The sequence below is a fragment of the Ziziphus jujuba genome, chromosome 3 (genome assembly GCF_031755915.1).
Source record: "Ziziphus jujuba cultivar Dongzao chromosome 3, ASM3175591v1".
Taxonomy (NCBI): Eukaryota; Viridiplantae; Streptophyta; class Magnoliopsida; order Rosales; family Rhamnaceae; genus Ziziphus; species Ziziphus jujuba.
Window position 1 is genome coordinate 27,355,112 of NC_083381.1, and position 278,706 is coordinate 27,633,817.

Sequence of the window (278,706 nt, forward strand, 5' to 3'; positions counted from 1 at the left end):
AAAACTTTACATGTAAAAAAATCAATCAATGAAAAATATACATTAAATCTATATCTTCCCACCATGATTTTGATGCCTCAGCAACCAAAAGATGCAAAAACAGTTGCTGAGTTTCTTGATCCACAGCTATTTAACAGATCAAGATTTAACAACTCAAAAAACATTTCTCTCTCTGTTATAGGGAAGTTGTAGCAGCAATACTTGAGAGCATTAATATATATTTTTCCACCATGATATTGATTCCTCAGCAACAAAACAGTTGCCGAGTTTCTTGATCCACAGCTATTTAACAGATCATGATTTAACAACTTAACAAACATCTCTCTCTCAGTTACAGAGAAGTTGTGGCAGCAATACTTGAAAGCAAAAGCTCCACGAAGACTTGATTAGCAAGTCTTAATAATAATAATACATAAAAATGTCAATATCTATCTTTTCATTTCATTGTATATTTAAAGACAAAAGGCTCATACAGTGCATCTGCATGATGTTTGTATCTAAATTCCTACTTTATTAGAAAAAATAAAAAAACAAAAATTAAATTCTAATGATTAAAGAGTTGACGAAAGCAACAGAATCGAATACTCAACAATAACGATTAAGGAAATTCCACGTTTCAAACTCAATAATCCTGATAGATAAAATAGATAAAAGAAACAAAAGTTAAAGACCCAAAAATTTTTGTCATATGACAAGTTTTAAGGAGCTTTAACTTTAAATTAATAAATCACCCACTTGAGGCTATTGCCAAAGCTAGAATATGTGGCAGAATCTACAAACGAAATGTCACAAAAAATAATAGTAGCAAGATTTTGATGCATGCACTTTTTCAGCATCTCAAATAGATACCTAGAAAACTGATGACTAGAAATCCTCGTTCATGTTGAAGACAAAATTCTTGCCATCTTGAAGGCTTGACATTACAGATGCCTTTTGGTAATCTCCCACTCTTCTCTCAAAAAAGTTTGCCTTTCCGCTGCAAAGATTATAAGCATGATAAAAGATCAGGAAGTTAAAAGCAAGAACCAATGTGTTATGAGTCCAATTGCAAATATCAATAACCCAGTTAGAATTTCAATCATCTTTTTTGGTACATAAACAGATTAGTTTCCAGGAAAAATAATAATAATAATAATAATAAAATAGAAAAGTAGTTTAAATGTATTTTTCTGCTCACTGCAAAGAAATAAACTCCATCCAATCAAAAGGATTTTCCACATTGTACTTTCTCTGGTATCCCAAGGCAACCTGCAAGATAAAAGATTAAGCATATTGAAAAGAATAAATGAAAAGAAAAGAAGAAGAAAAGTAGCTAGAAGATACCAAAAGTCGATCAGCAACAAATTTTATGTACTGGCTCATTAGTGTTGCATTCATGCCAATCAATGCACATGGGAGGGCATCACAAACAAACTGGGTCTCTATTTCGACAGCTTCAGAAACAATGCGATCAACTTTTTCCCAATGCAGTTGCTTCTGTAACAAACTGTAAGTATAAAAAAAATAAAATAAAAAAAGGACAAATTAAAGATCCATTTCCATCTCTTAGCAGACCCAAAGCAAAAATAATGAAATTCTCTTATCCAATTCTGAGGAAAACAGCATTAACCCTGATTTCAGCCAAGATAAAGATGTAACTACACCAGTAAGTCACTATCGTCCATTGTTGCCAAGTGTCACATTTATAACCTAACAAGTATGAATCACAAATGTAAAGGATGTAAAGAACCCTGAAAAAGATAAAGAACAAAGATAAAAAGTACCTGTAAACAAGACAAGCAAAATCACAGTGCAGGCCCTCATCTCTAGAAATAAGCTCATTTGAGAATGTTAGACCAGGCATCAAGCCCCTCTTTTTAAGCCAAAATATGGCACAGAAACTGAGAACAATAAATCAAACAATATAATATTAAGTGGAAAAGATAAAAAGCATGATAAACAAGCCTCACAGCATGTAAGCATTAAGCTATAAACTTGACCACATCCAAAAGAAGAAGAAGAAGGAAAAAAAAAAAAAGAAAAAAAAAAAATCTGGTGAACCATTATTTGAAAGAAGAAAACTACCTTCCTGAGAAAAATATCCCTTCAATGCATGCGAAAGCAACAAGTCTCTCTGCAAACAAATTGGAGCTGCACCTCATCAACAACATGAAATTGTTTAGAAAACAGTTCCTTTGCTTCTAACCAAACAGAGCAAATAAAAACTAAGTAATAAGCTTGATTATCATTATCGGAAGGATAAACAAAGTCAAATTAAGTTTAAAGAGTGTAGAAGAGCATTCTAAGTTAAAATTCAATTTAATGGTCATACTTTCAGTTTTAGGTGTAGAGCTTGACCATCATAATTAAATTTATATTGGCATTGGCATACCTATGAATCCAATCCAAAGCCCACTTAGCCTTCCTAGACACACAAGGGATGTTTTCAATTGCATTAAACAATCTATGCTTCTCTTTTGAATCCTTGATATATGTCTCCAAAAGCAAGCTGTACATTTCTGACATATGCAGATCAAACTGATGAGGCGCTCTAGTAAATTATTAACCGAAGGACAAGAATTATCCAGGAAACTCTACCAGAATGAATATTCTCCATTGCAATCTGAAAGCCATAGAATGCCCGAGCCTAAGAGGAGAAAGAAATCTTGAAGTTAGTAAGTCATATAGGAAAAACATGAAATATATAATTGTCTAAAGAAGTTACGATTCTGATGAATTCTCGACCAGCTGAAAAATTGGAGTGAGATGGAAAGAGATGGGAAGATCAGTTGGACATTCTAACTTAAAAGTTTTAAAAAAGAAATGGAATTACAAGATAGATGTAATATGCAGGGTCAACATGCATTATACATATAAATAAAAGAAAACAGTTAAAAAATTATATAGACCTCAGGAATTTGAACATCATTAAGAAATCTAGCAGCCAAATTCTCCAAAACAATTCCATCTGAGGTGGCAAAAAATGCTAGTACATGGCTTATGAAGTGTTTTTCTGAGTCTGATAGGGTTTCCCAGTGCTGGACATCCTGGGAGAGATCAACCTCTTCAGCTGCAACCCCATTAAAACATCATTAGACTTTACTGAACAAAAGAAAGTAATAAGTCAACTTGTGCAGCAAAACTGCCACGGTAAAGCATATGGAATCACTGTGCCTGCACTGCAGGCCATGGCCAGCCATCCCATGCAATTTGTCCTGCAACTCTTAAATATCAACCTTGCCTGGCATATACAGCCTCGTGATTGTAACTTTTGGGATGGCTTATTCTAAAGCATTGTGAACTAAGAAACTGTATTTTACTGCTTGTCCTGTTACCCAAGACAAACTAAAGTTGTCCAGGTGGCTCTCTGTGTCGGTTCAAAACTTTTCAAATTGAGTCCAATTAACATTGTCTTTCACTTCAATAATATCATTAAGGATTTAATTTAGCGAGCGGGAGTAGAGTTTGTAAATATGCTCCTGAACACTGATAGTAACAAAATGACTGATATAGAAGGGTATCAATTGAAACCCAATCCCATTCATTATACCATGGACTTGAAGAACCACTTTTCCCCTCTGGAAGCGGGACAAGAAACGACCTTGTTAGAACACAATGAAACCCCATATAAGCTTTTATGCCAAAGGAACAAAAACAGTGACCAGAAGTAGGACCTAAAGTCATGTTTCAGGACTCAACAACAGAAAAAAGATACCACTTTATGATTTTTTTTTTTTTTTTAATTTCTTGTGAAAAAAGTAACCATAATTCCAAGTAATGAATCAGAAAACCGCAAAACCCAACTGAAATTTTGAATTAAAAAAATACCTAAATTCTTCATTTGAAATTCTCAAGGATAAGAGAGGGGGGGGGGGGGGGGGGGGGGGCGGGGTGGGGCCGGGGGAGAAGGAAAAAAAAAGGAAATTATTAGAATTGCCCAATTGAATTCAAAATCCAAGGAAGATTTGTGTTCCACAACCCAAAAATTAAATGACTTTAATAAAGGGCCAAGAAGAAAATAATATTTGTAAACCAACAAGAACCAAATTCCCAACAACGTTTTCAGCGACCATGAATATGATTTGCCATGGTAATAACAAAGAAAGTCGAAAGAAAAGGAAAAAGAAAAGTACCCACTTCCAAAACCCCACAGAAAAACTAGAAAAGAACAAAATTTAACAAAGAGAGTGACAAAAACAAACGAATTACGAAACACATACAAAAACAGAGACAAAGGTTAAAGAAAAGCCCAAAAAATGAAAAAAATGAAAATGTTTACCAGTCCAAAAGCTGGCTTCAGCCTTCTTGTACATTTCCCAAAGTTGCTTATATCTGATAGGAAACATACAGAACCTCTGGGTTTTCTTCATTAATATTGGTTCTTCTTCTTCTTCTTCTTCCTCTTCCTTATCATCCTCTCTGATATGTCTTCCTTTCTCTACCCCATTTGTTACAGAACTCATTTTCTCTCCTTTCTCAGTGTCTATACGTCTCTTTCTTATTTGTCAAACAAAAAAAGAAAACCCTTCAAAAACCTTACGGCACTAAAAAACACCGACAAGCTTTAAATTGATGATAGCAAATCACAGAAGCCGATTATTTATGATTACAAGGATTTTTCTTTTTTTTTTTTTTTTTTTTTGGATTATTTTTTATTTTTTTTTTGGTTGGCATCCCTGCATGGGTATTGGACTTTTGGATACCGTGAAGGAACTTATAAACGACAGCGTTCAATAGTAAAAGCGGTTTGTGTTGGTTGGATTGGATCTTTAGGCAGTTATTAAAATTGAGAGAGAGAGAGAGAGAGAGAGAGAGAGAGAGGTCCCAATACTGTGGGTACAGCCCAAGAAAAAGAAATGGGTTGCTTTCTAATGGGCTAATATAAGCCTGACCCATTTAAGAATAATAAAAAAAATCGGTTCTAAAATTTTGTTAATTTCTACTTTTGTATATGAAAGGTGGTGCAATCTGTACCGTCCAATTACCTTGACAACTTTCCTGTTGACTTGGTTGATTACGTAGTTGGAGCAAAAGTAACCAAATTCCATAGCAAGTTTTGATTAATTATTCAATAAAAAAGTATAAAAATTACTGTTTTCAATGTGCATAAATTATAAATACACAAACTCAATTTATCTTCATTGAAATAGGATGCTAATGATAGTTTACATCCCAACAATATTTTTTTTTTTAAAAAATGTCCCGTTATGCAAAATATAAAAATAATTAGTTTACTCGTTTGTGTAGTGAATAATAATTAGTTTACTGATTTGTTAATTTCTACTTTTTATATGAAATTAAGGTGGTGCAATATGTACCCTACGATTACCTTGGCAATTTTCCTTTTGACTTGCTTGATAACATAGTTGGAGCAGAAGTAACCAAGTTCCATAGCAAGTTTTGATTAATTATCCAATAAAAGTATAAAAACTCCTGTTTTTCAATATGCATAAATTATACATACATAAACTCAATTTATATTCATTGAAATTCGACCCAACAATATTTGGGGAAAAAAAAAGTCTCATTATGCAAATTATAAAAATAATTTTTTTATTCATTTGTGTAGTGAATACCCACACTTGAACCTAGGACCAAAACCACAAGGCTGAAAGTTGTGGCAAAATAAAATTTTTTTCTTTGAAAAGTGTGGGAAAATAGTTGGTTTACTCATTGTTGATAGCATATTTTAATATGGATCTAAAAGTAACCAAATCCTTCTTCTTCTTCTTCTTAGAGGAAAAGTAACCAAATCAAGAAAATAAAACATGGTAGAAATAATGGTTGATCATCACAAATAATCCTTCCTAAGAAAATAAAATGACAATGATTAAACAAGAGAGTATTATTCAATTCCATATGGTATCACATAAAAGTATATAATATATAATCAATGAAATTCCATATGAAAAATGACAGCAAAAGTAACCGGATTTGCCATCAAATTCGGTATAAAAATTATAATTAAGTGGAGATGAAGAACAAGAGTATTATTTAATTCTATATTTAGTGTCACATAGAAAGTATAGAACCAATAAAATCTTTTTTTTTTTCTTTTCTGGTTTTGGTAAATTATTAAGGTTGATTCTGTGACGTGAGTAGTGACGCTTAAAAAAGACTTGGGGTCTGTTTGGCCATGTTTTCTGTTTTCTGTTTTTGAAACATTGTTTTCAAAAATGAAAATAGAAAACTGTTTTCTCTTGTTTTATGAAAACAAAGAGCGTTTGGCCATTGATTTTTGAAAACAGTTTTCAATACCAAAAAATAGAAAATATGTTTAGTTACATGTTTTTAAACAGTTTTTTGTTTTTATTTTTATTTATTTATTTTTTTTTGGGTTACATACAAAGTTTTTATTTATTTTTCTTTCATACAAAGAACCTTATATATAATATATGTAGCTATAATATATTTATATATATTTACATAATATTAATTCATTTCCATATTAATGAATTATATACATATATAATATAAAATATATATTGAAATCTAATATAACTTTTTTTTTCCATTGAATTTTTTTGTCCATTATTATATAATAAAACGTAGTTGATAGTATATAATAAAATAATATAAAAGTTATATTATATATGTAGTCGAGCAACGAAGGTGAGAGACAAGAGAGGCTAAGGTGAGAGAACAGGTGGAAACATCTTTTTGATGTTTTCCCAATTTTATTTTTTTTTAACTTGTTTTCAGAACTTGTTTTTAGAAACAAATGGCCAAACAGGTATAAAATTGTTTTGGAAATAAATTTCTGTTTTCAAGAACAGAAAACTGTTCTGAAAACAGCTGGCCAAACATATCCTTGGGTTCCATAAACTTTCTTGTATCATTATAAATCCTTTGTTTTCCTCTTGTTTTTCTGTGTTTCTTTCTAAGCAGCTTTTCAAGTCTTAGTTTTTCAAGCTTGGGGATATGTCAAGCTCTCAGTGCTTTTCAAACCCACCAAGCCTGAGCTCAACATGTGGAGCCGGACATGTTGAACAAGTTGGAGGCCTTAATACATATGTGACTGGCCCTCTCGATTCCAATTCCAACCGTGCAATCCTTCTCATCTCTGATGTCTTTGGTACGAACCCCTCAAAATTTTCTTCATGTTTTTTTTAGGAAGTTTCTTCCACTGATTAGTGGAAAGGCAGTGGTTTTATCTTGGGCCTTTTTTAATTTTTAATTTTTTAAAATTTTTTACTTGTGCTGAGATTCAATTTTATGATCATAAACAGCATTTTAATTGGGTTTTGGGCTTTTATACCATGTGCAGGGTATGAAGCTCCCAATTTAAGGTATGTTTGGTTAATTCTTAATGAGGTTTCAAGCTTTGATTTATACAATTAAGCTGATTGTCGGTTGCATTGGTTTTACTAATAATAGATATTCATATCTGGAATATCTACCCAGTAGTCCAGAACATATAAAAGCAATTGATTTTCACACTACATTTTGGGGATTTCTTTATAAATTTTTACGCAACTTTTTGAAAATTACTTGTTTGAGTTCAGTATTTGGTTGTGTCTGTTTCCTGTATTGATTGATAACACGTAATTGAAGTACTTTCCAAGTGACGATTATGAGTCTTGGAGAAAGCTGCTTCCTGGGTTCCCTCTCTATTTTGCAAGTCATATCAATTTGTTTGTCAGGCATTAGAGGTGAGAAATCAGAATGCACCACTTGACCTTTAAGAAATTAAATTAGAATTCACACTTCGTAACACTTAATTCTTATTGGAAAACAAAAAGAAAGCAATGTTCTTGAAAGACACTTATTATTGTCTTAAATAAAAAATGCAACCTCTCTTCTTTCTTCGGAATCCTATTGTGATGATAAACTCCAGCACTCGATGCGTTTCAATTTGTGGATACATTAATATAGAACTTAGTTGGTGTATACAGATTTTACCTCTATTGTTAGCGGACATGAAAATGTTCATCCTGTCCATGTTCTAAACCTTTACATCTTTTCCCTCTAAAGGCAACTCGCAGATAAAGTTGCAGCAGCGGGATTTTTGGTTGTGGTTCCTGATTTTCTCTATGGTGACCCTTTTGATCTGGACAACCCTAACATTGATCGAGAATCATGGCTAAAAGCTCATACCACGGTTAGTTACTTTGCATTATTATACAATTCTTAGAAGTGGTATATAAGGCTGTTTAGGTTCTGCTTAGGTTCAAATTGATATATACCAGTACATGCTTATGCATATATCTTTGGTAGCTGAAACTGAGTGTGTTTCCCTTGTAGGATAAAGGATATGAAGATGCTAAAGTAGTGATTGCAGTTCTAAAGAGCAAAGGTGTTTCAGCCATAGGAGCTGCAGGTTTTTGCTGGGGAGGTAAGCCACCTGGTTTCATCTGTTATCTTCATGAGAAACTTGATGGCTAAGTTTTTCATTTATAGAAAACTTGAATGTTTAGATGAAAATTTTGACCTGCTCACATTGTTCTTCAGGGGTGGTTGTGACAAAATTAGCAAATTCTACTTACATCCAGGCTGCAGTTGTCTTGCATCCTGGTCCGCTGACAGATGAAGATATAAATGGTAAGTTTAACAGTTTTTAGTCCCAAGAAAACATTCTGTTTTGCAGTTGTCACTGATGGTTTATTAATGGTGTTACAGAGGTGAAGGTTCCCATTGCTATTTTGGGAGCTGAGATTGATAAATATACAACCCCAGAACAAGTGAAGCATTTTGGTGAGATTTTATCTGCCAAATCTGAGGTAAATTCTTAAGAAAAATTTATTCATTTCTATTCCGACAGTTTACTGAATCCAAGGAGAAATGATCACTGTTCTGAGATTTGAGCAACTAAAATGACTTTTCTAGAGAGTTTTTTTTTCTCGAAATAATTGTTCACTTTACCTCTTTAACAACATTATAATGGTAACTTTCTGCTAAACCTGACTGTTAGCAATTTACAATTCTCAGTTTGATAGTTTTGTGAAGATATTCCCTGGTGTGGCTCATGGATGGACAGTAAGATACAGTGTTGAAGATGAATCAGCTGTGAAGAGTGCTGAAGAGGCTCATTTGGACATGTTAAATTGGTTTACCAAATATGTAAACTAAAGCACTCTCTATTTGTTACATAAAATCATAGCTCAAATGGTATTTGAAGGTGTGGAAGAATGACTCTGTAATCTATATAATAGGCCCTTGCTTTGTATAATTTGCTTTAGCTCAAATGGTATTTGAAGTTGTGGAAAAATGTCTCTGTAGTCTATGTTAGGCCCTTGAATATGTATAGTTTGCTTTGAAAGCAGAGTTTTTGTATACCATCTATGTAATAATTATTGGCCACTTGACATTTGAGCCATCATCATTATTTGAAAATTTTCTATAGTAATCGGCAATACGCCACCATATTCTATTAAAGCATGTTCCAATTTTAGTTTTGCTTCTAGAGTTTTGTATTCACACATACACCTCCAATTCAAAAGTTGATATTTGACTCTCTAATTTCAAAAGTCCTTAAAAACTTGGTGTGATTACTTTTGACTTTTTTTTTTATATTAATTTATTGTTTTCAAAATACCGAGTTCTTCATCACAAAAAGGTAAAATTTTAAAAATTTAACAAACTTAATATTAGAAACAATTTATATTTTGCAAAATTCTTTTAGCTTAAATTCATAAACAGAAATTTGTTAGCAACAATAATAAATGTCGTAGGGCTAAGACTATTAGTCACAGAAACATCGTGTCACTGTGTTAACCAAAAACCTTGTGGCTAAAACCTATATGTGCAACAGTATATTGTAGCAAAAGGTATTTTAGCTACGAGTTTTATTTTGTTGGTTTGAAAACTAATGAACGCATAATATCTAAATCAACCAATTACTGTAACTAAAATGTGAATTAGCCATAAATTTATCCCGCAGCCATAAATTTACTACCAATGTTGTAAAAATAACGAACTTTTAAACAGTAAATTTGGAGTTGACCAATCCACTTATGATGAGGACAAAATGATGAGGCAATGCCAGTGGTGAATCTTCTATAATAAACTTTTGCAGCAATGTTTTACCAAACTTCGAGGAACTCAAACATGGTAGATCCAAGAAAGATTGCTAAGCTGTCCTTTTCACTTTTCAGCAAGCATTATTGCAAATCTTATCAGCCTCCATAGTTTTCCAAAAAAGAAAAAAAGAAAAAAGAAATTCAATTAAAGGATTTGTCCAAAACAGACAACTTTTTAGAACTGATCAAATAAATAAATAAATAAAGGTTGTCTGACCAAATATTAATAAAAATGAATAGATATACATAGTCCTAAAGCTAAAATGAGAAAGTGGGTATTAATGGTAACCACCATTAAATTATTAATCCACTACACGGTGATCTTCTGGATTTGTTTCCATCCATTTTACATTGTTATTTTCTTTTTCTAAAGTAATAAATGTGGTGTTGACGTTCTGGATAACGCAAATTATGCAAAAGGCACGTATTATTGGTAATTTTTTATTATTATTTTGCAAAAGCAGACTAATTTGACCCATCTCTTTCCAATTTCTATGCCTTAGAATGTGCCTTTTGCCCATTTATAGATATAGTCTCCAAGCCTTAGCTCTGAAAACCATTGGAAGTGCCAAACAGACAGTGATAGACTTGTGGGTTTTGCGTTTGGTAGAGAATCAAAGGGGTAAGAAAATGTTAGGGGCAGAGTGCCTCACAAATCCTCCAGTTTTCAATGCAAGCGCTGGAATTGGCCATGTTGTGAACCTTGGTGGCATTAATACCTATGTCACTGGCTCTCCTTTCTCTTTGCTTGCCATCATTCTTATATCTGATGTTTACGGTAGTATTTTATCAATCCTGAGGGTCATTTTCTCTGTTTTTGGCTTCTATCATATATATTTTTATATGTATATATGTTTTTGATTTGGTTGATATTGTTTCTTATGTTGTATAGATTATTGGGTTGTTTGAATTTGACACAGTAATCAGTTTTGGTCAACAGCCTGTGGTTTTGCTTGAAGTGTATACAAGATCTGGCGAAAAAAAAATATTTATTTATCTATTTTTACAAGTTTGATGTGAAAAGGCAAATAGTTTTTTTTTTTTTTTTAAAGGTTTAAAGGAATGTAATTGGTTGATAATTAATCTAAAACTTCAATGGTCTCTATTTCTTCTCTGGTGAATTGGAATTTGTTTACTGCTTTGTGATTTGAAGTTTGTTGGGGATGTTTAAAATTCCTTTTAGGCATATATAGTTTTTGCCTTCTCCTTCTTCTTCTTCTTTTTGACCGCTTTGTGATTTCAATCATGCTTTGTTATTTCATCACCACTACGACTTTCTAACTTTAATCTTACATGTTGGATTTTTGCTGCAGGATATGGAGCACCTAACTTGAGGTATAGCTGATTCATAAATACTACTTGTTACAGATATCCTTTTATGAATTAGAATATGGATTCCAAAAGAATAATTTAGTGAAGGATATATAATAGTTTACTTGTTTGGAGAATAATTTTCTGTATAGGCGTAATGCACTTTGGAATAATTTTGCCAACTGCTTACTGTTATATTGTATAGGAAGATAGCAGACAAGTCTGCAGCTGCTGGGTTTTATGTGGCGGTTCCTGACTTCTTACATGGTGAACCCTTTGTGCGCAATAATCCTAACAGGACTATGCAAGCTTGGTTAAAAGATCATGATCCGGTCGGTTTCTAATACTCTTTAGCCATGTTTTGAGGGTTTTACTTAACAATTTTTAAGCTTTTCCTCTATGTGTAAATGACAATTGAATTTGTAGTAAACAAGAAAAAATGAACTTTGTTTAGAGCTTTATTGGGGAATTTGACGGAGCTGGTTAAAATGTTTAGCTTCTGAATCTTTTTAGTTGTTTGAACAGGTTAAGGCATCTGTTGAAGCAAAATCATTTATTGAAGCACTGAAAAAGAAGGGTGTTTCCAAAGTAGGGGCTGCAGGCTTCTGTTGGGGCGGTGAGTTTATTCGCATAGTTCTTTGTTTTCATATAGCTTCATTCCTAAAACTACGAGTTTGTTTCCTATCACAATTCTCTGTAGTTTGACAGAGTATTTTTACAAACAGAAGCTAAACTAGTAATCTCATTAGTCTAACCTCTATATTAGTTTGTTGCTCGAGCTGATTTTATATGTATTAACATGTTTTCAGGGAAGGTTGCAGTTGAACTTTCTAAGACTGATTATATCCAAGCTTCTGTGCTACTGCATCCTTCATATACCACTGTGGATGATATCAAGGGTATGACTAACATTTTCTCTTCATTATTCAAAAACTACATTCACAGATCATTTTATTTTATCCATTTCTGTGGCATAACATTGAAGATTATGTATTTTTCTTCACTGTTCAAGTCCCTAAGCTGATTTCCCTAGTCTTTTTTAATAGTTTATCATATGCTTCAAAGCTGACTATTCGAAATTTTGAATTTCCCCTAAGTTTGCTTGTAGACTGAAGCTTCTTATAACCATCCCCTATGAAATTTTTCCTACTTCGGATCATTACCATCATTCATTTTTCTTTCTCAACTTTTAACTAACTTCTGTTTGTTAATGTTGTGAAATGGTTCAGCTGTTAAGGTTCCAATCTCGATACTTGGAGCTGAGGTTGATGGACAGGCTCCACCAAAAGTCTTGAAACAATATGAAGAGGTTTTAGCAACAAAGCCTGATCATGTATGAATATCTTCCATTAAAACAGTTCTCAATATGATTCTCTTTCTGTTTTTTTTTTTTTTTTTGCCTCTGCCTGATGTTCATTGTATATTTATGTTCCATGATGTCTGGTTTTTCAGGTTGATTATTTCGTGAAGGTTTTCCAAAATGTTTCACATGGCTGGACCGTGAGATATAATGATAGTGATCCAGTGGCTGTGAAGAGAGCAAATGAGGCTCATAAATACATGTTGAAGTGGTTTGTTAAGCATCTTAAGTGAGAAGAATTTACAGAGAAAGTACTTCAAAGTTACCTAAAGATTACAACAGTGTGAAACTTTAAAATTCCATTTTATTTTATTTTTTTGTTTTTCAATAACAAAATTATTCCAAATTGAATACACCTACAGCTATTTCATTTTTTTTACTTTTTTTTTTTTTTGGGTGGTTGGCGAAGGAGCATCCTTTCTATATGTTTAGAAAAGAGTAAAAGATAGGAATAAAAATAAAAGCAAAAAAGAAAATAAAAGGGTACCTTTTTTAAACTCATTATTTGATTATTTGATAGATTGTTTTGACATATTAACTTCTTCTTTTTTTTTTTAATTCTTTGGATGGACATATTAACCAACTTAAAACTTATAACATATTATCTATACAGTATTGCTATAGGTACTAAAATGTTTATTAAATTTATTTATAAAATAATATGTGTTATTCAATAATATTATAAGTATTAAAATATTCAATAAAAGTCAAACCTACAATAAATAAATAAAATGATTTTACAATGAATTTGAATCTCGCATCCCTAACATCACCAAAATAAATAAATAAATAAATATCATTTTAAAATAATAACACCCGTGTCAAGAAGTCATCTTAGAATAATGCAAAATCGCAAAGTTTGTAGAATAGACCTGGTTTATAGTAGTGTGATTATTGAAGCCGGAATATCTTTTTCAAAAAAGAAAACGTATATGTATATATATTAAATTAATTTAGAGCATTTGTCCTTTTCAGACATAATTTTAAAACTGGTCAGAATAAAAAGATAGAAAAAGTTATCATACACACATATATATATATATATATATATATATGAAAATTCTATGGTGAGAATGGTCTGCATAAGGATTGCAGTATTAGTGACGATTTTTCATAATATTAACGACGGTTTTTTAGAAAATCATCATAATACTATGAAAAACTGTCACCAATACTGTCGCATGAGAACCATCCGCACCATAGACGGACTATATATATATATGTATATATTTTTGCTTAAAGTTATCATACACATTTTTATTAATTGAATCAACACTACAGTTAATGCAATGAATATATATTACATTGTCAGTCTATCATAATTAAAGTGTCTTTTTCAGTTTCTAAAGCCATCAATGAGGAGGTGACATCATGGGTAAGACTAATTCGTATGAAGACTTCTCTGTTCAGGTGTTCCGATTTGCTATTTATATATCTCTGTTAAGTGCTGAAGAGACAGCAAAAGAGAAACAGTTGATTGTGGTTCAGTGTTTGGTAAAATTAAAGGGCAAGAGAATGTTGGGTCCAAACTGCCTCACAAATCCTCCAGTCTCCAATGCAAGCGCTGGAATAGGCCATGTTGCGAACTTTGGTGGCCTCAATACCTATGTCACCGGCTCTCCTTTCGCCTTGCTTTCCATCATTCTTATATCTGACGTCTTTGGTAATTCTTTTCATTTTCCCTTCTTCCTGTTTTTCGCTTCTATAATATATATATATATATATATATGTGAAAATTCTAGTATCCAAGATCGTGAACTAAAGTCAAAGTCCATAAAGAGCCTATAAGAGCTAAAAAGATGTCAGGTTTTGTCTTATCAGCACTTGTAGGCTGTTTCTGGACTTGTATATTTGGTGGGAACTGTTTCTTAAGCTGTGTAGATTATTGGGTTGTCTGAATTTGACATGGTAACCAGTTTTTCAATATTGGTTATCTTCCTGCTTTTTACTGGGAATCTTGCTTTGTTATTTCATCACCACCACACAACCTTCTAACTATAGTCTTTACATGTTGGATTTTTGCTGCAGGATTTGAAGCACCTAATTTGAGGTATGGCTTATTGATGTGTGTGTGTGTGTGTGTGTGTGTGTGTGTGTGTGTGTGTGCATGTACACGCTGTTATAGGTTTGTACATTCTGCCAAACAAATATGAAATGAATATCTTCTATGGATTTAGAATAGGGATTGCAGAAAAGATAATTAATTTAGTGAAGGATATGTTTAAGTTCAATTCTTTTCTTTTGAGCGTAATTTTGTGTTTACATGATTTGGCATAAGATAGTTACTTTGTTTCCAAAATTACCAAATACTATTTTGGAAACTAATATGCCAATTCTGCTTTCTGTTGTACAGGACGTTAGCAGACAAGTCTGCAGCTGCTGGATTTTTCGTGGCGGTTCCTGACTTCTTCCATGGAGATCCCTATGTGAGTGATAATCCTTATAATAGGACAATTGATGATTGGCTTAAAGATCACGATCCGGTGAGTTTCTACTAGTCTTTTAAACAGGTCTTGAAGTTTATCCTCAACAATTTTAAGCTCGATCTTCCTCCTTGTGTAAATGATACTCAGAATTTGTTGTAAAAGATAAGAAAATCAACCTGAAAATGAACCTTTTTTTAAGAGCTTTTATTGGGAATTTTGCTTTGTTTTAACAGATTAAGGGATCTGCTCAAGCAAAAGCATTTATTGATGCATTGAAAGAGAAAGGTGTTTCCAAAATAGGGGCTGCTGGCTTCTGTTGGGGCGGTGAGTTTGTTCACATATTTCTCCGTTTCATTCGGTTTCTTTTTCTAAATTTATTAGTTTGTTTCTTAGTTCTTATCACAATTTTCCTGTAGTTTGACAAAGTATTTTCACAAACAAAAGATAAATTAGTAATCTCAATAATCTAATCCATATAATGGTTTGCTGCTTCAGCTGATTTCATATATATTCACCTGTTTTTAGGGAAGGTTGCGGTTGAACTTTCAAAGACTGACTATATACAAGCTTCTGTGCTACTACATCCTGCGTTTACCACTGTGGATGATTTCAAGGGTATGATTAATATTTTCTCTTCATTATTCAGAAACTACATTCACATATCATATTGTTAAATCCATTTTTGTGGCACAATACTGAATACTATGTAGTTTTCTTCACTATTCAAGCACCTAACCTGATTTCTTTAGTCTCGTTAAATAGTATATCATAGGCTTCATAGCTGGCTTTTCGAAATTTTTAGATTTCCCTATGTTTGCTTCTAGTTTGAAGTTTCTTGTAAACCAATACTTAAAGAAAGTTTTCCTAGTTGGGATCATTACCATCGTCAAATTTTCTGTGTGAACTATTAACTAAGTTCTGTTTGTTAATGTTTTCTCAAAATGGTTTTCAGATGTTAAGGTTCCAATTTCAATACTTGGAGCCGAGTTTGATGAACTGACGCCACCAAAAGCCGTGAAACAATATGAAGAGGTTTTAGCTACAAAATCTGATCATGTATGAATATCTTCCACTAAAAAAGTTCTCAATATTATTCTCTTTCTGTCTTTCCTTTTCCTCTGCCTGATGTTCATTATAGATTTATGTTTCATAATGTCTGTATTTTTATGCAGGTTGATTATTTCGTTAAGGTGTTCCGAAATGTTTCTCATGGCTGGACCACGAGATATAATAATAGTGATCCAGTGGCTGTGGAGAAAGCAAATGAGGCTCATGAGTACATGTTGAAGTGGTTTGTTCAGCATCTTAAGTGAGAAGATTTTACAGTGAAAGTACTTCAAAGTTACCTAAAGATTTCAGCAGTGTGAAACTATACAATTCCATTTTGTTTTTTGTTTTTTGTTTTTGTACGTTTTGAATAAAACTTGGATTTTTGTGTACCATAATATATATGTATTCAATTTTATAAAGGATGTTCGAACTTGGTAAAATTATGGTGTTTCTGTCTTACTTCGATGACAAAATTATTTGAAATTGAATAGCTAAGGAGCATCCTTTCCATATGTTACAAAAAAGTAAAAGAAATGTGGTGGGTAAAGAAGATAAGAAAGAAAGAAAAGTACCTTCTTAAACTCATTATTTGAAGGATTGTTTGCACATATGAACAAATTTGAAACTTTTTACATATTATCCAAATGGCAAACTTACCAACTTTCAACTTATGATGTTAAAATGATTTGGAATCCCCCATCATCCGCTACTTCGCCATAACTTAAATAAAAAAAAATTATTATTTTAAAATGAGACAACTGTTGTCACTCTGAGAAATCATTTTACATTATACAAAAATCACAAACTTTGTAGAGTAGACCTGGTGTATGGTAGTGTGATTATATTTATCGTAGCCTACATAGCTTTCCCAAAAAAAGAAACAATATATATATATATATATGTACAAATTAAATTAATTCAAAACATGTGTTTTTTCAGACAACATTTTAGAACTGATCCAAAGAAATAGATAAAATGGTTGCCATTCACACTTTAATTAGTTACATCAACACCAAAAATTAATAAAATGAATAAATATCACATGGTCACAAGGAAAAATCAAGAAGTGGGTTTTAACGGTGCGTTACCTTTGGGATTTGTTTCCATTTTTCTTTTGATTGGTCCAAAAGTTTGCTTCCAATTATATTTTCCATGTTTCCTTTTCAGTTTCTAAAGTCATAAATGTGGATGTGATATTATGGATAATACATAACATAATTCTCTGTTCAGGGGATTCAATTTGCCTATTTATATAGCTCTGAAAGAAATCTGAAGTGCCCAAGAAAAGAGAGAGAGAGACGGAGAGAAAGACAAAGATAAGAGTAAGAGAAACTGGTTGTGGTATAGTGTTTGGTAGAACAAGAGAATGTTAGGCCCAAAGTGCATCACAAATCCTGCAGTCTTCAATGGAAGCGGTGGAATAGGCCATGTTGTGAACATTGGTGGCCTCAATACCTATGTTACTGGCTCTTCTTTCTCCTTGCTTTCCATTATTCTTATATCTGACATCTTTGGGAATTCTTTTCATTTTCCCTTCTTCATCTTTTTGCCTTACATTATATATATATATATATATATATATATGAAAATTCTCTTATCCATGATCGTAAATTAAGATTAAAGTCCAGGAAGAGCCCACAAGTGGTAATAAGATGTTAAGTTTTGTGTTATTGGCGCTTGTAGGCTGTTCCTGGACTTGTATGTTTCATATCTGGTAGGTGTTGTTTCTCAAGTTGTGTAGATTATTGGATTTTTAGAATTTGTCGGAGTAGCCAGTTTTTCAATGGCAGTTTTCTTCGTGCATTTTACGGCACGAATCTTACTCTTTTTTTTTTTTTTTCTCATCAACATTACACAACCTTCTAACTTTAGTCTTTACATTTTGGATTTTTGCTGCAGGATATGAAGCACCTAACTTGAGGTATGGCTTATTCATATGTGTGTGTTTTATGCATGCATGCACATAGCCTGCCAAAAAAACTGAATATCTTTCATGAATTTGGAATATGGATTACAAAAAAGAATAATTTAGTGAAGGATATTATCTAAATTCAATTTTTCTTTGGAGAGTAATTTTGTGTCTACATGATTTGGCATAATGTACTTTGTTTCCAAAATCACCATATACTCTTTTGGAAACTTATATGCCAATTCTGCTTTTTGTTGTACAGGACGATAGCAGACAAGTCTGCGGATGCTGGATTTTTCGTGGCAGTTCCTGACTTCTTCCATGGAGATCCCTTTGTGAGTGGTAATCCTAATAGGACAATTGAAGATTGGATTAAAGACCACGATCCGGTGAGTTTCTACTCGTGTTTTTAAACCCGTCTTGAGGTTCTTTTTCTTAACAATTTTAATCTTGATCTTCCTCTATGTGTAAATGATGCTCAGAATTTGATGTAAAAGATAAGAAAATCAACAAATGAATCTTTTTTTAGAGCTTCTATTGGGGAATTTACTTTGTTTCAACAGGTTAAGGCATCTGTTGAAGCAAAATCATTTATAGAAGCTTTGAGAAAAAAAGGTGTTTCTTCTGTAGGGGCTGCAGGCTTCTGTTGGGGAGGTGAGTTTATTCACATATTTCTTTGTTTCGTGTAGTTTTCATTTCCAAAGCAGATACTTTGTTTCTGATCACAATTTTTATTTAGTTTGACAAAGTTGTTTTACGAACAGAAACTAAATTAGTACTCTCTTTAGTCTAATCAATATAAAAATGTGTTGCTCAAGCTGATTTTATAAATATATAAACCTCTTTTCTGGGAAGGTTGCGGTTGAACTTTCGAAGACTGACTATATCCAAGCTTCTGTGTTACTACTTCCTTCAAGAGTCACTGTGGATGATATCAAGGGTATGATTCATTTTTTCCTCTTCAATTTTCAGAAACTACATTTACAGATTATTTATTACCATCCATTTTTGTGGCATAATATATGTTCTTTTCTTCACTATATTTCAGTTTTATGCAATTTCAATTTTCAAGTTCAGTTTCAATATCGAGAACCTATGGTCTCTTTTAATTGTTTATAATGGGCTTCTGAGCTGGATATTTGAAATTTTCCAAAGTTTGCTTATAGACTGACGTTTTTGTAAACCATCACTTATGAAAGCTTTCCTAATTAGGATCATTACCCTCATCAATTTTTCAGTGCAAACTATTAACTAAGTTCTGTTTGGTAATGTTTTTCAAAATGGTTTTTCAGAGGTTAAGGTTCCAATTTCGATACTTGGAGCCGAGCTTGATGGGCAGACTTTGTTAGAGTTGGGCCTAGGCCCACAAGTGTGAATGATTTAGGTTTTCGGTTGTTGAGTTTTGTTATAATAATTTTTATTTATTTATTTAAATCAAATAATATTTTTGATAATAGTGGGAGAGAGTTTTACGGGAGTACAACTCCTTGGAGAGAGTTTGAAGGTTACACAAACTGCAACGTTCTTTCCAATTTTAATTTTTGGAAGGAAATACAGGAAAAAAAAAATAGTGGTAAAGTGAAGATACACAGAGAGTTCGAAGAGGAAAGCTTCAAAGGTGCTGAATCTAAAAGCTTTTGCAGCCGTTGTATCCTAGGAGACGTTCGCTACAAAACTCCTGCACCGGTGGGCGTAAAACGTCTTAAGGACACTGTGGTATCATACAGGCCTCGGTCAACCTTTCTAGAAAGTAGATCAATTTTAAAGACCTACAGGTTCTAAAATGCTTTATTTATTTTGTATTAAATTGTCTACATGTATTTACATATACTCATCTATGATATTTTCCCAACAATCTTAAGACGTTTTATTAATTTTTATATATGTAAATATAATGTGGAAATTTAAGTTGTTTATTATGTTATTGTTTACTGTATATATATTGCATTTTTATGCTTATATATATATTGATTAAATATTTCCATGTGTGTTTCACCGTTGAAACAAGAGAAGAAAAAAAAAAAATTATTAAACCCGTGGGTATAAAAATTTATGGGTAATTATTAATTTTTTGTTGTTGATCAAAAATCTTTCCAAAATTGAATTGCCCATAAATTTTTAAACATTTTGGTGTATTTTTGGTAATTTTTTAGCCATTGGGAGAGTGGAAAAGAGAAGGAAAATTGTTGCTGGGTCGTATGACCCGTTTACCAGAGAAACCGGGTCAAAATGACCCGGTTGAAGGTGAAGAAGAAAAGAAATAGGGTTTGGGCTGTATCTAAAAGGCTGGGCCGGTTTTTCTAATGTTATTGGGTCAGGCCCAGTTCTAAGCCCAGACCAGGTTAGAACAGGCTACTGTTCAACCCAGGATCCAGGCCCGATTGAGATCAAGACCCAAGAGAACCGGTCCAATGGCAAATGGGCTTACCACGTATCTCCAAAACAATGAGCCACGTGTCGCCCAATGGGTGGAACACGTGTCGACCTGACACAGATAACATGTGTCTCCTTCTCGGACGGCCACGTTTCATGCTCTGGACAGTTCACGTGTCGACCTGCTACAGGTGCCACATGTCTGTCTCTAGTAGCGACACGTGTCGTAAATAGTGCCAATAGGATCACCACGTGGCATATCCACGTCATCAATGTGATGACATGGCATGGTGCCATGTCAGCATGGTTATGACGTGGCGGTGACACGTCATCAGGATGATCACGTGGCGAGCACCACGTCAGCGGTCTGATGACATGGAATGGTGCCGCGTGTGCCGAGCGATGACGTGGTATGGTGCCACGTCAGCACTGTGATTATGTGGTGGGTGCCACGTCAGCGGCATGATGACATGGCAGGTGTGCCACGTCAGCCCTGTGGCCATGCCACGTCAGCATGGTGACACGTGGCATGAACAGTTGGTGAATAGTGACTATGCATAGTGTTTTTTGGGTGTATACAGTAATTTTTTATGGTGTATTCAGAAACCCTAAAAATCACTTTTTGTGTGTTTTTCTTATGGAAATTGCATATAATTAGTTTGTTAATATAGAAAATAACAACTAATTGATTTCTGTTTTGTGCTGTTACAGAAATGGCAAGTGGAGACAGCAGGACTGTGCCCACTCAGACTTCTGGAATTCAGATGCTTCCTTCTGCTAGTCATGCAGAGAAACCTGAGAAGTTTAATGGAGCAAACTTCAAAAGATGGCAGCAGAAGATGCTATTTTATTTGACCACCTTGGGACTTGCGCGGTACTTGACTGAAGATGCACCACCCAGTAATGAAGAGAGTGATAAGGAGACTCTCATGGCAGTGGATGCGTGGAATAATTCTGATTACTTATGTCGGAATTATGTCCTGAATGGCCTGTCTGATGCCCTGTATGGTGTATACTGTGGCACGAAATCAGCAAATGAGCTGTGGGAAACACTGGACCGAAAGTACAAGACCGAGAATGCGGGTTCAGGAAAGTTTATTACTGGCCGATTCTTGGATTACATGATGGTGGATGCAAAGCCAATAATGAATCAAGTACATGAGTTGCAAGTCCTGATTCAGGAAATGCTTGCTGAAGGGATGATAATGAATGAAGCATTGCAAGTGGCCTGCATGATTGAGAAGCTACCTCCGAGTTGGAGTGACTTTAGGAATTATCTGAAGCACAAGAGAAATGAGATGGATATGGAGGCTCTTATTAGCAAGCTTCGCATAGAAGATAACAACAGGAAATCTGATAAGAGAACTTCGAAGGCCATGTTGAAGGCTAATGTTGTGGAGCATGGTCAGGGCTCCAAAAATAAGAAGTAAATTGGAAAAGCTTCTAAGCTAGGGCCAAAAGGAGGAATCTCCAAGAAGGCCAAATTTCAAGGCAGGTGCTTCAACTGTGACAAGATGGGTCACAGAGCTACTGAATGTAGGCTGCCAAAAAGAAAGAGGAACCAGGCACAAGTGATGGAGGACATCACTAAAGAGGTTGACGATATTGACCTAAGTGCTGTGATATCTGAGGTGAACTTGGTGGGATCTAATCCTAGACAGTGGTGGATAGATACTGGTGTGACCCGCCACGTGTGTTCGGATAGGAGTATGTTCACTTCCTTCGAACCAAAGAAGAATGGGGAGAAGCTATTTATGGGTAACTCCACTACCTCAGAAATCCAAGGTGAGGGCAAAGTAATCCTGAAGATGACCTCGAGGAAAGAGCTGACTCTGAATAATGTATTGTATGTTCCAGACATTCGCAAGAATCTGGTATCTGGATCGCTGTTGAGCAAACATGGTTTTCACTTAGTGTTTGAGTCAGACAAGGTTATTTTGTCTAAATTTGGGATGTTTGTGGGAAAGGGCTATGCAGTCAATGGTTTATTTAAGCTGAATGTAATGACTGTAAAGCCTAAAGAAATGAATAAAGCTAGTAGTTCTTCTGTTTACTTGCTTGAGTCTTCCATTTTATGGCATGGTAGATTAGGATATGTTAATTTTAATTCTCTGCGGAGATTAATTAACTTAAATCATATTCCCACATTTGAAATTGATTCCAATCATAAGTGTGAAACTTGTGTGGAAGCAAAATTAACGAGGTCATCATATCAAACAATTAATAGAAATAATGAACCTTTGGATTTAATACATAGTGATATATGTGATTTAAAATTCGCACCGACTAGAGGTGGTAATAAGTATTTTATCACCTTTATTGATGATAGCACGAAATACTGCTATGTATACTTGCTTAAAAGCAAGGATGAGGCTATAGAGAAATTTATTCTCTATAAAACGGAAGTTGAGAATCAACTCAACAAGAAAGTTAAAGTGATCAGAAGTGATCGTGGTGGAGAGTATGTAACTCCTTTCGGAGAGTATGGTGCTCAACATGGCATAATACATGAAGTTACTCCACCATATTCGCCACAATCAAATGGTGTGGCTGAACGGAAAAATAGAACTTTGAAAGAAATGATGAATGCAATGTTGATAAGTTCTGGAGTACCTCAAAACTTGTGGGGGGAAGCCATTTTGTCGGCAAATGACCTTTTAAATAAGGTGCCCCGAAAAGATAAGGTAAAGACACCTTATGAGGTATGGAAGGGAAGACAACCCTCCTACAAATATTTACGAGTGTGGGGGTGTCTAGCTAAAGTAGTAGTACCTACACCTAAGAAGGTGAAGATAGGTCCCAAAACTGTTGATTGCATCTTCATAGGATATGCACAGAATAGTAATGCATATCGGTTTCTCATGTATAGGTCAGAAATTTCTGATATACACAAGAACACAATAATGGAATCGAGAAATGCATCATTTTTCGAACACATTTTTCCATATAAAGTGGAAGAAGGACCGAGTACGTCTAAATGAACTTATGATACTATTTATGATGATAATCATGATAGTGATCAAGAACAAGAAACTGAAGTTGAGCTTAGACGTAGCAAGAGAGTAAGAACTGAAAATTCCTACGGTCTGGATTTTCTTACTTATATGCTAGAAAGTGAACCTCAAAACTTCCAAGAGGCCATAAATTCTCCTGAAGGGAATTTATGGAAAGAAGCGGTTAAAAGTGAAATTGATTCCATCCTGTAGAATCACACTTAGGAGTTGGTAGATCTTCCTCCAGGTTGTAAACCTTTGGGTTACAAATGGATTTTTAAAAGAAAGATGAAAGCAGATGGAACAATAGATAAATACAAGGCAAGGCTTGTAATTAAGGGATACAAGCAAAAAGAAGGCCTTGATTATTTTGACACTTATTCTCCAATAACGAGGATAAATTCCATAAGGATGGTACTGGCAATCGCAGCATTGCGGGATCTTGCAGTACATCAAATGGATGTGAAAACAGCCTTTCTGAATGGAGATCTAGAGGAAGAGATCTACATGGAGCAACCTGAGGGTTTTACTGCTTCAGGACAAGAAAGGAAAGTTTGTAGATTGGTAAAGTCCTTATATGGACTTAAACAAGCTCCAAAGCAATGGCATCAAAAATTTGATAATGCCATGCTAAAAGATGGGTTCAAAATAAATGAATGTGACAACTGTATCTATGTAAAAGATACAGAGAATGGATATGTTATTCTATGTTTGTATGTAGATGACATACTCATAGTAGGTAGTGACGACAATATGGTCCGAACTACAAAAGCCATGTTAAATTCTAAATTTGACATGAAAGATATGGAGCTTGCAGATGTGATTTTAGGTATGAAAATCACGAGAACTTCGAATGGAATCATTCTTAGTCAAACTCATTATGTAGATAAAATACTGGCTAAGTTTAGTAATGATGATACTAGTATAGCTAGAACACCCATAGATATGAGTTTACGCTTATCCAAAAATAAAGGAGAAGGTGTATCTCAAGTAGAATATGCTAGGGTGATTCGAAGTCTGATGTACTTGATGAGTTGTACCAGACCAGACTTAGCCTACGAAATAAGTAGACTAAGTAGATACACGAGTAATCCAAATGAAGATCATTGGAAAGGGATCGTTAGAGTATTAAGATATCTACGATATACTCGTGAATACGGACTGCACTATACAAGATATCCTGCTGTATTAGAAGGATACAGTGATGCAAATTGGATATCAAATATAAAGGATTCAAAATCCACTAGTGGCTATGTATTCACATTAGCAGGTGCAGCTGTGACATGGAAGTCCTCGAAACAAACTGTGATAGCTCGATCCACTATGGAATCCGAGTTTATTGCTCTAGATAAATGTGGTGAAGAGGCAGAATGGCTACGCCAATTTTTAGAGGACATTCCGAGGTGGCCTAAACCTGTGCCAGCAATAAGTTTACATTGTGATAGTCAATCTGCGATTGGCAGGGCACAGAATATTATGTATAATTGAAAGTCTAGACACATTCGTCGTAGACACATTTCCATTAGACAATTAATCTCAACTGGAGTTATCTCAATAGACTATGTAAAGTCAAAAGATAACATTGCGGATCCGCTAACCAAAGGGTTAAATAGAGAACTAGTTGAGAAGTCATCGAGGGGAATGGGATTGAAGCCCGTGAATAAAGTCAATACGATGGAAACCCAACCTAGTTGACTGGAGATCCCAAGATCTAGGTTTAATGGGACAACTCAATTGTAAAGACTAGTATGGATCACTGTGGGGGGTTAATCCTCTACCCATTCCTATGATGAAACAGTGATAAAAAGAGGTTAAGCATAAAAGTATGCTTTTAATGATTCCTATAAGTGTGTGTTTAGTAATCTATGCATAGGTATGCTAATTATATAAGAAATAGGAATCACCTATGTGAGAGAGAAGAGTGGCCGCTTCAAAGGAGAATTGTTTAGGGCACAATTCTTTAGAAACTCTCGCAGAACCAGGGAGGTATTCAGGGCAAAAAATGAACACAATAGTGAGAACTGAAGTGTATCAGGAAAGAATCATGTGTGGGCTATGTTGTCATTTACACAAAAGACGAAATGGTTTAAAGATATCGCTTCTACCATAAGTCAGTAAAGAAAATGTAGTCTCTCAAGGGAAGGTTCAAAGAGTAACATCTACCTATCCTATGCAGGTTCCGACTGTAGAGCTTTACAACTAGAGTCATGTTTGTATTTTTTAAATCAAATCATTCATGTGGGAGATTGTTAGAGTTAGGCTTAGGCCCACAAGTGTGAATCATTTAGGTTTTCGGTTGTTGAGTTTTGTTATAATAATTTTTATTTATTTATTTAAAGCAAATAATATTTTTGATAATAGTGGGAGAGAGTATTACGGGAGTACAACTCCTTGGGGAGAGTTTGAAGGTTACACGAACTGCAACGTTCTTTTCAATTTTAATTTTTGGAAGGAAATACAGGAAAAAAAAAATAGTGGTAAAGTGAAGATACACAGAGAGTTCGAAGAGGAAAGCTTCAGAGGTGCTGAATCTGAAAGCTTTTGCAGCCGTTGTATCCTGGGAGACGTTCACTACAAAACTCCTGCACCGGTGGGCGTAAAACGTCTTAAGGACACTGTAGTATCACACAGGCCTCGGTCAACCTTTCTAGAAAGTAGATCAATTTTAAAGACCTACAGGTTCTAAAATGTTTTATTTATTTTTATTTATTTTGTATTAAATTGTCCACATGTATTTACGTATATTCATCTATGATATTTTCCCAACAGACTTCACCAAAAGTTTTGAAACAATTTGAAGAGGTTTTAGCTGCAAAGTCTGATAATGTATGAATATCATTCATGAAGTTACAGTTCTCATATATGATTCTCTTCCTGTTTTTTTTTTCTCTGTTGATGTTCATAACATATTTTATGTTTCATGATGTCTGGTTTTTTTTATGCAGGTGGATTATTTCATCAAGGTTTTTCAAAACGTTTCGCATGGGTGGACTGTGAGATAAAATGTAAGTGATCCAGTGGCTGTGAAGAAAGCAAATGAGGCTCAAAAGGACATGCTGAAATGGTTTGTTAAGCATCTTAAGTGAAAACATTTTTCAGAGAAAGTACTTCAATGTTACATACAGATCGTAAAGAGTGTGAAACTTTCCAATTCCTTGTTTTCTTTTTAACGTTTTGAATAATATTTGGATTTAGTGTATACCATTATAAATACATGTATTCAGTCTATAAAGGGTGTTAAAACTAGGCGAAATTATTTGGTGTTTCTTACTGCAATAAGAAAATTAGAGTTGAATACAACTAAAATGATTTATCCTTGATTTGGTTACCTGAAAAGTTGGTCTGAACCCTGTACTTTTTTATTTATTTACTTTTTGGGATAAGGCGCATCCTTTCTATATGTTACAAAAAAGTAAAAGAAATATAGGAAGAATATGCAAAGTGTTAAACTTTCAACTTGGAATATGCAAAGTCACAAACTTTTTGACATATTCGAAGGAGACCATTGTTGGAAGGGTCCAAAATTGTCAAGGAAAACATTTTGTGCAATTACACATACAATATATATATATATATATATATGTGTATGTATAATGATCATTACAATGAATGAAGATTGCAATTTGGGTTTTCACAGTTTTGAGATGTAATTTGTTGGGATCAAAAAGTGGAATAAGCATTTGGTTTCTAACAGAAAACAGTAAAACTTTAAACTTGTGAAGTACAAGCTCTTTGTCAGGTAATCAAATTTATTACAAAGAAAGTCTAAGTGGGGTTAGGTTTCCTTCATACAGCAATTATTTGCCAACCATAATTGAGGACAAATGATTCCTGCTGCATTTGGATGAGCAAAAAATAAAAATTAAAATTTTAAAAATTAAAAAAGTAGTTTTTGATTCGTCTCAGAATTAAATATTAAAAAGGCAATTAATCTTGGCATTTTCCCAGCTCATGGTCAAAATTTTTTTGGTCCTTTCCAAATAATTTTATATCTAAAAGAAAATTTTCTAGTTTTACATGAACAAGTCAAGAAAACATATTTTATTTTATTACATGATCTCCTTCAATTATTTCCTGTTTTACCATTGTTTATCTAGTCCTTGAATGAATGTTGTAAAAAGTAGCCAAGAAAGTGAGAGAGAGAGAGAGAGAGAAACAACAATGTCAGGGCCTGAATGCTGCTCAAACCCTCCAGTTCTCGATCCAAGCAGTGTTGCAGGCCATGTTGAGAAACTTGGTGGCCTTGACTCATATGTCACTGGCTCTCCTGATTCCAAGCTTGCCATTGTTCTTATATCTGATCTTTTCGGTTCCTTTTAAAAACAAAAAGAAAAAATCCTGTTAATATTCTGCATTTTTTCTTACTTTTATGGTCTGGGTCATTTTATAATCTTCTAAATTTTACATATTTGAAATTTCCTGCAGGATATGAAGCACCAAACTTGAGGTATATGGGTTATTTTGCATAGTCTTCCTAAAATATCTTTTAAGAATTAAGAATATGGATTCCAAAAGGATGATTGAGACTACTGATTCTGAGATTCTGACAAGAAGAATTCTGCATATATGTTTTGATGTTTGAGATATATGAACTTTGTTTTTTTTACATTACTGTATACTATTTTTGAAACTAATTCCAACTGTGTCCTGGTATTAAAGGAAGATAGCAGACAAGTATGCTGCTGCTGGATTCTTTGTGGTGGTTTCTGACTTCTTTCATGGAGATCCTTATGTGGCTGAAAATGCTGAAAGTAGGCCCCTAAAAGTTTGGGTGAAAGATCATGAACCTGTCAGTTTTCAGTCTTCTAAACATGGCTTGGAAATTCTTTACAATTTTAAAGCTGTTTGTGGATTTCTTAAACGTAATGATATTTTCGAAATGTTTTAGTAACCACAAAATATTTCAAAAAATAATGGTCTTAATTCACCTTTTATGATAGACAGTAATTGAAATTGAGATTTCTAAATTGACAGTAATTGAAATTGAGATTTCTAAATTGCTATTGTCCTCTTGCTGTTTTTAATTGGTTAACATTTTTGGCTTCTGAAGCCCATTTTTAATGGTTTTAAAAGGTGAAGGCATCTGTTGAAGCAAAATCATTCATTGAAGCATTGAAAAGTAAAGGTATTTCTTCAGTAGGTGCTGAGGCTTCTGTTGGGGTGGTGAGTTTAATTATTCATCACAAATTTCTTTGTTTCATATAGTTTCTTTTCTAAAATGACTGCTTTTTTTTTTTTTTTTTTTTTGACAAAGTACTTTTTACAAACAGAAGTTAAATTACCAGTCTCATTATTCGTCTAGAGTCTAAACCCATATAGAAAATTGTTGCTTAAGCTGATTTTATATAAACCTGTTTTCAGCCAAGGTTGTTGTTGAGCTTGCAAAATGCAACTTTATAGAAGCTGCTGTGATACTACATCCTGCATTAGTGTCTGTGGAAGATATCAAGGGTATGTATGATTCTTGCTTGTTCAATATCCAGAAACTGTACCTACAGAATATTTTACTAACATGCAACATTGTATGATTTCTACACTACGTTGCCAGTTTTTTGTAATTTCTAGTTCAATATATGTTTTTGCAATACTTTCAGAGGTTAAGGTTCCAATTTCGATACTCGGAGCTGAGATTGACAAAGTATCTCCACCAGAACTATTGAAACATTTTGAAGATGTCTTAGCAGCAAAATATGAGGTAACACAATATTCTCCATTGCAATAAATAGTTCTCAATATGACATTCTCTGTTTTTGGTCTTTTGTGTTCGGCCTTTTTTTTTTGATGCCCTGTCTTTCTTCTTCTGGGCAGAAATTTACTAAAGCTGATCCAGTTTTTTTGTTAAATATAATGTTTGAGATTTTATACTGGCGGATTTCTTTGTTGTCAAGGTATTTCCGAATGCTTCACATGGTTGGGCAGTGAGATATGATGTTAACGATGAAGTTGTTTTCAAGAAAGCAGAGGAGGCTCATAAGGACATGTTGGAATGGTTTAATAAGCATCTTAAGTGAGAAGGTTTACAACAAAATAGTTAAAAGATGCCTAGGATTTGTACAGAATGAAACTTAGTTATCTACTTTTTGTGCCTTATGGTTTTGAATAATACTGGGATTTGTGTTGTACCATTATGTGTATTGATAAACCCAGCATTTGATATTGTACTAGATTAATTCTTGGACAGTTTACGGTGGTAATTTTTGTTTTTTTTTTTTAATATGTTTCTATAAGGTAAAGAAATATTAGGAAGAAAAAGGAAATGAAAACCAGAAACTACCCTCCTTTCATCATTTGACAGATTGCTTTGATATATTACTCCAAACTTTCAACTTTAAAAAAAAAAAAAAAAAAAAAAAACGTAAGGCAAATGTTGGATGATTTTAGATGAGACCCTGCAATGAATGTAGCCTGCAATTTGGGTTCTATCATCAGTTTGAGAGTTGTTGGCATCAAAAGTTGAATAAACCTTTGTTTACGAAAGAGGGCAATGTCCAATCAAAGATTCTTCCAGGGTCTGCCACGTGAATTCTCTACATCATCACCACGTGTTTTGTTGGACCCTTTTAACAATAAAAATATCCACCTACTATATCTTTTATCTATTTAAAAATTATTTATTATATAAAATAAATAGATAAAATTTTAAAAAATTATTTTTTAATAATTTTATATATTAATTATATCCAACTAATATAGTAAAAAATAAAAATTATAAAAAATATTATCTATTTTTAAAAATTTTACTAGATATACTTAGTAAATATTTTATTTATTTTTATTGATTTTTGTTAAAAAAAATTCTATATGAATTTTTGATTTTTTTAATTAAATATAATTTTAAAATAAAAAAATATATATTAACATTTAATAATATTTTAAATAGAATTTATTGAAAAAAAATTACCTAAATTATTATATATTAAATAAAAAAAATATCATATAAACTTTTAAAATTAATATCATATAGATTCTAGTATTGAAGATATTATAAAAGTAGAAGTAAATTTGCTTCGGCATATCCTTATCAGCAATTAAAGTAAATATCTTTAGAATTTTCCCTTCATATACCCATATAAAGAATAAAGAAAAAAATTCCAACTTTACATGGAAATAAAACAAAGAAAACAAATTTCCGTACCCAATTGGTTACCCCAAGCTGCTTCCAGTGCTTTTTCTCAGAATATAGTATGTTGTGGTTGTGACGTTATAGATGATGTAACTTTTTTAAGTATCATTTCAAAGGAGACTACTCTAGAACGAGTCTCTCTGTCCAGGGCTATTTATTTATCCACAAAAGCCATTTAAAAGCAAGTAATTTGCTGTCTTCTGTTTAGTGCCCGAGAGAGAGACTGAGAGACTCGGTGTTTGATAAAAAAGAAAGAGAAGGGGAAAAAAGAATGTCAGGGCCTCAGTGCTGCTCAAATCCTCCAGTCCTCGATCGAAGTGGTGGAGCAGGGCATGTTGAGAAACTTGCTGGCCTCGACACCTATGTCACTGGCTCACCTGACTCTAAGCTTGCCATTCTTCTTATTTCTGATGTTTTTGGTACTTGTCTATTTCCTCTTAAATCTTTTTTGTTATTATTTCTTATTTTTATGATCTGGGTCATTTTAAGTTTTTTTTTTTTGGGGGTAATTTCTTATTTTTGTGATCTGGGTCAGTTTAAGCTTTTTATTTTTGTGGGTATTGATTTTGAAGTTGTATTATTTGTTTATTTATTTTGGATCTTGTATTGGTAACTGATGTAGTAATCTAATAAGTTTCTTTTTTGACTACCGATTCAGTGGAGAAAATACTTGTTTTTTATTTTGTTTTGGGTCTCAAGAATAGTTTTGTAATTTTCTGACTTTAAAGGCAATAAATTTTTTATAAACTAATGTTTTCAAAATCAGAAGAATAGTTTTCTTAGTTCATGGTCAGACAAGGTTGAAGAAACTTTGGTTTGTGCCCTAGTTGTATGGCATAAGTTGGGTGATTTTCTATTCTTCCTTTGAGAATGGAAATTGATTACTGCCTAAGGATTTGAAGTTTGTTTTATTGTTATATTTGAGTAATTTTCTTACTGTCTACTTGTTTTAGTAATTTCCTGATGAATTGGGGGTTGTTTAACATTCCTTTTAATAAATATTTTTGCCTCTTTCATTGCTTCTTCTCTGGTTGTGATTGGGATATGAAAGAAGTACTATTTTATATGTTATTAATCGGATATTCTTTTTCACTTACTATTCATTTTGCTTTTTTGTTTCTCTACCACTGCAATTTTTTAACTTTACAATGTTGGATTTTTCTTGCAGGATATGATGCTCCAAACTTGAGGTATGGCTTATTGATTCAATATATCTACTATAGGTTTGCATGGTCTGCCTAAAATTATGAACTGAATATGTATTATTGAATAGCATGTGGATTCCGAAAGAATAATTTAGCCAAGGATAATTCTTCTTTGTATAAGGACTGTGTGTTTATCTGTCCTATCCACTTTTGGAAACTCATGAACTACTACATCGTGCCATGTGTCCTGTTTTAAAGGAAGCTGGCAGACAAGTCTGCAGCTGCTGGATTCTTCGTGGTGGTTCCCGACTTCTTACATGGAGATCCCTATGTGCCTGAAAATGCTGAGAGGCCTATTTCAGCTTGGATAAAAGATCATGGAACAGTTAGTTTCTAATCTTTTAAATATGGCTTGAGATTCTTCTTTTTAGGAAAAAGTTTTAAGCTGCTCTTCTATGTCTAAATTGTACTTGAATGTGGAGGAAAAGAATTTCGTCTAGAAATAAAATTTTTATAGCTTCATCTGAAGATGTGTATGCGCTCAGAATGTTCACAACAGTGATTGGAACTGAGATTTCTAGTTGCTATACTATTATTGATTCTACGTCAGTTAACATTTTAGCTGTTTCAACAGGATAAGGCAGCCGTCGAAGCAAAATCAGTAGTTGAGGCATTGAGAAGTAAAGGAGTTTCTTCAGTTGGGGCTGCAGGCTTTTGTTGGGGCGGTGAGTTTATTTCATATATTTCTTTGTTTCATATGGTTTCTTTTTTCATGTAGTTTGACAAAGTACTTTCACAAACAGAAGTTGCATACGTAATTTTATTAGTCTAGTTCATATAGAAAATTGTAGCTGAGATGATTGGTATGTACCTGTTCTCAGCAAAGGTTGTTGTTGAGCTTGCGAAAATTGGCATTATCCAAGCTGCTGTGCTGCTGCATCCTTCATTTGTCACCGTGGAAGATATCAATGGTATGATTCATGCTCTTTCATATTTAGAAACTAAAGTTGCAGATTATTTCATCAAAATGTGTGTGAGACAGCTTGATAACTATTTTCTGCTAAATGTTTTTTAGTTTCTTCGTTATATTTCAGTTTTTGCAATTTCTAGTTGCCATATGTATCACAGCACTATTGCTACCATAGATAGCTTAATTTTTTGAAATACTTTCAGAGGTTAAGGTTCCGATATCGGTTCTTGGAGCTGAGAATGACCATATTTCTCCACCAGAACTCGTGAAAAAATTTGAAGAAGTCTTACTTGGAAAATCTGGGGTAAGAATATCTTTCATTAAAATAGTTCTCAATATGAGATAATTCATTGTAGATCTTGATATGCCTTATACATGTCATGTGTTTCTTCTTATTTGCTAAAAATGATGTTTTGATTTTATGCAGGTGGAGTCCTTTGTGAAGGTATTTCCAAAGGTCGCGCATGGATGGACCGTGAGATATAAGGTTGAAGATCAAGAAGCTGTGACGAAAGCAGAGGAGGCTCATGGGGACCTGTTGGCATGGTTTTCTAAGCATGTTAAGTGAGGGTGTTCAACATGGTACTCCATTAATGTTGCCTAAGATGAGAACACACTATTGAGTCTTGTCAAAACTCGTTTATATATGGAAATGGTTTGAATAATAAATACTTGGGACTTTTGTCTACCAATAATAATATTTATCTACTGTATTATTGTGTAGAATTCATAACGTTGTTCAAAGTTCAAACAATCTCTGTCGTTTACATGGTTTGCATACAAATGAGGATGCGCATCAAATCCCCAATACGGACCACTCCAAACCGATATTTCTAATAAGTTTTTGGGTTGCAAAACTTAAAAACTGAAATTCAGCATGATGGATAGTTTTTCGGTTGGGTTGCTTTCAATTCAAGCCAAGTCATGTTGACAAGAGAGATATAGTGATCCTTTTTACCCGATCAGCCTAAACAGAATCCTGATCTAACATGCACAGCAAATCTAGCTGCTAGTAGAGCATGGGCTTGTGCTTATTTGTGTCGGATTCTACGAGAGAAAGCGTCTTCTTGAAACCCACCAACCCAGCTCAGCCTCATTTTTGAGATATCTTGCACGGAACGAGAGTCTAAGACTGCTCCATGTCTGCTGCGTGGAGTCCTATTCATCACCACGTGTTCAAGTGGGGTCTGATTTCCTTTTGAACAGAAATTATTTGCCAACCATAATTAAGAATAAATGATTGTTTTTGCATTGTGTCAGGAAACAATAAAAATAGAAAAAAATAATAATAAAAAGTAGATTGCTTTCGACTCGTTTCAGAATTGAAAAAGCTATTATTTTTGCCTTTTTTTTTTTGGTTCCCTCAAAGCTTTTTCCTTTACGAATAATTTTGTATTTAAATAGAAAAATTCCTGTTTTATATGAACAAGTTGAGAAAATATGAGATCATTTGCAAATTTTCCACTGTTTATACCTAGGACTTGAAGGAATCTTTTAAAGTGGCCAAGAAAGTGAGACAAAGGGAAAGAACAACGTGAGGGCGGCCTAAATGCTGCTCAAACCCCTCCAGTTCTCAAACCAAGCAGCGTTGCGCGTTACGTTGACTCATATGTCAATGGCTCTTTATTGGCAATTTGTTTCCATGGCTATTTATTTTATTTACCCACAAAGCCACTTGTGCCTTTTTTCTTTATATATTAGTCACTTGGCAATTTGTTGTCTGCTACATGTGCCTGAGACAGAGACACTGAGAGACTGTGTTTGATAGAAAATAAAGAGCTTGGGAAAAAGAATGTCAGGGGCTCAGTGCTGCTCAAACCCTCCAGTACTCGATCCAAGTTGTGGAGCAGGCCATGTTCAGAAACTTGCTGGCCTCGACACCTATGTCACTGGCTCACCTGATTCTAAGCTTGCCATTCTTCTTGTTTCTGACGTTTTTGGTACTTTTCCATTTCCTTTTAATATTCTGCACTATTTATTATTGTTATGATCTGGGTCGTTTTAAGTTTTTTTATTTTTGTGGGGACTGATTTTGAAGTTGTATTAGTTATTGGGTTTTTTTTTTTTTTTTTTTTTTTTTTTTTTTTTTTTTTTTTTCCTTCTGTCTTGTATTGTTAAGTGATAAGTTTCTTTTTTGTTTTATGATTTTCTGGGATTTTTTTTTTTCAAAATTTTTTTATTTGGTGAAGAAAAAAGGGGACTTAAGAGGGAAAAGAAAGCCGTTGTTTGATCTCATGAAAAGTTTTGTAAATATCTGACTTTAAATACAATAAATTGTTTATAAATAGTTTTCTTAGGCCATGATCAAACAAGGATTTGAAGATATTTTTGGTTTGTTTCCCATGTGGATAACATAAGTTGGGTGATTTTCTATTTCTTCTTTTGAGAATGGAAATGGCTTTATGCTTAAGGATTTGAAGTTTGTTTTTAATGTTGCATTTAAGTAATTTTCTTACTGTTTACTTGTTTTCGTAATTTCTTGATGGATTGAAGACTGTTTTAACATTCCTTGCAACAAATGTTGGGTTTTGCCTTCTTTTATTTGCTTCTTGCTCTGGTTGGGATATGAAAGTAGTGGAATATATATTTTACTACTGGGATTATCTTTTTCGCTTACTATTGATTTTGCTTCGTGATTTCATCACCACTACAATTTTTCAACTTTACATGTTGGATTTTTCCCTTCACGCAGGATATGATGCACCAAACTTGAGGTATGGCTTATTGATTCATTTGCATGCTCTGCATAAAATTGTGAACTGAAGTATCTTTTTTGTTTTTTTTTTAATAGCATGTTGATTCCAAAACAATAATTTAGTTAAAAATTAATTCTTTCTTTGAATAAGAATTGTGTTTTCATATCTGATTTGGCATACTGTGTACTTTGTTGCCACATTACTGTATCACTTTCGGAAACTGATGAACAATAGCGCCGTATTGTGTGTCCTGTTTTAAAGATATCTGGCAGACAAGGCTGCAGCTACTGGATTCTTCGTGGTGGTTCCCGACTTCTGGCACGGAGATCCCTATGTGCCTAAAAATGCTGAGAGGCCTCTAGAAGGCTTTGATGTTTGGTTAAAAGATCATCGAACGGTCAGTTTCTAATTTTTAAAACATGACTTGAGATTTTTTACTATTTTAATCTGCTCTTCTATGTCTGAAATGATACTTGAATCTGCAGTAAAAGAGTTTCATCTAGAAATAAAAATTTTTTAGAGCTGTATTGGGGAATTTACGTTGTCAGCTGAGATTTTTAATTGCTATGCTATTATTGGTTCCACATTAGTAACATTTTAGTTGTTTTAACAGGATAAGGCAGCCTTGGAAGCAAGATCAGTAATTGAGATATTGAAAAGCAAAGGTGTTTCTTCAGTTGGGGCTGCAGGCTGCTGTTTGGGCGGTGAGTTTGATCACATATTTCTTTGTTTAATTTAGTTTCTTTTTTTAATTAGTTTGACAAAGGACTTTCACAAACAGAAGTTAGATAAGTAATTTTTATTAGTCTAGTCCATATAGAAATCTGTTGCTTGGAGATGATTTATATAAACATGTTTTCAGCTAAGGTTGTTGTTGAACTTGCGAAAACTAACATTATCCAAGCTGCTGTGCTGCTACATCCTACATATGTCACAGTGGAAGACATCAGTGGTATGATTTGTGCTCTTTTGATATTTAGAAACCGTAGTCATGGATTATTTGGTCAAAAGGTGTATATGAGACAGCTTAGTAATCTTTTTCTGCTAAATATTGTGCTATTTTTTTGGCCACTATATTTTACATTTTGCAATTTCCAGTTCATATGTACCAGAGCACTATTGGTACAGTAGATAGCTTGATGATTTGCTATACTTTCAGAGGTTAAAGGTCCGATTACGATTCTTGGAGCTGAGATTGACGAGATTTCTCCACCAGAACTCATTAAACAATTTGAGGCTGTCTTAGCAGGAAAATCTGGGGTAAGAATAACTTCCATTAAAATAGTTCTCAATAAATGATAATCCATCATAGATTCTTGGTATGCATTTTACATGTCCTGTCTTTCTTCTTATTTGCTAATTGATGTTCGATTATGTTCAGGTGGAATTCTTTGTGAAGGTATGTCCAAAAGTTGCTCATGGATGGACCATAAGATATGATGTTGGAGATGAAGAGGCTGTCAAGAACGCTGAGGAGGCTCATCAGATCCTGTTGGAATGGTTTTGTAAGCATGTTAAGTGAAGTCGTTCAACATAGTACTGCATCAATGTTGCCAAAGATGATAACACCATGAAACTCATCAAAACTCCTTACATATTTGGAAATGGTTTGAATTGAATAATAATACTTGGGACTTTTGTCTACCATAATATGTATGTACTGAATTGTTATGCGGAATTCATAATGGTGTTCAAACGGAGCTTTGTCATTTTATATGGTTTACATACAAGTGGGGGTGCACGTAAAATCCCAAAAACCAACCACTCCGAACAGACATTTTTAAATATTTTTTTGGGTTGCAAAAACTTATAAAACTGAAATTTGTGTATGATGGAAAGCTTTGCTTATGAATTTCCATTACCGTACTCTGCTTCAATTCAAGCAAAGTCAATCTCACAATGAGAAAAAATGTGGATTAGATGTGATGGTTTTGAAAGAAACAATATTGATGAAAACGGAGAGACATAGTGATCCTTCATTCAATCAACCAAAACAGAATCAGCTGCTAGTGACACATGAGCTTGTCTTTGTATGTGTCTGGACCATATAAGAGAAAGCGCGTACCGTTCAAACCCGCCAAAAGATCTCAGCCTCATTTTTTGATATTTTGTACAGAACCAGCGCCTAAGACTCTTCCATGTCTGCTACGTGGAAGTCCCACATCATCACCACGTATTCAACTGGGGTCAGATTCCCTTTGTAGAGAAATTGTTTGCCAACCATAATTGAGGATAAATGATTATTTTCGGATTGGGATTAGCAAAAAAAAAAAAAAAAAACTTGAAAAAGGTCAAGAGTAGATTGCTTTTGATTCGTTTCAGAATTGAAAGAGCAATTATTTTTGGCTATTTCTCTCCTAGTCAAAGCTTTTTTCCTCTACGAATAATTTTGTATCTAAATAGAAAATTCCAGTTTTATATGAGCAAGTTGAGAAAATATATATTAATATTTTATTACAGTACTTCCGTCAACTATGTCCAGTTTTTCCACTGTTTAAATAGTCCTTGCAGAAATGTTGAAAAGTAGCCTAGAAAGTGAGAGAGAGGAACAACAGCGTACTAAGCACTGTTGCGGGCCATGTTGAGAGACTTGGTGGCCTTGACTCATTATGTCACTGGCTCTCCTGATTCCAAGCTTGCCATTGTTCTTCTATCTGACATTTTTGGTACTTTCCTTTTCTTTTTCTCTTTCTTTTCTTTTTTTTTTTTTTGATTTCCCGTTAACATTTTGCATTTTTTCTCATTTTAATGATCTGGGTCATTTTACAATCTTCTAAATTTTACACATTTGAATTTTCCTGCAGGATATGAGCGCCAAACTTGAGGTATATGGGTTATTATATAATAAAGATAATGTTTATGAGATATTTGCATGGTCTGCCTAAAATATCTAGTATGATTAAGAATATGGACTCCAAAAGGATAATACTGATTTTGACAAGAATTCTGTATTTATCCATTTTGAGATATATGAACTTTGTTTTTTTACATTACTCTTTTTGAAACTAATGCTAACTCTGTCCTTTAACAAAGGAAGATAGCAGACAAGTATGCTGCTCCTGGATTCTTTGTGGTGCTTCCTGACTTTTTTTCATGGAGATCCTAAGTAGTTAAGTGTTCTTTAAGGGGGGGGGGGGGGGGGGGAAGAAGCTCAAAATACTGTCAATATCAATTGTCTTAATCCACCTTTTATTAAAAAATTAAAAAAATAAAAATAAAAGGAGAAGAGGCTCAAAATACTGTCAATATCAATGGTCTTAATCCACCTTTTATGAAAGACAGGGAAAGAAACTGAGATTTCTAAATTGCTATGGTCCTATTGTTGATTCTATATTGGTTAACATTTTTAGCTTCTGAAGCCTATTTTTAATGGTTTTAACATTTTTAGCTTCTGAAACCTATTTTTAATGGTTTCAAAAGGTTAAGGCATCTGTTGATGCAAAATCATTTATTGAAGCATTGAAAAGTAAAGGTATTTCTTCAGTAGGGGCAGTAGACCAGGCTTCTGTTGGGGTGGTATGTTTAATTATTCGCCACAAATTTCTTCGTTACTACTTTTTAATTTTTTAACCAGGTACTTTTTTCAAAAGTTAAAAGTGACAGTCTATCATTAGTCTTACCCCATATAGAAATTTGTTGCTTAAGCTGACTTTATATAAACCTGTTTTTGTAAAATAAAAAAACTGTTGTGCAAAGATATTTTTTGGCTTTTTATAGTAATTTCTGGTTGTGACGCCAATAGATGATGTAGTGTCTCCTTGTGAGTACTATTCCTGAGTATGTCTCTTTTCATGGATATTTATTAACTTACCAACAAAGACATTTGTGCCTCTTTTCTTTGAATTAGTTACTTGGCAATTTGTTATCTTCAACAAGTGCTTGACAGAGAGAGAGACTTACATTTTGTTTTTGATAGAAAGTAAAGAGTGAAAAAGAATGTCAGGGCCTCAGTGCTGCTCAAACCCTCCAGTGCTCGATTCAAGTTGTGGAGCAGGCCATGTTGAGAAACTTGGTGGCCTCGACTCCTATGTCACTGGCTCACCTGATTCCAAACTTGCTATTCTTCTTATTTCTGATGTTTTTGGTATTTTTCTGTTTCCTTTTAATATTATGTGCTATTTCCTTTTTGTTTTCCGATTTTCTGGGTTTTTTTATTTTTATTTTTACTTTTTTGGGTGATGATAAAAGGGGATTTAAGAGGGAAAAGGAAGCCGTTGTGTGGTCTCACGAATAGTTTTGTAGATTTCTGTATGATGTTTTTGAAAATCAAAAGAATAGTTTTCTTAGGTCATCGTCAAACAAAGATTGAAGATACTTAGGTTTGTACCCCTGGTGGATAACATAATTTAGGGTGATTTTCTATTTCGTTTGAGAATGGAAATCATTTCCTGCTTAAGGATTTGAAATTAGTTTTATTGTCGCATTTAAGTAATGTTCTTAGTCTGTACTTGTTTTCGTAATTTCTTGCTCTGGTTGGGATATGAAAGTAGTAGAATTTATATGTTATTGCTGGGATAATCTTTTTCACTTACTATTGATTTTGCTTTGTTATGTCATCACCACTACAATTTTTTAACTTTACGTTTTTGGATTTTTCCTGCAGGATATGATGCACCAAACTTGAGGTATGGCTTATTGATGCATATATCTAATAAAGGGTTTGCATGGTCTGCCTGAAGTTATGGACTGAACCATCTTTCATTCATAGCATGTGGATTCCAAAAGAATAATTTAGTGAAAGATACTTCTTCTTGGATATAAGAATTGTGTGTTTATATCTTATTGGCATCCTGTGTACTTTGTTGCCACATTACTATATCAACTTTCAGAAACTGATACACAATTGCATCGTGTTGAGTGCCGTGTTTTTTAAAGGAAGCTGGCAGACAAGTGTGCAACTGCTGGATTCTTCGTGGTGGTTCCCGACTTCTTACACGGAGATCCCTATGTGATTAAAAATGCTGAGAGCCCTCTGGAAGGCTTTGATGTTTGGTTTAAAGATCATGGAACGGTCAGTTTCTAAATTTTTTAAGCATGACTTGAGATTTTTTTAACAATTTTAAGCTGCTTTCCTATGTGTAATTGATACTTGAATCTGTAGTAAAAGAATTTCATCTACAAATCAAAATTTTTAGAGCATTATTGGGGAATTTACATTGTCAAGCTGAGATATCTAATTGCTATGCTATTATTGATTCTACATTAGTTAACATTTTAGTTGTTTTAACAGGATAAGGGAGTTGTCGAAGCAAAATCAGTGATTGAGGCATTGAAAAGTAAAGGCGTTTCGTCAGTTGGGGCTGCAGGTTTCTGTTGGGGCGGTGAGTTTGTTCACATATTTCTTTGTTTCGTGTAGTTTCTTTTTTCAATTAGTTTGACAAAGTACTTGAAGGATCAATATTGACTTAGAAGATTCTAGAATTAACTAGTATATTTGATATACTTGGTTGGAAGTTGAGCATTGGAATTTGTGAAAAAAATATCTAAAATTGGAGATGAGAGCAAGGACATAGTGGAGAAGTCTAGAAGCTTTGAGAACGCCAAAGCAACCGACTTTTTCAAGTATAAAAGGAAGCTTTGGCTTCCTTGCTTGGTGAGCTACACAAGTGAGCTCCAAGGAGGCTCTCGGTTGGTGTGAATGAAAGAGCTACTCAATTGAGTAGAGTAAGCTCTTAGAAAGAGAGAGCTTTCATGTGTCAATAAATGTTAAGAGTTGTGTTTATGTGTTGAGTCTTAATTATGTGTGTGGGTCCTGCTGCATGTGTATGAGTATTTTATATTATATCAATGTATTTGCTTGTATAAATTATTAGTATAGTAGAATTAATTTATTTTCTCCCCCAACAATTTGGTATCAGAGCGGCGTTAGATCCAATGGAATAATAGTTTAATGGGTTTGGTAAGTTTTGGTGTCTTGCTTGGTATAAAAGAGTGGTATGTAAGAGTTTGTTAGGGATCAAGGCATGAGCATTGGTGACCACAATATTGGAGGAAACGGTCAAAGACCGTATGGTGAACGGTTAAAGACCACAAGTGCCAGAGGATGGTCAAGGACCATAAAGTTGTGAGGCAATCAGGGATCGTGGTGATGCATGGAGGCAGTCTAGGACTGCAGTGGCAAGAGGTGGTCAAGAATCGTTGTTGGTGGAGCTTCGTATGATCGTGCACAATCTGGGATTGTGGAGCTTGCTGTTTGGGACCAAGCTTGTTTGGTGCGTGAGCGGACCACCAAACCACGATGAATGACCTTCAAAAGATAGAAGGTATGTGGAAGCTCAATAGCATAGATTACAATATATGTGGTCGTTGCAGGGATAGAATTTCTGGGAGATCGTTGGAGACGACAAGATTATGTCGCTGGTGAATGTCGCTGCTTTGATGAAGTGGAAGATCAAAGCTAGTAAGGCATGTTGGTAATTAAGACTACCATGGAGGAGATAATTTCGAAGCCTACTGGAGATGCCAAGACACCAAAGGAAGAATGTGATAATTTTTCAGCACTCAAGAAGAAAAGAAAGAATGGGAAGTCAATATTGAGGGGGAGAATTGAAGGATCAATATTGACTTAGAAGATTCTAGAATTAACTAGTATATTTGATATACTTGGTTGGAAGTTGAGCATTGGAATTTGTGAAAAAATATCTAAAATTGGGGATGAGAGCAAGGACATAGTGGAGAAGTCTAGAAGCTTTGAGAACGCCAAAGCAACCGACTTTGTCAAGTATAAAAGGAAGCTTTGGCTTCCTTGCTTGGTGAGCTACACAAGTGAGCTCCAAGGAGGCTCTCGGTTGGTGTGAATGAAAGAGCTACTCAATTGAGTAGAGTAAGCTCTTAGAAAGAGAGAGCTTTCATGTGTCAATAAATGTTAAGAGTTGTGTTTATGTGTTGAGTCTTAATTATGTGTGTGGGTCCTGCTGCATGTGTATGAGTATTTTATATTATATCAATGTATTTGCTTGTATAAATTATTAGTATAGTAGAATTAATTTATTTTCTCCCCCAACAGTACTTTCACAAACAGAAGTTAGATATGTAATTTTCATTAGTCTAGTCGATATGGAAATTTGTTGCTTGGAGATGATATATATAAACCTGTTTTCAGCTAAGGTTGTTGTCGATCTTGCGAAAACTGACATTATCCAAGCTGGTGTGCTGCTGCATCCTTCATTTGTCACCAATGAAGACTTCAATGGTATGATTTATGCTCTTTTGATATTTAGAAACTATTGTCACAGATTATTTCATCAAAATGTGTTTATGAGATAGCTTAATACTTTCTTTTCTTCTAAATATTATGTTACTTTATTCACTATATTTCACTTTTTGCAATTTCTAGTTCATGTGTACCAGTGCACTATTGGTAATAGTAGATAGCTTAATGTTTCGAAATACTTTCAGAGGTTAAAGTTCCGATTTCGATTCTTGGAGCTGAGATTGACATAATGACTCCAGCAGAAGTGGTGAAACAATTTGAAGCGGTCTTAGCCAGAAAATCTGCGGTAAGAATATCTTCCATTAAAATAGTTCTCAATAAAAGATTATTTCATCATAGATTCTTGGTATGCCTTTTACATGTTCTGTCTTTCCTCGTATATACTAAATGATGTTTGATTATATACAGGTGGAGTTCTTTGTGAAGATATTTCCAAAAGTCGAGCATGGATGGACTGTGAGATATGATGTTGGAGATGAAGAGGCTGTCAAGAAAGCAGAGGAGGCTCGTCAGGACCTGTTGGAATGGATTTCTAAGTATGTTAAGTGAAAGTGTTCAACATAGTACTCCATCAAAGTTACCTAAGATTTTAGAACACTATGAAACTTTATCAAAACTCCTTTTTATATTTGGAATGGTTTGAATAATAATGCCTGGGACTTTTTGTCCACCATGAGAATATGTACTGAATTATTGTGTAGAATTGATAACGATGTTCAAATAATCTGTCATTTCTATGGTTTACATACAAAATGTGGTGCAAATAAAATCCCATACGAGCCTACCCCAAACCGATATTTTAAATATCTTTTTGACTTTAAAAAACTGAAATTGTTTGTGATTGAAAGCCTTTCTTGGGTTGCTTTCAATTCAAGCAAAGTCAAGCTCACAATGAGGGGAAAAAATGTGGATTAGATAAGTTGTTTTTGAAAGTACAATAATGATGAAAACGGACAGACATAGTGACCCTTTTTCCTCAATCAGCCAAAACAGAATCCTGATCTAACACGCACTGGAAATCTAGCTACTAGTACAACATGAGCTTGTCTGTATTTGTTTCGAAAGCACGTACTCTTCAAACACCACCAAAAGATCTTAGCCTCATTATTGATATCTTGTACACAGAAAAAGCCTAGTTGCTTCATCCTCTTCATTAATCATCAACCAGTTCTGCATTCTTTGAAACCAATTTCATTACTCAAAAAAACCATCATTTTCCACTATAGCAGGTTCAACTAAAGAATCAACCGTTAAAAAAAAAAAAGGTTAATAATAGTTACAGTTATTATAATTTGATTAATTGAATAGGCATACCCTATGGAGTAGTCAAACAAGAAGATATGTTCCCCTACTCTCAAAGACAGTTTTTACTTCTTGTCACAAGGCAGATTGAGAAGTGGGTAATCTATTTGTGGTCTTCTTTCATGCGCATGAGGCAAAAAAATAAATAAATAAATAAACCAGTTTGATTAATCAATGAGGTGACGTTATGGATGATGCAAGTAATATTCCAACCCTAATGACACTCAGAGATTTTGTGTTTGATAGAAAGCCGCGTTGCGGGTTACGTGTCAATGGCTCTTTATTGGCAATTTGTTTCCATGGCTATTTATTTTATTTATCCACAAAGCCACCTGTGCCTCTTTTCTGTTAGGAAATCTTGTTTTGTGGCACACAAAAAGTCGAAATTATAAAAATAAAAAATTTATGTGTAAAATATTGAAGTAAAATATATATAAAATAATTAATAATTATAGAAAAAATTTTATTATAATAAAATAATATAATAATTATTTTTCTAACATAAAAAAAGTATAATTGATAATATTTTTTTTTTATAATAGGAGAAAACACATTTTTTTATCTAGAGAAAAGATACAAATATTTAGAAAATGTTTTTTTTCTCTTTCTAATACTTTTCTTCTATCTTTTTCTCTCTCAAAAAAAAAAAATACGAATATTTAAGAAAAACACTTTTAATTTTCTCCATATAAAAGAAACACAAATATTTAGGAAAAACCATTTCTAATTTTCTCTCTCTAATATTTTCCTTCTCTCTTTGTTTCCATTTTTCTCACACCAATAATGGATTTGGCTTCTACATGAAAATGAATTGAGCTCTTTTTCAAAATGGGATGGCTTTCCAAGTGAGAAGTTGTACACATTTATAGATGCATATGGATAGTATTGCATGCTCCTTAGATGGAGTTCTATTTGAAATTGGATTCTCCTTTGGTGGATTGAATTCTCCTAAGCTAGTAAAGTTTAAATTGAATTTATACTCTGACAATTTAATACCTGCTGTTAAAAAAGCTAAAAAGAGTCTACAATCTTCCCACCTCCTTTGATCTGTCCAATGCTTCATAAAGAAGCAAAAGTGGCTTTAGCCTCCACATTGTCTTTATATATTAGTCACTTGCCAATGTGTTATCTACTGCAGTGCCTGAGACAGAGACAGTGAGAGACTTTGTGTTTGATAGAAAGCAAAGTTAAATTGAATTTATCCTCTGACAATTTAATACTTGCTGTTAAAACAGCTAAAAAGAGTCTACATTCTTCCCACCTCCTTTGATCGGTCCAATGCTTCATCAAGAAGCAAAAATGGCTTTAGCCGCCACATTTTCTTTATATATTAGTCACTTGGCAATTTGTTATCTACTGCAGTGCCTGAGACAGAGACACTGAGAGACTTTGTGTTTGATAGAAAGCAAAGAGCTTGGGAAAAAGAATGTCAGGGCCTCAGTGCTGCTCAAACCCTCCAGTACTCGATCCAAGCTGTGGAGCAGGCCATGTTCAGAAACTTGCTGGCCTTGATACCTATGTCACTGGCTCACCTGATTCTAAGCTTGCCATTCTTCTTGCTTCTGACGTTTTTGGTACTTTTCCATTTCCTTTTAATATTCTGCACTATTTCTTATTTTTATGATCTGGGTCGTTTTAAGTTTTTTTATTTTTGCGGGTTTAAGTTTTTTATTTTTTTTTTTTTGGTCTTGTATTGTTAAGTGATGGAATTATCAGTTTCTTTTTTGTTTTCCGATTTTCTGGGATTTTTTTTGTTTTTAAATTTTTTAATTTGGTGAAGGAAAAAGGGGACTTAAGAGGAAAAAGAAAGCCGGTGTTTGATCTCATGAAAAGTTTTGTAAATATCTGACTTTAAATACAATAAATTGTTTATAAATAGTTTTCTCAGGTCATGATCAAACAAGGATTTGAAGATACTTTGGTTTGTTTCCCATGTGGATAACATAAGTTGGGCGATTTTCTATTCCTTCTTTTGGGAATGGAAATGGCTTTATGCTTAAGGATTTGAAGTTTGTTTTTAATGTTGCATTTAAGTAATTTTCTTACTGTTTACTTGTTTTCGTAATTTCTTGATGGATTGAAGGCTGTTTTAACATTCCTCCCAACAAATGTTGGGTTTTGCCTCCTTTTATTTGCTTCTTGCTCTGTTTGGGATATGAGAGTGGTGGAATATATATGTTACTACTGGGATTATCTTTTTTCGCTTACTATTGATTTTGCTTCGTTATTTCATCACCACTACAATTTTTTAACTTTACATGTTGGATTTTTTCCTTCATGCAGGATATGAAGCACCAAACTTGAGGTATGGCTTATTGATTCATTTGCATGGTCTGCATAAAATTATGGACTGAAATCTCTTTTTTTTTTTTTTTTATAGCTTGTGGATTCCAAAACAATAATTTAGTTAAAAATTATTTCCTTCTTTGAATAAGAATTGTGTTTTCATATCTGATTTGGCATACTGTGTACTTTGTTGCCACATTACTGTATCCACTTTCGGAAACTGATGAACAATAGCACCGTATTGTGTGTCCTGTTTTTTAAAGGTATCTGGCAGACAAGGCTGCAGCTGCTGGATTCTTCGTGGTGGTTCCCGATTTCTGGCACGGAGATCGCTATGTGCCTAAAAATGCTGAGAAGCCTCAAGACGGCCTTGATGTTTGGGTAAACAAACATGGAACGGTCAGTTTCTAATTTTTCAAATATGACTGAGATTTTTTACAATTTTAAGCTACTCTTCTATGTCTAAAAAGATGCTTGAATCTGCAGTAAAAGAATTTCATTTAGAAATAAAAAATTTTAGAGCTTTATCGGGGAGTTTACGTTGTCAGCTGAGATTTTTAGTTGTTTTAACAGGATAAGGCAGCCGTGGAAGCAAGATCACTAATTGAGACATTGAAAAGCAAAGGTGTTACTTCAGTTGGGGCTGCAGGCTGCTGTGTGGGCGGTGAGTTTGTTCACATATTTCTTTGTTTCTTTTTTTAATTAGCTTGACGAAGTACTTTCACAAACAGAAGTTAGATAAGTAATTTTTATTAGTCTAGTCCATATAGAAATTTGTTGCTTGGAAATGATTTATATAAACATGTTTTCAGCTAAGATTGTTGTTGAACTTGCGAAAACTGACATTATCCAAGCTGCTGTGCTGCTACATCCTACATTTGTCACAGTGGAAGACATCAATGGTATGATTTGTGCTCTTTTGATATTTAGAAAACCATATTCATGGATTATTTGGTCAAAAGGTGTATATGAGACAGCTTAGTAACCTTTTTCTCCTAAATATTGTGCTATTTTTTTGGCCACTATATTTTACATTTTGCAATTTCCTGTTCATATGTATCAGAGCACTATTAGTACAGTAGATAGCTTGATGTTTTGCTATACTTTCAGAGGTTAAAGGTCCGATTACGATTCTTGGAGCTGAGATTGACGAGATTTCTCCACCAGCACTCATTAAACAATTTGAGGCTGTCTTAGCAGGAAAATCTGGGGTAAGAATATCTTCCATTACAATAGTTCTCAATAAAAGATAATTCATCATAGATTCTTGGTATGCATTTTACTTGTCCTGTGTTTCTTCTTATTTGCTAATTGATGATCGATTATGTTCAGGTGGAGTTCTTTGTGAAGGTATTTCCGAAAGTTGCTCATGGATGGACCCTAAGATATGATACTGGAGATGAAGAGGCTGTCAAGAATGCAGAGGCGGCTCATCAGATCGTGTTGGAATGGTTTTCTAAGCATGTTAAGTGAAGGTGTTCAACATAGTACTCCATCAATGTTGCCTAAGATGGGAACACCATGAAACTCTATCAAAACTCCTTTATATTTGTAAACGGTTTGAATTGAATAAATCCCGTGCGATGCATGGTATCTGTAATTGCAATAAATGATTTTTGAGATATATGTAATTGTAATAAATAATTTTAAAAAATAATATAATAAAAATTGAAATTGAGTAAGAAATATTATTCTATAATTATATATTTGATTGATTGAAAGTTGAAAAATTATTTATTCCATGATATATTTATAGATGAATATTTTTAAAATTTGATAAGAATACAATTTTATTTGGAATGATGAATGTAAATTTTTTTTAATTTTTAAAATTAAACCATTGTTTCAAATTTAAGTATTTTTTTATTTTTTAAATTAATTTGAAAACTATTCATGTATGGTTACTATCTATTTTCAATCTAAATATCGTAAATTTAATTGTATTTATGTCTTCAAAGGAAAAAAAAATATTGGTTTTCTAAATAAATAATTAGTCTTATTTAAGTTTTATTTGTTTTAAAAAATAATTATTATTTTAAAAGGGTATTATTTATTTACTTATTTATTACCTTCTAAAAAATGAAAATATGATTTATTTTGGCTTTTTTAATTTTATAATTAATTCTTAAATTTATTATTACTATTTCAAAATTATTATGACTCATACACGTGACACATACGGTTTTTTTTTTATATATATATTATATTGATAATACTTGGGACTTTTGTCTATCATAATATATGAATATACTGAATTTGTTGTGTGGAATTCATAACAATGTTCAAACAAGCTTTTTCATTTTATATGGTTTAGGTACAAATGGGGTGCAAGTAAAATCCCAAAAACGAACCATTCCAAACAGACATTTTCAAATACTTTTGGGTTGCAAAACTTAAAAAACTGAAATTTGTGTATGAAAGAGCCTTGCTTGGGTTGCTTTCAATGAATTTCCATTACCACACCCTACTTCAATTCAAGCAAAGTCAATCTCACAATGAGAAACATGTAGATTAGATGAGATGTTTTCGAAAGAAACAATATTGATGAAAACGGAGAGACATAGTTATCCATTAGTTAACCAAAACAGAATCAACTGCTCGTACCAAATGAGCTTGTCTTTAATTGTGTCTGGATTCAGAGAAGAGAAAGCCCATACTCTTCAAACCCACCAAAAGATCTCAGCCTCATTTTTGATAATTTGTACAGAACTAGCGTCAATATGTCTGCTATGTGGAAGTCCTATTGCTAGTGTCATATACGTAGCGGAAGCCTGATCGAGATTAAATAAAGTGTACAATAAATTATGTCATTATCCATAAGTTTACTAACCTTTAGCGTAGAACCTTCCAAACTATTCTTTAAGCGACAGATCTACTTGTGGACGCATCTGATCACAAAAGAAACAAGAAGATTAATCTGAAAAAACCTCTGAAACTTACAGTTTCTGTTTTTCTCTCAAGGTGTTTTATTTTCTATTGAGATTCTAAATCTCTAGAAAATAATACGTAAAACTTATTAACTGGAGGCTAGTAAATAGTATATTTATAGACTGCTAACCCTAATCCTCCTAGGGTTTAATAACACCTTGGGCCTAATTAATGGGCTCCTTCTCGTATCTTAATAATCAATTAAATGGGCTCTATCAATTAATGAGCTAGTTTGGGGATCCTACGGCTCATTATTAATTAAGGCTCCTAATCATGGATTAGCTTGCTCCAAGAGCATTAATCCAACAATCTCCACTTGCTCTGAGCAAGCCTGGGACCGTGATCTTATCTGGTGCTATTCCACTAAAAGCCCAGATGTGAACTCCAAGATTAATAATATTTATATTAAATGTATTTTTCCTTTGTCAAATATTAATAATTAATTGATAATAATTTCTGTCAATCAATTAATTATTTATTCTCTTAACTTATTAGGTTCTCTAACGGATCCAATGCACTGGCCAGTGACTTTCAACATCCGAGTACCGAAACATGTCAAGAGGATATTTCATACAAATTCTTTTTTGTATATTTCATAAATACTTAGCAATCAAAGGACCATAATTCCCAAATCATCAAGATATTGGCCGTTCAAAAATAAACCTCACCTATTGATAATTCAAAGAACCATAGTCGCTTAATTACCTATTTATAATATACTCAAGATTAAGAAAAATAACATATTTAATATCGCTTGAGAATTAATACATTTCACAGAAATTTATCCTTAATTAAATCTCTTCCGATCCTCTCAGAATGACCATAATTCATTCCAATATTTTATAATAATCAAGACAGATTATTTCATAAAATATTGCAGTCTAAATAAAGTGCCCAACTTTATTTAACAACTGTGAGATAATTCATTAATTATGAGAACCTATGACCATGTCTTCTATGGACATATCCATATGATCATATACTACATAATTAATCTGGACCTCATACGTAAAATAAAACGTGCATAAGAATTGAAAATCCATACATTAAATCAGAAAATGAAATTATATTTAGTCTTGCTCCTAGAGTATAAATGTAACCAACTCCCTCTTACTCTAAAGTAAGTCTGGAATCCTCTTAACACCTATATAATTTATATGCTTCTCAAACACACGTTCAGGAAGAGTCTTAGTAAAAGGGTCTGCTAGGTTCTCCTCAGATGCTATCTTAGTAACCACTGTATCTCCTCATATGCTATCTCCTCTATCAAGTGGTACTTTCTTAATATGTGTTTCTGCTTTTTGTGAAACCTGGGTTCTTTGGACTGTGCTACGGCCCCACTGCTATCACAGTAAAAGGTAATGGGCCGATCTGCACCTGGTATCACATGGAGATCCAAAAGAAATTTCTTAAGCCATACAGCTTCCTTTGCAGCTTCAGATGCAGCTACATATTCAGCTTCAGTTGTGGAGTTAGCAACACAAGTCTGTTTAACACTCCTCCAACAAATGGCTCCTCCATTTAGGGTAAACACATATCCTGATGTTGATTTGCTAGAATCAATATCCCCTTGAAAATCAGAGTCCGTATAACCAAGGGTTTCAAGACTCCCACTGGAATACACCAACATATAATCTCTTGTTCTCTTTAAATACTTGAGTATATGTTTCACGGCAGTCCAGTGTTCTACTCTGGGGTCTGATTGGTATCGGCTTACTACTCCCACCGCATGGCAGATATCTGGCCTGGTACATAGCATGGTATAGATGAGACTACCAACAGCCGAAGCATAAGGTTTCTTACTCATGAGTTCTTTCTCTTCAGGAGTTTTTGGTGATTGCTCCTTAGAAAGATGAATTCCATGTCTGAAGGATAGAAGTCCCTTTTTGGAATTTTCCATGCCGAACCTGATCACTATTTTATCAATGTAGGAAGCTTGGGATAGAGCTAACATCTTCTCCTTCCGGTTTCGTAAAAGTTTGATTCCTAGAATATAGTTAGCTTCACCCAAGTCCTTCATATCAAACTGCTCTTTCAGGTAACCCTTTACGTCTGACAACACTTTCACACTGTTTCCAATTAACAGAATGTCATCTACATAAAGAACTAGAAAAACAACCACTATTCCTTGAATCTTTTTATACATACATGGTTCATCAGGGCTTTTCTCAAAACCATATAATTTGATAACTTAATCAAACCTGATGTTCCATGATCTGGATGCTTAGTTAAGTCCATAAACAGACCTATGCAACTTGCAAACCATGTTCTCTTGACCATTTGTTATAAACCCTTCCGGTTGCTGCATATAAATGTCCTCTTCCAGCTTCCCATTTAGAAAAGTTGTTTTGACATCCATTTGCCAGATCTCATAATTGAGAGCTGCTGCTACAGCTAAGAGAATCCGGACAGATTTAAGCATGGCTACTGGCGAAAAGGTTTCATCATAATCGATGCCCTCTTTCTGAGTGTAACCTTTTGCCACCAATCTAGCTTTGAAGGTTTCAACCTTCCCATCTGGTTCTCTCTTTCTCTTGTAGATCCACTTACACCCAATTGGTTTTACCCCTTTAGGTGCTTCTACAAGAGACCAGACTGAGTTAGAATTCATAGATTCCATCTCACGGTCCATAGCCTTTCTCCATTCTTGCACATCAACATCCTCCAATACCTCTCTGTATGTGGTAGGGCCGTCATCAGGATTATCCAAAACGACTTGATAAGTCTCTCCCAACAAGGCATACCTTACAGGTTTACATATCATTCTCCCACTATGAGTTTGTTGCACTGGTTGTTGTACATGTATAGGAGGATCCAAGTTTTGTGATTCAAGTGGATTATCAATCTCTTCATTATATCCTTGTTCTTGAGTTTCTTGAATTTGGTCCTGAGCTATTTCCTGTGTTTGTTCACCTTTGGGTACATTTTGTACATTTTCCCCTCTTTGAACATCAACAGGAAACAGGGGTGGAAAAATAGGAGTTTTTGGTGGATCTCGAACTGAGTCAAGCTCTTCAAGAACCACTTTACTCTTAGGTTTAAAATTGTTCATATAATCCTCTTCTAAGAAAGTGGCATTAGTACTTACTATCACCTTATTTTCCTTTGGATTATAAAATATTCCACCTCTCGTTCCTTTAGGGTAGCCAATAAATATACATATTTCTGTACGAGATTCCAATTTATGAGATTTCTGTGCTAAGACATGTGCTGGGGCACCCCAAATCCGAATATGGTTTAAGCTGGGCTTGCGCCCTTTCCATAATTTTGTGGGTGTCTTTGAAACAGATTTAGATGGAACCAAGTTTAGTATATATAAAGCTGTTTCTAAGGCATATCCCCAAAACGATTCAGGTAATGATGAATAACTAAGCATCGTCCTCACCATATCGAAAAAGGTTCTATTTCTCCTTTCAGAGACTCCATTTTGCTAGGGCGTTTCAAAAGATAATAATTGAGAAATGATCCCCTCTTTAGCCAAGTAAGACTTGAACTCTCCAGACAAGTATTCATCACCTCGGTCAGACTGAAGCTGTTTGATATGGACACCTAATTGCTTTTCTGCCTCAGCCTTATACTCTCGAAATTTATCAAAAGCTTCATACTTATGGCGCATTAGGTAAACATAACCATATCTTGAGTAGTCATCAGTAAATATGATGAAATACTCATACCCGCCTCTTGCTTTAACACTCATTGATCCCCATACATCAGTATGTACCAATTCCAATTGTATGGTGGCACGATTTCCTTTGGCCTTGAAAGGCCTCTTTGTCATTTTACCTTCTAAACATGATTCACATACTAGTATAGGTTCAAAGATCAAGTAATTTAAAATTTCACTTTTAACCAAACCATAAATCCTGCTAGAATTAATATGACCCAATCGCAAATGCCATAGATAGGTTTCATTTGAAACCTTCCTTTTCTTAGATAAGGGAAGTTGCTCATCATCATTAATTTCAATGGCATTAATACTATAAGACAAAGGAGTTAAAAAATATAGACCATTCATGAATAATCCGGAACAAATAAAAGTATTATTACTCTTTATTGAAACTGAGGAATTAAACTGTACTGTTAAACCATGTTCAACTAAACAACTAACAAAAACCAAATTCCTCTTAAAATCCGGAACAAATAAACAGTCTAATAAACTTAAAATTTTATTATCAAAATATAACTTTACTAGTCTTACTGCCATTACGGAGACATATTCTCCGTTTTCCAACTTCAAGCTTCTTTGTCCTTTATTGAGTGGGCTGCTTTGTTTGAACTACTGCAAAGAATAACAAACATGGTTAGTGGCTCCTGAATCAATGATCCATTTGTCATTGTAATTCTCCACTAAACAAGCCTCAACAATATTTAGACTACCCATACCTGATTTAGGACAGTCCTTCTTCTAGTGACCTTTCTGTCCACACTTGAAACACTTGCCTTTCGGCTTCTTCATTGCAGCCGGTTTGACAGCTGGACCTGTTCTGTTCTGCTTCTTGTTCTTCTTTCCACCCTTAGGCTTCCCTTTAGGCTTTGAAGAACTTTCAGCATGATAAGCACTTTCTTGCTTCCCGAGAGACCTTTCAGCACTCTCAAGCTCATGCATCGATTCAACAGGAGTAAGCTTTAGTTTGTTCATATTATAGTTCATTTTGAACTGACTAAAGCTATTCAGTAGAGATTCCAATATCATGTCTATCTTCATCTCTTGTTCCAGCTTAGCCCCCATCACTTCCGCAGTACTGATGTGCGCCATCATCTTTAAACAATGGTCCTGCACACTTCCTCCAGTCATGCGAGTGTTCATTAATGCCCCTATAGCTGCTTGTCTAGCAGTACTGCTATTTTTAGCAAACATCCCATCTAGAGTCTGAATCATTTCTGACACACACTCCAGACTATCAAGTTGCTTCTACAAATGTTCTACAATGCTGGCAAGAATATAACCGCTGTTATATTTACCCGTTGCCAATCTGCAAATTGCTTCTTAGTTTCCTCTGAAGCATTAGCAGTGGGCTCCTGAGGTTTCGGAGTTGTTGTAATGAATTTAATTCTCTCCAAATCAAGGACAATATAGAGAATGGTTTTCCATAGGTCGTAGTTATTTCCATACAATGGTTTTTTATTCAAAATTGTAGCTAGAGGATTAAAGGATGCCATTTTCTGAAAATTAAAATACACACATATTAACACGTAATCAACACAACAAACATACAAATATGTAGATCCCTTAAACTACTTATTATTAATGTTTATTATCAGAAAAATTTAATTTTTGAACATAGTATATTTTAATGTCCTACTAAGTTAGCTCCCAGAAAAGGTAAGGTGGGTCTCAGACTCCTTAAAAACCGACTTCCTTAGACAGAGCCTTCTTAGATAACCCCAAAATATACCACTCAAAATTGATTAAAAAATTAAAGCTTTTTGAACCCGATATGTATAGTGTCCTACCAAGTCAGCTCCCAGGAAAGGTGAGGTGGGTCTCAGACTCTTTAAAAACCTATCTCCTTAGACAGAGCCTTCTCAGATAACACAAACACACATCATTCAAAATTAATTTTAAAATCAACCATTGTTTCAATAATCTTTGGGCTTTTAATAACACTAACAGAGCCTCGTTGGGAGGATTATTAATATCATTAAAAATGAATGTAATAACCATTAATTTTAATTTCAAAATTATCTTTAATATCTAAGTATTGTCGACGTTGGGCCGTACAACCTTATTAAAATTTTGAAATTATTTTAGATCCAATCCAATAAAATCTGGTTATGTTTATCCGTTGGGGCATCACATAACCATTTTATTATTGGACCCTTAATGGAGCCCGCAGGTTTTAAATTAATTAAATTAATTCTTTAAAACCTTCACCCATTCAATATTTTACATTAATTAATTAGGGTTTTCCATAATAATATTATCTAGATACAAAAATATTATTATGCACATGTATATATCAAATGATGCAATTATATGGAACCACCTATTCTAAATGACATGTTAAGCACATATCACATGTTATATCCATATAATTTAAACAATTATAAACATAGAATAATTAATAGGCCCTAATTCATGGTTTCCTAGAAAAGAAAAATTACAAGTCCAATAGGCCCAAAAAGCCCAACTTAATATCTGGCCCGTACTTCTTCTTTTCTTCAGATCTTGCAAGTAAATGGGGTGTGGGCCAAGTTAGAATTGGTTTCTAGGGTTTTTAGCCCAAAAAATACAAAACCCTAACAAGTCCTCTATTGATCCCGAGCACTAAAACCGCCGCTAGTCGCCACAAAAACCTCGGATCACCATGAAATTTTACAGGAAGGTAGATATCCAAATAAGGAATCTACCCACAAAAAATCATCAAAATCAGATCATGCACGTGCCTCCACGGGCCTGATGAATTCAAGAGCGTGAATCCCACTCTCAGCCGCTTTGAGTGGCGCGTGTTGGCGCGTGCAGGTGTTTCCAGGTACCGTTCTCCTCCCACCGATCCTCCTTCATGTCCTTCAACTTCTTATGATATTGATCTATCAAGCCGCAGCTCCAATACACACGAAAAATGATGAACAGCAACGAGTATACAGTTTTTTCCGGGTACTTTTACATATTTTTCCAATAATTCCGAATTTACATAAATAAATAAAAAACAAATAAAATTGCAGGAAAAATAAATAAGTAAATCAATCAAGGAGGAAACCCTAATTTTATGATTAGCCTCCTTGTTACATCCAAAAAAAAATATACAAGCAAAATTTACCATGAATTAAGGCCAAAACCAAATCATTCATTCATAATAAAAAATATATAAATAACATGAATAATAGAATCCTAGGTGCCATATATCTAATATACATCATATATACATGAAAAATAAAAAATGGATTCGTTTTATCACACACCGATTCAATCACGGCTCTGATACCAATTGCTAGTATCATATACACAGCGGAAGCCTGATCGAGATTGAATAAAGTGTGCAATAAATTATGTCATTATTCATAAGTTTACTAACCTTTAGCATAGAACCTTCCAAACTATTCTCTAAGTGATAGATCTGCATGTGGGCGCACCTGATCACAAAAGAAACAAGAAGATTAATTTGAAAAAACCTCTGAAACTCACAGTTTTTGTTTTTCTCTCAAAGTGTTTTATTTTCTACTGAGATTCTAAATCTCTAGAAAATAATACGTAAAACTTATTAACTGGAGGCTAGTAAACAGTATAGTTATAGACTGCTAATCCTAATCCTCCTAGGGTTTAATAACACCTTGGGCCCAATAAATGGCCTCCTTCTTGTATTTTAATAATCAATTAAATGGACTCTGTCAATTAATGAGCTAGTTTGGAAATCCTACGGCTCATTATTAATCAAGGCTCCTTATCATGGATTAGCTTGCTCCTAGATTATTAATCCAACACCTATGTCATCACCACGTGTTCAAGTGGGGTCAGACTTCCTTCGTAGAGACATTGTTTGTCAACCATAATTGAGGATAAATTCATGTTTTGGCATTTGGATAAGCAACAAATAAAAATAAAAAAGGTGAAAAGTAGATTGCTTTCGATTCGTTTCAGAATTGAAAAAGCAATTATTTTTGGCTTTTTCCTTCCTCGTCAAAGCATTTTGGTTTGCAAGATCCACTTAGTATAAGTCGAGTTGATAAAAGTCATACTTTTTTATTTATTTTTTGGTTCAGATTCGAATATATTAGCAAATCCATAATGCTGTTAATTTGAAAAAAAAAAAAAAAAAAGCGTTTTCCTTTACGAATAATTTTGTATGTAACAAATATAAAATTCCGGTTTTATATGAACAAGTTGAGAAAATATATGTTTTATTTTATTACATGATTTCCTTCAATTATGTCCAGTTTTTCCACTGTTTATATAGTCCTTGCAGGACTGTTGAAAAGTAGCCAAGAAAATGAGAGAAAGAGACAACAACATACTAAGCAATGTTGCGGGCCATGTTGACAGACTTGGTGGCCTTGACTCATCATGTCACTGGCTCTCCTGATTCCAAGCTTGCCATTGCTCTTGTATCCGACTTTTTTGGTACTTTCTGTTTTTTTTTTTTTTTTTTTTTAATATTTTGCATTTTTTTCTTATTTTTATAATCTGGGTCATTTTATAATCTTCTAAATTTTACACATTTTAATTTTCCTGCAGGATACGAAGCGCCAAACTTGAGGTATATGGGTTATTACATAATGAAGATAGTGTTTATGAGATATTTGCATGGTCTGCCTAAAATATCTAGTATGATTAAGAATATGGATTCCAAAAGGATAATTGAGACTACTGATTCCGACAAGAATTCTGTATTTATCCAAATTGAGATATATAAACTTTTATTTTTTACTTTATACTCTTTTTGAAACTAATGCTAACTGTGTCCTGTAACAAAGGAAGAAAGCAGACTAGTATGCTGCTTCTGGATTCTTTGTGTTGGCTCCTGACTTTTTTCATTGAGATCCTTATGTGCCTCAAATTGCTGATGGGTTGTAAGTGTTTGGGTGAAAGATCATGAACCCGTCAGTTTTCTAGTCTTTTGTTAAACATGGCTTTGGGAATTCTTTACAATTATTTAAGCCTGTTTGTTGGTGTCCTAATGATACTTTGAATTTGACATTCTCAGTCTCCATAGTTAAATGTTCTAAAAAATAAACTCAAAATATTGTCAATATCAGTGGTCTTAATCCACCTTTTATGAAAGACAGGGAAAGAAACTGAGATTTCTAAACTGTCATAGTCCTATTGTTGATTCTATATTGGTTAACATTTTTAGCTTCTGAAGCCTATTTTTAATGGTTTCAAAAGTTTAAGGCGTCTGTTGATGCAAAATCATTTATTGAAGCATTGAAAAGTAAAGGTATTTCTTCAGAAGGGGCAGCAGACCAGGCTTCTGTTGGGGTGGTATGTTTAATTATTCATCACAAATTTCTTCGTTACTACTTTTTAATTTTTTCACCAAGTACCTTTTTCAAAAGTTAAAGTGCCAGTCTCATCATTAGTCTTACCCCATATAGACATTTGTTGCTTAAGCTGACTTTATATAAACCTGGTTTTGTAAAATAAAAAACTGTTGCGCAAAGATATTTTTTGGCATGTTATAATAATTTGTGGTCGTGACGCTATAGATGATGTAGTGTCTCCTTGTGAGTACTATTCCAAATGAGACACCACGTACTATGTCCCTTTTCATGGCTATTTATTGACTTACCCACAAAGACCATTGTGCCTCTTTTCTTTGAATTAATTACTTGGCAATTTGTTATCTTCCACGAGTGCTTGACACAGAGAGAGAGAGAGACTTAGATTTTGTTTTTGATAGAAAATAAAGAGTGAAAAAGAATGTCAGGGCCTCAGTGCTGCTCAAACCCTCCAGTACTCGATTCAAGTTGTGGAGCAGGCCATGTTGAGAAACTTGGTGGCCTCGACTCCTATGTCACTGGCTCACCTGATTCCAAACTTGCTATTCTTCTTATTTCTGATGTTTTTGGTATTTTTCTGTTTCCTTTTAATATTATGTGCTATTTCCTTTTTGTTTTCCCATTTTCTGGGTTTTTTTATTTTTATTTTTACTTTTTTGGGTGATGATAATAGGGGATTTAAGAGGGAAAAGGAAGCCGTTGTTTGGTCTCACGAATAGTCCTGTAGATTTCTTGACTTACAATAAAGTGTTATAAACGATGTTTTTGAAAATCAAAAAAATAGTTCTTAGTTCATGGTCAAACAAAGATTGAAGATTCTTTGGTTTGTCCTCCAGGTGGATAACATAAGTTGCGGTGATTTTCTATTTCTTTCGAGAATGGAAATCTTTTCCTGCTTAAGGATTTGAAGTTAGTTTTATTGTAGCATTTAAGTAATTTTCTTACTCTCTACTTGTATTCGCAATTTCTTGATGAATTGAGGGCTGTTTAACATTCCTTGTAGTAAATATTGTGTTTTTCCTTCTTTTATTTGCTTCTTGCTCTGGTTGGGATATGAAAGTAGTAGAAGTTATTGTTATTTCATCACCACTACAATTTTTAAACCTTACGTGTTGGATTTTTCCTGCAGGATATGATGCACCAAACCTGAGGTATGGCTTATTGATTCATATATCTAATATATAGGGTTTGCATGGTCTGCTAAAGTTATGAACTGAACTATCTTTTATTCATAGCATGTGGATTCCAAAAGAATAATGTAGTGAAAGATAATTCTTCTTTGGATATAAGAATTGTGTGTTTATGTCTTATTTGGCATACTGAGTACTTTGTTGCCACATTACTGTATCCACTTTCAGAAACTGATAAACAATTGCGTCTTGTTGAGTGTCCTGTTTTTTAAAGGAAGCTGGCGGACAAGTCTGCAGCTGCTGGATTCTTCGTGGTGGTTCCCGACTTCTTACACGGAGATCCTTATGTGATTAAAAATCCTGAGAGGCGTTTAGAAGGCTTTGATGTTTGGTTTAAAGATCATGGAACGGTCAGTTTCTAATTTCTTAAGCATGTCTTGAGACTTTTTTACAATTTTAAGCTGCTCTTATATGTCTAAATGATACTTGAATCTGTAGTAAAAGAATTTCATCCATAAAACAAATTTTTAGAGCATTATTGGGGAATTTACATTGTCAAGCTGAGATATCTAATTGCTATGCTATTATTGATTCTACATTAGTTAACATTTTAGTTGTTTTAACAGGATAAGGGAGCTGTCGAAGCAAAATCAGTAATTGAGGCATTGAAAAGTAGAGGTGTTTCTTCAGTTGGGGCTGCAGGCTTCTGTTGGGGCGGTGAGTTTGTTTGCATATTTCTTTGTTTCGTGTAGTTTATTTATTTATTTATTATTATTTCTTTTCAATTAGCTTGACAAAGTACTTTCACAAACAGAAGTTGGATAAGTAATTTTTATTAGTCTAGTCCATATAGAATTTGTTGCTTGGAGATGATTCACATAAACCTGTTTTCAGCTAAGGTTGTTATTGAACTTGCGAAAACTGACATTATCCAAGCTGCTGTGCTGCTACATCCTTCGTTTGTCACCAATGAAGACATCAATGGTATGATTTATTCTCTTTCGATGTTTAGAAACTATAGTCACAGGTTATTTCGTTAAAATGTGTTTATGAGACAGTGCACTTTTTGCAATTTCTAGTTCATATGTACCAGTGCACTATTGGTAATGGTGGATAGCTTAATGTTTCGAAATACTTTCAGAGGTTAAAGTTCCGATTTCGATTCTTGGAGCTGAGATTGACATAATGTGTCCACCAGAAGTGGTTAAACAATTTGAAGCTGTGTTAGCTGGAAAATCTGGGGTAAGAATATCTTCCATTAAAATGGTTCTCAATAAAAAGATAATTCATCATAAATTCTTGGTATGCCTTTTACATGTTCTGTCTTTCTTCTTATTTGCTAAATGATGTTTGACTATGTGCAGGCGGAGTTCTTGGTGAAGATATTTCCAAAAGTCGAGCATGGATGGACTGTAAGATATGATGTTGGAGATGAAGAGGCTGTCAAGAAAGCAGAGGAGGCTCATCAGGACCTGTTGGAATGGATTTCTAAGTATGTTAAGTGAAAGTGTTCAACATAGTACTCCATCAAAGTTACCTAAGATTTTAGAACACTGTGAAAACTTTGTCAAAACTCCTTTGTATTTGGAATGGTTTGAATAATAATACTTGGAACTTTTTCAATTATTGTGTAGAATTTATAACGATGTTCAAACAATCTTTGTCATTTATATGGTTTACATACAAAATGTGGTGCAAATAAAATCCCATACGAACCTACCCTAAACCGATATTTTTAATTTTCTTTTTGACTTGAAAAAACTGAAATTGTATGCCTTTCTTGGGTTGCTTTCAATTCAAGCAAAGTCAAGCTCACAATGAGGAAAAAATTGTAGATTAGACGAGTTGTTTTTGAAAGTACAATAATGATGAAAACGGACAGACAAAGTGACCCTCAATCAACCAAAACAGTATCCTGATCTAACACGCACTGCAAATCTAGCCACTAGTACAACATGAGCTTGTCTGTATTTGTTTCGAAAGCACGTACTCTTCAAACACCACCAAAAGATCTCAGCCTTATTTTTGATATCTTGTGCACAGAAAAAGCCTAGTTGCTTCATCCTCTTCATTACTCATCCACCAGTTCTGCATTCTTTGAAACCAATTTCATTACTCAAAAAAACCATCATTTTCCACTATAGCAGGTTCAAGTAAAGAATCAACCGTTAAAAAAAAATTAAAAAAAGAAAAAGAAAAAGAAAAATTAATATTAGATACTGTTATTATAATTTGATTAATTGAATAGGCATATTCTATGGAGAAGTCAAACAAGAAGATATGCTCCCCTACCCTTGGACTCGGTTTTTACTTTCTTGTCACAAGGCAGATTGAGAAGTGGGTAATCTATTTGTGGTCTTCTTTCATGTGCATGAGGCCAAAAAAAAAAAAAAAAAAAAAAAAAAATCAGTTTGATTAATCAATGAGGTGACGTTATGGATGATGCAAGTAATATTCCAACCCTAATGACTATGTGCAGCAGGCTCAGTGTGACCACTCTTTTTTATCTCCAATTTTTTGTTTTCGTCTTCAAAGTGGCTTAGAAAGAGAGACTTTTTTGTGTTTGATAGAGGAATTCAGGGGAAAGAAATCAAGAATGGCAGGGCCCCATTGCTGCTCAAACCCTCCAACCCTAGACCCAAGCTATGGAGTAGGAAGTGTTGAGGAATTTGGTGGCATCAGCTCCTATGTCACTGGCGATCCTCGATCCAAGCTTGCTGTTCTTCTTGTATCTGATGCTTTTGGTACTTAATTGATTGTTTCCTGTTTGATATTTTGTATTCTTTCTTATAATCTTTATGATCTGGGGGTCATTTAATGAATTTATTTTTTATTTTTTATTTTTTTATTTGGGGATTCTGTTTTCATTTTTTCGATATGTTTGGCACTATTTTTTTAAGTTGCAAAGATTTATTGGTTTTTCTGAACTTGTTTTGGTAATTGATGGAGCAATCAGATTTTGATTACTGTCGCTTTTCTTCTTGCTTTAGGACATACTTTGCTTGAATATACTGTTCTACAGAAAAATGATTGCATGTACGAGTTTTATGTGAAAGAAAATGGGTTTTTAAGCATTTTTCTTTTATATATATATATATAGATATATATATATATCTACATATTATGTACTAATTTCATCCTATAGGTAATACATTTTTCCCTTTCTTATTTTGTGCTAGTTTGGCTCTGTTTGTGTACAAAAGAAGTAGAGGAATTTATATGTAATTACTGATAAAGATTGTGCGCTTTGTCGTTTTTGTATACAAAAGAAGTAGAGGAATTTATATGTAATTACTGATAAAGATCGTGCGCTTTGTCGTTTTGTCCACCCCTACAATCTTCTTACTATACTTGCTGGATTTTAACTTCAGGATATGAAGCACCTAACTTGAGGTATGGCTTACTCAAATATATGTACTTTTAGAGGTTTTGCATAATCTGACAGACTCTCCAAACTGAATTTCTATTGTAACTTAGCATATAAAGTAACTGAGGCTAACGCTTTCTACAAATCAGTTTTCTTTTTTCTTTGGACAGAATTGTGTCCTTATTCGAAATTGTCATATACTCTATACTCATTTGTAAAGTAATGCTGGTTGCTTCCTGTTGTTAAAGGAAACTGGCAGACAAGGCTGCAGCTGCTGGATTCTTTGTGGTGGTTCCTGATTTCTTACATGGAGATCCCTATGTCCATGACAACCCCAATAAGCCCGTTCAAGTTTGGATAAAAGAACATGACACGGTCAGTTCTAGCATTCAAATCCTTTCTAGTCTTAAGATGCTACAAGTTTGTCTAATTGATATGACTTAAAAAAAAAAAAAAATTCATCTGGGAATGAAATTTTTCAGTGTTTTAATGAGGAATTTCACATTGTCAGCTGTCTGAAGATGAGTGTGAGTTCACATAGGTAGGTCTATTGTTAATGTTCTGAAAAAAATGAGAATAAATTTCCCACAACTTATGGTCTTGTTCCGCCTTCTATGACTGTGATTGAAACTAGGATTTTTGTAACTATAACCCAAATACTAATTTTGGTTTTACAATATTAATGTTACAATGTTAGCATCTGAAGCCTTTTAGTTGTTTTTGACAGGATAAGGCATTTGAAGAAGCAAAACCAGTAATTGGAACCTTAAAAAGTAAAGGTGTTTCTGCAATAGGAGCTGCGGGCTTCTGTTGGGGCGGTGTGTTTAATCTCGTACTTTTTTCTGTTTCTTAGTTTCTTTTCTTGGATTACTAGTTGCTTTTTCTCATCAAAGCTGCTGCTTTAGCTGATTTTGTGTCAACCTGTTCTCAGCAAAAGTTACAATTGAACTTGCGAAGTCCGGTTTTATCCAAGCTGCTGTGCTTTTACATCCTTCATTTGTCACTCTGGACGATATCAAGGGTATAAATTCCTTCTTTTCAATATTCAAAAACTATGTTCATTTCTAAATTATTTTCTTTGAGCAGCACACTTTGAACTTGTAGTATAGAAACTTATAAAAATCTTTTTTCAGTCTAATGGTTTATGTTTTGAAATACTTTCAGATGTTAAGGTTCCAATTTCAGTACTTGGAGCTGAGATTGACCCACTTTCTCCACCGGAACTCTTGAAACAATTTGAAGAGATCTTAGCTGCAAAATCTCAGGTATATGACTATCCTCCATAGAAAATATTTCTCATGGACACTCATCATGTCCTTGGTATTCCTTTTTAGGGCACTGTTTTCCTCATTCTGGCACAAATCTATCTGTTTCTCTGGATCACACCATTTTGCATGATTTTGATCTATGCAGGTGGATTTTTTTGTGAAGATATTTCCAAAAGTTGCACATGGATGGACCATGAGATATAAGATTGAAGATGAAGAGGCCGTCAAGAAAGCAGAGGAGGCTCATCAAGACATGTTGGAGTGGTTTTCTAAGCATGTTAAGTGAAGTTGTACAACATAGTACTTTCCATTACCAAAAATTAAAAGTAATAATGTAATAGTTATCATTAAAAGCTGGTGAAAATGTTCAAAAGATTTCTGTCATTTATTAGGGTAATGGATTTTAGAAGTTTAACAAGCTATTAGTATCCGAACAAGATGAAGGAGGGATTTCAGATTGGATATTCTGGATGAGGATCATTAATGGTGGTTTTTAAGAATCTGAAAATGGTTTGCCTCTGCTGCATGGTACTTAAGGAGATCGTTGATAGGCTCGTGATGAATATGGTTTTCTTTATATATTTAACCAGAAAAAGAAAATTGAACCAAAAGATAAAGGGAAAAAAACGGTTGATGAAGGAAATCACAATTGTAAAAAGGAGAAAAACTCTGCTTGCCAAAGCAAGAGACTGCTCCTTTTAAACATAAAGTTTATCCCAAAAAATTGGTTTATTGCTTTTGATAAATACCTTATGCTACCTACAAAATCCAACAAAGTGATCAAGCTCACTGGTTTATACTGTCTTTGTTTCATGGAAAAAGTATAAAGCAAAAATAGAAGCAAAACTGCTTGCCTACAAGATCCATGAAGGAGAGGAAGAAAAATATACTATAAAAAATAAATTGCAAAATACTAAACCAAATAAATAAATAAAAAAGAAGATATATCTCGGGCATTATCAGTGAAGTTTACATCATATTCCAAGCTTTTCTCTGTTGAGATTTGTTAGCATTATAGTCAAGAGTAAAACATTTTCCAGGATTCATGATATGGTTAACCCTATAAAATTAAATTGTTTTTCTTTGAGTATCAATGCATAAAAACTTATAGAAATAAACCATGAGTTGCTTTGTCTTACCAAACAAAACGTGGTAAGCAAGGCAGAGTTGAATTTGAGCTATGAAATGTCTGAATTCATTTTAATACAATTTTCCACTTCTTTTAGATGTTATTTGATTACAGTATCCTCGATCTGTTTGACGTCATAGATGATGCAAATTCCATTGCAATATAAATTAGAAACACTTACTTTACCAATGCTATCAATATTTCTGTCTTATATTGTCTTCTAAATTGCAGACACAGAGATAGAAAGTGATAGAATGGCAGGCCCTCAGTGCTGCTCAAACCCTCCAATCCTCAACCCAAGTAGTGGAGAAGGTCATGTTGAGAAAGTTGGTGGCCTCGACTCCTATGTTTCTGGTTCCCCAAACACTAAACTTGCTGTTATTCTCATATCTGAGGTTTTTGGTATTTTTCTTTTCTTGCTTTGAATATTTTCTCTACTTTTCTTATTTTGATATCTAGTTATTAGATTTTACCCCAAAAAAAAAAGGAAAAATATTCAATATAAGTTCTTTAAATTCCTTGGTACATGATGTATCAATAAGTTTTCTGTACAGCATACTCATCTTCTAACTCCAATTATTACATGTTTTATCCATTATGCAGGATATGAAGCACCAATATTGAGGTTTGGCTTATTTGTTTTCTGCAGCTACATTTATAGGTTTTTCATATATATATATCCAAACTGCTTTCAAAATTAAGAGTTTGTCTAAGAAGAAATTTGCCTTTTATGCTCTTTTCGAAACTAATACCGGCTTCCCACCTCCATCTTGCTGTAAAGGAAGATAGCAGACAAAGTTGCAGCTGCCGGATTCTTCGTGGTGGTTCCTGACTTCTTACATGGAGATCCATTTGTATATGATAATCCAAATAGGCCTTTACCAGTTTGGTTAAAGGATCATGAGCCGGTTAAGTTTGATTCTTTTTCTTCCCCCTACTTTTCAATTTTTTACAATATGTTGATGTTAAAATCTCATTCTCTAAACTCTTTTTAGCTTTTTCAAAATTAACAGTACAAAGCATTTGAAGAAGCAAAACAAGTAATTGAAGCTTTAAAAAGCAAAGATGTTTCTGCAATAGGAGCAGCAGGGTTTTGTTGGGGTGGTGAGTAATCTTTTGAGTTTCAGTTTTGATAAACACCCAAAACAGTGAATTTTTTCCATTAGTTTAGTAATCTTTTGTTTGATTACTCTGACTAATATAAATCCTAATCTCTCAGCTAAGGTTGTTGTTGAACTTTCAAAGATTGATCTTCTCCAAGCTAGTGTACTATTACATCCTTCATTTGTCTCTCTGGATGATATCAGAGGTATAATTTCTGTAGATCTTCAATATTTTCCAAGAACATTCATTAGCATGCTTTTTTCTTTTTTTTCTTTTTTTTTCTTTTTTTTTTTTTTTTTTTTTTTTGTTTCTTCCCTTTGCATAGGAACAACTTGAAAGAAAGATTGTTTTTTCATACAAAATGTTGGTTAACCTTCTTTACCAAGTTCCACTTTGGTGACGTTACCACCAAAAAAAAAAAAAAAAAAGGGAAAAAGTTCCACTTTGTTGAATTTCAGTTTTGTTTGTATATTATATTATAAAGTCAAACTTCATACCCTTGATCTCCTTTTAACATTACGTAATTTGAACCATAAAATAATATTCATATTATTATATTCTCTTTTATAATATATATGTTCGTTGCCCCAACTGGGTGTTTGAAATTGAAATTTTCTTCCGAAACTTTCAATTATGCTCTTCTACCTTGAAGTTTCTTGCAAAACCATTTTAACCTAATAACCTTGGCAGCCTTGTTTGATTGCCAAATACTATATTTTTTATCTCCTAGAGGAGAAGAAAGAGCAGCATTGCAGAATTGACTCATTCGCTCAAAAAGAAAATAATTAATGGTCAAAAATGCTGTCTTGAAAAACACTTTCAGGGGTTCAGGTTCCAATTGCAATACTTGGAGCTGAGATTGATCAATATTCTCCTCTAGAACTCTTGAAACAATTTGAAGAGATAATAGCTGCAAAATCTGTGGTATGTATGTATATATGTATGTATGTATATGTATAAATAATATTGGATTATTTCCTCAGTCAAAATAGTCATGCTAAATGATGATTGCTTTGTTACACACACACACACATATATATATATATATATATATAGACTAAATCAGGTCAGGTCCTTAAGATCAAGACTTAATACTTACCAACTGCAACATATTGCAAGATAATTTTTTGCCTGTAATATGTTGCAAGATATTGGTTTGCATCAAATTCTGAACTTAAGAACCTGATATGAATTTGGTCATATATATATATATATATATATACACATACATATATATTATCTAGATTGATAGTTATGTGAAGATATTTCCAAAAGTGGCGCATGGATGGACAGTGAGATACGATGCTGAAGATGAAGCCGCTGTCAAGGTTGCAGAGGAGGCTCATCAGAACTTGTTGGAATGGTTTTGTGAACATCTTCAATATTGAGGGTGTTACAACTTACAACATACATGGGATAATAATAATATCATTGCCTGAGATAGTATGTGGAACTTCATCAGAAAATTTTACGAGCAAAAAAATTTACAAGCGAAAAAATAGACATACAGAGTTTGTTTGGGAATGTTTTTACAAATAACATTTATCAATAAAGAAAAAAGAAAAAGAAAAAAAAAATAGTAATCCAATCCAAAACAATCTAATCCAATCCAAAACTGATCGGCATCGCTTTCAGTACTACAAAAGTCATCATGCCAGGTGGTGTTACATGTTCTAATCATGAAAAATTAAAAATAAATTTGAGCTCCAACCGTGGAAAAATATGGATTAAAACATGTGGGTGAGACTTTATAGGAATCTAATTTGGGGGACCCAAGAATATAAAAGCATGAAATTGAAACAGCAGCACATGAAGAGTGATTTGTCTAGTTCTATTTTGTCTATATGGTTGCTGTTTAGAATTGCTTTGCCACCACACAAACACAAAATTATGTTGGAGAAATTGGAAAAGGACCTGTTTCTTAATTTTTGCAGCCCTAACACATGAATTATCCATTACCCAAAATCAATTCCACAAAAACCCCATCTAATCTAATCATAACTAGGATTTGGATAAGGTGGAGATTTCTTTTTTCTTTTTTATTTTAAAAAATAAGTGTAACTCTCTTTGGTCTTTACAAAAAATTGGTCTTCTCCAATGGATCATTTGTTTTATTTATTTATTTTTTCCACTTATGAAAGATGACTCCATGGTCATGGGCTCATAAAAGCCCATTTCCATTCCTTAAAAATCATAACAAAAATTTTTTAGAATAAAAAAATCATATAAAATGATTAGTCACTATACAATATACATCACAAGACATTGCTTTTATGATTTAGTGAACTTTTTTTTTTTTTATAATGACATGGTAAAAAGTACAAAATTTGTCCTCGTGAAAATTATAATTTTTTTTTTTTTTTTGGGCTGACGTCTTTTGTTTTTTATACTAAATTTTGGCGATTGTTATTTAACATTTTTGCTCAAGTTCACAAGTTGTCTTTTCTATTAATTTAGTAAAAAAAAAAAAAAAAAAATCATCCGGAAAAAAAGGAGGAGGAGATCGGGGTATTCGAAGTGGACGGTCAAGATCATTTCTAATTTTTAAATTTTAATTTTAATTTATTTTTACAAAATGGACCAAAGCAGCTTAATTGACGCTGAAAAAATAAAAAAATAAAAATAAAAAGGTTTTAATGCGCATATCATGATCAATCACGGCGGAGGACATGGGTCCACGCGCCTCCAAGAAAGTGGGAAACACGCTCGTTTGCTTTCTAAGGTTCCAAAACAACGAAAATATTGCTGGCTACAACGCGGGCTGCCACTCAATCCGACTGCCGTGGGTCCCACCTGAGTCGTGACATTGTCGCTTTCTTATATCCACGGGAAAGCGCGTGGAATCAGCCACTTTATTTATTTTATTATTATTTATTGTTGCCCTTTCTAATTTGCCAAACTAACTGGCTTTTTGATTTCCCACTTACCTCATTTTTTAAATGCCCCTGTTATTTACTACTTACTACAACAATGCCACTCTACCTTTTTCCCTTTTTCGGACAAAATAATAATAATAATAATAATTTAAAATTTACAAATTATTATTTTTATTATTTAAGATATTCATGTTTTAATTTGTTTCATTTATAAATTTAGGCTAATGATAAAATCAAAAACAATAAATTTTTCTAAAATTCTCATTCCTTTTTATTTTAAAATATATTATAATTTCTAATGTCAAAAAATGGTTTTTTTTTTTGGTGTATTTTTAATTACTTATTACAAATTTATATTATGGAAGAGTTTTTCTGGTTTTATATCTACTTTAAACTCTCGTTCTTTGAAAATAACATCATTTGTTTCTGTTACTTTCAATAAGCAATCCATTAGCCAATTTACCACTCTCAAACTTTAAGTGATAGTTAGATAATTAACAAGCATGAACTATTCAATGACAATTAATTAATGTTCAATCAATGAGATAAGCAATGCATAAAATATATCCTAAATTCAATCAAAGAAAATCACTCAATTAAGAAAAAAGAACAAAAAAAGAGCCTTTTATGTGATATTCCACTTTGTTAATTAGTTGTTATATATGGTTGTGCAAATACTAATCATCATGTGCAGCTTTTCTTTAGACATCATGTTGATGTGCTTGCCCACCATGTGATATGCTATAAAGAATGCAAGCTGCAGTACTTAATTCAATAGTCATGTTTTTTTAAGGATAATTAGGGGCTTCAAGAATCCTAGCTACCACAACTGTTCAGTCATTTACTTTGGAGTTTCATTAATTAATATATGTATATATATATATATATATAGGTTGACATGCATGAGACTTACCAATTAGACACCCAACAATTGAATCATGCATACACATCATCCTTGGTTTACCGTTCTCTTTACTTCTTATGTATATATTAGGTAGTCCCACAATTTGAATTGTTTTTGACTCAAGAATTCTATAACAAATAGTTAATTAACCCTATTATGTCAATAAATGTAACAAGGAAATTATCTTCATTAATTAGCTTTATCAAACAACATTTTGTAGATCATAACATTATTAATTAAGAGTGTTTTCATGGCAAACATTTAGATACATTACGTTTGCTTGCCTTTGAAACAAAATCCATAACTGAGTACTGGCCTACGATATAAATATTTCATAATCGAATTATTGAATTTACACACACACCCACATTATATATATATATATATATATAATTAAGTTGAATCAGAGAGATTCCTCTTTGAGATCCCATGTGTGCACATGCATCTTGGTATTCAGTGAATGGTGAATGTTTATCTTGATTGAGGCACATTACAGTGAACTTCAATTTATAATACTCTCTTTTCCAAATATCAATGGATAAAAATACTTATTCTTTTACAGCCAATGGGATTGCAACATATTCTGCCCAACATTATTATACCAGTTGGGAACTTGGGTTTTACCAAATAAAAAGTTGGATTTTTTGTTTGGTAGAATTCCAGAAACTTATATGCATCAAATATTAACATGGTTTTACAAAATAGGGGCAAACCCATTTATAGAATTGAACCCATAGTATAATGAGTAAAAGTTTTGGATAATGCATTATTTAATGTGTATTTTTTTTTTAATTATTTGTTCCTATCCCTATTTTCACCAAGTTCTAGTAAAATGGTCCTGCTTATCCACCATGGATAAAAATTCTAAAGTACTATTGAAAGGTAATAACAAGCAGGTAGGTGCCATGAGGATAATCAGACAGAAACCTTTTTTTTTTTTCTTTTTTTCTTTTTTCAATATGGGTTACAAAACTAATACTGTTATTTATATATTGATCTATATATATATATATATATATATTTAATTATTACCTTTGTAATATTGAATATCTTTCCACTCCATCAGGGCATTTACTACCTCATGTTTTCCCCCAAAAAATGAATGCAGACAAGTGGACTTTTGCCTGTGAAACTCCAGCAGCCTATCAATGATCTGTAGCATTATTTAGAAGTTAAAAAAAATAAAATAAAAAAAAGAACAAAATAAACACAAATTGAGTGGCAAAGAAGTCTTTCCAATTTTAAATCTTTGGATATAAAAATTGAAACTTTAATCAAATTAAATAATATCAATTTTCTTCTTTTTACTGGTCTCTCTTTTCTCTATGTTTCTCCATCACTGTTTCAAAGCCAAAGGTACCATCTTTGAAGTACACCGTCTGGGATTCTCTCTCTCTCTCTCTCTCTCTCTCTATTTCTCTGAGATCCGAAAGCAATTCCACCCAGAAATTTCTTTTCTTTCCTTGCCAGTCACAAAATTTTGGCCACGTGAAATCCAATTTCTGCTTAATAAAAAGCTGAAAACAAATTATTTTTCTCTTCCTCAAAGCCCAAAACTGTTGCTCTTTTATATTATACGTCTTATATATAATTTTTCAGATATATATATATATATATTTTTTTTTTTATGCTTTTTCTTCTTGATACGTTAGAGATTATCGCCCTTCTTAGATCCTCCAAAGTTAGTTTTTCTATTTTTCCTCTAAAATTTAGCGGAACTACTTAGAAGAACTCACACTTCTACTGCGTGATCTATCTATAGGCTCTTTCTTTTCCAGCTAAATTTAGAGACTTCCGCCAGAAATATTATTTCGGCCTCAAAAAAATTTCGTTGTTCTTCACAAAGTCTTTGTTCCTCATTCCAACACAAAGAAGCTAAAAAGCTTTATTAGCCCCAAAGCTTAATTGGATTCATCTTCTTTTTGACTGAAACATTCTGGATTTTTAATTTTATTTTATTTTATTTTATTTTCCTTCAACATTTGCTTTTTCTGAATTAGGGTTTTTCAGTTTTGTATATGTTATTTGTTCGTGATCATAGCTTGGTGATCTAGACGTTATAGTTGCAATCTTTGTTGAGGTGATTTGGGCATCTGGGTCATTGAATTTCGGTGAAAAGTCGTTTAACTTTGTGATCCAGGCTTTTAAGTTCCAACTCTGAGTGTTGGATGCGCCTAATTGGTTAACTGCTTTGAAGGGTGTTGATGTTTTGTTGGTAAGATGCAGCCTGATCAGCGAAGAAAGGTATTTTCATTTGTTTCTTAAATGTTTGCATTTTGTGCTTTTATATTGGAATAAGATTAAATGGATATGGATAACTCCGATAATTCCTCTTATAAGTTCTGCTAGCTTGACAATCCTAATCGTATCTCTCTTGCTAGCAAAGATTTTTATGTTTACAATCTGTACATTGTCATTGTCTAATGTTTTGTGTTTGTGCTGGATTTTCTGTTATAATGTTGGTATAATTCCAGCTTGTCTTGTTTTTGTGTCTCAGCTTTAGTACCATATATGCCTATCGTCCTTATATCCCCAGTACGATCTAGTGAAGGTCCCACTAATGTTTTCCTCATGTAAAAATATTTTAGTCTTTCAAGGTTGCTTAGGAACTGAAAGCCGTTAATTTTTAGTTTGATGATTGGGGCATTTAAAATTTTTTATAAATTGGAAATCTTCTGAGTGTGAAATTAATTAATCAAACTATTAATTATGATCAATTATTGGAATTTCTTTCCCTTTATTTTTTCCTGTCCTGAATTTGCTAAATTCTTTTAGCTAGTTGAATAAAAGAAGTCGTTGAGAGACAAACTCTGACATAGTGTTGTAGTTATTGTGAGTAGTTAAAATATTTTCACTCTTTCTGCGGCTTTGCTGCAGATGTTGCTATTTCTTCTATCTTGGATAAAAATAATATCTATAATGCTGAGGATCATAAATTTAGTTTCAAAATAGCTGCAAGTAATATGGGGTGGAAAATTTGGGTTTGTATGGTAATGGTACTACTCTTTGGATCAGCTGCTGGTACAGTAATTATTTCCGGCTATTTATTCACTGTTATATCCTCTTAAGAAAACCAAAACTTCTGGATCAGTAAGTTTACTTTTTTTGAAATCAAGTGTGTGAAGCATGAGTTCTGGATTTGTAAGTTTACTTATTTTGAAATTAAGTATGTGAAGCATGTTAGTAGTGGTGCAAGTATGTAACAACTTAATTGTGAATTTAGTTTCTTTCTCTTTTTTTTCCCCTTCTCTTTTCCCCTTCTCTTTTCTGGTCCTTTGTCTCTGCTTTGAATTATTTACGTTGGATAATGACATCCATTAATGTGGGTCTTGTTAGTAAAATGGCATGTTCATATGTGGTGTTGCAGTCAGGTGCCGATGTGGACTTTTTCACCGAATATGGTGAGGGGAGCAGATATAGAATAGAGGAAGTAATTGGAAAAGGAAGCTATGGTGTGGTGTGCTCTGCATATGATACACATACTGGAGAAAAAGTTGCTATTAAGAAAATAAATGATATCTTTGAACATGTCTCTGATGCAACCCGCATTCTTCGTGAGATTAAACTTCTTAGACTGCTCCGTCATCCAGACATTGTTGAAATCAAGCATATCTTATTACCTCCTTCCAGAAGGGAATTCAAAGACATATATGTTGTTTTTGAGCTCATGGAATCTGATTTACACCAGGTCATAAAAGCAAATGATGATTTGACGCCAGAACATTATCAGTTCTTTCTTTATCAGCTTCTACGAGGCCTGAAATACATACACACAGGTCATAGTCATAAGCTGTTGGAAAAATATGAAACTCAGATTAGATCTTAACATGTCATTCCATTTCTGATTTTCTACTTTTAATTGTTTCTAGCAAATGTCTTCCACCGAGATCTGAAACCCAAAAACATATTAGCAAATGCTGATTGCAAACTGAAGATCTGTGACTTCGGTCTTGCTAGAGTAGCTTTTAATGATACTCCCACAGCTATTTTTTGGACGGTAATTTTCTTGTCAATTAACTAAAGCTCACAGTGTCATATTTGTATGCATTTTACATGGTTTGGAAAGTGTGTTGTGAATTGATTATTTCATTTTTTTTTCAAATCACAGGACTATGTTGCAACAAGATGGTACAGGGCTCCTGAATTATGTGGATCATTTTTTTCAAAGGTTCACAACTTGTTACTGATAGAATCTTTATTTTATATATTTTACATTTTGGACCTAAAGACTTGTTTACTTGGACAAGTTTACTTAATCACTACTTCATGTTTTATTTTCAGTATACACCAGCAATAGATATATGGAGCATTGGGTGCATCTTTGCAGAACTTTTGACAGGAAAACCGCTTTTTCCTGGGAAGAATGTTGTCCATCAATTGGATCTGATGACTGAGCTGTTGGGAACACCGTCTGCTGAAGCCATTGCCAGGGTCTGTTTCAAATGATAAGTCTTTTATTATAATATATATGTCTCATTTGTTATTCTATATGGATGCCATGCCATTGAACATCCAGCTGCTCCATGTGTGCTGAATATTTAAAATTATTTAATTAAATAGGTAAGGAATGAGAAGGCCCGGAGATACTTAAGCAGCATGCGGAAGAAGAAGGCAGTTCCATTATCGCAAAAATTCCCAAATGCAGACCCACTGGCCCTTCGGCTATTAGAAAGAATGTTGGCATTTGAACCCAAGGATCGACCTTCTGCTGAAGAGGTTTGTTATTTGTGATGTCGATTAGCTTTTGGTTACATGCATTAGTCTCTTAATCGTTCAGCTCTTCTGTTTCCTAGGCCCTTGCAGATCCCTATTTTAAGGGCTTGGCAAAGGTTGAGAGAGAACCTTCTGCTCAACCAGTAACCAAGATGGAATTTGAATTTGAGAGGCGAAGAATAACAAAGGAAGATGTACGGGAGCTTATTTACCGTGAGATTCTTGAGTACCATCCAAAGATGTTGAAGGAATACTTGGAGGGATCGGAGCCAACAGGTTTCATGTATCCAAGGTACTTTCATCTTATACATAACACTGCATGGTTATCTTGAAAGTTGAAATATTTCCTCCATAGTTACTGTTGCAAGAACATTTTCTCATATTGATATGCATCGTGCATTTTTACATGGCTTTTATTGATCCTTTTCTACCCATACTTATTCAAGCCTTTTGTTCAAATTGAAGCTTTCTGTTCTAAAATAAATTATGAATTCAGTGCCTTGAATGTGTATGTGTTCGATTCCAATGTATTGATTTAGCTTGGTCTACTTTCAAAAAGAACTATTTAATGGGATTTGTTACTTTGTTGTATCAGTTCTGCTCCAAAGACATTGATTGATATAGAAAAATAGTAATTTCAAGCAAAATAACAAAATAAGTATACTTTTTTATATTAGTTCTTCTTCAAAATAATACTTTGTTTTGTTGTTTCTATACAGTGCTGTTGACCATTTTAAAAAGCAATTTGCATTTCTTGAGGAGCACTATGGAAATGGCGCAACTGTTGCTCCACCTGAGAGACAACATGCATCACTTCCTAGGTATGTCTTCTGTATTGCTGTTTCAGTTTGCGCTTTTTTTTTTTTTTTTTTTTTTTTTTTTTTTTTTGGGTTTTTCCCCCATATATCTTGGTTTTGATATAATTTTTATCTTCTGACATTGTTGCCATGGTAAATTCTGTGCATGCAGGCCATGTGTGTTATATTCAGATAACCACGTACATAATTCAGCAGAAGTTACAGATGATCTCTCTAAATGTCGCATCAAAGAAGTTGAGAAGCCACAGGTGGACAGGAGTTGTGGAATTCCGATGACGAGGCTTCCAATCCAAGTTCCTCAAACCATCCAAGGTCTAGATTTCTCTATGATTGCTCGTAAATTTGCTGAATTTTGTTTGAAGGCTGATGACCTCTTTTTGACTTAATTATTCAGCATGTTGTTGACTTAAATTCGAAATAATTTTGTAATGGAAGTTAGAAATAATTTTGCATGCAAGTTTGTATACAAGCTTGTAATGTGTGTATATATATTTATATATAGGTTGCCTTTCAAGCACACATAAAACTCTACCAAGGACCTCACATTCATTGTTCATAGCTGTCCAAAATGTACCAATTTGACGGTTATAACTGTTTTTTATTGCAGGAGGAGCTGCAAGGCCTGGGAAAGTTGTTGGTTCTGTACTACGTTACAACAATTGCGGAGCAGCTGCAGCTGAGGCACTTGAACAACGAAGAGCAGTCAGGAATCCATCTATCCCAACTCAATATGCTGGATCATATCCTAGAAGAAACCCACCCTGTAAAAATGAGAGGGGAGAAGACGAAGTGGTCGAAGGTTCCAACTGTTTGCAGCCAAAACCACAATACATGGCCAGGAAAGTTGCTGCTGCTCAAGGTGGATCTGGAAGTCATTGGTACTGACTAATGATACATTCTTCCAACAAACTCCTGCCCATATTCAACATAGAAGGGGAAAGAAATTGGAGATTTAACTGTCAAACTGTCATATCATAAAGTCGTCAATTCCATGTGGTTCTGCACTCACAAAAGGATCGAAGCCTGCAACTCTTGTTGGAGGTTTTGGCTACAAATTGTACTTTGTATCACTAATTCAGAAAGTGTAGAGAAGGGTTTCTACGGATAATATATCCCATTTACCCTCTTTCAATTCACAATCCCAAGATACAAAATGGACATTTGATGTCATGAGCGAAGAAAGGGCTAAGCTGTTAGATGGCTTGGCAAGTTCTTTTATGTTTTCCTCTCATTCTTTGCAAAGTTAACCTAAGTTGTTTATTTAGTCCTTGGGTTCGGATAAAAGGTTTGTACTCAACCCGTTATCTTCTACTTGAAATGGTGACTGATATCATTTTGCTTCTTATACTGGTTCCTGCAGATTGATCTGTTTGATCTGTGACATGAGAAACTTTTTCTTTACCATTTAAATTTTTACTCCTAAAAAGAAAAGATAAAATACGTCAAATAAAAATCCAGTATGCATGTATTTTGTATAACAGAAAGATTGGAATTCTTAAAATACGTCAAATAAAAATCCAGTATGCATGTATTTTGTATAACAGAAAGATTGGAATTCTTTACCCATTTTGGCCTTTCGGATTAAAACATGCAATTTCAATTTTCGATTTTCGAAACCAATATTTGGGATAAGGAAAAGATATGGAGCGGCAAATAACGATGTCAAATCTTTGCAGCTTTCATTTCATTTAACCATACAAAATGAATAATCAAAAATCTAGTCCACCAAAAAACTGCACACAAATTGACCACAGCATCCAAAGAGGTTTACAAAGTGATAGAACAACCAAATCCTAAGACAAGAAAAGTAATACCGGAAAACCATATCAATAACTTTTTTTTTTTCTCCTTTTTAATATGAATTAGTTTGTTAGTTCCTAGCAAGCTTCTTCCTTTTTTTTTTTTTTTTTTTTTTCCTGATGTTGTGGCCAATGACATGATTCTTCCAAGATCAATACAACCTTGGCTTGACCCGTCTTCTGTTCACATCACTGCCGTCTAATAAGGTGACCTTTCCATATTCACGTACCACTGGAGAGTGCTCTCCAACCCTCGCTACATATTTCAGAAGCTCAGTGAGGACAGCAGGGCAGCTCTCCTTCAAGTAGTCAAATCCATCCGTTTCCATCACAGCTGAAAATAAATCACCAGATTTGATCATTCAATTGCGATCATATCAACATGAGCATGTAATTGTTACCTCAAGTAAAACCAATCCTTTCTATGCTAAAAAAATGAAACAGCTTTACCAGCATATTAACAGATCTTGAGCATATGACGATAAAACTTACCTTTTAAATTTTCAGGCAATGCAATGAATCTGAGACATACGTCTTTCAACTGGAAACAATGGTGCTGCTCTGCCAAGGCCAAAGTTGTTGCCACAGTGTTTATGGTAACATCCTCGCACAATTTAGCCTCACATAGCAATCTTAGCCTCTCAAGGGCATATCGATCCGCTGCTGCAAGGAGATGCTGAGCCATCAATGTAGAAGCCCATTTGGAATTCAAACCCACAAGCTCTTCCATATCTGGTAATGTGTCCCAGTATATAAAGTGGAGTAATGCCTGAAAGCATTAAACCATATATAAAACCAAATTATATAACGAGGTTACCTATATATCCATTTGGAAGACTGATCAACAAAACTATCAAATACAGTTTTGTGGACATAAAAGATGAATCATATGGAACAATGCATCATCAATACCAATTTGAGGTCACAATAATAGACAAACAGAAGGGACTTGAAAGTGCATAAACAAACAAGATCAACATGTCTCATGAGTTTTCCTTGCCAACAAAATTCACCCTTATACTTGTTCCTACTCCAGTTTCACCAAGGTATATATAGCCACGTAGATAAGAAATCCTCCATATCATTGGAGTTTTAGAAATGCTAAAAACTTGCTCCATTCCATCTGATCCACAACAATGCACTAAGCAAAATCTAAGAATGCAAATATATATTAATCATACCCACCAAAACATAAAGTAAAAAGCTAATACTTTCCAAGTAACCAGTATTATTCTCACCATGATTACTGCAGGCAGAAATTTAAAAAAGTAAAACTCCCATAACTGACACACAGTGACTATGATAACAACTTGTCCAAGTAATAAACAAATGAAAATTCAACAGCAGTAATCTGGAAGAAAGCAAGAAGACAGTAAACCTCAGGGATAGACAATGGTTTGAGTGCAGTTGCAATGCCTTGGGAGAAGATTCCAGATTTAGATTTCTGTTAATCATCCGTTATGGCATGAAAAGCACTCACCTAACAAAGACAACCAATCAACAAAGCTACCATTTCCAGCAAAACTTAAAAGAATGATGAATAACAGGCTCAGGCTGTACCTTACAAGCTGTTAAGTACACACTTGCGAATGATAACAGGCATTTCATCATAAACATCATTAGGATGCTTTATGACATCATTAGTATGCATACGCGATACTATTAAAAACCATGAATTGATCCATACAAATCTCAGATCATGCAATCATAAGAACTAAATCTCAAATCATGCAATTATAAGAACTAAAAATTTTAAGAAATTTATAATTCTCCAAGGAAGCAAGCAACCTCAATCCCCAGTGATGTGATTGGACAACAATGCCACAAAACATGAGTACCATATAGCAGTCGTCTTGGAAAATATAAGGAAAGAAAGAAGAAGTTTTGCTTTCGAAACAAAAAGTTATGTACAATCATGTACTCATTCCATTTAATTTATGCTAAAGAACGCTATTCTTGGCAACGACTACATGACATTGGTGGCTATAGCTTTGTGTGTGTGTGAGAGAGAGAGAGAGAGAGAGGAGAACCTTAAACACTGGCACCTCAATGTCTTCAACTTTTATGCACCGAGTGTTTTTATCCTTCAATGGGCCAAAAAGTTGCGCCCTGAACACTGGGGAGCGTGCTGCAAGTACTAACTTGTGGGCAGAAAACACTTCTTCATCAACTTCAAAATTCACATCACTTCCCTTCCCACTTTCTAAAATCTTTCCAAACTGCTGACCAATATCAGAAGGTGGCACTGATACAGAATAGATCTTAGGTCCCTCTGTATGCGATTTAACAACACCAACACAGCATTTAATGTACAGGCAATCATCCTTGAGGTAGTCTGACGTCTCTAGGAGAGTTCTTTTGAAGAAGCGTTTATAACCCCTGAAACATACAGCAATTATATAGAGCAGTATAAGCAGCAATTGAAACTTAAAATATAAAGACAAAAATACAGCACCTGACTTGCATGGACCACAATGAAAAATTGACAATGCAAAGAAACAACAGACGCTGAGACTTTTGAGAGTCCAAGAGCATTGTATGCAATTGATCCACTCAATAAAGCAATCCCTGGCTTTCACAGATCATCACTATGCAATAAAAATATTAGCCAAATTTTGTGACTGCAAGATAATGCATAATGCAGGGGCAGCAACGGCAAATTTTCAATACATTCCTAAAAATATTTCCATCATTGGGAAAACAGAGATGTACAACGCTCACAAAAGCCTTTATTCCAAAAAGGATTATCAAGTACAAACTTACAAATAGATCTTCAACACTAATCACACAGTCAAGTGGCCAAGAAAGCATCTGGTTGTGCAAAATGTAAAACTCGAAATAAGGAAGCCATAATAATTGAACACCAGGGACCAGGCACAATATATAAAAAATAATTCATCAAGAATAATAAGCTTAATATACCCCTAATTCTTATAGCACGGCAAAAGATGAACTACATAATAAACCATCACTCAATAGACTGTAAGAGCATAACCTCAACTGGACAAAGTACTGCAAGATCACCGCATAAAATTAACAATGCGTAAAAAAAATTAAAAAAAAAAATTAAAAAAAAAAAAAAACTCTAAATCAGCTTTGCTAGTTGACCAAAAAAATTTTTGCTAACCTAGAACCTTGTATAACTAAAATTATCCAAGATAAACCATCATATTATCCATTACAACTTTTACGAAAAATTTATCATTTCCAAGGGAAAATTAACAACCAAAATCAAATAGCATAATCCATACCACATGCTTCCTCGATATTTAAGCGTATACGGACCGCTCTCAAGGGTCCTCTCGAAATGGCTATGAACCTTGTGTCTTCCTTTATCGCTCTGATCCAAAAGCGTCAATTCGAACAAAGCCCTAACATCGGTACCTTCGCTCGCCAGAGCTATGAAAACCGATACGTAGGCTGCGTTGTCCTCGGAGCTCTTGCCGTCCGGGTAGAAATAGATTGCCCACGCATACCCACCGACCATGAACGTATCAGAAGTGATGTACTTGCCAATTCCCATGCCCTTGACGAGCGAGTAGCCGTCGATCTTGAACTCGTGGAACCCATTTACGGTCTCGGTTCGAGAACTTGAGGAGGTGACAGGGACAGAGGTTGAGATGGCCACGGAGGACTTTGAGTTTTCTCTACAAACCTTAATTGTGCCCATGAACGAACGACAAAAAAAGGATTGAATTTGATGTTCTAGGGTTTCTTATAATCCTGAAAAACAAAGTGGGTAAGATCGAATTGACGATTTGGTGATAAAAGTTTATTCCGGATAGAGAAATCTAGGGTTTTTTTTATGGCGATGGGGAATTCAAATGGTGAGATTGTCGTGAGGATGGGAATTCACAAAAATAAATTGACAATTCTGTAAATTGAGGGATTCGAATTGAATAATTGATGATCCAAGATTTGGGATTTCAAGGGTTTGAACAGAAGAGAATAAAAGATTTAAACGCGTGGGTTTTGAGGAGAAAAAAAAATTGGGGGGTTTTTTTTTGGTGTTCTTCGGGGTGAAACCGTGGCTCTGAGTTTCCTAATTGGGTTTCTTTTTTATTTTGTTTCTATTTTAATTTTCTCTTTATAAGTGGACTCCCATCTCATCCTCATAAAGAATTAAAGATTACGTGCAGCATAATATGAAAAAAAATATCAAAGCCACCCTCACGGCTGTTACTGTAGAGTTTTGGTGCCTATAAACATTTTTTTATTATTATTATTATTTTGTACTTATGCATTTCATTGATTGATTTTGTGAAGAATCTCGATTTTTGGAATTCTTTATTTAAAAAATTAATACTATTCATATTTTAATTCAATTAAAAATTTTCACTAATCCAACCAGACCAGACACCAAATTTTATTACCACTTTCAGCACCGCCTTAGAAAAAGCACATGTCTTTACTCTCTAAAATAATTAGCAGCCATGTCCTTTCTATCTTAAGAAAACAAAATGGAGGTACAAATATGAAGTCATCCAATCTACATTCACACTGTGCTTCCTCCTCCACAAGTCAACATTTAGATCATTCTTTTGACTTTCTACAGCTGAAAATTTTCACTTTAATAGTGGTATAAATAGACATCTTATCCGAAGTTGTTTAAGAATAGATAGGATGGGAAAGAAAGGAAATTTGGATAAGATATTTCATCATGTAGTTAAAGATCGAGTATTTCATCATGCAGTTAAAGTTTTTGTTTAATGTATTAGAATGAAAGTATAATTGAATTGAACTAGATTTAGACCCCCTTTTTATTGTGTCCTTTATATATGATAGAAGTTTCGTCCAATACAAGTCTGGACCATGAATCTTTTAACTCAAGTTAGAACGTTTTTCAAAAAATCAAAATCATTTTTTCTGGGGTCTAAAAGTTATGTGTCATTTTGCTAATAGCCAAAAGTACAAAGTTCATGAAAAATAAATAAGTACATCCTATTTGCCAATTTGGTAAAGAAAAAGGTCGGCCAAAGCAAGTGTGAATGTTTTGGAAATTTCAGAGATAGTCTTTAAAATTGCCCAATCACAAAAGAAGGTCGGCCAAAATCAGAATTTGAGCCCTAGTTTTCCATTATGGGAAAATTAAAGGTAAAAAAGCAAAAAAAACCCTGTTTTGGGAAATCTCAAAATTCATTTTCATTCATCCATCCAAAAAAAAATAATAACAGAACCAAAAATTTTCCATTTTTGCCGACTCTTAAAGGATTCGATTCCATGTCCCGCTTCCTCATCCGCATATAGTGGACCTTCTCAATGTTTCGCAGATTTCTCTGTTCCTCTCTCTCTTGCACGCATCTCCAACCTCCATTCTTTCCCCCAAAACCATTAATCTCCAAAATTCCAAACCAAACCCATATCAAATCCAACATCATTCGACCATTTCCGACAACCCCACGACTCTTCTCTCAAATGGGTGATGCCCGAAGACCCAGTTCGATCCCCATACCGACGTTGGAAAAAGCCGACCGGTCGGAGCTTCTACGAGCACTCGAAGCCTCACTCGGGTCGGCTTTCAGTTCGGACCCACTTTGGCCCGAACCCAACCCGCTAATCATTGTGATAAGCGGACCAAGTGGTGTGGGCAAGGACGCAGTGATCAAGAAACTGAGAGAAACCCGTGAAAGCTTGCATTTTGTTGTCACCGCAACGAGCAGAGCAAGGAGGCCCAACGAAGTTCATGGCAAAGATTACTTCTTTGTGAGCAAGGAGGAGTTTCTTGGGATGGTTGAGAGGGATGAGCTTTTGGAATATGCTCTTGTCTATGGAGATTACAAGGGTATACCGAAGCAGCAGATAAGGGAGTACATGGCAAAAGGGTATGATATTGTGCTTAGAGTTGATATTCAAGGTGCTGAAACATTGAGGAGGATACTTGGGAACTCTGCGGTTTTTATCTTTTTGATGGCAGAGAGTGAAGCTAAGCTTGTTGAGAGGTTGATTGACAGGAAGACAGAGACTAAAGAGGCTCTTCTTGTGAGGATTGCAACGGCTAGAGAGGAAGTGAAGCATGTTAGAAACTTTGATTATGTTGTTGTAAATGCTGAGGGGAAGTTGGAAAATGCTGCTAGGTTGGTGGAGTCTATTATTGATGCAGAGAAAGCTAAGGTCCGGCAGAGGAGTGCCGTGATATAGTTATTTGGAAGGTAATTGGTCATTTTATTTTATTTTTTTGGTTGAGAACTTGTTTGTTCCATTTAGAATTTGTTAGAATTTTGATTCGAATTTGTTTTTAGGAAATATGGGAATATTGATTGTAGTTCTATCATTGGGATAGTATAACATATTTTTTATTTAAACATCATGAATATGAAGTAGTAAGCAAAGAAAGAAACAACCTGGTTTTGGAGCTTGTCGTCTTGGCTATGCTTTACTTTGGCTATTATGATGTGGAATTTGGAAAAACGTTGATTATCTGTGTGCCTCTGCAAATCTGATTGCTATGTCTCTTATTTTGGTCGAAGAGAGAACAGAAATTCTGTAATATTTCTTTTATGTTCGTTGAAGTTATGTTTCATTATCGTTTAGGAGAGATTTTATAATGATTTCATATCGGCCTGATGGTAAGTTGGAACATGAGTAAGTGCTGGATGCCTTTGGGTGGTGATAAATAGGTCTGGTTCAGAATACCGGTTCCTGTGGCTGAAATTTCTAGTTAGTTGAGTGGGTAATTGGGATAGGTTAAGAAAGTGATTGGCTGTTGATACTAAATTACCTCTACTAGTTTATACTGTAATTTATAGAACAAGAGACAAAACTATAATTTATGGAGCAAGAGAAAAGACCCATAAATTCTTTATATGTTCGGCAGAAACTTTTTCCTTTTTTCGAAATTCTTAATTGGTTCAAAATGCATATACTAATTTGGGCTTTTCTATCAATCCAATCTACAAAAGCCTTGTTCTTGTTTTTGTTTTCTTCATGACCCCTCACATTTTCTTTATTATTTATCTTTCAAGCCTTTAATTTCATAGGAGAGATTAAGATTACTGAATCTAGGTAGCAGGCAGTATCTAATATTTCCTTGCCAAGCATATAATCTATTTTGTTTTTCTTGCAATCGAACAAAATATTGGACTGAAGATTGAATCAGGTGTCTTTGGCTGCTTCTTTTCTTTCTGCATTTTGTCTTTCATTGTTCTTGTTTTTTGAGCTAAAAGGTTCTTTGCTTAGGTTTATCTCTTGAAGAATGCAAAGGAAGCAGTGTAAGGCCTGTAAGAATAATCTAACTTGATTAGTCATATGTCCAGTTCTATGATTCTATGTTCACCTCTAGGTAAAACATATCCAAACTAATCTCTTTAATTTGGTATCTGGACACATGGACTAGTAGAGTTTGAGTAAGTTGTTAATTTGAATCTTGGTTTTCATTATGTATGATGATTGATCTACTGAAATATGAATATTAATGATATTTTTTGGAGAAATCTTCATGCTAATCACACTTCCTAGAAAATTAGTAATAGTGTCAAAAGCCTTCATATTACTGAGTATGCTTTTGATCGACTGTTACTAATGATATGTTTGGAAAACTGTTTGTTATTTTCTGATTATTGTCTTTTCTAGGGATCAGTGTATATATATATATACATGTAAACTCTTGAATTTCAATAACAGAGGCTCTGGTAGACTAGAGCTTTAAAAATGACTGAGAACTTTGTCAGATAGATTTGTTCTGTGTTGTATATGACATGCTATGAAGTATTCTTATGTGTTGCTGCTACTATTTTCTCCTCTTGTAGGTGAAAATAGCTGCAACAATAGGGAATGCCAAGTGACAGTAGCTGTAACAATGGGGAATGCCAACCTCGAGTTTTTTTCTGTATACCGGCTTTTATTTCAAGTCTTCTGTCGTGTATGACACACATGGTAACATACTTTTTATTTTTGGATATTTGGGAGACCACGAGAAAAAAAATTCTTTGTTTGTATTAAAACTTTTTCCACTAGTTCCACAATAACCATATCAAGTTGGAACATGGAAATAATGAACTAATTGCACAGTGATTTCTAGGTTGTTACTACAAGCTAGGATTCCAATTTAGACATGGGTTTTCAAAGATTTATTTGAATACTGTTAGATTCTGAATTAAGATAGTAACATTGATTGTAGTTCTGTATGATGTAGAGGTCCTTTTCATGAAATGAAAAATGTTTGAAACAATTGCATTTTTAATGTATGGCAATTGAAAGTGAGAACAAAGTTTTAGAAAGGTAGTCCTTGATGTGAGGTGGTAGTGACAGTCTGTTTGAGAAACAATGTGGATGAAGAATCCCTTTTGCTTGAAGTTCAATTCATGAACAAGAAAGCACTTTTGGATTGTACAGCCTGAAATGGGAAGCAGTTTTCAGGCCTTTTAAGACAAGTTCAAAATCACATAGCGATACCCAAACTTCATAATATTTTTGTAAGAGAAATTAAAAAAACGGTTGAAATTTACATATCCTCTGAGAAATAAGAGGCCTTTTTTTCTTATATATATTCTTGGAATTTTTGCTATCATTCAAGTCAAAGCATTGATATCCTCTGAAAATTTACAATTTTGTGTGTGTCACACAGGACAAAGCTGTTAATTACTGTTTAGGCCAAAATATCAATTTGGACAAATTGGAACAAATTGTAAGTTGAATACCTGAATTATAGAGGTTTAAAAATAAAAGCTGAAAATTCAATGACCCCAAAAAGAAATACATGATACCCCTGCTGTATCCAAACTTCTACATTGTTTCTAATTTTGATTAAAAAGAAAAGCTTTACTATATTCTCAAATGAAGTTTAATTTTGATTAAACACTCACCATAGGAAGTTCTAAAATATATTCTGAATTTTCAATCTATTTTACAAATTTTCAATAAGCATACAGATGCAATTTTTAATCGTATTTTCTAATTTTCTTTTCATACTTTACAACACAATTTGACAAATAATTTTCATGTTTAACTAATCGCTTATTTTGTTTACGATTACTAATTGTATTTGGTAACCATGCCCAATAGTACCAGTATTGTTAGAACACTGACTCTGTGACTGTTTAGAGCAAAATAAGTTCACTCAGGGTTTCTGAATATTTTCACAAAAAAAATTATTATTTAAAAAAAAAAAAAATTAGCCAAACTAGAAGTTAGGAAATGTATTTAACCCTTACTGAATTAGCTACCAAAAATGACACAATCCTCTCAAGTAAAACCTTACAAATGTAGTTTATAAGTATAAAACTTTTTTTAAAAAATAAAATAAAATCCAAAGACATAAAAAGATTATACAAGTATTTTGAGAGTCTCTACAGAAGGGGCACACCAAACCAAAAAATGCCACAATTCTGAATTTCTATTGTGATTGAAATATTAGGATGCTTGGAGATGCTTCAGATTAGGAAAGGGAGGAGACAATGTATTTCTTATATCTTCTGGAAAAATCATATCCTACAAGATTTAACCACAATAAATTTGTATAATTAGTCATCAACCTTAGAAATTGTGAAAAATAAAACTGACAAAGCTAAACAAAGTAAGCAAATTATAAATACTTCCAAACAGATAGACAGCTTCATCTTCTTCAAGCAGCAGAGATTTGAAAGAAAATGTACAATATCAAAATATGAAAAGCTGATCTATATTCATGAACAAGTCTAAATTTTGCTTTGAAAAGGTTCGGAGCTCCCTCAATAGGGAGGATTGACCGGGCACCACAACATAAATCTAAGCAAACTAAATTTGGTGTTCTAAATGTGGCCTTTCTTAAAAAAAAATATCTGATTATGGTGGATTCTAATATCTTCAAATTTATGTATGCTAGATAAAGTAAATCTCTCAAGGATAGGAAGCTCAGAAATTAGACCTTCCAACCACCAATCAGTAAATTCCACAGAAAACAATGAGAGGTTTTTTTAAGTGTTCAAAGTTTAATAGCAAAATCTACGGAGGTTATGTCACACTATTAAACATAACTATGATTATGGATGCTAATACCTTCTGGTTGAAAGTAACACCATTGAATTCAGTGTCGAAATCTAAAATGGGAGTAGAAACCCACATCCATCTCCAGCGCTCATTCGAACAAGATGAATGGTGTGAAGGGATGAGAAAACATAATGAATAAGACAATCAGGTAATTGGTGATACTCGATCTGCAGCCATGATGTTGGGCTCATTTTCTACCCTTTCTCCACATTTTCTCTTTGCACTTTTTCTTGCCATTGGTTATAAAAATCCTGAGAAGATTGTCAACTTCAATATCAGAATGTCTATATATATATATATATATATATATACATATAACACATTTTAGTGTTGGAAGCAAACTGTATCAAACTACACCAGTTATTACTAAGTTATCAAAAAGGTTCTCATACTTCTTTCTAGTGAAACCAAAGTATATGAACAGCAACACTCAAATATTTTGTGCAAAATCCGATAACACCGTTTTTTAAATCTCAAAAAGGCTGGTATGTTGCATAAATAATTACAAAAATGAATTCAACATACATATTAAACATACATACATAACATTTTGGTGGTTATGTGAGGTCATTACTGATTTTTAACATTTTATTTTAAAATTATACAATTTTACATTAATTTCTAAAGGGAATCAGTGGTTGTTGGATCTAAGTACTTGTTATGGGTAAAAATATATATATATGAGACAAAAAGGGACAAAATAACAAGGGAAAAGAAAACTGACCTGCCTAAGATTCAAATTGTCAAAATAAATTCCAACCCAAATCCTTAAAGTACTTATACCAGCAAACAGAACAAAAATTTGATAATGCTAAACTGCCTGCCTAATATTCAAATTATCAAAATACCCAAAAGGAATTCAAACCCAAAACTTAAAAAATTAATATCAACAAAAGATCCAAAAATTGAAGATGCTTAATGACCAGCCTAAAGGCATTCAAATTATCAGATAACCCAAAAAAAAAAATTAAATAAATAAATAAATAAAACCCAAGACTCAAAATTAATTTATATCAACGAAAAAAAAAAAGAAAAGAAAAGAAAAGAAAAACAAAAATAACTGAAGAAGCTCACTGAATTAAACCGCCCCTCAATTAAGTTGAAGACTGAAAGAGAAGCAACAGATGGCCATGTTTGAGAGTGAGCGTACTAGTTCAAGAAGTAATTTTTATTTGCACTAAATTGGAAAATAATATCAGAATTTTAGTTGCCTTATCTTACATATAATTTTTAAAATAATAAAAAATAAACAAGAAGATATAGAACTTGGGTTATTTTTTTATTTTAAGAAATTAACCACATCTTGTGACATAATAGAAAACTAATTTTATCGGCTTTGAATTTTAAAACGTTGCATTTTACACAATTGATGTGCAATATATAGAAACTTGTTCAATTGGAAGTTTTGAACCTCTTTTTTTTTTTTTTTTTTTTTTTTTAATTTTTGTCTCTGATTAAAGTCCAAACATATAAAATATCTTTCAGAGAATTTACAATTTGTGCTAGTCATATGGAACAGAGTTATTATTAATTATCTTTTAGCCCCAAAAAAAAAAAGTATAAAAATAGTACAAAATTTGTTTCTATGAATTCCTACATTTTTAGTAATACACAATTGAAGATAAAGTTTAATAACTTGAATTTTGTTCCAAAACTATTTGAGTGCATGGTTTGTTATGTACAATACTTGCAATAATACAAACAATTATACATTTAGAGGAAGAATTCCACATCCTCAAATTTCAATTTTACGTGTTTGTCTTTCTGGATATCCAAACAGAAAGCGACATAAGATCATAGCCAATAAGCAAAATGAAACCTTCCAAAACTATATAACCCAAATAATAAAATAAAATAAAATATGGTTTTCTTTCAGAAAGACAACACGCAAGAACAACCTATCTATTTTACCTTGTTTTAATGCTTGTTAATAGTGCATATTCATTACGTTATGTGTTTTGTGGCCTGTGGTTTTGAGTGTACGGTCTATGACTTGGTTCCAGAAATATAGAACTTCAAATTCAATTGATCTTTAGACAAAGATTGGATGAAAATCAATACAATATTCTTGCACTCCAAGGGATTGATTGGACCCATTTGAGCCTTTAACTTGACACAATTAGACACTTGCTGTAAAAAACCAACCTCTTCAAGCCTCAACCTAATAATTTTTGCTAAAACAATACTTTGAAAGAGTTTTTAAGAATATTGAAGACAAAGGAAAACCCAAATTAAGAAACACAAAATAAAATTAAAATAATAATAATAATAATTGTTTATTGAAAAAAAAAAGTATTTCTTTAATGTATAATTCCAACTTGAACTTTTTGGAATTGATATAACTCTCAAATATAGTTCATTAATATTATCATAATTAATTATTTAGAAGGTAGTTCATTAATATTATCATAATTATCAAATGGACAAGTAGATAGTTGGTTCCATGTAGCCTTAAATTCTATTTGTCAGTTATATTTATTCAATGAAAAATGCTTAGTTGGCAAATATTTCCATGTTATACTTATCAATGGGAAGAAGACTTTGAAGGATATAGCTTTTGATTAAATCCTACTTGCATTTGTCTCAAGTCAATGTCTCCAAAAATTTATCCAAGAAAAAAAAAAAAAAAAAGGTCAATATCTCTAAATACTTACACACATATGGTGAAAACGGCAAAATTAAGATCAATAAAGAAAGAAAAAGGCAAAATTTGAGATTGGACAATTGGACAATACCCATTTTAGAATTGGTTAAGAAAAAGTGAGGAGGAAAAAAAAAATAAAAAAAATAAAAAAAGGAGAAAAAGTAAACGAAATATAATATGAAAAGCAAGTTTAGCTTTCCGTTATTGAAAAAGTTGGAATCTTAAGTCTTTAGCTGAGTTATCAAGGACAGGTGGAGGAAATAAACCCTGAATCACAAAGAAGCGGAAAAGAAGCACTGTTTTTTTCCTTTATTTATTTATTTATTTTTTTAAAAGGAAAAAGTGCAAAAACTAACCACTTACTGAGAAAAATGACAGAAAGTGAAGCAAAATATAACGTCAACTCCATCACAAAACGTGTTCCCCAAGTTCATTTTCCTCTCTGTTTATAAGGATTAGCTTCCTCGTTCTCTCTTCCACGGCTCAAATATACAAAAACCAAAAAGTATTTAAAAAAAAAAAAAAAAAAAAGGGCTGGAACCCATTATTTCTACCATCTTTTTCTACCTTACAAACCCAACAAAGTGTATAAATAATATTGTTTCTCATCTCTTTCAAATCCACCAAACATGGACAACAAAGTTTCTGTAGAAGGTGAAGGAAGCATTTATCTTCATGTCGCTGAGCTTAACAGGCTTAGTGAAACTTGCAGTGCAGGAACAACTATGTTTGAACCAAGAAGCAGTAGTATATCGAAAAAAGATAGCAACACGAACTATGATTCACAGGAAACACCATCATCGCCCATGGATCGTGCTTCAGAGAAGAAGCTGACGCTGTTTGCTCTTAGGCTTGCTGTTCTTGAGAAAGCAGCAACAGGGCTTGGAACTCTCGGGTTTATCTGGGCCACAGTTGTTCTTCTCGGCGGTTTCGCTATTACATTAGACAAAACCGATTTCTGGTTCATCACAATTATATTATTGATTGAAGGGACTAGGATTTTCAGCAGAAGTCATGAGCTTGAATGGCAACACCAAGCAACATGGTCGATCACAGATGTGGGAATCAACAGCTTTCGGGCTTTGAGATCGAGCTCAAACTTCCTAATTGGAAGCATTAAAGCAATTTTCAAGCCAATTTTTTCAATTGGGAAAAGGAGGCAACAGAGCAGAGAAATAGCGGAAACTTGTGATGCAAGAAATGGAGCAGATTGGGATCGACAAAGGAAGCCGACAAGAAGGTGGACAAGTTCAGAAGTCCCTCTTCTACCATATGCTAAATGGGTTTTCATCTCAAGGCATATCAGTCGGATTCTGTATTGGCTTCAGCTTTTGTCAGCAACAGCTTGTGTGGTACTTTCATCAATGAGGATCATCAAGCACAATTTTGGTGAGGTAGAAAAAGGAGACACTGACAAGAGGAATAGGCAATCTGCTCTCTACATTTTCTATGCCTTGGCCTTGGCTGAAGCTCTGTTGTTTCTGATGGAGAAAGCTTATTGGGAATGGAAGGTGACCTACTGTAAATTGTTGGATGAGGTAAATAGGGAATGTGAGCTGGGGCCTTCTGGTATGGTTTCAATTAGGAGGTTTTTCTATGATGCTTATTCAAGATGTATTAATGGTAGCATTTTTGATGGCTTGAAAATGGATATGGTTACTTTTGCTATGGAACTCCTGGCTTCGAATTCCCCGGATGAGCAGCTTATTGGAGCAAGAATTCTTCGCCAATTCGCAGCGAGTCATAGGTATTCTGATGATACCCTGCAGAAGATTGGAGTAACATTTCCAGTGATTGAAAGATTGGTTGAGATGTTGAATTGGACAGATCCACAAGAAGAAGAGATCAGAAGATCAGCTGCAGAGATATTGTCAAAACTAGCCGGAAAGAAGCAGAACTCTCTTCGAGTTGCTGGAATACCAGGTGCTATGGAATCAATATCATCTCTGCTCCAAACCAACCGTAGCTCTGGCGGTGCAGCAGATGAAATCGGTGAAAAGAAAATCATATTTGATCATCCAAATTATGGGTTCTGGACATTTAATCATTTAGGACTCCTTATTCTGAAGAAACTTGCCAGAGATCATGATAACTGTGGAAAGATTGGAAATACAAGAGGACTCCTGCCGAAAATCATAGACTTCACACATGCCGGAGAGAGGCTGCTGAAAGATGCAAATGTCACGGCATCTCAGATTCTGACAGTGAAACGTTCTCTGCAACTCGTGAAGATGCTTGTGAGCACAACAGGCACCACAGGAAAACATCTCAGAAGAGAGATTTCAGAGATAGTTTTCACCATTAGCTACATCAGAGATATTCTAAGGTATGGAGAGAAACATCCAATGTTGCAAAAACTGGGAATTGAAATCTTAACAAGTCTGGCATTGGAAGAAGATGCAACCGAGAGGATTGGCGGTACAGGGGGAGTTCTTAAGGAGCTGTTCAATATTTTCTTCAGACAGGAATTGCCTGTGAGTCATAACGAAGTAAGAACTGCAGCCGGAGAAGCGCTGGCTATGCTGGTATTAGAAAGCAAGAACAATTGCAATCGTATCTTGAAGCTGGATGTAATAGATAGGCTCATTGTAGCTCTGGAGGTTCCATTGCTCCGAGTGAATGCAGCAAGGATGTTGAGAAATATGTGCACTTACAGTGCAGGAGACAGATTCAACCAGCTAAACGGAGTCACAGTTGCAGCACCAACAGTAAGTTGTTTCTTACCATAAAAATGCATCAGAATGTACATTTTCAATTATTTTGATTAAAAATTTCGATAATTATGAAAAAAAAAAAAGTTTTAATCATTCATTCTTCTTGTGCTAGGCTCTTAAAGCAATCATGACAGAACAGAACAAACTACAAGAAGTAATGGTCGGCTTAGCAGCACACATCTTCAAATTCATGACTCCTCAAGAGTCGAGCCTAATGTTTGAGAGAGCTGGAATAACAGAAGCTGAATTGGCTAATGAATTAGTCCAAATTCTGAGGAAGTACCAACATCCACCCATTAAAGTTCCAAGAATAAGGAGGTTTGCTATAGAGTTGGCAATCTGGATGATGAGAGACAAAGAATCAAACATTCGAATTTTCAATGATTTGGGGATGGAAAAAGAGCTGGAGGGCGTTTTAGAGAGCACAGCAGAGATTGAAAGCTTCAACATGTTCTCTGGTACTGTCGGAATGAGCCGGCATAGCACAACAATTCACTCTCTGGTAGAAACTGCATTGAATCTGCTAGTGGTAGTGTAAAATCATGCAAATATTGTATTGATTTTGCTTAAGATAAACATACATACAAATTTATTTTGTAATTTGTAAATATGCTTGCATAAAGACTTAAATATTCTTTTTTCTCATAAGTAGTAAGTATGCATTTGTAACCAAGTTATGATGATAATTAACGTAAAAATTATTGAATCTATGGCACATTTTATTGCATTGTAAGCAATATTGCGAGGTTTTTAGTTTTTCCATGTATTGTTGGTGAAACAAAGTCCAAAAGGTACATTCAGGCCAGGATAAAAGAAGCCAGAGAGGCTTAGGAATTTCTTCTATTCATTCCAGGCAGAATATTTATGTCAACTACTACATCCTTCTCTCAGCAGAAATTTCAAGCAGAGAAGTAAAATTAATGCAAATGGAAAAACAGAAGAACTAACACCTGAATTAAGCTCATAACTATTAGCAGGAATCAAATGTCAAATGCTTAGTTTAACATGGACAACAAAAGTGAAGTGACTTTGCAATGTGAAAATTCAAAATTTACACAATTATATGAGTTCCTAAGTAGAAAAAACTTGAAGGCAATAATAACATCCTCCAAATCATTTTCCTATAAGGAGCATGCAGTTTCTCCATTCCACATGTACTTTATTTGAACTCCACAAAATTGCCTATCAACGGTCCAAATGTGAATGCAAAATAATCATCTCTTAGAAGTAGCACTATAATTCTCTATTCACAACTTTTCACAAACGAGTGCACTAGGGGGGGAAAAAATAAAAAAACAAAACAGTCTTGGTCTAACCAGCATCTCAGCTGATCACTTTTGAGACTACGCCTGCACCGACTGTTCTACCTCCCTCTCTTAAAGCAAATCTTTGTCCTGTTAAATCGACAATAAGCAGACCTTGAATCAATAAAGCAGCAAAATGGGGAAGCATGAATAACCAAATCATACCGAGACTTCTATGATCTTCTGAAAACAAAAAGTGTCAAAAAATGATCAATTCTATGATAGGTAGTTTACTTAGGTCTCTTAGTCACAAAGCTCTGTCAACAGCCTATAAAATTCCATTTACCACTTTTTATAATGCCATAACCATAACCCTACGTTTATATCTGTAACAAACCTGCTTCGAGAGGGACAGGTGATAATAGCTCAAAAGTTGCAGTTACATTGTCACCAGGCATCACCATCTTAATATTTTCAGGTAATTCCACCTTCCCAGTGATATCTGCAGTTCTCATGTAAAACTGAGGCATGTAATTTGAGAAAAATGCAGTATGACGGCCACCTTCATCTTTCGTAAGGACATAAATCTCTGCCTCAAAGCGCTTATATGTCTTTACAGCACCAGGTTTGGAGACTACCTGTTAATAATTAGAGAGAAAAAGCGTAATGTTATACAACTTTAAAGAAAATAAGCTATGACATCCACGCTGCAAGAATAACATGAATAAATTAGTTATTTATCAAACAAAGAATCACATCCTTAAAGGTTGGGTACACCTTTTTAAACTTATTTCTAATAAATTTTTTTTCCTTAAAAAGAGAAAAGAAAAGAACAAACAATCAATCTCCCATCACCATAGATTAATGTCATTTACATGGGAATGGTAGAAACCACATTCAACTCAAGATTAGACAATCCACAAAATATGGGCTCCATTTTAGTGATCTAGAATTGTTTTGGAAGTAAATTCCAAGCTATTGACTATAGCATGGCTTTACTCACCATTCCCCGTTGTACATCTTCACGTTTTAGACCACGTAGAAGAAGACCCACATTGTCACCAGCCTACAAAAGAGAAAAAGTTCTAGCATTTAGGAAAAGAGGAGATCAAACATACTGTTGTATTGCAGATTAAGTTACTTACTTGCCCACGGTCTAATATTTTCTTGAACATCTCCACTCCAGTCACTGTAGTCTTCAAAGGTCCATCCTATGTTTAATAAAACCAACAAGCAGAAAATATGTTTAGCTCATAAAGTTCATTGGAAACTAATGTAAGAAACTCTGATTACATTAGAATTAGTTTCCATATACCTGCTTCAACCCCAATATTTCAACATCCTCACCAACTTTGATGGTCCCTTGTTCAACCCGACCAGTCACGACAGTCCCACGTCCCTTTAAATACGAGTTAGATGAGCAATTGAATGTAAAAACTATGTGCTTTGGCCCAACAGACAAATAAATAACACAGTTTCTTGCAGTTGTACAATAAACTACAATAAAAAGCTCCATGCTATGTAATTATACTTACAGAGATTAAGTCCAGACATGTTAAGAGGATTAAGCACTAAATTTTCCTAGAAAGAGACTAAGATATTGGTAGTATGGCATAACTATATTGATACTTTTATTCGATGGCAACGTGTAAATGCTTCACTATTTTATAAAAGCAATTATTCCATCACATCCACAGAGAGAGAGAGAGAGAGAGAGAGAGAGAGATTTTCAAACTTAGACTCCTTGTACTAGATCAACTATGCCATTTGAAGTTGTTTAAAAACAATGTGAACTTCTACCTGAATTGAGAAAACATCTTCTATTGGCATCAAGAAAGGCTTGTCAAGCTGGCGCACTGGTTCAGCTATGTATTGATCCACAGCCTCCATCAGTTTCAATATAGCCTTCCTTCCGAGTTCTTGATTTGTCCCCTGTAAGGCAGATAAAGCTGAACCTCGAATAATAGGAATTTCATCCCCAGGAAACTTATAGAAGCTAAGCAGTTCTGCAAAGAAAAATTTGTCCAAGTGAACATTCAGTGAAAAGTCAAATAGAAATACTACTAACCAGTAGTTTTGAATATCAGAAGCACAAAGTGTAGTAGTTAATCAGCCCCATATTTGTTGGTCCATCATCATACCACGAATTTCCATTTCCACAAGTTCAAGCAGCTCTAGGTCATGGACAGCATCAACTTTATTTAGAAAGCATACCAATGATGGGACACCAACCTTAACCAGGAAATAAATAAAACCACATTAATAATTTAGTAACATGATTATATAATTTGAACTAATTAGCAAGAATATAATGAAGTACCTACCTGACGAGCAAGCAGAATATGTTCCTTTGTCTGTGGCATGGCTCCATCAGGAGCAGATACCACCAGAATGCCCCCATCCATTTGGGTAGCTCCGGTAATCATGTTCTGCAATTCAGCCAAATGCATCAGGTGAACTGAGTCCTCTTCAAAGTTTTCCATGGATATTTGATAGACAAAGATATTGGTAAGGGACATGAATACCATATAATATATGCATGCCAACAAGGTCAATGTAGTATAGAACATGGATACAATAAAGACACAAAACAATATGATGTCGTCTCTTTGTTCTCCAAGGTACAATATAAAACTTACTTTAACATAGTCTGCATGTCCAGGGCAATCAACATGAGCATAGTGTCGCTTAGCAGTCTCATATTCCACATGTGCCTATAAGGTCAAATTGAAAACCTAGATTAAGTTTAAATTCTTAAGAATGTTTTCAAAATGTTTACACTATCTTCAAAATGGTTACACAAAAGAAATTAAAATTTAGAACTACTATATCATGACAGAAATATAGGTAATCCAAAGAAAAAGTAAATAATCACCGTGGCAATGGTTATTCCTCTCTTCTTCTCCTCAGGAGCCTTGTCAATCTCATCAAAGGCAATAGCCTTGGCTTTACCTTCTTCAGCTAGCACCTGTTTCATATAGTCAAAATCAGTTCCCCATATTGACCATAAATTTGATCAATCCCTCAAAGATTAACTTTGACATATGAGAAATGAGAAAAATCAACCCTACAAATAGGGCATATGGAAGTTAACAAAACCTTTGTTATAGCAGCAGTTAGTGTAGTTTTCCCATGATCTACATGCCCAATAGTCCCAACATTTACGTGGGGCTTTCTGTAACATCAATGCCCATAAACATTTAAAATCCAACCAAACAAAAGTTGTCCATAAACATTTAACATCCAATCAAACAAGAATTATAATAGACTAACAACAAGGAGATAAAATAAAATTCCCAGCATACATTAAATGTTCTAGTGGATGGCTTGTAAGAACAGAGAAAAAAAAAAAAAAGATTTTGTTTAGTTTCAAAAGAAAACAATGGAACAACAAAGGAGAAGAAACAAAAGCCTTCAATGCAGCTAAACCTGAAACTCAATACCTTCAACAAGCACACATAAATATTTCATCAACAAAATTCAGAATTTAAAACCTTTCCCATTTTGTTTTCCTAAGAAATTTAGCAAAACAAAAACAACTAGATTCTACTACTTGCAAACGAAAAAACATTTTTTTTTCCTCTGTCAAACACAAAACCAAAATCATAACCCCACTCTCTTTCATACGAAATCAAATACCCACAAAAAGCTTTAAACTTTTCCATTCAAAATTTCTCACACTAATTTTCCCATTGATCACATAATTATAACCGGCCAAACCAAATATCACACAGACCCATTAAAGCCCAAAATGCTAAAACACCGAGAAAAATGGTAGTCTTTCAAAAGGGTGCTGACTTTACGTTCGAGTGAATGTGGCCATGGATCGCCACCATGAACCAGAGCCGGAGGGAAGAGCATTTCCATAGGGAAAGGAGAAATGGGTGCAAGGGTATCCGGACGAATAAGCAGATATGAAGCAGAGAAGATACTTGGATGAGTTACTAGTGATGCCGTAACTGCGGCTTTTGATGACAATGGAAGCCATCGAACAACGTTTAACGAAAACGCAGCGAGAGATGGAGAGAGCTAGAAAGAAAGAAACAGAGAGGGTTTTAGAGAGAAGTGTCGCTCTGATCAAAATCAGAGGGTTTTAGAGAGAGAGAGAGAGAGAGAGAGAGAGAGATGCATGCATGCTGTTCCAGCAATAGCATGCCACGTCGTAAATTTATTATAAAAAGAATTAAATTTGAAATATCTAATCATTGATTTTGTTCTTTTTGTTCTTTGTTCTTTTGTTTTTGTTTTTCTAAGAAAGTACTTGAAATTTTTTTTATTCCATTTGCAATGCTGTTAGGAGAATATTCAATTCTTGAGTTTATTTTATTTTATTTTATTTTTTATTTTTAACCAAATCAACTCAATAAAACAATAATTTATATGTGAGTCACTTTCTTTTATATATTTTCTTCTTTGCTGCAAAATTATCCAAAATTTTAATAGATTTTCCATTAGCTTTCTCAGAAAAAGCAAGTAGATTTAGGAGCGAAGAATGATATGTCAAAAAATTGTTTTGGGTAGAATTGGTGAATTAAGGAGCTCCTTATATTTGAACTGTCTAGAATGAAGCTGCATTTCGAACACAAACAACTATAACAGAATTCAAAATACAAGTAAATTCCATTTGAAAAGTGTTAAATTTAAGAGAGAACTGGTTTTCAAAATTTAATTTTAAAAATTAATTTTTTTTTATGAATAATAAAAATTTAAAATTTATAAGTAATTAAATTTAATATTATATTATAAATTGAAAATAAATATGTATTTTAAAAAAAATTCAAAATTATTTTTTGTGAAATTTATAAAATGATACCTTTATAAATGAAAGTTCCAAGAATCTAATTCTTTTCTTCACATTTTTCACTTTATAATAAATATCTAAATAAAAAAAATTATCACTTTTTTAAAAAGATAAAATTTCTATTAAATTTATCATTATCCAAACTGCCATTAAAGATAATTCTTACAAAATATATGAAAGAATAAATGTTTTAGTATGTTATAGAAATAATTTTTCCCCAGAGTTGCAACCGATTAAAAAAAAAAAAAAAAAATTACATCTTTCTCTTTGCTGGAAAAAAGAGTGAATGTAAAGAATTCCTAGTTAAAATGAAAACAAGATAAATCATTCACAGCATCTTTCCTTTTCTTTTGTTTGTTCTTTTGGGTCAAGCATTTTACAAACTACAAACCCTGAAACTTTTCTTAGTTACAAAACAATATATGATATGGTCTGCCAAAAGAAGAAAGGCGGTACAACCAAAAAATATAAAAGAAGAAACTTTTCATCCTATCGATTTGGATTGTTCCGAAAGAAGTTGAAATCCCAACGACGCATCAAACCCTCCATGACATGGCTTGTTGGGTTTCTTTCCACTGTTAATGTCGCTTTTGTATTGGCTGACAGGTCAGAATCCGATGAGGTTTGGCTGCTTCTTGATGTATCACTATAAGTAGAAGGCTCTGTGCTTCTTGATTCGCTGGCAGACGGAGGGGTATCTGATGCAGATCCTGCAGACGGCTCCCTTGTATCGGCAGGCAGTTGTTTGGGTTCTGAATCATTGGCTTTGTCAACAGAACTGGAAGTGGTTTCGGTTTTGGACAATCCACAATGCTCTAAGGAACTGGAAGTGGATTCTGTCTTCAAGAGCTGAAGATGATCTGCAGAAGAAGCAGCATCCAAATGATCATCTTTTTGGACAGACTTGAAAGAATCAGGGGTACTTTCCAGTTGTTCTTCTGATTGTCGCTGTGGGCTTCTCATCTCCAATTCTTTCAACGACAAGAGCACTGCTTCCATGAACATCTGAAAAAGTTTGAACAGCCACAAGGTAGAATGAATGCAACAAGTTCATCAGGATAAAAAAGAAAAAGTCAGATAACTCGGATCTAAATTTCATATAAGGCTTAATATGAATTACCCTTTCTTCCTCCTCCACGTCACTTGGAAAACCTGCCAGGTCATCAAGTTGATATTCCACATATTGATCGTCATCCAATGTGGTTGGAACATGTGGTCCACAAGGATGGCCATTGGTGAATTCAAAGCTAATCATTTTGGAGGATGATGAGGACTGATCATCATCAAATTTACCACCCTGAAAAATCATGAAAGGGTACTTCATTTCTCGTTCACATATTCCCTAAATATATAGTCTGAGGACATAAAATCAAAAGAAATTTTTTTGACATCTATAAACAAATAAAGCAAAAGATACATGGAAAATATACCTTAGCTTCAGGTTGACCATCTTTAGATTCGATACTTGAAGGGACCTAAGATGAACAATAGCAACAATGAATAGAAACTTTTACATAAGAAGAAACCAAAACCTAAATTGATCAACTGAAACATTAATAACTACTAACATCTGTCCGACTCATAGGTCTTCGTGAACGGACTTGTTTAATGGCATCTTGTGTACTGCTAGTTGCCGGTTCTGCAAGTAATACAAAATTATAATCAATTGGAGATTCAGTAAGAAGTAAATTGCCGAGTGAAGATACTGTTTTGAATCAGCACTGCAGTTATCATGATGAGACAAGATGGTACTTGAGCCATGCCTTTGGATACAGTTGAAAATTCATGATCAGAGTCTACTTCATGCACAGTTCTCCAACTACCCTGAAGGCAAAACAGTCATAATGAGATGGGCTTGAATTTTTAATCTGGCAGTTCCATCAAAACTTACAACTTGATGTAATGTTGTTCAATTTACCTTACCAAAGTAATCCTGCACAGGGTCAAAAAATGCTCCCCCCATCTCATCCTCTGGAGGTTGCAGAACATTATGGAAAAAGATATTTATAGAATCAAAATAGAATTGAGGACGTGGAGAGTTGTGATCTCCCTCAAATTTGATAATATTTTTGTCTCCCTGCCAAAATATGAATTAAATGACAGCTCTTGACCTTAAATGAGATTGCAAACAATAAAAAAGATAAGAAAACAGATTCATAATCATAGTGCATCTCTCTCTCTCTCTCTCTCTCTCACATAGAAGAAGAATCACACTATCAGAGTGCATTTTGCTTCTTGTCACTGAGAATTGAGATTTATAACTTATTTTTATAATTATACAAAAGAAATTTTACATTAGATGAGATCCACAATGTGGATATAAGATTGCATTTTATTTTAACTAACATGAAAGATATTTACCATATAAGCATCAAATATACGATCTGAATGGTGGGGCCGAATAAAATCATCATCAGTGGCATGCCCAAATAAAGCTGGAACGAAGCAAGACTTTGCCACCTGCAGCAGAAAATAGTGAGTCGCCCTCCTCAAAAAAAGGAGAGTTAGGAAGAATTTCAAGCACAATAAATATAAGTAAAATCAGTAATGGGACAAAACCTTAATGGTGTTTAGGTCTGTTATGTCAAATTTTGCCTTTTTCTGGATTGCTCTTCGCATGTATTGGATTGCAAACTTCACCTAGAATAAGCAAAATGAAAAGAAGAAATAAACAAAAGGTTAAGGTCGTAAGACAAGACAATCATTGACTAAAACAACGTATCAAATACAGCAAACTTGGGTACATGGCATTGACATGAAAACAAAGTTTCTGCCTCAAGATGGGGGAGAATTTAGAAGTTCTCAAAACCAGACATACTTACAGTGAATTTAGGTAAACGAATTTTATAGGTATCCACCAGTTCCATCATCAAGTCAACCAAATCAGAGAATGGACTATCAAGAACTATTCCTGCAATTGAAGGATCCTCAGCTCCATACATAAGGCTGAGGGAAATAATGTGTCATTAATAGCAGATAAACAAAGGAAATAACATAAGAAATGCCAGAGGAACACCTAAAAAAAAGGTAAGTAGAATTTTAAAATGGATTAAATTCCCCTATAGTACTCTATTGTAGAGGATTATATCAATTTTTTATTCTCCCTCAAATTATTATTATTATTATTATTATTATTATTATTGTTGAATAAATTTTTTTGTATCTTTAATATTTAGAAAGAATAATCTAGATATTTATGCATTCCATACATCTTAGTTTAAAAGAAACTAGCAAGTGAAAACAAAAAACCTAGTGACAGCACCCATTGAACGGCCCCACAAGCCTATCAAAGAGACATTTCCATCTGCTCGCAAATAATTGACAACTGCCTTGAGGTCATCCTTCTGCACACCCAACAATAGGAAAAAGGTAAGATAGTCAGGTCACAATATCATGATAAATTATATGAAACATCTAAAGGTATGATGGAGATTCAGTGCATAAGGAGTTAGTGCAAATTTGCAACATTTATAATTAATGAGAACTTTGAGATAACAATTTGTATATACATGTATCTAATAAATCTCAAAGAAGGGGATGAAACAACATGTGTGGATAATCAAATTAGATGTATAGCATGAATACACTTTACAATAGGTATATAATTGAGATACAAAGACTCATACTGGGTCACTACGGTACTTCCTACATGTGTTCTTAGTGGCATTTACTATTAAGTGTGCATGACAGATCAGGCACTAAGGGTATAAATCCAGATCTAATTAAATTCTCTTCTTTAAACATACTCATAATCTTACCCATATAGATGGTTTACATCACAACATAGAGGAGATTAATTGGATTAGACCCAAAACATTATATATGCAAACGGTCTTATTCTAAAGAGTTTCTCAGCTACAGCTACTTACTTCATGCCACCCCAAAGTGACATGTTCTCCTCCAGAGAGTCCAGATCCTGAGAAATCTAGAGAAAAAACTGTAATGTTTGAAGGCAGCAGAATGATGGCTGCTTCACTTGCATCTGCCCTGCACCCACTGTGAACAACATGCTGAAGTCAATAAATTTAACTCAATTATATAACAGTATAGAAAATCATTTAGGACTAACAATGAGCATGTAATGATCGGTTGGGAAGAGAAAACCCATTTAGAAAAACACATCCACTCTAATCAACTATGAAACTTTATTCATGGAGTCACCTGTTCCCATGGCAGTATATTACACAGGGCAGAGGCTTCTCTTCAGGACTAACAATGGGCACGTAATGACTGCATTGAAGGACATCTCCTCGACTGTTTTTAACCTGCAGGAAATTAACAGCTCATTATGGGATTTCGACAATCACTTTGAAAACTTAAGTAGTGAAGGCAGAAAAAGGCACATTATCGACAAAAAAATCTGCAAGACAAAAAAATGTAAAGAGAAAGAAAAAACACAGTTGATACTTCAAAAGTAACTGAAATATGATATAATTTATTGGTTCCTCATGATATATTGGAACATACAAAACATGCTTCACTTAAATGTTGCATGACTAAAAAAAGGGGATATCACTGCAAAACTTTGTTGCCTTCTCCAAGCAATCAATTAAAAATAATTCAAATGCACAAATTTACTACAGTTATGTAATCTTCCAATTTGAATTTCACCAAATTGTTTCATTATTCACATGAGGTTCTACCACTAACTAAAGTCTTTACAGTTTAAAAGAGGCCCAAGGGCAACTAAGCACACATGTTTCGTAGGGCTTGAGGGAAAGCAAAAGGAATGTGCCAGAGTGAGGCGCATACAGGATAAGAACACCACAATGAAGATAATGATTACTATGACCATATTTGCTCACAAGTTAGGTTTTAAACTAAAACCAAGCATGCTAAAAAACATATATAATTGGAAACTTACCTCCAGATCCTTCCTTTGATACCACTTCCCTTTCAGCATGAACTCCTGATCCAATAGATCATTTTTTGGGTCATATTCAGCCCTGCAGTCCCAAAATAAATAAATAAATAATTATTCTGAAAACTTTTTACGTAGTTAAAGTAAAACTGAAATGTTTCTATTTCAGACGGTAATGAAATCACTTAAAATGATTAAATACAAGAACAAAGCTGAAACAAATCCCACCTCAAAAAGATCTCAGATATCTAACACAATAAGGAAAGAGGGTAAAAAGTAAAGTTAATACAACCACCAAAACATAAATTATACCTCTGCTTCCTTTCAGAATTCAGAGAAACGAATGAAAATTTAGTTATCAAAATTCCATAGGCTTCATGCTTTAATCCTTACCCACCAAACAAGGATGGAACTTCAGAAGATTAAAAAAGTAAAAAATGGGAAAGCTAAAACAAATAATTGAATTTGGCCAAGTTCCGACAAAGGGGTTTCCATTTAAACCCAAGACCCACAAACCGAGACCACAAAGATTCAAAATTTCAAATCCCAATTTCCACCTTAACCCATTAACCAAACAGAGCAAAAAACCGAGAACCCATCAAAATTCTAATAAAAATATATAAAATTCTCCATAAAAACAAAGAAACATAATAAAAAAGATTTGGGAGGTGGGTGTTAGTACAAGTTTGTTTGTTACCTGGGTGGCCGAATGATAAAGTTGACAAGCTGCTCCATATAGATTCAGGATGATGAAGATGGTTTCTTTCTCTTTCTCTTCCTCTCTCTCTGTGAGCTGTTATAAAATTTATAATAGTTCTTTTTAACTATAATAAAATTTCAACCTATAATCAATATCATATCACAAAGCAAATAAGAAATTTCTCAGACCAACAAAAAACATAAGAAGAAGAAGAAGAGGATTCTGCCTAAGCTGTTCTTGTTGGTATTGGTGGTGGTATTCCCATTTGTATTACTTTTCTTGTAAACAATGAATAAACTAAACTAATATTATTTGCTTTTTCCTTCAACCCCATCTCTCTCTCTCTCTCTCTCTCTCTCTCTCTGCATCCCACACGTTTGACCTTCCGTGTGAGTGGTCTCTCCCACACCTGCATGTCCACCTGTGTTACTATACACGTGTGAAACCCGTTTCAACCCAGTTTGAGTGTGTCTGTAATTAGCTCCATGGGCTTTTTTTCTGGGCCCAACTGACTGGGTCTAAACCCAAACAGAAAAATATTAGCTTTTCAAACCCACCAAAAAAAATAAAAAAAAACAAAATTAATACAAATTGGTGATTGTATTACATCATTTGATTGAAGAGACTAGCCAGTTTAATTTTTTAATCAAAATTTTTTTTTTTGTGAAATATTTTCAGCAAAGTCGGAATCTTTGTCAAAGTTGTGTTACCTCTCTAACGTTTGGAATGGGTTTTTTCAACTTCAATTCCTTTATTATTTGAATAATAATAATGATAAAAGCAATATTAATGAAAATACATGTAAAGGGTATCAAAATTTGAAAAACAAAAAAGAAAAAGAAAAAGTTTAATAGATCTGAAAATTGAACTGGGTTTTGAAAGGCAGCCTCAATATGCACCAAAGGCAGTACAAAGAGAATAAAGTAAAATGCAATGATAATGACTACATACCCATCTTTTTTGAAACCCATGATGTGAAATATCACCCACTTTTTTTATATTCCGAAGTAGTTTCCAATAAGTATTATATTTCTGAATATCAAATATATATATATATATATATATGTATATATATTATTTATGTCAGCAACACCTAGAGATCATTCATTTTGCCTATGTGATAATAGACAAAACCACAATTCGTTTTACTCCAAAACCCAACAAGGAATCAAAAATCTCTTTTCATGCTTGCCTTAACTTCCAATCTTAGTAACACAGACAATTTGCCTAATACAGCCTTGATTTGGCCAGTAGTTGCTTATGTGGCTCCCACAATACTCGAATAATGTATTTGGGTGCTCTCAATTGTTTAGTTTGTTAATCAAATGGAATTATGGACAGATTCAAAGCCAGCATCATAAAAAGGTAAGTTTCACTCTGCAATGACAGTAGAGTGGTGAATGAGACACTATTTGCATGATACTCTGATAGAAGGTCAACATGCAAAATATGAACCTTCTTCTATTTTTATTATTATTTTCCATTTCGGTTTTCTCATAATTAGAATATGCTAATTGCTATGGCTTTTTCATGTTCAAATAACTTTATGATAAATAAATTCCTTTGCCAATAGAAAAGCAGAAACTACCTGTCAGTAATAGTTTTCTTGTTGAAATAATTGCTTATTCTGATTCCCATTTCAGGTGTATAAACACAGGGAAGAGACAACTCATGTTAACTCATAATCTATCCTATTTTGCTAGATTCCAATATTATCTTTGGAATGGATCATGCAGTGAAAAAAAATAATATATATTATTTGGAATTTTGGATGCAAAATGTGTACAAGACAGATAAAAGCATATGGATTTGTGCATGTTCATGTAGCACAAGGCAGCTGACATTTTATCTGGGTCTGAAAATGTGTCACAGTTTTGTATTTTTGTTTGCTCTGTCACATTTTGACGTTTGCTTTTTCAGCTTTATCTGGCCTATTTGTTATTTTATAATTCCTCAGCATGTGATTCTCTTTCTGATGAAAATTGGGAGACCTTGTTATGATCAAAATTCTATACTTTTTGAGCAGCTAAACATTGTATCGGCAGTGCCAATCTAACCATAAACATGGTGATCAAACAAGGATGCTCTAATAATTTATATGTGGCCCTACCTAATGAGTTACCTGCCTTTCTTTGATGAGCTTGGCATTTTGAAACCCCTTTTGCCCAAATCCCCACTACAGCCTTGCCCTGTTATAAGACCAACTTTTGAGTGCAGGTGAAAATTGCATCCATAATTACAAATAATATTGTCTTTAATTCAGCTAAATTAATTGCCTAAAAATAATCTAAAAAGAGTAAAGATTTAAAAAGTATACTTAATATCTAAAACCATAAGAAAATAATTAATATAAAAAAAATAAAATTCTAACTTTGGGCCAATTGGGCAATCAAGCCCAACAAGGCTTGGCCCAATTAGGCTTGGTCCTCAAAAATTGGGTCTTTGTTTGAGGTCCATAAGTCCAGTTTCTATGGGTATATGAAGACTGAAGACTCAAAAAGTTTGTGGAACTTTTCGAAAGGTAAGCTAATTAATATTTTGGTGAAATGAAATTCCACAAGAAGAAAGGAGAAATCTGTGACATAAACTAAGAGCCAACCGATTGATGATCCAACAGCTAAAAGAAGGCACTTTGAACATGTGCATCTCAGTGAAGGATTCCTTATCTAGATCTCTCAACCTTTGTGGCCCCAAAAAAAGTGCAAGAATATTTGTCATTATTAATCTCACCAACAAACCATTCTAAAGCATTTCATTGGATTTTCATCCAAAAAAAAAAATGCATTTCTTTGGATAATTTATCTGATGACTGGTAGGAATAATTATAGGAGAACATAAATAAGGCTCAATGCCAAATCCACTTACTCTGCTCCATGCAAATAAGAACATAAAATATAACCAATTTTTTATATTTTGTTTTTGCAAATTTTTAATTTTGAACTTGGGTTTTATTTTAACTTCCACAGCATGACTTTCTAGAAGTCACATACCCACTGCGGGGGTTCACTTCTTGGCCCCCTTCTTATGGTTATGTTTTCCAATCAAATTTAGGAAAAGAGATTTAGAATATATATATATATATATATATGTATTTTTTTTTTCCTCCTAAATTTCAGCTCCCTCTGACCTAAGGTTCTGTTTACTTTGGAAATGAAAAGAAAACTTGATAGCATTTTTCTTAAAAAATAGGAGAAAACCCAATAACAGCAAAATTCTTCTTGACCAATGCCTCCTCTTCTACAACACTATAGATAAATACATGCAACTAACATAATTTTCGCAATTGTTTTGGAAGTTTAAGAGAACTGAATTCTTAGTTTGTCATGTCAGTCAGTGATGAGTTGGAGGGAGAAAGAAAATGAAAGACAGAAAAGGAATCAAATAAACCCATAAAAACCTTATATTTAACATTACCGCAAGAAAATGAAAGAAAGAAAAGGAATCAAATAAACCCATAAAAACCTTATATTTAACATTACCACCAGTCACTAGCTTCTCTTGGCGCTTCTCAAGGGTCCAAAAACTATTTTCCTCCACCCATACCATACCCCTATCTACTTAGCAAAAGCCAATAGTATTTTGCATACCAACCACTATTTTATATTTTATATAGTCTATATATACACTGTAGTTCACAGGTCTCTCTCTCTCCTCCTCTCTCTCTCTCTCTCTCCCACCTCACCTCTAACATATCAACTCCAGCTAGCAGAACCCACAAAACTTTGCTGTTTCAGACCATTTTCCAATCATCCTCTGGTAAGTTTTTTCTTTTGCTAACTCTTTGTCTCCCTCTCTCTCTCTCTCTCTCTCTCTCTCTTTCTATATATATGTGTAGAAAGCTTTGCTTTTATCAGGAAATCAGAGGAGTAGAGATTAGAGAATGTGATAGAGCTTGAAATGGGGTTGGTATGTGGGTTTGTCAGACATTTAGTCACAGTCTCACAAATAAAAATGTCTGACTTAATTGGTCAGTTTGCTCTCAACTTGCAGGAATCCGATGAAAAACCACAGAAATCCATCATATGCTAAGCTCTTAACTTCTGTTTCTCTGTAGTTTTTCTTTCTGTTTCTTTCATCATATTGGAAAACGAAAAGTTCCCTAAGCTATCAGGTGTCTGGTTGGTCAGATCTCTTACTGATAATACCTGACCCTTTATTTTAAATACTCTCTCTCTCTCTCTCTCTCTCTCTCTCTCTTAACGTCATCTTTTACCTCTTATATTGTATACTTTAAATATATGAAGTAAAAAAAAGTTGGTTTTTTTTAATCATTTTTAAAGTAAAATTTGCATTAGAAAAGCTCTTTTGTTTTTTTTTTTTTCTTTTTTGTGGATTTGTACAAAAACCAATGAGGTTTTGTGAGGATATCTCTAACATGTGAACTGATCATCTAGCTTAGGCTTGGGCCCAAAATAAAGATATCACTTTCTCTACTTTAGAATTTTTTAACATGCTTTCTTAAATTTGTACAGTAGTAAAACTTGCGGATGGAATCACTCTGATCCATTTAATTATTCTTCAAGGGTGTTCATATCATGTTTGTGTTATTTTTCCAGTGAGGAGTAGGGGGAAAATGGCACAGATTTTGGCACCCACTACACAATGGCATATGAGGCTTAATAAATCCTCAACCAATGCCAACCCCATGACAGCAAAGATGTGGGGTTCTCTATTGTTGAAACAGAACAAAAAAGGAGTATCAAAAAGCTCTTCTAAATTCAGAGTCTATGCTCTCCAGTCTGAAAATAGTACCATCAACAGGCTTGAGGGTTTGTTAAATTTGGACATCACTCCTTTCACTGACAAGATCATTGCTGAATACATTTGGTATGCTTCATAACCTTCTTTACTAACATTTATATCCATTTTGCACTTTTATTTATAACAATTTCATGTTATTTTGGATCAGGATTGGAGGTTCAGGAATTGATGTTCGTAGCAAGTCAAGGGTATAACTTATGATTATGATTTAGCATTGTAGAAAGAAGCATGTTGTCTCTTTATATTGTGGATTGTTTGTTTTTGTGTAATTTTTTTTTCTCATCTTCCTCAAATTTCAGACTATACCAAAGCCTGTTGAACATCCTTCTGAGCTTCCGAAGTGGAATTACGATGGATCAAGTACAGGACAAGCACCGGGTGAAGATAGTGAAGTAATTCTATAGTAAGATCTTGAGAACAAAATGAATATGTTTTGGATTTATTACATGATAATTATTCAATGATCTAAATATAAATTCCTTTTTCCAGCCCTCAAGCAATTTTCAAGGACCCTTTCCGTGGCGGGAACAATATCTTGGTAACTATGATTTAACTCAAGTTACTACTGATTTATAGGAAATCTTATAATAATATATGTTGTGAAGTTGATTGAGACTGACGATGGTAAAGCACTGAATTAAAACTATCTCATTTGCTTAGGTAATTTGTGATACATATACGCCACAAGGTGAGCCTATTCCTACAAACAAACGCCACAGAGCTGCTGAGATTTTCAGCAACCAGAAAGTCATAGATGAAGTGCCATGGTAAGTAAGATTTCCATTTTGTTAAATAATATACGTATGTGCTTCTGTATATATGTTAACATTTGCTAGAAAATACATATTTAGATGGAGAAGATTTGATCATGTCTTTTATCCTTTTGCCTAGGTTTGGAATAGAGCAAGAATACACTCTACTTCAGACAAATGTTAAATGGCCTCTGGGTTGGCCTGCTGGAGGCTATCCTGGTCCTCAGGTAGTAAAATTTTTTAAGTATCTTTGAATTGATAATTTAAATATCTGATTTATGAAACTGTTTGAGATTGATAAGCTATTGAATGTTTAATTTAGGGTCCCTATTATTGTGGTGCTGGGGCAGACAAGTCATTTGGCCGTGACGTATCAGATGCTCACTATAAGGCTTGCTTATATGCTGGAATTAATATTAGTGGAACCAATGGAGAAGTTATGCCTGGCCAGGTTTTCCTCTTTGTCATTCTCTTTCTTGTGCTCCTTAACACATGTAAATCCAGTACCATAATTGCCCATGATTGTGATTGATGATTGTGATTGTTCATACAGTGGGAGTATCAAGTGGGTCCTAGTGTTGGAATTGAAGCCGGAGATCATATCTGGGCTTCAAGATACATTCTCGAGGTACTTCATTCCCATCTCTTTCTGTGCGTTTATGAAAGTTTTTTTTTTTTTTTTCCCCATTTTTGATCCATATATTATCACTTCCTTCCTCTCTGATAAGTTATATAGGTAGAACACTATAACATGAAAAGAGTTCAGCATGGAATCTTTCTTTGAATTTCATTTCAAAAAGAACCATATGTTAAAAGCAAAAATCCATTTTGTCTAATATTTTGTAATCTTTTGGAAACTAATTAGAACCAGTATGGTGACCTATATAAAGTAACTAACCAGCAAGATAAAAAAACTAACCATGTTAGCTGAAGGAGTGGGGCAACATGTAATGTAAAAGGTTTTCATTTGTTACCATTTGTTTCAGGATCATTAACAGGCAGAAGAATATGTAACATGGGGTGGGCTGGTATAGGGTTATTTTCATCTTCTACTATTTAGTTGCTCAAATATTGTTCCTTCAATATTCTTACAGAGAATCACTGAACAAGCTGGTGTTGTTCTCTCACTCGATCCAAAACCCATTGAGGTAGTTTAATCTCTATCGCATAACAAATTTCTTAGTCAGTGTCTCTGGTTGGATGAACTTTTCTCCTAATTCTTTGCATTAACAGGGTGACTGGAACGGTGCTGGATGCCACACCAATTTCAGGTATTTGGAAATTGTTTTATTGAACAATAATTAGTGATGTAAAACGGCCTAGCGAAAAATCTGCTAAATTTCTTGAAAATTGAATTGTCATTGTTTTTATAGTACAAAGAGCATGAGGGAGGATGGAGGCTACGAAGTTATTAAGAAGGCAATTTTGAATCTGTCACTTCGACACAAGGACCATATCAGTGCCTATGGAGAAGGAAATGAGAGAAGGCTGACAGGAAAGCATGAAACAGCAAGCATCAACACGTTTTCTTGGGTATGCTCCAAAAGATTCTAGCTATTTTGTTATGAATATATGCAATTAGACAGGCAAGAAGATTTTTCCCATTCCATGTTCACTGAATCTCTTAAATTTTCACTTTCAGGGAGTGGCCAATCGGGGTTGCTCAATCCGTGTTGGACGTGAGACTGAGAAGAAAGGAAAAGGTGTGACAATCAGTGATAGTATCACAAATTCTTTGAGAGCCTAATTTTAAGATTTGAAGTTCTCAAATTCACTTAAATTTGTGTCATCTTGTCAATGTTCTTGCTCTGAACAAGGCCACTGTTTGCTTGAATTCCTGCTGAAGCTGTTCTAGATTTCACTCTTTGAGATTCTGCAACGTTGACCCTTCTGATGCTGCTGTTTCTTTTTTTCTTTTGTGTGGCAGGTTACTTGGAAGACCGTCGTCCAGCTTCCAACATGGACCCTTATGTTGTGACCTCTCTACTGGCAGAAACCACAATGTTGTGGGAGCCAACACTGGAGGCTGAAGCTCTTGCTGCGCAAAAGCTTGCATTGAATGTCTAATCAATTTGTTGAAAGCAATCTGAAGAGGCTCAAAATGCTCTCATTTGTGATAAATCAGACCGAGCACTCGGAAGATTTTCCCCATTTCTTTGAAATCCTTTAGGGAAGAAGATCCATTTGTAAATAAATGTCTGGAAGTGAGTAGTTATTCATGACCAGGTTGTAAACCAGTTTCTCAAATCTTGTAGATCAGAAAGGTCTTCATGAATAATTTTGTCAATTCCTGGAATTCTACTATTGCAAGTTTTCTCCATTAATATTCAGAACCCAGTTCAGCCATACTTGCTTTTAATGGGTTTTCTTTTTCTTTGAACCTAAAATATCATTGTTTTCATGGCCTATGTGAAGTATATAAATATTAACCTATATTTTCTTCTCTTCATATATATTTTCATGGCAACTTTAAGCTAGACCTACCACAGAATAATGTACTCAAAAACTAAATGTTTTGCCAAAAATATACATGGCACTTCATGCTTGCCAGCCAAAAGGGGGTAACCAAACCCAAAAAAAAAAAAAAAAAAAAAAGGTTTATTCTCTTATTTTGTGTGCTTAGCAGGGAAACTTTATTCCATATCAACACAAAAAGTAATGTCATCCAGAAACTAATACACAAACAGGCCCTACTTTGATGACCCAAAATCCCTCTTACAATCAGAATACAAAGAGGTATTCTTTTCTTTTCAACTTGGCAAACCCAACAATAGAAAGGAATTTAAGCCGTTTCTTTGATATAAAGACACTTATTTTAATATACCAGACAAAAATAAATGTCACAACCACCATTGTTTGCTAGATTCTAGGGCAAAGAACAAACCTCTCATTTTGCTTATATATATTCCATAACTGAGCGCATCAAGATTGAGCCATTTCAGGTTTGTTAATTTCCTCTTCCTTGCTCCAACCTTCATTGACTATGGCTTCCAAAGCACCTGCTCTCATCCTCTTGTTTGTCAACCTTGTCCTTTATTTTATTGTGATTGTTATTGCAGCTTGGGCTATCAACCATGGAATCGAAAGATCTCGTGAAGCAGGTGACGCATATATACACATGCATATAAATTATAAATTATTTATTGGGCTCTATCAGAGAGCTTATGTTGAACGTTTAATGTTTACCTATGTATTGCAAACCATATCCAACGAGACATAGTAGATAATTTCTAATACATTTGTATCTACTTAGGGAATTATATAATATGGTATGAAACAAAAAGGATTTTTGGTTTTTTTTTTTTTTTTTTTTTTAAAAAAAAGCATATAACTTGTGGGTCATTTTGTGTGCATGTTACAGCTTCTGTACTATCAATCCCAGCTCGGATATTTCCAATATACTTACCAATTGGTAACATGGCCACTGGTTTCTTTGTGATTCTGTCCCTCCTTGCTGGTGTTGTGGGATTCACAACTTCATTGACTGGACTTCACAATGTGGTTACTTGGCATCTCTCCGACCTACACACTGCAGCTTTCTCTTCACTTGCTTCTCTATCTCTCACTATTCTTGCCTTGGGGTAAATGTGTCATTTTCTTTTTACCCTTACCAGTGCTGAATTCTTACTATAATTCTTTTTCCTGCCTCTAAAAAAAACCATGAACTTCCATGGCTTCATTTTTGCTTTAACTTTGTTACCCATTTGCAGATTGGCATGCAAAGAGTTTCAAGGTGGATGGACAGGTTCAAATCTGGTAAGCTTTTTCTCTTTGATTATGTGTCTATATATTTCATACATAACACAAAATTAGTGAACCAAAAAGAAAATAGTGGAATTTATATGTAAAAATTATGATGGAAGATCATAAAAGATGATGAAGATTTACAATTTTTTTTTTTTTTTTTTTGGTCATGAATTTTTAATTTGCAGAGGACTTTAGAGGTGCTCACAGTAATTGTGAGTGCAACACAATTGTTTTCGACCTTTGCCATTCAAGTTGGAGCTGATGATGTTAGTGCTCAAGAAAGGGCCAGGCTTGGAGGAAGAGTTTAATCTTTAAACCCCCTCATCTTTCATAAATTGTTTATCCCAATGATTATAAAACTGTATTCTTTGAGTTGTCATCCTTGTATACATTTTTTTTTTTCCTTTAAATTTTTCTATTTGACGGCATATTGTGTGTATTACTGTATGGAATATGTAAAATTTCCCTATACCTGATTTGTATAAAAAATTTTCTCCAAAAAAATAAAATGTTGATCATACCCAAGATCACAATACAAAATTATTGATGATATAAAATACTATAATATATTTCATATATATATATATATATATGTAAAACATTAGAAATTCATCAACAATTTAATTAAGAGAGAGATAAAAAAAAAATGATTTATAAGGAAGAAAATCAACAAGATTAATTAGGATACTCGTAAATCCAAGATTATGATTCAAATTTTCATGTTTAGAAGAAATATTACTATTATTTTCTGTCAATTTCAAATTTTAATTGTCGCCCCAAAAAATAAAATTATGGATTACAAAGTACTCAAAATATAACCCAAAAAAAAATAAAATAAAAAGGTATATAGTTAAGTTCCCGCCATTTTGCGATTAGCAAATTGAACAATTTTACCGAAACAGAAAAAACCCTAAAAAATCAAAGAATTTCCAATTCGTTATCTTCTTCTTCTCAAATCGAAATCAATCTCACCGATGAATTGCACGCACCGTACTATAGCTACGGTCGCGTTGATTCCTCTCCCATCGAACCCCACTCCGAAAACCCTAATTTCCCCCAATTTCAACCGTCTTCTTTCAGTGAACTCGGCAATTAGAATCGCTGGGAACAAAAAGACTGGCTTTCAGATTAGGGCTTCAGTGAACGATGGTAGTGGAACTGGAAACTGGTTTAACCGGTTACCCACCGGAGTTTTCTCGGCTGATAAGGTTCTGAGGCTGATTTCGGGAGCGACTGCTAGTCCCATTTGCCAGTACGTGTCCTCGCCCTCCACGTTTCTTCATTCTGTGGACCCTAGAATCAAATTGGTATGTTTTATTTTTTTGGGTGTTTAATGGGTTTTGTTATTGGAACTCGGTTTTTTTTTTTTTTTTTTTTGTAAATTCAGAAAAATTGGGTTTTATGGGCTTTGGATACTGATGGATTCTATATGGTCGAATTGCTAGTTCTTAATTTGGAAATATCATTTTATTAGTGGTCTAATTATCTTAGATTGGTCAAACTGAAAACCTTGTTGGATTAGTCAACTGGGTTTCTTTGATTTTGGTTCCTAGAATTTTTTTAACTTTGTTGAACTTATCACAGTTCATTTTGTTTTGTTTAATTTTTTGATATTCAGACAGCTTGATCATGCAGGTATGGCTGTTGGCTCTGGTTGTTTTACCAGCAAGGTCACATATAATAGTTCGGTTTGGATTGGTAATATACTTGGCCATTCTGTCAATATGGACACTCCCAAGACAAACGTGGATGGTGAGCACCACTTTCTGAATTGATTTTTTATGCAGACATTGTTTTGATTCAGTCAGTCAGGCAGTTGAAATTTACATTATCATTTGGTATTACAATTTGATCAAATATTGCCTTACCAACATCCCTTTTTTTGTATACGTTCTTTTCGTGAAGAAATAGGATTAATTTGCTAATGCAGTTTCTTTATCATTTTCTTTCATCAATCTTGTAGGACCAATTAGGTAGAGTGTCACTGCTTTCTGGAATTTTGTTTGTTATGCTGGGGCTGGGTGCAGATGGTGCACCAGCCCTTGTTCAGTCGAGAACACCACCTCCTGCAATGATGGGATTGATGCATATTCCTGCATCTTTAGGAGGTTACTCGTATTTGATTATGAAGCTAGGACCGTTACAGTTTACAAGGAAAGGTTTGTCCGTAGCAAGCACAGCTGCCTGTTTAACATTTACAGTAAGTTGCTTTTTTTCTTTCCTTGGTTCAAATTTGTCTTCTAGCAATATTAATCAAATTGGGCTTGTTTTATGCAATGCGTGGATTTTATTTTTATAGTGGGATCACTGTGTCTAAAAAGATGAAAGGGATTCTCATGGTTCTTGTAATCTTCAAAATCTTGATTGTAAATCAAAATAAGCACTTATTTTGTTCTGATAACTAGGCTTATTTTTGTGAAAGGTCTTCCAAAGTGCAAGCCTTTGCCTGACAACTACAACCCCTGAACAACTTGCATTTTCCTTGAGGTGGTTTATGCTCCCTTTGACACGTATAGGTGTTCCAGTTGCTGAAATTGTTCTCACCCTGATGTTATCACTGAGGTTCATTAGTTTGGTGTTTGATGAGGTTGGTTATGTTCAAGTATTCCTCTGTTGGATTCAGTTTGAAGACTTTATCTCTTTTCTTCATTTTCTTTTTCTTTGATTGAGACCAAAGCTATTTGTATATATCCTCATGTAATATATCTGAATGTGTTGGCAGGTCCGCAATGTTGCATTGGGGATTATATCTCGTAGAATAGATTGGCAAAAGTTGACAATGATGGAGACTATAGAAAGTAAGCATATACTGGTTTCACATATGAAGGGTTTTTATTGTAATTTCCTTCTTTGTTTATCTATAAGAATAAGATTTCTCATTATCGGTGCTCATATCTTACCATAACTATGCAGTTTTCTTTGCCTACTTCCGCCGGATCTTCAAAAATATTTTCAACCATGCGGATCAGATTTCACAGGTTTGTATATCCATTGGATATGTGTACTTTTTCTCCCTGCCCAGTTAATTTGTTAGCGTCAAATGTATGTCTTGAAGTATATTAACCCCCAACCCCAGCAACTTTATTGCTTTTGCAGGCAATCTTGTTAGAACTTTTAGAGTGTAAAATCTACTTGTAGATGCATAAAAATGGTTTCTGTTTCAAATGTTTCATCTACTTTATGTTGACAGGCAATGATTGTCAGAGGATTTAGAGGGGACAGCAAAAGTCATAAAATTTACTTCCTATCAGATTCATCCATTGGGACAGCAGATATTGTTTCCTTGTTGTTTCTGATCGGAGTTACTGGTGCTGCCATTTTGTCAGATTACGTTCTTATCTAATATATGACTATTTGTGTCCTGGATTGATGTGGTAATTCTCTCATTCAATTTTCAGTGTGACGGTTCTGAATGAAACTCTGGCTTAATTTTGGCACTTAAAACTCATCTGGTTAGTTTGATTGACAGAAAAATAACTTGGATATATTTTACCAAACACATTTTGTGTCGTTCCCTTGGTTTTAATGCAACCCAATTGGTATGGCAATGTGCAATTTGTGGAAGATAATTCATTAGCAGTTCCTGCTGAGAAGTGTTGTAGGTGCCTCCTGCTGATATTCGTTCGGAACTCCTACCTACTATTGTTTACTTAGAATCTACTTAGAATATTCGGAAAATACTTTGTAATTCTTTACCTCTCAACCTCTTCATTTCGAGTAACTCAAGAGGCAGTTTTCAATTATGATTATCTGTAATGCTTATTTACAAGTTGCTAGTTCTTTACTGAAAGTGTAATTGTATTTGTCTGGTGCAAAATTTATATCCGGATAAATAAACTTTTCACATTCATATACATGTATTTGTTGATTTCTATATAATTAGGCTCTTAAGTCCAAATTTTTTGTTTGGCATTCTAATTGAATTTGTAACTCCCAAAAGAAAGAGAAAAGAAGAAGAAGAAAGAAAGAAAGAAAGAAAGAGTATCAGTATTCTATGGGAAATGATACTATAAAGTGTAACTTTTCTTTTTTTTTTTTTAAAAAAAAAAAAAAAAAAAAAGAATCTATAATATACCTGCATAGGGTTTTATTATTTTTTTGTCCACAAATCTAATGGGACAGGTCATATATTAGTAACCAATTATTCGACATGGATAAAAACAGTAAAGAATTTAAGCCCTCGTAAAAACTGCTTTAGTGTAAAGAATTTTAGCCCTCCTAAAAACTGATTTAGATAAACCATATTAGATAAAACGAAATGGTGATATGCTTTTCCCTTTCACCTGAGGAAAAAATAATAATAATAATAATAAAATAGCATAATAGCACCAAATTATACATTTCAACCCGTTTTAAGACCCTTTGTCCTTGATCATTTTAGAACTTGACCTAACAAAAATACATAAATCAACCCCTGTTGTTCAATATATATATATATATATATATATGTGATCTCCAGCGGCAACAAAAAGAGAGAATTAATGGAGGAAGGAAGCAAAGAAAGAAGAAGAAAAGAGCAATACAGTAGTAGTATTATATGTGAGCAATTGGAAAAATCCATTGCCACCATATCTCAGGTATGGAGAGATTGTAAGCTTGTCTCTCTACAATCCCAAACAGCAAAGCTTCAAAAGACTGGGATCATGAACAAACTCAAACTTATGAAGAGAACATTGAGTAACTTCTTCCTTGTGGTGGGCAAATTAAACCCAACGTTAACATAATTACGTGATTTTGATTAGCTTTAATTATGACTTTCAATAAATGTTTAAACTTGTGCAGCTTTTGAATAAGAAAAGAAAGAGAAAACTAACTATGGATGAAAGTTTCTTAAACTTCATTGAAGTTTTGTTACATTAAGTTTTAATTATGTTATGTTTCTCTTGATTTTTAGGCAGATTTGGATTTGAGTCTAATTGAATACCACATTCATTCAAAACCAACAGAATTGATTTGTCTTTAGTTAATTTTTGTATTTAATTTTATAGTCAAAGATCTAAGTAACAAAAAAATTTCCATTAAAAAACAGAAAACCTCAATAATTTCTATTAGATGTTTCAATATTCTTTTTTTTCTTTTACCTAATACATAAGTACCAGCCGCAAATTTTTTATTTTTATTTTTTTTTCAAAAGAAAACAAGCATTATTTTTAAAATCCATAATAGCCCTTTTCAAAACACGTGCACGCCTACACACACATACACATACATACATATATAACTATATATATATATATATATATAGAAATATTATGCTTGAACATCTTCAAGATCTTATGAAGTACTACATGGTCATTATATAATTTACTTGTTTGAAAATATACTCAGATTTTGATGTCACCAAAAAAAAAAAAAAAAAAAAAAAAAAAAAAAAAAAAAAAAACTAACCAAAAAGTACGTATTCAGTTTTCTTGCGTGTTAAGTAATAAGTGTATATATATATATATAATATGCATATCATGAAAAATCATGAAAAAGGAAGCCCAACATAATTTAACACTCAGATAAAACAACCTAATTTTTATTATTATTATCATTATTTTTTTACTGAATCATTTTAGAACTTGACCTAACAAAGTAAATATAAAACGCAACACTGCAACCCTCTTTTGTTCAATTTATACTTCTCTCTAGATCTAGCGGCAACAACAAAGATAATGGAGGAGGAGAGCCAAGAGGAAGATTGTACTACTAGTGCAAACGTTGTGACATTGAAGGATATAATCGATGAAATACTTGTGAAACTTCCATTGAAAGATCTAGCAAGGTTCAAATGTGTTTCCAAGTCATGGTCCAAATCCATAAAACCAAGGGTAGTCAAAACTATTCCAATAGTTTCACAAATTCATGGTTGCATCATCTTCAAGTAAAAGGATAATAATTGTGGATCATGAAGAAAGCAAGGTCGAACAGTTTCCTCTTCCAACAAATGTATTCTACCATCCCATAATAATTGATTCCTCTAATGGCTTCGTATGCATTATTTTTACACCAAAAGGGCCATCAATTTCTCTTGCTCTGGAATCCATTGTCCAAAGAGTGCAAGAAAATTATTGATGAACCATTCTCTAAATTCCCGGAAAATTGTTTTTTTGGATTTGGGTATGATATTTGTAGTAACGATTATAAGATTTTCAGATTCCATAAAAGGCCTAAGGTTTATTCACTAAAGATAAATTCTTGGAGACATTATTGCTGATTAACAATAATATTACACTTGTCTTCAAACATGTATAGTGGAGAAGATTATGATCCTAAAGTTGCCACTCTGATGATTGGAGGTCTATATTGGCCTCTGACTCATCATGGATTCAATCTCATGAATGGAGAAACAAATCACCACTCTGATGAATGAAGGTCTATATTGGCCTATGACTCATCATCAATTCAATCTCGTGAATGCAGAAACAAGGCATCTGATTCTTCGACTCTGTTTAGCAGATGAGAAGCTTAGTTGGGTAATACCACCTTGTCATGTTGATCAGAATGCTGGATTAAATTTGATGGTTATTGAAGGAAACAAACTTTGTGCATATTAGAATCATTATGGAAAAGTGATTGAAATGTGGGTTTTGAAAGAAGAAGAAGAAGAAGATGATCACCATGATCAAGAAATTACTAGAAAACAAAAGTGGATAAAGTTGATGAGCATTCCACATTGGGAACAACTGGAGCCTTGCTTCAGCCACTATGCTTATTTAACATATCTGGCACCTTTATCTTTTAGGAGGAACGGTGAACTACTATTATATGTGGCAGAGTCTCTTCTTCTTCATCTTTTTTTATCATAATAAAGGCCTCTATCTACATAATTCCAATGAGAAAAGCTTCAAACGGTTGAAGATTCCAGGCATCAGGTGGTTGGAATTACTACTCTTTAGATATAAAAGATAGCATTGAATCACTTCCTTCTTATGATGGGATTGAAGCCAATATTTATTAAGAGCTCATTTGGTTTTCTCTGTTTTGCTTTTATGTTTGTAAGATTAAACATACATGAATAAAATTAGTCTACTTCTTATAAACAATATGAAATGGCTTTTGTTTTTTGTTTTTTGTTTGCTTTTTTTCTTTCTTTCTTTTTTCTTTTTTTTATTTATTTTTAAATCTTGTATTTAGGTAAGAATCCTATCATTTATAGCAAACCAATTGTGCACAACTAAAGTAAAAGGTTGTAAAAGGTTTAAGAAAAAACTAAAACTAAAAATCCAAAAATCATAAACATTACCAAACAACGGTTAAGCTAATCTATTTTGTGGTTGTAATGCTATCTTTTTTAGCATTCTGACACAAAGAAGGAAAAAACAAAAGGGTAGGCTTATTTTGTAGTGTGGCGGAGGTTGGAAATATATTTTGAATAAATCCAATCACCTACTAGGCCTTTTTCAATCTGAGAAACTTAACGGTGAAATTCCCAAAGAAGATTGCAGTTCATCCATCAAACTTTTAGAAGAAGTTTCATAAGGAAAGTGAACATAAAAGGTAAAAAGAAATCAACACCACATCTGAAACATATTTCAGTTGCATATGAGAAAATACTATAGCCTAGTAATTAGCAATGGGATTATGTAAGTTTGTACTTGTATGTAATTAGTTAGATGTCGCAGCTGTTTCTCTTAAACTCCAAAGCATCAAGACCTCAAGTTCTTGAGGGCTTCCTGCTGATTCCAAATCATGAACCAAATATCTGCTGACTGGCCATTGTTCAAAATTCTTAAATCCCAGGTTAACTATAACGTTGTACAAGCTGTTTATGAAATAACTTGAACAGAACACACTGTGTGTATAAAGCCTTGTAAATTATACAAGCTAACTGCAATAAGAATGTACAAGTTGTTTTTGTCATACTAGTTTCTCATCTAAAATACGGCTATTTGTTCCCTAATTCTATCATTCAATTTTCACTGTGACAGCACTGAATGGAAACTCTGGCTTCATTTTGACACTTAAAACTCACATGATTAGTTTGATTGATGGATAAATAACTTAGATACGTTCATGGCTCACCAAACACATGTTTTGGTCCATTCCCATGGTTTGAATGCGATCCATATTGTTATGGAAATTTCGCAATTTGTGGAAGATAATTCATTTGTAGTTTCCTTCCTACTGATTGATGTTCATCAAGAACGCTATGCCTGGTGTTCTTTACTTTGAATATTAGATAATTTACTTTGTGAAACTCCACTTCTCAACCTTCATTACCTCAAGAGGCAATTTTCAATTATGATTCTCTCTGTAATGCTTGTAATACAAGGTATTAGTTCTGTTCCATAAACAAACTTTTCACATTCATCATTTCCATTGTTTTGTTTGGCAGTAGAATTAAATTTCCAATTTCCTAAAAGGAAAAAGGTGTTAATCGTTATAAAAAAATAATAATAATAAAATAAAAAAATCTAATATATTCTTGCATAGTCTTTTTTTTTTTTTAATATTATTTTTTATGGCATTAATCTACAACCTTTTTAATACATCCACTTGTAATTCCTGATCAATGTTACTCTTCTTTAGATTAGCCATATTAAATTTTAATATAAAAATAAGGCGGTGATAAACTTGTCTCTTTCTTTTTCTTTTTTTTTTTTTTTTTTCCCTAAAAAAGAAATTCATTTAGTTCTCTTTCAGAACATGACCTAAGGAAATCATATAGAATAAACCAACCCTGTTGTTCATTAATATATTCTTCTCTTCAGCGGCAACAAAAACCGAGAAGCAATGGGGAAGCAAAGTAAAATAAAAGAGCAATATGCTATTACTGATCACACTGTGATCCCAAACGAGATCACTGATAACATCTTGGGAAACTTCCACTTAAAGATCTGGATAGGTTTCATTGTGTTTCGAAGCTATATTCCAGCTCCATTTCATACATATTCAAAACCATTAAACTTTGAGTTTTTGGGCAATATCAAAGACTGGGATCACGAACAAACTCTAACTTACGAAGAGAACATTGAGTCACTTTCCGAATGGTGGGATAGAGATAGGTAAATCAAACCCAAATTAAACTAATTTATTGTTAAAGTTTTGTGAGGACCATTAGCCTATTTAATTTGACATAGAATTTTTAAAATTTTGTAACGTTGAATTTTTAAACCTTTGTAGCTTCTGACTAAGAAAAGAAAGAGAAAACAAGCATGAAGGAAAGAGGCAAAGAGAAATGGCCAATTCAGCTGCAGAAAAGGATCTGCAAAGATAATAACCACAAGCATTTACTGTTCAAGTTCTCTTTAACACTTTCCCTTCAAGCATTTACATATATTTTTGTAAATTCAGACTTCAATAATTGTTTCCATTTGTGGTTCTGAGATTAGTTTCTTAAACTTCATGAGAAATCTTGTTCAATTTTGATGGTGATGCCCATGAACGACATTCAAGTTTAATTACGTTCTGTTTCGTTTGACTGCTTGGCCTTTCTAAATTATTTACTTGCAGTTAGTTTATTTCCCTTTTTCAACGTTTCTTAAACAAATATTATTCCCTTGTTGAATGTTATAGTTAATACCATAGTGATTCATGCTTTAGTTTTATCTTTTTCACCAACCAAAAAAAAAATAAAAATTTTGAGGTGTCTTTTAGTTAACATTTAGAATTAAAATGGACGGAAGCTCAATAATTTATATAACGGCCTTGCCTTTGTATTAATTCGATTATTATGATATCCTAGAAAAAATAGAAACTAATCAAAAACGGAAAGTTTGACCCCTAACAGAAATTATGTCATACAAGGATACTTTTCTTCTTATTCAGATTTCTTGCGAGTCAAGTAATCGTTTTAGAAGTAATTTGACCTAACGAAATAATATTTTAAAAAAAATAAAAATAAAAATAAAAAAAACTTTTTCTCAATTTAGTCTCTCTAGTCGACAAGAAGAAAGAGAGAATGGAGGAGAGCAAAGAAGAAACGAAGAAGAGAGATATACCAGTGCAGTCGATGCCATATTGAAGGATATAATCGATGACATACTTGGAAAACTTCCATTAAAAGATCTTGCAAGGTGTCGTCTAGTTTGCAAGCCATGGTGCAATTCCATAGTACCAAGGATACTGAAAAATATTGCAAGTTGTAGCAAAGTCATAGTATCATCGTCTTTGGGATGCATACAGATTCTTGATCAAGAAGCATCATCATTTTCAAAGACTGAGAGCAAGGTCAAACAGCTTCCTTTTCCACTAAAAAGGCCAGGTAGTATGGTAAGTGGTTCATTTAAAGGTTTGCTGTGCATTCGTTTTTGGAAACCATACACAGATCCAGCTTTCATCTTGTGGAATCCCGAAGAATACAATTCTATTACTGTACCATACGGTTGGAAAAAGATCGTGGAAGAAGACTTTGTTGGATTTGGTTACGATAATTATAGTGATGATTATAAAATTATAAGATGTTATATCCACTTCCACGAAGTGGATATTTATTCACTGAAGACAAATTCTTGGAAAAATTACAAAACACCATACTTCGGTTTTGATGATTTTAAACAATTTAATCCTAAAATAGCAACTCTTGTGAATGTCGCTTTATATTGACCTGTGACTCCGTTGCATCCCATTCTTTATTTTGATTTAGCAGATGAGAAGATTACTTCACTGCAAACGAAGCAACTACCTTCTGATTGTGATCGCAGGGTTGAATTAAAGTTGATGGTTTATGAAGGAAAAAGGCTTTGTGCATATCAGAGTCATTTTAGAAGGATGATTCATATGTTGGTTTTGACAGAAGAACACGATGATGATGATCAAGAAAGTAGAGTACTGAAGTGGACAAAGTTGATGAGCACTCCACATTTGGATGAACTTGAGCCTCAGAGATCCTTGACACCCTTATCTTTCAGGAGGGATGGTGAACTTGTGTTACAAGTACGAAAACCAAAGTTTCCTCGCTTTCCATTTCGCAGGCCTTCAGTTATTGAAAGCCTGTGTCTTCTACATAATCCTGAACAGAACAGGTTGAAAAAATCCATGGCATCATCAACAGCAACATATATACGAAGAAAGCACTGAATCAGTTCGTCCTTTACTATAGGGGGACAGAGAGAGAGGTAAATTAAATCCAGCTTATCTTGCATTCTAACAGAGAAAGTGATAAATATAATTTTGCTTACTAAATTTCTTGTCTATGATGATGGTTTTGTAGTTTCCAAGTGATACCATAATAAAAGGAAAAGAGGTCAATTCAGAGGGCAAGCCAGCTGCGGCAGAGGATTTGCAGTTCATCTGAAAACCAATATCCAAAACTTCTACCAGTTTACTGGGTTTAATTGGGTACTAAATTGCATTGGATTTGTAATCTAACCATTTTTTTTTTATTGGATTCCTAATTTCTGGTAGATGAGACTATATATAAAGTCTTTCTTAAAGAGCTTTCTAAACCATCCAGCATTATTTTTCTACTTTTCTTCTTTTTTCCCCGCCTAAAAATGTAATGGGAAAACTCCCATACCATAAACCAATTATTCAACAGGGAGAAAAATTTTAACAAATTAGGCCCTCATAGCCAAAATACAAGGACAAGTAAACAATTTCACAAATTTGCCACTCGAGTATTATTGTAATTCATTTTATATTTAATATTCCCAAAACGAAGAAAATAATCAAAAGAGATTGGTAGAGTATTAAGTCATTTATATATTCTGATGTGCTAAAAAAGAAACTAATAAAAAACGGAAAGTTGACCCCCTAGAAGGGAACTTCTTGTTCAGGATTCTTGCTGTGTCAAGATATAAGCATGCATTGTTTTTATATTTTGTCCATTCTAACACTAAAAAAGAAAAGAAAAAAAGTGAGCTTACTTGATAGTATCCACCATGGAGGAGGTTAATATCTCTCTCCAAGTTTTCTTTTCCTCTTGAAATATTTTGATAAACATGAAAACCATATGTTTTGAATACATCCAATTATCTACTAGACCTTTTTTAACCTAAGAAACTTAAAAGTAAAGCTGGTAAAAAAAGATTGTAGTTCATTCATCTAACTTTTGGAAGAAGAAACAACTTTATAAAGGAAAATGAACATGAAAGTTAGAAATCAACTCCCTTTCTGAAACATTTCAATTGAACAAGAAAATCCTACAGCCCAGTGACCAACGAGATTATGTAAGTGGGGAAAAAAAAAAAAAAAAAAAAAAAAGGGCAATCTGCATTACATACTATTTACATACTTTTGATTTGACCAAGGATAATTACCATCATCCATGGCAAAACAAAGGGTACTGGGATACAGAATAGAGACCAACTGAGAAAAACACTTGCTACATACAGATGCAGTTCAAACTACAAAATTTATCTGTATAGCTATATCTGAAATTTGTTTCATGCACTTACCTTTACCAACCAAGTTTTCTTCCACCCTCCCGCATAATCTCATAGGCAAGTTTGTGCTTGTCAAGAGAAGTTGCTCCAGCCTCTATATATTTAGATGCCGTGTCTCTTAAACTCCATAACATCAAGGATTTAAGTTCTTGAGGGCTCCCTGCTGATTCCAAATCATGAATAGTACCGTACTCAGCATTCTTCGTCCACCGGTGTAATATATAGCGAGATGGAACTTCTTTTATGTCCAATATTTGGAAAACTCTCAAAATATGTCTACAAAGCAGACCTTCAAACTCAAACATTTGACAGCTACAAGCCACACTGAGATTAGATACACCGATGGTGACCATACATTTTTCATTGTCATTCCCACCCTTACGAACCAAATATCTGCTAACCGGCCCTTCTTCATAAATCTTAAATCCAAGGTAACTGTAAGATTGTAGAACTTCTTTCTGAAATATCTTGAACACGGTGAGTGTATAGAGCCTCCTACATTGCTCTTCTACTGGTTCTTTAGTCTGCAAGAAAGCCTGCAAGTTAAAAGTGTTAAAATCTTCTCTTCTTTCTGCTTCACGACGTCGCTCAATTCCTCTTTCATATCGTGAAACAAACTCTACAAGTGGTGTCTGGGCATTCAAAAATGCACCAAAGAATGATTCAGTAGTTTCATTCAAAGGGATGCCAGCAAAAAAAGTACCCCTTAAATATGCAGGAACCCAATTTTCACGTTTTTGGTACATTTCTGTCAACCAAGCATTATCTATCAAGCCATACCTGTGGAGAAGACCATTCCATGCAGTATCAAATTCATCAGTTGTCCTACTTTCATAAATACACTTTTCATATTCATATTTAAATGCACCATCCATCAAATTCAGATATTCCCTTTCCTTTGCCTTCATTTGCCACAATGAAAAACGATGATGGGTTCCCGGAAAGACTTGCCTAATGGCTTGCTGGATGACCTTGTCCTGATCAGCTATTATAGAAAATGGACGACGTCCTGACATTGCCCTAAGCCATGTCTGGAACAACCAAGTAAAAGATTCCACAGATTCATCCGCAATTAGTGCACAACCAAGAAGCACTGGTTGCTTGTGGTGATTCACACCAACAAAAGTAGCAAACGGTACCAAATAAATACTTTTCCTGTATGAGGTATCAAAAATCACAGTATCACCAAACTGACTGCATGAAAATCTTGACCTGCCATCAGCCCAGAAAATACTCATGCAACTACCATTGTCAACTTCTACTGCATAAAAGAATCCTGTATCTTCAGCTTGTCTGTTCTGGAAATATTCAAGAAGAACCCGGTACCAATCACTTCCAATGTGATTTTCACGACTTCTTTTAACAAGGTTGCCACTGTTTATGTTGAAAATATCCTCACTTTCCAGTCCACCACTCTCTTCCTCTAACAACCTTTTTGAAGAGGTAGGACTTTTCTTATCAACTTCTAGTTGATAGTTAAGCTCATGATTATGATCTTTCTGAAGACGGTCCACTACCCACCTTCCAGAGTCTTGTCTCTTTATCCTCATAAATGCACCACAACCAAGTCTTGATGGGTGCTGAAACCCTTCCTTTGAACACACAAACCGTCGGGATGTGATTGACCCATCAAGCTTTGAACGAAACAATTGACCAATCCGAATCCTAAATCCTGCATTTGCTGCATATGCTTGATAAAACTGGTACCCGTCATTAGCTGAATTGAACTCCAGACCAGCAAACGGTGCAACCTTGGATTGCATGTCATCTCCTTCTCTTTTAAGGCGTTTGGCATTAATAACTCCAGATGGACAAGGCCTACCATCCCCAATTTCCTCAACCGATTTGATTCTTGGTCTATGGGAGACATCAAGTACTGGCTTTGTTGTTGCTAAAGAAATCTTCCGTTGTAAAGTAGGAGGATTGTTTTCTCCCATAGGTCCAAGATCATGATTGTGATCCTTCAGGAAAAGGTCTATAACCCACTTCCCAGAATCACGTCTTTGTACCCTTATCAACGCTGGACATCCCGTTCGCGAGTTGAGCTGAAATCCTTCCTTGGAGCACACAAATCTTCGAGAAGAGACTGTTCCATCAGTTCTGGATCGATATAATTGACCAGTTCGAATCTTAAATCCCGTACGTTTTGCATATAAGGTGTAAAACTCACGTGCATCTTCAGCTGAATCAAATTCTAATCCCACATATGGTTCCAGACTAGACTCTCCTTCATCCTCACCATTAACATGATTCATTGCAGGCACCATACCTACAGGGTATGCCTTTACCACCATGATGTTCCCACACTCTTGGCTGTTAGGATCAGGACCTAAACTGCGTTCACGGGAAACAAGAATTAGGGGAAAAATATTACCTTAGACGCCCTTGGTTAACAACATCAAAGCACATCTATTGCTTCCAAAAACCAAAATTTCGCTAGCTCAACCAATGCAAGAAAAGCACTTTCGACATGCCAACCAAATCATACCTAAATATCACACAACAAATTATACATTAATATAATATAATGGTTAAGATTGTACCAACTGAATGAAAGTAGATGGACAAAAAAAAAAATCTCATCAATGAAATGTAAAGGAAATGTAAGAAAAACCCAAGTTTCATAATATAAATCGGAAAGAGAAAAACTCCACCATCCAGGATAATTGAGAAATTCTATTTCTAGTTTCCGTTTTCCAATTTTCTCAGCAACCAAACAGAGTAACAGAGGATATACACCCACCCAAAAAAAGAAAGTTTATCCCAACCCACGAAATTAAACGATCCAGACACATCGAACAAAATTAGATCGGAGAGAAAGCAAGCGCTTAGTCGAAAATTCAATCAAAACCCATACAAATTTTCCCAAATTCAAAACAACCCACATGGATTAATAGCAAAAATAACAAGAAAAACAATCACACACTACCATCGAACTTAGGGTTTTCGTTTCTTTTTTTTTTTTTTTTTTTTATGTTCTCTTTATTTACCTTTTGATGTTTGTGAAGTGGCTGGAGCTCGATTCCACACCCATAGCCAAAATAGCAAAAAAATAAAAAAAAATAAAAATAAAAATAAAAAGGAACAGATAAGAGATTCTAAGCAAATCTGCTAAATCTCTGGATTTATATTGGGGAGTCGCATTGGTTTTCTTGGCGGGAAATAAAAAAAAAAAATTGTGGGAGGGAAAATGAATAAAGGGAAGAGAGAAAAATTTTGGATAGCAGCTTTTTGGGTTCTGTGAAAGAAAGACTTTGTTGCTGGTTGAAAGAAAAATAAATAAATAAATAATGAAACAGAGACTTTGATGGTTAAAACTGACTAATTTACAAGGATTTTTGAAAGGTAGGAAATGAAAATAAATAAATAAATAGGAATAAAAAGCAAATATTAAGTTTTTGGTGGATGTTTTTTCTGGTACTTTGGATTTGGCTTTTTGCTCTTCTTCTTCTTCTATCTTCCTTCTTTCCCAAATCTGACTTTTTTTTTTTTTCTTGCTATTAAGCCACTTCCACTACTCTTAGTACTTTGTTGCCAGGGTTTGACTTGTGGATCTCTGAACCTATGTGTTCCTTTTTTTTTTATTTTAATATTTTAATATTTTTTGTTTTTAATTTTTTTTCTTTTGGGATAATTATTTTTGAATTTATTTACTCTCCATTTCTCAAATTACAAAACCATTTTTATCTTTTATATCTGTCACATCAATATTATGTGTAATAATTTGGAAAAAAAAAATTTTTTTTTCTATGCTCCAAATATTTTTTATTTTTTTTGATAAATTTGAATCTAACATAATAAACATAGAAGATGGTATTAGTACAACTGAACTATTTTTTTTTTTTTTTATATTTAAAATTTTCATTTTAACCAATTTTGGAAGCCATAAGCTATGTGCAAAAGCAACACCTTTTTCATATTTGAGGTTAAAATAAGACTACTATAAAGTAATAATTTTATTGAATTTTATATTTGAGATTGTGATCAAAATTGAATACTAAGGGAAAAAAAAAAAAAAGAGATTAAATTGTTTATTTATGAATGCAAATAAATATCAATTTTTTTTTTTAAATTCAGCATATAAATCATAAATTGTATATAAATATTACTGAAATTTTAATTTACATATAGCAGAAATTCTTCAAAACTAACTTTCTTTTTTTTTTGGGGGGGGGGGGGGGGGTTATGCAACATTTTTTAAACCTATTTTCACAGTGCACAATGTATAATTTATATTTTCCATATCAAATAAAAATTGTAGAATTTATTTTTCAGAAAAATAGCTTTTCGACCAGGTTTTTTGCGACTTCAAATGTTAAGGTCTCCTTTCTCTTTCATATGCAACTCTCATCGCTCGCACAGATTGTGGATTCGTTCTTGGACGGCTTGGATTTCCTTTTCATTCTCAAAGGTTCGGAGCTTCCAATACCATCTCTCTGTTTGTTGCTTCAACTCTAACTTTTTTATTTTCTGCTTTTTTTCCATTATTTATTCAAATACTTTCGAAGATTACCGTTGTTTTCTTCTGCATTGAATCTTTCACTTTCTAGCTCTAAACTTAAGAAACCCATTAATGAAAACTAGAAGAAAGCATCAATAATTCATGGCTAGGACTCAATCTTCGATATTGAACTTCCTCCGCCAAAACCCACGTTCGAATCAAAACCCCAATGCCCATATCCGAAACCTCACTGTAGAAACCAAAGAAAGGGATTTCATAGAAGTTGCCAAAGAAGTTTGTAGGATTACAAGAATGAAACCCAGATGGGAACAGACCCTTCTCTCTGATTACCCTTCTTTTGATTTCAAGGACCCTTTGTTTCTGCGCGAGTATCTGAAGCACCAAACTAATATTTTGCTATCACTTCGGTTTTTCTTCTGGGTAAGCTCTCATAGTGGTTTCTCTGCTGACCCTTTATCTTGTAATGTGATCTTTGATGGTTTAGTTCAGGCTAAGGCATCCAGTGCTGCTAAACAGTTTCTGGATTATACAGGTTTTAGTCCTGACCCTGTTTCTTTGGAGTGTTATATTCGATGTCTTTCTGAGGGTGGATTGGTTGAAGAAGCTCTTGATGTGTTCTCCAAGTTGAAAGAGATTGGAGTTTGCCCGTTGATTTCGACTTGGAATTCAGCTTTGTCGGGTTGTCTTAAAGTTGGGAGGACTGATCTTGTTTGGAAATTGTATGAGAAAATGATGGAATCTACAGTTACATTGGATGTTGAGACCGTTGGTACACTGATTCAAGCTTTCTGTAATGAGAATGAAGTTTCGAAAGGTTATGAACTTCTTAGGAAGACTTTGAAAGAGGGATTAGCTCCCGATAATGTTACTTTCAACAAATTAATATCTGGATTTGGTAAGGAGAACCAGTATGCAAAAGTATCGGAACTCCTCCATGCCATGATTGCGAAAAACCATCCCCCGGATATTTATACATATCAGGAAGTAATCCATAGGCTCTGCAAGAAGCGAAAGGTGCTCGAAGGTTCTCGGGTTTTTAAGGATCTCAAGGATAGAGGGTATGCACCAGATAGGGTCATGTATACAACAATGATTCATGGTTTTTGTAGAAGGGGTTGGCTGGGGGAAGCTAGGAAGCTGTGGTTTGAGATGATTCAGAAAGGATATCGTCCAAATGAATACACATACAACATAATGATTCATGGGTTTTCTAAGATTGGTTACTTTGAGGAGGCAATGAAATTATACAAGGAGATGTGTGACAAAGGTTATAGAGATACAACAGTGAGTTGCAACACGGTGATTACAGTTCTGTGTTCAAATGGAAGGACGGGTGAAGCTTATAAGTTTTTTGAAGAAATGCCCCAGAAAGGAATTGTTCCTGATGTTATTACATATAACATTCTAATTAGAGGCTTTTGTAAGGAGGGAAAGATATTAGAAAGTACTAATTTATTAAACCAGCTCCTGGCGCAGGGTTTACAGCCATCATCTGCCTCTTATACCCCTCTTATCGAAAAGCTTTCTCAGGAGGGAGGCGTTCAAGAAGCAGTTCAGCTGTGGAATGATATGCAAAGTAGGGGTTTGGAACCAAGGGTCTTTACTCATGATTACATCATTAGAGGACTATGTAATGAAGGATCTGTTGCTGACGGGATGAAGTGGTTGTCAGTAATGCTGGAAAACAAGTTCAAACCAGAAGAGCAAACTTTTAAGAAAATGATAGAATGTCTCACGCAAAGATGTATGTTTGATGATTCTTTATTCGTTTTAGACCTTATGTTTAGGACAGGCTATGAGCTCAAAGAAGAAATATTTAATTCTTTGGTCAAAACGCTTTGCCAATCGAATCCCAATTTTGTTGAAACATGTTTAGGGGAGATCTTAGAAAGAAATGGATGTAGCTAGCTATCATAACTAAGCTATTTGTAACTTTTGTACTTCATCTGTGATAAAGAATGGAAAAGATTTTGTTCAACTTCTCTAGATTGTTATGTAACTATTTTTTTCTTTTTTAGCAGAATTTTTTGTTGCATTGATAATGTAATGACATGAACAAAGAAAGAAGAGATGTGGATCCTCTCTTCCTTTCCTGCCCTGTCTCTCTCTTTCTCTGATATTTCTTCCTCTTTCTCTCTGATATCCAGCTGATGACAGACCCCAATTTTATTTAAGTAATTCATATCCATGTATTCATGTGCCATTTATTACCAATTTCCTCCAAACAGCTAAAAGTAAAGGTTCAAATAAAATATAACAAACCCTTAAATGTAATGAACTATCATTATCATGAAAAAGTTGGTCAAGGATTTGCATCGAGTTTAAGTAACTAATCCCAAAACTAAATATACATTACAAGTTAAAAATCCCTACTAAAAACGTTGCTCATCTTAACTTTCTTCTTCCCTCATTTTTTTTTTTTTTTTTTCAACGGAAAAGATAGCTTCATTATAAGATGAAACAGAGGGCGATACTTCCTGAATTAACAAAGGAAGAAGCCATGAAGGCCATTCTTCTAACCAAACAGCCACATTATGACTGGTTGTTGCAAACTTTGCCACACAATGGCATGAATAAAGAAAACAGAGATGTGTATCGTCAGTCCCTGTCTTGCACTGTCTCTCTATTTCTCTGATATTCCCATTTATGAAATTTTCTTTGCTTTTTGTCAGTAGTTGATATCCATGTATTCATGTGCCATTTGATTATAAATTTCCTCTTAACAGCTAAATATAAAGGTTAAAAAAACAAAATAAAATAAAACACTACCAGCTATTACAAATAAATTATAACAAACAAGGCCAAGTGGTATGATTCGTTTCTGCTGCCATAGTAATTTACACAGCTTTTTTTCTGTGACATTGGATTTCAACGAAATTAATACAGCAGCAAGAAACAAATCCTAACATCTGCCCCTAACTCTCTTCTACCTCTACAACTCCAAATTCATATTTCATTATGTATATACTTTGCATTTATAAGCCCAAAAAATGAAATAAAAAGGAAATAAGAGGACTAGGATTAGCATCCTAACTGTCTTATACCTTTGCAACTCCACAACTTAAAATGATAAATAGCATTATTTTTATTAAATCACTTAGGTTTTCCCAAGAGTTATTTTATCTTGTCCATTTTAGTCTTTGAGATTAAATACTTCTCAAAGTTCATTCGAAGGACTAGGCCATAGGTTAGTCAATTGAAAGAAAAATATTTTTACTTTCACTTACTCTCCAAACAACTAACAACAAAAACAAATTTAAAAAAACCCTTAAAATTAATTAATATAAAAAATTGAACAAGACTAATCCCTCACGTTTAAGAAAGTAATCTCTGTACAGTTGATAAAATTTGTGGTTTCTATATAAGTAGACCCTTCCTTTCTGGTTTGGCCTTTCTCCACTTCTTTTCTCCATAATCTCTTTTCCTCTTTCACTTGTTGCTTGGAGCTACAACGGTTCAAACAAAGTTAAACTCATAATTAAGGTAATTAATGGAAAACAAATAATCATTTAAATAGAATTAAGCAAGGTAAATATTTGGCTTTAGATTACCTTCTTATATATATATATATATATATATGAAGAGAGCTCTACATTATGTTAGTCTTCGATGCCCAAAATCTCAAAAACTTTAAAGCTTTTTCTTCCAGAATTATAAAGATACAAAGCCTCCAATCTCCAAATGCTTGAGACATGGTGGCAGAGGATTTTATCCCAACTCCTCACCTGTAATACTACATTATTTCTTGTAGAATGTAAAGGTAGAGAGAAGTTTCTCTTTATTTTGCTCTATAAAGGAAGGATTTCTTCCCAATTCGGAATGTAATTCTCTAAAGAATGTTATCCATGATATCTTTCAATATCACATTCTAAGCTTGTATATTATTCATCTGTTTTGCAAGAATGTTACCGATTAAAAGAGTGCTTTTATTTTCATTTTTTTATTTTTTATTTATTTTAAAGTTTAAGTAGTTCATATCCATTTTCTGCACGTGCCATTTAATTACCAAACCGTTTAAAATAAGGTTTAAAAAAAAATAAAAACTTAACTATTATTACATGAAAATTGATCAAGAATTTCCATGAAGTTTAAAGTAACTAATCCTTTTTTTTTTTTTGGGTAATAGTTTAAAGTAAGTAATCTAAAAACCACTAATGGAGAAATTATTGAAGCCTAATTATACATTATATAAAATTACATAACTTTATGAAGCTTTTTTCTTTGGGATTATATATAAGCAAATTTTCAATCCTTAAAAGATGTTGTCAAAAAAAAAAAAAAAAAAAAAAAAAAAAAAAAAAAACCCACTAATGGAGAAATTATTGAAGCCACTAATGGAGAATAATTTAAAGTAAGTAATCTAAAAACCACTAATGGAGAAATTATTGAAGCCTAATTATACATTATATAAATATGTAAATGCTTGAAGAGAAGTAAAGTTGATGATGTTGTGGCTTTTTTTTATTGGAGGATGTGCTGCTGGCTCTGCCATTATCTTCACCTCTTTTCTCCATACTCGGTTTTCTCTTTCGCTTGGAGGTATAAAAGGTTAAACAGTTAAAAAAACTCATAACTAAACTAACTAATGGAAATCAAATAATCGTATAAACAGAATCATCTGCTTTCTCTTTTTGTATATATAGACATTTATTATGCAAAATAAATTTGCTAATTTTGGCCTAAATTTACCTATCTTTGTCCCAGCATATAGAGGAATTGAGTGAAATATTCTCTTCTTCATAAGCAGGCAGTACACAATGCAAGCCTTTGATCCTCGAAATCTCTAACTTTATGAAGCTTTTTTCTTTGGGATTATATATAAGCAAATTTTCAATCCTTAAAAGATGTTGTAAAAAAAAAAAACAAAAAAACACAAAAAAAAAAAAAAAAAAATCATGCCTAGTACTATATAAAATTACTTTACCATTCCTTCAAAAAGATAAGGGTGCCTAAGATTTTTGTTTCCAGTGTGGAATGCTCATCAACTTTGTCCACTTCAAATCATCATCATTGTCCTTTTCTTCCTTTAAAGCCCATATTTCAATCATCGATATGTGGAAGAGTTTTTTTGATAGGCACACAACTTGTTTCCTTCAAAAACTATCAACTTTAAATCAATAACCCTATCATGATCAACATCCAAAGGTGGTTGACCAAAACTGAGCTTCTCATCTGCTAACCTGTATCGAAGAATCAGATTTCATCTCATTTGGATGATTTCCATGAGACACAGGCCAATATAAAAAGCTCCATTTCACCAGCGTGCCTATGTTTTTATAACGATATGCTGTGAATCTATACAAATTTAAACAATGGGATCTTGTTTCCAAATCTCTCCAAGAATTTTTCTTGAGTGAGTAAACTTTTGGTTTGTAATGAAATATTGCCACAATCTTATAATCATCACTTACACTTTATTGGTACCCGAATCCAATAACTTCGCGGTCTGCATAAATTTTTCTTGTATTCTTTGGGTAATGGATTCCACAAATTAAAATCTTGTGCTGTTTTGAAAAACTAATGCATAGAAAGCCATTATAGGAGCAGAGTACCTCGTGACCTGATTTTGATAGTGATTCTTTTAGTGGCAAAGGAAACCATTTGGCATATGATGATGGTGATGCTGCTGGTGCTTCATGATCAACAATCTGAATTGCTCATGAGTTTCAAAAGTTTTTAGTATTCCTGGTATTATGGAATTGGACCATGAACTTGCGAACACATTTGAATCTAGCAAGATCTTTTGAGTGTAAGTTTTTCCAAGAATGTCGTTGATCATATCCTTCAATGTCACATCTTTTGTGCTTGTGTAACCCTCTGTTTTTCTTTCTTTGCTCTGCTCCTCCATTCTCTTTCTCTTGTTTGTTGACACTTATCAAACAGGGTTGGTTTATATACATGATTTTGTTGGCTCAACGGCGCTACTGGTGCTTGAATTGGGCTAGCTTTCCTTTCCCTTCCAGGACATCCTAATTCACTTCTATATATATATATATATATATATGCAGTCCGTCTATGGTGCGGACGTTCTTCATGCTAACCACAGTTGGTGATGGTTTTTCATAGTATTGATGACGATTTTCTAAGAAACCGTCATTAATACTATGAAAAACCGTTACTAATACTGCGGTTCTCATACGGACCGTCCTCACCATAGAATTTCCGTATATATATGTATCTTCTAGTTAATTCCTATTAAAAAAAAAAAAAACTCATAATATTATCAAAATTATAATATACCGTTGACTGATTCATGTATGATTTTGTTAGCTCAAGTTATTTTTCGAAGCCGATTGAGAAAACGTTTTGGGTTTATTAGTTACTTGATACGCAAGAAAAGAGAATGTGAACTTTCCTTCTAGGGACATAATTATAATTAAAAGACTTTTAGTATCTAGTTTTTTTTATTCTAATCAAATAGCTTAAAAGCCAATAATAATAATTAAAAAAAAACTGTATATTATTTATCTTTGGTATAGATGTTTTTTTTTTTTTTTCTTATATAAAAAGACTCAAAAGTGTCCCATACCATCATATATTTAGCCCTATATAATGAAAGAAAGAACATCAAATTATAAATATAATAATATAAATCCCCTTAATTTGTAAACGGTGCTCATCTTGATTGGAATCTTTCTAAAGAGGCTGCGATGTTTATTTTTCAAATTTGAGATCTTGCAACAATTCTTACAAATTTTGAAGAAAGTTTTACATTCAATAATAGGCTAGAAACAATATACTATCTCATATATACAATCAAAAAGCCAATTAAGCAACCAGAGAATAGAACAATAGGGTAACAAATTATATATAATGGTTCGACTTACTTGAGTCAACTCGATTTCAATTTATCACATCACCTCAAGTAACAAGTTTATCACCACCTTAAGTTACTAAAGTCAATTCGATTTCAATTTTCTTTTCTCCTGACAAAAATTCCAGCGTTTTAGTCCCCACAACCCAAATTATCAATAATAATAATAATAATAATAATAATCAGTTTATGGAGTGAAAGAGTTTATGTTTGATGTGCCAGGATACAAACAATTTTGAGAGAAGCCAAACAATTCCAGAAAAGTAAAGTTGAAAAAATAACCAGGTTTCTAATCCTCTTAGACTACTCCTCTGCTTTCTCTATAATCCTCTTTTTGCGTCTTCAAATTGATCAAAAGGGTTTGTTTTTATAATTTTTTATATATATATATATTGTTATTATTGTTATTCTTTTTCTGAATCTATGAAGTCTTGCAGTAATCATTAGAAATTTGGAAGATAGTTTTACATTGTTCAATAAATGGTTGGCAGGATCTAATTGTAGTGGCAATAATATTCTTTCCAAAGCAAACCAAAATTGTTTGGTTGCCACAAAATTTTTGTTCAGATTCTAAATCCTTTCCATAACTTCATTGGATTAATGGAAAAGTGCTCGAAACTACACTAGCATATAGTTTTCCCACAAGAAATCTACAAAAATACGGTCTTAAATTAGCATTTAAAAAATGATTGTGTGCATTGGTTACCTGAGCCAAGGCTACTTATATTTTTTGTGGTTTTTTTTTTTTTTTTTTAACTCAAATAAATATCAATTCAACAGAAAATTAAATGTAACTACAAATACAAAGTGAAGCCCACCTTGACTAGACTTGTCCAATGCTTCAATCACTTTAATGCCCCAACTTGGTTACAAGCCACTGTTACATGGCCCGGCAATTACTTTCTTTAAACAATATCTATATAAACACTAATATTTTTTACTTTCTAAATGATATGGGATTGTTATTTTATTATTAACTAGTTCAGCACCTAGTTAATAATAAAAATGATAAAAATCATATCATGGAATTAAATTGATCAAGATTTTTAATGAAGTTTAAAAAAGTAATCTCAAAACCTCTAATGGAGAAATTATTCAAGATCCTATGCCGCTTTCTTGGCCAATTCTCTTCACCCCTTTTTCTCCATAACACATTATCTCTTTCAGTTTTAAAAAAAGGCATAACAGATGTAATGAATGGAAATCAAACAATCATTTTATATAAAATAAACAAATTTACTTTTAGAAAGCAAAATAAGTTAAGATTACTTTGGCTTTAATTTTCCTATACTTGATTCTTCTTTTAGTGGAAGAGGTAGAGGAAGCCGTGTTACATTCTTGGAAGATGATTGATTCTTCATAATAATCAACAATTTATTCCGGAGTAAAAACTATGTTTTTGCTTGAACTTTTAACAATTTTCAAAATCCTTGGTATTAAGGAGTTGCAACCATGACTTGGTTGAATCTAGCAAGATCTTTGAGTGGAAGTTTCCCAAGTATTTCGTCGATCATATCCTTCAATATCACATCGTTTGCACTTGCATACTTGTTATTTTTAAGAAGGAATTATGATCACAAAAAACGAAAAAAATCTATGTAGGAATTTTGCCTCTATTCTAGTCCTTTTCAGGTTTGAATTATTATTTATAATATTTATATCGTTAAATATTAAATTTCATGTTTGATGGGAATTTTATTTCTTTCTTCCTCCCAATTAAAAGGTTTTTTTATACCATTATTAAAAATTAATATAATGCAAAAGATCAAAATTTTATCTGTTAGTGGGAATTTCGCTGTCTATGTTTTTGTTCATATCTTTTCCCTTATAATCATGAACGATGTACATAGCCCATGGGGAGAAGACTTCTAATAAGTAGTCCAGATGAGCCTGCCCGATACCAAACGTTGACTGGTGTTGTTAGTCAGAGATGGAGTGTTCTAGTTGTAATAAGATGAGTCTTTTTTGGTGTTCCTTTTCGTACTGTCACCAAGTCCTAACCATATACAATAAGATCATTTCTAGTTTTATGAGACTAGATAGTTTCTAGTTTGTTAATTGACTTGCTGTGTTCAGGGCTGTAATTTGTTTTTCTTGTCTCCTTGTTTGGTTTCTGAGAGTTTGTAAGAAAATACAATTAAAAAGTAGGGTTTTTTACCAAGCTTCTCCTGATGATCAGGTGGTCTTTGGGTAAATTGATCAGAACTATTTTGTTTTCTAATGTTTCTTGAGAAACCCAAAAAACAAAAAAAACAAAAAAAAAGGAAAATCCCATTTCAATTTCTGAATCCGATTGTAAAGAGAACATATATGCTTTTATGTGGGGACGATATCTGTCTATGTTTGATGTTACGAGTTTGTATTGTAACAATCAGAAAGTAATAGTTGTGTTTTTTTTTTTTTTTTAAATGGGGTTTGTTGCGCATTGCTACCCTCTGATTTTACTGTATTGCATATTATGCCCTCCGTCTTGGAATCCACCAAACCAAGCCTTCTATTTTTAATTTTATGCATGAAACCCAATTGAATGTGATTCTTCATAACGGAAGACTTTTTTTTCCATCCATTCACGTGTGCTCTTCACCAGCCTTATGAAATTCCATACCTAAATCTGTATCTGAGTTTGACGGCTAAACTTTTTTCAGAAATGAGAGTTTATTATTATTAAGTAACAATTTGGGAAGAAAAATAAATAAGAGAAGCAAGCAGAAGAAGGAAAAAGTAGAAAAAGAAAGAAGCATAAAAAAGAAAGAAGCATACAGTTCTTCACCACTTGGACATTTAAACTTAAATATACAATGAACATCTTCAGCCCCTACCCCCTCAACTTCACCTTTTTAAACCCCTCAAATCAGCAATTTTTTATTCCCATTTTCTTCCCCTATATACTTGGATTAGCAACTCAAGACACTACAGCTGAAGGACAGCCATTTTGCTCTCCTTTATGCATACTGTAAAAGTCAGAAATGGCACAACAAGTATAGTTAGCAAGAGAGTCTGGAAATTAGTGACCAGAAACGTCATCTTGTATACACACAGAACGAACCGTTTATGCTGCAACCACGAGTAACACAGATCCTGTTATCAGCCTGAGTCAGAATGTAACAACCACATATGACAAAGGATATAACATCCTCAAAAGCAACCGGGTCTAATGGTTACAAAGTAAAGGTTGCAAAGAGGTACCATTCGAGAAAAAACCACAAGGAAGTGTGAGGCAGTTTCAACAAAGCCCTTCAGATCAACTACTGCAGTAAATGAGAGTGGAAGAATAATATCAGTTGAAATAATTGGTGCAGAATTAGAAATACCCCCTACTTCACAACTGAATAAACAGTTAAAATTGGCATATACAGAGTCAGAGAGACCCACCACTTCCAAGGGTCTCCGGCTTGTCGGAGATGGAACAACAATTGCTGGACTTCGATTCATGGAAATCGCATATTGACAGGACCGCAGATCTGAAAGGTCACTTCTCACTGAACGATAAACTTCTGACCCAGTGGTAGCAACGGATAACTCAGAAGTTCCTTTTTGTGTTGTGATTGCCGGTCCAAGAACAGTCCCACTTGATCCATCTGTAGCACCAGCAGCTGACTATAGCAAACACAACAAAAATTAGCCAAACAACGCAGTCAACTGAGAGAGATAGGAATCAGCGCCCTTGACAGCTTATTATTATCCTGCATATTTCATGGGCAAGTAACATGTGGCAAAATTACAATGGGAGTTTAATGCACCCCCTGTCTTCTGGCAGGAGGAACCTCTTATGTTGGGTCTAACCAAACTACACTTACCATCAATTCATACTAAAATAAAAGCAGTTCATGTCTGGTGACAAAACAATATAAGGATACATCCTTGAACCACAATCAATAAATATAAACCCTATTCTGAACCATAATCAATCATTTGAACAAATTCCAGCTTGTGATAAATCCTACAAAGTGAACCCTCAAAGCCCACTTCCAAGCATTCTTAACATAGCAGCTATAGATGTGAAATTAAAATTAGACCAAGGGCAGAGGATTCAACCTAAAGCAAGAAAAAAATACGAGCCCAACAAACCAGAAACAATTTACATGATTCATACATTAATCAAGCCTCTGATGTGAACAATGATTATCGTTATATCATCTGTCCGGTTTTCATGATCCAGCCATATTTTGTATGACTCTCCAGCAATGGCAGCACATGCATCTCGGGGATCTGTGTATCTTGCCGCCTATAAGAAGACCAACATATGTGTCAAGGGAAAGTACATAAAATCAAGGGCAACAAAAGGAAGGACCAGAAGATCATGAGAACTTCACCGCCAAATGAAAATTTAACAACCCTATTCAGCATCAAGCAAAGATCAATACCTATACATGATTAATGCTTAAGCATATAAAACACTAACAAATCAGTCCAATTACATGAGTTCCTACATATAATGACAGACAGGAAAATATTTACTATGAGATTGGCCAACACTCTTATCCACTCACATCAACATTTCAAAAAAATCTGACCTAAATAAAAAGGCAGATCAAAAAAGGTTCGGCAATAAGTAATAAGATGAACAGATTGCTGTATCTCCAAGCCCAAAATGCTCAATTGAAAAGATATACTAACCAATCAACAACAATTGTAAAAAATGACAAGACCTAAGCTTTCAAAGTCCTACCGACCTGTCCCTTCTATTATTAGAATGTCAAGTCTACTTCTCCATACTTGGAGCATAAACATAAGCACACTAATTTCGCTTTGAGGATGCCAAAAAGCCTACTTCCATATTAAAAAACCTAGTAAAACACTATCAATTACTGGTTGGTTACTAGAAGCAATAAGTCATCAAGGATCTTAACACACTAAAAGAAACATAACTGGACCTCTAATATTGTTGCCAGAAAAATTTTTAAAAAGAAAAAAAAAAAAAAAGGTTTAAAATTAAACGAAAATGATTAATTTGGATGTAAGCGAGGAAAAAAATTATATAGTTTCAGGCAGATATTATATAATTAGTCACTTTTCATACCATAGTGACAACAGCTTGGCTTGAGAGGAATTCAAACACCCCATCACTTGCAATAACAAAGAAAAGATGGTTAGGTGTAAGTTGAACCATTGACACCTCTGGATCAGCAACCACACCAATACTCTCTGCTGTACTATCCCCTACACTCCTTGTAAACGCAGTCCCAGGATACATTCCATTGGGAACCCACAACCTTGGAGGGTCACCTCCTTGACTTTCTTCATCACCCCAGGTCTGAACATCCGGATCCTTAAACCCTTCCACCTGATCAACACTCAAAACTCTGGCTCCACAGAGCTTCACTCTCTCATATTCATCTTTCCTAAACGGTGTCTGATCATATGACAAGTCCTGAGCAACAATCCGATTCCCATCCTTAACCGCAAGCACAGCTCGTGAATCACCCACATTTGCAACAAAAATCCTATCCCCAACAACAAGCACTGTGATAGCCGTGGTACCACTCATGGAATCATCAATCACGCTATTATGCAATTCGGTATTCGTAGTAAGAAAAGCAGAATGATATGCTTTTACAGGGTCATCTAACAATGCTGGGTCACTAGAAAGTACCTCTACTAACCTGTCCTTGACAAAGTTGGAACACTCTGTACCAAATTGGCCATGCCCATCAAACACACCAAAGAAATGGATATCTGGGTTACCTTGAATCTGTGTTCTTATGCAGAAACTGTCCTGGTTTTCCTTATCAAGTGAGTCTGGATAGTACCCTCGCTGAGTCAGAACAGAGTACTTCAAATCGAAGTTGTACGAAGGAACAGATACATGCTCCAAAGATCTTTCAGTGAGTATGTGTTTTCTTTGCAGACTGTACGGATCAACTTCTCCGAAGTTTCGAGAATCGCCATTAGAAGATGACGGGTAGCGACTGCAACATTTTCCATGGACACAGCCCATGTTCGTTCTTTCAAAGTGTGAGAGAATTAGTAAGAAATACGAACGAAGAAGAAAATTACCAAAATTCAAAGTGGGTTTCAGAAAAAGCCCTAAGGGGTTACGGATATGTAATCCTCGGTGATAATTTCTAAATGGGTATTCTGGAAACTCGACAATGTTGGGACCTAAATTTGGGAATTCCTTATCGAACCCATGTTTCAGAAAAGTTTGAATTCCAAATGGATAATTGAAAAAAGCCCTAAACAAAAAAGGACAGTTTCCGATTCAAAAAAAAGAATCAATTGTTTTTTTTTTTTTCTTTTTTTTCTTTTTAGCAACACGATTGGATTGGCAAGGTGGATTGTTTTTTCATCCCCATAAAATGGTTTTCCCAGAAAATTCTCTTAAAGACAAGGACAATCCCCCAAACAAGAAACAATTTCTCTTAAAGTAACCCATTTCAGAAGTAAGAACAAAACAAAAAGGGTAAAGAAAACCCTAAAGCAACTCAAAAGAATGAAGTACAGAAGGTTGACACATTTTGGTATTTCTTCAGCAATAAACCTCAATTAACATTTTACATCGTGCATAAAGTGAAAATGGGTTTTTCAATTTTTTTTTTTTTTTTTATAAATCAAAAATGTAGACTTAAGGGGCACAATAACAGGGCTCAAGAACAACCCCAAACGACAAACACAAAAAAATAAAAAATAAAGATTTACGTAAACCCTAAAAAGGAACTGTCCAAATAGGATGATAGGTCTGTGACTCTGATATGGTGACGAAATTGGGGTTTTTTTTCAAGAAAAAGTAAAAGAAAGCAAAACAAAGCAGAGAGTGAGAAAAAGGAACAAGATTCTATATTTGCATGGGTGGGTTTCTGTCCGAGAAGAAATAGCCCATGTTCCAAGAAAAACACCACCCCCCCAACACAGTGACTGAGAAAGGACCATGAAAAATAAGGTGAATATTATTATCTCAATTTTCCAATATTTATATATTATTACATTTACACCCAAATATTTATATATATTTATAAATTATATAATATCTATATTTCAGAAAATCCTGACAATATAATCCAGAGAAACCAGAAATCAAACCAAAAAAAAAAAAAAAAGAAAAATCAGATTTTTATTTTAATTAATGTGTCCAAAGACTCGGAGTTTTTTTTCTATACCATGGTGAAATTGGTTTTTCTCCCTCTGGGTCTAGGTGATATTATCTAAATAATTTTTTTTTTTTTGGTAAATTATATTTTATATCTTTTATATATATATATATATATATGGAGTAGAGACATGGCCTTCGTTACTTTTTACAAGTTACCACTGTGTTGTCTCTTTCCAGGACATTTTTTTTTTTTTTTCGGTTGCTTTTACAATATTCAACTATAATTACTGTCTGTGAGATCTGAGAAAGTGACAGATCGTTAATATGAAGCCACTTCAGCATGAGAAGAATTCAGTTTTGTGTTTTTTATTTTTATTTTTATTTTTTATTTTATTGGCCTGGAGTAATTTAATGGGAACGTGCCCAGAATTATCAACATTCCCTTTAATGATATATAAAAATGTGAAGGATATGGGTTGTGTTCAATTATTTTGTAATGATTGGCAAGTCAAAGGATTTACATTTCATAACAAGATACAAGTTTTTTTTAAATAAAAATAAAAAGGTATATATTTATTTGATGTCCAATCTATGGCCAAAAAAAAATTACTGAAATTTAAAAGCATTTTTTTGAATTTCAATGTATAAGAGAAAACTAACATTTTTTTTTTTTAAATTGTTGGGAAACAGAGAGAACCAACATTTTCTAGAACATGAATATCTGTTTTTTAATCTTTTGGGGGAATTATTAGTTATTCATATCAGATCCACTTGTCAGTATAAGATGTGCTACAGGAGGTGCATGAATATTTCATATATTATACAATAACACCATTGATTTAAAAGATAATAATAAAATAATATCATTTCCATGCCGTGGCAGCTTTTCATTTGGAAACTTGGTATAAAAAAATTGAGTTATTGATAATGGCAATAATAATCTAATGGGCATGAGAGGGACGGTCTCCTAAAATTTCCATTATAATTCTCTTTTTTTTCCCCAAGTTAGGTCCTCAAGAATGGAAAATTTCACACTTTTTAGCTTTACAAGCAAGATTGATCATTTTTCTATGTAAAATCACATAAATTATTAATTTCAAACGAACAATTTTTCTTACTACTGGTTCATCTAAGTGAGTTTCAATATTATTTCAAGAAAAAACAAAAACAAAAACAAACAAAGGACTTTCATTCTTGTATTTAATGTTTATATTAAAAATATATATATATGCATTGAAGTTTTAACTGTTTTGTTTCTCTTCACCCTCTAAAAGTCAAAGTTACAAAACCTTGTGCAAAATCCATCACAATCTTTGAGGTAATCTCATAAATATGTCCGATGAGTTGGTTTGTATCTTTTTAGCTTGTCCCCTAATTTCTTTTGGAAGTTTCCTTTTAGGATCAGAATAAAAAGGATAGACACATGGAAAAGACCCATACTTTCTCATAACCTTTTTTTTTTTTTTAAATTTAATTATAAATTTACTTTCTATGATGATAATAAATCCTTTACTCTTACCAGGCCATAGCTCAACAACTTTGTGATAGATCAGTCACAGAAGCATGAGGTGTCTCTCTTCAGGTGTAATTCCAAATTATTATTATTACTATTATTTTGTAGGGAAAAGAACAATCTTTGAATTGGGTACCAAAAATGTGTCCCACATGACCAAAGAGTCTTCATCAAGATGAAGAAGATCTTCTCATTTTATTTTGCTTTGGTTATTGATGCTTTACTAGCTTCTCTAGCCTAATGTTTGCTTATTTCATTACTTAGTTTTAAGTTCCAAAAAAGCTTATCAAATTAACAAGCAGCTCTTTTGGCCTCTGGCTCTCTCGAAAATCATTTATCAGTTTTTAAGTTGAACTAAAAAAGCAAGAATACAAACCATCTTAACAGAGTAATACTTTGGTGGAAATTTTGGAATCTATTGTGGAATGAGAGTAATATTTGTTCCACCCAAAAAAATAAAATCCAAAACAAACAAACAAAAAGTTTGTCGTTGGACAATATTATATTAGAAATCATAATTGGAAAACATGGGGGCAAAAAAATAGCAAAGTCAATTTTCTCTGATTTGTACATATCATTTTATCTATGAGAAAAAGAAAGTAACATAAAAATAGCAGAATGATTTACCTGATCATCAGAAAAAGCAAAGAAGTACAATTATTATATCATAATAGTGAATTTCTTGCCTAAGTACCTCACTTAATAATACCAATCCACATCAGTTAAACCAGAAACAAAGCAGCCAAACCAAAGAGGAGATGGTAATAACTGAATGGAGCACACAATCTTTGACCCCTCTCTCTCTCTCTCTCTCTCTCTCTCGCTGCTTTTTTTTTTTTTTCCTTCTTTTTTAGTTTGCTATCCTCTACGCTCCATGTGGGCGATTCGGACTTATGCATTTTTAGTATAAATAGTGATACTCAACCATCGAAACTAAACTATTTTGTCTTTAACTAACACAAATAAATCATGTTATACATTCATTTTTGTTGAAAATGTTGTAATATTGTTATCTTTGTGCAAGCCAAAATCCATCAAAATTTGCACTCTCTCTCTCTCTCTTTCTATAGTAACATTTGACCATCAGAGCTAAGCCATTTTATTATTAACCAACATAAATAAACCATGTCTTACACCCATTTTTGTTGAAAAGGTAATAATCTTGCTATTTTTGTACAAGCCAAAATCCATCAAAATTTGCACTCATTCTCTCTCTCTCTCAATCTATATATATATATATATATATATGTATGTGTGTGTGTGTGTGTGTGTATGTATGCATATATATGAGCAAATATCTTTTTTAGTAAATATTTGAACATGTACCTTAGGCAACAAGAATACATAGAGGTAGTATCATATTTTATTTAGTTTTGGATATATAATCTATTTGATATTAAAATTTCAAATGGAAAAATGAATCAATTTTTACATATTAGTAGCTAACAGAAAATGATGCAACTTGATCATGTACTTGTAGAAAAAAAAAAAAATTTAATATATCATATGGGATCCACAATTTTTTATGAAAAAGAGAGTATATACATTCAATATACTTATAACGTGAAAAAAATGTCTTTCAAACACACACACACACATATATATATATATATATATATACATGTAAGTAAACTAGCTACAAATTTCCCAAGTCAATGTATTAACCAAAAAAAAAAAGAAAAAAAGAAAAAAAAAATTTCCCTAGACTACGTCCTTTTACCTTCCCTCTGACTTAAGACATTATATTCTGTGAAAACGCCATGCCTGGTAATTAAGTTATACATATATATATATATATATATATATATATTACGACTTCAATTAACCAAAGAAAAAATATTTATATGTATATATAAATATATATAGATATATAAATACATATATATTATGAATTCAAGTATTTCTAACTCTGAATTTTACTTTCAAATGTAGGAAAGAGCCTAAAGACCATTTTCAAGTTTCAATCAAATTATGAGAGAAAATAGATCTATTCCTCTGCTTGAGTTCACCTTTTTGTTATTTAGTGGTGTAAACCCTCTATTTTTATTTTCCCACCACAATCAAACCCCAGTTTATTTCTGCTCTGTTTTTGATTTTGGGGTTTGGGTTTTGGGTTTTGGATTATATATGCTCCAATTGGTGTATAACTTGTTGCACTGCATATCCCATATTTGCATTTTCTTTTTGTAGAATATATATATATATATATATATATATAAAATAAAACAAAAAAACGTGTTGTGGTTGGATAAAACTGAGGATTTGGTCTCCAAAAACAGAATCAGAAATGCTTTTGTAATTCGATAAACCCAAAGACTTATCCAATCTATAGTGGAGTATACTGTTGACTGCGTATAAGAAATGTATCAGATGGGCTAAGGATAAATCTTTTTTCTTTTTTGTGTGTTGGAAATGGGCCAATTATCCATGACTTGTCCTATCAAGCTGTTCTTTTTCTGCCAATCAAAGAGGCCTAAGCTATGCTTGTTTGGATCCAAAGAATATATTTATCCACTCATTCAAGAAAAGTTTGAAGTTGAACAAAACCAAGCCATTATCCCAAAGAAAAACTTGTCCTATACCAAAATGAAAAAGCCATGGTTCAGTGGCTAGAAAATCTTTTCTTTTCATATTTTTCAACTGAAATCTCTCAATTTCAACAAGATTAGTAATCTTCTAATTCACCAATATTCTATAAATGTGTATTATATAAAATATTATACACGTTAATATTATATATCTTTACGATATGTAAGTTATTGGGTTAGTAGACAAAATAAAAGTGGAAAATGCAGGACTTTTTTCCATCAAAGATAATCATAATTATCACGTGCTGCTACTACTTTACATTACCTTAATGTGAACCAAAGAAGGAAAAAAATAAAATAAAAATAAAAATATAAAAAAGTTCAATTTGATTACGCAACGAATAATATATAAATGCACAAACACTATATGTGTGGAGAGGTATGGTGACATCCACGCCACATCTATCATGAAAGAATAAAAGTGTTCATGAAAGCCCATGCATGCAAAACAGATTCATCACTACTACTACTACTACTACAACTACTACTACAACTACTATACCTATCACCCATTAGCTAACCCCATTAATTTCAAGCCTCTTAATTACTACTATTTTCCTCTTCCAAGATATATATATATATATATATCTTTACCTAATTACATACTTACATACATATAAATTAAAAAAAAGAACTTACTATAAATATATTAAGATTAAGAAGAGAGAAAATTAAAGGAAGAGATCAATAGAGTAGATAGAGAGAGAGAGAGATATACATATATGAACACACTTTGAAATGAAATGTGTGAATTGTTCTTTAATAATCTAGTTAAGGAGAAACAAATTAAAAACATAAGAAGAAACAAAAAGGAAAAGAAAAAAAAGAAAAAGAAAGAAAGTTTCACATAACCTCCTCAACCAAACGAGCACTTTTATAAAAAAAACCTCTCCACCCCCCACTTACACAAAAACACCTCAAAAATTCTTTTAGGCGTGACAAGCCTAAGTGGGGTGCATTATCATTTCATGGTGAATCCCCTACTACACCACCCTCCAACATCCTCCATTTCCATCCTCATAAAAACAAATTTCCCTAATTTCCCATTTCTCTCTCTCTCTCTCTCTCTCCCACTTTTTTTTTTTTATTTTTTTTAGAAACTTTTTTTGTTTTTCAACACCATATTCATCATCCTCATTAACCAATAACAATCTTCCACATCATCATCACCTTCTACATCTTTTTTTTTTTTTTTTTTTTTTGGGGTCCTAAAAATTTTCAACTAAGCCTAAGCTGAATATTCCATTCTTTCTCTACTTCTTTCCTTATCTACTTACCAAACCAACATCACCGTTTCCGGCCAAAAGTTTTTTTTTTTTTGTTTTTTTTTTGGGGTAATTTTTTCGACTACTTCCGACGTGCTGTGAATGTCTGAAACACCACATTTCCGGCCGCCGGAAACTCATCCACGGTGCAACTCCGGCATTTCAATCCCAAAGACTCAACCGCACCCGCGACACATGTCCAAACCTCGTGGCTAGAACAAGTCGTCGATATAGACATGGTAGCCGGTCGGAAAACTTGAACGACCTTCTTCAAAACCTGAACGACATCTTCATGGTCGTCGTATACAGAACCTACACATTCAAAACTGGCATAGCTATAACCATCTTCGGGGGTCACATGAATGGTGGAATACCGATCTCCATCGATCCCATTCATCGAGTAACCGCAAGGATCGAAACCGAAATCGCAAATAAGAGCAGAAGGATTAATGTTCCCGATGCCGGTGAGCTCGGTCATCTCTTTACCGGCTAAATCGCCGGATTTGCCATCGCCGGCACGGCGGTAGAACTTGGCGGCGGAGACACGGTCGAGCTCAGTCATGCAGATTTCAAAGGTGAAAAGCTCCTGATGAGGAGGAGGCAAATGGTGGTGGATCATCATGAGGCCATTGTCAGCGGCAGTGAAGACATGCCAAGAGTGGGACCCACTCTTCGAAGGCATAACCGAAGCCTTTCGGTAGCAAAGATTGCTGGGCAAGCAATCTTCCAAGTAGATGACTTCGTCCTTGAAACTCGTGTGGGGAAACGGTTGAGATTTTGGGAAGATGAAGTTCCCTCTGGTGTACCTGCAAGAACATAAGGTGAGCCCCAGATGGCGTGCGTGGTTGATCAACGGCCGGATCGATTTCAGGAGCTGGGTGGTCCCACAGGTTTTGATGATGATCTTGGTTGGGTAGACGAAGAGGCTCGATTCCGATAACACGTAGGAGTCGAAGTAGTGGTTACCAACGGCTGAGACCACGGTGCATTGAACAGCATGTAGGACTTGCTGTAGGGAATCAAAGTTGAGTAGTCTTAAACCCATGACTTCCTCTGGATCATCTCCGAAGAAATGAAGCTCTAGACGCTTCTCGAAGCCTTCAAAACCAGACACAGCCATTTGAATTAATATTTCAGAGAGTGTATTTGGATAGTAAGAAAATATGACAAAGAAAGTGTGTGTGAGAGATTAAAAGAGAAAGAGAAAGAGAGAGAGAGAGAGAGAGAGAGAGAAAGAGATGGAGTGAGGAACTACAGGTGAGAGAGAGAAGTGGGGTGGGGATGAGATTTATAGGTGGGTGAGAGAGAGAGAAAGAAGAAGAAGAAGAAGAAGAAGAAGAAGGAGGCAGGGAAGGAGGGTTGGGGGGCATGCGGGTGAAAACCAAAGGCTCATGATTGCAGGCATTATGAAGTGAATAAGATGATAAATATGTTTAGACAAATTTATTTATTATTGTTATTATTTTATTTTGTATGATTTTGTGTGCAAAATCTTTGGACAGAGAGGTACAGAGGAACGGAATTTATGCCCACGCGCATGCATTCATAATTTTTTATTTATTTATTATTTTTAAAGGGGGATGTATGTAATTTGTGACGCTGAAACTCTAAGTACTTCTCCACGCACTACCCCTGCAGGCAATCACTGTTTCACTCCCATGAGTGCCTAAAGAATTTAATTAAACTCAATACCAACTTCATATCCCCCAAATTTGGGATTTCGGCAATTCATGCATTCATGTATAATACCCTTTAAATTTTTTTTTTTTAGTTATTTATACTTCATTTTTTCATAGTTCAATGGCCTTTCTATTTAATTTTTGTTTTGCTTTGTTTTAATATTATATGTGTAAGGAGATTCAAGCTCAATATATATATATATATATACATATATTAGGGTAAAAAAATTCGAACTCGTTTGAAAGGAAGTCGACCAATGCATCACACCTGCTCACAGAAGTTGTGGGTTTGAGTTTTGATGTGGATTCTATGTGTTATATATAAGGAATAGTGGGCTGGATAGTTTGTAGACTCTCAAAAAATTATAAAGATATAAGTTATTAATAGTCCATAGTTTTTTAAAATTTAAACCAATGATACTCACCATGAGGTACTTTTTTTCTTGACCCAAAAAAAAAAAGAAAAAAGAAAAACAAGTGGATTTTCTTAATAGGTTGCTACATTAATAAGGCAGTTGACTTGATATATGGGCAATATAGTTTCGAGGCTCTAATATCATGTAATTTGTTTACATTTGCTAAATTTAGGAAATTACTATGTAAAAAAAAAAAAAGGAAACTGTCACATGTATTATGCTTATCCTACATAATTAGCACAAATGAATCCATTAGGGATTAATGAAACTTTAATCTAGTATTAATTTGTGATAATCCAAGAAAACAGGAACACAGAAAACATAGTTCTTGAAACTTGTCCTTGTTGTTTTTACAAGCACATCTTTTGATTACCAACAAATTATGAATTTAGTACAAAAGACCTTATCATGAAAAATCTTGATGAAGATAATTATATGTTTTTTTCTCCATGCTAAAAATTTTTGGGGAATGCTTTTGAGATGTTTGCTTGGAAGTAAACCACCAATCCAAATCAAACATCAAACAAAGCTAAAGGTCCCATTTTAGAATAGGTATGGTTAACGGGGCCATTGAATTCCAAAGAAAACAAAGATTGAGGGGGAAAAAAAAAAAAAAAGGGGTCAAAATTCAGCATTCGCAGTTGAAACGCCATAATATCAAAGTCATAGTTCTAGAGAACATAAAACATAATTATAGGGTTACTAGTAGATATGTTCCTATGCATGACAACAATTATTAGCATTGCTTCTAAACTTAATTTGCTGCTCATATAGTTGTTTGCCAGGTAGCTATAGCTTAGCAAGTATAGCTACAAACAATTCCTCCCCCATTATTGGGACCAAATAAAAGGCAAAAATCCCAAATCCTAATTCACTTAATTAAAAACACCATGATATGAGCACTCCAAAGTTTTTGAGTTGGGAAAATATTGGAGGGGGACAAATGGAAAAGGTGAAAATTACAGTATAAATTGTGAAAAACTAGTGGAGGTGATAGGGACAAGATTGTCTATTCATGAGTTACCATGGTGGTGATTAACAAAAAATATATATATATATAATAGACGTGCCCAAAAATATGATGAATTTTTTAGGTTCCATTAATAATAATTTGGTTTGGCAAAACCAAAAAACAAAAAGGAATCAGGCGTGGCAGATAAATAATGAGAATATCCTTGAATTAGGGGGGAGGTCCGTACGTGAAATCAAAACCATTCACATCATTTTTATTCTCCATGCAAATATATTCATGTAGCTGTCTTGGTGGCATTATCATTATTTTTTCTTTGTTTTTTGAAATTTATTTTTCTCTGTATTTCTCAAAGCATGCATGCACGCTTCTTAACCCTATCTTCTAATTCAAATAAAAAAAAAAAAAAAGGATATTAAGTTCCCCACTATATTTCATATCTAAAGATTAAAGCACTTAGATTAGATATTATATGTTTCCAAAAGATAGTTCATATGGTAAAATATCATTCTCTTTCTCCACAAAAATTTGCCAACTTTTACCAAACAAGAATGGGAATATAATAATAACAACCATATATTATGTGAAGTTTGATTAGCGAAACCTTTTGTATGTAAAAAAAACTTAGGCCTACGATTAGTTGTAAGTTAACCTTTTGTATGTAAAACAAAGAAAAACTACTTTCGTCTACGATTAGTATTAATATATATATATATATATATAATTAAATTCTCATATCAAAACGCAACCAAACTTGTATTTCTCAAATACATTAATGATTTTCTTCATTTTGGTCGGACGTAAAGTAGAAAGGAGAGGAATGGAGATACAGTAACTTTGAAGGAAAAGGAAGTAATTAGTGCATAGTGGGCTTTCCAAGGAAGTTTTCATAGTCTTGTCTCGACATTTTTGGTGTCCTTGGCTTTTAATTTAAGACTATATGAAACTGAAGATTATACCAATAATTCAAAATGATCATTTAGAAGGAAGAAGAAGAAAGCTTCACTTCAACAAAGTATATATACACATAGACAGGCATATAGATATCATAGGCTATTAAGTAGTAGTTAGCTAGTTGGACAAATTAATACAAGAATCAATTATTAATTACTGGTTTATACTTTTCTCTCAAAAGAAGAAAAAAAAAATATATGTTTATACATTTTCTTTAAGGAAATAACATTTTTTCAAACAGACAATCTAAATTATATAATTTAGCTTTTCAATATTCAATTTTAATTTCGGTTTAAAAATATCGATCGAATATAGTTAAAATCTAATGCTCATCTTTTTATATTCAAATCTAAATTAGCCTAAAAAAAGATTAAGTTAAAAAGGATGAAGATGGAGATATAGATGGAGAAAGAAAGGGTTTTGGGGAAAGCAATGATGAAAAATTGTGAGTTTAGAATGAAAATTTGGAGTTATAAGAGGGAGGGCAGGAATAATGATGCAGAATGTATGGCGTCATGAATAAATCTTATGGGTGTGGCTGGCAGCTCCCATTATGACCACAATCCCACCCCTTTGTGCTGCACGCGCACCCACCAAACTCAACACACTATCTCTATCCATCTCAAAGCCCACACTACACACTCACTCTCTTTCACTCTTTCTCTTACACTCTTACACGCAAGCTCTCTCTCTCTCTCTCTTGTACAAATATATATATATATATATATATGTATATAATATCTTTTCTATATATCCCTTAACTGGTCAACCACTTTGTTGAATCAAATCTTACTTAAAAAGTCTCAAACCCAAAGCCCCCACCTCAACTTTTGTATCAAAAAAGTGTTCAACCAAAATCTCTCTATCTTAGGATTAATTCATTTTCAAAATGGTTTGGTAATTATTTATTTATTTGTTCTCTAAGACTTGGCCTATAATCCTTATTTGGTCCCACTAACTCACCTTTTAAACTCTTTCCTTCCTTCTCTATAAACTTTACCATATTCATTTCTCTTCCTCTCCCCTCCCAACTCAAATCATGCATCTCCAACCTCCTAAATATATGATTGGTCCCACTCGTCGGCCCTGTGCATCCCCCGACAGCCACCGTGGCCGGCCCCACTTGGCTACACATCATCTAAGATGTGTCCCAACTCCTTAGCAAAGTTTTGGTTCATCTTTTCTCCTAGGTCTCGAGGTGTTTCTTTCGACATATTGACCCCACAAGACCCTCCTATTGTGCGACAATAGCATTTTTTGGTATTGAACTCGAGCCGGCTTTAGCCGCCATATATGCCTGCACGCGCGCATTTGCACACATGTGGCGAAATTGCCTCAAGGGGGTGGTGTGTGTGTGTTTATATATTTTTATTTTTGCATAGCACTAATGAGCATATGTGAGTGCTACTGTACCATGCGCGCAAAAATTGCCTAAATGTCATGGAGCCCACCACCACTTCTCTAAGAGAGGTGCCACTGCTGTGATATCATATGTTTAGTGCCTTGCCTTGTTTGCCCCTTACCTTCCTTACAATGTCTTTGGTTCATTTTCCATGGCTAATTGCCCAATATTGGGAATCACTCTCAAACTTTTTTTTAGTCCTTTTTGTTCATTTTCCAAGGAGGGTCTTTCTCAAATTCCAATGGTTTGGTTTCATTAGTCCTATTCTTCTCCTTTTGACTTCATCTCATACAACCTTTAGAGCAGATCTGTATATGCATATATAACTTAAAAAACTCAATCTGACACACTGGCTATACTAAATTGCCTGATTAAATAATGTATGTTATTTTTCAAGGTTTATGGGTTGTTGGTTTCTTCAGCAGTAAAGGATCTGTAATACTCATCTGGGTATTTTATCAAACACTAAAATCACTGATAATTTAGCAGGTTCTGTCTAGGATTTTATGGGTTTTTTGGTCGTTCCTAAAGTAAAAAGCTCTGCATAACCCATCCGGGTATGTCATAAAAAGAACTAAAATCACTAACTAATAATTTAAGCAGGATGTTTGCAAAGATTTATGGGTTTTTTTGGTTGTTTCTGAAGTAAAAGCTCTGTAACGTTCCAACATGGGTATTTCATCAAAAACATGTGGAGAATACTAAATTACTCTGTTTCTAAAATTTTATGGGTTTGGTTAGTTAGTTCCTTCTGCAGTAAATACTATGTACCCAAATGGGTATTTTTCCATCTTAAGAGTTCTGAGTATATATTATATATTAGGATTGATTATATCTAGCTTCTACATAGAATTTGCACTTATAGCAATGCAGCCACATGGTAGAAGAACCTTTGATCATTACAGTCACATAAAACCAATCAAATTCTCAAGTGGTGGACATGCCTAACTTAATTAAATCTTTTTAGGGAGTAAGCGATTTGAGTATATTTCACATTGATTCTCATAAACACCCATCCCTTTTCTGTGTTATTTCTTTTATTTTGATTGGATTAGTTCCCATTGTTAATTCTACATCAGAAAGTTAGATAAGATGACAAGGTAAACCCAAGAAACATTTCTTATATATATAAATATATTATGTTTTGGGTCTATTTAGATGGCTCCCACAAAAGCATAGCAAACAGAACATGTTAGGGAAAGTTGTAAAATGGGCATATAATCTCACAAAGTTTAAGAGATTGCCTCCACAAAAATTCACAAAAACAAACAAAAAATAAACAAAAAAAAAAAGAAAAAAAAAAAAGAAGACACAGTCATAATATTCATTCTCTGTCACACACACACACACACACACACACAAACACAAACACACACTCCTAGTTCTCGAGCCCTGCCAGACCCCAAAAAATGCAAAATCTAACTCGAAGGATGAGAGATGGGGATGGAGAGAGAGAGAGAGAGAGAGAGAGAGAGAGAGAGAGAAAATGCAATATCCTCCATACACGCCACATCATTCCTCTCGTGCTTTTAACAAAATGCTTCTCTTTCTTTCTCTTTCTCTCTCTGTCTGTCTAAATTTTATTTTATTTTTTCCTCTGAAATCCGAATCTCTCTCAATTGCTTCCTGAAAGCATCATTCTGCTGCGTGACTTTGTGACCCCCTTCCCTCTTTGTTTTCTGTTGCTGCCTTAATACTATCTCTACTGTCTTATTCGTTTCCTGTCCTTAGCAGTACAACATATTTCAAAAAACAAAAGGAAATAACTTTCACTTTCACACCACCAATACGTCACAAGCCAGATAAAAATGTGTCCAATAAGAATGCAAAGAGATAAAGAAATAGATATGTACATGTATATTCACTTTACTAAAGTCTACTTTTATATGGACCATATACTTAAAGCAAGATCTTTACCCAAAAAAAAAAAAAAAAAAAAAAATGATTTTAAACTAAGCTCAAGCTAGTAAATATAAACCATGAATTGGATAGGAAAATTGCATGCAAGAACAAGATTGAGTGTTTTTCTTTTCCCCTTCTTTTTTACCTAAAAGCTGTCAATGTTATGCTATTGGATGGACACTTTAAGTTGCAACAATCAATATTGTTGTTTTTTTTTTTTTTTTTCCTTTTTATTTTTCTCTGCTAAAAATCTTCTTCAATGCCCAATCAACAAACAATTTCCATCTGGGATCATTTGCAATTAAGCTTTAGGCTAATTTTCTCAGCAACAACATCAGTGAATGGAGATTTTGGATTGGGCAAAAAAACTTTGTGATCAAAGAAAGAAACTTGGGCAAGTTGAACTCGAAGACTCCCACATGAAAAAATGCAATGTTATCCATCACTGTGCGGGTGACCAAGGTTTTTTGTTTCTGTTATTAACATGGTGCTGACATAAACATTTTGTCATTCTTGGTGGTTCAGGTTGGGCAAACTCGGACTGAGTCAGTAAAAAAATCAGCAAACGGCAGTTTGGTGGACCAGACAAGAGAGAGAGAGAGAGAGAGAGAGAGAGAGGTTTGGGGAGAGTTTCAAAAGAGATTCATGTCATTGAGAGACCCCATAAGGTATTTTTGAAGCCAATTGATAATGTGAGTGAAGGGTCAGGCATGGATATGTAAGCATGGAGGCCATCATGTTCCCTCTGCTCCAAACTCTCTGTCTTCTCCAAAATTCTATATAATAAATACTTTGAAAAAATAGAAATCCAACTTTTTAACATTCCTGACTCAGAACCCATTTTGGATTTCTCAAAGACAAATCTATAATTTTTGATTTTCAAGTTACAATATTTTACCCACTTTTTTCCAATGAGTGAGAGTAGGAAAGTGTGATTAGCCTTTTTTTAGCCAAAGGTGGATCAAAAGGTAGCATTGCCGACATCTTGGAACTCTTAATTCTTTGTTTTTTATCAAAAAAGTTCTTAATGCAACCAGTTAGATTCTAATTGTACAACTCCTATGATTACCTTTGCATTTTAAAAAACAGATATTGGGGTAAAGCATATCCATTTGGCTTCTGAGAAAATTTTCTTTTTCCCTGAAAAAAAAAAAAAAATATGAAAAAAACCCAAAATATCCAAAACCATGTTTAGTGGTACAAGTAAAATTTTCTTGCCAAGGATTTTATTTTCTTGTGTCCCAAACAGTTCCTTCGGTTTCCGACCTACTTATTTTATTAGGGTTTTCCAGGGAGACAAGAATCTATTTATTTTGGCATTATAAAAGTCTTTGAAAGCTGGTCTGCATTATAAAGAGAGAAAAAAAAAAAAAAAAAAGTTCATCCAAATGCAAATATAACATAATCATTAGCATGTTGATATGTTATGAGTAGATTATGTGCCTAACGTGACATGAATTATACATGTATATATTTTGGCAGGGCTCTTATATCTTAATTAAACTAATTAATCCATTAATCATGAAACCCCCCTTAAACTTTCTCTAGAACCTGCTTGAAAATAGCAGAATCCTATATATTTTCAAACATTTTTTTTTTCCTTGAAATTTTAGTTGTACTTCCATTAAAATTAATATGAATTCAATAAACTAAATCATTTTGCATAAAATTAGCTCACACAAACCTCTATCGTAGCTCTAATTCAACAATTTATATTTTCTTTTTGAAATCAACAATTTATGTATTTTAATAATAAAGTTGTAAGGCAGAAAATCAAGTATTTTTTGGAATGTTTTGGACCACCAAATCAATATGTTTTAATAAGATTTCTAAAAAATGGGTAGTTCTTTAGACATATCATTAGATTACAATTGGTATGAGTAAAATAACAAACAAACTTATATTTTATATATATATATATATATATAAACTTTTCATGGATTACATTATTACGTTCAGAAATATTCGGTTACAGATTATTTTTAGTTTATTTTTATGAACAGTTAGCTGAGAAACATATAATAAAATCTTTGACAATCATGGTTCACATTGGACTGTTATTATTAGTGCATGTTATTGATCCTGGCGTTAATTTTTTGGTCACTATTGTAAAATAAATAAATAAATATAATCGTTTTCTATTGCAGGAATAATATTGAGCCTGTTTGGGTGTGATCAATTGGGCTGAGCTGATAAAGAATGATATGAGTTAGGCCTAAAGTTTCCCAGGGATGTTCCTAAGTGCACCAGGGAAAAAACTATACACACCGACATTATGTTGCAAAGATATATTGAGGACAAATTAGTTCAGGAAAATGAATTGATTTTTAGTGCTCTTTTTTTTTTATTATTTTTTTTAAATGTATATAAGAGATAATGTTAGAAGAGGAGAGATAATAATGTTATTTTATTTTTTTTAGATTTAATTTATTAAAGAAACTGTAGACACAGATTTTTATTTTTATTTTTTCTCTTCTTTTTTATTTTTTTTTATTTTTATTTTTTTGGTTCGATTCAGATGCTGATAAAGTTTTGTGCCGTCCAGAAATTTAGTAAAATTGGACCTTTTTCCCTTCCTTTAAAGTAAAATTGGTCTCTATATTCCATTTAAGAAATTGTATTTGTTATTTTTTATTTTATATTTATATTTGGAGATATTATAAAACATATGATTATGAGTCAAAAGAGAAAGTACAGAAATCATTACTACCAAAAAAAAAAAAAAAAAAAAAGGTCAAAGATTTGAAGCATTATCTATCTCCTCATCAAAATGACACATCGGCATTCCTTATTCTAATTTATTTATTTTTCATTAATTAAAATGAAGTTTTTCACTTGAAAGGAAAAAAAAAGTTAAATCAATGTATAACACTGGACAAAATTTTTTTTTCACATAATTACTATGTTTTATCTCAAGAAGAAGAGAGTGTTCTCCAATTATACCTTGTTTTCTTTTTTCTTTTTTTGATAAATATGCTCCAATTATATACTTATTAACATAAAATAAATTGAGTAATCATATCATATTTGATCTTCTGGAAAGATAATTCCCAACCTATTATGGGAGATATACTATGTGAACATTAAATATAAACGAAATCCATTTGCTTTTATGGTAATTTAGTAGACTATTATATTAATTCACTTTTACATATTAAACGTTTAGTTTTAAAAATTAAAAAAAAAATGTAAAATCACGTGGGTAAGAAACAATAAATGAAAAGGAGTATCAAGAAACTTAATTGGACATCCACATCAACACTGAAGCAATATCCTACATAACAGATCAATTTGAATATTTAATTATATATATATATATATATATATATATATAATATTAGTTCTTGTTCTTTGATTTTGTTTATTCTTTCTCAAAACCTATTAATGAATCGGAAAAATATTACTTATATATAGTGTTTTCCTATAAAGAGTTTTCCTATGTGTTATTACCAGTGTTCTTTATTTAGTGTGGTTTATACTGATTAATTGAAAGAATTTAATTTTCTTTTAATTTTTTAAACTAAAAATTGTTAATTCCATTTTAATATTTTCAGAACTTTGCAATTTAAATTTTTAATTTTTCAATTAAGTAAGTTAGGTCTTTAATATTTTAATTTTTTACAATTTAAATCTTTTTAAACTTTAATTAATAGAATTTAATAACTATAGTAGCCAATATCAAACTATGTTAAATTTTGAATTAAAAAATATTAAAATGTAAAATTTTAAATTAATTATAAAACTCAATAGTATTAATATTTTTTATTTTAACATACAATTTAATATTAGTTAAGTGATTTGCACCTTTTTTTTTATTTAAAAAAATGTATAATAATTTGGAAACAGATACAATTAATTTAATATCAATTATGTAAAACAGTAGTTAAATTTTATATTCAAAAGTTAAATAATATTTAAGTTGTGACAAATTGAAAAATTTAAAAAGTAAATTACTATGTCAAAAAATTAAAGAAAAATTTTAAAAAATAAAAATATTAAAATACAATTAATTCAATTAAAAATCTAATATGAAAAGGTAAATTTTTTTGAGCAACCAATTAAAATGCCACTTCCATATATAAATTGCAATGGATATGGTTACGATGAATAGTAAGTTTCTATAAATTATGATAAACCCAGTCAACCTCTTTCCCAAAAAAAATGATAAAATAAAAAGGCACCAAATCACCCTCTCATGCATGCATGCATGCATGCATAAACACGTACATATATAGACCTATCCAAAAATGCCACACCACACCTCCAACAACAAATCTACTAGTAGCTCTATATATCTGATTCTTATTTTGTTAACCCCAAAATCTTCGGCAAAATATCTAAGATCCATATATATAATCTTTTTTGTGTGTACGTATGTGTGCATGTTGATTAACTGGCCTTCTAAATTAGTCTTTATAAGTCATAAGAAAGTCCGACCTTTTTTCTCTTCCTCACAAAAAATTTCCCTTATTTTTCTCTTTCCTTTCCATCCCTCTCCAATAACCACCAAACTATCTCTTTTTCAATTTTCTTTGTCCAAAACCTCTCCAACAAATTAACCCTTTTTCTCTTTTTATTAGTTTTCCCATTATCTCCTTTTTTTTTTTTTTTTTTTTCTTTTGCAAAGCAAATGGCTTTGTTTTCTCTTCTCCTCTACCCCATATAAAACAAAAAAATAAAGTTAAAAAAAAAAAAAAAACAAAGCCCCCTCCATTAAAAACTGTTTCTTTTTCTTCCCATTTTTTTTTTTTTAAAACACAAGGCAGGATGGCCTTTTGGAGGTTCTCTCCATTTTCAGTACTCCTTGGCCTCCTGTCTCTCCTTCTCCTCCACCCCATCACCACAACAACAACCTCCACCATCGGTATCCGCCTCAGCATTATCAGAAAACCTTCCGACGACAACCTTCCCGTTTTCCGGGAAGCTCCGGCGTTCCGGAATAGCGATCAATGCGGCTCTTCAGACTCCGACAGAATCCATGTCGCCATGACACTGGACGGAAACTACCTCCGAGGAACAATGGCAGCCGTGCTCTCCATGTTACAACATTCAACATGTCCAGAAAACCTTGCCTTCCATTTCCTCTCGGCTCATTTAGCTCCTGAGCTCTACTCCAGCATTAAATCCACTTTCCCTTACCTCAACTTCACAATCTATCGCTTCGATCCAAACCGTGTTCGCGGTATGATATCCAAGTCCATTCGCCAAGCATTGGATCAACCTCTCAACTATGCAAGAATCCATCTAGCTGACATAATCCCCACCAATGTTGGTCGGGTTATATATTTGGATTCAGACCTGGTGGTTGTGGATGACATAGAGAAGCTTTGGAATGTGGATATGGAGGATAAAGTAGTGGCTGCACCGGAATATTGCCACGCTAATTTCACGCAGTATTTCACCGGTACATTCTGGTCGGATTCGAATCTGTCGAAGACTTTTGAGGGAAGAAATCCGTGCTATTTCAATACCGGAGTGATGGTGGTGAATGTGGATAAATGGAGGAAAGGGAGGTATACACAGAGAGTTGAGGAATGGATGGCGGTTCAGAAGCAGAGGAGGATATATCAGTTGGGTTCTTTGCCACCTTTTTTGTTGGTTTTGGCTGGGAATATTAAGGCCGTTGATCATAGATGGAATCAACATGGATTGGGTGGTGATAATTTTGAAGGCAAATGTAGGTCTCTTCATCCTGGTCCTATTAGTCTTCTTCATTGGAGTGGGAAAGGGAAGCCATGGCTGAGATTAGATTCCAGAAAACCATGCACCGTTGACTATCTGTGGGCTCCTTATGATCTTTACCGTTCATCTAGACATTGGTTAGAAGAATGATATATATTTATATATATATATATATATACACACACATATGAATAAATGGAAGATGAAGAAGTTTGATGATGATGATGATGAGAGTGGTACTTTATATTGAAGATGAGTAAGAGAAAGCGTTTTGATCCAGTTGAATTATTGGGGGGGGGGGGGGGGGGGGGGGGGGGGGGGGTGGGGGAAAGGACAAAAAGAAAAAAAAAAAAAAAAAAAGAGAGAGAGAGAGGGTTGGGTTTTGGTATTTTGTTCCATGGAGAGGGCTTTAATCGCATATAGCAAGGAGGATAAGTTGTAATTTAATTTCTTTTTGTTTTTTTTTGGTTTTTCTTCTTGCCACAGCTCTTTTTTGTTTTTTGTTTTCTGTTTTTTTCCTTTTTCTTTATTATTTTTTTGAGACTAGGTTGTGGGTGGAGTTATATTTCAGCTTGTAAACCATGATTAAGAGAAGTCAGACATGTTTTATGTTTTATTAAAAGTTTTACAAAGAATTCATAAAAGTTGTACAGGTTCATCAAGGGGGTCTTTTTCTTAAGTTTGTGATGAGCCTGGTTCACCTTTTGCGTTTTTGGAAGCCGGGAAAAATCCTAATTTGGTACTCCATCTAATTTGTTGTAGTTATAATGCTAAATTGCTACACCGATGATAATGACCCAGTTAGCTTTCCTCCCATATATAGATGCTTATTTACTGAATTAATCAATATTTATGAAGTTTACTTACAAATCCACATCCAATACTACAATAGTTGCATTCTTCATTTGTTTTATGAAAATATAAATTTTTATATAAAAATAAGTAATTATTGACATCCATATAAACAGAAGTATAAAAGCTAAGGGCCTTTTTCAAGCCAAAAATCTCACTATATATTGAAAGGGAAGCAAAAAATATACATTTAAATAAAATCTATTGTAAACATAAATTAGTTCAACGTTATTTATAAATACTATTTAATTAAAAGGTACAAAAACATTATATTTCCTCATGCTATTTCTCACCTAAGGCCACAAAGTCCTTAATATTGACCTCTACACTTTCGCCACAGCAGCAGAGGGACACGTACCCAATGTATTCCACAAAATATAATCTCCAGAAGCAACCTATTTAACAAAGTAGAATGACTTAAAATGGATTTACAAAGTATTGAGGAAAATTTAATTATTTGCATATCATCAATAAGAAATGGAATGGCTTCTATATATCCAACTTCAAGTCTACAATGGTTACAAACTCTATCAAGTTAACAGACATAAAAAGTACATTAAGCTTAGGAACCTAACCTGGGTTGAGAACTCCACTGGTGCTTTAACAGCTGGATAAATGCTTACCTACATGTAGCACAAAAAATCATAATATATCCAGCATAGACGCAAATCTAAGGCGGTATGTCAGGAAAAAAATAAGTCAGTCTCTTAAAGCTATTGTAATATCCCCCATTAACAGGACACAGGAAAGCAGAGGTGGTATGTCTTTAGAACTTTAGACTAAGAAAAATACTTGTTTTTCATTAGCAATTAAAGTCGCATATTTGTTGGAGTTATCAAAAGATCCTAATGGGAAAGAAAATGAAAATGAAAATTATCAAAGAACCACCATTCATGTCTCTGTCTACTTGAGCACCCCAAACGAAATACAGACAATGTGAGGAGAATTAAAGGATAAACTTACAGATTTTGGATCAATCAACATTCCAGATAATGATGCCCCAACAATTTTGAAAGATACCTGTAACCATGAGTCAAGAAAAGCCTGTAAATGAAAAACCTTAACTTTTTGATTAGATATGCAACAAACACTATAAAAATATATATTCATTTTCAAGAGAGTATGTGTCTGATCAATTTGTGTTTCAACTTACATTTTCTCCTATGCATTTCCACAAAAATAACATACGCAAGAGACAATAATATGAAGCAACCAACAGGACTGCAGCATACCAAGTCAATCCAGCAAGGTAACATTAATGAAAGCACAACATTCTTTTTTCACTTTCATGCATTATATGATGAAAACTAACTTGAGGATGATTTTGCAACAAACAGCTTGGGATAAGATTCAACAAGGCTTGTAGTCACTTTTGGAACTGAAAGCAAATGCTATTCATATACATAAGACCAAATAGTCGATTAAGTTCAGGTAATTGCATTCAATACCTTGGCATAGTTGTAAGCTTGCCAGCAAAATGGCTCTTCCAAATCAACTGAAGGAAGGTCCTTGCTCATTTTTTCCATTAAAAATTCCTCTACATTTACCATATTATTAGAACCATCTGTATCATTATCACTATCTTCATCAATCATGCTTCCAGAGGCTAAACTAGAAGGCAATCTTTGAATTTGCCATGGTGCAAATCGAACTGTTCCAGGGAAGGTTGCCTCAATACTTTTCCCTGTAAGGCCTCGCCCACTTAATATGATTTTCCATTCAACTGAATGCTCTGTAGTTGAAACTGTTCCAATTGAAGGAGTACCATCAAATGAAAGAACCCTTCTTCTAGGAAAAGGCATTGTAACAGTACAAAATTCCATTGTCAGAGGAGACTTATAACCTTCCATCAGCCGCAATTTGAACAAAAAAGCACCTTTGTCTGCAGAGACCATTGACAACTGGTAAAATCCTTTGATAGGAGGTCCAACACTGCAAGTTGCTTGATAACGCATTAAAACAAAATTACCCATCGGTGGGGAAAACATCACATTCTGCTTATCCAAACCATGTTCTGGAATCTGAGCACAAGGATGGAATGATAAAACTTCAACATGATTTTTTGTGAATCCTGTCAAGGGGAAAGACACATCTGGCAATCCTTCTAATTCTGCTCGGCTGTTTATTTGACCAGAAATGGATATACTATCCGGAATCTCATCTCGATCATACATAGCAGCATGAACTATCTCATGAATTGTGAATAGCATTCTCTGCTTTCCTTTATAAAGGTATGGCTTCCATGCTGGTTGTTTGAGGTCTGAAGGAGGCAAATCTGATGCAGAAAATCCATTAACCTTTATGGAGAAAATATTGGAATAATTCAGATCCAAAGGTGTACCTACATGGAAGGTAGACATGAAAATAAGAGACCAATGAGAAATAGCCAATGAAGGTCATAATTAAAAAAATATGAGATGAGAAATACCCTAATAAAAAGTACCAACCAAAGGGCATTGAACTTGTTATGAAAGTTCGAAGTGCATCTTTATCCAAAGGCCTTATACCAGCCTTTGGAGCATCTGAAGTTACAGTTCCAGTCACAGCAGTGCCAGAAGGAGTTGTAGATGCAACAGGTGCAGCTACAGGTTTAGCCCTCGAGGAGATTCCTGATATTCCTATACTGCCAGTTAGCGAATCCAACAATCCTCCTACTGATGGAGCAGCAGTTACAACCACCTCAGGTTCTACAGTATCACCAGTAATTATGTCGCCAAGAGCATGTGCAACCATGAACGCCCTATAAATTCAGAAAATGAAACAAGTTAAAAATCCTAGTAAAATGCAATACATATCACTTAAAAACAGTCAAAATCAGTTTGCATCAACTGTCAAGCCCAATTCCCTCCACCCCCAATAGCTCAACTTGCAAGTTGCAACTGCTGCTCAAAGGCAGCATCAGATACAAATTGCAAAGTCAGTGATAATGCCGAGCAAAATGAGAAAACATACAAGCTAAATTCTGAAAAGTGGGTCAAAAGAAAAAAAATGGACAATACTGTAAGAGGTATTGTTAGGCACATCAGTTTCGCTGAACAACATTGCGAAGTAACTTACCATACCCTGTGATGGACGGTAAATCGAGCAGCAGGGAAGATAAGCTTTCATCCAATCCAACAGCATTTCCACAATCAGATCTCTTACACAATCTAGCATACGCCTTCAAATGCCTTGGCTCAACCAAAGGCAATACAAGGATGCAGTATTGACCTTTCACATGCAAGATTAAAGGCCAAAGCAAATTGTTATCCCCTTCCTCTTCTTTGTTAACGTACAGGCCTATGATGTGACGCGTAATTGGATCATCAACCCACGAATCCGATCCTTCAGCTGACTGACTCACACGTATACCAAACCCACGAACAGATCCTTCCCTATTCAAAAAACAAGCTAACTTTAGCAGGCCATGGAGATTCTACCAAAGAAATGTTACATCAAACACTATATGATAGCTTTTTTCAAATCAAAGTCGTTATTCCTACTTTCCAAAATCAATATTAACATTATAATTCACGAAATTAGATCATTACGCAGCTAAAGCTCTAACATTTTTCTTCAGCCAAAAAATAAAAAATAAAAAAATAAAAAAATAATAATAATAAAAAATTAAGCTAACCTTTTCCTTCTCTCTAGAAAAGCAGCAAGGAGCTCTGAATCGTTAGGGAGTGAAGGAAAAACGGTGTAGCTAAGGCCACCTTCAGCTGTAGACTTGCTGTCGCTATCGTTCTCACTCTTGCAAGCTGTTCGCCACCGCTTCTCTACGACCGGAAACCTCCTGAATCCGATAAATCGAACTTCGAACTTTCAATTTTATACATTATTTTTCACAAATTTGTTTTCCATGACAAAATTTGAATATTTCGAAAGCAAGATTCAGCAAATGTAAAGGTAAAAAAAAAAAAAAAAAAAAAAAAAAGCATTTTGCTTTCAAAATTAAGAAAAACACTTTCAGATAAATATAAATTAAACGGTGTGAACAAGATCCAGAAATAAAAAATAAAAAATTAAAACAAACAGGAATAAAAGTAGAAGAAGGACCTGGAGAAGACTACGGAATCGAGGTTGTTGAGGATCCAGATGGCTCTGATACTGCAACCTCCTCCTCCTCCTCCTCCAGGCATGGCTTTTGCTTCTTCGGAGCTCTGCGAGTCTGGAGAGAGAAATCGAAACGGTGTTTAAGCCAAGAAACAGCGTGAGAGAGAGAGAGAGAGATCAAAGAGAATGAAGCTCTGGTGGTGGTGATTCTCGTTGAAGATGCACTAAGCGCATCATTTTTGACAGTTAACCTGCAAATACCAAACGCCGTCGTTTTCCCTTTCATATTTTATATTTAATGCATATATATATGTTTTTTTTTTTTGGTTTGCTTTACTTTTCTAAAATAATTGTAAATATTTTAAGTCAATTACAATAAATAGATAGATAAATAAATAAATAATTGGGTCATTATATCACATTATTGTGTTGCCAAATTCCAATCAAATGATTAAAACATTTTTAGAAAATGTGTTATATATATTATTATTTGAGAATTGCGTATTGTATATAATATTATTGTTATTTTGGATGGGAAAAAAAAAAAATTTCCAATTTTTGACCTGAAAATGGTGGAAAAGTGAGAATGAAGAAAATGAAGGGCACGACCACCATGGGTCTACACTGAGAGATTGAAGCGCAAAAAAAAAAAAAAAAAAAAAAAACTTCTAGAAGGAATCAACCACTTTTTGGTTTTTCGCACTTTTTTTTTTTTTTTTTTGGGCGACTCTCTTCTCTTTTCTTTTCTCTCCTACACAGTCTCTCTCTCTCTTTCTCTCTCTCTCTCTCTCTCTCTCTCTCTGTTCATCAATTTGAAACACCGACTCTGAAACGAAACAACCCAAACCTTCAAATCGATTCTCCGAAACACCGACTCTGAAACGAACCAACCCAAACCTTCAAAACAGAAAGACAGAAGGGGGAAAAAAAAAAAAAGAAAAGAAAAGAAAACGACATGTCGTTCTCATTCTTCAAGCCGTCGAGGCCTAAAACCCCACAAGACGTGGCCAAGGCAATCAAGGACAGCCTCGTCGCCCTCGACACCAAGACCGTCGTTGAAGTTAAAGCCCTCGAGAAGGTGGGTTTTTTTTTTTTTTTTTTTTTTTTTTTTTTGTAATGAAATGTCATGTCTGATTTCTCTTAGCTTCCTTTTAAAAATAAAAATGAAAATTGGAAATTGAATCCATCGCTTATTGTTTTGATCGAATTATTTGGGAAATTTTGGTGCTTTGCGATCATACATTATTCAATTGGTATTGACGAAGTGTTTCTATTGCTTTTTGAAGCGAAATTACTGTGATTTTAGCTCATTAGGTGGGAAGGAAATTGGACTGTGAGATACCCTGAAATTTTAGCCCATTATCTAATATTGAAATTGATCACATAAAGGGCTGAAGAAAATGGAAAGTGGGTAGTTTAGGATTTTTGATTCTTTATCAATATTCTGAAAAAATAATACCTTTTTTTCCTTTTTAATGAATTTTTGTGGGGTGTTTTTATTACAGGCTCTAGAAGAAGTTGAAAAGAATTTTGTGACAATGAGGTGTATGCTGGTGGGAGATGGGGAGGTTGAACCCGTACCCGAACAAGTTTCACAGCTTGCTCTAGAAGTATGTAAAGAGGATGTTATTACTCTAATAGTTCACAAGATGGCTATTTTAGGATGGGAAGTAAGTTATGATGGTTGTTGTTTTTTCGACATTGTAATGGGTTCGACGCGTTGGATTGTATGAAATAATTTTGTCTCATTGCTTTTTAAGGCAAGAAAAGACTTGGTTCACTGTTGGTCCATATTGTTGAAGCAAAAGATTGGCTCTACTTATTGCTGTGTAGAATACATCGAGAACCATCTTGAGTTGCTCGACTTTCTTGTCGTTTGGTATGTTATTAGTTTAATCCTGCAAGTTCTTTTTGAAGTTCATTTTTCCTGTATTTGTCGTCTACGTACATAGCTATATATGTTAGCGTTCTGAAATAAACAAGGTGATATTTTAATGACACTAACTTTTCTTCTTTTCAATCAGCTATGATAACAAGGAGATTGCACTGAACTGTGGAAATATGCTGAGGGAATGTATTAAATTTTCAACACTTGCAAAGTAAGACATTCAAGCTTTATGTCCATTCTGTTTAATTGTAGCCGGAGGGCTTTAACAATTCTCCTAATACTGGTGTTATTTTGTGTTAATTTTTTTTTTAATTTTTTAAAATTTTTTTTTTTTTTTTTTTTGGTTTGGTGGTAATCTATCACCCCTGTTTCAAAATAAGAAGTAATTCAAAAGTTTTATCATTCCCATGTGTTAGCCATGTTATAAAATTCTTCTACCATTTTAAACATTATATTGCTGCTGTATTAATATTGAGTATTCTTGGCCGTTTGTAATTTAACCATGTTGTTTAAGTAATACTTGCAGTAGTGGCCATCATCAAATTTCTTTTTTTTTTTTTTTTTTTTTTTTTCTTAGTGTACATTTTCCAGTAAGGATTCAAATTTCATTTCTTTACAAATTTGATTTTTGTAGTGATTTTTCAGATACATATTGGAGTCTACAAGCTTTGAGTTGTTTTTTAAATTTGTGGAATTGCCTAACTTTGATGTTGCTCCTGATGCATTTTCCACCTTTAAGGTTTGAAATTTTGCTTTCGTTGCTTTTCTGTTTCTAGATACTACCTCTTGAATCTCAAAGACCTATATGTTTCCCCTGACTAAATTTTTTGCAGGACTTGCTTACTAAACATGAAACATTGGTCTCTGAGTATTTGACCTCACATTATGATGAGGTTTGTTTGCTCCTTGTTCTTCTTATAAATTATCTTATCAAATCTAGGCAGTGGCAAGTTGCTTGAGCACTCTTGATCTGTTCATATTGATTGAATATTTTAAACCTAGGAGAACAGCTTGGCCAAGAAGCTTCTTGGGGGACAATTTAACCATCTGAATATCTGTTGTTTGGAGACAAAATCAAGCCCACCTACCCATGATTTGTACACCTGCATACTGCAGGGTGCAGAAAGCTTTCTTCAGAATTAACTTGGTATTTATATGTCAATTTTATTTGTCAGCTGATCTAATAAGAGTTTTTGTTTCAGTTCTTTGATCTATATGAAAAACTCTTGACATCTCCTAATTATGTAACAAGAAGGCAATCTTTGAAGGTTAGTTCTGTTTATAATTTTCTACTTTTTATTTATGACGTTCTTCTGATCTAGTATTTATTGAAGGATACGTTGTTATTAATTTTAGCTTCTCTCGGAATTCCTGTTGGAGTCCTCAAATTCCCACATAATGAAGCGTTACATTGTAGAAGTCCGGTACTTGAAAGTCATGATGACATTGCTTAAGGTATTAAATCTGTCATTTATATGTTATGAAGTATATATTTATTGCTATTATGCCAAAGTGACAAACCTCTGTGTGGTATCATGTGTAACATGCATGTTTAATTTAAGTCTGGTTCAGATTTTTAAGTCTATGCAGTGTAAAATGCACCCTTCAGGTGTTGTGTAACCGAAAATAATAATAGAATGCACATTCTAATGAAGATGAAGTATCTATCATTGTTCTTTAGACTCATCTTCCCTGTTTGTTTTGTTGAGCAGGACTCCAGCAAAAATATCCAGATCTCTGCTTTCCACATTTTTAAGGTTCTTTGATTGTCCTTTGTTTCCTTTTCCTCTACCTGCACATGTTGTTGAGTACCTGTAGCGCCTTCTAAATAGTAATATGGTCAAAGAATTCTATTGTTGTCATCATCAATCATCCTTTTTGAACTGATCATTGTGTCTGCTTGCAGGTTTTTGTTGCTAATCCTAACAAACCACGAGAAATAAAGGTCATTCTGGCCAAAAACCATGAAAAATTGCTGGAACTGCTTCACAATCTATCTGCTGGGAAAGGTTAATGATCAAGGTTCCTAAACTGTTGTCTAAAATTTTTTCTTGCTGTAATCCTAACCACTTTGTCATTCCTGCTACCTTTTTGCCGTTTACAGGTGCTGCTGAAGATGATCAATTTGAAGAGGAGAAAGAGCTGATCATGAAGGAAATCGAAAGAGTTGCTCGAACTTGCCGTCTTGAATGCTAAGTCGTGTGGCCAATTAGTTTCATTTGTGATGTGATCCTGCATTTTGACTTTCGATGGTTTATATGATCTTCTGACAAAAAACTTGTTTGCCAAGGAAGAAAAAGAATGTGTTTGCAGTTGAGGAGTGTATTGCAGTAATAGGTGAGGATGGTGTTTTGTATGCCTTTGTAATATTGTGCAATAAAATAATATTATTTAGTAAATATTTGTCTTGCAAGTTTTGTAACCAAATATAAAATATTTGTTGATTATTTCCTTTTTGGGTTTTGTAAGGACATGAACAAAGGATATCACTAAATTCAGATTGGAGTATTGTTCATAACTCTGCCGTGGAATGTGATTAGGTTGCTGCCTTAAAGTAGTCCGTGTGAATATCCTTTATGGCAAGGTTTCAAGCTTTTTTATTTTATATTTCAGAAGACCCACATATTTTATGGATATAGACAGGTCTTAAATGCTTATATATAAAAAGGATAACTACAAAAACTTACCTTCTAGTTTGAAATTTTTTTTTTTTTTATAATAATTATCCTTTTCTTTTACTTCTTTTCATATACTTCCCTTCTAGTTTTATTTTCCTTTCAAGTTATTCATCCTCACTAGAAAATAGATAGTTTTATTCAAAATTAATAAGTTAAAAGATGATAGCACCCATCTAATTACAATATATTATTTATTAAAATCAAACCATTAATACTTTTTAAAATCTTGTATCCAAATAGTTATCATGGCTCCAAATTTATCTCCTATAAAATAAATTCTATTATAATGGAAAATCCAAACTCAATTTCGGATAATATGTAATGTTTATTTTCTTCTTTATCATATATGAAGATTGTGTCATTTTTATTCTGTTTTTCAATTCAAATATCAACATTGACTTGGAATGTAAAGGTTATAGCTAAAATATATGATATATGCGATGTAGAAAAAATTATATATAATTTAAAAATGAGGTGGATCTCACAATCCATAATCACATTTAAGAAAATGTACATATATACCAAACTTAATTTGAAAATAAAATAATAAAAAAAATCAAAAAGAGAAACGGTAAGCAATTCTACTCAAAATGCCTGGCCATAATTGATGATATACTGCCATAATTTTTTTTGGTTCCGAAGCAATATAATATTACATAGTGGAATCCCACAATCATATGTGAAAAAAAGAAAAAAAGAAAATAGGTTAAATGAATTTATTGACCACCCATCTATTTTGGTAGATTTTATTTTTGAAGACAAATTTAGGGTTATAATGGATGTCTGGTTACAAAATGTTATAATGGTAAAAAAAAAAAAAATATTTTAATTAGATGGACATTATAGTCTTAAAACTTATTAAATTTGAACGAAATTATCTATTTTATGTTGAAAAAGAATAATATAAAAGAAAAATAAAATTAGAAGGGAAATTTCTAAATAAATAAATAAATAAATAAAAAATCAAGGTCGTTATGAAAATCTTTCAAACGAAATGGTAAGATTTTGTAATTTATTTGTATATATAATTGATTTTTTTTTGCTTTTTGCAATAATCCCAAATCCTTTTTTACATTATTTTATTTAATTTTTTAATTTTTTTATGAGTAGTTAATAAATCCTACTGTATGGTGGTGGAATGTATTTTCAAAATTTCGTTTTCTAATTCTTAAAATTGAGTTTGTAGTTTTCATTTTTTTTTTCTTTCATAGCAATAAAATTTATTGGCAGCAATTGTTAATAACAACCATTTAAATCTGTTTTAAATGTTGATAGAAACAAATTGTATTTTTTTTTAAGAAAAGAAAAATAATAAATTTCTGTGGCATTATCAAAGTCAAAATTTTCAATATTTAATTCAAACCAATTGTTAAATTGATTATAAGTAATTAGTGGACCAAAAATTCAGTTGTGAATTAGCTCAAGTTCGGGCAATCCAGAGCAGTAAAGACAACTACTCGGAAGAAGCTAAGGATTTGTATAATTACAAGGAGTGGAAGTCAAGTGTTTATATTGGATGAGGAGGAAGAGAGATAATTCGATGAGGGAAAATGAATTAATATTTTTCCTGATAAGACCGAGCATGAGAGCTTCTGGTGCAGGTACTTGTATAGGGTGCATAGTTTGATTTGGGGGTAGGATGAGATTGAAGATATTGGAAGCAGCGATGAAAGTAAAGGGGGCTTGATGCTGTTGGGAGAACCAAAAGAGCTGATTTACACAAGCGGTTGAGGGCTGCTAGAGAAGATGAAGATCTCATTTGGAATATTGAAGATGATGATGATGACGATCATAGTGGTGGTGGAACCATGAAAAGCTTGGATTGTTGGATTGCTTTTTCTAGGCATGAAATCAAAGATTGCAAAGCAAAGTCATGTCTAAACTGGGTGGAAGTCTCCCCTAATAGATTCCATTGCAAAGTTTATAAATTTTTTAACTTGGTGAACATACAACTTTATTGGGTAAATATTTCGTTCAATAATTTCCTTTTTCCCCACTATCATTTATGAACTTGCAAGTGATTAGGTTCATATAACAGTCACAGTTATAATAATTCAATTTTGATTGAAATACAATCCACATCATTTAAAAACAATCCACATAAATAAACGTTGAGAGCAAGTGAAAACATCTAACACGCAAAGCATTTAAGCAAGTGTATTCATGGCAGCTAGAGAGTTCATAAAGGTCAAGCTGTAATGACCAGAACATAGAAGAAAAGCAATTACATACTAATTCTATATGAGCACACTCGGGCAAAAGTACAATTGAAATTTCATTTTATGACAGCTTATCTAGCTGCAACATTCAAATACAGGGAAATATAAAAACTATCCACAACAATATCTCTAGTCTTAGTTTTCAGAGAATTTGTATTTTCAGTTCAAAACACCAGGATGGTGAGAGTGAAGTCAATAGGTAACAGATTAATTGTCCCCTTGCCTCAGCATCCGCAGAATGGTAAGAAACAGGTTAAGAATATCCAGATACAGAGTGATTGCAGCCCAAATGTACTCATCATATGAGAAGCGCTTGATCAAGTTGTGGGTGTCATACACAATATATCCCGAGAAAATAATAGCACCAATTGCACCATAAACAGCAGAAGATGTAGATCCAAGTGGGAAGAACACCTACATACCAAGGCAACATCTAAAAAGTCAAACCAACAGTGCAAGTGGCATTTGGAAAACGAAATGTTTATATCGGAAAAAAAACATTAAAAGAAAGGCAAGATAACTTAAGAAGAACATGTGTGACCTGGATGAAACTGCTTAGGACAAGGATAATAAGGCCGGTGAATAAGATTGGCCCCAGGAAGCTGAAGTCCTTGCCCTTCTTGGAAGCCCAGAAGGTGTAAGCAGTCAAGGATGCTACCACAGCTGAGGTTAAAATTAATGCTTCAAGCACAATGCTTCCTGCAAGCAACAAATGCTCAATATTCAACAAATTGCAATAATGAAAATATAATCCAATTTGTAACACCTCAGATAATTTATACTAGAGCCTAGACTTCTCAGAGGGAAATAAGCACTATAAAATCAAAATACGTGGATGCTGATACTAACCCTCTGTGTTAGCGCAGGTTACACCAACTGTGAGACTCAGTGACACCGTGAAAAGTCCGAGGAAGACAAAGTTCAGTGGATGCTTTTGCTGATAGACATGCAAGGGCCACAATACTGCAGATAATTTTAGTTTTCACGATATGATTATGTGAGAATATTTAAATTGAGCATAGCACTAAAGTAAGCAACGAATCTGGCATTGGTAATGCTAATGAAACTTTGCATGACTAGAACAAATTTCAAAGTAACCATTATAAACTTGCTTAGTAGATAACATGTTTAATCTTTGTATTAAAATGGGTGCGAAATAAAAAAAGATAATTTAAACAAAGAAATACTAAGAGATTTAAGGATTTGAATTCTGTGAATTCCCCTAAAATTTTGATCGCTTGGCTCCTGTTTCTTTCAGAAACTCAAACATGGAAATTTACATTTGGATTTATCAAAAGCAACATCTTTTGTTCATGTTAGGCATCATGATCATCTCCAAATTCTGTTTTACAACCTAGAATTAGATCAAAATAAGTATGAACTCCAAAATGCTCCTCCCAATGAGAATGATGAAGTAATTATTTTGTGCACTTGAGGACAAGACTGAAAGGGATTCAGTGAAGCCCAAACCAAAAGGTGATTTATCATTTCAGAATGCATACAGTGAGTCGAAATGCATACAAGAAGACCCATTTGTTTCTTCTAAGCAAAAGAAAAAACAATCAAATCTTTCATAGTATTCCTACATACAATTGGAACAAATATGCCAACATCTCTTTCTGTTGCTTATTCAAAAAAATCATCTCTTTCTCATTTAAAAAAAATAAATAATTTTTTTTTTTCATTTCAAAAAATAAATTTATTTTACCAACCACGCAAAGTATAGAATTAAGGCATCCAGATGCCAACAGAATCATCTTTACCCACAAAATTCTAAATTCCCATCTCACAAACATACATCAAAACAACATGAATCACAAATCCACCGACAAATAATACCCAAATCGTAAAATATCAAATCTTTACAATTCAACGCAATAAAAAATGAATACCCAACAAAAGAAAATTCACGTATATACAAACATATATATAAGAAATGTGATGCAGATTTCAGAGAAACCCTAAGATGGATGAGAAAAAAAGGAGAAGAAAAATACGTACAGATGAGGGGGAAAATGGCGAAGAAGAGAAGAATCCCAGGGCTTCCCCTAAGGAGATCGTTGACGGGAGTGTAAAGGACGGTGACAGCGGAGACTATGGTGGTGAGCATAATCTGGGTAGCCAAGATTCCGTACACTTTCCGTATGAATCCCCATCGGAGCTCGTTCTCCCCATGGCTAAGCCCCGGGTACAAAGTCTGACCCGACTCTAGGTCAACCTCTTCCGCCTTGCTGCTCACCCCCGTATATCCGTACATCTTTCTTTTCTTTTTTTTCTTGTTCCTTCTCTCTGGAAATTTTCTTTGCTTTTCTCGGAAAATTTTTAAGAGGAAGAGAAAATTATAAAGAAAGTGGGGTGCGCGAGACTTGGACTGTTGTGTTGGTGGGTGGATAAAGAAATGACAACCGGAATTGGGAATTTTATAAAATTACGGGCGGTTCTACGCAAGTCGTATCACAGAAATCCATCATAGCTGTTGGATTAAAAATATAGATTTCGATCTGAGCTCATCTGGGACCACCTCCTATGTGGGCCCTCGTGTTCTGTCATGCACGGTTTCCGTTGACTTTCTCGATGACTGTTTCTTGTATTTGAAGAAGATACTAACAAAGGATTTGCTATCGAACTTCCAACTTTAACAATCCACCAATCAAAAATTAACTAAATTAAATTATTAAAATTTTTAAATCTATTTTTATATTTTACATTTTAAATCTTATTTTTATTGCTGTATATTTTTATCCTTTCGTCACAGAACAATTTGAAAAAAAAAAAATTCATTAAAACTAGATAAATAATCTAATGTTGAGTTCTTATGATCAAAGATAAATTAACATCCATTATCTAATTTTTTAAATTGGTAAAATTGATTTCGTAGACAATATCAATGTAATCTTATGGAATTGTGCTCTTCTTGGTCCAATCATCAAATTGTACTTGTATAAACATTGAAATTAACTAAACTTAAACTATTTTCATATAATAATAATATTAATAATAAGTTAGTTAAATTTCCTTAATTTTACATTATAAAGATTATATGCTTTTTTTGGACAAGATAAAGATTATATACTTATTACAAAAAAAGGAAAAAAGAAAAAAAGAAAAAGAAAGACTGACTTTAAACCTGTAAATAGTATTGTTACATATATATATATATATATATATATATTTACATGTTTAGGATGAATAAAAAGTTAATTGTGCATTGGTATAGTTTAATTAGTTAAGATAGGTAAAATTAATTAAAATGTGTAAATTTTGGAAGAATATTGATACATATTTGTCGTGATATACATAAACAAATTGAATTGTAAATTACTATTAAATATTTTAGCTGAGGCTAAAAAAAAAAATTAATAGTTGAGGTACAACCATAATTTTTTTTTCAATTTATTATTATTATTATTAACAATTGAATGATACAAACTCAAAACCGTATATACGAAGGAGTTTGGATATTGTTATTTCCATTTTTTTTTTCCCTTATAATTACGATTGTTACGTTAAGTAACTTTTTTTTTTTTGGTCATGTACAATAATTTTTCTTACTTTGATAACTGAAATATGATTTTTTAGACATAAATATAAATACTTTATCAAATAAATCAACTTCAGTTAATTATAATCATAAATAGTTAACTTCCTAATCTTTAAAATTAAGGAGTTTAAAAAATATGCACTATACCCACAAATGGTTAACTCCCTCTATTTTTTGTGGTTAAGTATTACTTGTTGCACACATGGTATTGAAAAGAGGGGCAGTATTGTTATTTTATAAAACAATTTTCACCATTGCTCTCTTAAATATTTTCAATAGTTTGTTAAAAAAAAATGAATTTTTAATAAATAAATATTTTCTAAAAATAAAGAATTATGTTCAAAAGTTGCAAAGTGATGCTTAAAGCAGAAAAAAAAAAAATTTGAAAAATGTCAATCCCAAAAAAATTCAGAAATACCTACAAGAATTTTTAAAGCTCCAGAAAATTTAAAAATTCTCAATTTTGTTTTTAGAAACTTCATAAAAATTTGATGTCCTCTATTTGAGATAAACCGAAAAAAAAAAAAGAATTTAACATTAAATTTAAGCTGGTTAACGACAATGTCAAAACTATTTACCATTTTAAATGTGTATTATCTTTTATTATAAATTCAAATCAAATAAAAAAATTATTAAATAAATATGGTTACGATTTGGTGATATTCTTATTTTATTTTAATCTTATATATATAGTGATCAAATATTGTAACCATTGATCAGGAGGATTCCTATATAAGCTAAAAAAAAATAATGTAGAAAATTAATTGAGAAATTTTGTCAGGTTACGAAATCCTTATCTCTCTTGAGAAGGAACTATTTCCTAACAATAGTAAAATTTAAAGCTTTCAAGATTATCTATCTGAATTTGAGAATGAACCACTTTTTTTTTTTTTTTTCTTAATAATAATATAAAATTATGTTTTTGGTGAATTAATAATAAATATTATAATTCCTATATCATTTTCTCTCTACAACAATGTTGGTATAGAACGGACTACATAACAAAACAGTGTCAATGGCCGAGTCAGAGGTGAGGTGTGTACGTAGTAAATTAATACAGCAGCAGCAACAACAACCAATGCCAAATAATTGGTTGGATCTTCCAAGCGAACTGGTTGAATTAATAATGAAAAAACTTAACAATTTGGTGGACATCATTCGGTTCAAAGCAGTTTGTTCATCTTGGTATAAAGCTGGGAATAATTGTCGATTATCATATTCTCCTACTAATAATCAATCTCCATGGCTGATGCTTCCTACTCATGAATACGAAAGCCATACTTGCTTCTTCAATTTTGCAGAGCGAAAGGTGTACAAGCTCAAAAATGTTTTCCATGGCTTAGGATTTGATAGAGCTCGTTGCGTCGGATCCTCATATGGGTGGCTTATAATTTTCGACAGAGCATCCATTCATGGATGTCTCCTCAATCCATTCTCAGGCGATAGAATTGATCTTCCATCCACCGCAGTCCTTAGCGCTTACCCTTACAAACGCTATGGTGTTTATATTAGAAAAGCTATCCTCTCCTCTGATCCAACCCCGCCTCTGTCTCGCACCAATAGCAGCATCAGTTTTTCAATCGTAATTATGTATGGAATTGTTTTAACAGAACTTGCATTCTACAATTACCAATATTATAAAGACAACAACAACAAAACATGGACTAAGTTTGGTGACAAAAAACTAGTGACTTGTACAGATGTAATGTTCCACAATCATCACCTTTATGCATTGCAGTATTGTAAAATCTAACTATTAATGTTAGTGAATGGCTCGGTTGAAGTTTGGGACTTTGATGATGAAGAAGAAGAAGAAAATTGTTTGCCCAAGAAAGTTGCAACATTTAACCATCCTGATGCTTTGCCATTAGGAAATTTTCCTAGAGTCAACGAATGTTGTTATCGTTTCTATTTGGCAAAATCATTGGATAATGAGATTTTGTATGTGTTTCGGCTTTTTGAAAAAGTTTTTACCAATAATAATGATAATGATAATGTTGCATTGAAATACAAAGATGAATTTCATGTGTATAAGCTGGATTATTGTGGCCAAACATGGGAAAAAATTGTACAAACTTTTGGGATTGATGGTCAGGCACTGTTTTTAGGTGAAAATCAATGCATATAAGTGTGTGTTCGAGAATTTCCGCAATGGAAAGAAAATTCATTATACATCACAGGTTGTTATTGGATTGATTGGTGGGAACCAGCTGAATATTGTGAGGATGTCTGGAAAGTTAGAGTACATCATTTACAAGAAAATATTGCTCAGAACTCTTTTATGAATGTGTTTGGGCCAAAATATTATCTAATTTAATATTTTCAATTCATTGAAGTATTATTTTTGGGAGATTAATTAAATGGCTTTAGTCCCACATTGATTGGAAATTGAATGGTTATGTAATTGTCATATGTATAAATTGAAATTTTGAAGTTGGAGTTTGAAAAAGTCCCACATCGGAAACGTATGAAGCAACTCAAAGTTCTCTACATATATAAATGAAGCTCCATTGACTTGGAAAGGGACCTCTACACACCTCCACAAACGACTACAAGAATATAGACTAATTAGTTTATTCTTTTTAAATTTTACTTCTTTTAGTTTATTGTTCTTAGTTGTTTTCAAGTTGAAATTTTATTTTAAAAAAAAGTCCTTTAATCATTAAGACAATCAGACCTTGTAAGATTATTTTTTATTCTCCAATAATCAATACAATTGTCTGAGAAGTTAGATTCAATTGGCACATAATTTCTTTTATTTTCTTTGAACTGTTACAAGTTTGAAGTGACATGCCAGCAAATTTAGGAGACGACAGATTGTTGGAAATTTTTTGACGTTGTTCCAACAAATCATTTTGGCACGCTCGATGGGACCATGTAAATTTTCAACTGAAGACAATGGTTCAGACTCAATCAAGATCTCTGGAGTCCAACACCTGTAACAACAACAACGAGGAGTCCAACACCTGTAACAACAACAACGAGGAGTCCAACACCTGTAACAACAACAACGAGGAAGAAGTTGGCAAGACTATTGACTTGGCGGAGATGTCCACCCAGGAATCGATTTGTGAGCTATCCTGAGATCTGAAGGAAGGTCAAAAAAAGATGGAAACGTATCATGAGACCCAACAATGAATGTTGGAAGGCATTATGCATTTGTTGCATCAACAATTGCAGGTTATTCAAGCCTCGTCGAGTGGCACAAGGCCATCTACTGGCCAAGAAGAACAGGTGCAGGCCTTTTCGGCCGTGCCTGAAGGCAACACGTCAAGGATTGATGCACCAACTGTTCTGACGAGAATGAATGGAAATGAAGGAAGATTATTTGTGCTAGAACAACAACCTTATATTCCCCTAGCAGCTCTAAACCCAATTCATGGTGGAGGAGTAACCGAAAACCAAGGCCAAAATGTTAGAAATGGCCGGGAGGAACAAATTATATTGGCCCCTCAGGCCGTACCACATGTAGTGTAAGCTTTTCAAGCTGCACCTTATGGTATGCAGGTCCCTCAGGCCGCAAATAATGTTAACTGAGGAAGGGCATACCTTTAGCCTCATGTTTTCCCACATGTCCGAAATCAAGGTCATGATGGGCATGGTGAACGATTTGGCCAAAACTTTATGTATGGCTAAAATGAAGACCATTACCATCAGGCCGACTACCACGGTCCGGCATGGAGACATGGACATAATGTGCAGAATTGGATGAACAACGGACATGGAATGGATAGGGAGGCCGTTGAGACCATAATCCAGGAGATGATCGATCTAGCAATCAGAGGAGTTGGTCGACCATCCTACAGAAGGCCTTACCCTGAGGCCATTGATCAGATAGAGTTTCCAAGGGGATTCAGATTTCCTGAATTCACCTTGTTTTCGGGTGAAGAGAATCAGTCTACTGTGGAGCACATAGGCCGCTTCACTATCCAGTGCAGAGAAACTGCGGCCAATGAATTTTTAAAGCTCCATTTGTTCGCTAACTCTTTGATAGGTTTTGCTTTCTCATGGTACAACAACCTGCAATCAAACTCGATCCATACGTGGAAAGAATTAAAGCAGAAATTCCATGAGCAATTCTACAGGATTGAGCCAGAGATCTCTATGGCTGATTTGTCTCATTTGCGTCAAATGGAAGGTGAATCATTGGAGAACTTTATTGCCCGGTTCAAGAGGGCAAGGATCAGATGTCACTTGAATATACCAGAAAGATAGTTTGTCAAGCTAGCCCAGAGCAGATTGAGCTACAAGCTTCAGAGGAAGTTTGAGGGGATAGAGTTTCATGATTTGTTCAAGTTAGTCTCTCGAGCATCTAGATACAAAAGTATTTTAAGGGAAGAGTATCAGAGGAAAAACTCATCTCGGTGATCATACTATAGAGACCCAAATACGGAGATTTATTCGGTCGAAGTTGAAGATGTCAGGACCCGTCCAAAATTCCTCACCGGAACCCTAGACAAGCCCTGATCCCAGGAAAACCCTACCGGACCCTCCAATGGAAAATCCGGCAGAACTTCCCCTAAGGGTTGGACTTACCACAAATTTCCTGCACTGAAAACACACTTCTATACACATCCCCTTATTCCTCCCACGTTACTACAATATAATTCCACAATTTGCAGCACTCCAAAGAATAACAGGGAATTAATGCAGTATGTAATAAAATGCGTCCAATACAATATATAGAGCATTATACAAATAAATGTGATACAATGACAGATAAAGAAGCAATACAAGATGAAGAGGAAAAAGGGAGGAAATGCTTCTTGGACTTTCGGCAATGAACTGAGACGTCGGGCTCGCCCCGCATGATCAACGTCTCCCAACCTGGACCTAGGGGAACAGAATTTAAAAATATGAGATGCTAATCATCTCAGTGAGTGACCCTATCTACTGTACACCTTTAATATTAATAATATAACAATAAAAGAAATTTAATTACTCAATACCAAACAATTAAATAAATAAATAAATAATAATCATTTGAAGGTAATATTTTCTCTCAAAACCCTCACTATTCACTCCGTTGGAAATGTTCCCCTTTTAAAACATTTTCACAAAACCCGTTACTCGTATTTCCCGAAAACCAAGGAATTAATTAATTTAATAAATAATAATTAAATAATCCAAATATAAATAAAAGGTAATAAAATATAATAAATAATTTTTGAACACTTTAACGTTTGAAATTTCTATCTGAAAATTTATACTTGACGCACCACACCATATACCAGTGATGCCCTCCGATACCCAGCGTCCCGAGCACCGACTGGCGGGGAGGTTAAAGAGAGAAACTTGCATACGGCGCTTCGGCACCCTGACAGCGCCGCTGCTGAAACCGTCATCCCGGCCACGGAGGGGGGTGGCTGACGCGCAATATATAAGACTTGCCTGCTCTCGGTCCAATGGCAACTCATGGGAGACATAATAACTTGCGCGCTAATCCACATATACAACCAGAACACTAATACTGTATGAGTGCGTTTAAAACCAATTATTAAATTTTTTATTACCGTACCAATTTTCCAAAAATCACCGTGGGAATTATACCAATTTTCAAACTCACAATCCCACATTTTCCTTTAACATTTCCGGTACGAAACCATCGATAACAATATACAAATAATTTTTCTCGTATCACAAAATCCAACAAATAATGTTCCACGGGCATAATTATCAAATTTGAAATCACCAATTTAAACAAGTATTTTCCTTAAAATATTTAAACCAATTATGTCCAAAAAAATAATAAAAATCCAGATACAATTAATTAATGAAAATACCTTGCTCATGTGTAATAAATACAATTAAATCACAATAATAATAATCGGGAATTTCTTAATAACCCAAATTTCCGTTTAGCACCAATGGATATATATATATATATATATATAAAATAATACCTTTTTCCCAATTATATTTAAATTCCACCACATGAGCAAATTCTAGATATCAAATTAACACAACATAAATATAATTAATTGCCCAAAATAGCTTTCAAAGTGGGTCACTCACCTGGAGCACGCAATTAACCTAAGATCCTCCATGGGATCAATTGCACGATGCGCACGTGCTCCTAGAACAACAATTCACACACAATCAAATAAATTAATATTTTATTCGGATAAATAATACCCCATACCCGGGGGAGTTAAACACAAACGTTAACCAAAATTGACGAATAATATACCTAATCGAAGCTTGAGTGACAATGATTATGAATCCGGTCTTACTTCCCGGAGATCGGACCCGAGGTGGCCGGAATCTCGCCGGAAAGCTTTCGGGATTCAACTCTTCAATTCTCTCAAACCATCGCGAATTGGAGGAAAAGGACACCAGATTTGGATTCAGGGGGTCGGAATTAGTGGAGAGGGACCGGCGGTGCAACTGGGTACTCGCCGGAATAGTGATTTCCGACGAGCAGTCACGGTCACGAGCAACCGTCGCCAGTGGCAGCGCGTCCGGTGGCCGATGGCTGAGATTTTTGGGAGTTTTGTAGATCGAGGGGAGAGGGTTCCAACGGGACCGGCGGTGAGGCAAACGGAGGCCGGACGGCAAAGAGATCTAGGTTTGAAGATTTTCGACCCCTCGCCGGAAAATACTCCGATCCTGGCGCGTCAGAGGTCCGGTGGTTGTGAAATTTGGTGGGTAGGCCGGAATTCCCATGGGTGAGAAACCGGTCAGGCGCGTGTGGCTTGGGGTGGCCGGAAACTGGACAAATCGGCTGTGGTCGGTGGTGGAGGGGAAAAATGGCCGTTGCTGGAAAACACTCCGATCCCGGCGCATTACCGGCCGGTTGGCCGTGAGATTTGGGTGGTCGGTCGGAATTGAGGAGGCGGAGGCAATGGGGTGGCGCGTGTGGCCCTTCGGTGGTCGGACGGTGGCCGGTCATTTCTCTCTCTAGCTTTCTCTCTCCTCTCTCTCCTTCTCTCTCTTTCCCCCCGTTTTGCCAAAATAAAAACCACCGTGGGTGACATTGTTCACCCACGTGGACCTCCCAGATGTCGACATGTGGCATCACTATTCACTTATTCAAAAATATTAAAATATTACGGTATTCAGAAAACTTCACATGTCCATAACTTTTTAACCATATGTCCAATTTAAGCGTGTCGCTAGTCTATGAACTCGTATCGACGAGTACTTTACAACCATATGAAAGTCAAAACAAAATTCTACAACCATAAAAAGTCAACTCCCAGCACCTTTTGGACAGTTTGAACCTCGACTTGTTTTGCCCATAACTTTCAAACCGTAGCTCCGTTTTTGATGTGCTACTAGTCTGCGAACTCGTGCCAACGTGTACTTCATAATAGTACCTCAGTCAATTTAGAATTCCATCTAAGTCAAAAAGACAACTTTTGACCCCTTTGGTCAACAGTCAACGATCAACGGTCAAAGTCAACGGTAAACCTTGGTTAAAATTGAAAAATTTTCGTTGTATTTTGGGACGGGGTGTTACAATCTTCCCCCATTATAAAAATTTCATCCTTGAAATTTCTTACGTCGCTGAAACGCATAAGAATATTGATTGCGGATTTGTGCCTTGAGCTTCCACGTCGCTTTCTCGACTAGATTAATTCACCATGAGACTTTTGATATGAGAAAATAGTCTTATTGACCCATACGCATTCTTCATGACTTAAAATCTGTCTTAGTCGCTCCTTACATGGTAGGTCTTCGATGTCCTTTCGTAGTAACAATACGTGAATTACGCTGCATACCCATGTCTGCTTTCCTAAAAATACTAACTTGCCAACCACCAAACCAATTCTTCCAATAACCTCGTAGGAACTAAGGTAATGAGAACTTAGCTCTCTCTATCAACCAAAGTGTACGACTCTCTCCTACGGAGATAATCTCAAAAACTTAATCTCGGACTTTGAACTCAACATCTTTTCCATGCACGTCGGCTTAACTCATTTGTCGATTCCTGAGCAGTCTTCAAACTCTCTTGGATGACCTTCACCTTATTCATAGTTATCTGTAGGTGTTTGCATCCAATTCATGTTGGTCGTCGTATGGTGCTTCTCCTTACCTACTTTACTCCAATATAGTGGGGTTCGACACTGCCTTCTATATAGAATCTCATATGAAGACACCTCGATACTCGCTTGGTGGCTAATATCTTAACGAATCCTATCGGTGGAAATTGCTCACTCCAGCTTCTTTCAACATTGCATAATGCACGGTCTCAACATAACTTCCAAGTATGAATTCTGCACTTTACTTGTCCATTGGCCTATGGTGAAAGGCGATGCAGTCGTTAAGTCTCGCTCCAAGTGTAGCTGTATACACACAACTGTATAGCTCTTTTTCCGAACCTGAGCAGCTTAACTTAGCAAGTATAATAGAGACCTCATCCACTATCACTACACTACCATCACGCCTAATAGTGAATTTTTACTTTCCTCTTGTGCAACTTTCTTTCTCATGCCCCCTAATTAAGGATATTCAAACTAGGCCACGAGAACACGATCTCCAAGTCTTGGTCATAGTCGAACACTAACCATAAAGTTCTTCTGAAGCATGCATCCTTAAATCAACAACCAAGTAGAACTTTAATCGCTATCTGGATCTTATTTGATTCTCTGAACGCTGTCGTACCTTCTCTTTGTGAACGACAGTTTAAGCACGAAATCCATGTTTACATCTCCCCACCCGACACGGAAATGGGCAAGGATTGAAACTACTTCAAACGTTCCTACTCCCCACTTTTACTTGTCGGTGACTTAAGTACCTTTATTCGAATCCTGCAACTTCCTTTATCGTGCCAAACCATAATGTCATCTAGTGAGCATTCCATACATCTTTGTACCCTTGGGGTGTATCGCATACATTGAATCACGTGCTTCCTTTAGGATCTCCTTTTTGAACTCAACGATATGCCAGTGGGACTGGCAGAAACAAACCATGAGGGGGGCTACAGCCTAGAATACCCCAAAGTAGACAACATCTTAATGCGGGTGGACTGGGCCGTTACAGTGGTATCAGAGCCAGTACCCGGATTAGTGTGCCAACGAGGACGTTGGGCCCCAAGGGGGAGGATTGTAACATCCCACATCGGTTGGAAAGGGGAACGAAGCATGGCTTATAAGCGTGTGGATACCTTTCCCTTCAAGAGGCCTTGTGCCAGTAGGACTGGCAGAAATAAAACCGTGAGGGGGGCTACGGCCTGGAATACACCAAAGCAGACAATATCTTGATGTGGGTGGACTGGACCGTTATAGAAGACCAAGGAATCGAAGATGTCTCTACCAAAATCGATACTGCTGAGGTAGTGGCCACTAGGCCGTACGTATGCAAATCCTTAGCTAGACCAACAAGGAACCAGAGGATTCCTCAATTGGTCATGGATTCAAAAAATAATCGGCTCGAGCCGGAGAAGGTTTACAGTTTTGACATCTCCAAAGCCGACCAAATTTTTGACCATCTGTTGGTCGATAAGGTAATTAAACTACCTAACGGCCATGTTTTACCAACATTTGAAAAAACTAAGAAGAAACCGTACTGCAAGTGGCATGGTATGTGGACACATCAAACTGTTCACTGTGTGGTGTTTCTAAATGTCATCCAAGCACTAATTGACAAGGATACCTTGAAGTTCCCGGAGAAGGGAAAGGATGTAATGGAGGTTGGTAGCAATCCTTTCCCTTCAGCCGAAGTGGATATGGTTTCGACCAACATTTCTGAGTTGACCAAACCTAGAGTTAAGGTTGATCTAGGACAACCCTCGTCTAGCAGAGTCTGGAAAAGGGAGAATAGACTAAGGAATGAGTATTCAGCCAAAAGGGCCAAATCATCTGATCAGGTGCTTTGTACACGTTGCAAGCATGAAGTTGACAATGGAAAAAAGTAAGCTTTAGAGATGTGTGAGTAGAGTGTGATAAAGTTGCCATCAGAGAATTATGGGCCTCATAGTCCAAAGTCAGTATTCCAATGCATAAAACCAAAGGTGTAGGATGGGCATTGGAAGCTGAACCATCAATAACACGGGGGGCAATTTGACTCCAAGCTTCAAGTTACATTTTCAAGAGATAATCGAACAAGATTGGTTTCTCATAAAATTGAGAAGCCAAGGACGTTCCGGCCACCAATTACAGAAATAGGTTGGTGGTACCGTGCGGAATATAAGCATTATCAACTGCTCACTAGGACTCAGAAGAGGCGGATGCAACGGCAACATGCTGCGACTAGAAGATTGGTGAAAGAATCAAAAGCACACTAGAAGGCTGCTGAAAAAAGGCCAATGACAATATTAACTCGCCTTGAAAATCAGAAAGATGATAATATATTGAAGGAATTAGAGTCGTACCTTTGTACAAAAGTAGGCCAGAGGGTTTGAAGAAGATGGCCGAAGTCACGGCTAAAAAGGGCGTTGCCTCATCAGGAACCGGCCCTTCTGGAGTGAAGAAGCAATCTTTAGTATGGGTTAGGAAACAAAGTCCTGAAGTCATCCCATGCATAAAGAATCTGAATGACGACCTTATGAAAGAAGACATGATTGATTCTTCAACCAATAAGAAGTTGAAAGTTAAATTTGGAACCATGGATGAAGTGACTTGTAACATGGTCATTGTCTTGCCATTAGCGTTTGAAGCTCATCCTAACCAAGTAAGTGTGATGGAAGGAGATGTTGTGGAAGATGAAGATGTCAAGGTAGAACTTTTAGAGGGCACTGAGCCTTTAAGGAAGGAGTTAGATCATTCTCGACCTCAAGAGATGATTTTGAAGAACTCCGCAGAAAGAATGGCACAACATTTGAAGCCACTCCATATTAAAATGCTCATTTTGATGGTATGCCTGTAAATAAGGTTTTGGTGGACAATGGAGCCGCGGTGAATATTTTGCCTGCTTCCATGTTGGTTAAGTTATCCAAAAGTGAACATGACCTTATCCTAACTGAGTTGACAGTTAGCAACTTCCAAGGACGAGTTACAAAGGCAATGGGTGTTCTTCCGGTTGAGATAACTGTGGGGGGCAAGTCTATCATGACTACATTTTTTGTTGTGGAATCCAAATCCAGCTACAATGTTTTACTGGGTCGTGATTGGATCCATGCAAGTTTGTGTGTCCCATCATCCCTACATCAAGCTTTGTGGTTTTAGAATGGCGAGGAGGTTGAAGTGGTTCAACCGAAAGTCGACCTTTCTTAGTTAGTGCTAATACAGTTGAAGCTTGGTACTACGAGGATGAAGTCTGCCTAATCCATTTTTTTGGTAATGACAAGTAAGGCTGCCCTGTAGGGGTCATAGCCTGGAAAGATATCAAAGGGCTGCACAAGGTAGCAAAAGAGCTTGGGGATGAGCTGGCTCGACTGACAGTAGCCCGGATATCAGAGATTAGCATAAATAATTCTTAATAAATATACTCCAAAAAGAGGAAGAAAAGATGGTGGCAGTTCAAACCACCATTAAGAAGTTAATGGCGTATATGGTAGAAAAGAAGTTGGAAGTTAATTCGGCTGTAGACTTGGCCGAATGTATTATGGAGGATGATTCCGGTGTTGATGATAAGTACATCTTTGATGAGATTCAGTTGGCACCAGTTAAGATGGACAACTTCAAGGCCGGGGTTCAAGATCCACTAATAGAAGTAAACTTAGGCACTGATGGGGATCCTCAGCCAACCTTTGTAAGCGGCTTAGTGGAAGCTGATTTACGAGACAAAATTATTGAACTTCTAAAAGAGTTCAAGCATTGGTTTGCATGGGACTACCAAGAGATTCCTGGCTTTGATAGAAAATTGGTAGAACATCATTTGCCAATCAAGTAAGGATTTTGGCCACATAAACAACCATTAAGGAAGATGTCACCAGAGGTCACGCTTAAGGTGAAAGAAGAAATCGAGAGGTTGGTTAAGGCCGGCTTCATCAGGATAGCTCGATATGTAGAGTGGTTATCTAATGTAGTCCCAATGGTGAAAAAGAATGGAAAGTTAAGAATGTGTATCGATTTTCGAAATCTGAATCTGGCTACACCCAAAGATGAGTATCCTATGCCAGTGGTCGATTTACTTGTGGATGGAGCGGCCAAGCATGTAATTCGTTCCTTCACGGATGGACATTCTGGATATAATTAGATTTTCATTGCAGAAGAGGATGTGTAAAAGATAGCTTTTAGGTGCCCAGGTGCAATAGGCACATTCGAATGGGTTGTCATGCCATTTGTTTGAAGAATGCAGGAGCTACATACCAAAGAGCAATGAATGCAATATTCCATGATATGATTGGGCATATTCTAGAGATCTATATTGATGATGTCGTTGTGAAATCTGATGTCATGAAAGATCATATGGCTGATTTGAGAAAAGCATTCGAGCGGATGAGAAAACACAAGTTGAAGATGAATCCCCTAAAATGTGCATTTGGTGTTTCTGCAGGTAATTTTCTAGGCTTTCTAGTCCATCAAAGGGGCATTAAGGTTGAAAAAAATAAAGTTCGGGCAATTTTGGAAGCCAAACCGCTGCAAAATAAAAAGGAGCTACAAAGTCTTATTGGAAAGGTCAACTTCCTTAGAAGATCATTTCTAACACATCAGGGAAAATTCAACCTTTCTCAGAGTTACTGAAATTGAAGAATGAAGAAGAATTTAAATGAGAAAGTCATCACCAAGAGGCATTTAATAGAATAAAAGAGTACTTGGCGAAACCACCAGTCATTATGCCTCCTCGAAAAAATCAGCTGCTCAAACTTTATATTTCGACTGCAGAAAATTCTGTTGGCTGTCTGCTGGCCCAAGACAATGAATTAGGAAAATAGCAGGCTGTATATTACTTGAGTAGAATTTTCACGCCAAATGAGCTGAAGTACTCTCCTATAGAGAAGTTATGCTTGGCATTGTATTTTACAGCAACAAAGTTACGCACTACATGTTACCAACTGTCGTGTTTATTATTTCTCAAACTGACTTAATCAAGTATATGCTGTCAAAATCCATTATCAGAGGGCGGATTGGAAAGTGGACAATAGCATTGTCAGAATTTACATTTAAGTACGTGTCCCAAAAAGCAGTGAAAGGACAAGCTTTGGCAAACTTTCTGGCCGACCATCCGTGTTTGGAGGTGGAGGGTGAAATGGATCCAGTAGAGATAACTTCAATTTTGCTTACACCTTGGAAATTGAGTTTTGATGGATCAGGGACATAGACTTTAGCAAGAGTGGGAATTGTAATTGAATCCCCTAAAGGACGAAAGACACAATTTTCATTCCAACTCGCCTTTGAATGTTCAAATAATCAGGCCGAGTATGAAGCTTTAATCATCGGCTTGGAAATTTTGAAGGAAATGGGAGCGTCTATAGTTGAAATAATTGATGACTCAATGCTTCTGAAACATTTAACGGGCGAATATAATTGTCATAGTTTGGTTTTATCTGAATATTACATGGTGGCAAATCAACCCATACAAAGTTTTGACGATGTAATACTTCAACATATGCCAAGAGAATTAAATTTTGAGGCCAACAAGATGGCCCAGATAGCATCAGGAGTACACATTCTGGCTGAGTTGACAGAGAAGATCATAAGTATATGGAAGAGGAATCTCTCAATGTTAAAGGAAAGATTCACGATGGGAGACATCTTTTGTGTAGAGATAGATGAAAATGATTGGAGATTTCCATTGGTGAAATAGTTGGAGAATCCGAATGGAAAGAATGACGGAAAGACTCGCCTAAGAGCAGTTCAATATGTCTTATTTGACAAGGAGTTATATAAGAAAGGCCAAGATGACTTACTTTTGAAATGCTTGGACAAATATGAAGCAATTTTAGTAATGGCCGAGGTGCATGAAGGTATTTGCGGTGCGCATCAAGTAGGGACAAAAATGAGATGGTTGATAAGAAGACACGGCTATTATTGGTCGGCTATCCTGTCTGACTGCATTAATTATGCCAAAGGTCGTACGGCTTGTCAGCGTCATGGTCCAATACAGAACATCTCGGCCGTATCATTGAATCCAATAGTAAAGCCTTAGCCGTTTCGAGGATGGGCTATGGATTTGATTGGAAAGGTGTACCATCCATAGAGTAAGCATCATATGTTCATCATAGTCGCCACTGACTACTTCACTAAGTAGGTCGAGGCACGACTGATGAAAACTGTGAACCAAGTCGATGTTATCAAGTTCATCAAAGAAGATATAATCTACAGATTCGCTATACCAGAAACTATTACGGCTGATCGCAGAACGATATTCACTGGTGAAGCAGTTGAAACATTCGCTAAAAAATATGGGATCAAGCTTACTCATTCAACTCCATATTTTGCTCAAGCCAATGGTCAGGCCGAGGTAACAAATAAAGTCCTGAAAGATATCTTAGAGAAAATGGTAGATGATAATCCGAAGGATTGGCATAACCTGCTATCTGAGACTTTGTGGGCTTATCAGACATCAAAGAGATCTGGTACTGGAACTACACCTTTTGCACTAACAGATGGGCACGATGCTGTTCTACCCATGGAAGTAATTGTGAGATCTCTACGAATTGCCCAGCAACACAACCTTACTCTGGCCAAATATAGTCAAGCCATGATACAGGAGATAGAAGAATTGGACGAAGTGAGATTGGCTGCACTAGATCATCTCCAAGTACAAAAGAAGGCTGTGGTAAGGGCGTATAACAAGAGAGTGCGATTCAAGGACTTTGGCGAAGGGGACTTAGTTGGGAAAGCAATCTTACCAATCGGTTCCAAAGATCCGAAATATGGCAAATGGTCTCCTACCTGGGAAGGGCCGTTCACTGTCACCAAAATATTAGGGAAATGAGCGTATCAACTTCAGGACATGGATGGTACAAAGCATTCCAACCCGATCAATGGCTGCTTCTTAAAGAAATTTTACCTAACTAGTTGGGAAGCTTATGAAACAACGAAGGCGAAAGAAACTAGTTAGGTGCATTAAACAGGAGATTAAGTCTTGTACTCATTATATCATTTGGTATTAATAAAGTTTAGGGCCGAAATTTTCACGGCCATTTTTTTCTACTTTTTATATGGCTTGGCCAATTTTGGTCACTTGTAAAATATATTTGTTATATGTTGAATTCAAAAAACTCAGGCATAGGATGAATCTCATCGCCAATCTCAAACAAGACTTAATAATTTGGAGAAGATAAGGTTGTTTGGTCGACAAACGGCTAAGAATTAATTTATTAAGGAAGCCATAAAACTCAATGGACCAGTCCGACAACATAAGTAAAACAATATCTAAAAAGAAAGACTACTACTCTCCAAATACATCATAAGCTATTTCTTTGAAAGCTTCCCATAAACCATTACAACACTGGATAATTTCTTCAGCTTAAGATCTCTTGTTTCTATTTGCTTTGATCTTCTCTTTGGTAGTGATAATTTTCTCTTTGATAGAAGCGGCTTCAGTAGACAGGGTCTTGGCATGATTGACTTTTTCCCTGAGATTAGCTTCTGCAGTGGATAGTTTTTCCTTCAACTCCTCGATCTCAATAGCTAGAGCAGCAACTTCTTGCTTTTTTACAGAATGGTCAGCATGCAAGGAAGCAAAATTAGCTTGGAGATTAGAAAAAGAAGTGGAAAGTTTTTCGGCCTCGTCAATATCCCACTGTGCAGATAAAAAGAAATCCACATCCTGATGAAAGGTGGCATGGATCTCAGAGGCATGAGAATGGATGCTAGCATCCAGTAAAAAAGTATTGCTGATGACGCCGAATGACTTGTCTAATTTTTCTCGTGCTTCATCTTTAGTTAAGGCCTCAAAACCTCATTTGAAAAAGCTAACAACATAATCAAAAGCTAATTGGACTTTTTCAACTTCAGAATCGTCTACTTTTGTTTGAGTGACAATTGGAGTTTCTGTAGCTGGAGTAGGCAAGACTGGTCCGAGAAGGTCATCATCATCAAGGAAAGTATTCTTTCCAAGGTCAAATTCAGCTGGAAAAATGAAAGATTCCTGCAAGATAAAATAATAGATAAAGAAAATTATTTCAACATTTGAGATAATTAGAAGTGTAAGATATATAGGTATATATATACCTTGGATTTGTTTCCTGTTGTGACGGAGGGAGGTTTGGGAATAGCAAATGAGGCCGACAACATCAAGGGCAAAATAGAAGATTCAGCCAAAGGAGAAGGAGAGTGTTTGTCCAAAGTTTGGCCATTCTATCATGATAAAGAATTTAATGAGTTGACATGTATGAATAGTGGAAAGACAAGGCCAAAGGTGACATACCTCTATATCAATAATATTGCTATGCATGTCATTTGTTGGGGACTGATTGCCATGAGAAGATAGGATGATAGCCTTTTTATCTTCGTGTGCCTGGTGTGGTTTTTTCTACATTTATTGGAAAAGTTAATTTTATGAATAAATAACACTAAAACCACATTTACAGTGTTAAGTTATACATGATTCTGGGGTATAAGGTTGTCCCACTTTTTTTATTTTTTGAAAGTGGTTTCATCGGTACACGAAGGGGATAAAAGTTGGACGTCAGATGAACAACCTGCAGGAGTAAAACAGTTAGTTCAGGCAAAATTGCATCTACTGAAAGCTATTTTTTGCCTAAAAAAAAAATAAATAACTTACTAATGTCTAGAGATGGGTTGGAATGTGGAGGTAGAAATGAATCCTCTGTCTGTGCAGACTGACCATCGATAGCTTTGGTGGTGGGATTGTGTTTGGAAAAGACACGGATGGCAAAATCCTCAACAGGATACCACAACACAGCATTAACAATCTTGGTCCACCAATCATTGAAGTTCCAAGTGGTATTCAGATTAGACAAGAGGACACTATACTTGAAAGAATAACTAGACTGCTTGAAGATAGTATTGCATTTCCTGAATTCGTCAATTGAGGAAAAGGATGTCCAATCTGTAGAACAAAGATTATGGGAAGACAACCATGGTACAGGAATAGCTTGGCAAAAACCAAATTGTCGAGCCACAAAGTCTGGACAATAAACTTCTACACCGCATTGATTGGATTTAAATTTTCGACCGAAAGGAAGGTCCTGATTAATTAGTGTGCTGGACCAAATAATCTTCAAAGTCTTCATTAATGGAGGGTTTTTCTTTATTCCTTGGTAAGGATTAAGTGCAGTACTCAACCAAGAAGGAAGAAAAGGATATCTGGTCAGCACAAAAAAAGTCTTTGGAGCCCGATGGTCTGTGGAGTAGAAGAAGTCAAAGTAATCTTTGGCCGAATGTCCTTGCAAACCATTTTGAAAGAGTTGATGGCCTAGGAGTGTATTGGGTTGGTTAGTGGACAGAGATGGCCTCTTTTCAGGAAAGTATGCATGGAGCCAAAGCTGCAATATCCACAGAGGTCCAGCATGATGCAGGTCCATGTTAGCATTGATGATATTATTGATTCCTCGGTATAGGTGACCAAGAACAGCGGTCCAAATGCATAGGGTGAACCAACAACAAGAGCTTCAGCTATGTGAATGTACCCTTTCGTCACTTGCATTGAAGGCACGCAAAAGATGTACCTGCACAACAACAAAAGAAGAAAAGAAAGGTGTTCTTGATTCGAAGATGGTTTGTCTTTTCCTTGGATATTCTTCAAGAAATGGTTGTAAGAAGCTTCTTGTTTTGGGAAGTTGGTTTCTTCATAATGCAATAGGCCGTCTCGAGATAGAGCTGTAATAGACAAAAGTTCGCCATGAGGTCTGAGGCCAAGCAGAACAGCTAGATCCATCAAGGTCGGTGTCATCATTCCAAACTTGAAATAAAAAACTTTGGAAACAGAAGACTAAAAGGAAAGTGCAGCTGCAATCAGGCGCTTGTCGCATGGCATGTCAAGACAGGATAGACGTATTGCGGCATAAATTCCAGATTTCTTCCAAGTATTGCCGTAATAGTGGTCCAATCGATCTACCCATATAATCCACTCCGGAGGTGTGACCGACCATGACTTGAAAGATTGAGAGTCTTCCCACTTAGCCCAATCCAAGGATGTTGAGGAAAATGCTAGAACTCTATCCGGGTGAGTTCGAAATGCAACTTCAACTTCACAAGGCATTTTGTCTTTGAATCGAGGGCCAAGGTTAAATTCTTTGTAGAGTTGGTTTCTCTCGATCAAAATCCTATCGTCAATAGCATCTTTGGTGTGATTGATAGCCTGCTCCAGCTGCTCCACATATGACAATTTGTCTTTATTGGTGACCTGCCACATATAAAAAGAATATTTCAAAAAAAAAAAAAATATATATATATATATATTTAATATGCTAAATTAAGGCCACTAGTACCTTTGGCTGTGGAGATGAATCGTGAGCCTCATTATTTTTCATTTTGAGGCCTTGGTAAAGTTGTGTCCTCATCGAGCCGATAACCTATGAAAAAAGAAAAAAAAAAAGTTTCAACGGCTTGAATAAAGTTTAAACAACCATGAAGTGGAATTAGGGGGGCCACTGGTATGTTTTTACCAAGGAAAAAAAAAAAAAAAGACATGTGAGCACACTTTTGAAATAGATTCACGTGAAACCATGTGTATATATGTATATATGGAATTGAGAGAAAACATGGTGGATGAATAAAAGTCATGTGGGCATGTGGGCACCTATGAAACCGTGTACACATATATACATATACAAACAAAAGAAAAAAAGAGAAAGGATGGGATGTTTTGACATGTGTGTATATATATATATATATATATTCATGGAGCCAAGAGAAAGTTTGTGTGGCTAAACAAAAGACATGTGAATACCTTTGCCATATACATGTATGGAGCGGTGCGCCTTGGTGAGAATTTTCATGTTTCACATGTTTATATATATATATATATATAAAAACAGATGAAAACAAAGCATATGGAGCCATGTGCTTTTATGGATTTTGTCCAAGCTCTACATGTATATATATATATATATATATAAACAAGAGGATGTGAATAGATGTGCTGGTGGGAGCATTGCTTTGTGTAGGATGCAGCAGATAAACAAGTCAATATATACACTTATTCAACTGATTAGTAAACTGAAGAGTCGGCAGCAAACACAGGAAGCCATGCATGAAGAAGGTCACGGGTGCAGTAAGTGAAGCAAGAGAAGTTGAACTTACCTTTCTGTAGACAGGTTATCTCTTTTGACTGTACCGTTTGGAGGGAAAAAGAAGCTCTTTATTAGAAGGCCGATTCTATGCAGAGGCAGTACTTGGGGTGGTATTGGCTGCCATTAATAAGACGTAAAGAAGCTTATCAACAAGAGCTACAAAAAGAAAAAATGAAACAAGTGCAGCAGGGGTGCGTGTACAATTAGTATGTATAGATTTTGATGATGGAGAAACTTCAAGACTTACCTGTGGAGTTGTGATCTTGCACCAGATGAGATTTATATGTGACTTATGGATAGTAGGAGGCGGGATGGAAAGAACTTATGCTTGAAAAAGGAATGATGGAGGACCAGTCGTGGATATTGAGATGGGAATTCTTTATATTCAATATAATATGTTTAAGGTTGTTTTCATGATATATATATATATATATATATGCAGTATAACGAAATTTGGAAAGGATTTGAGGAATCTTTTTAAATTGGAAACTTGGGATGGAGGCTTTTGTGAAAGTAAAGTATTCGGGGTTACTAAGAAGGAATTGTTTTACTATGGTAATTTGACATATTCGGTGGGAGCCATAAGAAAATCAATACACGGCTAGAGGATTTATTTTGGTCATTGCACCGTGTCATACCATGGTTGGTAAGGAAGGAAATTTTCAAGGAAACAAAATAAGGAAAGAAGGGTTATTGGGCAAGCCATGGAATATAAATTGATTCTCATTTTCCCCATTTACTTATCCGATCTTCCCTTAGAAAGGAATTAATCATGGCCATTTTTGGAGTCTAAAAAGAATATTTGGTCAAAGGTTTTTATGGGATTCGTGGTAGTGTAGCATAATCAAAGGGTGGACAAGTGAATTTATCAAGAAGATTATGGCGTATATGACTAAAGGGAGAGACCAAATAAAGATTCTAATATACTATTTATTTGGATTTTATGGTTTGAGGTTTGGAAATTATCGGATGGTATAAGAAGAAAATTTGGGCATGCTTTAAATGTAGCTTCGTTACCTTGTGTAGCCGAAAGGATTTTGGTCTTCAATTGGTTTCCTTATGTAGCATCAATTCTTGTGTCAACATTTCGATGGAAAAAATAAATATTCATCTTGCATGGTTTTTTGCCATCAGACGAAATGGAATTGAACCTATTGCTTCATGGTAATTGTGATGACAAGACCAATACATTAATATTTGCTTTGAAAATTTTACATTCCACTACAAAATTACAAAGCAAGGGAGTTAATGTTTGGGCCAAAATATTAATTTTCCAATTTAATATTTTCAATTCATTGAAGTATTATTTTTGGGAGATTAATTAAATGGCTTTAGTCCCACATTGATTGGAGATTGAATGGTCATGTAATTGTCATATATATAAATTTGAAATTTTGAAGTTGGAGTTTAGAAAAAGTCCCACATCGGAAACGCATGAAACAACTCAAAGTTCTCTACATATATAAATTGAAGCTCCATTGACTAGGAAAGGAACCTCTACACATCTCCAGAAACAACTATAAAAATATAGACTAAATAGTTTATTCTCTTTAGAATTTACTTCCTTTAGTTTATTGTTCTTAGTTGTTTTCTAGTTGAAATTTTATTTTTAAAAAAAGTCCTTTAATCATTATGGCAATCGGATCTTGTAAGATTATTTTTTGTTCTCCAATAATCAATAAAAAAATAAGTTAGATTCAACTGGCGTACATTTTCTTTTATTTTCTTTGAATTGTTATAGGTTTGAAGTGGCACATCCTCAAATTTAGGAGACAACAAATTGTTGGAAATTTTCCAACATTGTTCCAACAGAATGTTATCAAGGATCGTGTTATAGACAAGCATCAGGGCTATTCGACAACTTTGTGGATTGTTCCTAACCTTTACTGACAATTTTTTTAATATATAATTGTCTCTAACTTCTTTTTTTAATTGAATTAAATTATTTTTATGATTGTAAATTCTCTTTTGAATAAATTACATGCACAAATTGGTATTTGTATGATATGAAGAAATATATGTTTATGATAATTAAGAGTAATATTACACATATCATCTGCTCTAAATACACCCCTTAATTTTATTTCATTTTATTTTCTTTTTTGTTTTGTTCGAGTAATGCTTCATAGCTAGATTTCTAAATGCACTCTGGCATAATTTAGAAAATAGAGGAATTTCTCTTGGATGTACTTTCCTTTTGCCTTGATACATTTTGTTGGTGTATAAATGTGCGGCCAATTTTGCTAGAAAATCATACATGAAAACCAGACAGATGATACAAATAACTATAATCATTGTTCACATCAGAGGCTTGATTAATGATGTATATGAATAATATCTGTAAATTGTTTCTGGTTTGCTGCCCTGCTGTCCCAATTGGTCTAATTTTAATTTCACATCTACCATTAAGTTGTGCTATCTTTAATGCTTTGAAGTGGCCTGCTCAAGAATATAGTGTTTTTTTTTAATATATATATATATATAATTTATGAGAGTTTTGAGAGTTATGTTTTAGTTTGTTGGTGGAAAAAAGATTTTTATTTTTTTTTTAAACAATATTACCCAATATTTATTTCAATTTTCCATATGAGAGTGAGAAAGGAGAAAATTAAAAGCACTTACTACCTACTAACTTTCTTCAAGAATAAGAAAGGGTGTTGTATTGGGGGTCTAAAGAATATTTTACTAAGGGATTTTTTAAACCGACCTTACCAATGATTGGTGATAGAATCTTATCCAATGAATTTTTTATATGCCTTTGCTGATGGCAAATATTTTCCTGTCTGTGATTATATGTAGGAGCTCATGTAATTGGATTGATTTGTCAATGTGTTTTATATGTTAGAAATTTTATGGATCTAAATATACATAATAAATTCCATAAATTATAAATTACTAACCTCCAAACGCAGCCATTGATAAATTAGATCTTTAATCTTGCAAAATAGAAACAACGTAAAGTAGTGCCTATGGACACACTACTCTCAAACCACTCTCAGATTTCTGAAAACCCTAATCTCCAAATACTGTATGGTATATCTGTCTGCTTGCCCTAGACCCTTTAAATAGTCTCTGCAAGTCAGACTTATCCATTAATTTTGACACACATAAAATAATAATAATTTGATAATATAATTATACTAGGAAAAATATGGATAAGTCAATAGGCTTATAAAGAGAGTTGGTCCTCCAGTCCAATGGGCCAACTAGAGTCTTATAGAGAGTGTGTGACCAATGGCCCTACTACAAAATAATAAAATAAGCCAGTCCCATTAATGGCATAAATAGGCCCTGTAAGTGAGTAATTGATTATACCAAGTCCACAAATATTAATTTAATTCAACATTCTCCCACTTGGACTGCATAATCATCATCATATAAAATCCAAACTCACTTACTATAGAATCTCCCGAACCATAATGCCATTTCATCCAAATATATAGTATACCGACAGGGCACAACAATATACTAGACTAGGCAGTAAAGATTTTCTCAGTAAATCTTCCAAAACATTATACCATTTCAACCGAGTACTTTGCATGCCATAAACTCAGTCTAGGTAGTAGAGATTTACCTAACCATGTACAATCCCCCAACACACAAAACCATTTCATTCAAGCACATTGCGTATTGACAGGATACAACAATATACCCAAACTAGGTAGTAGGGATTCACCATGTCCTGTGGATCAACATACACATATACATAGACTAATAGTCTCAACAGGCCTGTAAATATAAGGAGCAATAATATGTGTAATAAATCATCTCATAAATAAATAATGATCCACATACATCAATGTATTAAAATATCCAAAGAAATAAATAATACTCAACATGGATATTACTACAGAAAACATAACAAACTCCCACTGACCCACAGCAGTCTCAACTACCTAACAATCCCATACGGGACACATGCTCTTCAAATATGCCTACCGGTAAAGCCTTGGTCAGTGGATCTGCCACCATGCTATAAGTCGGAGTGTGAACAACAGTAATGAGGCCCTCTTCAACTTTCTCCTTTACCACAAAATATTTCACATCAATGTACTTCGCACCAGAAGTACCTTTTAAATTATTGGAGAAAGACACGACTGCAGTATTATCACAATACATCATAATAGGCCTCTCAATGGAGTCAACTACTCCTAAATCACGGATAAAATTCCGTAGCCAAACTGCATGATGGGTAGCCTCATAACACGCCACATATTTTGCCTTCATAGTCGAGAATGCTGTCACTGACTACTTGGCACTCCGCCAAGACACAGCACCTCCTGCCATGATAAATATATAACCAGTGGTAGATTTCTTATCATCCACACAACCTTTATAGTCTGCATCACTATAACCCACTACTTCAAGAGAGTTGGTGTGACGATATGTCAACATATGATCTTTAGTACCCTGAAGATACTTGAAGACCTTTTTAACTGCTTGGTAATGAATTGAACCGGGATTGCTCATAAATCTATCAAGCACACCCACAGCAAAAGCTATATCAGGCCGTGTACAAACTTGAGTATACATCAAACTACCCACTGCTGAAGAATAGCGAACATTCTTCATTGCCATCCTTTCTCTATCATTCTTGGGACACTGATCCTTAGAAAACTTTTCACCTTTCGTAACCGGTACACTTCCAGGAGAACAATTATGCATATCAAATCTCTTAAGAATTCTATCAATATAAGCTCTCTGAGACAATTGCAACACATAATTAGTCCTATCTCGAACAATCTTGATGCCCAAAACAAAAGCAGCCTCACCAAGATCTTTCATATCAAAATGGTTGCACAACATCTGCTTTGTCTCAGTTAATAGGTCAGTGTCATTAGTAACCAAAAGTATGTCATCAACATACAACACCAGAAATATAAAACTGCTCCCACTGACCTTCATAGATATGCATCTATCAACAACATTCTCCTTAAAGCCATTTTGGGTGACAACCTTATCAAACTTAAGATACCATTGTCTTGAAGTTTGCTTAAGACCATAAATAGATTTCTTAAGCTTACAAACCAAATTACCATTCCCTGTTTGTTGGAAACCAACTGGTTGAACCATATATACATCCTCATATAAACCACCATTCAGAAAAGCAGTTCTGACATTCATCTGATGCAACTCCAGGTCATAATGAGCCACAATCACCATAATGATTTTAAAAGAATCCTTTGTGGATACAGGAGAGAAAGTCTCTGTATAATCAATTCCTTCCTTCTGGCTAAACCCTTTAGCTATAAGTCTAGCCTTATACCTCTCCACTTGACCATTGGAGTCCTTTTTAGTCTTAAAGACCCATTTGCACCCAATAGGCTTGCTACCCTCTGGCAACTCAACCAAATCCCAAACTCCATTTGATGCCATGGATTTCATTTCATCTTCCATTACATCCAACCAAAAATTTGAATTTGAACTGCTTATGGTTTCCTCATAAGTGACTGGATCTGAATCATCACTTATGTCAAACTCATGCTCCTGCAAGTAAATCTCATAGTCATCAGGAATAGCTGATCTCCTAATCCTTTGTGACCTCCTCAAAGGTACATCAGCATCTGCAATAGCTGGAATATCCTGCTCTTCAACAATGAGTTCATTCTGACCAACTACTGGATCAACAATATTTCTATTAGGAACAACTATACTGGGAATGAAAACACTTTCTTCTCTAAATTGAGATTCCCTTGGACCATTACTATCATCAAACCCAAAATCATCTTCAAAATAAATGGCCCTGTCTGATTCCACGATCCTGGTGGTGTGAGAAGGACAAAAGAATCTTGAACCCCTAGATCCTATACAATAGCCAACAAAATATCTACTAATGGTTTTAGGATTCAACTTCTTAATTTAGGGATTATAAATCCTTACTTCAGCTTTGCAACCCCATATTTGAAAATGATGCAAATTAGGCTTTCTCCCTGACCACAGCTCAAAAGGAGTCTTAGGAACAGATTTACTTGGAACTTGATTCAAAATATAAGCAGCCGTCCTTAAAGCCTCTCCCCACAAATAATCTGGCAACTTAGAATTTGCCAACATAGACCGCACCATATCCAACAAAGTTCTATTCTTTCTCTTAGCTATGCCATTTTACTGAGGTGTGCCAGACATCGTATATTGCGCATCAATGCCACACTCACGCAAATAAATAGCAAAAGGCCCTGGGTTCCTTCCAGTCTCATCATATCTACCATAAAACTCACCACCTCTATCAGACCTTACAGCTTTTATTTTCTTATTCTTTTGAAGCTCCATCTTTACCTTAAACTCTTTAAAGGCAACTAAAGAATCTGACTTCTCACGAATAAGCTCAACATGTCCATAACGAGAGTAATCGTCAATGGAGGTAATAAAATATCTATAACCACCCAAAGCAGTTGGTGTAAAAGGTCTACATATGTTAGTGTGGATTAACTCCAAAACATCTCCACACCTAGCTAACTTATCCTTTCTTACCTTGGTAGTTAACTTCCCTTTCACACTTTCAACACAAGTCAACAGATCAGAGAAATCAAGATTAGGAAGTATCCCATCCTTTACTAACCTTTCCATTCTGTGTTTAGAAATATGTCCCAAACGTTTATGCCATAACATTGAGGAATTGTCATTAACTCTTGAACGTTTAGAAGCAATAATCATTAAAATATTATCTTTCTTCTCTTGCTTTCCCTTTTAATTCCAACACTCTATCTTTTTGTGTCCAACTTCATTGCAGTAGCCACACCTTCCATTGAAGTACTCTTTTATTTCTCCTATCTGATAAGCATCATCATACTAAGTATTATTTAAAAGGTCCAAATAATAATACTTCTTATTCATATCAAACTTGATAAATTTCTTTCCTATCTTTTCAAGAAGTTCCTTTGCAATATCCACTTTAGGAATACTAGCATATATGACCATCCATATAATTCTCCATCATCATCATACAGCACTTATTAGAGTGCTTCCAATCCTCATAAAGTTTCTTAGCTGCTACAGTACTCTCATCAGTCGGTATCTCTGGTGGATCTATCTCCAAAGCCAAATCCAATTTCATGAAGGTCAAATTCATAACTAAGGTTTTCTTCCATTTCTGATAATTTATCACATCCAATTTCATCATGGCAATCATAGGCAGAACATTCGGGGTGCTACTAATCGTGAAAATAGTAAACACAACAAAGCATTTAATATATATAAAACAACAACTATTTTCCAGCCCCTTATCACAAACCATAAAATATCAATATCGCTAGGGTCTTTGTAACACTAAAGATACCCTTACGCGGGCCAGGGACAGTCAACCAAATAACCACAATCAAATGCATTGAACTGAATCACCGACAGGGCAACTCAGAACCTGCAATACATGGCATTTAATTAACTTCCACTGCCATTCCAAGCGTCATACAAAGCAACTAAAACTACCGATAGGGTAGCCTAGTTACCTGTAAAGACCCTGGTTAATAAGTGGGAGATAATTAACAAATTGGCAATTTCGTGATATAGGTAAATAAAAAGATAACCCATCCACTATGCCAACACATATTACATTGGTACACATAATGCAGATAAAATAAGTCTCACGACAGGTGAGTACCTAAAATCCCACACTACTATACCAACTAGGCACAAAGCCTCTTTGGGTAAGCTCACACAATCCAATTTTCTAATCACAAATATTTAATTTAATTTAATAAAATTTGGAATAAAATAATTAAACAAATAAACAAATGAACTAATTACCAATAAACAAATAAATAAATAAAGAAATAACATTTTTTTAAAATAATAATAAAACAATAGATGAATAAATAATCAACAATAAATAAGTGATAAAATGATATAAAGATATATCAAATAAAATAAAATAAAGGTTTTTTTTTAATTATTAACAATAAATAATAGATAAATAAATAAATCATCAACAAATAAATAAACAAAACAAAACAAAAAAAAAAAAAACAAATAAAATTTTTTTTTTTAATTTCGGGTTGCTGACGTCAGCCTTCTTCCTCCTTCAGCCGGGTCAAGGACGACCCGGTTTCCTGGTTAACGGGTCACATGACCCGGTTGACAAACCCGCCTGAAAATTTCTTTTCCGGCAATCGTTTTCTACAATTTTGGTGCCATTTGATTCCTCTTTTCTTGGGTAATGTTTTCCACAAATCAATTTCAATTTTTTTTAGCAGCCAAAATCAATGCCCAAGAGAACTTATACGTGCGGCCAGAACTGGATTTTTCAAAATTTTTTATTTATTTATCCGAATTCAAAAGGGTTTAGAGAACAAGATGCAACAACACCCATAACAAAAATTCATGCAAAACACAAATTTTTTTTTTCTTCAAAATTTTGTAAAAGCAGGCCGATTTTTTTTTTTTTTATAATTTTTTTTAAAGGATTTTCAGATTCAATTAATAAACAGTATAAAACACAATAAAGAAGAATTTTTTTTCACCATAGGTCTTAATTCGAACTAAAACAAAAAATTCACATAATTTGCACAAACTCAATATAAACCTGTTATTGCACAAGAGAAGAGAAATTAATCAATAAAATTCCATCCTTAAAATTTGGATCTGCAGATAATCAATAGCTCCAAACACAGATGAATATCACATATTGGATTTCAGAAAACAAGCATGTAATAGCAGAATCACAAGGACGAGAGAATAATTATAAAATAAATATCATGTCATCAATATACACGATGAAAGTTCAATGGCCGCATATCAATATAACAACAAATTTCAAAATAATTTATTATGTATATTCACTAGGCTCTGATACCAATTGTTAGAAATTTTATGGATCTAAATATACATAATAAATTGCATAAATCATAAATTACTAACCTGCAAACGCAGTCATTGATAAATTAGATCTTTAATCTTGCAAAATAGAAACAACGTAAAGTAGTGCCTATGGACACACTACTCTCAAACCACTCTCAGATTTCTGAAAACCCTAATCTCCAAATACTGTATGGTATATCTGTCTGCTTGCCCTAGACCCTTTAAATAGTCTCTGCAAGTCAGACTTATCCATTAATTTTGACACACATAAAATAATAATAATTTGATAATATAATTATACTAGGAAAAAATATGGATAAGTCAATGGGCTTATAAAGAGAGTTGGTCCTCCAGTCCAATGGGCCAACTGGAGTCTTATAGAGAGTATGTGACCAAGGGCCCTACTACAAAATAATAAAATAAGCCAGTCCCATTAATGGCATAAATAGGCCCTGTAAGTGAGTAATTGATTATGCCAAGTCCACAAATATTAATTTAATTCAACATTATATACTTAAGCATTAATCATGGTATTTGTATTGATCTTTGCTTGATGCTGAACATATAGATTGTTAAATTTTCATTCCGCAATGAAATTTTCTCCGTCCCTTTGTTTCTCCTGTTAAATTTTCGGTGAGTTTAGCATCATTTTGTGTCGAAGAAACACCCTTATTGATTAGAGAATAATATATTTGTTTAATGTTTGGACCAGAGGTTTGAAGTATATGTTTCTTATAAAAACATGAATTCAATTGATTAAATTCGTTGAAAAATCATTTTTCACTTTTTATTGGTATCTAAGAAAATAGCCCTACGTAAGGTGATTATTTTGTGGAAATTATTGGTGAAAAGAGGCTGATAATAAGAAAATCTTGAAGTTTTAGCATGAATATTTAAAAATCCATTTTCTTTAAAAAAAAAAAAAGTCAAGACCTCCTGATAAATAGTGCACTTATTTAACATTTAAACGACACCACATATATAATCCTGATCGTTGCATTTGTGTAAAAAGATTAGCCAAAAAAAAAAAAAGAAAAAAAGAAAAAAATTGGTATGTTTCTCTTTTGCAAAGATATTTTCTGAAAGTGTGTTTATGGTTTGGGATGGTTAAGAGTTTCTCAATCCGGATGTGACATATATATATATATATATACACATACATATCTATATAGTTGGTTTTGTTTTGGATTTTCTAGTGCTAAACGAAATATGCAAAGCTCAAAATAAGCACATTTCCAGCAAGGCTAGGTCAACCAAACTAATAGTTTCATCTCCAAGCGGAGAAATTCAAATTGTTGATCATGAAGCATCATTAGGCAATATTGTCAGACGGCTTCCTTTTTCTCTTGCTATTCCACTAAAACAATCATAGTCACCATTAAAGATACTTGGTTCCTCTAATGGTTTTTTATTGCTTCTCTGAAACATTACAAATTTCTATTGTGGAACCCATTAACCAAAGAATACAAGAACAAATTATCAATTGTAAATAAGTTGGATTCTACAAAGTAATATGTTGGATTCGGTTATGATAATCGTAGAGATGATTATAAGATTGTGGGAAAATTTAAACACAGAGTAAGGGTTTATTCACTGAAGATAAATTCTTGAAGAGTCTTGAAAACCATTCCCTTTTGTAGGAACAGGTATAACATTGGACCAGGTTATAATCCTAACATAGGTTCTCTGGTGAATGGAGCTCTTTATTGGCCTTTGGCTTATGTGAGTACTCCTTTGAATTCTCCTTTGAATTCGAAAAGTCATTGGATTCTTCAACTAAACTTCTCAGAAGAGAAGCATAGTTGGGTTCAACCACCTTCTGATGCCAATCAGAAGGTTGAACTAAAGTTGGTGGTTTTCAAAGAAAACAAGCTGTGTGCATATCATAACCGGTGTCTGAATCAGAACACTAAGGTGATTGAAATGTGGATCTTAGAAGAAGAAGAAAATGAACTGAAGTGGACAACGTTGATAAGCATTCAACATGGCGCAGAACTCAAGCCTGTAAATCTATTAAAAGTACCCTTACAATTTAGGAGAATATCAGTATTGAAACCCTTATCTTTTAGGAGGAATGGTGAACTAGTATTACAAATGGGGAGAAACAAGCAGCCAGTGCCAGTGCCACAGCATCTCAAGTATTTAGACCTTGGAGGTTTACATGTATATAATCCCACAGAAGAAAGCTCCAAATAGATCAAGATCTCGGGGATCAAAGACGGGAATAATGTACCGCTTACATATGAAGAAAGCATTCAGTCACTTTGTCCTCATGAAAGAGAACCGAGTTTGGAGAAAAGAGGTTACCAAACCGGCAGCATCAAAGGATTATCTACTTGGAAATTTTGTTACTATCAACTTTACTGTTTAGGGAAATGTTTTGAAATTTTGCTTTTAGTAGTTTTTAGTTTTTTGGGATCTCTCAAAATTTTGTTTCTATATATAAAGCCTGGAACATCAACAGCACATGAATCTTCACTCTATATACTGATTTTTCTTTTTTCTTTTTTGATAATTGGGTGTTAGGAGTTAAAACTCTAGAATTCTTCTCATGGGAAAAGGAAATTGAAGTTGAATTGACTTGGATAACTTGAGATGGTGAAAAACTTGTTACCATTGAAGTTGTTTCAAATTTCTTTTGAACCTGAAGTCAACTGTTTTTCTATGAAACTATAAACATCATCAATTTTACCCTGCTTCAATATCTGTAATGTACATTTGGGCCTTCAATAATTGTATTAGTGTTTTTGAAATTCTTTATCTAAATTTCATGTACATTCTTTATCAATTTTCATGGTAATGATAATTTTTTTTTTTTTTTTTAACTCCGTGGTAATGATACCTAACTACAAGATAAGGATATGGATTACTTAAACAAAAAGAAAAATTGGGTTCTCATAGAGAAATATTGAGCGACAGAGCAAGGGAGATGGTACTTCTATTACTATCTTTATTCATCCTATTACATAATATACAAAAAGTTTGCTTAAAAATTCAAGAGGACACATAAAAAAATTTAATTTAACATTCAAACTTGTTTAGTTTATTTATTGTTTGCTTTTTGTTACAATATTAAGAACGCGATTTGGAGATAAGTGAGAAGAACGCTTCCATCAAAGAATTATCTCAATATGACTGTAAATTTCTTACTCTCAATTGATGTTCTATTTATGGTTTTGTGAAGGTTAACTTGTCTGCCCATGTTTTTTTAATCTATATATTTAGTTTTCTACAGTTTGCATAGTTGCTTAATTGATACTATGTGCAGACACATTTGAAGCAAGTTATATTAACGTATAGCAAAGAAAACAAATTAGAAGATCTTGAATGATAATTTCAAAACAACTATTAAATGTATTTTAAATAATTTTAATTATTTATTTTTTTACTAAATGTTAGTGTTTATATGTCATATTCTAGATTGCTAGAAAAGAACATGATATTTGCATTTTTATAGGAATAAAGAATCTCAATTTCAATTTACTATTTTATGCCATGTTAATATAATGATTTGAATGGTTAAAATTATACCAAATTATTATTTTCAAATTGGAAACTCTAACATTTGTATTAAATTGATGCGTTTATATAGAGTCTGTGCTTCAGATATAGTTGCATCTTTGAAATTTCAGATAAGCACATGTTTAAAATTTTTAACATGTTTTAAGCCGTTGGATAAAACAAATGCTAACAGAATATCTTTTCCATTTTTATGGGGATAGAGGATCTCAAATTAGATAAATAATATAATGCCACATGTTTTGAGCAAACATGAACCATTGGATTATATTACTTGCCTAAAATAAGATTTATTATCATTAATAATGTGACTAGTTTTAGAAAAGAAATCATATAGTTGATAGTTTCAATATTTACGACTTATTTTTTTAAAGCTCTTGGTTAATACTAAATAAAAATATTTTCTAAATAAATTATATAATACAAAATACAATTTTTTTTTTATACATATGGATAAATTTCTAAAAAAAAAAGCTATCAAAAATTGTAAATCAAAATTTTCTTACTATATTTTTTTGAATATATTGCAAAGTTTTATAAATTATTGAAAAAGGTTGATAAATCATAACATACATTTCGTTATGATGTTTAATATTTTTTAATTTAAATAGCTAGCATTTATATATTATTTATAACAAAATTTGATTTGAAAAGAAAGACAACCATGTTATTGATTTGGTTATTTATTTAATATATATTATAATTTTTAAAATAACATAGAAGGAAACTTAGAAGCTTAGATAATTGCTTTCTTAAGTAAAATGATTGTATTTAATTCTAACCATTAAATAAATATCATATGAAGCGGCATAAAATCTTCAATCAACTTGAGATCGTCAAAACAAAATCAGTGATTATGTCATATATAGAGGGAAATTAACATTTCTGTTTCCCAAAAAAAAAAAAAAAAATCCACATTCTTCATTTTCTTCGGTAATCTAGTAATAAGTTTGCCCAAAAGTTTTGCTCAATCATTTTACAGCAGAAGTTCTTCTAACAAAAACATAGAAAAATAGTTGTAGTCAATATATCTCAAAATTTTCACATGTTAGAAATTGATTAAATATATTTTGGAAATTGTTAGGGCTAAAAAAAAAAAAAAACTTCATTGAATTATTTTATTTTTAACCATTGATCTGGTTTTAAACTTTATTTTTATCCGTTTGAAGGAAAGTGATAATCACAATAGAACATACTAACAATCTGAGACAAAAATAAAGCCATGAAATTTTTATAGCGGCAGAAACAAACCATATCAGTTGGCTTCAGCATTAAAAAAGTGAACCGCTAAGCCATCATGATATATTTGCTACATTATTTACAATGTTGTTATTTTCATTCAACTTTTTTTTTATTTGCTACATTATTTACAATGTTGTTATTTTCAACTTTTTTTTTTTATGATCATTTTTTTTTTAAGTAGTTTACTCTATTGCAATTAATTTAGCTGAATCTAACTCAGTGTTCTGATGTTATATTTGGAAACGTTTTGCATATTAATTGAGAAAAATTTGACAACCAAGTATGATTTGAAGCTCCCTTTCTAAAGCAGGAAAAAAAAGGAGGAAATTCCATTGACCAAAAAACAAAAAATAGCTCTTATATTTTAATTTTCCATTAAATTAAATTAAAAACATACTGTTTATTTTAAGACCAAAAAAAACTTAGCTCTGATTTTATATTTCCATTAGATTAAATTAAAAACAGTTTAGGAAAGATAAAGATATTTATTTATTTTTGGTGGTTAAAATTCAACGAAGCGGAGTAATGCACGGTAGATAAAGTTGAGAAGCAACATGTAAAAATCAAATGATAGGTTGTGAAATCCTTATATAATTTGACAAGGGAGTAGTTTCCTAATAATATTTCTACCACAAAAAATTAGTTTCCTAATAATATTAATATATATATATATATATATATTTCCTATATCTATTTATAAGCAATATTTTGTTCTCTCTGCAACAATATTTTATAGAAACTCAATAAAGCTTTTAGATATCCTAATTATCAACTTGAGAGGGAACTAGCTAGTTTCGTAATAATAATAAAAATAAAATAAAATTATTGTCTCGTATATATATACAACAATTAATATATATACAAAAAAATATTATTGTCTCCTATATATATATATATATATATACAAAATCTCATCATCCTTATCAAGACTCAACAATCTTGATTGACAATGGCAGAGTTAGAGAGAAGGTGTGTACGAATACGATTACAGCAGCAGCAGCAGCAGCCAAATTGGTTGGAGCTTCCAAGCGAACTCGTTGAATTAATTATGAAAAAACTTGGTTTGGTGGACATCACTCGGTTCAAAGCAGTTTGTAGATCTTGGTATAAGGCTGGGAATTCCTATACATGTGGATTGGTATATTCTCCTAATAATCAATCTCCATGGCTGATGTTTCCTAGTAGTGAATGTGAAAGCCCTCACAAAAGGCATTTGTGCTTCTTCAATTTTGCAGAGCAGAAGCAGTACAAACTCAAGAACGTGTTCCAAGGCCTAGGCCCTGGATTTGACAATCCGTATTGCGTGGGATCCTCATATGGGTGGCTCATAGTTTTTGACAAAAAATCCAATAATGGATGCATACTCAATCCATTCTCAGGATCTAGAATCAAACTCCCAACCATCACCAGTTTTAACGGCTTTCGTGTTACCAAAGCTATCCTCTCCTCTGATCCGACGCCACCACGATCTTGTACCAAAAGCAGCAGCTTTTGGATCGTAATTATGCATGGACTTATCTGCGGACGTCTTGCCTTCTACAACTACAAGCATGGAGGAGATCATGAAGACAACAACAATATTAATAATAATACGTGGACTGGGTTTGGAGAATTCTTTTTATACGCCGATCTAATATTCCACAATAATCACCTCTATGCACTGCAATACCATGAAACCGGACCATTAGTGCCCGGAGGCAGGAATGACTTAGTTGAAGTATGGGACTTTGACAATTATATTCCAAAGAAAGTTGCAACATTTAAAAATCCTTCTTTTCCATTAGGTATCATTAATCCTGGAGTTAAAAAATCTTGCTATAATATCTATTTGGCAAAATCATTGGATGATGAGATTTTGTATGTGTTACGGGTTTCTGCAAAGGTTACCATTGATAATGATACAGACCACTACACAGATGAATGTTACGTGTATAAGCTGGTTTATAGTAGCCAAAGATGGGAAGAAATAGTGAAAACTTTTGGGGATGGTGGTCAGTCACTGTTTCTAGGTGAAAATCAATGCATCTCAATTTATGCTCGAAAGTTTCCAGAATGGAAAGAAAATTCATTATACATCACCGTTCGTCCTTATACTGATCGATTTAAAATAAATCGATATTTTGAATATGTTCATAAAGTTGGAGTATATCACTTACAAAAAAAGGATCAGAACCATTTTATGGAATTAAATTTGAATTGGGAACATTATTATTGGACAGCTTTTTGGATTGTTCCTAATCTTTTTTAAAGGCATCCATCTATATTAGTCTGTTTTTTTATTTCTTAATTTTTAAATTAAATTATTTATTTTTATAATTGTTATTTATGCACAAATTGGTATTTGGAAGATGCAGAAATATATGTACATATATAAATGTTTATATATATGTAGATATATATAAACAATATATGGAAATCAATATGGATCTGGAGCATTGCTATTGGACTGCTTTTAGAGTTGTTCCTGACCTTTACTGAAGGCACTATTTACTGTGTCTTTTTTATCTTCCTTTTTTTAATTAAATAACTGTTATTTATATATATATATATATAAAACTAATTTTGGTCATATTAGAATTTCATTAGTATAATGACATTGTCGTGATTCAAAGGAAAAATGAATGTTACCCAATTCAAAGCCTACTTGAGCTAATTAACAAAATAATATAAGTTAATCAATTTAAAAACACAAAGAAAGAGAATGGAGGAGCACAGACGATCTGACATTGAAGGGATATATATATATATATATATATATAAAAGGAAATTTTACCATGTGGTGTGCAGATCATATCAAAACTTTTTTCAACAATAAAAAATAAAAAAACATCTATTTTGCTATGTACAAGATATACAAAAAAAATCGATACTTTTTAAAAATATCGTTGATCATGAAAAATCATCACCATCATCCAACACTACCAATGTCAAAAGGCTTCCTCTTCCGTGGCTTTCTATATGCATCAGTTTGGTGAGAAAAAAAAAATCTTGTTTTGTGGAATCCCATTATAGCACCCTCTCTAAACTATATCCGAACATTCAGCCACTTCAATTTTATTGGACTCAGGTACGATAATTGCACCAACATGATATTTTTAGTTAGAAAACATTGGAAATATAATTTCCATTGAATTAAATTAAACGCTCCAAAATACAATTTATGGCAGAAAAAGTTTTTTTCTTTTTTGGATGGGTTATTAGAACTCTGATCAGAAATTTATACCATGGGCCTGGTCAAACCCAGGACCACTCAACCACAACCACAAATCCAGAATATTTGGTTAGAGGGGCACAATTAAAAACAATTCTTTTAAGAAATTATTTTATAATTATTGATAATAAAATTAAAAATTACTTATAAACAAGTACATAATTAGTAATTTATACTTTCTATTCAATTATTATGACGAAGTAATATAAAATAACTAATAGAAAAACAGTTAAAAAGATAAATGTTTTTACATGTAATAAACTAGAAAACTGTATAGAAATTGATTTTTTTTTTCTTTTTGTTGTATAAAAAGAAAGGAATTTTTAGGCTTACACGTAAATTTTGAAAATATTTTTGCAATGATTAATAGGGTATTTAGGGTTGGATTAGACAAATTCATTAAGCAAAAAAGGAAAAACTAATTCAAACAAAGAAATATATGAATAGTAAATAGGAATCCATAAATTGAGGGGGGAAGGACAGGCACATACTCAAAATTTAAGTGATAGTCAAGCAATTAAGAAAAATATTAATAAAAACGTTTAAAAAAAATAAACAAATGGAGGGAGGACAACCCCTAAAAGTGTTTAAAAAATAGAAATAAATTGAGGGGCACCCCAGGTCATAGCTAGATGTGCCCCTGCTTAACCAAGCCTTGGAATATGAGAAATAACCTATAAAAATCAAATTATAGGTTATTATCTAACTTGAGAAGGAAGTAGTTTTCAAATAATAATAGAATACAATACTTATTTCCTATATCAATATATAAGAAATGTTTTGTTTTCTCTCTACAACAATATTTTATAGAAACTCAAGAAAGCTTCCCAGATATCCTTATCAACTTGAGAGGGAACTACTCTACTTTCCTAATAATAATAATAATAATAATAATAATAAAATATTATTACTTCCTGTGTATATCTAATAATAATAACAATATTACTTCCTGTGTATATACAACAATAAATATAATTGGTACACAAACTCAATCAAGAAGCATTTTGAAGTACTTCACACAACAATATTAATTGACAAATGGCAGAGTCAGAGAGGAGGGGTGCATGAATGCGATTACAGCAGTAGCAGCAGCCAAATTAGCTGGAGTTTCCAAGTGAACTGGTTGAATTAGTCAGGAAAAAAACTTGGTTCGGTGGACATCGTTCGGTTCAAAGCAGTTTGCTCATCTTGGTAAGTAAGTCACTATACATGTGGATCAGTATATTCTCCTAATAATAAAACTCCATGGCTGATGCTTCCTACTCATAAAGGCGAGAGCCATTTCGTGCTACTTCAATTTTGCAAAGCAAAAGGAGTACAAGCTCAAGAATGTGTTGCAAGACCTAGGCCCTGGATTTGTTAGCCCTGGCTCATAATTTTCGACTATAAATCCGATAATGGATGTCTCCTCAATCCATTTTCAGGGGCTACAATTCAACTCCCATCCACCACCAGTTTTAATAGCTACTGTAATACTAAAGCTATCCTCTACTCAGATCCAACACCGCGGCCTTTTACCAAAAGCAGCAGCAGCAGCTTTTCAAGCCTTACTTGAGAAAACTAACAAAAATATTATTTAAAGTGATCAATTTAAAGAAACAGAGAAGGAGAATAACAACCGGTTGGTTATTTTGTAGAAAATTTGTATAAAACATACATGTACACGATGTATATTTATATGGTGACCATGGAGTGTAATTGCTAAAAAATAAAACAATATTTTGTTATATATACATAGCATAATAATTTTTAAAATTTAAGAACAAAATGTGTAATCATATAATAATATAGCATCCTGAATAAGATGTATGTATGTGTGTATGTTTTGTGGTGATTATGAGTATTTGGTCTTTAAAAAAAAAAAAAAACAAATTAACTTAAACAAGACCTTATGTGAATGACCCATTTTTCTCTTTACTATACATCTTAGGTTGAGAACTGCAATTAGGCATGATATGGTGATAGAGAAAGAAACAGAGGCAAAGACAAGTCTATGTTCACAAAATACGCAGCCGTGTTTTAATTGAAATCGATTTGCCTCTATAATATAATGGCTGTTATGCTTTCCTCGTGAATATTTTAAACAAGAAAAAAAAAATTTACCTAAGGTTCAATAAAATCTTATAGTCCCTTCAAAAAAAAAAAAAAAAAAAAAAAAAACTTATAGTCCTAAGAATAACTATCTGCCTTCCATTGATTGACCTTAACAGAACGCCTATAACAGAGGCATTCAAACAATGTTGGTGAATTTGGGCTTCAACGGCAAGGCAATTATGGGCTTCATCTTCTTCACAGAGCAAAAATCAAATCCTAACACATGCAATCAAACCATAGTGCCCAGATTCAGAAATTCAACCCCCATTTAAAAATAAATAAATAAATAAACAAAAGGAATACGAATATATATATATATATATATATATATAATTTTGCTATAATAAGTGCATCTCCCTCTGTTGCCTTATGTTAGATACTCATATATACAGAAATTCTATAGTGAAAACGGTCCGCATGAAGACTGCAGTATTAGTGATGGTTTTTCATAGTATTAACGACGGTTTCTTAGAAAATCATCACTAATACTATGAAAAACCGTTACCAATACTGTAGTCCGCATAAGGACCGTCCACACCATAGGCTGACTGCTCATATATATATATATATATATATATATATATACTTAGCTCTAACCACATGCACATGGATTCCACCAAAAGCACATCCCATTGTAATTTATTCATTTTTATGCTGGATTAATTTTATAAATTTAATCTTGATAGTTATAAAAAAAAAAAATATATATATATATATATAAGTACTATTATATATATAAGTACTATTATAGGGAAAGTCACCTACTCAATGGTGCGGAATGTGTCTTACCCACAACTAAGTAGCAATTTCTTATATATTATATATAATGTAATCATACTATGCTGATTATGATGAATCATTTTTTTTGGGTATAATTTATATTTTTACATTTTCTATAATTTTATTGACAATTTATTGGTAAAAAAAATTAATTTGCAAAGATAGTTTAATTAAAAGTATTATTTTTGAGAAAGGAATATACAGACCAAAAAAAAAAAAAGAGAAATTCACATTGATTCTATCATTAGCATATTCTTTTTTAGTGTCCACATGACAAGGTGTCTATATCATGATTAAACACAATAACCTTAATTACATAAATGAATTAAGAAATTGTTAACAATGTATTCATGCTCGCATAATATAAGCAGTTTTAATAGTTAAATCTAGAGCATTTTTGACATTTTTCCTTTCCTGCATCCATCATTACCATCAATAGTTATGTTTCTCCAAATCAAATCTGAACCTTATCTTACAAGCATTCATTCTTTTTCTACAATTACACAATCAGCATCTTCACAATTACACAATCAGTAGGAATTATTAGCATATATACCACATGCTATATATTATATATCAGGGAAAATTAGCGCGGTAAAAATTTTAGAGACCTTATTTAGCAATACAAATCAAACAGCTCGGTCTAAATCTAAATTCCTAGGGTGCTGAATCATATATTTGTAAACACAACTTAGACATACACCGATATGATAATAAAAAACAAAAGCAAAGCAATATACATACAGAAATCAAATTTATTGTTGAACGCCAACTGATTAAACTATATCCTCCGAGCTTTCCCATGTTTCAAGCTTTAATATAAATTCTTAAAGTCCCATTATGGATATAATGTAGACAATACATAGTTCACAATATGATCATATGAATCAGTGGATAGAGGAAAAAGTACTTGATGAATCAGTGAGCTTGAATGACTTCCTTATTGTCATAACTAATAACACATGGTTCACGATATATGTTTAAATTAACATTGAAACATTCCCATGTACAGATTTATATAAAATGGCCCTTACCTTTGTCTAATATTTCCTGATACATAGCCATAATCTCAGTCTGTTGAACCTGGATTTCTGGCCAGATGGACGGATCAATAAATCTCATGGCCATAATCCGTTTCGTAATTGTTCTGCTTTCATCATTGTTTGCTTTGTGTTTGATATTTGATCTGTGTTGTTTTTGTGCATTATTTACCGATCTAGCTATTTGAATGCTTACAATGAAAGAATGGAAGATATGATTTTCCTTAATGCTACATGTGGAATTTAGAATCGATTAGGGAAAAGTTAAAGAATATAAAAAGTGATTTTAATTTTCTAAATTATAATTATGAGCAAAAGAATCATATATAATGGGAAATTTTGATATATATATATATATATATATATATATTCTGGAACGTTTATGTTTTTTTAAACTTTCATAACGACTTTCAATTTCACAAATATTTTGTTTTATTTAGCTGATTCTAAACTTCAAACCTAGAACTGAAAAGGACAATACAAGAATCGGTTTTTCAATTTTCAAGTAAATTTAAGAAGAATGATTGTAACACCCCGTCCCGAACCATGTCGGAAATTTTCGCACGTTGACCGAGGTTGACTGTTGACCGTTGACCAAGGAGTCAAAAGTTGACTTTTTGATCCGGTTGGAATTCTAGGTTGACTGAGGTACCGTTACGGAGTACACGTTGGCACGAGTTCGTAGACTGGTAGCACGTTGAAAACGGAGCTACGGTTTGAAAGTTTTGAGCAAAACAAGTTGAGGTCCAAACTGTCCAAGGGGTGCCGGAGTTGACTTTTTATTCATGCAAGGTTGAGCGTTGACTCATGCATGGTTGTGAAGTGCTCGTCGATACGAGTCCGTAGACTAGCGGCACGTCCGATTTGGACATGTGGTTTGAAAGTTATGGACCTGTAAAGTTTTTCAAATACTGTATTATTTTAATATTATTTTTACACGCATAACGAGGTGCCACGTGTGACCCAATGAAGATGGCCATGTGTCACCATGGTGAAATGCCACATGTCAACCATGTGAAAAAATCAAATTATTTTATTATTTTTGAATAATAATATTATTATTAATATTATTTAATTATTTCTTTTTTTTTTCCTTTTTCTTTTTCTTTTTCTTTTTCTTTTTCTTTTCTTTTCCCCACGTGGGAAAACACCATTCTTTCTTTTTCTTTTTCTTTTTCTTTTTCTTTTCTTTTTTTCCTTCTTCTTCCCCGAAATACACACACACACACGCAGCTTTTCTTTCTTCTCTCCCGACCGTCCCTCTCTCTCCTGTGTTTCAAATTCCGGCCACCCATAGCCCTCACGCGCCAGCCACCAAGGAAGCCCGCCACCTCGCGAGCTTGGCCGCCAAGTTTCACGGTCAGCCGCCGCCGGACGCGCGCCGATCGGACCGGAGAAGCCGCCGGTCGGCCAAGTTTCTCTCTCCTCTTTTCTTGTGTTTTCCGGCCAGCCCACTCCCAATTGAGCCTCCTATCCCCCTATTTTGGGTCCTCTGAATCCAAAAATGGCCTCCAATCCCAAAAATTCGAAGCGGTTTGCGAGATATGGAGAAGTGAACACCGGCCGAGACTTTCCGACCAAATTCCGGCCACCTCCGGCGGAATTGGGGTCGATGGAGATCGGATTTGTGATCCTCGTTCCACGAGCTTCGATTCAGTATATCATTCGCCTATTTTGGTTAACGTTTGCGTTTAAGCCCCCGGGTACCGGTATTATTTATCCGAATAAAATATTATTTTATTTGACTGTCTGTGAATTTTGTTCTAGGAGCACCGGTGAGTCGTAGAATTGATCCCGTGGTGGATCTTGGATTAATTGCGTGCTCCAGGTGAGTGACCCACCTTTAAAAATATTTTCGGGGTAATTAATTGTATTTATGTGATATTAATTTGATATCTGTAAATTGTGCTCATGTGGTGTATTTTAAATATAATCGGGAAAAATATTATTTTATATATATATTTACCCATTGGTGCTAAATGAAATTTTGGGTCATTAGAAATTCCCGATTATTATTATATTGTGATTAAACGGTATTTATTACACATGAGCAAGTATTTTCAATAATTAATTGCGTCTGGATTTTATATCATTTTTGGACAATTAATTATGTTTAATTGGTATTTAATTTATGCTCATGTGGTACAATTGGGTTATGGTTTTATTGTGGTTTAATTTATTTATTATGCATAAGCAAAGTGTATTTCGGTGGTATTTGTACGTGGTTTTCAGTATTGATTTTCCGGGCATAATTGGGTTAAATATTTTATGAAAATATTTGTTTAATTTTATAAATTATGCCCGTGGTATTTTTATGGTTGCATTTTGTATTTCGAGAAAATTGTGGTTTGTTGTTATCGCTGTTTCGTACCGGGTGATTGGATAAAATATGTGGGATGGTGTTTTGTGAAATTTTGGTATACTTCCCACGGTGGTTTTTGGAAAAACGGTACGGTTGTTTATTAATGTTTATTTTTAGACGCACTCATACAGTATTGGTGTTCTGGTGTATGGTGTATGGACACGTGGTAGTGCGCGGTTATTATCTGGTTTAGCGCACGGTTATTACTTCACCCGTGAGTTGCCATTGGACCGTGGGCAGGCAAGGTTATTGTTGTGCACAGCCGCCACCCTCCTTGGCCGGGTTGATGGTTTTTAGCAGTCGGTACTGTCGGGACGCCGAAGTGACCACTGCAGGTTTCTGTCTTTAACCTCCCGCCAGTCGGTGCTCGGGACGCTGGGTATCGGAGGGCATCACCGGTATATGGTGTGGTGCGTCAGGTGTAATTGTCGGTGTAATTGCAAATAATGGTTTAAACCCCAAAGGTGTTCAAAATTTATTTATTATAATTTATTATATTTTTATTATATATTTGGGGTATGTATTTATTTAATTGTTGTTGTTAAATTATTTAATCTCTTGGTTTTTGGGAGGTATGCATATTGGGTTTTGCAAAAAGGTTTTAAAAAGGGAACATTTCAAACGGAGCGATTGGTGAGAGTTTTGAGGGAAATCATTATTTTCCAAAGGTTATTATTATTTATTATTAATTGTTGGTATTTGTTCCACTCCTTAATTGTTATTATTTTATTATTATTATCAAAAGGTGTTCAGTAGTTCGGGTTACTCACTGAGATGATTAGCATCTCACACTCTTAAATTCCGTTCTCCTAGGTCCAGATTGGAGACGTTAATTGTCCGGGGCGAGCCCGACGTCTCAGTTCGTTGTCGAAGGTTCAAGAAGTTTTTCTTCCCTTTTTCCTCTCTATCTTGTATTACATTCTTATCCGTCATTTTATAGATTCCACATTTGTCGTATAATGCTCTGTATACTGTATTGGACGTGTCGTTGTTTTTATGCACTGGGTTGCTGCTGTTGTTTTATTTTTGAAGTGCTGAAATTTGTGGAAACAATTTGTAGTTTGTGGGAGGAATAAGGGGATATTTTTAGAAGTGTGTTTTCAGTGCAGGTAGTTGTGGTAATTAAATCCCTTAGGGGAGGCTCTGTCGGATTTTCCGTTGGAGAGTTCGGTAGGGTTTCCCTGGGATCAGGGCTGTCTAGGGTTCCGGGGAAGGAATTCTGGATGGGTCCGGACAATGATGATTTTGAATTTGCACCTAATTGGGTAAAGAAAATGCTACATATTAGGTTTTTTTTTTTCCTTCTAAGTATGCACGCCCACTCTTATGGGTAAACTTGCTTTCTATATGCTAAAATGTTTGTTTACTATAATGGATGTGCAGATTAAATAGAGGAGATAACAAAGGCAGATTCTGATAAAAATGGAGTGGAGTGCTTGCACCAATTTGGTAATTTTTTAATTTCCCGAATGATTTATTGATATATTTTGTTACATATGCATTTTTAATAGTTATTATTGGTGTCTGTTTTCATTGTTTTAAAATGAATTCAGTATAGAAACCAAGAGAACAAGTTGATGATGCAGATGCTCTTTTATTGATGCAAAAACTGCTTCCCCTTTTAGTTAGTTAAAAGGCAAGCTCCTTTCTGAGCTTTGAATTGCTTGGAATGGCTTTTGAATATTTTTGCCTCTCATGTGCGTACGACTGTTCATCTTGAAAGCTATTTGCATCATAAATGTCACTGCTGGCTACGTTGCAGTGGATATTGATTTGTTTTATAGTTAACAATATTCGTTAGTGAACCATTTGAAATTAATTAACCAGTTCACTCTATTATGTATGCATGTAAAAGGGAGCATACATTGAAGCACTTCAAAATTGTGGGAATTCTGGTTGAAAGTTTTGGAATAACACTGGAGATGAGCAGAAGAAATCTGATCTTGGTAGCCTACGATGCAAATTCTGATAGATATCTATCTTTTCATGGTACAATAATAAACCCCACTATGCCAAGACAGATGGATATATTCTGTATTATATATTTTGGTATTTAAACTTACTTGGTTTTATGTCATGTAAAAGAATGGAAAACCCTGCTTCGAGCTGGCTGGTCAGGAAAAACTCATCTTCATGATCCATAACTTTTATCCGTAGCATAGTAAACTAAAATTGTATGCAACTAAATTCAGTTGTTTGATGCTGGCTATAAATCTATAAGGAAACAAAGGGCTTTTTTTATGGACTTGACTGATCCAATCATCAAAAATGGGGATGGCTGCAGAGATATAAGGGATTTCGATATTGGCTGCAGAAATGAGGATGACACACAATTAAGTCGATTCAAGTGTATATTAATAATGTCTATTTGGATGTATACAATGAGTCAGATTAGTGAAGAATCCTGCATTTAAAGCATTATACTCTTGGTTACCTAGTTAATATATGACCCTCTCTAAACTGTGCCAGAACATTCAGCCACTTCTAATTTATTGGATTCAGGTACCATAATTGCACCAAATCATGGTATTTTAATTAAAAAAAAAAACATTGGAATTATAATCTTCTTTTAGCAATATATATACATATATATATATATATATATGTGTGTGTGTGTGTTTGTGTGTGTGTGTATTTTGCTATTTCAACTTTATAAATGTATATAACGATTTGTTTGCTTTTTAAAACATCGAAATTAGTAGTTTCAAGCCATCAAAACAAAAAAAAAATATCAAAATTAGTAAATGTTTATAATAGCTATATGCTAATATTTTATAATAGCTATATGCTAATATTATGTTTTACTTAAATGTATGTGCACTAAACAAATAGGAAAATAGGTAATTGCACCATACTAAATTATTATTTAAAATTTTGTTGAACTTTTTTATTTTTATAATTTCTATTATTAAAATATTAAAATTTTCGACGTTCGAAAAATGATAATGATCGTTTATTTGTTTCAGAGAAAAATAAGTAAAATCCGAAGTCTAAAAGTCCGATTTGAATGATTGACCAATTTTTGACCACTCTCTCATTAAGACGTTGTTTCCAATCTTATCCGATCCAAATAACAAATTCTTTTTTTTTTTTTGAATGAAATAACGATTATAACATTAACTCTCTTTAATTTTCACAATTTGCGTTTTGTTTTATTATATTTCTCATAGTTCTCAATTTTTTTTTTAATTTTAAAAAAAAAAATCCTTTTACCCATACAGATTTTTTAACTTGTACATGATCCAGCTCCACCCCAACATGAATTTTTGCTCTTCTTGAATTGTGTCTTTAATTTTAGCTGCTGGTTAAGTCTTTCTTTTACTATATATCTTTGTTTACAATTAATTACAGCCATTAATGGTGTTTCTCTGCCTCTGGTATGTGTGATGAATTTGGATGTGGGAATTAATTACAGAACATCGCTTTTTTGGGGCTTTATTTTAATTTTCCATCAACTTTAAGTCGTTTGTCATTAATTAATGCACTGTATAAGTACTATGTGCTTATGGCAAAAAAATAAAAAAATAAAAAAATAAAAATTAATATGTGCTTAATATCAATGTAAGGAAATTAGAATCTCCAACCAAATTATATTTATTTTTTTTAATTGTTATCTTAGATGCATCAATTAATATTAAAAAATTTAATAATATATCTAAAGAAATTGGAATCTCTAACGGAAATATATATTTATTTTTGTCTTTTTATAAGTTACATTACAAAAATATTGGTTACTAAAACAAAATCATAATAAAGTATTTATATATCGGCCTTGCTATAAAAGTATAAAAATGTACTTTTCAATTACATGAGAGACCAATTACAAAAAATTACATGAGAGACCGAAGCGATTGGCGCATTGCGCCCAATGTTTATTTTCCGTTTACAATTTATTATTATTATTATAGTAGATGTCTGCAATCTTCTTCTTCTTCCATTTCACTCTGCGTTTTCCTCTACCGCTTCTCACTTTCTCTGAGTCTCTCTCTCTCTCTCTCTCTCTCTCTCTCTACCGTTTCTCTCTCTAGGGTTTAAAACCCAAACCTAGAGACGATGCCGCTCTTCGTCTCCGACAAGGAGTACTCGCTCCTCCGAAACGACGCCGCATTGTTGGCGGACAAGGCCGACGCTTTCATACGAGACCTCTATAAGGAGCTCGACACCGTCCGTGCTCATGCCAATGTGGCTTCCATAACCGCCGAGCAGAAGTACCTCTCTCTTTCCTCCGACTTGTTAAAGCTCCAATCTCACAATTCGCAGCTCCAAAATTCTCTCCGTCGCCGGCTTTCTGAGCTGGCGAACGTCCAAGAACAAAACAGTCGGATTTATGTGCAATGCCTAAGCAGAATTTCTTTTACTCTCTTTTAATCCTTTTAGAATTCATCTTTTTTTTTTTCCCTACTATGTTGTTGTTGTTGTTGTTGTTGTTGTTGTTGTTGTTGTTGTTGTGTTGTAGATTAGGAAAGATGGCGAGATTGAGAGGTTGACGAAGGAGCTCTCTGAACTGCATAAGTCCAAGAGGCAGTTAGTAGAGTTGGCACAGCAGAAAGATTCGGAGATTGTAAGTTCTTTTAGTGATTTTATCCTATTTTGTTCCTCTTAATTGCGCTACTGTATACACAAATGTCTCTCTATCCGATAGCTGACAAGTAAATCTTGTTTCAGCACTTTGGACTTAGCAAATTAGGAATAACCAAATTAGGAAGAAGAGCTTAGTCCTAATTTGCAAAACTCAATTAATGTAGTTTCCAGGAAGGGAGGAAGAGGACACCATGTGTTCTGCAAGTAAGAAAATACCTGTTATCATGATTATTGATAGTCTCCTACCTCCCTACAAAGACTTTTTGAGGCCGAGTACCATTCCCATCAGTGATACGCTATTGACATTTCCTCTACTTGCTTATCGTAGCATTTTGGTTGCTTTGGCTTTTCATGATTACAGGAGGCCTCTACTTGCTTATCGTTGCATTTTGGTTGCTTTGGCTTTTCATGATTACAGGAGGCTGCGGATCTGAAGTTGAAACCGGAAAAATGTGAAGTGTGTTAAGCTTTAGGTTTTTGGGGTATTTCTATTATCATGCCTTGGTTCAACTTTAGTGGTTTGTGATGATGAATTTTTACCCTGTTTTAAAAGGCATACACATTTTTTTGCTTATATTTACATCATTAGTTTTTCATCGAGATATTTAATTTCCTTTTCCTAAAATTGTAGCATTACAATCATTTAGTATATTTTTTCTTCACCTTGGTTTGATTAAATCATGCATAAAATTCTCGAAGCATTTATTTTTCTAAAATATCTTTTGATGCATTGGTTGTTGTTTTGAAAATGTGAGAGGGAAGGAGATGGGATGGGAACGCACATTTCTATGTTAATAATTTTATATTTCTTATTTCAAGAAATTTTGGAAGTTTGTATGTTTCTATTTTTATTCCCTGTAATTTATTTTTTCAATTTTAATTTTGTTCTACTTTAATTTTAAAATTTTGTTTTGTTTGACTATTTATGTTTTGTTTATGATAATTATAATTTCTCTATTTTTATTTAGTTCATGTGTATATTTGAGAATAACTTCTTATGTTATGGATTATTCATAAGACTCGAATTGGTCACAGGTCCAGTGTAGCTTGTCTTCATTTAAGTAATGAAATAGCTATTCCTTGGATTTTAACAATGCATAGCTATTCTTATTCCTGGGAATAGCAGTTGAACCAAATATTGGTGCGTCTATTCATATTGAAATATATTTAATTCCTGTGCCTGTTTTGCATACCAAATGTTGTATTAGAATATTTGTCTTTGACTCAATAAACTTACCTTTATTATATAAAAGATAAAGCTGTTTTAGGAGGCTGTTTCAATCCTTATTATTGTTTGTTATGAATTGGATAGTATCACAGCCGACCTGAATATCCAACTATGTACTAATTTGATAGCAGATTGATGAACTCATTTGAAACTACTGATGTGGTTTTGGATGATCCTATGCCTGTCCCCAAGATTCCTATTGGTGTTTCAGGAACTGCCTTAGCAGCCTCACTTCTGCGTGATGGTTGGAGTGTGAGTTAATATTATTATATTATTAGTGTTGTTTGTTTGGCCAATTCATTTTGGATAATGCATCCATATTCCTTATGTATTTTGTGTTTCTTTAATTTATGTGTTTGTTAAAAAAAGAGAATGCTGCCTTAGCAGCATTCTCTTTTTTTTTTTCTTTACTGTGTTTATATTCGATGGGCCAGCATTTACTTGAATTGCCTGTATTCTTGTAGGTTTTATACAATCTTACATTCCTATCATTATCATATTTTTGTTTACCTAAGTAACCTAACAAAATGTTTTTTCCCCCCTCTTTGTTTTTTTATTGTTATAGTTTTTTAGGTACGTATTTGCACTTATGTTTCTGAAGTTAATTGTTTTAGCTTCTATTCTATATCTTCATTGACGTGATTATGTGTCTATATTTTCTGTGAGAGTATTGACACTCCCTTTTCTTGACCCTAGCATATTTTCATTTTTTTGATTTGATTTTTTTTTTTTTTTGGGTATTTCTCTAGAACAGTTTTATATGAATATTCTAATAAATTGAGCTGCTGATGTTTTCCCATTTTGATTATTTACTTCATGTTTCAATATTTCCACAAGTATGACCAAGTTATACCGTGTTCATCTTTCATTTTCTATCAGCGGTTAACCAATATCATCTATGCAAACGCGTCAGCCCTTGATTTAGAAACTTGACCTTGCCATTGTTTCTTGCCTAATGTCTCTATTGCCTAAAGACCCACGATAGAATTATTATATGTTTTATCTCTGTTTTATTTTTTCTGTTTATTTCTAAATATCTGTTAGCTTCATATGATCAGTTGTTTGTTCCTCTACTTTGATGCTTTTTAATTAGGAAAATCAGAATCAAATTTTGCTAAAGAAAGACTTAAGAGCTCAACAAAAGAATTTGAAGATCAGGTTATATTTTAAGAATACATGCCATGTCTCTTGGCAGGCAGAATTTATTTGTTTTAGTCAATAGCTTTACGGGCGATGTGCATCTAAGTTTTTTGTTGTCTGTTGTGATGTTTAACATATCAGAGAAATGAAACCAATGATGTTTTGGCAAGGAATATGGAATATTCCCAGTTAATAGTTGACTACCAAAGAAAGCTGAAAGAAAGTTCTGAATCTTTGCATGCTGCTCAGGAGGTTTCCAGGAGGTTGAGTGTGGAGGTACGATACTCCTATTTTATGTAGCTTGCTCACATTTGTAGATACTCACTTTAGATTTGTTATTATCAGGTATCTCTTTTAAAGCATGAAAAGGAAATTCCCTGCAGTTTGGCTGAGAAGGTTTATTCCCTGCAGCAGGTTTTCCATTTTTATAAATGTTCCGCATGTTCTCAAATTATTTATCATTTAGCATGCTATTTTTTGTTATGGGGCTTCATATTTTCCATATAACAACAGGAGGCAAGAGCCGCAGAGAGTTAAAAACAGGAAGAGTATGTGAAAGAAGTTGTTACCATTACTTTTGGAATTTGTAGGTTCGTGATTTTAGCTCAAAAAACAAATATATTTTGAATAAAATTGCTAAGCAGGGTCAATTTATTTCAACATGTTCAGTATTTGATTGTATCTATTATAATCAAATTAAATTCTTTCAGCCTCAAAAAATTGTCTACTTCAAAGTTCCTATCCACTGTTCACTAGCTAGCATACCTTGGATCATTTTTATACTCATGGTTGATTTTTTTAGTTTAAGTTTGGTAGTCAAAGCATTTGATTCCAAAGCAATCTCATCGTAGTTCTGAACTTTAAATTTAGTTCTTTCTCTGTGCTGCTGTATCATTATGTAAATGTGATTGCAGGAACATGTGCCTATTTAGATTTAGTAGATATTAAAAAGTATTGGTTGATACAACAGTGGCAGCATTGCATAATTTTTTTTCTTTACGAGAGGGTCTAGTTTACGTAATAAACTGAGATGCAATCAATCTTTTAAGGACTTTTTTTGTGCTGCAATTCAGTTCTAAATTGTGTTTGTTAATTGATATCTCATATTTCGGAAGTTAAATCCTTTGTTTATTGCTTATACTGTGATATATATATATGTATGTATATATATATATATATATATTCACCAGGAAATAAAAGAGAAGGATGCTCAAATAGAGGAAATTAAGAGACTTCTTTCTGAGAAGCAGAAAACAGTATGAAAACTGGAGCAAGATCTTTCCAATTGCAAAGCAGAACATACTGAAAGGGAAAGGAGGATAAATGATTTCATTACAGGGAAAAGATACGAAGCAGAAATTTCTGTTGAACAGACCATGAAGGAGAAAGACACTAGAATTCAGGTTCATACAACGAATATTCTTCTCAGTTTTTATTTTCTGCATTCCTCTATTTACACTTAGCTATTTGTGTTTGGCAGGCTCTGGAGAAACACCTGGAGAGGAAGAAAGATGAACTGATGATGGAAAGGAAAGGACATCAGGCAGAAAAACAAATGTATCTGAAGAAAGATAAATTGCATAACCAATTTTTGCAGGTTTGTAATGTTATTTTAATTGTTTGAGCAGGTTTGCAATTGTTTATGTAGTAGAAAATTTTATGTATAACATGTCTCTCAATGGCTGGATCTGATATATTCATCTTTGCTTTCTAGGAGAGCGAAAGGTTAAGCCTTGAACTGAAGAATGTTAAGAAGGCTTCAGAGCTTCTATTTGATGAGCTTGAAAAGGTTAACAAGGACAAACATAGCCTCCCAGAGGTAACAAAGTAAATTTATTTATAGTTTTTTTCTCTTTTCCTTTCAGTTTTACTGTTAGATGTGGGGATGGGGGATATAAAGGTTGAATTGGTTGTGTGGGTATCAAATAGTGGGATTATCAAGTGTGTTACACAAACTTTCACTCAAATCAATTATCAAAAAATAAAATAAAATACTTGCATCTTTTACTGAAGGTAAAAGTAAAATGCAACCATCTTTGTTTTCTGTAATATTTTATGGCATTTTGACACCTCATATTTTGTTAAAAGAGCTAGTAACACCTACAAAATTTTTCCCTTCTGGATGTTATCATTTAATGATTAGTTTTATTTAGAAACACCACACACACACACACTTGGGTAATGTAGAATGGGGCTGTTCAGTTTGAGTAAATTATTGTATCATTGAAGGTTGTGGATCTAAACAAATTTAGATCTAATGGTTTGATTATGTAATTTCTGCCATTGTAAAGATAAAGGTGTATCAGGAGAAGTTACAAAAGGCATTACTATCAGTTTTCAGCGAGTTTGGAGTTCTTGTTCGTACAGATGCTACATAGACTTAGCTGCTCCATGTGGTATTTTTTTTTTTTCCTTTTATTATTATTATTTTTTTTTAGGATATTGAGTTCATTAAGTATTTAATTCCTTTTATACGTATGGTGGCTCCTGCACAGGCTCTTACTGTGTCCTTGGTCCTCACAAGTTTGACTCCAAAGCGAGAAATGATATGTTGAAAGTTGCAAAACCAGATGATCCGCCTGAGATGATGTAAGGACTTGTGGGTAAACCCACCACACAATACCAAAACACAGCAATTTTATATACCCACGACACAATACCAAAACACAGCAATTTTAGATAGCATAAATTGTATATCAATTTTATATTGTATATATATATATATATATAGATAAAGAAAGAAAGAAGAATACAGACTGTCGATAAAGTAAGAATCATCATCATCCAACACTACTACTAAGACCAACGTAAGTGAATGTGAAAATATTTTTTCTTTCAATTGGATTTTGAGAATTGTTTAAACCTTCTTAAAATTGTTGATCAATATATATTGTATATTACATTTGGTTCAGTGCATGAACTCTTTCACCATTTTGACATGAGAAGAAATTGTTCACTAAAATATTGGAAACAACTGCAGCCTAATAGATTCTTAGCAGAGTTTATGTCTTTGGAGATTAACGGTGAATCCTTGACCACAACATATTTAAGAGTATTTAATGCCTTTGTCTGTTTGTAAAATATTAAAGAAACAAATGAATAGAGGAGAGAAAAATAACAGAGAACTGAAAACAGAAATGGCTACATTTTTATTATATTCATTTTTATTATATTTTCTCTGCTCATAAGTATTCTTTCTGAAACTCCATTATTTGAGGATTCTTATCAAATCAAGACGCATAGCAACCTAATCAACATTCTAACTGTACGGTAATTAGGATTTCGTGATTATTCTTGTCCATACCTTATTTTGATATAGTCGATATTATTTTTGAATTTTGCACTTAATTCTTTTTTATAGAGGGAAATATGTATATAGATGCTACAATCCTAATCAAATATATAAAGTCAAGCCATAAAATTTGTATATATATCTTACGTGCAATTCTAGAGAAGAAGAAGGAAAAAAAAAAAAAAAAAAAAGTGAGATTAGTGGAATAAAAGAGCAAGACTCCAATCTGTGTTTAGATCTTCCATCGGATCATTAATTGTTGATTAATGGGTTAGGCTTGTATTTTGGAAATTTTGGAATTATTTCGAGTTGAGTTGGGATTGGATTCACTATTGCTTCTGGCAATTGTTGAATCTGGACCAGCGTTATGACACTCCAAAATATAAGCTGAAGAAAATTAGGCGAACCATGCGCTCGCTAATTAGTGATCCGCTGGAAGGTCATAATCCAGTTTGGAACGAATTATATGGAGCTCTAGTACTCGAGAACCTGTGCAGCTACGCGATCAAGATATTTTCAACGGTTAGAAAAAAAAAAAAATATATATATATATATATATATAAAATAAAAATAAAAATTACAAGATCAATCTATTTATTTTCAAGTTTTACTTTCTGGCTTTTGATCTCTTTCTTGTTCGCATGCCTGAATTATAGCAAAAGCAAGTTTGCGATTCATTATTCTCCCAGTGCAGAAATTAGAGGTTCAATTCTACATATCAATCAAAACCAATCCAATTTTCGGCACATTATTCTCTACTAATTAAATTTCATGCATTACCAATTGTTATTTCATGTTTATCTATTAGATTGCATTATCAACTATTATTTGAATTTTATATAAAGAGATATAGTTGAATTTTATATAAAGAGATAGAGATGCTTATCACATGACAAGAAACAGTCCTAACTAAACAAGGAACATTCTTATTTTATAAGATCGATTGGGATATTCTAATTATTATTGCTTATATATTATTTTCTAATTACTAGTGGTTAATTGCATTTTAGCATCTGCACTTTGACTAGATTATACATTGAACTTTCAAATTTAAAATAATTTCGCATTTGTATGCAATTTACAATTTGTTTTTTAATTCTTAAATTAAAAGAAATTTTAAAAATTAAATGAATAGTTTTCTCAATAATCAAGTAATCAATTTTTTCTCATCTTATTTATGGATTGAGAAAACTAATCAATTTGTAACTTTTTAAGAATCAATATGAGAATTAGATAAATGCGGAATAAATTGTAATTTGAGGATCCAATATGCAATTTGACCAAATGCAAGTGCAATTAGCCCTTATTATTTTTTTTTTAAAAAAAAAAGGAAGTCATCTAGACTATTCCAACAGACGTAGATTGACAGTGGTCATCGTAATTATACATAGTATGATGTGATCAAGACTATAGGAATAATTTGTTGCATCGGATGAAGGAAACAAAATTTACCATCAAATTCTATGCGGTAGCAATAATATAGAGGAAAAGATATATAATGGTTTGAGTTTCCTAAACATTGTAGTAATTTTTGTAATATTATGGTTCTTATCTTGATTGGAAAGAAGTAGAATTTTGTATATCTATTTGGCATAACTCTTGAGGAACCAAGCTTAAAAGCTGTTTTTAAAAGTGTTTGAACAATTTTTTTCATGTGTTTCAAGCTTAAAAAGAATTTTTAACTAAAGTGGCTAAACAGTAACTTACCCATATGCACTTTTGAAAAGCAAAAACAAAACGATGCCAAATAATATCGATATATACTGGTCCTTTCTCTTTCTCTGTTTATCCAATAGAATTTGCATTAACCCTGTTGATAGAGATGGAGAACCACATAACTTATTGTCAGGACCCGTCCAGAATTTCTTCCCCGGAACCCTAGACAAGCCCTGATCCCAGGGAAATACCACCGAACCTTCCAACGGAAAATCCGGCAGCACCTCCCCTAAGGGATTTACTTACCACAAACTACCTGCACTGAAAACACACTTCTAAAAGCATCCCCTTATTCCTCCCACAACTACAAATTGGTTCCACAAATTGCAGCACTTCAAAATAAAACAACAGCAGCAACCCAGTGCATAAAAACAACTATACGTCCAATACAGTATACAGAGCATTAAACAGATACATGCGGAATTTATAAAATGACAGATAAAGAAGCAATACAAGATAGAGAGGAAAAAGGGAAGAAAAACTTCTTGAACCTTCGGCAACGAACTGAGACGTTGGGCTCGCCCCGGACAATCAACGTCTCCAACCTGGACCTAGGGGAACGGAATTTAAGAGTGTGAGATGCTAATCATCTCAGTGAGTGACCCTATCTACTATACAATATAATACCACAGTAATACAGTAGATAGATAATAATTAATTGGAAAATAATAATTTCTCTCAAAACCCTTACAATTCTCTCAGTTGGAAAAGTTCCCCTTTTAAAACATTTTCACAAAACCCTTGTACGTACTTCCCAAAAACCAAGGAACCAAACAAATTAATAAACAACAAATAAACAAATAAATAAATAAACACCCCAAATATAAATAAACTGCAATAAATTATAATAAATAATTTTAGAACACCTTTGGGGTTTAAAACATTATTTGCAATTTACACCGACGCACCACACCATATACCGTTAATGCCCTCCGATACCCAGCGTCCTGAGCACCGACTGGCGGGGGGTTAAAGAGAGAAACCTGCAACGGTCACTTCGGCGTCCCGACAGTACCGCTGCTAAAACCATCAACCCGGCCAAGGAGGGGGGCGGCTGTGCACAACAATAACCTTGCCTGCCCACGGTCCAATGGCAACTCACGGGTGAAGTAATAACCGCACGCTAAACCACATAATAACCGCGTGCTACCACGTATCCATACACCATACACCAGAACACCAATACTGTATGAGTGCGTCTAAAAATAAACATTAATAACCAACCGTACCGTTTTTCCAAAAACCACCGTGGGAAATATACCAAATTTTCACAAAACACCATCCCACATATTTTTATTCAACAACCCGGTACGAAACAGCGATAATCAACAAACCACAATTTTCTCGAAGTACGAGATACAACCATAAAAATACCGCAGGCATAATTTATAAAATTTAAAAAAATATTTTCGTAAAATATTTAACCCAATTATGCCCGAAAAATTAATACTGAAAATCACGTACAAATACTACCGAAATACACTTTGCTCATGCATAACAAATAAATTAAACCACAATAAAACCATAACCCAATTGTACCACATGAGCATAAATTAAATACCAATTAAACATAATTAATTGCCCAAAAATGATATAAAATTTAGACACAATCAATTACTGAAAATACTTGCTCATGTGTAATAAATACCGTTTAATCACAATAAAATAATAATCGGGAATTTCTTAATGACCCCAAAATTTCATTTAGCACCATTGGGTAAATATATATATAAAATAATATTTTTCCCGATTATATTTAAAATACACCACATGAGCACAAATTACAGATATCAAATTAATACCACATAAATACAATTAATTACCCCAAAAATATTTTTAAAGGTGGGTCACTCACCTGGAGCACGCAATTAACCCATGATCCACCACGGGATCAATTCTACTACTCACTGGTGCTCCTAAAACAAAATTCACAGACAGTCAAATAAATTAATATTTTAATCGGATAAATAATACCCGGTACTCGGGGGGTCAAACACAAACTTTAACCAAAATGGTCGAATGATATACCGAATTGAAGCTCGTGGAACGAGGATCACCAATCCGGTCTCCATCGACCCCAATTCCGCCGGAGGTGGCCGGAATTTGGTCAGGAAGTTTCGGCCGGTTTTCAATCCCTCGTATCTCGCACACCGCTTCGAATTTTTGAGATTGGAGACCATTTTTGAACTCAGGGGACCCAAAATAGGGGGAGAGGAGGCTTAATTGGGACTGGGCTGGCAGGAAAACACAAGAAAAGAGGAGAGAGAAATTTTGCCGGCCGGCGGCTTCTCCGGCCCGATCGGCGCGCGTTCGGCGGCGGCTGGCTGTGAAAATTGGCGGCCAAGCTCTCCTCCTCCTTCCGCACGTCACTGGCCGGCGTGTGTACTGTATGGGTGGCCGAAAAAAGAAAACACGGGAGAGAGAGAGGGATGGCTGGTGAGAGAAAGAAAAACAACTATGCGTGTGTGTGTGTTTTGGTGCTCGGGGAAGAAGAAGGAAAAAAGGAAAAAAGAAAAGAAAAAGAAAAAAAGAAAAGAAATGGTGTTTTCCCACGTGGGGAAAAGAAAAGAAAAAGAAAAAGAAAAAGAAAAGGAAAAAGAAATAAAATAAAAATGATTAAATAATATTAATAATATTATTATTATTTAAAATAATAATAAAACAATTTGATTTTTACACATGGTTGACATGTGGCATTTCACCATGGTGACACATGGTCACCTTCAGTAAGTCACACATGGCACATCGTTACGCGTTTAAAAATAATATTAAAATAATACGGTATTTGAAAAACTTTAAAGGTCCATAACTTTCAAACCACATGTTCAAATCGGACGTGCCACTAGTCTACGGACTCATATCGATGAGCACTTCACAACCATGCACGAGTCAAAGCTCAACCTTTCATGAATAAAAAGTCAACTCCGGCACCCCTTGGACAGTTTGGACCTCAACTTGTTTTGCTCAAAACTTTCAAACCGTAGTTCCAATTTCAACGTGCTACAAGTCTACGAACTCGTGCCAACGTGTACTTCGTAACGGTATCTCAGTCAACCTAGAATTCCAACCGGAACAAAAAGTCAACTTTTAACCCCTTGGTCAACGGTCAACAGTCAACCTCGGTCAACGTGCAAAAATTCCGACATGATTCGGGACGGGGTGTTACACTTATGGCTTTATGATATATAATATTATTACAATCTATGCATGTAATTTTATATCTAACAGTAAGAGGATTAGATTAATTATCATCGATTTTAGTATTTTGATTTGCATTCTCACTAGTGATCCAGCCATGGATGCTCTTAAAGGTTAAAGATGTATACATTGATTTAGTAGATGTATGGTAGTCTGAGATTAGATTGAAAAAAAAAGAAGAAAACTGTTTACTCTGTGTAGAAAAAATGTCTGGCTGTCAATTATTAATATAAAATTATCCCTCTCTCTTTTGGATTAGAGAAAAAATGAAAGACAAGATTCTTACAACATGAAATCAGTAGATTAAAAATAAAGGGACAGCTTTTCACCTATTCTATAGATCGTTACATTTCTCCAACAGCATGCTTTGCAGCATGATGAAGAGCTCAAATCAATAACTTTCTTTGCTGCGTTACTTGTGCCTCCCTAAGAGCAAAACACAATTCCCATCGTTTTGCGTTTCAGTATACATCTTGCTCCTAATATCGAGGTTGAAGGATGGCATTCACTCTTACAAGATAGAAGGATACCGTAACATAATGATCGGTGATCACTTAGAAATAGGCTTAAAAACAATTGTTCATCTCATTTATGGTTGATGAATTAAATGTATTTAGTGAAGAAACATGATTTCCTCCAAAGCATTAGATGGACTTTTTGGTTAATATTAGTATGTTGATTGAACTCAAAGTTGTTGAAAGTCTTTTTCTACGAGTTTTATCACAATAGCAGCAATGCTAAGTAAATAGTAATTGATCAATTATGTTGTTTGTCGGATAATTTCATAGATGTGAATAATCATTAAGTATATGCTCTGGTTATGCTGTCAACTTTTCCCAGCTTCTGTTTTCCTTCTCATGTAAGATTTCTTAATTTTTTTATTTTATTTTATTTTATTTTTCTAAGCAATACAAAATTTAATAACACATGAAGTCATGTAATGTTAAAGTCATATGAAGTTAGCTTGCATGCTTGCTTATCAAGTAATATTTCTTTGTTACTCTTATTCTGTATTCCTTGGTTTATTGGCTTCTATTCTATATCACAATTAGGCATGTTTTGGTATTGATGACAAGATAACAAATTAGTGATATGAAAATTACTACCCCATCTTAATCATACGTTTGAATGTTCCAATATCAAAAATGAGATATGTGGCTAAGAATAATATACCTAAGTAGTTATCAAATCTAAGTGCTGACTCTCGTACTTGGTTGCTTTCTGATCATATTTGTATTTTGTTAAAATGATTAGATGCAGATCTACTCATTGAATTATGGATGATACGGGAACTAATGTTCCAGTTAGCATTAGCAAATATAATCAGGTCATGAAAAGACTACAATGGGTAAGCAATAGATATTAAATTTACCAAAAAAAGATATAAAGTTAATATTATTAGACAAAGATTTACATATCTTTGTTTGCCCAAAAAGTTTAGGTTTTTAATATTTATTAAATGAAACTATGAAAATAAGTATGACATAAAATTTGTCAAATTTGAGTAGATTCAATACACAAAATACAGCTGATTGAATTTTATATAGAAGTCGCATCATATTGTATACTTATTTAAAAGGTTAAGGAATGCCTAATTTTATGTATTTGATTAGGATTGTAATTAGGATATGGTGCTTCAATCCCAATCAAATAGTAGTACTTCAATCCTAATCAAATTAGGAGATAGCGCTTCAATCCTAATCAAATAGTAGTGCTTCAATCCTAATCAAATAGGATATAGTGCTTCAATCCTAATCAAATAGTAGTGCTTCAATCCTAATCAAATAGGATATAGTGCTGCAATCCTAATCAAATACATAAAGTTAAGCCATAGAATTTGTATATATATCTTAGGTAAATGCAATTCTAGAGATAGAAAAAAAAAATTGAGATTAGTGGAATAAAAGAGCAAGACTCCAATCTGTGTTTTGATCTTCCATAGGATCATTAATTATTGATTAATGGGTTAGGCTTGTATTTTGGAAAATTTATGGGTTAGGTTTATATTTTTGGAATTATTTCGAGTTGAGTTGGGATTGGATTCACTTTGGCTTCTGGCAATTGTTGAATCTGGACTAGCGTTTGACACTCCAAAATATAAGCTGAAGAAAATTAGGCGAACCCATGCACTCGCTAATTAGTGATCCTCCGGAAGATCATAATCCAGTTTGGAACCAATTATGGAGTTCAAGTACTCGAGAACTTGTGCAGGTACACGATCAATATATTCTCAACGATTAGGAGAAAAAAAAATATAAAAAAAGTGCACGGTCAAGTTATTTATTTTCAAGTTTTACTCGCTGGCTCTTGATCGCATGCCTGAACTATAGCAAAAACAAGTTTGCGATTCATTATTCTCCCAGTGCAGAAATTAGAGGTTCAATTCTATATATCAATCAAAACCAATCCAATTTTCGGCACATTATTCTCTACTAATTAAATTGCATGCATTACCAATTGTTATTAATTTCATATTTTATCTATTAGATTGCATTATCAACTATTATTTGAATTTTATATCAAGAGATAGAGATGCTTATCACATGACAAGAAACAGTCCTAACCAAACAAGGAACATTCTTATTTTATAAGATCGATTGGGATATTCTAGTTATTATTGCTTTTATATTATTTTTTTAATTTTTAGTGGTTAATTGCATTTTAGCATCTGCACTTTGACTAGATTATACATTGAACTTTCAAATTTAAAATATTTCACATTTGTATGCAATTTACAATTTGTTTTTTAATTCTTAAATTAAAAGAAATTTTAAAAATTAAATGAATAGTTTTCTCAATAATCAAGTAATCAATTTTTTCTCATCTTATTTATGGACCGAGAAAATTTGTAACTTTTTAAGAATCAATATGAGAATTAGATAAATGTGGAATAAATTGTAATTTGAGGGTCCAATATGCAATTTGACAAAATGCAAGTGCAATTAGCCCTTATTATTTTAAATAAAAAAATTAAAAAAAAAAAAAGGGAAATCATCTAGACTATTCCAACGGACGTAGATTGAGAGTGGTCATCGTAACTATACATAGTATGATGTGATCAAGGCTATAGGAATAATTTGTTGCGTCGGGCTTTAAATGCTTTTCTGGATGAAGGAAACAAAATTTACCATCAAATTCTATGCAGTAGCAATGATATAGAGGAAAAGATATATAATGGTTTGAGTTTCCTAAACATTGTAGTAATTTTTGTAATATTATGGTTCTTATCTTGATTGGAAAGAAGTAGAATTTTGTATATCTATTTGGCATAACTCTTGAGGAACCAAGCTTAAAAGCTGTTTTTAAAAGTGTTTGAACAATTTTTTTTTTAAGTGTTTCAAGCTTAAAAATAATTTTTAACTAAAGTGGCTAAACAGTAACTTACCCATATGCACTTTTGAAAAGCAAAAACAAAACGATGCCAAATAATATCGATATATACTGGTCCTTTCTCTTTCTCTGTTTATCCAATAGAATTTGCATTAACCCTGTTGATAGAGATGGAGAACCACATAACTTATGGCTTTATGATATATAATATTATTACAATCTATGCATGTAATTTTATATATAACAGTAAGAGATTAGATTAATTATCATCGATTTTAGTATTTTTATTTGCATTCTCACTAGTGATCCAGTCATGGATGCTCCTAAAGGTTAAAGATGTATACATTGATTTAGTAGATGTATGGTAGTCTGAGATTAGATTGAAAAAAAAAAAAAGAAGAAAACTGTTTACTCTGTGTAGAAAAAATGTCTGGCTGTCAATTATCAATATAAAATTATCCATCTTTCTTTTGCATTAGAGAAAAAATGAAAGACAAGATTCTTACAACATGTAATCAGTAGATTAAAAATAAATGGACAGCTTTTCACCTATTCTATAGCTCGTTACATTTCTCCAACAGCATGCTTTGCACATGATAAAGAGCTCAAATCAACAACTTTCTTTGCTGCGTTACTTGTGCCTCCCTAAGAGCAAAACACAATTCCCATCGTTTTGCGTTTTAGAATACATCTTGCTTCTAATATCGAGGTTGAGGGATGGCATTCACTCTTACAAGATAGAAGGATACCGTGACATAATGATCGGTGATCACTTAGAAATAGGCTTAAAAACAATTGTTCATCTCATTTATGGTTGATGAATTAAATGTATTTAGTGAAGAAACATGATTTCCTCCAAAGCATTAGATGGACTTTTTGGTTAATATTACTATCTTGATTGAACTCAAAGTTGTTGACAGTCTTTTTCTACGAGTTTTATCACAATAGCAGCAATGCTAAGTAAATAGTAGTTGATCAATTATGTTGTTTGTCGGATAATTTCGTAGATGAAAATAATCATTAAGCATATGCTAGGGTTATGCTGTCAACTTTTCCCAGCTTCTGTTTTCCTTCTCATGTAAGATTTCTTAATTTTTTTATTTTATTTTATTTTTTTTCTAAGCAATACAAAATTTAATAACACATGAAGTCATGTAATGTCAAAGTCATATGAAGTTAGCTTGCATGCTTGCTTATTGAGTAATATTTCTTTGTTACTCTTATTATGTATTCCTTGGTTTATTGGCTTCTATTCTATATCACAATTAGGCATGTTTTGGTATTGACAATATAACCAATTAGTCATATGAAAATTACTACCCCATCTTAATCATACGTTTGAATGTTCCAATATCAAAAATGAGATATGTGGCTAAGAATAATATACCTAAGTAGTTATCAAATCTAAGTGCTGACTCTCGTACTTGGTTGCTTTCTGATCATATTTGTAGTTTGTTAAAATGATTAGATGCAGATCTACTCATTGAATTATGGATGATACGGGAACTAATGTTCCAGTTAGCATTAGCAAATATAATTAGGTCATGAAAAGACTACAATGGGTAAGCAATAGATATTAAATTTACCAAAAAAAGATATAAAGTTAATATTATTAGACAAAGATTTACATATCTTTGTTTGCCCAAAAAGTTTAGGGTTTTTAATATTTATTAAATGAAACTATGAAAATAAGTATGACATAAAATTTGAGTAGATTCAATATACAAAATTTAGCTGATTGAATTTTATATAGAAGTCGCATCATATTGTATACTTATTTAAAAGGTTAAGGAATGCCTAATTTTATGTATTTGATTAGGATTCTAATTAGGATATAGTGCTTCAATCCTAATCAAATAGTAGTGCTTCAATCCTAATCAAATAGGATATAGTGCTTCAATCCTAATCAAATAGTAGTGCTTCAATCCTAATCAAATAGAATATAGTGCTACAATCCTAATCAAATACATAAAGTTAAGCCATAGAATTTGTATATATATCTTAGGTAAATGCAATTCTAGAGATAGAAAAAAAAAATTGAGATTAGTGGAATAAAAGAGCAAGACTCCAATCTGTGTTTTGATCTTCCATAGGATCATTAATTGTTGATTAATGGGTTAGGCTTGTATTTTGGAAAATTTATGGGTTAGGTTTATATTTTTGGAATTATTTCGAGTTGAGTTGGGATTGGATTCACTTTGGCTTCTGGCAATTGTTGAATCTGGACTAGCGTTTGACACTCCAAAATATAAGCTGAAGAAAATTAGGCGAACCCATGCACTCGCTAATTAGTGATCCTCCGGAAGATCATAATCCAGTTTGGAACCAATTATGGAGTTCAAGTACTCGAGAACTTGTGCAGGTACACGATCAATATATTCTCAACGATTAGGAGAAAAAAAAAATATAAAAAAAGTGCACGGTCAAGTTATTTATTTTCAAGTTTTACTCGCTGGCTCTTGATCGCATGCCTGAACTATAGCAAAAGCAAGTTTGCGATTCATTATTCTCCCAGTGCGGAAATTAGAGGTTCAATTCTATATATCAATCAAAACCAATCCAATTTTCGGCACATTATTCTCTACTAATTAAATTGCATGCATTACCAATTGTTATTAATTTCATATTTTATCTATTAGATTGCATTATCAACTATTATTTGAATTTTATATCAAGAGATAGAGATGCTTATCACATGACAAGAAACAGTCCTAACCAAACAAGAAACATTCTTATTTTATAAGATCGATTGGGATATTCTAGTTATTATTGCTTTTATATTATTTTTTAATTATTAGTGGTTAATTGCATTTTAGCATCTGCACTTTGACTAGATTATACATTGAACTTTCAAATTTAAAATATTTCACATTTGTATGCAATTTACAATTTGTTTTTTAATTCTTAAATTAAAAGAAATTTTAAAAATTAAATGAATAGTTTTCTCAATAATCAAGTAATCAATTTTTTCTCATCTTATTTATGGACCGAGAAAATTTGTAACTTTTTAAGAATCAATATGAGAATTAGATAAATGTGGAATAAATTGTAATTTGAGGTTCCAATATGCAATTTGACAAAATGCAAGTGCAATTAGCCCTTATTATTTTAAATAAAAAAAAAAAAAAAAAAAAAAGGGAAATCATCTAGACTATTCCAACGGACGTAGATTGAGAGTGGTCATCGTAACTATACATAGTATGATGTGATCAAGGCTATAGGAATAATTTGTTGCATCGGGCTTTAAATGCTTTTCTGGATGAAGGAAACAAAATTTACCATCAAATTCTATGCAGTAGCAATGATATAGAGGAAAAGATATATAATGGTTTGAGTTTCCTAAACATTGTAGTAATTTTTGTAATATTATGGTTCTTATCTTGATTGGAAAGAAGTAGAATTTTGTATATCTATTTGGCATAACTCTTGAGGAACCAAGCTTAAAAGCTGTTTTTAAAAGTGTTTGAACAATTTTTTTTCAAATGTTTCAAGCTTAAAAAGAATTTTTAACTAAAGCCGCTAAACAGTAACTTACCCATATGCACTTTTGAAAAGCGAAAACAAAACGATGCCAAATAATATCGATATATACTGGTCCATTCTCTTTCTCTGTTTATCCAATAGAATTTGCATTAACCCTGTTGATAGAGATGGAGAACCACATAACTTATGGCTTTATGATAACAATCTATGCATGTAATTTTATATATAACAGTAAGAGAGATTAGATTAATTATCATCGATTTTAGTATTTTTATTTGCATTCTCACTAGTGATCCAGTCATGGATGCTCTTAAAGGTTAAAGATGTATACATTGATTTAGTAGATTTATGGTAGTCTGTAATTAGATTGAAAAAAAAAAAAAAAAAAAAAAGTCTGTGATTAGATTGAAAAAAAAAAAAAAAAAAAAAAAAAAAAACCCTGTTTACTCTGTGTAGAAAAAATGTTCAATTATCAATATAAAATTATCCCTCTTTCTTTTGTATTAGAGAAAAAATGAAAGACAAGATTCTTACAACATGTAATCAGTAGATTAAAAATAAATGGACAGCTTTTCACCTATTCTATAACTCGTTACATTTCTCCAACAGCACGCTTTGCAGCATGATGAAGAGCTCAAATCAACAACTTTCTTTGCTGCGTTACTTGTGCCTCCCTAAGAGCAAAACACAATTCCCATCGTTTTGCGTTTTAGTATACATCTTGCTTCTAATATCTAGGTTGAAGGATGGCATTCACTCTTACAAGATAGAAGGATACCGTGACATAATGATCGGTGATCACTTAGAAATAGGCTTAAAAACAATTGTTCATCTCATTTATGGTTGATGAATTAAATGTATTTAGTGAAGAAACATGATTTCCTCCAAAGCATCAGATGGACTTTTTGGTTAACATTACTATGTTGATTGAACTCAAAGTTGTTGACAGTCTTTTTCTGCGAGTTTTATCACAATAGCAGCAATGCTAAGTAAATAGTAGTTGATCAATAATGTTGTTTGTCGGATAATTTCGTAGATGAAAATAATCATCAAGTATATGCTAGGGTTATGCTGTCAACTTTTCCCAGCTTCTGTTTTCCTTCTCATGTAAGATTTCTTAATTTTTTTATTTTATTTTATTTTTTTTCTAAGCAATACAAAATTTAATAACACATGAAGTCATGTAATGTCAAAGTCATATGAAGTTAGCTTGCATGCTTGCTTATTGAGTAATATTTCTTTGTTACTCTTATTATGTATTCCTTGGTTTATTGGCTTCTATTCTATATCACAATTAGGCATGTTTTGGTATTGACAAGATAACCAATTAGTCATATGAAAATTACTACCCCATCTTAATCATACGTTTGAATGTTCCAATATCAAAAATGAGATATGTGGCTAAGAATAATATACCTAAGTAGTTATCAAATCTAAGTGCTGACTCTCGTACTTGGTTGCTTTCTGATCATATTCGTATTTTGTTAAAATGATTAGATGCAGATCTGCTCATTGAATTATGGATGATACGGGAACTAATGTTCCAGTTAGCATTAGCAAATATAATCAGGTCATGAAAAGACTACAATGGGTAAGCAATAGATATTAAATTTACCAAAAAAAGATATAAAGTTAATATTATTAGACAAAGATTTACATATCTTTGTTTGACCAAAAAGTTTAGGGTTTTTAATATTTATTAAATGAAACTATGAAAATAAGTATGACATAAAATTTGTCAAATTTGAGTAGATTCAATATACAAAATACGCTGACTGAATTTTATATAGAAGTCGTATCATATTGTAAACTTATTTAAAAGGTTAAGGAATGCTTAATTTTATGTATTTGATTAGGATTGTAATTAGGATATAGTGCTTCAATCCTAATCAAATAGTAGTGCTTCAATCCTAATCAAATTAGGATATAGTGCTTCAATCCCAATCAAATAGTAGTGCTTCAATCCTAATCAAATAGGATATAGTGCCACAATCCTAATCAAATACATAAAGTTAAGCCATAGAATTTGTATATATATATCTTAGGTAAATGCAATTCTAAAGATATAAAAAAAAAAAAATTGAGATTAGTGGAATAAAAGAGCAAGACTCCAATCTGTGTTTTGATCTTCCATAGGATCATTAATTGTTGATTAATGGGTTAGGCTTGTATTTTGGAAAATTTATGGGTTAGGTTTATATTTTTGGAATTATTTCGAGTTGAGTTGGGATTGGATTCACTTTGGCTTCTGGCAATTGTTGAATCTGGACTAGCGTTTGACACTTCAAAATATAAGCTGAAGAAAATTAGGCGAACCCATGCACTCGCTAATTAGTGATCCTCCGGAAGATCATAATCCAGTTTGGAACCAATTATGGAGTTCAAGTACTCGAGAACTTGTGTAGGTACACGATCAATATATTTTCAACGATTAGGAGAATAAAAAATATAAAAAAAGTGCACGCTCAAGTTATTTATTTTCAAGTTTTACTCGCTGGCTCTTGATCGCATGCCTGAACTATAGCGAAAGCAAGTTTGCAATTCATTAGTCTCCCAGTGCAGAAATTAGAGGTTCAATTCTATATATCAACCAAAATCCATCCAATTTTCGGCACATTATTCTCTGCTAATTAGATTGCATGCATCACAAATGTATCCCATAATTTTTTATGAATTAAATGTATTTAGTAAAGAAACATGATTTCCTTTAAAGCATTAGATGGGCTTTTGGTTGGTTAATATTACTATGTTGATTGAACTCAAAGTTGTTAACTAGACAGTCTTTTCTAAGAGTTTTGTCACAATAGCAGCAATGCTAAATAAATAGTAGTTGATCAATAATGTTGTTTGTTGAATAATGTCGTAGACGAAAATGACCATTAAGTAAATGCTATGGTTTGATTCTGTCAACTTTTTCCAGCTTCTGTTTTCCTTCATGTAACGTTTCTTAAATTTTATTATTCTTTGGTTTACTGGCTTCTATTCTGTATCACAATTATGCATGTTTTATCATTGACAAGATAACCAATGTTCAAATAGCAAAAATGAGACATGTGGCTAAGAATAATATGCCAAAGTTATCAAATCTAATTGCTGACTTTCGTAGCTTTCTGATCATATTTATATTTGTATATTGTTAATATGATTAGATGCAGATCTACTCATCTGTACAGAAAAAAACGATGATCGATGTAGAACTATCCCTGAATATACAAAATTTTTACATCATGAAAATCAGCAGATCAAAAATAGATATACAGTTTTTCTTCAAGTATGCTTTGTAGATCCTCGCATTTATCTAACAGTAGGCTTAAAGTTTGACTGCTGTCCAACCCACTGTTTATATCAGATGCCTTGTCCAGACTTGATTCATCCTCCACGATAGGGCTTGTCTTGGCAGCCCCAACTTCACAACTGAAACCAACTTCAGCCTCCTGAACTTCACCACTAACTTCACTGAAACCAACTTCAGCCTCTTGAACTTCACCGCTAACTTCACTGAAACCAACTTCAGCCTCATCAACTTCGCCACTGAAACCTACTTCGATCATTTCATCCAGAGATGGGTGACTCGAGTAAATAGGTGAAAGTCCACAATCCAACTCAGCCATGTTATAACTAGAATCTGGACGCTCCAAAATATAAGCTGAAGAAGAAGCCCCATAGGATACACCCATCAACCGCCAGTTAGTGATCCTCCACAAGATCATAAACCAATTTGGAACAATGTAGAAGGATGAACCGAGGAGATTAATTTTACAATGTCTTTGTAGCATAACATGTGCCTCTCTAAGGGCAAACTCAATTCCCATCATTTTGCTAAGGTACATGATCAAGCTGTTTTCAAGTTTTACAAGCTGGTTCTTGATCTCTTTAGATGAACCACACGACAAACAGGATAAACCATCTGGAAAAACAGGGAGTTTGCATCCTTGCAGTGCAGAAATTAGGAGTTGAATTCTATCAACCGAACTCCATCCAATTTTTGGTATGTAACTTTCAATGATTCTGTACTCATCACTGAACCCCAACAGTGAAATCTCAGGACAAGGCCAACCGATACGATTTTCTTTGGCTGCTGCAGAAATTTCCTCGAGTGATTGATCCAAGGCTTCATTGAAAGCTAGTACTAAGTCATTTGGATCTATTTCATAGTCTTTCATTTGCCTTAAAACCTTAAATGAAGAATTCCAATGGCTAAGAACAAGTTCACGAGTTTTCACATAATGAAGAACAAGTTGCCTAGGTGATTCGCTTGCCAGCCACTGTAGACCCTCCCTCAGTCTCTTGTCACTGAAAAAACCATTTACTTGCTGGTTTTCAACAAGAAAAACAATGAAAAAGCTGCCTATCCGCGACTTGTCAATGTCGTGGAGACCCAATTCATTGACAATAATGGAGGAAAGATCTGAAACCCCATCCTTGTAAGAGTCACTTAAGATCAAAAGTGGCAAGTAGGAACCAGAAGGTATTGACATCAGAAGTTCGTAGAGCTTGTCCTTTTGAAGTTTCCAAGGGATGCTTTTAGAGGCAAGGAACAAAACAGCACTTGCACCAGACACAGTCTCAGTTAGATTATGAAAATCTGCATTCTTAACCACAGACCAGCAGCAGGTCATATCTTTTCCTGATTGGCCATGAATGCATTTCCTCCATGTTGACAATCCTGCAGATGAAATCACCAAACCCTCTTCATACTCTGGTTCATTGGAAGTCAAGAGTTTTGCAAGCAGCCATGAGCCTGCTGTCGGATGCACATCTTGGTTCCTCTGCCCAAGTTTATCTTCTCCTAGGTTATTTAAATGAGAGCACACAATAAGCTTCCAACAGAGGCATCTAGCATCTGGGTTTCTTCTGCTTAGAGTATCCACTATTTCTTCTGATACATTAATAGTTGACCATGACTGTCCATGCTTATTACTTCTCTCCCTCAAAATTTGATCAATGTCAAACTTACCAGAAACACTTGGTTGCTGCATAACAGAATATAAAATGCTTAGACAAAATATCAAGATTGATTCACCAGGTTAATTTTGATTTGCCAGAAAATCCTGTATGTTTCTAAATATATAATACTTGGTCAATTAATTTAAACCACACAATTTCTCATTTAGTAAGTAAAAGGCAAAAATAGAAACTAAAGTGACATTCAATATTGGACAGGCTATGTTCATTGAGTAGACAAAATCAGGATGAACAGACAACAGGAGTCATGAACTTTGTATTTATTAGCCTTAAATATATTCTGTGGACTGAGAAAGTGTCTAAAAATATTATTTTTGAATTAAAAATAAAAAGAAAGAGAGAAAAGAACAGATGAATATAGTGCAGCAACTGAATTAAAAGAACAGACAAATATGTTAGAAGCATGATAGAAGCAAAGCCTACATCTTGTAACAGATGAATTGGTGGCCCCAGCGACAATGAACTTAATGCAGCAACTGAAGCTAACTGCCTTTGCTCTCGTAGCTGCCTTTGCTTTGAAGAACGTCGCTTCCATATCCTGAACAACGAAAATGCATTCGCCAACAGTTAGCCAAATGGTATGGCAATAATCTTAGAATCCAGTCAAAGAAGAACAAGCTATAATACCTAATTATCAACTTCAGTTTTGCCTCAGTGATTTCTTCATGCTGATAATTCGCCTTCAAATCATAATTTTCATTTTTCTGAAGGATATCAGGAGGTACTTCATCTTCCAATTTATTAAGCACGGTTTGGGGTACTGAATTCTCCTCTTTATTAAATGGACCAACTAAAGAACTCTCTTGAGGAGCCGTCTCAGAAACTCTTTGCAATGGGATTCCTTCTGTGCCAGTGTCCATGTGTACGGGCAGAGAGTTTCTAAAAATCATGCCATCTTTTGGTTTCCCAGGACTATCAACTTTGGTGAATGAGAAACCCCATGGCAAAGGAAGGATACCAGACATCTGATGGTCATCTTTACTCTGCTGACCAATTACAGGCGCTTTAATTATTGGTTGTGGTTGTACGCACTCCTTTTGGGATGCAGCAGCCCGAATATCAGGCAAATCTTCATCAACTGCACTAACAGCCCCAACCATTTCAATGGCTGGTGGAATATCAGAGACAAAACTTTCCTTTTCTACAGATGGAACACTTTTCAGACTGCTCTTACTTGTCTCGGCCATTTCATTTGGTACTTTAAAAGGCATGGATATGATATGAATAGAGGGCAACACATCCTCAATTATCCTTCCTGATCTTTTAAAATCAACAAGCTTAGAACGTCTGGTAGGATAGTCCTTATCACCATTGATAAATGTCCCCTCCTTCACCATATATGGCTCTTCAAATACCTTTATCACAAACCCATGATACTCCAAAAGACTTTCCAAGTCCTCTTCCTAATTATGATCACCAAAGCACAAAAGCATAAGACAGGTTGGAACAGAAGCACGGCCCACAGGAAATGCAAAATTGATTGAAATTCACCACCACCCAAAAGAAATGTATACCTCCATTGCTAGCCACTTGGCAACATGGGCAAGGGGGAGACCCTGGTTATTCTGGAGACCAGCATGCAAAGAGGCTAGTGCTTGCGTCCTTAGCTGAACAAACAGAATATCACATGAGACATCATAGCTAAACATGTAGATGAGCAGGTAAGTCAGTATCTCATGCAAATATATAGTTCTAACAGTAGAACCCAAACATAAGCAACAAAAATATAAAACTGACGAACTATGGAGATAATTTGTTACATTATGGCAGTAGACTAATGATTGAACCCCACAATCTCCATTTTGGTTTCGATGTTCATGTGCATATGAGTAAACAATTGGAATCATTCAAGGAAGAAAACAGTTATAATTAGTAAAATCTAGGACAAAATGTACTGCTAAATCAATTTATGTAGTTTCCACATCATTGCTCATAAATTTTGCTGCACTTCTTCTAATACATGCTGTACCCAAATGGGTTATATTTGAACACATTATTCAGGATTAGGATTCTATCTTCAAATAGACCTACTAGTGGATAAACAAGATAACTATATGATTAGGGGAAAAGAGAATGATAACAATGTGAATGGCATGATTAGCATTATATATTTTCAATATACAAAAAGACTTTAAAAACAGAAAACGGTATGTAATTAATTAGCTGTGCTACATGATATAGCCACAAGGGAAGCAGAAAATCAAATGCAAATGTCACATTGACCACCATTCACCGTGTTTGAAGCTAAAAACGTGACAAATAACCTTCACAGTCTTATTCTCTAAATAGTCAAAGATCCAAAGATTGATTTGGAATATGAACAAGACGAAATGCCAAGTTACCCATACCTTTGCAAAGTGAGCATGCATTAAGCATGCTTGAAGATAACTCGCTTTCCTTGCCAACCGAAAGAAGGAAATAAAGTTTCCTGTTCTACAAGCTCTGAAAAGAAAATCAATTCAATAGTAAGATTAGGATTCACAATGTAACCAGTAAATAACTTGAAGGGAAGCAACAACCTTGCCACATCACGTGCAAACAGCACCTCTTCAGTCTGCCTTATTTCTGGAGTCATCTTTGCAAGATCAAGTGAGAGCTCTGCAGGTTCAACCTAGCATGCAATGATTTTTTTGTTAATGCCAAGAAACTGAAACCTATAGAACCAAGCAGCTTAGTATATGACTTTCTTACCAAAAAAAAACGAAAAGAAAAAGCTTAGCATATAACTTACTATGTATCCAGGATGCTTGTCAAGTTTGAGAAGCGCATAATAACCTCGAAACTCTTTTTCTGTGGGAATATGCATTCCTTTCTTTCTGTGATCGTCATACAAGTGGAACAATTCAACTGATGTTTTATTCATCTGTTCAATATTGAGGTGCGCATCAAAACCCTCAGAGAAGCCTTCTCCCTTAGAGTATTCACATAATTCATGCATGGCGATTATGTGAAGTCTTATCTGAGAAAACAATCAACAAGAGAAAAGTCTTAAGAATAATTGCATATATAATGGAATATACTCATCCATTTTAAATAACAAATATATGAATTCTTATGATTGTGAATATGTAAACACAAGAGAAAAGTCTTAAAGAATAATTACATATATAAAGGTCTCTAGAAAAGTCTTAAAGACTTTTCTCTTAGAGAAAGAGAGAGAGAGAGAGAGAGAGAGAGAGAGAGAGCTCTCCCTACCTCCCTCCCTCCCTCTTGTAGCAGGAATAATAAAAATAAAATATGCTAGGTGCTACAGCAAAATAATTAGATTCACCATATTATCAGATCAGTTTTATAGTTATAACAGCTTGTCTGAAACTCACACCAAAGCCTGTTCCCACCAAAAGAATTAAAGCATTTTATCAAAAGGTTGGCTGGCTTATTAATTGCTAAGCCACAAGCATGAGAAATCTGGAATAAGTCCTCCTCCTTATCCTGTCAGCATGATGCAATTGCAGCATTTCTTGTATATCAAACTTACGTTTCCAAACATATATTTATGATAAAGATTGGAGAAACAGCTATTATTTTCATACAAACATTTTGGCATTCTTATGAAATGAGTTATAAATATGTACCATCTGCTCCAGCATTGTAATAGCCCCTTGATTGAATATGTGTTGCATTCTCAAGTCCATTCTAATTGCTCGCATCCTATCCCATAAGAAGTTATATATGCCAAGAAACTTGTCGTTGTAAGGCTGATCCAGCAAATTGAGCAAATAATCAATTGTCTTCTGCAGGATTGGCATTGGTCTTATCAAGTCTGCTTCCCTCTCCGCCATCCTATTATACTGCATAAGAATTACATTGTATTTTACTTTATAAGAATAATATAACTAAAGTACTAATGTTTTAATATAATAAAAAGTAAAATAAGCCCTACTTTTTTAACAGCAAGGTGTTTGCTGGTTTGATTTCTATCCCCATCCAAGCGTTCAAATTGATCAAGGTCCCCTTTTCTCTCTCGTTCTGCCCTTTCTGACTCTGAATCACAAATAATTCTTCTAATTACTTAAAAAAGATTTAAACTCTTAGACAGTTCTCAAATAAAATATGAAAGTTCCATGAACTAAATTCAAAGAGTACTATGTACCAAATACATGATCACAAGAATGCAAGTGGCAACCATTTGTCAGTAAGCTAGCAAAAGAGTAGTTGAGAGACATACCTGGACACATATCTGTGCAAAGCCCAGTAATAATACCAGAAGGCTTCAAGCTTTCATACTCAGAATGGTCTGGACCTAATTTGTCTTTCTCAAGTTTATTAGCAGAAACCTTTTGCTCTACATCATCATCACGGGTTTGCATGTTTTCACCTAATTCTACCCTGAAGCGGGCCAGTCGCTTTGCTTTGGCTTCTATTTCCCTGCAAATTGTTTCAGAATATTAGAAAACATAAAAAATAACTTAGATATGCATTAAGTTAATGTGCACAGATTTTACCTTTCAGTACCATCTTGAGTAGTACATGGGTTTCCAATAGAAGCCACATCCTCAGAAAGTAAAGGAGGTGACCTTGATCTTTTGGTCACTGCAAAGCTGGTGGGATTGGTAGCAGCAACTTTATAGACGGCATATTTTTCAGACGGAGGAGACCTCTGTGGTGCTTGAGACTCATGTGTGCTGACAATAACATTTGACCTAGCACTCATTGCAGGAGAAGAAGATAAAGGCTTGACAAGGAAAGCACACACTTTCACTTAAAGATATTTGTTACATTCAGTTTTGTAACTCTTTACGGGTGGTGGGGTCATTAGAGACTTTATGCCACACAAATAAAACTAAGAAATTAGGTAATGATAAATGACATTAACAACTCAATAGGTACTAAAGTTTACGTGGCTTACTTTTTATAATTGTTTCGAGGAAAATGAGAATGGTCATTATCAGTTCCAATTGCAGATGGCATGGTAGGGGACCTCATTCTTTTTGGGCCTTTCGACACTTGGGCATCATCGGTTTCAGACAGAAAATCCACGTCATAAGGTGAAACTGAGGGTCGGACTGTAGCCTGTGAAAAGGTATAAGGGCCTGAAAATTTTGGTCGACCATCCAATGAAGGGGATGGTGAAGCAGGCCTGTGTATCACACAACAATTCAATAAGAGTAATGGCCTATAGAGGAGGGCAGAGGATTAAATAAACTTATTATGCAAAGGCAACTGTCTATGTCTTTAAGTTATAATGAAAACAAAACAAAAAGATAATTTTTATATGATGTTTTCACAGTAATGAGCTTAAATCAAAATAAGAAAGAGACCACTGTTTTTTAACATTAGTAGTATGCTACAATACATTAGTACACCGGAATCAAATTCCCAAACCTAAAAGCATATTTTTCCAAGCATCACAAGCAGACACATGGCACCACATGATAATGCTAAGCAAAAAGGCATAAGATGGGTCGAAGGGCACACAAGCATAAGACAATACAAAAGACAGAGAGAGAAGAACATAGAACTTACCGCACATTTTCAACAGAAGAAGGGTGAAACCCTTCAACAGGATGACTGTTTTTGGAAGCAAACTCAGGTGTTTGAGCTCTCGGAGGAACAAAGTGACTGCAAATATCAACAACCAAATCTAAGCAACTACTAATGCATGCTTCATTATCTTTAAAATGGAAGGTAATTGCCCAACAGGCCAAACCAAAAACAGTCAGATAATACGAAATGCACCAAAATGTGGGCACCCCAATATCAGAAACAATTATAACAGCAACAAAAAAATAAAATAAAAAAATAAAAAATAAAAAATTTCTTTTATATTTTGTCAAGAAGTAACAATATAGAGGAAAGATATAACAACTCACTTTCTTGCGACACCTTGTTCAATTTCATGGAACCTTGTAGCTTTTGCAGTGACGCTGGTTCCAGAATTACGATTAGCAACCAAAGTTGTTACCATAGGTCTTCTATCATCATTTTCAAAGAAAGACCTTTGTCCATTACCCCATTCATGAAAGGGACTGGAAGAACCAAAAACCATCCATCAGTATCAATTTTTTTTTTTTTTTCTCTCTTAGGTGCTCTCCATAGCGCACGTACTACCAGAACAAATCGCCCAGATATATATTTATATACTGAAATTCAGAATAGCTTTCCACAATTTGTATAGCCAAAAAAAGATGGAATCTTTCCCACAAAATCTTAGCGTTTTCGCGGAAAAGGAAAGCAATGCGAGAAGGCAAATTACAAGGAAAAGAAAAAAAAAAAAAAAAAGAATTTTGAAAGAGAAAAAAGACAACCTAGGAGACCGCAGAGGTGGAGAATCAGAGAATGGTGGAGTAGTTGGCGTAGAAAGGGAAGGAGACCGAGCAGGATTTCCGAAAACCGGGAAAGAATCGGCGGGTTTTGATGTCGGACCTGGATGGTTTGCGAATCCACCAAACCCTAATCCGGTCATTCTTCTTCTCCGTCTTCCTCACTCACATTAGGGTTTCGGTTTCTATAAAACACACTCCTCCAGTTGCCGACTTCAATCCTAATATTCTCCTCCTTCTCCTTCTCCTTCTCCTTCTCCGAAAGAGAAAGACGATCCACACAGTAAAAATGGCAATCTGTGCCAGAAAATTTTAAAACGGTGTCGTATTTTAATGTTGCCTGTTTGGGTGTGAAACCCAGAGACTAGGCCCAGTCCAGCCCAAATTTTAGGTTTTTATTTTTTTATTTTTTTATTTTTTTAATGAACGTACTTGCGGTGGTGATATAAATATGGTAACCGATGCCTATTTTGGTGACACGTGTAAATTTTACTTCCTTGTTTTTTATAAATATTTTGTCCGTTCTTTTATCACTTTCAGTTTGCAAATCGATTGCACACTCTCCTCGTACAACGTTGACTGAAAAAGAATCTCTACTTAATCCAATTTTCTGTCCACGTTCACTTTGCTGGAAAATTAATATTTTTTCCCGAGAATACAGAATCATTTTCATCACTACCTCTTATCTATCTTCCTGGTGTCTGAGTGAGTCACTTGCTGGAGTGCGTGCGATACAGTTAGAGAGGTAAGACAAAGAATGGCTGCAGCAGTGCCGGTTCAGAAAACAGAGGAAGAATGGCGAGCTATTCTCTCCCCTGAACAGTTTTGGATTCTTCGTCAAAAAGGAACAGAGTAATTCCCTTCCCACAATTCTTATATCCATATGAATCTATTATTATGGTCAAAATCTGATCTTTTGTTGATTATATGACTTGGGTTGTCTTTGGATTTTGGATTTGATTTATGGGTAAACCCCTTTTGTATTTTTGTTGATTTGTTTGTCATACGGTTTAAGGTTCTTGGTTTCTCTCTGATGCTGATGTTTAGCATGGCATATTCTACTGATTATTTTCATAATAGAATTTCTGAGTTTTTTTTTTTTAATTTTTTATTTTTCTTGTTCCTGTTTCCACTTTTTTCTTGGTTAATTTTTTGAAAGTTCTGGTTTTTCCAAATGATGGAATTGACAATCATGTTGTCTCCATGTATTTCACTATTCTGGCTAATTCACTAAATCAACATACCAAATCTCCTTAAGTCTTTAAATAGTCCTAAATAATCTCATATGGATTAGAATTTCCTTTAGCTGGCTAGGAAGAAAAGCTTAAAAAAGTTCCCCACTATTGTGTCTTTGGATTTTGGATTTGATTTATGGGTAAACCCCTTTTGTATTTTTGTTGATTTGTTTGTCATACGGTTTAAGGTTCTTGGTTTCTCTCTGATGCTGATGTTTAGCATGGCATATTCTACTGATTATTGTCATAATAGAATTTCTGAGTTTTTTTTTTCAAATTTTTTATTTTTCTTGTTCCTGTTTCCACTTTTTTCTTGGTTAATTTTTTGAAAGTTCTGGTTTTTCCAAATGATGGAATTGACAATCATGTTGTCTCCATGTATTTCACTATTCTGGCTAATTCACTAAATCAACATGCCAAATCTCCTTAAGTCTTTAAATAGTCTAAATAATCTCATATGGATTAGAATTTCCTTTAGCTGGCTAGGAAGAAAAGCTTGAAAAAGTTCCCCACTATTTTGGGGCCAATCTTTATGATCAATTATGTCAATCATGTTTTGTTGCATTACAGAGAGAAAGGAACTGGGAAATATGACAAATTCTATGAAGAAGGGGTTTATAACTGTGCTGGATGTGGAACACCACTTTATAAGTCTACTACCAAATTCGACTCTGGCTGTGGTTGGCCTGCATATTTTGAGGGTCTGCCTGGAGCTATAAATCGCTCTGTGAGTTTCAATTGCTCCTTTATTTATTATATGTTCTTTGCTGAATACAAATGTTGCTTTCCTTGTTGTTATGAAATGATTGATTCTTTGTTCTTAAATCGATAAACATGAAAACCACAATCTTTCAGCCAGACCCAGATGGGAGAAGAACAGAGATAACTTGTGCAGCTTGTGGTGGGCACTTGGGCCATGTTTTTAAAGGGGAAGGGTTCAAAACTCCAACAGATGAACGCCACTGTGTCAACAGCGTTTCCCTCAAGTTTATTCAGGCGAATGCTTCACTGTGAAGTTTGAAGTCGTTATCCATCAGAAGCTGAACATCACTGAAGATCTAGCTTATTGTGTAAAGTTGTTTCTCGCTTGAAGAAAGACTGATTTAATGAGTACTAAATGATGATGAGTGATGCCTGTGTGTAACTATGAATGCCAATAAAACTTCTCTGCTGAATAATATCTTTTCAAGTATGTGAAAAATATCCTACTCTTCACTCACATGTGCATTTGATTACAGAAAGCCCTATTGAACTTTTTTTCGTTTTTGAATCATCCTTCATGTAGAATGGAAACAGGCCATTATGGAATTTGTCTAGATTAACAAATAAATAGAAAGCGGCCATTCGTACCCAAACCGGCAGACTGATAGTTAGGGACCATTAAGAGATTGATTTGAAAGGTATAGCAGAAATACAATGTATAAAAACCAGAATAGGCAACTTTCGCAATCTGTCCTCCAAGACCTGCCATTTTTCGCCCCAGTAATTAATGGAGAACTTTTGTTAACATGGAAAGAAAATGGACGGTGCTTTTGCTCTGTCTGTACTCTTTACTGGTTTGCTTCTGAGGCCCTCATCATCCATCATAGTATCATATGGATTATAACTATATAATCATCCTCATTTTTATTGAGACCATTATATGATGTTTCCACGGTAGTGAGCTTAAATCAAAATAAAAAAGAGACCACAGTTTTTTAACATTAGTAGTATACTACAATACAGTAGTACACTGGAATCAAATTCCCAAACCTAAAAGCATATTTTTCCAAGCATCACAAGCAGACACGTGGCACCACATAATGATGCTAAGCAAACAGGCATAAGATGGGTCGAAGGGCACACAAGCATAAGACAATATAAAAGACAGAGAAAGAGAGCTCAAACACCTGAGTTTGCTTCAAAAAACAATCATCCTGTTGAAGGGTTTCACCCTTCTTCTGTTGAAAGAGTACGGTAAGTTCACTTAAATTTATTTTTAAAAAATATCGTCATTCAAAAAAAAAAAAAAAAAAAAAACATCCGTTAAATAAAAATATAAGAATAGCCATTAAATTTTTTGAAAAAATGAAGAAGAAAAATAAACCACTTCTAGTTGGTCGGTAGTAATGAATACTAAACCAAAAGCAAATTTGATTAAAAAATAATAAAATAATATATTGAGTAAAATAATCAGAACATGATAAAAATATTTAGTTAATATATCTATATAATATATATATATATATATATTTAATTCAAATACACTTGAAAATATATGTGTAAAAAAATATATATATCAGACTTAAATATATTTATAATAAAAGGATTTCTTATTTCCTTTTTTTATATATCAGATTCGACTTTTTTTTTTTTTTTTCCATATATCAGATTTGACACTGTTTAACTCTCGTCTCCTAAACTGGAATATATTATTTGGTTTTTTAATTAAGTTTACTTTTTGGTTTAGTATCCATTACTACCGACCAACTAAAAGTGGTTTCTTTTTCCTTCCTTTTTTATAAAAATTTGACCGCGATTCTTATATTTTTATTTCACTGATATATATATATTTTTTTAATAACGATATTTTTTTAAAATAAATTTAAGTGACCTTACCACACATTTCTTTTCAACATAAGAAGGGTGAAACCCTTCGACAGGATGACTATTTTTGGAAGCAAACTCAAGTGTTTGAGCTCTCGGAGGGACAAAGTGACTGCAAATATCAACAACCAAATCTAAGCAACTACTAAACTAACAAAATCAAAGCAAAACAAAGTGCTATTATTTGCAATGTTAATTGTCCATAAATATCTGCCATGCTCTGATAATTTATATGATCTGCATGCTTCATTATCATTAAAATGGAAGGTAATTGCCCAACAGGCCAAACCAAAAACAGTCAGATAATACGAAATGCACCAAAATGTGGGCACCCCAATATCAGAAACAATTATAACAGCAAAAAAAATAAATTTATATTTTGTCAAGAAGTAACAATATGGAGAAAAGATAGAACAACTAACTTTCTTGCGACACTTTGTTCTGCTTTTTTAATTTCATGGAACCTTGTAGCTTTTGCAGTGACGCTGGTTCCATAATTACTTTTGGCAACCAAAGTTGTTACCAAAGGTCTTCTATCATCATTTTCAAAGAAAGACCTTTGCCCATTACCCCATTCATGAACGGGACTGGAAGAACCAAAAACCATCCATCAGTATCAAATTTTAAGTGTTTTTTTTTTTTTTTTTTTTTTGGGGTTAGGTGCTCTCCATAGCGCACGTACTGAAATTCAGAATAGCTTTCCACAACTTGTATAGCCAAAAAAAGATGGAATCTTTCCCACAAAATCTTAGCGTTTTCGTGGAAAAGGAAAGCAATGCAAGAAGGCAAATTACGAGGAAAAAAAAAGGAAAAGAATTTTGAAAAAGAAAAAGACAACCTAGGAGACCGCAGAGGAGGAGAATCGGAGACTGGTGGAGTTGTTGGCGTAGAAAGGGAAGGAGACCGAGCAGGATTTCTGAAAACGGGGAAAGAATCAGCAGGTTTTGATGTCGGATCTGGATGGTTTGCGAATCCACCCAATGCTAATACTGTTGGAGTTTGGTGTGGTTTTGCTTCATTTGGCCAAGAGTGTTATACACAAAGTGCTAGTCTTATACACAATCTTTGATCCGGTTTTTGGTTTGATATTTGGGTGATTTTTGTGTTTATTTTTGGTATGGTGATATTTAAGATTGTTAGGGTTTTTATTTTGAATGAAGAAGAAGAAGATAAAGAAGAAGAGAAGATGTTAGAGTAGACCACACAAAACTAGACAGCACACTAATTCATTTTTGCTTTTCATTTATTTGTTGTATATATAGATACAAAACTTGTCTCATACATGTGAGATATGTGTGGGATCAAATGAAAGTCTTTAACATTCAAAATTTACACATTTTCCACTCAAAATTATGATACATGACCGTTCAACCACCGACTTCACATGTGAGTGCATAATCATGACAAGAGTTGGTGAGATTTTGAATTTCAAAAAACTGTTTCCACCTAATCCTATGCCACTACTTTGACCAGATGGAAAGCTGGGATATCTTTATTCAAATTGCTTGAATTTTGGCATGTGGTATGTTGAAATAACAAGGATGAAATCTGGAGAAGACCAAGTCCAAAAGAATTGGATAAAGCCTCCAATTCATCTAAAACCCATGGGCCATAACTGATGGAAATCTCAACAGTTATGCTAACTTGCAACCTGCATATCTTGGGCTTTCCAAGGCCTTTTTGAGTCATTCTTTTTTCTATATTTTCATTTACATGTCTACTACAACATATCCAAAAATCATAAATTCATTCTAAAAGCTCAGAGTACTCCAGCCCCAACAATGGACCTATGTTGCTGAAATAGTGTTTCCAGCACATAACCATTTTACAAAATAAAATCAATACCCAACAAAGAGAAAATTCCTAAACTAAATACAATAAAAATTAGGTATTCAAAAACCATTAAAAGGAACATAAAACATAGACATAAATATTGCACTAGGTCATTCAACAAAATATTTTTTTTTTTTAAGAAAGAAAGAGGGTGCAAACCTTGATGGATTTTGGTTTACACAAGGTGGCGAGATTACCACATTTTCAACACTCCTCCTTGGTAATCTTGCTAGAGACATTAAGGAGAGTCCTTAATGCCTCAAATCTGGTCTTTCCAAGTGCCTTTGTGAAAACATCTGCAAGGTTGTCCTTTGAATTCACATACTCCAAAGAGACTTCTCCAAGGTCTTCAAACTCCCTCAAGGAATGATATTTCACCGGAATATGTTTTATTCTTCCATGTTGTACCGGGTTCTTGTCTATTGAAATTGTTGAAGTGTTGTCACATTTGATGATCGTTGGACTTTCTTGAATATGACCAAGATCTCCCATCAACTTTCTTAACCAAATACATTGGTTTGCACAAGATGAGCAAGCAATGTATTCGGCTTCCGTGGTACTTTGAGCCGTTGTGCTTTGCTTCTTTGCATTCCATGAGAAATGACCACTCCCAAATGACAATAAGTAGCCTGAAGTACTCCTCATATCATCAATGCAGCCTGCCCAATCACTATCCGAATAGCCAACAAGCTTCAACTCATCCTTTGCTTCATACCAAACTCCATAATCACTAGTGTCCTTAAGATATTTAAGAACTCTTTTGGCACCTTTAAGATGAGTTTGGGTGGGTGCTTGCATGTATTTTGAAAGCACACACATGGCATACATAATATCCGGTCTAGATGAGCACATATAAAGTAAACTACCAATTAAGGATCGATAAAGAGTAGGATTTACCTTTGGTGTGCCATCCTCCTTTTGGTGAGTAGGATTTACCTTTGGTGTGCCATCCTCCTTTTGGTACTTCTCTCCTTGGATCATTGGAGTGCTCATTGGGTTGCATTCTTCAAAATTAAATTTCTCCAAAAGATTCTTTATGTACTTTTCTTGTTATATAAATATTCCTCTTTGACATTACATTACTTCCACACTAAGGAAGTAATTCATAATACCCAAGCTGGACATCTCAAACTCCTTCTCAAGTTCATGTCTTAGCTTATCCACATTCCTTGGGTCCTCACTGGTGACCAACAAGTCATCCACATACAAAGAAACCACTATCATGCTTCCTTCAACCCTCACATACAAAGCGGGTTCATTTTGGCTCCTCCTAAAGCCATGTCCAAGCAAGTAGCCATCTATCCTTCTGTACCAAGCCCTAGGTGCTTGCTTAAGACCATATAAGGCTTTGTGAAGCTTATAAACCTTATCTTCATGTCCTTCAATCACATAGCCCTCCGGTTGCTTCACATACACTTCTTCTTGCAATACACCATTCAAGAATGCTGATTTCACATCCAAGTGAAACACACTCCATTGCTTGGTAGCCGAAAGAGCAATGATGAGTCTAATGGTTTCCATCCTTGCTACAGGTGCAAATGTCTCCCCATAGTCAACTCCGGCTTGTTGTGCATAACCCTTGACCACCAATATTGCCTTGTGTTTGCAAATGGTGCCATCCGGATTGTATTTTGTTCTAAAGATCCATTTACACCAATTGCTTTCTTGTTTTTCGGTTTAGTAACCAAGGACGAAGTCTCATTTTTCTCAATCATCTCTATTTTTACATCCATTGCTTCCTTCCACTCTTTCTTTATTACGACCTCTTGCATACATGTAGGGTCACCAAGTGCAACATTACACCTTTCATAAATCTCGGACAAAGATCTCTCCCCTCTAACACCATCACCAACCTCCAAATCGGCTCCAATGATTTCTTGGAATAGATCATCATCCTCTTCATTGTCTTCATCATTGTCATCTTCATCATTGTTGTTTTGAACATTTCTTTCTTCATTTTCTTCTTCAAACCATCACTCATCCTCATTCACCAATAGCTCCTTCTTACTCCAATCCCATTTTGTATTCTCATCGATCTTCACATCTCTTGTTACCACAAGCTTTTTGGTCTCTAGGTTATAGACCTTAAAACCTTTGGTAACCTCACTATATCCCACCAAGACACAAACATTAGCCTTTTTGTTAAGCTTATTTCTCATCTATTAGTGAACATGGAGAAAGCATACACTACCAAACATTTTAACATTCTTTAAAGATGGTTTCTCTCCAAACCATAACTCATAAGGTGTCTTGCTTTCAATGGATTTGGTGAAGCATCGATTTTGAATGTAGGAACTAGTATAGATAGCCTTGGCCCAAAATTTCTTTGGCATTTTCTTTTCATGTATCATACACCCTAGCCATCTCCATCAATGTACTATTCTTCCTCTCACACACACCATTTTGTTGTGGTGTGTATGGTGTAGTAAATTGATGAATTATTCCATTTTCTTTGCAAAAATCTTTAAGAGCTAGGCTAGTATATTCACCACCATTGTCAGTCCTCAAGCACTTCAAAGTGGACCTACTTTGATTTTCAATCAACTTCTTGAATTCCATAAGTTTTTCTAGAACTTATGACTTATATATGAGAAAATAAATCTAATACATCCTAGAGTAGTCATCAATAAAGGTGAGAAAGTACCACTTAAGGAAGATGCACTCATGGGACCACACACATCCGAATGAACAAGTTCTAACTTCTCCTTGGCTCTCCATGCACCAATTTTAGGAAATGGCAACCTAGTGGACTTTCCAAGTTAACAAACTTCACACACATTTTTTACATCATCAATTAAGGGCATATCATTCACCAAAGCATCAGTATTCTTCATTGCACCATAACTAGAGTGATCAAGCCTTTTATGCCAAAGTTGAGAAATAAACTCAACTTTGCCTTTCAAAGCTTGTTTACTATCTAGTAAATTCAACCTATAGCTTTTATTTTTTAAGAAAAATTTAAACACCTCATTTCCAAAAGCATCCGATATCAAACAACCATCATAACCAAAGTTCAAAACGTATCCCTTTTCAACCAATTGTGCAACACTAAACAAGTTTTCACACAATGAAGGTACATATAGAACATTTTGGATAAGTTTTGTACCTTTATTGGTGTTCAATGAGATGTCTCATTTTCCTTCTACATCCATGAAGCTTCCATTCCCAACCTTTACCCTTGTCTTGTAGGATCGGTCAAGCTCCATAAAGTTGGTTTCTTTAAAAGTCATGTGGTGTGAACAACCACTATCTACTAACCAACCAAAACCACTACTTGTAGCTTTAAGGCATGTAGCCACAAATAAGGTCTCGGCCTCCTCATTCACAACATTTGCTTGTCGCCTTCCTTGCTTGCATACTTTGCCAACATGTCCTCTTTGCCCACAATTGTCACAAGTTGCACTCGGTCTCTAAAAGCACTTATTTGGTGCATGTCCATGCTTCTTGCAATGGGGGCACGGTGGATAACCCCCACAGTTTTGTTGTTGTCCTCCTTGTTGTTGCCTTGCATTGTTGTTGTTGTTGGAATTGTTGTTGTTGTTGTTGTTGAAACCTCCATAACTGGTTCCTCCTTTATTCTTGTTGTTGTTTTTTTTATTCTTCTTTTTGCTTTGACTAAACATAAAAGCACTTTCCAAAGACTCCTCCTTTCTTATGGCTCTTCTTTGTTTGGTTGCTTGGAGGGCATTGATAAGCTCACTCAAAGTAATCTCACTAAGATTCCTTGATTCCTCAAGGGAAGAAATCTTAGCTTTAAACTTTTCGGGTAAACTCACCAATACCTTCTCTACAACCCTTTGGTCGGTCAATGGCTCTCCAAGGATTCTAATTTGGTTCATAATCTTTAGTCTTCTATTGGTAAAGCCCTTAACCAACTCATTTTATTTCATTCTAATTGTTTCAAACTCTCTTCTTAAGTTTAAAACTTGCATTAGTCTTGTTCTAGTGTTTCCTTAAAATTCTTTTTACAACTTTAACCAAACTTCTCTAGCACTTGTACAAGACATGATTTTAGTGAAAATGGAGTCACTCACCGAAGAATGAAGGACTGTTAAGGTCTTGAATCCTTTAGCTATCTCGGTCTCATGTGCAAGTCTTTGTGCTTGTGTGGCATTTGCTCTCAACTCCTCAACTTCACAACCTTCTTCCATCACATCCCAAAGTCCAAAGGCTTGTAGGTAGGATTTCATCTTTATACTCTTAATGGAGTGATTTTGGCCCTCAAATTTTGGTGGAGTGGGAGGTGCAAAACTTTGAGAAGCCATGAGACAAAATCGGATTTTTGAAGAAAATGGCTCTTGGGTTGGATTTTTGGTGAATTTTCTAGCTAGATTTTTGTACCACTTCAAACCAAAAATGAAAAGAATGAAATAGGGGATTCTCTCACAAGAAAATAGGCTAGAAAGAAAGCTCACAAGGTCCCTTAATGGTTCAAACAAAGCTCTGATGCCATGTTGGAGTTTTGTGTGGTTTTGGTTCACTTGGCCAAGAGTGTTGTACACAAAGTGTTAGTCTTGTGCACAACCTTTGATCCGGTTTTTGGTTTGATATTTGGGTGATTTTTGTGTTTGTTTTTAGGGTTTTTATTTTGAATGAAGAAGAAGAAGATGAAGAAGAAGAGAAGATGTTAGAGTAGACCACACAAAACTAGACAGCACACTAATTCATTTTTGCTTTTCATTCATTTGTTGCATATATAGATACAAAACTTATCTCATACATGTGAGATGTGTGTAGGACCAAATGAAAGTCTTTAAAATTCAAAATTTACACATTTCCCACTCAAAATTATGATACATGACTGTTCAACCACCAGCTTCACATATGAGTGCATAATCATGACAAGAGTTTGTGAGTTTTGAATTTCAAAAAACTGTCTCCACCTAATCCTGTACCACTACTTTGACCAAATGGAAGGCTGGGATATCCTCATCCAAATTGCTTGAATTTTGGCATGTGGTATGTTGAAATAACAAGGATGAAATCTGGAGAAGACCAAGTCCAAAAGAATTGGGTAAGGCCTCCAATTCATCTAAAACCCATGGGCCATAACTGCTGGAAGTCTCAGCAGTTATGCCAATTTGCAACCTGCATATCTTGGGCTTCTCAATGCCTTTTTGAGTCATTCATTTTTCTATATTTTCATTTACATGTCTACTACAACATATCCAAAAGTCATAAACTCGTTCTAAAAACTCAGAGAACACCAGCCCCAACAATGGACCTATGTTGCTGGAAACAGTGTTTCCCGCACATACCCATTTTACAAATTAAAATTAATACCCAACAAAGAGACAATTCCTAAGCTAAATACAATAAAAATTAGGTATTCAAAGGAAATTAAAAGGAACATAAAACATATATATAAATATTGCATTAGGTCATTCAACAAAATATTTCTTTTAAAGAAAGAAAGAGGGTGCAAACCTTGGTGGATTTTGGTTTGCACAAGGTGGCAAGATTACCACCTTTTCAACAAATCCGTGTTAGGAAATGAGGTATAAAACTCACAATTGCAGCTGAAGTATAAATGATAAAAATGAGAATTTGTGTACAAAATATTCAAATAAAATGCACACAAATAATTGGCAATTGTAGAAGGATTTTATTAAAGCAAAATAATAAAATAATTTCTCTCTAAAAATAAGGAGAGCGCAAATATCAATACTCTCTCACTTATAATAGGAGAAAATCTACATACTCTCTTACAAAGGAAAGACATGAATATTTAGGAAAAATCTTTTCTTAATTTTCTCTCTAATACGTTTCTTCTCTCTCTTTGTTTCTATGTGTATTTCTCACACCAAAATGGAATCACACTTTGAAAGGAAGGGAAATACATATATATAGATGAATATGGCAGTAGAAAGAGGCGGTAGAGCTTGCAAAATTCAAATTGAATTTCTTTGCTAGCTATAGAGAGCTTGCTGCCGTGCCACCTATATTCCTTGCATTAAATTTTCCTTTTTGGTCAAAAGAAATCGCTTAAGGATAAGAAGAATTGCTGCCACCTTAGTAGAAGTATGAAGAAGTTTGAAGAAGCAAGAAGAAGCTTGCAATAATTATAGCACCTCCTTTGACTGGTCAAGTTTCTTAATAGATAAGCAAATGTGGCTTTACTTGCACCACATATATCCCACTTAAAGCCACTTTTGGTATAACCATTCTATCCTTTCTACTTTGCTATTTCAATTCTATGCTTGCTTATGTCTCTACTAGGCTAATAGAGGATCTACACCCCATAAACTTGTCAGTGTTAATTGGCTTTGTCAGAAAATCTGTCAGGTTATCTCTAGTATGGATTTTCTATAGATCCACACTTCCTTCTTCCACCTTTTCACGAACAACGTGAAATGGAACTCCTATATGTTTTGTCTTCGAGTGATATGCTGTATTCTTTGCTAAATGCAAAGTGTTCTGACTATCACAAAGCAGAGTTATCTTCTTTTGTTTATGTCCAAGCTCCTCTAGTACCATTTGCAACCAAATTGCCTCTTTGCTGGCTTGAGAAGCTGCAATATATTCTGCCTCCATTGTAGAGGTAGCCACAACAGACTGTAGCTTTGAAACCCAGCTTATAGCTCCTCTAGCAAAAGTCAACACATATACCGTGGTGGATTTGCTTTTGTTAAGATCACCTGCATAATCTGAATCAACATAGCCTTTGACTGTAAAGTCTAATCCTCCATAATATAATGCAGCATTTGAGGTACCCTTCACATATTTTAGGATCCTCTTCACAGTATTCCAATGCTCTCTATCAAGATTCATCATGTACCGACTAACCGCTTTCACTACTTGTGCAATGTCTGGTCTTGTGCATACCATGGTGAACACTAAACTACCCACTGCTGATGCATACAGTACTCGAGAGATTTTCATCCTTTCTTTCTCGGTGCTAGGACTCATACTTGAGGATAATTTGAAATTAATAGGAAGAGGAGTAAGAATTGGCTTACAATTTTGCATGTTGAAACGCTGCAAAATTTTTTTAACGTAATTCTTCTAAGAAAGCCATATCTTCCTTTTATTTCTCTATCGGTAAATTTGCATCCCTAGAATCTTGTTTGCCGGTCCTAAGTTCTTCATTTCAAACTCCCTAACCAACTGTGCCTTCAAATCTTTAATAAGATATTTGTTGGGACCTGCTACCAACATGTCGTTAACATACAACAGCAAAATAATAAAATCACCATCACCAAATCTCTTGTGGTAAGCACAAGGATCTGAACTAAGTCTGTTGTATCCCAGGCTCATGATAAAGGAATCAAATCTTTTATACCAATATCTCAATGCCTATTTGAGACCATATAGAGATTTGTTCAACCTGCAAACCAAGTTCTCTTTTCCTTTTTCTTCAAAACCTTCTGGTTGGAGCATGTAAATCTTTTCTTCAAGTTTTCCATGAAGAAATGCAGTTTTGACATCCAACTGCTCTAAATACAAGTCAAACATAGGACACATCGCTAGGACCATACGAACTGTTGTAAGACAAACAACAGGAGAAAATATCACATTGAAATCAATACCTTCTTTCTGAGTAAATCCTTTCACCACCAATCTAGCACGATAACGCTCCACTTGGTTATTGCTATCTCGTTTGATCTTATAGACCCATTTGTTGTTGATAGCCTTCCTTTCCTGTGGTAGTGGAACAAGATCCCATGTCTTATTTTTATGGAGAGCTTCAATTTCTTCTTGCATTGCTGCCATTCACACAGAAGCTTTTAAACCTTTTATAGCCTCCTGGAAAGCTGATGGCTCTCCATCCTCTGTTAGAAGGCAGTATACAACATTACCCTCCATAATGTATTCTGAGTGCCAAGCTGGTTTTCTTCTCTCCCTAGTTGACCGTCAAACTTGTAGAGTTGCAAACTCAGCTTGCTCTTGCTCTTCGTGCTCCGCTGCTGCTTCAGAAGAATCCAGAACATTTTGTTCTTCCCTCTCTTTAACTTGAACTATAGTAGTCTCTGGTTTCTCTTTCGACGTGCTATCATTTTCATTTTCTTGTATTTTATTTTCGTTAATCATATCTCTACTGATTATTACCTTGTGGGCAGTGGGATCCCACAGGTGGTACCCCTTAACTCTATCAGCATACCCTAAGAAAATACATTTTTTGGATTTTGGATCTAGCTTTGATGTTTCTTGGGTGTTGTACATAACATAAATAGGACTTCCAAATATATGTAAGTGATAATAATTAGCTAGCTTACCAGTCCACATCTCCATTGGCGTTTTTAAATCAATTGCGGTTGATGGTGACCGATTAATCACATAGCAGGCGGTCTTGACTGCTTCTGCCCAAAATGACTTGGCCATCCCTGCAGTTCTCAACATTGCTCTTGTCCATTCTAACAAGATTTTGTTCATCCGCTATACTACTCCATTTTGTTGTGGAGTGTACGCCACTGTGAACTGTTTCTTGATACCTTCTTGTTGACAGAAGCTATCAAATTCTGCACCAGTATATTCTCCTCCATTGTCCATCCTCAAATACTTGATCTTTTTCTTAGATTCAAGTTCCACCCGCGCTTTAAATATTTTGAAAACTGGAAATACATCCGCTTTCCTTTTGATTGGATACACCCAACATCTCCTGGAGTAATCATCAATAAATGATACAAAGTATCTTGCACCTCCTAGGGATAGAACTAGTGCTTGCTAAACATCTGAGTGGATCAACTCTAAGAGAGCTTTGCTTCTAGCATTAGAACTGCTAAACTTTAATCTATGCTGCTTACTAATAACACAATGCTCACAAAATGGTAATGAAACATTTTTGAGCCCTGGAAGAAGCTTTTGTTCAGCAAGAATCTTCAAACTTCGTTCCGACATATGGCCAAGCTTACGGTGCCACATCATCGTTGATTCTTCTGGAGAGCATGCCGACGCTGTAAATGCTTCTCCTTCTTGTAATGTTTCTCCTTTAAGCATGTATAGATTTGCAGCTATCTTTTCCGCTTTCATCACCACAAGTGCACCTTTAACTATTTTCATGATTCCATCTTGAATATAAGTTTTGCACCCACTATTGTCTAATTGTCCCAAAGACAATAGATTTTTCTTTAGGCCTTTCACATGCCATACTTTCTGAATGGTGTGAACCATACCATCATACATCTTCAATTTGACAGTACCAATACCAGCGATTTCCAAGGCATGATCGTCTCCCATAAATACAGATCCTCCTGAGATAGGTTCATATTGGTGGAACCATTCTCTACGGGAGGAAATATGCCCTGTTGCTCCTAAGTCCATAAGCTAGACATCAACAAATCTTCTTCTGCCTTCAATAACTATTGTTGTTTTTCTATATAAAATTTCACCACCATCCGAGATACTCGCGACACAACCTTGAACTTTTGATGACTCGACACCTTTTTTTTTGGCTTCTTCATTCTTCTTGAGATGCCAACACTCCCTTTTGTAGTGCCCTTTCTTGGCACAATAATGACATTTGACATTCTTCTTGCATCTGGATTTTGATCTATTCTGATTTTGACTCCCACTGGGGCCACGTTCCGTTGATCTCCCTCTCGTCATCGCCAAAGCTTCAACTTGTTGTGAGCTTCCCGATCTGTCTTCTTTGCTTTTGCGCCGACTTTCCTTTTCAAGAACCGCGACTGCAATATCATCGAAGACTAAAATTTCTATGTTATTGGTTATGTTGACAATGAGTTGATCATACGAATCAGGTAGACTTTGAAGAAGAATTTCAGCACGTTCACCCGTATCGATGTTAGGCCCCATTGCTGTGAGTTGTGAAAATAAAGTATTGAGGGTGTTGATGTGGTCTGTCACAGTCGTTGACTCCACCATCCGAAGAGTGTAAAGCCTTCTTTTTAAGAAAATTTTGTTGTGCAGTGATTTGGCCTCGTATAATTTTGTGAGAGTGTCCTAAATGTCTTTTGCAGTCTTTTTCTCCGTCACGCTTGACAATACTTCATCGGCTAGTGCTAGATGCAGATTAGCAATAGTATTGCCATCCATCTTGTTCCACTTATCATCAACAAGGAACTCTGCGGGCCTTTTGCCAATTGCCGCCAAGCAGTTATCTTTTCTTAAAACTGCTTTTATTCTCATTTTCCACAATGAGAAATTAGTTCCATTGAATTTTTCTATTTCGTACTTTGTCGCCATTGTTGCAGATACCTATGAACCTGGCTCTGATACCACTTGTTAGGAAATTGAGGTATAAAACTCACAATTGCAGCTGAAGTAGAAATGATAAAAATGAGAATTTGTGTGCAAAATATTCAAATAAAATACACACAAATAATTGGCAATTGTAAAAGGATTTTATTAAAGCAAAAGAATAAAATAATTTCTCTCTAAAAATAAAGAGAGCACAAATTACAATACCCTTTCTCTTATAATAAGAGAAAATCTACACACTCTCTTACAAAGGAAAGATACGAATATTTAGGAAAAAAATTTTCTTAATTTTCTCTCTAATACTCTCCTTCTCTCTCTTTGTTTCTATGTGTATTTCTCACACCAAAATGGAATCACACTTTGAAAGGAAGGGAAATACATATATATAGATGAATATAGCAGTGGAAAGAGGCGGTAGAGCTTGCAAAATTCAAATTGAATTCCTTTGCTAGCTGTAGAGAGCTTGGTGCCGTGCCATCTCTATTCGTTGCATTAATTATTCCTTTTTGGTCAAACAAAATGGCTTAAGGATAAGAAAAGTTGCTGTCACCTTAGTAGAAGTATGAAGAAGTTTGAAGAAGCAAGAAGACGCTTGCAATAATTACAGCACCTCCTTTGACTGGTCAAGTTTCTTAATTGATAAGCAAATGTGGCTTTACTTGCCACCACAATCCGGTCATTCTTCTTCACCGTCTTCCTCACTTGCTCTAGGGTTTCTGTTTCTATAAGAAACACTCCTCCAGTTGCCGACGTCAATCCTAATATTCTCCTCCTTCTCCTTCTCCGAAAGAGAGAGAAAAACCACAAAGTAAAAATGGCGCTAAACGGTGTCGTATTTTAATGTTTCCTGTTTGGCTATGAAACCCAGAGACTAAATCAGGTAAAAAACTAGACCCAGTCCAGCCCAAGTTTTAGGTTTTTGTTTTTTTATGAACGTACTTGTGGTGAAGATATAAATATGGGTTTTTTCGAAAAATAGCCACCGTACAACTCCATTTTTGAAAAATAACAAAATTTTGTTTTTAAAAAAAATTAGCCAACTTTTAGTACATCAGGACCAAAATACCCTTTGTACTTTTTTTTTTGGGTCTATTTTCTCTACCGAAATGCAACTTTCTTTTATTTTGTTGTTTTGATTTTTTTTTTCCTCCATTCCCTTTTCCTTTCGAAACATAACTAGGGCATTCGAACAAAGCTAAGCTTTCCCTTTCCCTTTAGAAACACACCAGCACCATTTTCACTTGAAGCAAAATTGTCCTCCCATTCGCCGGTGTCATAAAAGAACCAGTTTTTGGAAAAGTGTTCTCCCTCTCCATGCCCATGCGATGTTGTTTGATTTTCTTCTTTGAGCAGAGAGACAAGTTTCTGGAAAATCAAAATTAGCTTGCAAATTTCTATAGAAGGTCCACATTTTCGTTAGTTAGTTTGCCGAAGAAGAAAGTGAAGGAATCGCTGAAGGAATAGCTAAAAGAGGTAAGAGTTTCAAGAACTTTTTTTTGACTAAAAATATAGACTGAAAATCAGATTGTGGAATGTGGGGGCCACATGAAGCCGATTTTCTTCTACATACTGTCTCTCTCTCTTTCTTTTTCTCTCTGCCTTTGCTAGCTTTTATCACTCTCACAAGAACGCTAATGCTCTATTCTTCACCACATCTCCCTGTGTCCTTGTAATTTAGTTGCTTCTTAAATATTTTAAGTAATATGAATTATCCTTAGTTATTTTAAAATTTAGATTCTTTAAGGCTTGTACAGCTGTTAAAACACGTTTATTGTACAGTTAACCTCCATTTCATTGGACAGATTGTTGGAATTTTGTATGGGTTTTTATGGAAACTTTACCAATATTAAATAATTAGCAGAGTTCCTAGTCACAATTCCAGGATTTATTATGTCTGCAGACTTAGATGAAGAACTTTTTTATAGTTTTAAAATAGAAATGGTTTGCCTTTTGCTTCTCATGGTGATTTGATTAAAATGTTTTGAAGAATTGAGCTATAGATTGTCAGTAGGGATGTATTTGATTATTTGTAGCTTGTGAACTTTGTTTTTTTTTTTTTTATTGCCGTTACTTCTAATGTTTCAAAGATTCATTTATGGACCCCCTGCAATTCTCAATGGCTTAAATTATGTCTATAGTTTGACGTAGTATGTTTAAGGCTATTTTCATATTCTTTTCAATGCCCACTTATCAGTTGGTATCAGGGTTTGGAGTATTTGGTAGTGATGAGTGATGAATAGAGGTCTAGTAAAGTGAATTGTTTAGAAGATTCATATAACCCATGGATAGGGAGCAGTCTACAGAGTGTTTCTTGGATAAGCTATTGGTTCATTTACTTGCGATAGGGAACTAGATAGATAAGTTTACAGAGTTTTCCTTTTGTTTTTATTTGAAAATTACTGTTTTTTGACTGGTTAGTTCTCCACCCTGGTGTAGATTTGAATATGCTTCTGCATTGTCATTGATATTTCTGTAAGTATTTTACTTGTTAATATTATATACCTGATCTTTTCTTTGTGTTTAAATTTTATTTTATGCAATTATTTCTGCTAGTTTTTGCTTGCTAATATACCGATGCTTTTATCTTTGAATGTTGTTACTGCTTTGCCAATTTTATTATGACTATCCATAATGCTGTTAGTTTCATTGTCAGTGCATCTCATCTGGTATTATGTGTATTGCATCGTACGCATGGATAATTCTTCTTTTCTGATCAATTAGTTTTACTAGTAGCATTTACAAAGAAAATTATTATTCTAGAAAGCATGATATATTTAGTTTTTGTATCATCCATGCCTTCTGCTATAATTTTGTTGCTTGTTATATCTTACTTTTATATCTAGCATATAATTTCATATATAATATACATCTGCGTGAATTCTTAAAGTGGACATGTCTTGATCTGCTGCCTAAGTTTAGGGTGCATCTTTTTTGAACCTTGTCAAATTGTAACAATGAATTTTTAATGCATTATGTAAGAGTTCTAAATTATTTTTAGTCTATAAGGGATTTTTAGTGGATATATAATCTTTGTAAATATAGAGTTATCAAGATTCACAACTTGAGAAGGGTAGCCTAATCTTTCTGCCAATGTTCGATTTTGCGTTCCAAAAATTTTCCTTTTTTTTTTTTTCTTCTTCTTCTTCTTCTTTCATACAATAATATGAAATTGAAATGGAAAATAAAATCGTTTGGGCAAAGAACGTAAGGTCGTTACATGATGTAATACAACCTAATAACATTTTCTAACAATAAAAAGTACAATACCTGTAGATAAGCTTACCTCTACCTTCCTCCACGCTGGACAGAGATAAATGTTTTCCAATTAATGTTAAAACTTATAAACACCTCCTAAATGCTGTCGTCAAATAATTCATCACTGGTTTGATTCTCTAGGAGCAATAATAGAAATATTTCTTTAGCTGAGTAGGCTTTCGGTGGTATTTTGATTATGGATCTACCTCGCTTGACATTGATGGTAAAAATGCCCCTTCCTAGAGTCATCCGAAATTTGCTGTAGAATATACTGCAGCCCTCCAAATAAATAACTCCTTATCACGTATAAAATAGAACTAAAAAATGGGGCTAAGGATTTAGTTATAGTCTAAGATCCCTCCTACCTGTTTTGAAAATGTCTTTAAGACACAGGCATAAACGTTTTTTTTTTTTTTTTTAAAGTTTGTGGTGCAAATGGTAATCCTCATTTCCTAAAAAATGTTAGGCATCCTAAGCTACCAATTTCTCAGATTATTGTTGTCATAATAGTTTTCTTACTAATATGGAATTCCACCGTGCAAATGTCATTTGTAAATAATTCACCTTTATTTTATTCATATTATTGGGGATGATGATGGTCAGCTTGCAATCCTTAATTTATTTCTATAAATATAACAAGGGGACAGATTGTCAGGTCCAAAACAGCAAAATTAAAATATTGCAAATAATTTTTTTTATGCTATGCTAGTGAGTGAGTGTTATTATGGCTGCATAAAAAAGAACTATAGAGAAATGGCAATGGGGATTGGTGTTATGGTTTAATATTCCTACTTCTTGATCCAAGAAACAAAATAAAACCTTTTATATTGCCCTTTGAAATATATAAAAAGTGAGGAAATCTAGAAATTTTATGCAATGATTTTGTATATTTTTGTAGTTATTTAGTTGTTAGTAGTTCTTGTGGTTTTTTTCTGTTGGTGGAAAATTTCCAAATTTCTCATATGCTCTTGTTCGTTTGAATAGAAATCAAAGAAAGAATATACAAGGAGACATTTATCTATTTGAACCTCCAGGCTCCATCTTATCATTAGCTAGGTAAGCAGTATTCTGTGCCCTTTCATATGCACATCTTACACATATAATATGCTAAGTTCGATTGCTGCATGGTTACTAATATTGATTTTCTATATGTTTGATTGCTGCATGGTTACTAATATTGATTTTCTATTTCTTTCAACATTGGAGGAGCAAGTGATGGACTAAGCAGAAAATTGAAGCATAAAATTTGCAATCATAGAGTTACAAGTGCAAGCTGATAAAATTACACATACACTCACAGAGATAGAGAAAGAGAGAGAGAGATATATATATAAATAGATAGAGAAGCATTGGTGGTGGTTTGTCCCCCATTAATGTAAGTTGCTTCTCTGTACAACATAGAAAATATTTTGCAAACTAATTTCGCTTTAATGTAATGAACTTATCTGAAAACCTTTAGTTGTGCTATATTGAATGAGTTTTAGAATTGTTGATAATTTCCATGATGGATTATTTTAGAGATGATAAGTCATCTTTTTATAAATTGCTCAATTTTGAACCTTTGTCATTATGCGCTATGCTTATAATATTGTGTTATTAGGTGTGACGGAAATGTTTGTGTTGCATGGTCAGAATGTGAAATGTGAAATTAAAACTATTGTGAAGTTGTGTTTTTGTTTGAATTTAATGGGAGGTTTGAATGTGAAACCATAATATATCTATAGGTTATCCTTAGGAAGCAATGTATAATGTACACTATTAATGTATAATGTATTATGCGCTGGTTCGAAAAGATTCTTTAGCCATTTTCATTATATTATTGCACAAATCCCATTAGGTGTATGTTATTTAGGTTCTGGAAAATTTTCCACCCGGAGGAAAATATTTCCTCTTTTTTTCTTCCTGGAGGAAATTTTTTTACTCCAGGCAGAAAATGTTTTTCTCCTGGAGGAAACTTTTTCCTCCGGGCGGAAAACCTTTTCCTCCAGGCGGAAAATTTATTCCTTCAGGCAGAAAAATTGTCCTTCAGGCTTTCCTCGTGTCGGAAAAAGCATTTCCTCCATCTGTTATGCTTTGTTGTATTTGATTTGTAGATAAATGGATTCAGATTACCAACGAAGGTTTTGGGACTCAGAGATTTCGAGGACAAAGGTTAATTGTAGATTGAACTTCTGGAAAGCCGTGTCGGATATTAAGTTCAAGCTAACTCCAACCCAAGTAAAGAAGTTTGAGAATAGCTGTTTTGGCCACTTTTTGAAGGCCAACGAGATACAATTTAGTGGCCACATCGTCAAAAGCATGCTGTATAGGCAATGTGTTTGCGACGACAAGGATTCTATGGTATTCAATTTTGGAGGGCATGGTGCTAGACTTAGACAGAGAGACTTCACCATAGTTACAGGTCTATGGTTTGGTTACGAACCCAATAGGCAAGTTAACATCTCTACTCGTATTAGTGACACGTATTCTGGCGGAAAGCGAAAGGTCACTAGCTCGGAGATAACCGAAGCTTTCATGACCGCATAGTGTCAAGATGATGATGAAGCCGACGATGATAGATTGAAGTTGGCTTTATTATATTTCCTAGAGACGGTTCTTCTAGGCAAAGAAAGCATGGCCACCGTACCTCATAATCACTTGGAGATGGTGGACGATTTAGAGTACTTCAATAACTATGCATGGAGTACTTTATCATATACTACCACCATTAGATCGTTGAAGAGTGCTTTTAAGCATAGAGAGTCCACGGCTTTAAACAAGTCAAAGAGTTATAGTCTTTGTGGGTTTCCTTTGGCTTTCATGGTAAGTTTGTTACGCTATTATTTAAAGTTTGTTACACTTGTATTTATGGTGTGTATTTCTTTACTTATTCATTATTAATTAATTGTTTGACAGATTTGGGGTTTTGAGACAATTCTTTCGTTGGGTCAAGCATTCGGAAAGAAGTTGCCGGACATGGCATTCCCTCAAATTCTTAATTGGCATATTTCACAAGTGCCAAGATTTGAGAAGGCCACTGAACTCTTCGATCATCGTGATGTAAGTATATGAGTTCTTCCACTTATATGTACAAATATATATATATATATACATTCCAGCATAGTAATATTATTTATACACTTTTGCAGTATTTGTAAGAATATTAGTATTACTTACTAATCACTTGATGATAATCCCTTTTGTCTTTTGCAGTATCCCATTCATGGCTTAATGAATGTGACTAAATTTGAGCATGCATATATCGGCAACTTGGCATGGGATGTACGTCATGACAGTACTCCATACAATGTTGCACCTACTGTTTGAGACAAGCCACCACAAGTAAGTCATGATGAAAAAGATGAAGGTCTTCCACTTACAAGAAGTGGAAGAAGTAAGAAACGGAAAGAGGCGTCTGTGGAAATTATGGGAAAAGAAGGGAGGCCGACAGACCAGCCTTCATCATCGACTGTAGGAGTTGCTGCTCATGTTCATGTTGAACCATCGACTCCATCCCAACCTCCAACGACTCCATCCCATGATGAGGTTTGAATAAATTGTATGAATGTTTATCTTTTTTATTATTGCAAGTATTAATCATTATTATTTCTTTTAGGTATCTTTGAGAGAGAGATTAACAATCCTTGAAGGCGAAGTGGCTAGTGTAAGGCAAGACGTTAAGGATTTAAGAATTGCCATGCTTAGAGAGTTTGCAAGTTTGGACACCAAGCTTGATAAGTTAATAAAGCACCAAGGAGTGGGAGTTAGTGCTGACGGGTTGGGAGATGGGATGGACGTGGACGTTGAAGGGGATGAAAATAAAGAAGAGTTTGGTCCCGATGCGACCCCCGTTGATAGACAGTCACATCCATCTATTGTAGACGATGCAGGACCAAGTGTTACGATTGTCGAGAAAGTGTCTCCATCAAAGTTTCCTGCCGGGAGACGTGTAAGGAAGGCAGCAGCTGCTAAGTAAAGTATAGATATTGGGAGGAGGGATAGGAAGGCGGCAGCAGCTATTACAACTCCTTATAGTGTTGGAGGCTTGCGGAAAAAACTATAGCGCACTTTACCCGGTGCATCTTCTACTTTGAAGTTCGACCCATACAAACCAGTACCCACGCAACTTGTAAAAAATTTTGACCAATTTATGAAGTCCGGTTGGGCAGCAAAGGTTGATATGGACGTTTTAACTGCGGGTAAAGACTTTTTCCAGCTGCTTATAACTAGTGAGAAGTGGCTGAATCACGATGTAAGTATTTTTCGATCAAGATTTTTATTTTATAAGTTGATAAATTCCATAGATAGCTATTCAACTGCATGGATGTAATTTAAAATTAACTCATCTTTCAATGCAGCATATGGAAGTCCTGCCTTACTTATTTCGTGTACGTGCCAATCGATTTCCTGATATTTTTTATCCTAGTTTTGAGGTGATAGATGGAGGATTTTGGGTAAGTAACGGCCAGGTGTCCTATATGTGGCTATTGTGATTTTGGGTAACTAATAAATTATTTTGTTGTAGGTATACATTGAGCAGTGTTATGGAAAGTTCCTCATCAATCCATCTAAGTTCCAATTCTCATACGCAATGCAAGAATATGTGTTGGGGATTCGAATAAAGGAGTCCAAGCCATGGAAATGCGTAAATCATGTAAAATATACATGTCCAAATTGTGTAATGTTAACTATTCATTTATTCATGTGCCTTCCTTTATTTGTTGTGCTAACTGAAATCCTGTAATGTATTGACAGTTGTTGATTCCACTAAACAAACGCAACATACATTGGCTGGTAGGGCACGTGGACTTGAAAGAGCATCGTATAACTGTATATGACTCAGATAAGGCTGGTAACCGAAACAGGGGAGAAATTTATTTCCAGAAATTATGCATAATGTTACCATATTTACTGCGGTCTGCATCCTTTTATGAGCAGCGGCTGGATCTTGTAGACTCCGTTGATGAGTTTACATGTGAATTGGCACAAAATACCCCTCAGCAAAGTAACGGGTAAAACCCCTTAATACGTACATGTTTGTTGAATAAATATTAACCATTGAATATGGTTCTAATAATACTAATATATGTTATAATAATTGTTTTTTTTTTGTAGTGGTGACTGTGGCATGTTTACACTCAAGACCATCGAATTTTTACATGCTAGATTACCAGTTACATTCACACAAGATGACATGGAGTTCTTTAGGAACAAGTATGCATATGAGGCTTACAACAAAGAACTAAGCATATGAGCTGAGTGGTGATACATTTTTCTTTCCTTTTGTCATGTTTATAGATGCATATTATTTATTATATTTGACTTTTAATTGTAAATATAATGGTGGCTTATAATTTTCATTTAACAAAGATAACAATGTGGTATTGATGTAAGGATAAGTAATTGACCTTATAGGAAATGTGCCATGTTTATTTATTAGAATTCCGTTATGCACAAACGCCTTACGAGCTCAATTGCAAATTTTAAAAAAAAATCCGCTTGTCGGAAAATATTTCCTATAGGCGGAAAAATTTTCCTCCTGAAGGAAAAATTTTTCTCCAGTCGGAAATCCCATATGAAGATAAATTGAAGCCTCTGGATAAATTTCCGCCAGATGGAAAATTTTTCCTCCAAGCAGAAATAGTTTTCCTCCTGTTGGAAAAAATTTGCTCCAAGCGGAAATCGTTGAATAATTTTTACTCCTATCAGAAACTAATTTCCTCCACTTGGAAAATCAATTTCTAATAGATTATATAAGTTAATAGTGGGGTAAAAGAAAATTGGGAATGGAGACAAATATTATATAAGATGAAAATGGAATTAACAAAAAATGTAATGACATTTAAAATCAATAACCATTTTAAATAAAAGAAAAAATGATATATGTTTGTTTTTCTTTTCAAAATCATTTGGACATTTCATAAAATGATATATAAACTAAAGATTGAAAATCAATTCCAGAAAGCCTCTTTTCATTTGGGATTAAATTCAAAAAAAAAAAAAAGATTGCTAATAAATCTTCCACCATGAGTAGAAAATATTATATCCAATATATAAAATAATTATCAAAACATATTAAACCATAACACTAAATTAAAACTTTCTAATTCGAAGCATAAGACAATGGATTCGTACATCTCTGCCTATAATGTCCAACACCACCGCATCGGTTACATCTATGTCCAATAACATCTTCACCTTCGGATGGTATGCGTTGCATTCTCAGTCTACCAGCTCGCCTACTTGTCCATCTTGGTGGAAGAACAATGCGACTTGCCACGTCATCCGGGACATGCCACTGTTTTTCATCCAACAAAGGATAAATGGACTCAGCATAAGCTGCATGATATGCATCCGTGGTGTAGTAATGAGAACACATGCCATAAGGAGCAATTTTTCAATCTCTGCAAGCGGCAATACAATGATCACAAGGATATTGATCAAGATCGAAGACTTTGCATGAGCATGTTTTTTATTGGAGATTAACTGTACCCCTCAAACTCCCACCTTCCACAAGAAATTCATGCATATTAATGGCTTTCACACGTAGTCCAATGGACTCCAAATTTCGTAGTTTGAGTTGCTCTTCTATATGGTCAGTCACAGGCTTTGTCAATTTTGTACCTGCAGTACATCGCTCATAAAACCACCTTTGCAGTAAATCCCGTATGTGCTCTATTAATGCTACTATTGGCATCTCTCTAGTATCTAGCAAAATGCCATTCAAGCTTTCTGCAATATTGGTGGTCATGATAGTGTACCTTCTACATGGACAAAGAGAACGTGCCCACCTTATAGGGTCACATGATCGAATGTACTGGGTAGCCCTACTGTTTTTTGCCTCAATTTGCCCCATATAAAACTCAAAATCTTCAAC

The 278,706-nt window shown here is 34.0% G+C and overlaps 35 protein-coding genes, 1 long non-coding RNA gene, 1 other non-coding gene and 1 pseudogene across 81 annotated transcripts; 26 read left to right on the plus strand and 12 right to left on the minus strand.

Annotated features, from left to right (window-relative positions):
- Positions 1-574: 574 nt before the first annotated feature.
- Positions 575-4,638, minus strand: LOC107423228 (ribonucleoside-diphosphate reductase small chain A). 2 transcript variants are annotated; one of them, XM_016032755.4, is made up of 9 exons: positions 4,259-4,638; positions 2,889-3,049; positions 2,578-2,626; positions 2,372-2,488; positions 2,065-2,113; positions 1,764-1,880; positions 1,324-1,486; positions 1,178-1,248; positions 575-976 (listed from the first exon to the last, which is right to left on the minus strand). In XM_016032755.4, the coding sequence occupies exons 1-9, from the start codon at positions 4,440-4,442 to the stop codon at positions 865-867; spliced, it is 1,023 nt and encodes a 340-aa protein (XP_015888241.2). In that variant the 5' UTR covers positions 4,443-4,638; the 3' UTR covers positions 575-864. The 2 variants fall into 2 exon arrangements, with proteins under 2 accessions (XP_015888241.2, XP_015888240.2); XM_016032754.4 differs by having other exon boundaries at positions 2,065-2,130; positions 2,372-2,498; positions 4,259-4,634.
- A 2,135-nt stretch (positions 4,639-6,773) lies between these two features.
- LOC107423230 (endo-1,3;1,4-beta-D-glucanase-like) lies at positions 6,774-9,354 on the plus strand. Its single transcript, XM_016032757.4, has 7 exons — positions 6,774-7,054; positions 7,247-7,268; positions 7,954-8,080; positions 8,224-8,314; positions 8,431-8,520; positions 8,599-8,699; positions 8,908-9,354. Exons 1-7 carry the CDS (start codon positions 6,901-6,903, stop codon positions 9,046-9,048), a joined length of 726 nt encoding a protein of 241 aa, XP_015888243.1. The 5' UTR covers positions 6,774-6,900; the 3' UTR covers positions 9,049-9,354.
- Positions 9,355-10,487: 1,133 nt separating this feature from the next.
- LOC107423238 (endo-1,3;1,4-beta-D-glucanase-like) lies at positions 10,488-13,048 on the plus strand. Of its 2 annotated transcripts, none has more exons than XM_016032767.2 (7): positions 10,488-10,776; positions 11,312-11,333; positions 11,515-11,641; positions 11,835-11,925; positions 12,119-12,208; positions 12,539-12,642; positions 12,762-13,048. In XM_016032767.2, exons 1-7 carry the CDS (start codon positions 10,503-10,505, stop codon positions 12,900-12,902), a joined length of 849 nt encoding a protein of 282 aa, XP_015888253.2. In that variant the 5' UTR covers positions 10,488-10,502; the 3' UTR covers positions 12,903-13,048. The 2 variants fall into 2 exon arrangements, with proteins under 2 accessions (XP_015888253.2, XP_024931722.1); XM_025075954.3 differs by having other exon boundaries at positions 10,488-10,620.
- Positions 13,049-13,814: 766 nt separating this feature from the next.
- Positions 13,815-16,577, plus strand: LOC107423240 (endo-1,3;1,4-beta-D-glucanase-like). 2 transcript variants are annotated; one of them, XM_060815950.1, is made up of 7 exons: positions 13,815-14,332; positions 14,698-14,719; positions 15,023-15,095; positions 15,329-15,419; positions 15,621-15,710; positions 16,048-16,151; positions 16,268-16,577. In XM_060815950.1, the coding sequence occupies exons 1-7, from the start codon at positions 14,041-14,043 to the stop codon at positions 16,406-16,408; spliced, it is 813 nt and encodes a 270-aa protein (XP_060671933.1). In that variant the 5' UTR covers positions 13,815-14,040; the 3' UTR covers positions 16,409-16,577. The 2 variants fall into 2 exon arrangements, with proteins under 2 accessions (XP_060671933.1, XP_015888255.2); XM_016032769.4 differs by having other exon boundaries at positions 13,832-14,332; positions 15,023-15,152.
- Positions 16,578-17,479: 902 nt separating this feature from the next.
- Positions 17,480-26,609, plus strand: LOC107423216 (endo-1,3;1,4-beta-D-glucanase-like). The gene is made up of 9 exons (XM_060815444.1): positions 17,480-17,658; positions 18,044-18,066; positions 18,317-18,443; positions 18,618-18,706; positions 18,903-18,994; positions 19,347-19,389; positions 20,730-20,733; positions 26,190-26,246; positions 26,366-26,609. The coding sequence occupies exons 1-9, from the start codon at positions 17,512-17,514 to the stop codon at positions 26,420-26,422; spliced, it is 639 nt and encodes a 212-aa protein (XP_060671427.1). The 5' UTR covers positions 17,480-17,511; the 3' UTR covers positions 26,423-26,609.
- A 719-nt stretch (positions 26,610-27,328) lies between these two features.
- On the plus strand, positions 27,329-29,634 carry LOC107423241 (endo-1,3;1,4-beta-D-glucanase-like; annotated as a pseudogene).
- A 1,034-nt stretch (positions 29,635-30,668) lies between these two features.
- LOC107423239 (endo-1,3;1,4-beta-D-glucanase-like) lies at positions 30,669-33,384 on the plus strand. Its single transcript, XM_016032768.4, has 7 exons — positions 30,669-30,962; positions 31,712-31,733; positions 31,947-32,073; positions 32,323-32,413; positions 32,570-32,659; positions 32,862-32,962; positions 33,086-33,384. Exons 1-7 carry the CDS (start codon positions 30,815-30,817, stop codon positions 33,224-33,226), a joined length of 720 nt encoding a protein of 239 aa, XP_015888254.1. The 5' UTR covers positions 30,669-30,814; the 3' UTR covers positions 33,227-33,384.
- A 623-nt stretch (positions 33,385-34,007) lies between these two features.
- LOC107423236 (endo-1,3;1,4-beta-D-glucanase-like) lies at positions 34,008-37,051 on the plus strand. 2 transcript variants are annotated; one of them, XM_016032765.4, is made up of 7 exons: positions 34,030-34,598; positions 35,351-35,372; positions 35,616-35,751; positions 35,968-36,058; positions 36,217-36,306; positions 36,514-36,614; positions 36,736-37,051. In XM_016032765.4, the coding sequence occupies exons 1-7, from the start codon at positions 34,451-34,453 to the stop codon at positions 36,874-36,876; spliced, it is 729 nt and encodes a 242-aa protein (XP_015888251.3). In that variant the 5' UTR covers positions 34,030-34,450; the 3' UTR covers positions 36,877-37,051. The 2 variants fall into 2 exon arrangements, with proteins under 2 accessions (XP_048333160.2, XP_015888251.3); XM_048477203.2 differs by lacking the exon at positions 36,217-36,306 and having other exon boundaries at positions 34,008-34,598.
- A 700-nt stretch (positions 37,052-37,751) lies between these two features.
- On the plus strand, positions 37,752-43,320 carry LOC107423235 (endo-1,3;1,4-beta-D-glucanase-like). 3 transcript variants are annotated; one of them, XM_060815657.1, is made up of 9 exons: positions 37,752-38,020; positions 38,159-38,179; positions 39,271-39,438; positions 39,958-39,979; positions 40,230-40,365; positions 40,585-40,675; positions 42,457-42,546; positions 42,753-42,853; positions 42,976-43,320. In XM_060815657.1, the coding sequence occupies exons 3-9, from the start codon at positions 39,291-39,293 to the stop codon at positions 43,114-43,116; spliced, it is 729 nt and encodes a 242-aa protein (XP_060671640.1). In that variant the 5' UTR covers positions 37,752-38,020; positions 38,159-38,179; positions 39,271-39,290; the 3' UTR covers positions 43,117-43,320. The 3 variants fall into 3 exon arrangements, with proteins under 3 accessions (XP_060671640.1, XP_060671641.1, XP_060671639.1); XM_060815658.1 differs by lacking the exons at positions 37,752-38,020; positions 38,159-38,179 and adding an exon at positions 38,853-38,870; XM_060815656.1 differs by lacking the exons at positions 37,752-38,020; positions 38,159-38,179 and having other exon boundaries at positions 39,175-39,438.
- A 139-nt stretch (positions 43,321-43,459) lies between these two features.
- On the minus strand, positions 43,460-45,010 carry LOC112492384 (uncharacterized). The gene is made up of 2 exons (XR_003056740.3): positions 43,882-45,010; positions 43,460-43,744 (listed from the first exon to the last, which is right to left on the minus strand). It is a non-coding gene; the product is annotated as an uncharacterized LOC112492384 (long non-coding RNA).
- Positions 45,011-45,150: 140 nt separating this feature from the next.
- LOC107423234 (endo-1,3;1,4-beta-D-glucanase-like) lies at positions 45,151-47,841 on the plus strand. Its single transcript, XM_016032760.4, has 7 exons — positions 45,151-45,443; positions 46,153-46,174; positions 46,419-46,554; positions 46,729-46,819; positions 46,968-47,057; positions 47,266-47,366; positions 47,488-47,841. The coding sequence occupies exons 1-7, from the start codon at positions 45,296-45,298 to the stop codon at positions 47,626-47,628; spliced, it is 729 nt and encodes a 242-aa protein (XP_015888246.3). The 5' UTR covers positions 45,151-45,295; the 3' UTR covers positions 47,629-47,841.
- A 5,647-nt stretch (positions 47,842-53,488) lies between these two features.
- On the minus strand, positions 53,489-53,962 carry LOC132803173 (uncharacterized). Its single transcript, XM_060815446.1, has one exon. The coding sequence runs from the start codon at positions 53,960-53,962 to the stop codon at positions 53,489-53,491; it is 474 nt and encodes a 157-aa protein (XP_060671429.1).
- A 3,080-nt stretch (positions 53,963-57,042) lies between these two features.
- Positions 57,043-58,131, plus strand: LOC132803174 (uncharacterized). Its single transcript, XM_060815447.1, has 4 exons — positions 57,043-57,142; positions 57,257-57,408; positions 57,908-58,003; positions 58,117-58,131. Exons 1-4 carry the CDS (start codon positions 57,043-57,045, stop codon positions 58,129-58,131), a joined length of 363 nt encoding a protein of 120 aa, XP_060671430.1.
- A 192-nt stretch (positions 58,132-58,323) lies between these two features.
- On the plus strand, positions 58,324-60,773 carry LOC107423237 (endo-1,3;1,4-beta-D-glucanase-like). The gene is made up of 7 exons (XM_016032766.3): positions 58,324-58,589; positions 59,150-59,171; positions 59,425-59,560; positions 59,777-59,867; positions 60,045-60,134; positions 60,292-60,392; positions 60,515-60,773. Exons 1-7 carry the CDS (start codon positions 58,442-58,444, stop codon positions 60,653-60,655), a joined length of 729 nt encoding a protein of 242 aa, XP_015888252.2. The 5' UTR covers positions 58,324-58,441; the 3' UTR covers positions 60,656-60,773.
- A 461-nt stretch (positions 60,774-61,234) lies between these two features.
- On the plus strand, positions 61,235-64,169 carry LOC107423219 (endo-1,3;1,4-beta-D-glucanase-like). The gene is made up of 7 exons (XM_048477206.2): positions 61,235-61,894; positions 62,522-62,543; positions 62,766-62,892; positions 63,245-63,335; positions 63,449-63,538; positions 63,682-63,782; positions 63,931-64,169. Exons 1-7 carry the CDS (start codon positions 61,747-61,749, stop codon positions 64,069-64,071), a joined length of 720 nt encoding a protein of 239 aa, XP_048333163.2. The 5' UTR covers positions 61,235-61,746; the 3' UTR covers positions 64,072-64,169.
- A 744-nt stretch (positions 64,170-64,913) lies between these two features.
- LOC107423220 (endo-1,3;1,4-beta-D-glucanase) lies at positions 64,914-68,129 on the plus strand. 3 transcript variants are annotated; one of them, XM_060815659.1, is made up of 7 exons: positions 64,914-65,316; positions 65,518-65,539; positions 65,696-65,822; positions 65,928-66,018; positions 66,134-66,223; positions 66,842-66,942; positions 67,075-67,381. In XM_060815659.1, exons 1-7 carry the CDS (start codon positions 65,169-65,171, stop codon positions 67,108-67,110), a joined length of 615 nt encoding a protein of 204 aa, XP_060671642.1. In that variant the 5' UTR covers positions 64,914-65,168; the 3' UTR covers positions 67,111-67,381. The 3 variants fall into 3 exon arrangements, with proteins under 3 accessions (XP_060671642.1, XP_048333162.1, XP_048333161.2); XM_048477205.2 differs by having other exon boundaries at positions 64,918-65,316; positions 67,294-68,129; XM_048477204.2 differs by having other exon boundaries at positions 64,928-65,316; positions 67,263-68,084.
- Positions 68,130-71,125: 2,996 nt separating this feature from the next.
- Positions 71,126-76,672, plus strand: LOC107423242 (mitogen-activated protein kinase 15). Its single transcript, XM_016032771.4, has 10 exons — positions 71,126-72,042; positions 73,166-73,574; positions 73,668-73,795; positions 73,907-73,966; positions 74,080-74,229; positions 74,359-74,514; positions 74,592-74,803; positions 75,231-75,332; positions 75,481-75,641; positions 75,937-76,672. Exons 1-10 carry the CDS (start codon positions 72,019-72,021, stop codon positions 76,212-76,214), a joined length of 1,680 nt encoding a protein of 559 aa, XP_015888257.1. The 5' UTR covers positions 71,126-72,018; the 3' UTR covers positions 76,215-76,672.
- Positions 76,673-76,983: 311 nt separating this feature from the next.
- On the minus strand, positions 76,984-81,235 carry LOC107423243 (BTB/POZ and MATH domain-containing protein 2). The gene is made up of 4 exons (XM_016032772.4): positions 80,380-81,235; positions 79,159-79,507; positions 77,621-77,897; positions 76,984-77,462 (listed from the first exon to the last, which is right to left on the minus strand). The coding sequence occupies exons 1-4, from the start codon at positions 80,796-80,798 to the stop codon at positions 77,281-77,283; spliced, it is 1,227 nt and encodes a 408-aa protein (XP_015888258.2). The 5' UTR covers positions 80,799-81,235; the 3' UTR covers positions 76,984-77,280.
- Positions 81,236-82,114: 879 nt separating this feature from the next.
- On the plus strand, positions 82,115-85,295 carry LOC107423225 (guanylate kinase 3, chloroplastic). Of its 2 annotated transcripts, XR_001581936.4 has the most exons (3): positions 82,115-83,277; positions 84,305-84,345; positions 84,874-85,295. XR_001581936.4 is itself a non-coding variant. In XM_016032750.4 (2 exons), exon 1 carries the CDS (start codon positions 82,388-82,390, stop codon positions 83,264-83,266), a length of 879 nt encoding a protein of 292 aa, XP_015888236.1. In that variant the 5' UTR covers positions 82,120-82,387; the 3' UTR covers positions 83,267-83,277; positions 84,874-85,295. The 2 variants fall into 2 exon arrangements, 1 of the variants encoding a protein (XP_015888236.1); XM_016032750.4 differs by lacking the exon at positions 84,305-84,345 and having other exon boundaries at positions 82,120-83,277.
- Positions 85,296-90,218: 4,923 nt separating this feature from the next.
- On the plus strand, positions 90,219-93,164 carry LOC107423229 (uncharacterized). The gene is made up of 2 exons (XM_016032756.4): positions 90,219-92,443; positions 92,562-93,164. Exons 1-2 carry the CDS (start codon positions 90,365-90,367, stop codon positions 92,985-92,987), a joined length of 2,505 nt encoding a protein of 834 aa, XP_015888242.3. The 5' UTR covers positions 90,219-90,364; the 3' UTR covers positions 92,988-93,164.
- A 92-nt stretch (positions 93,165-93,256) lies between these two features.
- LOC107423232 (elongation factor Tu, mitochondrial) lies at positions 93,257-97,821 on the minus strand. 2 transcript variants are annotated; one of them, XM_016032759.4, is made up of 12 exons: positions 97,497-97,821; positions 96,793-96,868; positions 96,569-96,661; positions 96,333-96,407; positions 96,018-96,122; positions 95,835-95,925; positions 95,494-95,699; positions 95,009-95,092; positions 94,839-94,904; positions 94,697-94,759; positions 94,091-94,331; positions 93,257-93,843 (listed from the first exon to the last, which is right to left on the minus strand). In XM_016032759.4, the coding sequence occupies exons 1-12, from the start codon at positions 97,679-97,681 to the stop codon at positions 93,773-93,775; spliced, it is 1,356 nt and encodes a 451-aa protein (XP_015888245.2). In that variant the 5' UTR covers positions 97,682-97,821; the 3' UTR covers positions 93,257-93,772. The 2 variants fall into 2 exon arrangements, with proteins under 2 accessions (XP_015888245.2, XP_048332691.2); XM_048476734.2 differs by lacking the exon at positions 96,793-96,868 and having other exon boundaries at positions 97,497-97,668.
- A 956-nt stretch (positions 97,822-98,777) lies between these two features.
- LOC107423223 (uncharacterized) lies at positions 98,778-104,412 on the minus strand. Of its 3 annotated transcripts, none has more exons than XM_060815277.1 (15): positions 104,282-104,412; positions 104,053-104,148; positions 103,359-103,440; positions 102,656-102,759; positions 102,364-102,490; positions 101,744-101,838; positions 101,317-101,440; positions 101,054-101,134; positions 100,856-100,954; positions 100,413-100,571; positions 100,258-100,318; positions 100,063-100,133; positions 99,925-99,969; positions 99,615-99,791; positions 98,778-99,499 (listed from the first exon to the last, which is right to left on the minus strand). In XM_060815277.1, the coding sequence occupies exons 2-15, from the start codon at positions 104,088-104,090 to the stop codon at positions 98,984-98,986; spliced, it is 1,779 nt and encodes a 592-aa protein (XP_060671260.1). In that variant the 5' UTR covers positions 104,091-104,148; positions 104,282-104,412; the 3' UTR covers positions 98,778-98,983. The 3 variants fall into 3 exon arrangements, with proteins under 3 accessions (XP_060671260.1, XP_060671261.1, XP_015888233.3); XM_060815278.1 differs by having other exon boundaries at positions 104,244-104,404; XM_016032747.4 differs by having other exon boundaries at positions 104,053-104,407.
- A 3,236-nt stretch (positions 104,413-107,648) lies between these two features.
- On the plus strand, positions 107,649-111,914 carry LOC107423244 (glutamine synthetase leaf isozyme, chloroplastic). The gene is made up of 14 exons (XM_016032773.4): positions 107,649-107,811; positions 108,612-108,882; positions 108,965-109,004; positions 109,116-109,219; positions 109,306-109,354; positions 109,477-109,583; positions 109,708-109,795; positions 109,891-110,019; positions 110,122-110,196; positions 110,663-110,716; positions 110,802-110,839; positions 110,942-111,101; positions 111,211-111,271; positions 111,496-111,914. The coding sequence occupies exons 2-14, from the start codon at positions 108,629-108,631 to the stop codon at positions 111,633-111,635; spliced, it is 1,299 nt and encodes a 432-aa protein (XP_015888259.2). The 5' UTR covers positions 107,649-107,811; positions 108,612-108,628; the 3' UTR covers positions 111,636-111,914.
- Positions 111,915-112,446: 532 nt separating this feature from the next.
- Positions 112,447-113,855, plus strand: LOC107423245 (membrane protein PM19L). The gene is made up of 4 exons (XM_016032774.4): positions 112,447-112,669; positions 112,930-113,149; positions 113,279-113,324; positions 113,501-113,855. The coding sequence occupies exons 1-4, from the start codon at positions 112,552-112,554 to the stop codon at positions 113,621-113,623; spliced, it is 507 nt and encodes a 168-aa protein (XP_015888260.2). The 5' UTR covers positions 112,447-112,551; the 3' UTR covers positions 113,624-113,855.
- A 288-nt stretch (positions 113,856-114,143) lies between these two features.
- LOC107423226 (protein ABCI12, chloroplastic) lies at positions 114,144-116,689 on the plus strand. Its single transcript, XM_016032751.4, has 7 exons — positions 114,144-114,622; positions 114,951-115,067; positions 115,279-115,515; positions 115,738-115,902; positions 116,038-116,113; positions 116,229-116,293; positions 116,506-116,689. Exons 1-7 carry the CDS (start codon positions 114,290-114,292, stop codon positions 116,656-116,658), a joined length of 1,146 nt encoding a protein of 381 aa, XP_015888237.3. The 5' UTR covers positions 114,144-114,289; the 3' UTR covers positions 116,659-116,689.
- Positions 116,690-123,706: 7,017 nt separating this feature from the next.
- On the minus strand, positions 123,707-129,141 carry LOC107423248 (protein FAR1-RELATED SEQUENCE 7). 3 transcript variants are annotated; one of them, XM_048477608.2, is made up of 3 exons: positions 128,617-129,141; positions 125,639-127,960; positions 123,707-124,251 (listed from the first exon to the last, which is right to left on the minus strand). In XM_048477608.2, exons 1-2 carry the CDS (start codon positions 128,658-128,660, stop codon positions 125,641-125,643), a joined length of 2,364 nt encoding a protein of 787 aa, XP_048333565.2. In that variant the 5' UTR covers positions 128,661-129,141; the 3' UTR covers positions 123,707-124,251; positions 125,639-125,640. The 3 variants fall into 3 exon arrangements, with proteins under 3 accessions (XP_048333565.2, XP_015888263.3, XP_015888264.3); XM_016032777.4 differs by lacking the exon at positions 123,707-124,251 and having other exon boundaries at positions 125,435-127,960; positions 128,617-129,140; XM_016032778.4 differs by lacking the exon at positions 123,707-124,251 and having other exon boundaries at positions 125,435-128,114; positions 128,617-129,140.
- A 712-nt stretch (positions 129,142-129,853) lies between these two features.
- Positions 129,854-132,070, plus strand: LOC107423227 (pentatricopeptide repeat-containing protein At5g18950). 3 transcript variants are annotated; one of them, XM_060816002.1, is made up of 2 exons: positions 129,854-130,037; positions 130,573-132,070. In XM_060816002.1, exons 1-2 carry the CDS (start codon positions 129,965-129,967, stop codon positions 131,994-131,996), a joined length of 1,497 nt encoding a protein of 498 aa, XP_060671985.1. In that variant the 5' UTR covers positions 129,854-129,964; the 3' UTR covers positions 131,997-132,070. The 3 variants fall into 3 exon arrangements, with proteins under 3 accessions (XP_060671985.1, XP_060671986.1, XP_015888239.3); XM_060816003.1 differs by having other exon boundaries at positions 129,855-130,037; positions 130,621-132,070; XM_016032753.4 differs by having other exon boundaries at positions 129,858-132,070.
- A 7,554-nt stretch (positions 132,071-139,624) lies between these two features.
- LOC107423247 (probable protein phosphatase 2C 35) lies at positions 139,625-143,765 on the minus strand. 13 transcript variants are annotated; one of them, XR_003056667.3, is made up of 6 exons: positions 141,923-143,765; positions 140,996-141,127; positions 140,275-140,499; positions 140,089-140,147; positions 139,949-139,980; positions 139,625-139,853 (listed from the first exon to the last, which is right to left on the minus strand). XR_003056667.3 is itself a non-coding variant. In XM_025075687.3 (4 exons), exons 1-4 carry the CDS (start codon positions 142,838-142,840, stop codon positions 140,139-140,141), a joined length of 1,284 nt encoding a protein of 427 aa, XP_024931455.2. In that variant the 5' UTR covers positions 142,841-143,765; the 3' UTR covers positions 139,625-140,138. The 13 variants fall into 13 exon arrangements, 2 of the variants coding, with proteins under 2 accessions (XP_024931455.2, XP_015888261.2); XR_003056666.3 differs by having other exon boundaries at positions 139,949-139,991; XR_001581942.4 differs by having other exon boundaries at positions 140,089-140,150.
- Positions 143,766-148,765: 5,000 nt separating this feature from the next.
- LOC107423231 (S-adenosylmethionine decarboxylase proenzyme 4) lies at positions 148,766-150,698 on the minus strand. Its single transcript, XM_016032758.4, has one exon. The coding sequence runs from the start codon at positions 150,416-150,418 to the stop codon at positions 149,381-149,383; it is 1,038 nt and encodes a 345-aa protein (XP_015888244.1). The 5' UTR covers positions 150,419-150,698; the 3' UTR covers positions 148,766-149,380.
- A 10,032-nt stretch (positions 150,699-160,730) lies between these two features.
- Positions 160,731-162,600, plus strand: LOC107405585 (probable galacturonosyltransferase-like 4). The gene has a single exon (XM_025069127.3). The coding sequence runs from the start codon at positions 161,389-161,391 to the stop codon at positions 162,451-162,453; it is 1,065 nt and encodes a 354-aa protein (XP_024924895.2). The 5' UTR covers positions 160,731-161,388; the 3' UTR covers positions 162,454-162,600.
- A 676-nt stretch (positions 162,601-163,276) lies between these two features.
- On the minus strand, positions 163,277-167,474 carry LOC107407260 (AP-5 complex subunit mu). The gene is made up of 8 exons (XM_016014521.4): positions 167,194-167,474; positions 166,772-166,930; positions 166,218-166,529; positions 165,603-165,895; positions 164,604-165,496; positions 164,119-164,175; positions 163,731-163,778; positions 163,277-163,550 (listed from the first exon to the last, which is right to left on the minus strand). The coding sequence occupies exons 1-8, from the start codon at positions 167,274-167,276 to the stop codon at positions 163,479-163,481; spliced, it is 1,917 nt and encodes a 638-aa protein (XP_015870007.1). The 5' UTR covers positions 167,277-167,474; the 3' UTR covers positions 163,277-163,478.
- Positions 167,475-167,711: 237 nt separating this feature from the next.
- LOC107409060 (uncharacterized) lies at positions 167,712-171,646 on the plus strand. Of its 2 annotated transcripts, XR_007242060.2 has the most exons (12): positions 167,712-168,268; positions 168,696-168,860; positions 168,951-169,069; positions 169,215-169,289; positions 169,724-169,817; positions 169,912-169,971; positions 170,281-170,346; positions 170,435-170,533; positions 170,791-170,835; positions 170,985-171,087; positions 171,183-171,415; positions 171,548-171,646. XR_007242060.2 is itself a non-coding variant. In XM_048477365.2 (11 exons), exons 1-11 carry the CDS (start codon positions 168,146-168,148, stop codon positions 171,272-171,274), a joined length of 1,041 nt encoding a protein of 346 aa, XP_048333322.2. In that variant the 5' UTR covers positions 167,712-168,145; the 3' UTR covers positions 171,275-171,646. The 2 variants fall into 2 exon arrangements, 1 of the variants encoding a protein (XP_048333322.2); XM_048477365.2 differs by having other exon boundaries at positions 171,183-171,646.
- Positions 171,647-173,888: 2,242 nt separating this feature from the next.
- Positions 173,889-176,334, minus strand: LOC107405586 (BI1-like protein). Its single transcript, XM_016012656.4, has 4 exons — positions 175,977-176,334; positions 174,825-174,938; positions 174,517-174,674; positions 173,889-174,389 (listed from the first exon to the last, which is right to left on the minus strand). The coding sequence occupies exons 1-4, from the start codon at positions 176,230-176,232 to the stop codon at positions 174,183-174,185; spliced, it is 735 nt and encodes a 244-aa protein (XP_015868142.1). The 5' UTR covers positions 176,233-176,334; the 3' UTR covers positions 173,889-174,182.
- A 2,197-nt stretch (positions 176,335-178,531) lies between these two features.
- Positions 178,532-179,644, plus strand: LOC132803175 (F-box protein At2g05970-like). Its single transcript, XM_060815448.1, has 2 exons — positions 178,532-179,189; positions 179,283-179,644. Exons 1-2 carry the CDS (start codon positions 178,532-178,534, stop codon positions 179,642-179,644), a joined length of 1,020 nt encoding a protein of 339 aa, XP_060671431.1.
- A 31,405-nt stretch (positions 179,645-211,049) lies between these two features.
- On the plus strand, positions 211,050-212,348 carry LOC107405283 (putative F-box protein At5g66830). Its single transcript, XM_016012315.3, has one exon. The coding sequence runs from the start codon at positions 211,050-211,052 to the stop codon at positions 212,346-212,348; it is 1,299 nt and encodes a 432-aa protein (XP_015867801.3).
- An 11,035-nt stretch (positions 212,349-223,383) lies between these two features.
- On the plus strand, positions 223,384-229,256 carry LOC107405493 (uncharacterized). 14 transcript variants are annotated; one of them, XR_009638517.1, is made up of 12 exons: positions 223,385-224,148; positions 224,530-224,650; positions 225,525-225,648; positions 226,490-226,554; positions 226,678-226,812; positions 226,882-226,950; positions 227,050-227,126; positions 227,727-227,939; positions 228,017-228,133; positions 228,251-228,355; positions 228,828-228,932; positions 229,032-229,256. It is a non-coding gene; the product is annotated as an uncharacterized LOC107405493 (transcript). The 14 variants fall into 14 exon arrangements; XR_009638518.1 differs by having other exon boundaries at positions 225,528-225,648; XR_009638515.1 differs by having other exon boundaries at positions 224,587-224,650.
- Positions 229,257-244,632: 15,376 nt separating this feature from the next.
- On the minus strand, positions 244,633-253,090 carry LOC107423353 (SAC3 family protein B). 3 transcript variants are annotated; one of them, XM_016032896.4, is made up of 15 exons: positions 252,769-253,090; positions 252,334-252,489; positions 251,987-252,082; positions 251,370-251,600; positions 250,966-251,163; positions 250,689-250,888; positions 250,404-250,504; positions 250,096-250,311; positions 249,252-249,479; positions 249,040-249,131; positions 248,869-248,962; positions 248,035-248,127; positions 247,148-247,923; positions 246,944-247,058; positions 244,633-246,528 (listed from the first exon to the last, which is right to left on the minus strand). In XM_016032896.4, the coding sequence occupies exons 1-15, from the start codon at positions 252,924-252,926 to the stop codon at positions 244,798-244,800; spliced, it is 4,485 nt and encodes a 1,494-aa protein (XP_015888382.3). In that variant the 5' UTR covers positions 252,927-253,090; the 3' UTR covers positions 244,633-244,797. The 3 variants fall into 3 exon arrangements, with proteins under 3 accessions (XP_015888382.3, XP_048332988.2, XP_024931752.3); XM_048477031.2 differs by having other exon boundaries at positions 250,966-251,169; XM_025075984.3 differs by lacking the exons at positions 251,987-252,082; positions 252,334-252,489; positions 252,769-253,090 and having other exon boundaries at positions 250,966-251,282; positions 251,370-251,508.
- Positions 253,091-253,334: 244 nt separating this feature from the next.
- Positions 253,335-255,237, plus strand: LOC107423355 (peptide methionine sulfoxide reductase B5). The gene is made up of 3 exons (XM_016032898.4): positions 253,335-253,635; positions 254,589-254,745; positions 254,874-255,237. The coding sequence occupies exons 1-3, from the start codon at positions 253,541-253,543 to the stop codon at positions 255,030-255,032; spliced, it is 411 nt and encodes a 136-aa protein (XP_015888384.3). The 5' UTR covers positions 253,335-253,540; the 3' UTR covers positions 255,033-255,237.
- The last annotated feature ends 23,469 nt before the right edge of the window (positions 255,238-278,706 follow it).

Coding starts and splice junctions, on each gene's coding strand:
- LOC107423228 (XM_016032754.4), bottom strand. CDS start 4,442: ATGAGTTCTGTAACAAATGGGGTAGAGAAAGGAAGACATATCAGAGAG. Junction 3,050..4,258: donor TGAAGCCAGCTTTTGGACTG/GTAAACATTTTC, acceptor ATGGGGTTGCAG/CTGAAGAGGTTGATCTCTCC. Junction 977..1,177: donor ATGGAGTTTATTTCTTTGCA/GTGAGCAGAAAA, acceptor TAATCTTTGCAG/CGGAAAGGCAAACTTTTTTG.
- LOC107423230 (XM_016032757.4), top strand. CDS start 6,901: ATGTCAAGCTCTCAGTGCTTTTCAAACCCACCAAGCCTGAGCTCAACA. Junction 7,269..7,953: donor TATGAAGCTCCCAATTTAAG/GTATGTTTGGTT, acceptor TTCCCTCTAAAG/GCAACTCGCAGATAAAGTTG. Junction 8,315..8,430: donor TGCAGGTTTTTGCTGGGGAG/GTAAGCCACCTG, acceptor ATTGTTCTTCAG/GGGTGGTTGTGACAAAATTA.
- LOC107423238 (XM_016032767.2), top strand. CDS start 10,503: ATGTGCCTTTTGCCCATTTATAGATATAGTCTCCAAGCCTTAGCTCTG. Junction 10,777..11,311: donor TCTTATATCTGATGTTTACG/GTAGTATTTTAT, acceptor TTTTTGCTGCAG/GATATGGAGCACCTAACTTG. Junction 12,643..12,761: donor TAGCAACAAAGCCTGATCAT/GTATGAATATCT, acceptor CTGGTTTTTCAG/GTTGATTATTTCGTGAAGGT.
- LOC107423240 (XM_016032769.4), top strand. CDS start 14,041: ATGGGTAAGACTAATTCGTATGAAGACTTCTCTGTTCAGGTGTTCCGA. Junction 15,420..15,620: donor TGCTGGCTTCTGTTGGGGCG/GTGAGTTTGTTC, acceptor ACCTGTTTTTAG/GGAAGGTTGCGGTTGAACTT. Junction 15,711..16,047: donor CACTGTGGATGATTTCAAGG/GTATGATTAATA, acceptor AATGGTTTTCAG/ATGTTAAGGTTCCAATTTCA.
- LOC107423216 (XM_060815444.1), top strand. CDS start 17,512: ATGTTAGGCCCAAAGTGCATCACAAATCCTGCAGTCTTCAATGGAAGC. Junction 17,659..18,043: donor TTCTTATATCTGACATCTTT/GGGAATTCTTTT, acceptor ATTTTTGCTGCA/GGATATGAAGCACCTAACTT. Junction 18,995..19,346: donor CACTGTGGATGATATCAAGG/GTATGATTCATT, acceptor ATGGTTTTTCAG/AGGTTAAGGTTCCAATTTCG.
- LOC107423239 (XM_016032768.4), top strand. CDS start 30,815: ATGTCAGGGCCTCAGTGCTGCTCAAATCCTCCAGTCCTCGATCGAAGT. Junction 32,414..32,569: donor TGCAGGCTTTTGTTGGGGCG/GTGAGTTTATTT, acceptor ACCTGTTCTCAG/CAAAGGTTGTTGTTGAGCTT. Junction 32,963..33,085: donor TCTTACTTGGAAAATCTGGG/GTAAGAATATCT, acceptor GATTTTATGCAG/GTGGAGTCCTTTGTGAAGGT.
- LOC107423236 (XM_016032765.4), top strand. CDS start 34,451: ATGTCAGGGGCTCAGTGCTGCTCAAACCCTCCAGTACTCGATCCAAGT. Junction 34,599..35,350: donor TCTTGTTTCTGACGTTTTTG/GTACTTTTCCAT, acceptor CCCTTCACGCAG/GATATGATGCACCAAACTTG. Junction 36,615..36,735: donor TCTTAGCAGGAAAATCTGGG/GTAAGAATAACT, acceptor GATTATGTTCAG/GTGGAATTCTTTGTGAAGGT.
- LOC107423235 (XM_060815657.1), top strand. CDS start 39,291: ATGTCAGGGCCTCAGTGCTGCTCAAACCCTCCAGTGCTCGATTCAAGT. Junction 39,439..39,957: donor TCTTATTTCTGATGTTTTTG/GTATTTTTCTGT, acceptor TTTTTCCTGCAG/GATATGATGCACCAAACTTG. Junction 42,547..42,752: donor CACCAATGAAGACTTCAATG/GTATGATTTATG, acceptor AAATACTTTCAG/AGGTTAAAGTTCCGATTTCG.
- LOC107423234 (XM_016032760.4), top strand. CDS start 45,296: ATGTCAGGGCCTCAGTGCTGCTCAAACCCTCCAGTACTCGATCCAAGC. Junction 46,555..46,728: donor GGGTAAACAAACATGGAACG/GTCAGTTTCTAA, acceptor TTGTTTTAACAG/GATAAGGCAGCCGTGGAAGC. Junction 47,058..47,265: donor CACAGTGGAAGACATCAATG/GTATGATTTGTG, acceptor CTATACTTTCAG/AGGTTAAAGGTCCGATTACG.
- LOC132803173 (XM_060815446.1), bottom strand. CDS start 53,962: ATGATTCAGACTCTAGATGGGATGTTTGCTAAAAATAGCAGTACTGCT.
- LOC132803174 (XM_060815447.1), top strand. CDS start 57,043: ATGTTGCGGGCCATGTTGACAGACTTGGTGGCCTTGACTCATCATGTC. Junction 57,143..57,256: donor TCTTGTATCCGACTTTTTTG/GTACTTTCTGTT, acceptor ATTTTCCTGCAG/GATACGAAGCGCCAAACTTG. Junction 57,409..57,907: donor CTGATTCCGACAAGAATTCT/GTATTTATCCAA, acceptor TGGTTTCAAAAG/TTTAAGGCGTCTGTTGATGC.
- LOC107423237 (XM_016032766.3), top strand. CDS start 58,442: ATGTCAGGGCCTCAGTGCTGCTCAAACCCTCCAGTACTCGATTCAAGT. Junction 59,172..59,424: donor TATGATGCACCAAACCTGAG/GTATGGCTTATT, acceptor TGTTTTTTAAAG/GAAGCTGGCGGACAAGTCTG. Junction 59,561..59,776: donor GGTTTAAAGATCATGGAACG/GTCAGTTTCTAA, acceptor TTGTTTTAACAG/GATAAGGGAGCTGTCGAAGC.
- LOC107423219 (XM_048477206.2), top strand. CDS start 61,747: ATGGCAGGGCCCCATTGCTGCTCAAACCCTCCAACCCTAGACCCAAGC. Junction 61,895..62,521: donor TCTTGTATCTGATGCTTTTG/GTACTTAATTGA, acceptor TTTTAACTTCAG/GATATGAAGCACCTAACTTG. Junction 63,336..63,448: donor TGCGGGCTTCTGTTGGGGCG/GTGTGTTTAATC, acceptor ACCTGTTCTCAG/CAAAAGTTACAATTGAACTT.
- LOC107423220 (XM_048477204.2), top strand. CDS start 65,169: ATGGCAGGCCCTCAGTGCTGCTCAAACCCTCCAATCCTCAACCCAAGT. Junction 65,317..65,517: donor TCTCATATCTGAGGTTTTTG/GTATTTTTCTTT, acceptor TCCATTATGCAG/GATATGAAGCACCAATATTG. Junction 65,540..65,695: donor TATGAAGCACCAATATTGAG/GTTTGGCTTATT, acceptor CTTGCTGTAAAG/GAAGATAGCAGACAAAGTTG.
- LOC107423242 (XM_016032771.4), top strand. CDS start 72,019: ATGCAGCCTGATCAGCGAAGAAAG. Junction 73,575..73,667: donor CCTGAAATACATACACACAG/GTCATAGTCATA, acceptor AATTGTTTCTAG/CAAATGTCTTCCACCGAGAT. Junction 75,333..75,480: donor CAACATGCATCACTTCCTAG/GTATGTCTTCTG, acceptor CTGTGCATGCAG/GCCATGTGTGTTATATTCAG.
- LOC107423243 (XM_016032772.4), bottom strand. CDS start 80,798: ATGGGCACAATTAAGGTTTGTAGAGAAAACTCAAAGTCCTCCGTGGCC. Junction 79,508..80,379: donor AAATATCGAGGAAGCATGTG/GTATGGATTATG, acceptor TGTATGTTTCAG/GGGTTATAAACGCTTCTTCA. Junction 77,463..77,620: donor ATTGCCTGAAAATTTAAAAG/GTAAGTTTTATC, acceptor ATTTATTTTCAG/CTGTGATGGAAACGGATGGA.
- LOC107423225 (XM_016032750.4), top strand. CDS start 82,388: ATGTTTCGCAGATTTCTCTGTTCCTCTCTCTCTTGCACGCATCTCCAA.
- LOC107423229 (XM_016032756.4), top strand. CDS start 90,365: ATGGACAACAAAGTTTCTGTAGAAGGTGAAGGAAGCATTTATCTTCAT. Junction 92,444..92,561: donor TCACAGTTGCAGCACCAACA/GTAAGTTGTTTC, acceptor TTCTTGTGCTAG/GCTCTTAAAGCAATCATGAC.
- LOC107423232 (XM_016032759.4), bottom strand. CDS start 97,681: ATGGCTTCCATTGTCATCAAAAGCCGCAGTTACGGCATCACTAGTAAC. Junction 94,760..94,838: donor AAATATTAGACCGTGGGCAA/GTAAGTAACTTA, acceptor TCTCTTTTGTAG/GCTGGTGACAATGTGGGTCT. Junction 93,844..94,090: donor ACCTGTCCCTCTCGAAGCAG/GTTTGTTACAGA, acceptor TCGATTTAACAG/GACAAAGATTTGCTTTAAGA.
- LOC107423223 (XM_060815277.1), bottom strand. CDS start 104,090: ATGGAGCAGCTTGTCAACTTTATCATTCGGCCACCCAG. Junction 101,441..101,743: donor TCAATGGGTGCTGTCACTAG/GTTTTTTGTTTT, acceptor TATTTCCCTCAG/CCTTATGTATGGAGCTGAGG. Junction 100,955..101,053: donor CAGACCTAAACACCATTAAG/GTTTTGTCCCAT, acceptor TTTCTGCTGCAG/GTGGCAAAGTCTTGCTTCGT.
- LOC107423244 (XM_016032773.4), top strand. CDS start 108,629: ATGGCACAGATTTTGGCACCCACTACACAATGGCATATGAGGCTTAAT. Junction 108,883..108,964: donor ATCATTGCTGAATACATTTG/GTATGCTTCATA, acceptor ATTTTGGATCAG/GATTGGAGGTTCAGGAATTG. Junction 111,272..111,495: donor GACTGAGAAGAAAGGAAAAG/GTGTGACAATCA, acceptor TTTGTGTGGCAG/GTTACTTGGAAGACCGTCGT.
- LOC107423245 (XM_016032774.4), top strand. CDS start 112,552: ATGGCTTCCAAAGCACCTGCTCTCATCCTCTTGTTTGTCAACCTTGTC. Junction 112,670..112,929: donor CGAAAGATCTCGTGAAGCAG/GTGACGCATATA, acceptor TGCATGTTACAG/CTTCTGTACTATCAATCCCA. Junction 113,325..113,500: donor GATGGACAGGTTCAAATCTG/GTAAGCTTTTTC, acceptor TTTAATTTGCAG/AGGACTTTAGAGGTGCTCAC.
- LOC107423226 (XM_016032751.4), top strand. CDS start 114,290: ATGAATTGCACGCACCGTACTATAGCTACGGTCGCGTTGATTCCTCTC. Junction 115,068..115,278: donor TCCCAAGACAAACGTGGATG/GTGAGCACCACT, acceptor TCAATCTTGTAG/GACCAATTAGGTAGAGTGTC. Junction 116,114..116,228: donor AATGATGGAGACTATAGAAA/GTAAGCATATAC, acceptor ATAACTATGCAG/TTTTCTTTGCCTACTTCCGC.
- LOC107423248 (XM_048477608.2), bottom strand. CDS start 128,660: ATGGGTGTGGAATCGAGCTCCAGCCACTTCACAAACATCAAAAG. Junction 127,961..128,616: donor CACTTCACAAACATCAAAAG/GTAAATAAAGAG, acceptor CCGTGAACGCAG/TTTAGGTCCTGATCCTAACA.
- LOC107423227 (XM_016032753.4), top strand. CDS start 130,230: ATGGCTAGGACTCAATCTTCGATATTGAACTTCCTCCGCCAAAACCCA.
- LOC107423247 (XM_025075687.3), bottom strand. CDS start 142,840: ATGGGCTGTGTCCATGGAAAATGTTGCAGTCGCTACCCGTCATCTTCT. Junction 141,128..141,922: donor GCCAAGCTGTTGTCACTATG/GTATGAAAAGTG, acceptor GTCTTCTTATAG/GCGGCAAGATACACAGATCC. Junction 140,500..140,995: donor ACATCAGAGGCTTGATTAAT/GTATGAATCATG, acceptor TGTTTGCTATAG/TCAGCTGCTGGTGCTACAGA.
- LOC107423231 (XM_016032758.4), bottom strand. CDS start 150,418: ATGGCTGTGTCTGGTTTTGAAGGCTTCGAGAAGCGTCTAGAGCTTCAT.
- LOC107405585 (XM_025069127.3), top strand. CDS start 161,389: ATGGCCTTTTGGAGGTTCTCTCCATTTTCAGTACTCCTTGGCCTCCTG.
- LOC107407260 (XM_016014521.4), bottom strand. CDS start 167,276: ATGCCTGGAGGAGGAGGAGGAGGAGGTTGCAGTATCAGAGCCATCTGG. Junction 166,530..166,771: donor TTTCTAGAGAGAAGGAAAAG/GTTAGCTTAATT, acceptor TTTTTTGAATAG/GGAAGGATCTGTTCGTGGGT. Junction 165,497..165,602: donor AACAAGTTCAATGCCCTTTG/GTTGGTACTTTT, acceptor CCTTCCATGTAG/GTACACCTTTGGATCTGAAT.
- LOC107409060 (XM_048477365.2), top strand. CDS start 168,146: ATGTCGTTCTCATTCTTCAAGCCGTCGAGGCCTAAAACCCCACAAGAC. Junction 169,818..169,911: donor ATGCATTTTCCACCTTTAAG/GTTTGAAATTTT, acceptor AATTTTTTGCAG/GACTTGCTTACTAAACATGA. Junction 169,972..170,280: donor TGACCTCACATTATGATGAG/GTTTGTTTGCTC, acceptor TTTTTGTTTCAG/TTCTTTGATCTATATGAAAA.
- LOC107405586 (XM_016012656.4), bottom strand. CDS start 176,232: ATGTACGGATATACGGGGGTGAGCAGCAAGGCGGAAGAGGTTGACCTA. Junction 174,939..175,976: donor CGCCATTTTCCCCCTCATCT/GTACGTATTTTT, acceptor AATTATCTGCAG/TATTGTGGCCCTTGCATGTC. Junction 174,675..174,824: donor AACCTGCGCTAACACAGAGG/GTTAGTATCAGC, acceptor TGTTGCTTGCAG/GAAGCATTGTGCTTGAAGCA.
- LOC132803175 (XM_060815448.1), top strand. CDS start 178,532: ATGGCCGAGTCAGAGGTGAGGTGTGTACGTAGTAAATTAATACAGCAG. Junction 179,190..179,282: donor CAAAACATGGACTAAGTTTG/GTGACAAAAAAC, acceptor TATTAATGTTAG/TGAATGGCTCGGTTGAAGTT.
- LOC107405283 (XM_016012315.3), top strand. CDS start 211,050: ATGGCAGAGTTAGAGAGAAGGTGTGTACGAATACGATTACAGCAGCAG.
- LOC107423353 (XM_048477031.2), bottom strand. CDS start 252,926: ATGACCGGATTAGGGTTTGGTGGATTCGCAAACCATCCAGGTCCGACA. Junction 251,170..251,369: donor CCTCGAAACAATTATAAAAA/GTAAGCCACGTA, acceptor TCCTGCAATGAG/TGCTAGGTCAAATGTTATTG. Junction 246,529..246,943: donor CAATTCATCTGTTACAAGAT/GTAGGCTTTGCT, acceptor TCTGTTATGCAG/CAACCAAGTGTTTCTGGTAA.
- LOC107423355 (XM_016032898.4), top strand. CDS start 253,541: ATGGCTGCAGCAGTGCCGGTTCAGAAAACAGAGGAAGAATGGCGAGCT. Junction 253,636..254,588: donor CTTCGTCAAAAAGGAACAGA/GTAATTCCCTTC, acceptor GTTGCATTACAG/AGAGAAAGGAACTGGGAAAT. Junction 254,746..254,873: donor CTGGAGCTATAAATCGCTCT/GTGAGTTTCAAT, acceptor ACAATCTTTCAG/CCAGACCCAGATGGGAGAAG.